The 288,358-nt window shown below is 35.9% G+C and overlaps 2 non-coding genes across 2 annotated transcripts; one reads left to right on the top strand and one right to left on the bottom strand.

Annotated features, from left to right (window-relative positions):
• Positions 1-14,353: 14,353 nt before the first annotated feature.
• Positions 14,354-14,460, bottom strand: LOC141681198 (small nucleolar RNA R71). The gene has a single exon (XR_012558639.1). It is a non-coding gene; the product is annotated as a small nucleolar RNA R71 (small nucleolar RNA).
• Positions 14,461-42,190: 27,730 nt separating this feature from the next.
• Positions 42,191-42,297, top strand: LOC141681260 (small nucleolar RNA R71). The gene has a single exon (XR_012558701.1). It is a non-coding gene; the product is annotated as a small nucleolar RNA R71 (small nucleolar RNA).
• Positions 42,298-288,358: the final 246,061 nt, after the last annotated feature.

Below are 288,358 nucleotides of genomic sequence, written 5' to 3'. Positions count from 1 at the left end.
TTTATTTCACTAAATAATAGGAGTACAAATTATAATATATTTGGTTACACAATGGCCACAACCTTTTAATCTTGAGTTTCAGCTCACTGTTTTTTTCGTGTCTGTTATTGTATTTCACTTCGGTGAGTTATAGTTTAACAATACAAATATACAAGTCTATTTATAAGTAGCATATGGAATACTTGAGCTCATTTCTGACATAACAAATATTTACTACTAACAAGACTCTTAGCTTCGTGGCCAGCCTCGCATCTACAAAATTCAAAATACAGCCTAGCTTTATTTGTGGTTTTGACATGAAAAAAACTATAACTCTCCTGCCTTAAAAATAATCACCATCCACTAGTATTGAAACCATGCAACACTCATCTATAGAGTTTAATTACTAACATTACATCCACCTTTTATTTACAAAACAAGAAATTTGTTCTTTATCTACCAATTATAATCGTAGGTAAAGATAACTAAACCGTAGATAAAGATATTTACCTATCAATACATGATTGGTAAAAATTTATAGGTGTTCGATAGTAAGCAAAACCTTTTTACCTACATTTATCAACATTGGTGAGTAAATTTTTAATAAACCCCACTTGGTTGAGTTGGCTCTACAAGTCATAATCAGACGTGTCACTTCCACGTGTCATTTTCTAACTCGTACACGTGAAATTTTGTAAATGGTCAACATGTCAGTTCAATGATTAATCCATGTGGTGCCTTGTGATAGGTACACATGGCACTGTAAGATTTGTCAATGTGGCACCTTTTTGATTTACCTTTTTGTTTGGCCCACGTGGTGACATTCAATTAATCTATTGGTATATTAAGAATTTTAATAAATATTTATAATGAAAGGTTAATGCCCAACAATGGCAGGTAAAAGCTAACTAAAAAATATAATATCAATTTTTATTAATAAGAATTTTTTGAAAGTAAAATGTAAAACAAACATATGTATATAGTTTTAGCCATCCTGGCCTTGAAATTAATAACTAACTAAAACAAAAATTTACAAATCATTTTGATTTTCTGAATTTGTAGCATAAATTTCATTTGTTAAAGAAGTTGTAGGAGCTGACATCAGATTGTTATTCCGTAAAATATCAAAAATTTCACAAACACGATTATTGGCTTCATTAAGTTGTTGAAGTATCTCTTGATCGTTTGGCAGATTTGGATCACTAGCTGGTTCTTAACTAGAATTTTTAGTTACACTTCTAAGAGATCTCCCCCGGCCTCACAAATACACTCACCGACGACCAAGTATACGCTCCATTATATCTTTGTGAAATACACTGACCGACGACCAAGTACACGCTCCATTATATTTTTGTCAGACAACTCTTCTGGAGAATACTCATTTCAAGAGCCTCTATTTGGTCCTAATAAGTAAATGTTTATAACAGGTATTGAAATAGATAAATTATGCAATAATCATGTAGTGAAGACAAAAATACTAAATTTCCTGCATATTCACTACAAGAACTTGAATGTGAAATAAAAAATGAAGTATCTTACATATAGTTTCTCTAAATATGGACATGTCCATCCATTTGTGTCAAAATATGATGGTGTGCCGTAGAAACTGAGCCATTATTAGATACCCACTTTCTTTAGAGTTATTTTCAGTATTCTTTACTGCCCTTTCCTAAGTAATAACAAATAAAATGTAAATATACGAGCCAATGAACAAGCTATTAATAAATGATTGTAAACTAAAATACTCCTTACCTTAAATTCATTTATATACCAGTGATCGCATAACATCTCCCAAATATTTTGTTGGTCATCTTTTAACTCTAGATGACTTTTTTTTCTTAGCCATCTCAACATCATTTCTTCTTCTTCTTCTTCAATGCTTTTAAAATATGAGTGTAATTTATACTTATAATTCTTCAATGATCTTCTCATTTGATCATCAATATATTTTATATTTGTCATGTCTAACAAGTTAATGTCAAAATTTTCCTGCAAATGACCAAATTATATTAATGATAGAGTAAAAAAAACTAAAATAACATAACGTATTATAAGAAGCCAATGTTGAATTATATCTTTTGATACTCAAGCATAATCTAAATAGGGATTATATCAAGATATTTTTACAAATAATCTTTAATTAATATTCGTTTGTTAATCCTAAGCTAAAAAATTTTCTGGACCTATGTTCTCTATATGTTTACCACTTATCATGCTACTGAACAATACTTGGAAATCAACGAAGAAAAAAATATACATTGAGTAGCTAGTTTCTTGTGAAGCATCACAAGTTTTACTAATATGTATATATAGTGCATTATCTAATATAAAATAGATGAATGGAATCAAATTGCATCTAGGATATTAAAATAAATGTTTCTTTGATAGCTACTTACCTATAACAACAGTTTAAATTGAATACAATTTGAAAATTTAATTAACATCAAATATTAGATATAACAAAAGGAATGCAAACATAATTTTTATCATTATATTTAAAAAAAATTAACAAGACTAAGTCATAATGACAACCCTAAGATTAAGTTGTTTGATAATCAATATTTGTCTTCTGTAATTGTATTTCTTGAGTTTGTAAAAATATTTAGTAGATTAGACTGGGGGATTTTTATGTGAACAATTTCAAACTAAGGAATAAATTCTGGAAGAAGATCAAGTCCTGATCATGCCTCAGAGAAAAAATGTAGAAGCTTGAAGTTGAATAAAGTTGTTGTATGAAAAATGTTCTAAGTCAAGATATCGACAAGTCACAGATCATGTTTTATCGAGAAGTCATTCGAGAAGTCCAAAATGACTTGTAGAGAAGTCCAAAATGACTTATAGAGAAGTCTCAGATATATCGAAAATGCAAATGAAGATGTAGAGAACCGGAGATATCGATAAGTCATTTCTGCATGTAGAGATCTTAGAGATATCGACAAATCAAATGAAAATGTAGAGAATTGGAGATATCGATAAGTCAATTTCTCATATAGAGATATTAGAGATATCGATAAGTCAAAATATGTATATAGAGATCTCAGAGATATCGACAAGTCATTTCTACATGTAGAGATCTCAGAGATATCGACAAGTCATTTCACATGTGGAGAACTGAAGACCTCGAAAAATTCAAATATAACTATTAAGAACTCAAGATATCGATAAGTCATTATACTTATCGATATGTCACTCCTCTATAGAACAAAAGGAGATCTCAACATACTATCTCAAATTCAGAATACAGACAAGTTCAAGATTCAAGATTATCATTCAACAAACAATTCATTCACTGAATTGGAAAGTCTACAAAAACAACTTGAAGAATACAAGATCAAGGGCCAAGATTTATTGGACAAAGGATGGTCACATACCTGCAAAATTCTGCACAGATTTGCTAATACTAGAAAAGGAAATAGACAAGGTTTCTTTAGAAATTGGTTTAGTATATTTTAGTGCAAGTTTTGTAAAATAGTGGTGCTAATCTATAAAGCATGCACGGGTTCTTAGTTTAGAGGTAACAAATAGATCTATATTTTTTTTATTCTCTCAAGATAGAAATTGAATTCTTATTATTTAAGAACACAGATTTGTAGCAAGATAAACTTAATTAATATAATTAAGTGAGCTTTTGATATTGTGTGCCTTGCGTGATTCTGTGAAACATAATATCTTTATATATCTTATCTTCTTTGTTCAACCATAATCCAAAGAGTTTAAAAACAAAGAAAAATCCAAGAAACACATTCAGCCCCCCTCTGTGTTACTTTTTCGTGCATTCAATATCTACCAAGTGGTATCATAGCAAAATCTGAAAGTAAACAGATAAAGATCTTGGAAAAATGAGTGCTCAGAAATTAACCAGTATTAAAATACCAGTCTTTGATAAGATCAACTATACTTTGTGGAAAAATAAAATGATGTTGTTCATAAGGATGTCCAATCCCATGTATATTCAAATCCTTAAAAATGGACCCTTCATACCTATGGAAAGGGTTTCGTAAGCCACATATGGAGATATGGTCATAATAGCTCATTATGCAGCTAAAGATCCCTCAACCTACACAGAGCCTGAAAAGGAAAAAGTTGCACTGGATAGTAGTTTATAACTCATACTAATTGAGTCACTTGATAATATGATGTACAATAATATTATCAACTGTGAATCTGCTAAACAGATCTGGGAGAAAATTGAGATACTGTGTGAGGGAACAGAGGAAGTCAGATCTAATCAAAGAAGAATACTGGTGTCGCAGAGTATGAGGGTTTTATGGCTAAACCTAAGGAAAACATAAATGATATTTTTTAGAGGTTCAATAACCTAATAAATGACTTGCAACTTCATGACAAATACTATGAAGCTGAGGAGGTCAACATGAAATTCTTGCTCACTCTTCTTGATCATTTGAAACAAAAAAATTCCTCTATAAGAGAAGGAAATGATTTAATCCGGATGACACTGGAAGTCTTGTATGGAATTTTGAAGATTTATGAGCTGGAAAAGATGCAAAGAAAGTCACTAAGAACTGGTCAATGACATGTTATTGATGGAACTAGTGCCTTGGTTGCCAATGACATCAAGTCATCTGATGATTGACTAGAACCTCAAACTCCAGTTGTTTAAACTATTGAACAAAAGAATAAGGAACCACAGAAGCAAGTCATACTGCAAATAGAAAAGGATGAATTCTATACCCTTAATGAACTTGATGGAATGGACCAGTCTATGGCTTACCTGGCAAGAAAATTCTCCAACATAAGAGTAAAGAAGCCAAAGTTTTTCAACAGCACGGGTCATACATCCAACAATAATAACAATTAGAAAGAAAAAACAGAGTTCAACTCAGCTAGCAAAGGTGGCTATAAAATATGATTTGTTGACAGATCGAAAATTAGATGTTAAAATTATGATGAATTGGATCACTTTGCTACCGAGTGTAGGAAGCCAAAGAAGGTGAAAAAGGACAAAGCTTATTTGGAATCAGAAGAAAAGTATGAAGCTCTCTTGAGAAAGCAACGGGGAAAGGTTTATATTGTAGAAGGCAAGAGTTGGGATAACACTGATGAAGATGATGACAATGAAGAGTTTGAGAATTATGCTCTTATGGCTCTAGAGAAAGGAGAACTTCAACATCTAAATCAGAGGTACCAACTCTAACCATAAATGATTTAAATACAAGTCAATATAAAGAAATTGTTGAAAATATGAGTGTAGAGATGTTTCATATCCACACAAGCATGATGACAGTTACTGAGGAAGTGAGTAGGCTATCAAAGATTAATGAAAAGCTTGAGATAGAAAAATAATAATTAGAGTTACAGCTTGTTAGCCTTGAAATAGTCAAGCAAGAAAATGAATATCTGAAGAACAAGCTCAAGTGTGCTAGTGAAGTGGAGGCAGTGTTGAGAGAAAAATTGGAAAAGAATGATTTAGAGCTCAAATCATGTAAAAATGCATATTAGTTGATTGGACAATATCATGAGAAAAACAAATGATATGCTAACATAGCTATTGGTGTGGACTATGAGGCAATGAACTCTCACAAGAAAGGTGAAGCTGAAAAAAGTAAAGTAGTAGTGAATCAGGATGTTCATGTGATAATAAAGAAAGTGAATGCACCTATGTTCAAAGCTTTTGAGGTTGACTTCAGTGAAGTTGAGTTGGTCATCAAGAAAGAAATTGCACATGAAGATAATGAGAAGAACAATGCAGAAACAACTCCTACTGCTGAAAATGAAAAGATGCCCATAGTAAATCAAACTACAAAGACATCAACCAAGGAAGTTAAAACTGAGAATGCTGACAGGAAAAAAAGAACGGGAATGAGAAGATAGGTGTAAATAAAAGCAACAAATATGCCTATATTGCAGATGCTCCATGGAAATAATGTCAAAAATATGGCTCAACAAATCACCTAACTCACCTTTGTAGAAAGGCTGTTAGTGAACCAAAAGTGGGAGCATGCAAATACAATGAGGCATTGGCTGAAGACCCCTATTCATTATATGAAAAGTTTGATTGCATTCCTTGCAATATGAAGGTTATGACAAGCTGTCATGAATTGAGAAAAGATCTCAAGGAAGTAAATCTTGGATCTTCAGTTAAAAAGGATAATGTTAGTCAAACAATGAATGGTGTTCTTTTTGAAAACTCAAACTCTACTTCTGCAACTTCTGTGAAAAAGAAGAAAGTACCCAACACTGCTTGGGTAGCTAAACACACTTGATTCACATTGTGTGCAGGGAAATAAGAGTAAAGTCATATGGATTATTGATGGTGGATGTTCCACGCATATGACATGTGATAAAGCCCTGCTATCATAATTTGAAGAGATGGTTGGCCCATTGGTGACTTTTGGAGACAAATACAAAAGATTCACAATGAGATATGGCAAGTTGATTTCTGAAAATATTGTCATTGAAGATGTAGCACTAGTTGCTAGTCTTGAAGTAATTTTTTAAGTGTCATCCAATTACATACAAAGGGTTCAAGGTGATATTTGACAAAGAAGATTGCTCAATCACTAGCAAGAAAACTGGTGAAGTAGCTATGAAAGGAGCAAGGAAAGAAAGCCTGTTTGTTGTAGACCTAAATTCAGCAAACAAGGATGGAATCTGTTGCTTCTACACCAAGACATCAATTGAACACAGCTAGTTGTGGGACAAGAAGCTCTCTCACCTGAATTACAAATCAATCAATACTCTGGTGAAAATGAAATTAGTGAGAGACATGCCAAATCTGGAGTTTACTCAAGATGAAGTTTATGAGGCTTGTCAGAATGGCAAAATGAAGAGGTCCAGTCACAAGAGCAAAGCTGTAAATTCAATAAATGCACCATTGCATCTTATTCACATGGACCTGTTTGGACCCGTTAACGTCTTGTCTATTTCAAGAAAGAAATATGCACCGTTGATGGTGGATGACTTCTCAAGGTACACTTGGGTGGAATTTATGCATTCGAAAAATGAAACTTCACACATCATTATTGAACACATAAAGAAAATTGAGAAACAGGTTGAGGATCAAAATTGTGTGAAAAGATTGAGGAGTGATAATGGCCCATAATTCAAGAATGCAGCCTTGAGTGAAGTTTACAAAGATAAGGGCATTGTTCAAAAGTTCCCAGCTACAAGAACACCCCAGCAAAATGGTGTGGTTGAAAGGAAAAACAGAACTCTAGTTGAGGCTGCAAGAATAATGCTACAAGATGCCAATTTGCCAACAAGTTTTTGGGAAGAAGCTGTCAATACTGCATGCTATACTCAAAATAGATATTTAATAATAATAAAAAACCTTGGAAAATCACCTTACTCAATTTTGTTAAGAAGAAAGCCTACTGTGAAGCCTCTGCATGTGTTTGGAAGCAAATACTTTGTGCTCAAAGACAACTCTGAATATGTTAAAAAATTTGACTCTAAAGTTTTTTAAGCTATTTTTCTGGGATATTCATTAGAAAGAACTGCCTACAGAGTCTCTATGCTTGAGGAAAAGAAAATTATGGAAAGCACTAATGTGACCTTTGATGATGACAAGTGTCCAGGATTGGAATGCCTTGATGAAAATGAAGCTGAAGTCCTAAAATTTAAAAATCTAAACATTCATAGTGATTCCGAAGATGATGATGAGATCAACACAGTCAACAGAATGGAGGAAGAAACAAATGAACAAGTGAACCATGGAAATGAGGATTCTTCTCAAAGTAAAAGCTCACCTGAACTTGATGGTACAAACCCAGAAGAAGAAAGAGATGACAATTCTGCAAGTCATGCCAACAATGAAGAAAATGCAGATAATTCTAGTCAACAAAATCATACCAGAGGATGGGATAGAAGTTACACAAGAGATGCAATAATTGGTGATCCAAATTCTGGAGTGAGGACTAGGAGTACAACAGCAAATGAATGCTTTCATGCATGCTTTCTTTCACAAATTGAGCCTATGTAAACTGAGGAAGCTCTACTTGATCCTGATTGGATAACTGCCATGCAGAAAGAGCTAAATCAATTTGAGAGAAAAAAGTTCGGGAATTGGTTCATGCACCAAAGAACAGAAGTATCATTGGCACAAAGTGGGTATACAGGAACAAAATGGATGAAAATGGAATGGTGACAAGAAACAAAGCAAGACTGGTTGCCAAAGGCTACTCACAAGAAGAAGAAACTGATTATGATGAAACTTTTCCTCAAGTTGCAATATTTGAAGCAATAAGAATCTTTCTTGCATTTGCTGCACACTCAAATTTCAAGGTGTATCAAATGGATGTAAAAAGTGCATTCCTTAATGGTAAATTGGAAGAAGAAGTCCATATACAACAACCTCCTAGCTTTGAAGATCCAGAATTTCCAGACTTTGTTTACAAACTGTTAAAGACCCTTTATGGATTGAAGCAAGCACTTAGAGCATGGTATGACACACTATCAGAATTCTTGCATAAACATAAAATTTACAAGAGGTACAATTTGTTAGGAATATGTTATGTATTTGATGATAAGTTAAACACAACACCTTAATAGATTTAATTTAGTGATTTTGTAGCTTTCAAAGGATGATCACTTTAACATCCGTTGAAAGGGTAGCTTATGTAACGACTGGGAAATTACGCTTGTATTATATCATAATAAAGCTAAATTATGTGTTCTATTATGTCAATTAAGTGTATTTAGTCATAAAACCCTAACTGCTATGCGCTACGTGTGTTCCGTATCGTCAGGGTATTTTCCGGGTATTTATCGGGTATTTCGTTTCGTATCAAAAGCTTCCGTATCAGAAGTTATAAAACCCGAACTTTGTTTTAATAGCTGATATTTCAAATAAAATAATTGGCCTTATTTTTCCCAGAATGGCTTGTACCATAGCGTTATTCTGAACATCCAATTGTTTTATAAATTTTATCGTTCCGCAAAAAAATGATTTTTCAGGGCCCCTTCGGGTGTCAAAAACCCCACAAAAATCATATTTTTTTATATAAAATTATGGGACTTTTAAGTATTCCATTTCTTTGCATTTTTGAATTATTCAAAATTTTTGGGGATTTTTGACATATATATTGTATATATTAAATTTTTAAAAATTAAAAATTAATACTCAAAAATTATAAAATTAGGGGCCAATTAATTTTAATAGATGTATAATTAGGGCCTTAATTTTAATTAGGAGTATTTTTTTTACTACTATAAATATCTTAATTTTAATTTAATTATTTATAATTAATTATTAAAAATTCTGAAAAATCTAGAAATTCTCTAAAGAACAAGGTCTGATCGGATTTCGGGTCAAGAATCAAGTCGTGATTTTGAGCAATTCTGAGCACCAAAACGATCGATGTGAGTACTCAAATTGATCCTCTCGATCTGTTCTTTCGATTTCTGGTATCAATTTCATATTTTAATTCGTTGTTTTTCAATTTGATTTCTAGGGTTTATACTCGAATTAGGACTTTTTGATTCTAGGGTTATTAGATTGATTTGATGATTGGAATAGCTTTGTATGATGATTTGTAGTCGATTCTTTCTAATTAATTTAACAAACTATTCCTGGATAATGAAGTTCGATTATTAGGGTTTGTATGAAATTTTGATTTATATGTTTTTGTTTTTGAAGAATCCTTGGTTGATTAGAGGTGAGGGCTTTGATTATATAGTTTACAAGCTTTTATTTGAGAAATTAACATCGAAGTTTCATGTACAAATCTGTGATTTTGCTAGTTGGCCGGAGTTCAATCGGGTTTGATCGGAGATTGATTTTGCGGGATATTTTTGGTTCATTTTGGCCGGAGATAGACTGCTATAGTTATTTAGGATTGAAACCCTGTGAAAAATACGTCAAATAGTTGTGTTTTTGGCCTGAAAATGGGCTATCGGAATCTGGTTTGGTCACCAGATTTTGGGCAAATTCCGGTCATGTTCTTCATGACCCGAAATTGGACCCGTTTAACCCATTCTCCGAACCCGGTTTTGATCCGTTTTGTCAGAGATTTCCTTTCTGACAAATGTTTCTGGGTTTTTTATTATATTTTTATAAATTATAAAAATAAGTTTTATTTATTTTATAAATTGATTAATTAATTATTTAATTAATTGATTTATTTTATAAATAAATCAGAAATAGTTTCTGAAATTTGAAATTATTAATTAATTTATTTATTTATTACTAATTAATTATTAATTATTTAAAAGTGATTAATTACTTTGATAATTAATCAAACTATTTTCAATAAATCATAATAAATTCATATTAATTCCAAAAACTATGGAAAAATATTATTTGATTCTGATTTTTCCTAAATAATTATTTAAAAATATTTTTGAGGTTCAATTATTTTGAATAATTAATTATATTGAATAATAAATTAATTTATCCATATTTATTGAACAATAATTGAACCGTTTATCAGATTTAAACAAAACGAAAGCCCTTTGACTCGAAAAAATGACATTTTTCATTAAAATTAGTTTTAAACCTTAATTTATTTTGGAAACAAGTTGGCTTTCGATATTTATTCATTTACAGACCCTATTACTTATAGAGACGAGTCTAATAAATTCCGAAAATTAGGAAACGAGCCAAATACTGTTTAGTAATGCGAATAGTGATCCGATTTCGTTTCTAAAAATTATTTTTTAGCCTAAAATGACTATATGACTTATGTGCTATATGAATTATGTGGTTAATCGAATCCTAAATATTAGTAATTATTATACGAGTCAAGTGTAAACGTACGGGTAGACGATAAGGGCTACGTGAAGTCGTTTTGAGACGCGATTGACATACGAGTTGACTAAATAAGTATCTTTCTCTGATAGATACAAAGCCAACAAGGTGGACCGAGCCAGTGTTAGAGAATCGTGATATCCTTACAGTAAGTTGCGTGACAGGCAAGTTTTTCCCCTATTCTAAATTCAGAATAGTGAATTACTTTCAGACTTTTATCACAGTTAAAACCGATCATTCCTGTTCACATACACTGATACACAATTATTATTCCTTTGTTCATATTTCATTTTGATTCCTGATTTCTTTTGATTTCTTGAATACTCTATTCATATTCCAATAGATTATATATATATATATCCTGATATATTCCGATGTTGGGATACATCAAAGCATGCCAATTGTTCCGATTGCTCATCTGTGGATTGGATGGTGATGATTAGGATCAGGTATACACTTGATCCTAAGGACCGGGAATTAACCGGATCTTGGTGTTGGGCCATAGAGCCTGGGTACCCGAATGGATCTATACATAGAAGTGTAGATCTGCACTGTATCCTGACTGATCAGCAAGATATAGATGCGAACTTGTATCTAGTCTAGTTTATTGATACTCACCGATAGTGGCCTTCGTTCTCCTTTGTAGAAATACATATTTACTGATAAAATTAGATTATCGGTTCGTTTAGCTTTATCATAATACTGTTTCTATATTGTGGACTTGTTGAGCAAATTTTGGCTCACCCCCTTTGTTGGTATTCACCTTGTTTATTCTCAGTTGAGAAAGACAATGAAACCTATCCGGACTAGCATGGTAAAGAAGTGTGTCAAGCAGCGGGATTCTCTAATACCAAAAGTGTTAATCCCGATTCAGGAAGAGAGCTTTGAGCTACCTGAGCAAGTGAAGTGTAGTTAGTATGTTGTTTTTGTTTTCATACCTGAACCTGAAAAGATCCTGGATAAATAAAAGGGGTTAGATGTATAATTATATAAATATCACACAAGTTTGTATTGGTTTGGTGATTAGCAAGTAACCCCTAGATCTAGACCCCAGATTTGGAGGGCGTTACAGTTTGACATTAGAGCTGTAGGTTTTGGTCCCAGGAACAAGAACATTAGGATTAAGATAAGATAGGAAGATCATACAAGATAGGAATAAGATTGTTAGGGTTTAGATAATTTCTAAGATTAGGAAGTTATAACTTATAGGAATGTTAAATGATCATTTTCTTGTTTTGTTATATTATCAGATGGCATCATCATTTTCTGAGAGGCCCGCCACAGGACCGGTAGCCCCGATGATACCACCAGTCAGGGACGGAGCCAGAAACCCGAGTTTAGGGTGGCAAAATTTTTTTCCGAGAAATTAATATATATTTTTAATTTATTATATATTAAATAAATTAATAAATATTATTTTTAACAATTTCAATGTAAAAAATATACTTGAATTCGTGTATCTAAATTCATAACTATTGTAAACATCACTAATATTAGTACTAAATTCATAAAATTTATATATTTTTGAGGGGGAGAAAATTAAAAATATTTTTTTTACTACTAAATATATAAATATGTAATTCTTTTTTCATAAATTTTAATACTAATTTCATGATTATTCGGGAGTTTGGGGTTCCAACAGTACCAATTGAGGTTCCAACACATATAACTCTACCTGAGATACCACAGGAGCCATTGATAAGTGGATTTTATATCTACTTAGAACGCTTCATTACAATCTGAAGTTGGTGTTTTGGACTCAAGTTATTGGTATTTTTGATGTATTTTTGCGTTATTGCATTTCAGGCATCAGTTATATGAAGAAAGGAGCCTTTCAAGGAAATATGCTGAAAAGAGGTCATAATTGGAAGCCTAGGACATTCTCAAGTTGTAGAGAATCTTGTTAGCTTCGCGTGGGCAGTTGAATCGCCTAATTCTGATGAGCAGAACTCAAATTTTGGCCAAAAGAAGAATTGTCAGAAAAATTGCAGAATGTCAGCGCGGCCGCGCCAGAAGGCAGCGCGACCGCGCCCCTGAAATCACTATTTCAGCACGGCCGCGCCCGAAGGCCGCGCTCAGTTTCTACCCCAAAATCCTGATTTTAGTCGAAATTGAAGATTTTGAGAGTCCTGGTCATCATGGAGCCTATATATATCAATAAAAAGATGTTTTTAACAACAAGGAGGCCTGCGAGAGCAATAAGAAGACCTAGAGAGCATGAGAAGGCTACGGAGAAGAAGACTCTTATTTCCTTCAATATAGTTGATACTTTGATGCTTGATTTCGATTTGTTCTTGAACCCTAGTACTCTTATACTATTTATTATCATGCTTTCATTAGAACCCATGGTGACGATGAGTTCGGTTATGAACTAATCGTTATCGTGGGGTTCTAACAGATTCACTTATGGATTTCTATAGTTAATTTGTTTCGATACCTTAGTGTGTGGTGATTGTATGATAACCTAGTATTGGTTGTGCATATTCGTCTTATGTGCGTAGCTAACATATAAGATAGCGTGTTAATCTCTATTGAAGCGACAGTGAATATAGAGGTTTAGAACTTGCCATGCTAGCATAGGTTCATGTGTTATTTTTATACATGATTCATAGGTAATTTTAACCACCTTACTTACCCTATGTAATCACAATAGATAACTTGCGCATTAAACCGTTATGTTTTCAATTCTTATAGACATATAAGGACTAAGCATAATTGATGTCTATTCAACTTCTATCTCTTTTGTGGATGCTTGATAGTAGGGTAGTCGTACAACGAAAGTTGGTATTTTCTAGTTTCGTGTTATCTGATTAGTGTCATCACCATTACATGCTAAGGTTAAGAACAAAAAGGCTATTGAATGAAGTATTTAATGAAGTTAGGATCCCATGTTTGTCATATATAGTAATTCAACCTCAATTCTCTTACTTAATGTTATTTAGTATAATCTCTTAGTTTAATCAAACCCCAATTTGTTATTTGTCTTAGCATTGAACGATAACCATACATTGTTGCATAGGTGCATAAATCGAACTTAACCTAAACCAGTCGCTGTGGGAACGAATCTGATTTAGATCTTATATTACTTGCGAATGCGTATACTTGCATAAATTTTAGCACATATTTTTTCCCTAACAAGTTTGTGGCACCACTACTGGGGACTCGGTGTTGTTAATTATTTAGTTTATGTGCTTGTCATCAGTGGTCGTTAAAGTTCACTGACTCAGACTCTTTCACTTTCACGGTTTACTTGTTGTGTTTCAGGTACTCGTTACAATGGGAGATCCAGCAACACGAATGAAAGCCTTAATAGATTTTTCTCAACCCAAGATCAATGACATTCAATCTAGCATTGTCAGGCCACCTATCACAGCTAATACCTTTGAGATCAAGCCTGGCATAATTCAATGGGTGCAGAATTCAATCCAGTTTGGGGGTTCTTCAATGGAAGATCCCAATATGCACATTTGGGATTTCATTGAGATCTGCGACACCTTCAAGTTCAACGGTGTTTCTGAAGATGCTGTGAAGCTGAGACTATTCCCATTCTCTCTGAGGGATAAGGCTAAGAGCTGGTTACACTCTCTACCATCTGGTTCGATTATTATTTGGAAAGATCTTGCTTAAAAGTTTCTCACTAAATTCTTCCCTATGGCAAAAACAGCTGCAATCAGAAACGCTATTACTCAATTTGCGCAGCAATCAGGAGAATCTTTATATAAAGCTTGAGAACACTACAAGGAGATGCTTAGGAAGTGTCCGCATCATGGAATGCCTGATTGGATGATCATCAATTGTTTTTATAATGGTTTGGGAGCACAGTCCAGACCCATGCTCGATGCAGCATCAGGTGGAGCCTTATGAGAGAAAAGCTACGATGAAGCTTATGATCTAATTGAACTGATGGCTGCTAATCAATATCAGTATCCAATCCATAGATTACCACATAGCAAGGTAGCAGGAGTTCTTGAAGTGGATACAGCTACGGCTATCACTGCTCAACTAAAGGCGTTTTCTATGAAGATCGATTCTCTGGCTAACTATGGTATTAATCAGATAACCAGAGTTTGTGAGTTGTGTGCAGGTTCGCATGCGACGGAGCAATGCGCTATATCTAGGGAATCAGCTCAGTTTGTGAGCAACTTTCAGAGATCGCAGCAACCATTTCCAGACACTTATCATCTTGACAACTGGAATCATCCTAACTTCAGCTGGAGTAACAAGCAGAATACGGTACAACAGCCTTATCAGCAGTTTGGATCCAATCAATTCAACCCTCATGGTTTTCAGTAACAATTTGCACCAAGACAACAACTTCAACTTCAACAACAAACTCATGATGCAGGTCATTTGAATGAAAAATCTGAATTGGAGGAGTTGAGGCTTATGTGCAAAAACCAGGCTCTTATATGCCAAAGCCAGGCTGTTTCTGTCAAGACTCTGGAGGACCAAATAGGGAAAATTTCTAGTGCCTTATTGAATCGACCACCAGGAACGCTTCCTAGTGATACAGAAGCCAATCCAGGTAAAAGAGAAGTTGAAGAACAGGTGAACGCCATCACCTTGAGGTCTGGAAAGGTCGCAAGCCCCAAAATTCAGCAAGACGAAGAGCCTGAAAAATCTCAAGTTTCAGAAAATAAAGTTGTGTCTGAAGAAGAAGTGTTGAAGGATGCCGAGGTGGAACCAAGGAAGAAAAATATGGAATACACTCCTTCTGAGGGTAATAAAGGGGAGAAACAGGTCTACCCTCCACCTCCTTTTCCTAAAAGGCTACAGAAGTAGAAGTTGGATAAGCAATTAGCTAAGTTTCTGGAGGTGTTCAAGAAACTTCATATCAACATACCTTTCGCTGAAGCTCTTGAACAGATTCCTAGCTATGCAAGGTTTATGAAAGGTATTCTCTCTCGGAAAGTGAAGCTCGATAACTTAGAGACCGTTGCTCTTACGGAGGAATGTGGTGCTGTACTACAACAGAAGTTGTCTCCGAAGCTTAAAGATCCTGGATGCTTCACTATTCCTTGCACCATCGAAAACTTGTCATTCGAAAAATGTTTATGTGATTTAGGAGCTAGCATCAATCTGATGCCCTTATCTATCTTCAAGAAGCTTGGTCTACCTGATCCGAAACCGACATACATGTTATTACAACTAGTTGATCATTCCATCGCTTATCCACGAGGTATAGTGGAGGATGTCTTGGTCAAGGTGGATAAGCTCATATTCCCTGCTGATTTTGTAATTCTAAATTTTGAGGAAGATAAGAAGATTCCCATCATCTTGTGAAGACCATTCTTGGCTACAGGCCGAACTATGATCGATGTGTAAAAGGGAGGGCTTACGATGAAGGTTCAAGATCAGAAGGTCACTTTTAATGTGTTCAAGGAAATAAAGTTACCCACAGCTAAATAGGAGTGCTTTCAAGTAGAATGGGTCGACTTTGTCAGGAATTTGGAGCTTGAGCAATTGCCAAAGTCAGATACGTTAGAGAGATCCTTAATAGGGGAATCAATTATTGAAAAGGAAGAAGGAGCAGAGGAACTGCAGGTTTTGAATGCTCCTCCGTGGAAGAGGAAGTTAGATATGCCATTCGATTCTCTTGGATTAGAAGAGTTGAAAATTTCTCAGGAATGTCTCGAGTCGTCTATTGAAGATGTTTCCACACTTGAGCTTCACCCACTACCAGATCACTTGAGTTATGCATTCTTAGGTGCACCCCATGATAAGGGCTTAGGATATATTTTTGATGATGTAGAGGGTAGCCGAACGAATCCTCCAGTGCCTACAGAGGGTTCTTCTCATGTGCAACAGGTAGTTGATAGGAATGGCATTGGTGATGAGCAGTACAGGCGAGTAACTAGGCGTATGGAGGCCATGCATGACATTCACTGTCGTTTTGCTGCAGATTTGACACAAGCTTTGGGCACTATTTTCCGAGCCGCTGGTGTCAAGGTTGATTGGCCACCTGATCCTCCACCCGAGGAGGGTGATCTTTCCGATGACTAGGTATGCCTGAAATCCTTATTATTACCTTCAATGAGGACATTGAAAATTTTAAGTTTGGGGGTGATAATGTAAGGATTAGTTTGTGTGTGTCCATATAGTTCATATAGATTCATGTTGTATATAGTTGTATTTCATTCATAGTGTTGCATGATTGTTCATATAGGACATATTTGTTTATTTTTTTATGTGATTTCATATAGTTGCATTTTCATGCATATTTAGCATGATCCCTTAAGATGAACTATGCTATTTGATAAGTTGATGTTGATTTGAGTGTGGTGATGATGAATAGAGGGATGTTTAAGTCTTAAAAAATATTGATTTGCATACCAGAAGAAAATTTTTCACAAAGTATTATAGGATTTCTTTTGATCTAGATCATAATTATGCTTGTTTGTTAATTGAGATTTAATCACTTGGTTATATTTAGAATTTTTGCTATTATCGTAATGACGTAAAAACACTGATTTTTAAACTGGAGAAAAGCAGGATTTCATTGCTAGTTGTGAATAAGACTAGGCATCAAATGGCTAGTAGCCGGCTCATATTTTTATGAGTAGCTAGGGTTGAATGAGATGGAGCGAAACACACTCATTCAGAAATTATTGAAACAAAAGAAAAAAAAGAAAAAAAAAAAGAAAAGAAAAAAAGTATGTGTTTATGCATAATTGATCAAAAGTGAGCTCTTTAATACTCGAGTTATTAAGTTCTTGGGGACTTTGTGCCTAGTGACCTAAGGCTTTTCATAGTCTGGGATCCGCTAACCTAACGCTCGCTATATGGGTATTATTGTATAAGTCTTTTGGGACCTCATTCATTGCACAGTCAAATAAGCATGTTGTTATGTGTTCAATAATAGCGTGAATCCTTGTATAACTCTAGTAGAAATAAGGTGTTGAGATTCATTATGCGTTTAACGTCTATTCTATTTATAAACTTGTGATTGTTTTGATGAAAGATAAGTTATGGTTATTGATCTAGTTTCGAGAGTATATCTGTTAAGCATCCACACACGCACGTTCTGGTTTGTGAGTTAATTTGTGATATTTATTCAAGCTCTATTTTGAGTCATTGCATTCTTAGAGGCATTATCTTATTCATTTTATTATGGTTATTCTGAGGGGATCGATTGCATTATCATTTGGTTGCATTCATATAGTTGCATTCATGCATTAGGTTTATATTGTAGTTTTGAGTCTGTTTATGTTTGAGGATAAGCATCGATTCAAGTTTAGGGGTGTAATAAATGGATTTTATATCTACTTAGAATGTTTCATTACAAGCTTAAGTTGGTGTTTTGGACTCAAGTTGTTGGTACTTTTGATGTGTTTTTGCGTTATTGTATTTCAGGCATCAGTTATATGAAGAAAGGAGCTTTTCAAGTAACTATGCTGAAAATAGATCAGAATTGGAAGCCTAGTCCATTCTCAAGTTGTAGAGAATCTTGTTAGCTTCCCATTAGCAGTTGAATCGCCTAATTCTGATGAGCAGAACTCAAGTTATGGCCAAAAGAAGAATTGTTAGAAAAATTCCAGAATGTCAACGCGGCCGCGCCAGAAGGCAGCGCGTCCGCGCCGCTGAAATCACTATTTCAGCGCGGTCGTGCCCGGTTTCTGCCCCAGAATCCTGATTTTAGTCGAAATTGAAGATTTTGAGAGTCCTGGTCATCCTGGAGCCTATATATCAATAAAAAGACGTTTTTAACAACAAGGAGGCCTGGGAGAGCAATAAGAAGACCTAGAGAGCACGAGAAGTCTACGGAGAAGAAGACTCTTATTTTCTTCAATATAGTTGATACTTGGATGCTTGTTTTTGATTTGTTCTTGAAGCCTAGTACTCTTATATTGTTTATTATCATGCTTTCATTAGAACCCATGATGACGATGAGTTCGGTTATGAACTAATCGTTATCGTGGGGTTCTAACGGATTTACTTATGGATTTCTATAGTTAATTTATTTCGATACCTTAGTGTGTGGTGATTGTATGATAACCTAGTATTGGTTATGCTTATTCATCTTATATGCGTAGCTAACTTATAAGATATCGTGTTAATTTCTATTGAAGCGACAGTGAATCTAGAGGTTTAGAACTTGCCGTGCTAGCATGGGTTTATGTGTTATTGTTATACATGATTTGTAGATAATTTTGACCATCTTACTTGCCCTATGTAATCACGATAGACAACTTGCGCATTAAACCGTTATGTTTTCAATTCTTATAGACATATAAGGACTAAGCATAATTGGTGTCTATTCAACTTCTATCTCTTTTGTGGATGCTTGGTAGTAGGGTAGTCGTACAACGAAAGTTGGCGTTTACTAGTTTCGTGTTATCTGATTAGTGTCATCACCATTACATGCTAAGGTTAAGAACAAAGAGGCTATTGAATGAAGTATTTAATGAAGTTAGGATCCCATGTTTGTCATATATAGTAATTCAACCTCAATTCTCTTAGTTAATGTTATTTAGTATAATCTCTTAGTTAAATCAAACCCCAATTTGTTATTTGTCTTAGCATTGAGCGATAACCATACATTGTTGCATAGGTGCATAAATCGAACTTAACCTAAACCAGTCTCTGTGGGAACGAATCTGATTTATATCTTATATTACTTTCGAACGCGTATACTTGCATGAATTTTAGCGCGTGTTTTCGCCCTAATAGCCATCACCCCCAGCCCTAGAGCAGCTTCCGGATCCTGACATGTTTGATCCTATGGAGTTTTTTTAGCCGTTGATACCACCTCCCTTACCTTTGGAGTATCAGTTCATACTTGAGGTTGAGCCAGAGTTTCCACCGGTTATAGCTCCACTTCCTATGCTAGTATATGCTCCAGTTCTAGAGGTGTTTCATATGGCCCCGGTTGAAGGGATGGAAGAGCATGATATAGGATTATAGTTAGGATTAGCTCAGCAGGATGTTGCTGGGATACCCAAGGTTCCATCGCAGGAGTCAGTTGGAAAGGTTAGAGAGCCACACATGGTACCTTATCATGAGTATAACAGTATGAGAGATGATGTGCATTATTGGAGATCCTAGTGCAAGGTGATTATGGGATTATTCAATCAGAGAGACAGAGGACCGTTATCAGCACTCCAGCCAGATTATCTGATGAGATAGAGGTTATAGCTAACAGTTTATAGCGCTTCTCAGGAGTTGGATGCATTGGTGCATGATGAGACTCATACCTACGCAGAGTTTCATCGAGCCACTCATCTTTCTCATTCAATTATTGAGACTCTTCGACAGGAGTTGGGATGTATCCCACTGTTAGTCGCTAAACACGCGCTAATAATACACGCAAGTATATGAGTTCGCAAGTAGTATAGAATCTTTTCCAGTTCGTTCCCACAGAGACTGGCTTGGTTAACTAATTAATTCATGCACTTAAGCAATAATGTATGGTTATTATTCAATGCTAAGATGATAACAAATAGAGGTTGTTTATAACTAAGTATTAAACTAACAATTATAACTAAGAGAATAAGATTGGTTGAATTAATATATATGACAAACATGGAAATATACTTCATTCAATAGCCTTATTGTTCTTAACCTTAGCATGCAATGGTGATGACACTAATCACACAACACGAAGCTGATAAACGCCAACTTTCGTTGCACGAGTACCATACTACCAGACATCCACAAAAGAGATAGAAGCTGAATAGACACCAATTATATTGAGACCCTATATGTCTATATAATTTGACAACATAACGGTTTAAGCACAAGTTATCTATCTTGATTATATAGGGCAAGTAAGATGGTTAAAATTACCTACGAATCATGCATAACAATTACATGAACTTATGCTAGTATGGCAAGTTCTAAATCCTTAATTTCACTTTCGCTTCATTAAGAATTAACACACTATCTTATAAGTTCTCGACACTCATAAGGCGAATACGCTCAACCAATACTAGGTTATCATACAATCACCACACACTAAGGCATCGAAATAATTTAACTAAAGAAATCCATAAATAAATCCACTAGAACCCCACGATAACGATTAGCCCATAATCAGACTCATCATCAATGTGGGTTCCGATGAAAATATGGTATAACAAATGTAGTCTTTATAACGAATAAATAAAACCAAGTACAAAACAAGATTAAGGTTCATAAATAAGAAAACTAGTATCCAAGTTACAACTTAGAACAAAGATTCACGAGTAAAAACAAGATCTTCTTCGTCTTCGTTGAATCGTGCTAATACGGTATTCTTACGGCTCTCCTTAATATGTCTCTAGCTTGATATATTATTAAAAATGACCTAAAGTTATTTATATAGCGGCCCTAATCAGCAAAGAAGTCTTTCAATTCGATTTAGAGTAGAATCAGAATTTTGCATCCCGACCTGGCGCGGCCGCGCGCTTAATTAGCGCAGGCGCGCTGGGCTTCTGCCCGAAATTAACTTCTTCATTTTACTTGCATATTTGAGCCGGCTTTTAATGAGCTTTTATTCCAACACCACCTTGACACTAAATTAGCACCAAAATAATGCTAATTCACCTGATTACCTATATAATGCCTGAAATAAAAAAAACACTAGAAAACATGTTAAAACACTTAACAACTTGAGTACAAGCGCATCAATTTAAAGCTTATTAGAGCATTATAAAGTGTCATAAATGCCACTCAACATACCCCCAAACTTGAATCGATGCTTGTCCTCAAGCATAAACAGACTCAAAGAACAAGAAATAAAAATATGCATGAATGTAACTAAATGAATGCGACGATCCCTATAGAATAACTAAACCAATCGACAAGCAACACCTCAGCAACTGCAGTTATTCGCTTAAAGATCAATCAAAGCCCACAAATCAACCTACGAATCAAAGACGATGTTAGGTCACACACACTGTAGAAGGGGGTTGAATACAGTGTATAGCACAATCAAATCGAATTCAAATAACACAAGTAAAAAAAAATAGACTTTATTCAAAGTAATAAACTCTGTTACAATATGGAACTGTCCTCTCTCAGTGATGAACAAATATCACGAGAGCTGCTAGGGTTACAATGAATAATATTCTCGATAATGATAACACTTATAGTGTAAACCCTATGTCTGTGTTTATATACTACACAGTTATAATATAATCGCTAATTGATATGGAATATAATTCTGCTCCCTAAAATATATCAATCAGATATCTTTTCTTCCAAGTATTCTATTCTTCATAGAATTCCTTCTTCATGCATATCTCTTCTTACATTTGTCACAATCTTCTCTTCCTTCCATCAGCCGCCTTCCTTATCTGAACGTTTCCTTTAAGTCCTGATATTATCTTCTGATAAATATCTCCTGAAACTTAAGTACTGATGACTTAAGTTCTGACTTCAGTATAAGTTCTGATTTCAGTTAAGTACTGATTTGTCCTGTTTAAGTAAGATCTGAAAACTAAACATAAATCATATTAGCCATGACATTATCAAATATATCTAACAATCTCCCCCAACTTGTAAATTAGCATAATATACAAGTTTAACAAATATTTGATGATGTCAAAAATATTAAGTACAAATGCATGAGAAATTGACTAGATAACTACAACTTACAGTCCTTAAAGCTTTACCAACTTTAACTTCTAATAACAACTTCAATCTGTACACATATCAGAATTTGAGGAGTTGTAGATCTTGACTTGGCTTCACTTTTTGATCTCTTTGATGTCAGGAGTTGTTCTGAGATAGTTCTTTAACAAACATCTCTCAGCATATCTTAGTTCATCAATCATCCTCTTTTTAACATCTTTAAGCTTTGCAGAATCTTCACCAGTTTGGAAGATAGCAGCCCTGAGATCATTAATTCTAGCTTTCCTTATGTCCTGATCCAGTCTGATCAAATATGCCTTTTCAGACTCAAGATTGAATTCTACAGCCTTATAACCCAGAAAGGTAGTTATAATCTTAGCAGAGTTAGGCTTCATCTCAACAATATCACCCTTGTGATCTCTGTACTTTGGAAGATATGTGCTGTCAGACTTTACGGAATAAAGCCTTTTCTGTCTCTGAATTTGATTCTTCAAATAGTTTGCAGCACTTTTTGTTATTCTGTCATTCACTTGAAGTAAAAATAAAACATGTTCCAGTTCTTCAAAATACTTCAGTGGAATAGCATTTTCCCTTATATGGTAAACCCTACCATCTGTCATGAAGTATAACAAGATGTGTTCTTTCAAGTAGGTATGGTAAACCATCTGTACAGATTCTAGTTGATTCAATCTTTCAGGAGTTGCTCCAACACCTGGTTCACTTAAGGAAGTTGGATCATTGGTTGTGTTCTGTACTCTTCTTTCATCAGCACTACCCAATCCAGATTTATCTCTTGCTTCCTTTCCAGTAACCACTCTCACTTCAAAACCACTTGCAGCGGTCTTCAAAGGTTGAGTCTGTTTGGCTTTGGTGAATCCTGGTAGGAGTAACTTTGAGGATTTAACATGAGCAATGTCAGAGGTTTCCTTTGATTTATCTTCTGATATCAAGTCAACTTGAGCTATGTTAGAGGTTACTTGCTTCTTTGTAATATCAGAACTAACTAAATCTTGACTCTAAACAACTTGAGCCATGTCAGAGGTTGTCTTAGAAATCTTTCTTGAAGTCAGAGTTGAAATAGATATGTCCTAAGTCCAATCATGTATGAGGATTTAGGAATAAATTTTATGTAATCTGTTTTGATTTCATTGATATTAATAAAAGACTTGTTTTATTTTTATTACGGGCTCTATCTATTTAAATGTTTAAATAAGATATACCACAGTTTAGAGTAAAGCTTTTTATGGATTGTGATGAGATCATAATAATGAGACCTATAAGATGATAACTCTAAACTTAAATAGTTCCTGGTCGTAGGATTACTAACTAGTAATTAATAATCCGCAAAGATCGGTACATACTATACTTGCTTCATTATGAAGGATGTCTGTTCTCATAGACATTTGTGTGGTGACACTATAGCTAGTATGTAGGTGCTTATTATAGAATAAGTTCACTGAACATGACTCACACAGCTGAACAACTGATGGAGTTCACTCACGTGTCAGCAGTTGTTCACATAGTGATAGTTGTACAAGTATCCTTAGACTTGAGGTCATCATAGTCATCTTGTGTACACTGAACTATGCTTTGGTTTAGTTCTTAGTCTCAAGGGACAATTATAATGGCTCTACTGGGTATAGGAATTTGTACACGAAGATAGTGTATGATCAATAAAGGATCTACCCCTTCCAGTGTAGGAAGAGAATGTTCAATGCTGATCCACTTATGTTAGTTCAGGAATCTCTGGCCAGAGTGAATGAAATTAGAAAGGAGTTTCTAATATACATTAAATAGAACTAAGCATAGTGAATGGGAAAGCAAGTGATTAAATAAGATAGGCTTGACACAAGTTCCATGCCTTGTATTTAATCGTGACATTGCAGGGTAGAAGGAATTAATTGTACGGTAACTACTCACTGAATAGGTTTTTGGTATTCTAAGCAGTGAATTCGTATTATCCGGATAGTCGCGATATGCGGAGAAGTATCCCTCACGATGTAGAATAAATATGATTAATTAATTAATCATATTTAATGAATTAGAGAATTTATATAAATAATGATAAAATAGTTTTATTATTATTTATTTCTACTACTGGCTTAATATTGAACCTACAGGGTCACACCATAAAAGAGAATGATTTAATGGTGGAGGAATTAATTAATAATGGTTGATAATTATTTATTTATGAAATAAATAATTAATTAGAAAATTTAATAATTGATTAAATGAGATTTAATTGATTATAAATTAATTAAGAAAAGGTTCTTAATATTATTAATTAAGAATTTAATTTTTGGAAATTAAATCAAGTGAGAGAATTATTTCTAAACAGTTTAGAAAAAAGGATTATTAATTAAAAGGTGTTTTAATTATTAGTGAGAATAATAAAGGGTTAATAATAATAATATTTTATGGGAAAATTTTCAGCTGAACCCTAATTTATGAAACCCTATTTTTGCCTCAACCAAAAAGATTTACAAAACCCTAATTCTCTCCATCTCCTCCTCCTTCATTACATCATTTTCTTGGTGGATACTGGTGAAGTGCTTCACACTTGAGGAGCAGCTGCTAAGGATGTCCGTTCATCGTTTTTGGATCACCATTAAAGACCTCCATCTTTCCATTAACGTAAAGCTTCTTAAGGTAAACATACTGAACTACGAATTAAATATTATTTTTCGCATGGATCCTGCAGAGGGTTTCGGTTTTTTTTAAGATTTAAATTTACGTTTTCGCTGCGTTTATGTGCTGAAAACCCTTCAAAGGCATCAGAGCTACTTGCGAAAAGTTTTTAATTCATTTATGTGTTTAACTGTTTTCGATATATGAGCATGTACGTGATTCGCCATGATTTGATGTTGATATAATATGCTTATATATGTATGGTTTTGAATATATGATATTCATGTGAGTTGTATAATCATAAGATGATTATGTAATCTGTATATATACTGATATATATACATGATTTATGTTTATTCTAATTATGAGAATCATATTAGATACGGATTCTGAATTGGCTGCTGCAGATTTGCTGAAATCTGGGTATGGTGTCCGATTTACGCAAACGAATACCCTATTCCATAGGTAAACGAGCGTCTGAACAAAACTGATAGCTGTTGCTATCAACGACTTGTCTGTAAGGCGTTTGACGTCGTTTACTGCCCGTAAAAAGTGATTCTTGTTTTTCTGATTTTTCTGATTTTTGTCATATTTTCTTTTTATGATTAGATCATGGATAATATGATATGTTAAGATCAGATTATGTGTTTTAACATGCTTTTATGTGTTGTATGAGCATGGTGGATGGTTATGGCCTTTCGACCTTAGTGTAATGGTTTTGGTTTTGGTTTTAAATACGACTTGCATGTCGTCAATCTTTGTAATCATAAATCTCGAATGTAACTCGAGTTATTCTTGTAAGTTCATTATATTAGTTTTACTTTCAATCATGTAATGTAATTAAAGACTCAAGAAGGCTATCCAATTGAGGTGATACAAAGAAGAAGACGAGGCATACAAGAAGTCTAAACAAAGAAGAAGACTTATGTAATAAGTAGTTGTATTTATTTCCATCACCATATTAGATTGACCTTGATCTTTATCATGAGCTTGATAAAGATCACATAGGATGGGGCCATAACCAAACACATTTACTTTATTGCACTGTATATTTACTTGTTTATTTAATTTTATATATGAGATATATGCCTATGTTTACCATGCGATGATAGATTTAGGTGAACTTAAATCAATATAACGCGTGCTCTAGAAAATCTAGAATAGGAATCGTTTCTTGCTTTAACAATAAATATTATGAATACGATCATGAGATTCTTGTGTTTATGAAACACGTAATTGAATATGAATTTTCAATATTGAGAGAAATGATGATTCTGTTAACAACAGATTTCTATCTGTAAGAAAGGGTTATTAAGTGACGCCTCTTGACAATGCTCCACCCGATCTAGGAATCATCTGATTATCGATTATTGATTTGAAATATTTAATTAAAAAGGAAGAATCTCTTTATAATATGATTATGATTGTAACGTAATATAATCCCTCTAAAATTAAATAATATCAAGTAGTAATTGGCCAATGACACAACGGGCTTGTGTCGGTCATAGCCTTCCAACATGGTAGAAAGTGGTTCTTATTTTTAAATCATTGTCGTTTCGTGCTACAGCCGAGGGCTTTGATTTTGAAATAAGAAATACTTTTCTATTACATAGAGATGTGTACATTGAATTAGAATCTAAAGGTCGGTACGTGCTACAGCCGTGGGCCGTTGGAGACTGATTCAATTGTACAAAATGTTGGGTTAGACTTGACTTAGAATATTGAGTTTGTCGTGCCACAACCGTGACTCAATTATTCAAGAGGCTAAAGTTATATTAGGGAATAACATAAGATGTAATTGACAAGAGTTGCCTGCCTATTGAACATCACATGACGTTTCGTGCCACATCCGAGGTTGTGTGATGGAATGTAGGATCCCTATTCCCACTAGCATTATGAATGCTTAATTTTCACTTAGGGGGTTGAAAAAAATTAGAAAAACTAGTGGGAGACACTTATGAATAAAGACCCGATTCATATAGTGTTTTGAAATGAAATTGAATATTTGCTAAGTGTTGTTATGTGTTTATCATTTACAGATTTACTATATTCATCATGTCTTCTGCACTATCACTCCGGAGCATACTAGATGCTCACAAGTTGACTGGTCCTAATTTAGCTGTTTGTTTTCACTGTAACAAGTTGGGGCACTGGAAGAGGAACTGCAAGGTTTACCTTGCAGAATTGAATAAAAAGGGTAGTAAGACTACCGCTTCTGATTCAGGCATGCTCATGATCGAAGTTAATATGTCACTAGGTCAAATTTCTACTTGGGTATTAGATACTGCCTGTGGTTCTCATATTTGCAATTCGTTGCAAGGACTAAAGGGAAGTAGGACTCTTGAAAAAGATGAGGTGATTCTACGTATGGGAAATGGAGCAAGGGTTGCGGCCAAATCTGTAGGATCATTTAGTTTACATATGCCTACGGGCAAGACTATTATTTTTAATAATTGTTATTATGTTCCCTCTATTGTGAGGAATATTATTTCTATTCCTATGTTGGATTTGGATGGTTTTTCATTTATTATTAAGAATAATGAGTGTTCTATCCTTAGAGATAATGTTCTTTATGGACGTGGTATTTTAAATAATGGTCTGTATGTATGTGACGTAGAGCATGATTTACTTCAGATTGAACAAACTAATAAAAGAAAACGGGATGATGAAAATCTGACCTATTTATGGCACTGTAGACTAGGTCATATTAGTGAAAATAAACTGCGGACATTGCATAAGGAAGGGTTACTTGACCCCTTTGATTTTGAATCATATCCTACATGCGAGTCTTGTCTATTGGGTAAAATGACCAAATCTCCATTTAGTGGACATGGAGAGAGGGCTGCAGATTTTCTATGATTGGTACACACAGATGTATGTGGACCTATGTCTACGCAAGCCATGGGTGGATTTTCGTACTTCATTACTTTCATAGATGATAGATCTAGATTCGGATATGTGTATTTGATGAAACACAAGTCTGAAGCCTTTGAAAAGTTCAAAGAATATAAACATTAAGTGGAGAAACAAACCAAACACAGTATTATAACTCTTCGATCAGATCGAGGTGGTGAATACTTGAATGGAGAGTTTCTAGATTATCTCAAAGAAAATGGTATAGTCTCTTAGTGGACTCATCTATATGCTCCACAGTTAAATGGGGTATCTGAAAGGAGAAATCGAACTTTGTTAGACATAGTTCGGTCCATGATGAGCTATGCAAATCTTCCAGTATTCCTATGGGGTTATGCATTGGAAACCTCAACATATTTACTGAATAAGGTGCCTTCCAAATCTGTTCCTCAAACTCCTTATGAGATATGGAAAGAAAGGAAACCGAATCTTAAACACATTAAGATTTGGGGATGTCCAGCTTATGTCAAAAAGGTTGACCCAGATAAGCTGGAATCTCGATCCGTAAAATGTAATTTTGTGGGATATCCTAAAGAGACTTTGGGGTATTACTTTTACACCGATCATCGGGTGTTTGTCTCCAGACATGCTACCTTCTTGGAAAAGGAGTTTATCCTTGAAGGAAACAGTGGGAGCAAAATTGAACTTGATGAAGTTCAAGAAGCACAAACTACCACGGATTAAGTGGAAACACCTGTTCAGATTGAACAAGCTTCTGTGGAACAGCCCATTCGTAGGACAGGGAGAGTGTCTCGCCAACCTGAGAGGTATTATGGCCTTATCATTAAGAATGACAATGAGTTGTCAATCATTGATGATGACGACCCTGTGACCTATAATGAGGCTATGAGTAGTGTTGACTCAGAGAAATGGCATAGTGCCATAAAATCCGAAATGGAATCTATGTATACCAACCAAGTATGGACTCTGGTTGAGGCGCCTAAAGGTGTTAAGCCTATTGGGTGCAAGTGGTTATACAAAAGAAAGATTGGAGCAGATGGCCAGGTGGAGACCTATAAGGCCAGGCTCGTGGAAAAAGGATTCAAACAAAGGCAAGGGATTGACTTTGATGAAACTTTTTTGCCTGTAGCCCTGTTAAAATCAATTCGGATTTTGCTTGCGATTGCTACTTACTACGACTATGAGATCTGGAAAATGGACGTGAAAACGGCCTTCCTCAATGGGGAACTTGAGGAGGAAGTGTATATGACACAGTAAGAGGGTTTTCTTTCTAAAGGAAATGAACACCTAGTGTGTAAGCTGCTGTGAACCATATATGGTTTAAGGCAAGCTTCTCGTAGATGGAACATCCGTTTTGATGAGACAATCAAAGAGTTTAGTTTTATCAAAAACATAGATGAACCATGTGTCTACAAGAAGGTTAGTGGGAGCGCGGTAACATTTCTTGTATTGTATGTGGATGACATACTTCTTATAGGAAATGATATACCGATGTTACAATCAGTCAAAGTATGGCTATCAAAGAACTTTACCATGAAGGACTTGGGAGAAGCATCCTACATTCTCGGTATGAAGATTTATAGAGATAGATCTAGAAGAATGATAGGTCTTACCCAGGGTACATACATCCAAAAAGTGCTTAAAAGGTTTAGCATGGAAAACTCCAAAAGAGGTCTCATACCGATGAGCCATGGAGTGTGCCTTTCCGAAAAAATATCTCCTAAGACACCTGAGGAAAGAGAGCGTATGAGTAAGATTCCTTATGCTTCAGCAATAGGATCTATCATGTACGCGATGTTGTGTACAAGGCCTGATGTTGCTTATTCAATTAGTGTGACGAGCAGATATCAGTCCAATCCAGGTGAAAACCACTGAAAAGCAGTGAAAAACATCCTTAGGTACTTGCGAAGGACTCAGGACATTTTTCTTGTTTTTGGTGGTGAATCTGAGTTGAAAATAGAGGAGATGTCAACGTCGAGAGAGTTGACACACATAACAACGTAGCAGACCCACTCACAAAGCCGCTTTCTCAGAGTCACTTTGATCGTCATAAAGACAAGATGGGTATTAGATACCAGAGTGATTGGCTTTAGTACAAGTGGGAGATTGAAATAGATATGTCCTAAGTCCAATCATGTATGAGGATTTAGGAATAAATTTTATGTAATCTGTTTTGATTTCATTGATACTAATAAAAGACTTGTTTTGTTTTTATTACAGGCTCTATCTATTTAAATGTATAAATAAGATATACCACAGTTTAGAGTAAAGCTTTTTATGGATTGTGATGAGATCATAATAATGAGACCTAAAAGATGATAACTCTAAACTTAAATAGTTCCTGGTCGTAGGATTACTAACTGGTAATTAATAATCCGCAAAGATCGGTACATACTATGCTTGCTTAATTATGAAAGATATCTGTTCTCATAGATATTTGTGTGGTGACACTATAGCTAATATGTAGGTGCTTATTATAGAATAAGTTCACTGAACATGACTCACACAGCTGAACAACTGATGGAGTTCACTCACGTGTCAGCAGTTGTTCACATAGTGATAGTTGTACAAGTATCCTTAGACTTGAGGTCATCATAGTCATCTTGTGTACACTGAACTATGCTTTGGTTTAGTTCTTAGTCTCAAGGGACAATTATAAAGGCTCTACTGGGTATAGGAATTTGTACACGAAGGTAGTGTATGATCAATAAAGGATCTACCCCATCCAGTATAGGAAGAGAATGTTCAATGCTGATCCACTTATGTTAGTTCAAGAATCTCTGACCAGAGTGAATGAAATTAGAAAGGAGTTTCTAATTTACATTAAATAGAACTAAGCATAGTGAATGGGAAAGCAAGTGATTAAATAAGATAGGCTTGACACAAGTTCCATGCCTTGTATTTAATCGTGACATTGCAGGGTAGAAGGAATTAATTGTATGGTAACTACTCACTGAATAGGTTCTTGGTATTCTAAGCAGTGAATTCGTATTATCCAGATAGTCGCGATATGCTGAGAAGTATCCCTCACGATGTAGAATAAATATGATTAATTAATTAATCATATTTAATGAATTAGAGAATTTATATAAATAATGATAAAATAGTTTTATTATTATTTATTTCTACTACTGGCTTAATATTGAACCTACAGGGTCACACCATAAAAGAGAATGATTTAATGGTGGAGGAATTAATTAATAATGGCTGATAATTATTTATTTATGAAATAAATAATTAATTGGAAAATTTAATAATTGATTAAATAAGATTTAATTGATTATAAATTAATTAAGAAAAGGTTCTTAATATTATTAATTAAGAATTTAATTTTTAGAAATTAAATCAAGTGAGAGAATTATTTCTAAAGAGTTTAGAAAAAGGATTAATAATTAAAAGGTGTTTTAATTATTAGTGAGAATAATAAAGGGTTAATCATAATAATATTTTATTAGAAAATTTTCAGCTAAAAATTTTGCCTATAAATATACTATTATAGACCTTATTTTTGCCTCTACCAAAAAGATTTACAAAACCCTAATTCTCTCCATCTCCTCCTCCTTCATTACATCGTTTTCTTGGTGGATACCGGTGGAGTGCTTCACACTTGAGGAGCAGCTACTAAGGATCTCCGTTCATCATTTTTGGATCGCCATTAAAGACCTCCATCTTTCCATTAACGTAAAGCTTCTTAAGGTAAACATACTGAACTACGAATTAAATATTATTTTTCGCATGGATCCTGCAGAGGGTTTCGTTTTTTTTTTAAGATTTAAATTTACGTTTTCGCTGCGTTTATGTGCTAAAAACCCTTCAATGGCATCAGAGCTACTTGCGAAAAGTTTTAATTCGTTTATGTGTTTAACTGTTTTCGATATATGAGCATGTACGTGATTCGCCATGATTTGATGTTGATATAATATGCTTATATATGTATGGTTTTGAATATATGATATTAATGTGAGTTGTATAATCATAAGATGATTATGTAATCTGTATATATACTGATGTATACATGATTTATATTTGTTCTAATTATGAGAATCATATTAGATACGGATTCTGAATTGGCTGTTGCAGATTTGCTGAAATCTGGGTATGGTGTCCGATTTACGCAAACGAATACCCTATTCCATGGGTAAATGAGCGTCTGAACAAAACTGATAGCTAAAGCTATTAACGACTCGTCTGTAAGGCGTTTGACGTCGTTTACTGCCCGTAAACAGTGATTCTTTTTTTTCTGATTTTTCTGATTTTTGTCATATTTTCTTTTTATGATTAGATTATGGATAATATGATATGTTAAGATCAGATTATGTGTTTTAACATGCTTTTATGTGTTGTATGAGCATTGTGGATGGTTATGGCCTTTCTACCTTAGTGTAATGGTTTTGGTTTTGGTTTTAAATACGACTTGCATGTCGTCAATCTTTGTAATCATAAATCTCGAATGTAACTCGAGTTATTATTGTAAGTTCATTAGATTAGTTTTACTTTCAATAATAAAGGGTTAATAATAACAATAATTTATGGGAAAATTTTCAGCTAAAAATTTTGCCTATAAATATACTATTATAGACCCTATTTTTGCCTCAACCAAAAAGATTTACAAAACCCTAATTCTCTCCATCTCCTCCTCCTTCATTACATCGTTTTCTTGATGGATACCGGTGGAGTGCTTCACACTTGAGGAGCAGCTGCTAAGGATCTCCGTTCATCGTTCTTCGATCGCTATTAAAGACCTCCATCTTTCCATTAACGTAAAACTTCTTAAGGTAAACATACTGAACTACGAATTAAATATTATTTTTCGCATGGATCCTACAGAGTGTTTCATTTTTTTTAAGATTAAATTTACGTTTTCGCTGCGTTTATGTGCTAAAAACCCTTATAGAGTAAGATCAGCATCTTCAACAATAATTTCTTCATCCACAGGAGGCACATAAACCTTTATAGGTTCACCAACTTTTTCATTGCCTTTGGACCTTGGATCTATCTGCATTTGGCCTTGGTTGCCTCAATATTTGTCCTTTCTTTTATCATAATGCCTTTGACCTTTGGAAGTTTCTTTTTACCAACAGAAGCTTCAGATTTAGAGTTAACTTTTTCTGACTTAAGTTTAGCTTCTTCTTCCAATAGACTCTCAAAGTCCATTCCTGGATTTTCTTTCAAAAATAATTGTCTTGAAGTTTCTTCATCAAGATCCAAAAGTTCATCAGAACTTATCCTTTTACCAGTATCAGAAGTAATTCTTTTTCCAGTATCAGAACTTGTTCTATGACCTGTAGCTTCAGCTCTTCTTGATGAGAGACACCTTGACTATGACCTTCACCCATTCCAGAGTTTCCCTAGTCATCTTTATCATCATCCTTCCCCTTCAGTGTCTTAACAGTTTTACATTTGGACTTAATTACCTTCTCCCCCTTTTTGGCATCAGCAGGTAAAAGAAGAGAGACAAGCAATTCCACTGAGGATTGGATTTCATCGACTTGAGATTGCTGAGAAGCTTGATTTTTCAAAATTTCATCACTCTGAGATTGCTGCTTCTCTTGAGTGGTAAGCAACTCTGTCAAAGGTAGGTTTAAAAAAACTTTTCTTTTCAATTTTCATAGTCATTTCTTGCTTGAGTAATTCTTCCTGAATTTTATGCACCTCAGCATGAGTTGTTGAATGTAGACCTTGAAGATGTCTAGTACTCAATGCAGTGACTCGAAGCTGTGTCTTGAAATCATCATTAATTAGCATCTCATCAGCTTTTGCCAAGTGCTCAGCAAGAATTTTTTCAGATGGAACAAAGGTGCATGTCCTGATGTACCAGCTGCAGTAGCATCTTCATTTATAGCAGCATCACCAGTAGTATCAGCATTTGCAGCATCAGAACTTACAGATTCAGCATCTTCTGATAAAAGAACAGTATGAGAAGCAATTGAGGCTTCAACATCATCCTCTAAGTGCTGATCTGCTTCCAAGTTCTGATCAACAACTATATTCTGATGCTCACCTATAGTCTGATCTTCAATGTCTAGATGCAGAGAAGGTGTTGTAGACAATTCTGGAGTTTCATTAGCATCAGTAATTGGTGTTGTTGATGGATTAATTGGAGCTGTTGGAGCTTCTAAGTAGAGAACTGCAGGCACAACCAGGTTGTGAATATCAATTTCAGCACTTGTGTCTGGGTCTGCAGTAGATACTGGTTCATGTACAGGAGACACAGGTGGTGTAGATGCTTTATCTGTAGCAGTAGCTTTAACAAATTTTGGCTCTTGTGAGATCAGAGATTCCTGATCTCCTTCCTTAGCTGCTGCTTCCTCATCATCTGAAACTGGCCTATGAGCTCTCTGTTTCTTGTATCTCTTTGAAGAAGAAGATTCTTTGGGAGTTTCAGCATAAGACATTCTTCTAAGCCTTTTGAGAAGCTTAGATCCCCCAATTCCAGTATCCTTCTGAGAAGGGACCTTCTCAGCTTCTTTAACAACAGTTTCTGATATAGAAACCTGTTCCTCACTGTCTGACTCATCTCTCAGAACAATCCTCCTTCTCTTCTGTGGTGTCTGAGGTACAGTCTTTGTCCTCGTGGGCTTGGAAGATGAAGGCTTCACCGTATGTGCTGATGATGAAGGTTGAGTTAGCTGTGAAGGTTTGAGATGTGTTCTGATAGAGGGTTGAGTAGGTTGAGGAGTATGTGTGGTATATTATGATGGTTGTTGTGGTGTCTGGGATGTGGTGGTGGGTTGAACATCAGGGTAAACAGATCTGTAGGTTAGAGGATCAACATTTACCAAGATCTGTTTTACAGACTGAGGTATCTGTAAGGTCTAACCACCTTTTTCTTAAGGTCAGCATTTACTAAGTCATTAAAAGCCCGTTTTGCAAGTTTAAAGGGTGGAAATAAAGAACGGGCTAGTTGAGGTTCATGAGCACAACAGAAGTTATATATGAGCTGACAGAATCTAGCAAAGTATATTACATTCCTATCCTCTGTCATCCTATCCCCTATAAAGCCTAGCACAGCACTTGCATAATTAAAATGAGTTTGGTGAATAATAGCATACCCGATGTGCTGATTCATAATAGGAATGGCATCAAAGTTGGAACACTTATTGATGAATGCTTTAGTGATGCAGTCGAAGAAAAAGCTCCATTCCTTTCTGATATATGCTCTTTTCAACTGTCCAAGCTTGGCCAAACTCTTCTCATACCCCAAATTGGCCATGAGCTGCTGTAGAACGGGTTCCTCTGGTGTTGAGAAAACGTAGCCTTCTGGTAAGTGTAGAGCTTTACGAACTGCTCCAGGAGTTACCACATGCTCAACATCATTTACTTCGAAAATAATGCTTGGAGTACCAGTAGCACCACCATTATCAAAATGCCCAGTTCGCCAGAACGTCAGAACTTGTTGACTGGAAATGACTTGAGGCTGGGTTAATGCATACCCAATCTCACTATGTGCTAGAAGATCTTGCACAAAGTGCAAAACAGATGGAGCTTCATCATGGTTTAAGATTGCAGCATAGTTATTGGGGACAAACTTGGCTCCATCTATAATCAAATCCTTAGGTGCCATGAGAAAAATTGAGAAATAAGTTTGCCTGTAAGGTATTTGACAAAATGTCTGTATGAAAAAAAACGTCAGGAGATGAGATAGAATAGAAGAAAAGAAAAGAGAGATAAAGTGGGAAAGTAAATAAAAGATTTTACAATCTTCTCTCTCTTTTACTTATACACGGTAGAAAAAGTAACCGTTGGACACCTGTCAGACATGCAGCAGTAAATAATAATTAATGGGCACGGGAAAACAGTAATCATATGTAACTATATGTGACTCACACAAAAACATATTACTTCAACTACTACCCCCAAACTTAAAATATTCACTGTCCTCAGTGAAGGTAATAGTATGGAATTCAGGCATACCTGCTGCGAATCAGAATCATCACCCTCAATGGGTGGAGTGCCTGGTGTATCAGGAGGTGGATACACGGAGTCCTCACCAAATACTGGCCACTGGATGTCAACACCGGTGGCTTTGAAAGCTGTCCCAAGTGCCTGGGTGAGATCGTGTGCAAACCGTCTATGGATGTCATAGATCGCATCCATCCTCCTAGCTAGACGCCTATACTGCGTCGAACTCAAACCAACTCCAATATCTGCTCCTACTGCCTCCTCTTGTTGCTGCTGTGATGAACTAGCCTCCTCTCCTAATTGAGCTCTCCAAGCTGCCTTACTCGCTTGCTGCGTACCACCGGCATACATCTGATCACGGGGCTCACCTCCTGGCAGATGATCAAATGTGTAACGAAGCCCCTTAGGATCAGTCTTACCTCCTCCCCACTCAACCACGTCGTGCAGCGTAGAACTGTCAATAGGAGCACTGGGAAGCTGAAGGTACTCATGTACGGGCCAATGAACACCAACTACCATGCACAACTTTGTCACCACGGACGCATATAGAATAGCACCTATAGTCCCTCCTCTCAAGAATATCAAAATCCCCTGATAAATCACCATCCCCAAATCAATGTAATCACCCTGAAGAATCCCCCACAACAGATAAGCACACTCCACAGTAATCTCATGCACATGCGCAGATGGCATGATGTTAGCACAAATAAACGAGTTCCAAGCCCGTGCAAACCTGTTTATGCACGATACAGGGAACGTGGAGTAATCAGTAGTGCCCTTCTGGAACTTCCAATGAGTCTCAGGCACACACAAAGTCGCAATGATCAGATCCAAGTTGAATTCCTCGGTAGTCTTATCGTTCCAAGTGTCCTGACCCACCTTCCTCGCGGGCTGCTCAATCACCATCCTGATAGCCTCTGCAATATACTCCACAGTCCTCCCTCGAACAACCGTAAATCCATTCTTCTCCGCCTTGGCGTTAGCAAAGAACTCCCGCACAACACTCATGGGCACAGCGGCAAGAACCTCATAAAAAGGAACCCAGCCCATCTCAAGAATCATCTCCAACATCTTACCATCCTTCCCTGATGGCAGAAAATCTCGTCCTTAGAAATAGGCTTTGACAGAGGCCTCGTTTACTCCTCTTCAGCCTCAGGAGTAGAAAACCTTGGCCTCACACCACCCACAGATGAAGAATCGGTGGTGCTGCTGCTAACTTGCATTCTTTGCCTCTTCGGTGCCGTTGGGATTGAATGAAAGAAAATAAAAGTTAAGTGTTTGAGAGAGATTTGTGTTTGAGATTAGTGATGTGGGGGAGAAGTTTGTGTATAAGTGTATGTATTTATAGGTGGAAAGATGAGAATTCGATAAGGAATAGAAGTGGGAATTGATTGTGGGAATCGTAGGAATAATGGGTTTGATTTGGAGAGGGAATTATGGGACGTGGAAGAGTAAAAATCGGGTACGAATTGATTTTTTGAGTAAAAATTCCCATTTTCTCTTCATTCTTTTTTTTCCGAACAGGGACCCGGCGTGGCCGCGCACTTGGACAGCACGGGCGCGCTCACTCTCTGGAAAACCGGCGCGGCCGCGTGCTGAGACAGCGCGGGCGCGCTTACCTTCTGGACAAACAGCACGGCCACGCGCTGGATCGGCGCGGGCGCGTTTGGTCACTGGAGTTGGCCCTGATTTTTTTGCTTTTTCTGATTTTTTTGTGTTTTTCTCCTTTCTTCTTGCTTCTTCTACCTACTAATGTACAAAAACTTGGGTTGCCACCCAAGAAGCGCTTCTTTTACGTCGCTAGCTCGACGTAGAACCTTGAGCTCAAACGGATAATAGAACGACACTAACCACCTCGCGGTTTGCCGTGTCACCATAGTAATGCTTCAACCTCTGACTATTTACCTTGAATGCCTGGCCCGGATCATTCTCAAAAATTTCCACCGCTCCATATGGAAACACAGTTTTGATTATGAAGGGCCCTGACCACTTTGACTTCAACTTTCCGGGAAAAAGACGGAGATGAGAGTTGAACAGGAGAACTTGTTGCCCCGGCACAAATGATTTGAGCACTAGACCCCGATCGTGCCACCTCTTGACTTTCTCTTTGTACATTTTGTTGTTCTCATAACCTTGAAGTCGAAACTCGTCAAGTTCATTCAATTGAAGCATCCTCTTCTTTCCAGCCGCATCCAAGTCAAGATTCAATTTCTTCAAAGCCCAATATGCCTTTTGCTCGAGCTCCACAGGAAAATGACACCCCTTAGAATAGACCAATTGAAATGGCGATATTCCCAATGGAGTCTTATATGCTGTTCTATACGCCCAAACAGCTTCATCAAGCTTCAAAGACCAATCTTTCCTCGACGGACACACAACTTTCTCTAAAATGTGCTTGATCTCTCTGTTAGACACCTCAGCTTGACCATTTGTCTGCGGATGATAAGCCGTGGCAATGCGATGATTCACATTATACCTTCTCATCATAGCAGTGAACTTGCGATTGCAAAAATGCAACCCCTCATCACTGATTATGACTCTTGGAGTTCCAAACCTTATGAATATCTGCTTGTAAAGAAAATTAAGCACCACTTTCACATCGTTCGTTGGCAAAGCCTTAACTTCAGCCCATTTCGACACATAATCAACTGCCAACAAGATATACTGATTATTACAAGTTGAGACAAATAGCCCCATGAAGTCAATTCCCCAAACATCGAAGACCTCAACCTCTAGAAGTACATTAAGAGGCATCTCATCCCTCTTAGACATATTACCCACACGTTGACATCGTTCACATTTCAAGATAAACTGGTGAGCATCTTTAAACAAGGTTGGCCAAAAGAAACCTGAAGAACAGAAGCTGCTGTCTTTTCTCCTCCATAATGTCCTCCATAAGTTGTTGAGTGGCAATCTCGCAAGATCCCCCCTGTTTTGTTGTAAGGAATACATTTCCTGATGATTTAGTCAGCTCCTTGTCGATAAAGAAATGGCTCGTCCCATATATACCACTTTACTTTATGTAGAAACTTCTTCCTTTGAGCGTAAGATAAGTCGGGAGGCATGATATTACTCACAAGGCAGTTCACAATATCTGCAAACAACGGTTCTTCTTCGTGCACTCTAAACAGCCGCTCATCGGGAAAAGACTCATTTATCAATGTCTTATCCAATGAAGTAGCATTAGGATTTTCTAAGTGCGAGAGATGATCAGCGACTTGATTTTCAGTTCCCTTTCTGTCCTTGATCTCTAGTTCAAATTCTTGAAGCAAAAGAGCCCATCTAATAAATCTAGGCTTCGAGTCCTTCTTTGAGACGAGATATCGAATTGCAGCGTGATCAGTGAAAACTTTCACCTTAGTCCCAAGTAGATAAGATCGAAATTTCTCAAAACCATAGACAATAGCCAAAAGTTTTTTCTCTGTAGTAGTGTAATTCAGTTGAGCACCATTTAGGGTCTTACTAGAATAGTAGACCACATGAAATATGTTGTTCTTCCTCTGCCCAAGAACTACTCCAACTACATAGTCACTCGCATCGCACATCATCTCAAAAGGTTCATTACAATCAGGTGCAGTTATGATCAGTGTCGTTATTAAACTATTTTTCAATGTCTCAAAAGCTACAAGGCATTCATCATCAAACTTGAAAGGAACATCTTTCTCTAGTAAACTGCACAATAGCTTTGAAATTTTCGAGAAGTCTTTGATGAAACGCCTATAGAAACCCGCATGACCAAGAAAACTGTGAATTCCCTTAACAGAAATAGGTGGAGGCAGATTCTCAATGACCCCCACCTTGGCTTTGTCCACCTCAAGACCTTTATTAGAAACTTTATGCCCAAGAATAATGCCTTGTCGCACCATAAAGTGGCATTTCTCCCAATTGAGAACCAGATTGGTCTCAACACACCTCTTGAGAACGTGTCCAAGATTTTACAAGAATTCATCAAAAGAATCTTCAAATATAGAGAAGTTGTCCATGAACACTTCCACATTCTGGCCAATCATATCATAAAAGATGGCCATCATACATCTCTGAAATATGGCTGGCGTACCACACATACCAAAAGAAACTCGTCTGAAAATGAAAGTACCAAATGGACAAGTGAAGGTAGTTTCCTCCTGATCTTCTGGAGCGATACAAATCTGATTGTAACTCGAATAGCCGTCCAACAGATAGTAGTACTCATGACCAGCCAATCTATCAAGCATCTGGTCAATGAAGGGCAAAGGGAATTGATCCTTCCTAGTGGCTTTGTTTAGCTTCCTGTAATCCATACAAACTCTCCACCCCGTGACTGTTCGTGTAGGAATCAGCTCATTCTTCTCATTTGCTACCACAGTAATACCACCTTTCTTTGGCACACATTGAACCGGGCTTACCCATGAACTGTCAGAAATAGGGTAGATGATCCCTGCATCTAGCCACTTAAGAATTTCCTTCTTCACTACTTCCTTCATGATTGGTTTAAGTCTTCTTTGCTGCTCGACCGTAGGCTTGCTACCTTCCTCTAGCAGAATTTTATGCATGCAATAAGAAGGGCTGATTCCCTTTATATCTTTTATAGTCCAGCCAATTGCCGATTTAAACTCTCTCAGAATCCTCAGAAGTTTTTCCTCATCACTACCTGAAAGGTCAGATGCAATAATAATAGGCAAAGTAGATACATCACCTAAAAATGCATACCTCAAATGCTCAGGTAAAGGCTTAAGCTCAAGAGTGGGAGCTTCCTCAATAGATGGCTTGAGGTGTTTAGGAGCTTTGTTCAACTCCTCCATTCCAAGAGATTCAAAAGGCATATCTATCTTCCTCTTCCTGGGAGAAGCATTCAAATACTGCAATTATTCTTCACCTTCATCATCTTCGCTATCTGAATTTTCCAATAAGGCTTTCTCTAAGGCATCGGACCTTAGCAATTGATCAAGTTCTGAAGTAACCACAGAATCAACCAACTCCAATTTTAGGCATTCCTCATTTTTCATAAGAAACTTCATAGCATTGAACACATTAAAAGTTACATCCTGATCCAAAACTCGCATCGTAAGCTCACCCTTCTGGACATCTATCAAGGTTCGGCCAGTTGCCAAGAAAGGTCTTCCCAAGATTATGGGAATCTTCTTATCCTCCTCGAAATCAAGAATTATGAAATCAGCAGGGAAGATGAGTTTATCAACCTTGACCAAGACATCCTCCACAATACCTCGCGGATATATAATAGAAAGGTCGGCCAACTACAAGGTCATATAAGTCAGTTTTGGATCAGGTAAGTCCAACTGCTTGAAGATTGATAAGAGCATCAGATTGATGCTAGCTCCCAAGTCACATAAGCATCTGTCAAAAGACACTTTGCCAATAGTACACGGAATAATGAAGCTTCCTGGATCTTTAAGCTTCGGGGGCAACTTCTGTTGTAGCACAACACTGCATTCCTCTGTAAGTGTGACTGTCTCTAAATCATCTAACTTCACTTTTTGAGAGAGAATACCTTTCATAAACTTTGCATAACTAGGCATCTGCTCAAGAGCCTCGGCGAAAGGTATGTTGATATAAAGTTTCTTGAACACCTCCAGAAACTTCTCAAATTGCTTGTCCAGCTTTTTCTTCTGCAGCCGCTTAGGAAAAGGCGATGGAGGATAGATCTGTTTCTCCCCTGTATTACCCTCAAGAGGAGTGTGCTTAACAGTAGACTTCCTTGGTTCCATTTCTACTTTCTTATGCTCTACTTTTTTCTCAGCCTCAGCTTTTTCAGTCAACACTTGAGTTTGTTCGGGATTCGCAACCTTTCCAGACCTTAAAGTGATTGCCTTTACCTGCTCCTTAGCTTTCCTCTTTCCTGGCACTTCAGTGTCACTAGGTAGTGTATCAGGCTAACGATTAAGCAAGGCATTGGCAATTTGCCCAATTTGATTTTCCAAGGTCTTGATAGAAATATCTTGACTTTTGCACATAAGTTTCAACTCCTCTAATTTAGATTTTTGATTGGCTTGTAACAGCTGGAGTTGTTGTATTGGTGCATATTACTGTTTCTAAAAACCAGGGGGGTTGTACTGCTTAGCTGGATATTGTTGATAAGGCTGTTGAACCGCATTCTGAGCGTTGTTCCAACTGAAATTAGGATGATTGCGATTGTTGGGATGATAAGTGGTTGGCACAGGTTGCTGCGAACGCTGAAAGTTACTAACGAACTGAGCTGATTCACTAGAAATTGCGCACTGATCAGTCTCATGGGAACCAACGCAAAGCTCACAAACACTAGCAATTTGATTAACCTCATAATTAGCTAAAGTGTCCACCTTCATCGTCAAAGCCTTAAGTTGGGCAGCTATAGCAGTTGCTGCATCCAACTCCAGAATTCCTGCTACCTTTCCCTGAGTCAGTCTCTGGGAAGGATTCTAGTACTCATTAGCAGCTATCAGTTCAATAAGTTCATAAGTTTTATCGTAGCTTTTAGCCCACAAGGCTCCTCCTGATGCTGCATCAAGCATGGATCTAGAAGTAGCACCCAATCCATTGCAGAAGCAGTTAATAATCATCCAATCAGGCATGCCATGGTGTGGGCACTTCCTTAGCATCGCCTTATATCGATCCCAAGCCTCACACAGAGATTCTCCAGTTTGTTGAGCAAACTGAGTAAGAGTATTCCCGATTGCAGTAGTCTTCGCCATAGGAAAGAATTTAGTGAGAAAATTTTGAGCAAGATCTTCCCAAGTGGTGATAGACCCTTCTGGTAGAGAATGTAACCAACACTTAGCTTTGTCCCTCAGAAAGAATGGGAAGAGTCACAACTTGATAGCATCTTCAGTCACATCATTGAATTTGAAAGTGTCGCAGATCTCGATGAAATCCCTGATTTGCCTGTTGGGGTCTTCAGTAGGAGAACCCCCAAACTGAACTGAGTTCTGTATCATCTAAATCGTGCTTGACTTGATCTAAAAAGTGTTAGCCCTGATGGCTGGCCTGATGATGCTTGACTGAATGTCATTAATCTTAGGCTGAGAATAGTTCATCAAAGCCTTAGGATTTTCTGCTTGATCACCCATCTCTACTGAAGTCGGTTCTTCAATTTTCTCTTCTTCTTCTTCTTCTACCTTCTTTTCTTCCTCAAAAACTTCCCTTCGAACCACCACAAGTTCTTCCTCAATTTTATCCAGAGTTCTCTTACGAGTACGCGAACGCGTATGCATACACCCTTGCTAGAGTACCTAAAATAATGCAAGGAAACAAATAAGTAACAATATCCGAGTCAATGAACTTTAATGACCACTGATGGAAAGCACATAAACTATAAATTAACATTGCAGTCCCCGGCAGCGGCGCCAAAAACTTGTTAGTCTCTAAACACGCGCTAATAGTACACACAAGTATACGAGTTCGCAAGTAGTATAGAATCTTTTCTAGTTCGTTCCCACAGAGACTGGCCTGGTTAACTAATTAATTCATGCACTTAAGCAACAATATATGGTTATTATTCAATGCTAAGACGATAACAAATAGAGGTTGTTTATAACTAAGAATTAAACTAACAATTATAACTAAGAGAATAAGATTTGTTGAATTAATATATATGATAACCATGGGATTCTAACTTCATTAAATACTTTATTCAATAGCCTTATTGTTCTCAATCTTAGCATGCAATGGTGATGACACTAATCAGACAACACGAAACTGATAAATGCCAACTTTCGTTGCACGAGTACCATACTACCAGAAATCCACAAAAGATATAGAAGCTGAATAGATACCAATTATATTGAGACCCTATATGTCTTTAGAATTTGACAATATAATGGTTTAAGCACAAGTTATCTATCTTGACTACATAGGGCAAGTTTACCTACAAATCATGTATAACAATTACATAAATTTTTGCTAGCATGGCAAGTTCTAAATCCTTAAATTCACTTTCACTTCATTAAGAATTAACACACTATCTTCTAAGTTCGCGACGCTCATAAGACGAATACGCTCAACCAATACTAGGATATCATACAATCACCACACACTAAGGCATCGAAACAATTTACCTAAAGAAATCCATAAATAAATCCACTAGAACCCCACGATAACGATTAGCCCATAATCAGACTCATCATCAACGTGGGTTCCGATGAAAATATGGTATAACAAATGTAGTCTTTATAATGAATAAATAAAACCAAGTACAAAACAAGATTAAGGTTCATAAATAAGAAAACTAGCATCCAAGTTACAACTTAGAACAAAGATTCACGAGTAAAAACAAGATCTTCTTCGTCTTCGTTGAATCGTGCTAATACGGTATTCTTACGGCTCTCCTTAATATGTCTCTAGCTTGATATATTATTAAAAATGACCTAAAGTTATTTATATAGCGGCCCTAATCAGCGCGTGTGCGCTGGATTTCTGAACTTTGGGCGCGGGCGCGCGCTTGATCAGCGCGGGCTCGCTGGGCTTCTGCCAGAAATTAACTTCTTCATTTCACTTGCATATTTGAGCCGGCTTTCAACGAGCTTTTATTCCAACACCACCTTGACACCAAATTAGCACCAAAATAATGCTAATTCACCTGATTACCTAGATAATGCCTGAAATGAAAAATACTAGAAAACACGTTAAAATACTTAACAACTTAAGTACAAACGCATCAATTCAAAGCTTATTAGAGCATTATAAAGTGTCATAAATGCCACTCAACACCCGCCAGGGTTCTGAGGTATGACAGTTGGACCATGGATGTTGTTATATATGTGATATATGTAGATAGAGGCAGCTATAGTATAGTGAGACTAGATATGTATATGTGTATCCAGTTTTGATATGTATCGGCAGCGGTTATGATAGACTTGATGTTAGACTTTTGTATCAAGCATTAACACCTGATGCTGGTGTCGGTTATAGAAAATAAACCTTTTTCAATCTTTTTCTTTTATTTATTTATTTAAATTTTCAGTCTTTACAGCAATTACATTTACTCTACTGTTTTACAGTCTTTTTACATCCTTAAATTTTGTTCAAATCTGAAAAGATAAATGAAATGTTTAAAATAATGTTTTTTAGTTTATTTATTTGGAATTCTAAAATTGTTTCAAATGCTTTGTTAAAATCCTAAACTGTGTAAATTTCATGTTTTAATACAAGTCAATTTGTTTCTTTATCTACTATCAACTATTTAATTAAATTATTAAAAGAACTGTTTGTTTTATTATCAGATAAATGGCACCAAAAAGAAAGACCAGAAGTGAAACCTCAAGAGCAATTTCGAGGAACAAAATAATAACCCCATGAACCAAATGTTCCATCTTATGCAACAACAGATGAAAATGATACAACAGCAGATACAACAACAACAACAACAGTTTCAGCAGAAAATGTTACAACATCCACCTCGTCCGGAACCTCATATACCACCAGTTGTGCCTGATGTTACTTTTAAGCAGTTTCAGTCAGTTAAGCCTTTAGAATTTGAGGGCACAGTAGACCCTACTAGGGCTTGGCATGGTTGAAAGAAATGGAGAAAGCGTTTGCACTTGTAAAATTTGAAGAGGATCAGAAGACTGATTGTGCTAGCTATTTCCTGAAGGGAGAGGCTAATTATTGGTGGGAATCCAAGAAAGATCTAGAATGTGAGGGCATTGTGACTTGGGATAGGTTTAATGAATTGTTTCTAGAGAAATATTTTCCTCGCTCTATAAAGAACCAAATGGAAATCAAGTTCTTGGAGTTGAAGCAAGGGTAATGTCAGTGACTGAGTATTAAGCCAAGTTTACAGAGTTAGCTAGGTTTATCCCAGAATAGGTTGATACTGATGAGAAACGGGCTAAGAGATTTCAAAAGGGATTGCAGCCTTGGATTCGTAGTAGAGTGGCAGTATTTGAACAGACGACCTATACAGCTGTGATTCAGAAATCCATGATTATTGAAGGGGAGAGTGAGTTGTCCCGAAAGGAAAAGGGACAAGGAAATTTTCAGAACCGTTCTAACAGGAAGCCGGGATTTCAAGTCCGGGAGAATATGAATTTTAAAAGGATAGGACAAAGCAATCAGAGAGCACGTAATCATTTCCAAGCTCCAAACCAGCAAGGAATGGTCAGACCACCATTGCCATACTACAAGACATGTGGTCAGAAACATACGAGCGTCTACAACAAGGCAAATGTGACATGCTTCAAGTGTAAACAGAAAGGGCACTACTCCAATAAATGTCCAGCAAGGAGAATAGAAGTTACTTGTTTCCAGTATGAGAAGAAAGGGTATGTTGCCAGGAATTATAGAGGACCGATAATGGCAGCTACTGTTCCAAAAGTATTGACATTACCTCCACCACCACAACAACGATATCATCCTAGGGCCAGTACTTTTAATATGACTATGAAGGAAGCTATGCAGAGTCCAAGTGTGATTACAGGTACGCTTTCTGTGAACTCAGTTAAACCAAAAGTATTGATTGATTCTGGAGCCACAAGATCTTTTATTTCTGATGGATTCCTTGATAAAATATGTTGTGAAATTCAATGGTTGGGCGAGATGTTAATTATAAAATTAGAGAATGACGACCAGGTTCCTATAAATCGAGTATGTCCCGAGTGCGATATCGAAATAGTAGGAAATTATTTTTAAATTGACTTTATACCTTTCAAGTTAGGAGAGTTTGATGTTATTTTAGGAATGGACTGGTTAGCCTGTAATAATGCTCAGACTGATTGTGCGAATAAGAAAGTGAAATTGCGAACTGTGGAGAATGCAACGGTAATATTTAGAGGTGAGAAACAACGGAAGAAGTTCCTAATGATGATGCAGACTAAACAACTGTTATGAAAAGGATGCAAATTTTATTAAGCTTATGTGTTGGATACTGAAAAGGAAAGTCCGAGGATAGAAGATATTCTCGTTGTGTGTGAATTTCCTGATTTCTTTTCTAGATGAACTTCCAGGATTACCGCCAGATCGAAAATTGAATTTACTATTGATTTAACGTCATGTACGGAACTAGTTTCGAAAGCTCCGTATCGAATGACACCGGTTGAAATAAAAGAGTTAGCAACGCAATTACAAGATCTTATGGAAAAAGGAATTATAGGACCAGGCGTATCCCCATGGGGTGCACCGGTATTGTTTGTAAAAAAGAAAGATGGCAGTATTCGACTTTGTATCGATTATCGTGAGTTGAATAAGTCAACCATCAAGAAAAAATATCCTCTATCACGAATCGATGATTTGTTTCATCAACTAAAAGGAGCCGCATGATTTTCCAATATAGATTTGAGGTCAGGGTACCATCAACTGAAGATTAAGGTTGAAGACATTTCCAAGAATGCTTTTCGTACTAGATATGGACATTATAAATTCCTCGTAATGGCGTTCGGTTTAACTAATGTACCATCAACGTTCATAGATTTGATGAATAGAGTATTCAAGAGATACTTAGACAGATTTGTGATTGTATTTATTGATGACAATTTGATTTACTCAAAAACCGAAGAAGAACATGCTGAACACCTAAGAATTACTTTGGAAATCTTAAGGAAAGAACAGCTTTATGCAAAGTTCTCAAAATGTGAATTCTGGCTAGAAGAAGTGCAATTTCTAGGCCATATTATTAACATTGAAGGAATCAAAGTTGATCCAGCAAAGATTGAAGCTGTATTGAATTGAGAAAGGCCAAAGACACGGTTGAAGTTAGAAGTTTCTTGGGATTGGCAGGTTACTATAGAAAATTTGTTAAGGATTTTGCAAAGATAGCTACGCCATTAACCAAGTTAACTCGAAAAAATGAAAAATTCATATGGAATGAAAAGTGTGAAGAAATTTTTCAAGAATTGAACAACTGACTGGTAACAGCACCAGTACTTATGCTACCAGACGGGCAAGTAGATTTTGTTATTTAGAGCGATGCTTCCTACCGAGGACTAGGATGCCTATTAATGCAGCATGGTAACGTAATTGCATATGCTTCTAGATAACTAAAACCTCATGAACAGAAATTTCTTACGCATGATCTGGAACTAGCAACAATCGTGTTCGCACTAAAACTTTGGAGACGTTATCTTTATGGTGAAAGGTGTGAAATTTACACAGATCATAAAAGTCTAAAGTATATCATTACGCAGAAATAACTCAACATGAGACAGTGAAGATGGCTAGAATTGATAAAGGATTATGATGTTACAATCAGCTATCATCCAGGAAAAGCAAATGTCGTAGCAGATGTACTAAGCCGGAAAGAGAGATTGAATATGTTAACTTCTTCAGAAGAATTGATCAGAGAAATTGAGAAATTGGAAATTAAAGTTCGTATTCTAAGGGAATCCACTGAAATGAACTATGCAATGACATTTCAACCAGGATTGTTGGAAAAGATTCGAAGATATCAAGAAGAAGTAATGAGCCGAGAAGACGACAGCCTAATAGGAGAATCACAAGTCCAAAAGATGATAAGGGAATTCTACGATTTTTATCAAGAATCTGGTTACCTAATGTGCCATGATTAAAAGAAGAAATATTACGAGCCGCTCACAACTCAAGATATTCCATTCATCCAGGAAGCACAAAGATGTATCGAGATTTGAAAGAAAACTTTTGGTGGCCAAACATGAAAAAAGAAATAGCAGAGTGGGTGAGTAAATGCTATACATGCTAACGAGTCAAAGCAGAACATTAACGTCCAAGCAAATTACTACAATCACTGGATATTCCGGAATTGAAATAGAAACATCTAGCCATGGAATTTATGGTAGGACTTCCATGAACCAGAGCAAACCATGATGCAATCTGGGTAATTATCGATAGACTAACGAAGTCAGCACATTTTCTCCCAATCAATGAAAATTTTTCGCTTGACAAGTTAGTGCATTTATATCTCAAAGAAATTGTAATGCGATATGGAGTTCCTGTATCCATTGCATCTGATCGAGATCCACATTTTAATTCAAGATTCTGGAGATAGTTTCAGGAATACCTTGGTATTAAATTATATATGAGTACCGCTTATAATCCGCAAATGGACGGACAAAGTGAAAGGACGATTCAAACAATTGAAGATATGTTACGGGTATGTGCGATTGATTTTGAAGGCAGTTGGGACGAGAATATACCATTAATGGAATTTTCTTACAATACCAGCTATCATGCAAGCATCGGAATGCCACCTTATGAAGCTTTATATGGGAGGAAATGCAGATCACCTGTGTATTGGGATGAAGTTGGTGAACGCAAAATTCTAGGTCTCGAATTGATTCAGCAGACCAAGAAAAAAGTAGGGCTTATCCGAAAGCGACTAGAGGCAACTCAAAATCGACAATGCAAATATGCAGATCAAACTAGGAAGGGTATGGATTACCGAGAGGAAGAGCATGTGTTATTAAAAGTATCGCCATGGAAATGATTGACCGGATTTGGCAACAAGGGAAAACTGAAGCCCCGATATGTTGGTCCATTTGAAATCTTAAAAAATTCGGGAAAGTTGCATACGAGTTAGCCTTACCACCCCATATGCAGCATATTCATAACGTGTTTCACATGTCAATGCTTAAGGGATATAATCCCGATTCTAGGCATGTAATAGAATATGAGCCGATAGAGATTCAAGCTGATTTATCTTATGCAGAGCACCCAATAAGAATTCTAGATCGACAGGAGCGAGTATTGAGAAATAAGTCTGTACCTTTAGTACGAGTTTTGTGGATAAATCCTATGGTTGAAGAGTCAACCTGGGAACTTGAGAGTGGAATGCTAGAAAAGTATCCCCAATTATTTTCTCAGTGAGATTCTGAGGAAAAAATCCTATTAAGGGGGGAAGGATGTAACGACTGGGAAATTACGCTTGTATTATATTCTAATAAAGCTAAATTATGTGTTTTATTATGTCAATTAAGTGTATTTAGTCATAAAACCCAAACTGCTATGCGCTACGTATGTTCCGTATCGTCAGGGTATTTTCCTGATATTTATCGGGTATTTTGTTTCGTATTAAAGGCTTCCGTATCAAAAGTTATACGACCCGAACTTTTTTTTAATAGCTGATATTTCAAATAAAATAATTGGCCTTATTTTTCCCAGAATGGCTTGTACCATAGCGTTATTCTGAACATCCAGTTATTTTATAAATTTTCTCGTTCTGCGAAAAATGATTTTCTAGGCCCCTTCGGGTGTCAAAAACCCCACAAAAATCACATTTTTATTTTTATAAAATTACGGGACTTTTAAATATTCCATTTCTTTGCATTTTTGAATTATTCACAATTTTTGGAAAATTTTGACATATATATTGTATAAATTAAATATTTAAAAATTCAAATTAATACTCATTTAGGGGCCAATTAATTTTAATAGATGTATAATTAGGGCCTTAATTTTAATTACGAGTATTATTTTTACTACTATAAATAGCTTAATTTTTATTTAATTATTTATAATTAATTATTAAAAATTCTGAAAAATCCAGAAATTCTCTGAAGAACAAGGTAGGGTCGGATTTCGGGTCAAGAATCAAGTCATGATTTTGAGCAATTCTGAGCACCAAATCGATTGATGTGAGTACTCAAATTGATCCTCTCGATCTGTTCTTTCAATTTTTGGTATCAATTTCATATTTTGATTCGTTATACTCGAATTAAGACTTTTGATACTGGGGTTATTAGATTGTTTGATGATTGGGATAGCTTTGTATGATGATTTGTAGTCGATTCATGGTAATTAATTTAACAAACGATTCCTAGATAGTGAAGTTGGATTATTAGGGTTTATATAAAATTTTAATTTATACGTTTTTTGATTTTGAAGAATCTTTGGTTGATTAGAGGTTAGGGCTTTGATTATATAGTTTACAAGCTTTGATTTGAGATATTAACATCGAAGTTTTATGTACAAATCTGTGATTTTGCTATTTGGTCGGAGTTCAATCGGGTTTGATCGGAGATTGATTTTGCGGGATGTTTTTGGTACATTTTGGCCGGAGATAGACTGTTATAGTTATTTAGGATTGAAACCCTGTGAAGAACACGTCAAACAGTTGGGTTTTTGGCCTGAAAATGGGCTGCCGGAATCTGGTTTGGTCACCGGATTCTGGGCAGATTCTGGTCATGTTCTTCATGACCCGTTTGACCCATTCTCAGAACTCGATTTTGATCCGTTTTGTCAGATATTTTCTTTCTCACAAATGTTTCTGGATTTTTTATTTTATTTTTATTTTTATAAATTATAAAAATCAGTTTTATTTTTTTTATAAATTGATTAACTAATTATTTAATTAATTGATTTATTTTATAAAAAAATATTAAATAGTTTCTGAAATTCGAAATTATTAAATTATTAATTATTAATTATTTAAAAATGATTAATTACTTTGATATATAATCAAATTATTTTCAATAAATCATAATAAATTCATTTTAATTCCAAAAATTTAGGAAAAATCATTTTTAGTTTTGATTTTTCCTAAATAATTATTTACAAATATTTTTGAGGTTCAATAATTTTGAATAATTAATTATATTGAATAATAAACTAATTTATCCCTATTTATTGAACAATAATTGAACCGTTTATCCGATTTAAACAAAACGAAAGCATTTTGACTCGAAAAAAATAATATGTTTTCATTAAAATTAGTTTCAAACCTTAATTTCTTTTGGAAACAAGTCGGCTTTCGATATTTATTCATTTACAGACCTATTACTTATAGAGATGAGTCCAATAAATTCCAAAAATCAGGAAACGAGCTAGATACTTTTCAGTAATGCGAATAGTGATCCGATTTCATTTCTAAAAATTATTCTTAAGCCTAAAATGATTATGTGACTTATATGCTATATTAATTATTTGGTTAATCGAGTCCTAAATGTTAGTAATTATTATACGAGTCAAGTGTCATTTTGAGACGCGATTGGCATACGAGTTGACTAAATAAGTATCTTTCTCTAATAAATACGAAGCCAATAAGGAGGACCGAGCCAGTGTTAGAGAACTGTGATATCCTTGCAGTTAGTCGCGTGACAGGCAAGTTTTTCCCCTATTCTAAATTAAGAATAGTTAATTGCTTTCAGACTTTCATCATAGTTAAACACTGATAATTCCTGTTAACAGACACTGATACACAATTATTATTCCTTTGTTCATATTTTATTTCAATTTCTGATATCTTTTGATTCCTTGTATACTCTATTTATATTCTATTCGATGATATATATACATATATCTTGATATATTCCGATGTTGGGATATATCAAAGCATACCGATTGTCCAGTTGCTCATCTGTGGACTAGATGGTGACGATTAGGATCAAGTATACACTTGATCCTTAGGACCGGGAATTAACCGGATCCTTGTATTATGACTGATTAGCAGGATATAGGTGCGAACTTGTGTCCAATCTAGTTTATTGATACTCGCCGATAGTGGCCTTCATTCTCCTTTGCAGAAATACATATTTACCGATAAAATCATATTACTGGTTCATTTAGCTTTATCATAATACTGTTTATATATTGTGGACTTGTTGAGCAAATTTTGGCTCACCCTCTTTGTTGTTATTCACCTTGTTTGTTTTCAGTTAAGAAAGAGAATGGAACCTATCCGGACTCACGTGGTAAAGAAGTGTGTCAAGCAGTGAGATCCTCTAATACCAAGAGTGCTAATCACGATTCAGGAAGAGAGTTTTGAGCTACCTGAGCAGGTGTAGTGTAGATAGGTGTGGTGTGTGTTTGAATAATAATGAATTTAGTTTAAAACTTGTTTAGATAATGGTTTGTAATACAAATGTTCTGTGAGATTTTATATTTGAATTTATAATAAAGTTAGTATGTTGTTCTTGTTTTCATACCTCAACCTGAAAAGATCCTGGATAGATAAAAGGGGTTAGATGTATAATTATATAAATATTGGTTTGGTGATTAGCAAGTAACCCCCAGATCTAGACCCCGGATTTGGAGGGCGTTATAGCTTATGTATTAATAAGTTTAATAACTCATTTCTGCATATTGTAATGCCTTAGAGAACTAGATGTTGTAAAATGTTCTAAGTCATGTTGACTACTAGCTTGATATGCAAGATAGGTTGGCTAACTATAAATATTAGATGCCTTGTAATCATGTATAAGTGAAATAGAGTTAACTGCTATGAAGATGCTCTCAACGGATGTTCCATAAGGTTTCAACAGATGATCAACTAGAGTCTCAACAGATGATCAACTAGACTCTCAACGGATGATCAACTAAAGTCTTAATGGATGATCCCACAGAGTTTCAACGGATGATCAAATTCAAAAGCAGTTGATAGTGACTTGGTAGTCACATGCATTGATTATATGTAAATGGAATGTGGTAGCCTATTTACAGGTTTTAGAGAACAAAGAAGCATTTCCATTTCCATGCTAAACTGAAGATATTCAAAGATGATGGATAGAGAAATGAAGAAGCATGTAATTAGACTAGAAACATTTTTTCTTATTTGTTTGTTTTTTTATCATGTAACTTGGTGATATATAAACCAAGGGTGGTATTGCGTAAATTACTGATGTGCAAGTGTACACAATCACAAACAAGTAATATAGTAGTAAAAACCAGATATCGTTCCTCAAGGACTGAATGTTTGTATAAATCATAATTAATATCCAACAATTGGGTTATAGAACACAAGAATGAAGTTTTTAATTTATCTAATTAAAATATTTAATAACTAGATTAACTAATTAATAATATGATAGCAAAGAGAGTTGGATGTTCAAATACGAGAAGCCGAGTCAAGATAATTACTTTCCCCTAATATGTTCATGTCGATAATAAAGCAGTGTAATACTACAGCAGGATCACAATTCACTAGCTAGAATTCAACGGTCGTAGGTTTCTCTTGAAATCACTACGGTATAATTCCTATAAAATAAACTAACATATGTTTATGCCAATTTACTCTTCAGAATTTATTTAAGCATCAATTCACAAAGCTATGCATGGTCATAATATATGTCTATATCATAAAAATATTATAATCAAAAGATATAAGCATGCACCATTCAAGTATTGTGTCAATTAACTATAACCCTCTCAGTATTATAATTAACTCGTTAACCTACTAAAGTTGATCAGACAATAGCAAGTATCAGCATGAAAAGCACTTGAACGAATAAACTGCAAGCTGCATACAGTACTTCTTATCAAAACACCAACAATCATATACTAGGGTTCCATAAAAATCCTAACTCATATAATTTAGTTCATAATCAAGGTATCAAAATAATCCCAAAGTAACCAACACATGTTCATAAGAAGAGATATAAAAAGATAAGAGAAAACAAAGCCAAATAGATGTCTCCAATGACTGAATTCTTCTCCGTTGATGGCTTCTTCTCCTCTTCCCTTGTGTGGCTACTTGTCTCTTGCCTCTTCTCTATATATTCGGTCTGATATAATCTAATCTAATATGTATTAATAGTCTTTTTAATGAATTAAAAGAAATACAAGGAGATTTCCCAATTAGAATTGAATTCTAGGAAATTCGTAGTTGACTTTTGAGCTCTGATTCTGGGCTGATTCAGCTGGATATTTAATTCAAGTCCACTTCTGAAATGAAATTCTTCTCATAAGCTTTCCATGGGCTATTGAATCATCACAATCGGACTCCTAAAACTCCAGATATGGCCCAAACAGTGTAGACTGCGCAGCTGGCCCATAAAAATCCGATTTTTAATCAGATTAAATCCAAATCTGATTTTGTAAACACCAAACCTCCCTTTATTATATCTCCTTGATACCTAAAATAAAACATTAATATTTATTACATAAAAATCCAAATCAGTACAAACTAACCAAAATATAGGAACAATATTAAGATAAAGTGCACGCTCATCAGGTAGCAATTAGAACAGTATCGAAGTTAGTAAGCAATTATTAGAGAAATAGATAAAGCTATATCTGTAAATAATTTCTCTGTTCTTTGTAAGTTCAACTTGTAAACAGCCGTGTGTAAATATTGCACTCGAATTTATATATATCTCTAGTGGAAAAGCTCAATCCAACAGAAAGTTTTTAAATAATTGTATTTGATTACTTTATGTTTGATTTCTTCAATACTTTCATTCCGCACTTTAGCTAAATCAAACACAGTTATATATTCAAAGTAGAACAGTTCTTAAAATCCAAAAAGTAGCCAGAATTACATTCTACCCCCCCTTTTGTAATTTTTTGTTAGATTGTTTGGGAATAACACAATTAACAAGACTCCATTCTACAAATAACATGATGGTGGTATTATCCTAGTTCAAATCTATGTGGATGATTTCATTTTTGGCTCTACTAATGAAAAGCTATGTCAAAGATTTTCTAAATTCATGTAGAGTGAGTATGAGATGTGCATGATGGGAGAATTAAGTTACTTCTTTGGCCTTTAGATTAGCCAAAGATGTGATGAAATGATTGACTGCTTACCTACATCAATACCTATGTCTACAGCTACTAAGTTGGATGAAGATAAGAAATGAAAAAGTGTAGACATTTCAGGTTATAGAGGAATGATTAGATCTTTTCTATACTTAACTGCTATTAGACTAAACATCATGTTTTGCAACATGTCTGTGTGCTAGATTTCAAGCAAATCCCAAAGAATCACATTTAATGGTTGTTAAGAGATTTTCAGATACTTGAAGGGGATACCAAACTTGGGACTATTATATCCTAAGGGAAACGGATTTGAAGTTGTTGGATACACAACTGCAGATTTTGTTGGATGCAGGATAGACTGAAAAAGCACAGGTGGGAGCTATCAATTACTTGGTCAAAGACTTGTGTCCTGGTATAGTAAGAAACAGTAATCTGTGTCAACTTCCGCAATTGGGGCTGAATATATAGCTGTTGGAAGTTATTGTGCTCAAGTGCTTTGGATTAGAAACCAATTAATGAATTATGGCCTAGTGTGACACAAAATTCTAATTTTGTGTGACAATACTAGTGATATATATATTCTTTCTAGTCCAGTTAATCATTTTAGAACTAAGCACATTGATGTAAGGTATCATTTTATTAGAGAACATGTTACAAATGGTACCATTGAGCTCATTTTTGTTCCAACTGAAAAACAATTAGCTGACACTTTCACTAAACCTTTGGATGAAGCAACTTTCACCAGACTTGTTGGTGAAATTGGCATGTTAAATTCTTCATCCTAAAGGCAAGAACTCAGCTAATGTGTTACAGCAGATTAATTTCTGATAAATCAAAATTAATTTGATTTAATTAGAAATTAACTGAAATATAATTTATAAATAATTTAGAATTTTCTTTATATTTATCTTCAAATTTAAAATTCAACTTGGAATTTTTCAAATTCTGAGAAAAACTATCTGAGTGTTAGTTTACATTTTCAATATGTGAAATTAACTTAAGATAAAACTGAAAGAGAACAAAAATATATAGAGAACTGAGTTCTGGATAAGTCTACATGACTTCTCGACAAGTCATTTTGAGACTTCTCGATCGAGTTCTCGATAAGTCTATTTTATGACTTCTCGAAGGACTTCTTGACAAGTCTCACTATGACTTCTCGATAAGTGTTGTAGAGATCTCGATATATGTCTATACATGGAGTTCTCTACAAGTATAAATGTTAGACTTCTCGATAACTTAGAACTGAAATAATTTTACTACGTAAATTATTTTAGTAAAATACTTTTGATATAAAACCATTCTAATTTTATATTGATTTATTCAATGAAAATTGGAATATTTCAGTCCAATTAGGATAAACTGGGCATTTATCCTACATATCGATAAGTCACTGTCTAGTTCTCGATAAAGAGTCAGGATAATGACATCTCAAAATGAGTTCCCTAATTCACGTGAATTCTCGATAAAAAAATATCAACCGTTTATTTCCATTTCTCGACAAGTCACATCTCTAGCCTATAAATACCTAGACATCTCGACATAACCTCTCTTTACGCTTTCGAGATCTCAATTGACCTAACTTTTGCAAATATTCATCATTCTCTCTCGTTTCATACTCTTTCTTTCTCAAATCTCTTACTCATTCAAACTCATACATTTACAATGGTTGCAAAAAATGTTAGAGATGTTATCCCCAAGAATGGCACTAACTACTTGGCTTTCACAGATGCAAACCAAGCTCCTGACAGTTTCAAATGCTTTGTCAAGTTCCTCTATGAATCTAATCCTGTAGGAGCTTTAACTGCCTACCTTGTTCTCTACCTGGATGTGCCTAATGAATTCTGGAACTCAGTTGAGGTGAATACAGTAGTGCATGAGAACTAGGCAGTTTCCTTGGTTGTGAATTGCTCAATTCATGGAAGACAGGTGGAGTTTGATGCCAATGATGTCAACAAAGCTCTGGGCATTCCTACTGATAGCATGGTGGAAGTACCTACAGCACAAGAACTAGCCGAGTTTATGGATTTCATAAACTACAGTGAGAAGATCAACCTTGCCATCCTGAACAAAAAACATCTAAGGAGGTAATGGTCTTTTCTGTTTGATTCTTTTATGAGGGCTTTCACTTACAGGAAGACTGGGTATGACAATATATCCAGTGTAGTTCAGAAGCTGGTGTTCTCAATGGCCCACAATTAACACATCAATATTGGGCTATTGATCCTGGAAGAACTTAGCACCGGGCTCACAATGCCACTGGTAAGTAGAGGTAAGAAAATATTCTTCCCTAGATTTATTATGTCTACTTTAAACTATAAAGTTGCAGACATACATATGATTGATGGAATTGATAGAAGTAAAATAGGCAATTGTAAACAAGTGTCCAAAATCTTATTTAGATCACTTATTACAAAGAACCAGGTGAAGGTAGCCCTAAATGTCACTAACTTTATGTTGGAGAGGTTTATGAGCTACCCTTACCCTATGCCTGACGTGAGGTCCAGTGCTATATCTAGCTCAGTTATGGCTCTTGCACCTGTAGAAGTACAAGAGCAGGATAATCAACAGGAGCCTTTCGCACCTGAAACCACTTCTTCCATACCATTAGCATTTAGGGAACCAACAACTTCATCCTTTCAACATGGTGGATTTAGTAAAAAGAAGAAGAAGGTAGCACCATTAGTTATAATTTCTGAGAGTGAGGATCAAACAGTTATTGAGTCAAACCTGGTCAAAAAGTCAAATAAGCCAAGGAAAGTTAAGCTGACCACTCAAATTGCCACCTCTGCATATTCTCAAAAAGATGCAGTTGTAACAAAGGGGTTTGAACAGACTCTAGGGGCACCTTCTCAACAAGATGTCACTATTGAACAAAGCAGTCTCCCCACTGCATCCTGTAAAGAGTCCGCACAAAGAAGTAATTTGGATGGCACAAAAACTGAGAGCACATCAGTTGAAACCACCTCATTAACTCAGGGGAGTTGTCAGCAATCAGTTATGAAATATCAAATCTTATCTCTTAAATCTCTTCTTCTGAAACTAAAAGGCTTGAATCCAATTTTCATGCCTTGCCAAAATCAAGTGACACAGTTCAAGAAATCGTGATGACCACTCAGACACTACAATTAGATGGTGAGAGGCTATATGCTGAGGTAGACCTTGATGACACCATCATAAATACAGGGATTTCATCAGTTTTTACTGAAGACCCTATACATGTTACCCTAACACCTTCATGTGCACCACAATCTTCACAGACTGATAGGTTTGAGGGTAGTACTGCTGAGGGGGAGCTACTCAAATCCTCTCCAGTTTAATTGGAGGTTTCTAAAGTAGGAACAACTCCCCTCCCAACCCTGTCTAACATTGCATTGTCAATTGAATCTAGGAATACAATTGCCAATGATCCAGTCATTGAGGAGGCAAGTATAGCACATTCAAGTGTAAGTTCCTTGTAAGAGGAACAAAGGTTTGAGGCTATGGTACATGATAGTAACCTAGCCAACTCCCCTCCAATTCAAATGGAGGTTCCCACTAGTGGTGAACAATAAACTATCACAATCACAACTCATGTTGTGAGTCAAATTATGACCTCTGTCACAGGTATTGTTATCACCTCCATTCTAACCACTACAACAGACCAACCCTCAACTTCAAATACTACCCCTCAACTATCTCATCTCATATCTCAATGGCTACGAGATGTTCAAACTCAGCCAATCACAATGAATGACCTTCTTGTAGACCAACTAGCTGGCCTTGCAAATATTACCCAACAGTTACTCACAACTGACATGTCCAATCAGGATTATCAATCTATCTTGTTGTCATACAAAGAAGATGTGGAAGAATAGCAAAATAAGATTGTTGATGAAGCTGAGCAGGATGGGAATGTAGATACTTGGTTATCTAAAGATTTCAGTCTGGATATAGATGAGGCTTTGGCTAGATTTAGAGAAGAGTATGTCACCATCCTAGGGAGCAATGCCAAGGTTCTCAGTCCACATGAGGTATATGATGTTATCACAGAGGTCAACAAAACATAGCTAAAAGCTTTTCACTTTATTGGTAAAGCATTGGAAAAGACACTGGACACTCATCAAGAAATGGTCAAGAAATTGGTGACAGACAACATTGATCAACTTGTGCCATCTCAGATTGAGATAAAAAATAAGTTCAACAAATTTTCCGAGAAGATGGCCAAGTTTGATTTGACTGGTGTAGAGATCAGATTCAAGAATCTAAAGCAATCATATCTAGCTTCATGAAGTTGTCCAACAACAAATAACAAGCAAAAATGACACAAAGGTCAAGTTGGAGCAGCTTCACAAAGCCATATATGAACCTTCAGCGTTATTGATGGAGGGAATTAAAGAATCAATATTATGGGAGTATGCAAAGGCACTTTTACCCTCTATATCCACATCAACCAATCTTCAGATATAAAATCTTCAGGCTCAAGTCACAGAACTTAAGCATCCAATGTCTCTCTGTCAACTCAAGTGTCTCAATTGACCTTATTGGTTCAAATTCAGCAACAAGATATACAGTCCCTATTTGACTCCCACAAACATCTACAGATGGAAAATTTAGTGTCTTTGGGGGTAATTATGGGAGCTTTAAATATCCCTATACCAAAATCACCACACATAGTTATCACTACACTCCATATACCTCAAATCTCCATGCATGCTATCAAGCCTAAGGGGGATACAGAGATGGAGTCACAGCTAAAATTATAATCTTCAAGTCAAGCCATAATTAAAATTCAAAAGAAGGATGATGTTGAGATGGAAAGACTGTTGAAAGCAGTTGAGGGACCTTTCCTGGGCAAAAAAATTGATGAACTTCTCAAGGCTCTTTGAATATCTTTAAACAACAACTTCTTCACTTACAAAAAGGCTTTGGATAGAAATATTAATTTTCTAAGGGTGATAATGGTGATAAGTGGAAACTACAGAGAGAAGAGGATTGTTGCTAATATCAATGGCTCAAATATGGACAGGTGTATGCATGTATGCCTCTCTTATCTCCAATTAAGAAGAGCATGTGAACTGGACATCCTAATCAACAAATTTCAGAGGGACACTCTCTTGCTAAATGAACTCTAAAAGGCTAAAGTAGCTGCTTTTCCAGAAGCATATCTTCAACCAAGCAAGGGAGTGGCCTACATATGTTCAACTACCAAAAGATGCAAACATTTCATGATTCCCAAGAACTGTGTAATGGGTAATTTGAGGCTAATCATGACTTTAGAAACTTACTTGAAGCACAAGAAGATCAAGAGCATTGAAGATGGAGAGGTGATTAAGATTTTGAGCATATATTTGAGGAATGTTGAAAAAATGTTGCCTAAAACATAAATCAATACAAAGGATGACTTGGATGATGATGAGCAGAAGAAAGATGAGCAAAACTCTTCTGGATCAAATCTAAGTGAGTCTAGGAAAGCAACTAGCAGCAAGGGTGGTGAGAAGAAAAAGGAGAATGAAGAAAAGAAGGGAAAGGATGATAGCAAGAAAAGAAAGAAGGATGGAGAATGGGTAGAAAAATATCAAGATGTCCAAGGAATCCAAGTATCACAAACTCACCAAACTTAAACTCCTAAACCTAGCCAAAAAACACTCAATCAATCCAACCTAAAAAATCCAAGTACCTATACAAGCCAACTGCAAATTCTCTACTCAAAATACCAATCAAAGCCATCCAAACCTCACTCAAGAAATTATCAAGACCACCTTCATTCAAGCCTCCATCTAAAACTCACTTCAAAACTACATGGGGGAAACTAAAGAAAATTCAAGAAAATGCTGGTGTCATCTGGAACTGTTTCAATTAGGATGACTTTCTACCAGTGTCAAGGAGCATAACAGATGATGATTATTACCAACAACAAGCTGAGGAGATAGTCAAAGTTTGGGTTGTTTCTCTGAGAGAAGTCATGATCTATTACAAGGATGGCTCTTTCATTTTGTTGAACAAAAAAGTAATAAATACATCTTCTACTGTAGAACTGATGAGAGTGATCAGTTTAATGAAGGCTAAGGATTTTAGTACAAGAATGTGGAAGGTTGTGCTAGCTGAAAGGTTGAGAGGAAGGGACATCAGGGTTGTAGGGGAAAAGGCTGAGAGGGAAGGAAACGAAAGAAGATATGCAAGGAAAATTGAAATATTTGAAAGAAGATTAGAAGAATTAATGGCAAGGGGGTTGAGCAGAGTTTCTAAGGATGGACATTTTCCGAACATCAAAGTTGGAAGATGCTCAAGATTTAGAATTCATCTTATCAACAGTTACTCATTGAAGGAAGGGCTCAAGCTAGTGAAATCTCTAAGAGGGACTGAAATAATTGAAGAACTTGAAGTGCTAGTCAAAATCAAGGACCTCAATAGAAAAGAACATGGCCATGAAAAATTCACCTGATGTTCGTAATTTGTGAACTGATGTAATTTTCAATGTATACAAATGTATTTGTATTTCTATCAATTTTATTGTATTTAATTTTATCTTGGGGTTAATCTTGTTATCAGGCATGAATTTGTGATAAGCAATCTTCCCACAAATTGGGGAGATTGTTGTGCAAGACATGCCTGTATAATAACAAGACTAAGTCATATTTGTGGCGCCCTCCAAACCCGGGTCATAAGTTTGGGGGTCCACAACACAACCACTATATATCAACCTGTATATGAAATATTAATTGCAATGACCCTGCTCTATGTAACAATGGATCGCAACAGGTTTAAGTATGAAAACAAGCCAGAACCTGAATTTTTATTACAACGTACCAAATCCCAACTAATTTAACTCACAATTGATAATAAAATTATTCTTAAAATCTTACAATCTCACTACCTCCATAAGCTCTTGCTAGCTCGATCCAACTCAATCTGGAATCCTAGCTCGTACATTGAACTGGGAAACCTCACCATCAACCGTATCCTTCTTAACTGTAGAGTACATAAAAATATCCGCAAGAGTGAGCTAACTAGCTCAGCAAGGCATAATAGCGATAACTGAGGTTAAACAATGATCAAGGGATGTAATTCAGATGAATTAAGTTTCTTTTTAACTAATCATTAGAATTGGATATTCATTTTAAGTTTTAAAAAAACTAAGGTTAGGCTACTGATCAGTCACGCACTAACCCTGAGCAAGCACATGGCACTGCTCTAATTACTGGATCCAAGCACGCATTGGCCTAACTTGACCATTGGTATGGTCTGACCACGAATCTGGTCCACATATATAAAAACTATCCAATCCTAAAGCAGTTGAATATGATATCCAATATAATTCGATCAAACAAGATCATAATCAATGATGGTTAAACACTTGAATAAAAACGTAAGAAAATTCATGGATATCTCAAGGGTATATCAGGGTATGTATAAGAAACAGTTTTCAATTTGCACAAGGGTCAGGTATTAGACCAGTAATGATTTTTCAGGATATGGTTCTTTGATGTTATAAGGAATGATTGGAGTATAAAAGTTTCTGTATTTTCAAACCATTCTCTTCCAGTGTTTGGTGTTTGCTAGTTATACCTTTGGGGAGTAGTATTATATTTGTATGGTTTGGTGTCTGAGGATCAACAAAGGACGGTTTAAAAAGAATAAGGCCTATGGCTCAAGATCAAGAAAATCAGGGTTTAAGGGTAAGTAGTTTAAAGCACATACATTATAAAACATGAGTTATGTTTAATAATAGCAATATGTTATGAAACAGTTCGAAAACATTGGTAATATATCTTGAAGAAAAGTTCATAAATACTTGCCTTACAGGCTTTACAACTATTACTGATCAATTCTGATCCGACTCTGCCGCTCAGGCTTTAACATCCAACCACTAGATCCCTTTGGATTCGACTTCGACACTCAGGTTTTTCTGTTGAAACTCTACTGAGCTCGTCGACTGATTGCTAGGTTATCTTTAGTCCATCGTCCACTTTCAGTGTTCCCGACTATATCCTACAGGGTCGAAATACCCTACGTTAGACGTCTAGGTATACTTGACATATCCTTGATACTAATTCTTACCCAACGATATTCAAACCCGACTCATAATTATGAATATTATAACAACACACGTAGCAAATAGGGTTCACAATCTCGAAGATCGGTTCGGTGTTCGTTTTCGGAAAATATATATACTCTTTATTTTACGAAATCAAGGTTATCGATTTGGAAAAATATCTCATTACATCGTACAACCAAGTTTCGTATATAAAACATACACATATACATATATAGTTTCTCGACGTCCCGATATTCATCGGATACGTTCCTGTATTTACGGAGTTCGATTTTCTGGAAATTGGACAGCGTTCCCTTTGTTTATCGGACTACTCGTCGACACACCATCGACGTCAATACACAACAATCCACAATAATCCAGAATCACAATCCTACCGAATCACAACCAAAACAAGCAATCCAGTTATGCATCTCAATCCTCGAAACAACCGCTACGTTTTAATTAAATATCTTCATTATGAAAATAACTTTACAACTTAATTTTATTTGTTTCACAAAAATAAGACTCATATCAAAATCATCACTGTGCACCGTCCGCTCGTCGAAATTCATCGCGGACGGCGACAAAATTTCACGGGTACCCGATTAATTCTCGGGTTTCCATCGTGAAATTCCGTCGATTAATAAAAATCATTTTCCCGCATGAATGATTTATTTCACAAAACTTTAGTCAAATAAATCCTGCAGAAAATTAGAAATAAAAATAACATCAGGAACAATAGAACCAAAATAACAACACCAACACCACAGAATCACGCGCCTACGCGCTGCAGTAAAAGATGAGGGGTCGCCTCGCCGGAAAATCCGGCGGCAACCGGAACCAAATCGACCTACAGATACAGCCGAGCATAACGCACACATACAAGAGCATATACATACAACACATGTATATATATACACCAATAACAGAAACAGATCAGAGAAATCACCAAACTAGCCGGAAACAGAACAGGGGATCGGAACATAACCAGGCAGCGGCCGGAAAGAAAACAAACAGCAATACAATGACTCCCAGGGAAGCCACAGACGGGAAACAAGGGAGAATAACCTGAACAAAAGAAGAGAAGATCGAAGGGAGGGGTTGCAGAGAGATTTGTGACAGAGAGAGAAATGAGGGGAAAATGGGGAGGAACAAGGGGTGGGTTTTTGTTATATTTTATTTTATTTTATTTTTCTTTCTGCTGAAACAATAATCAAGCAGCACGTCTCAGGAATTTTACCACACTAATTGTTATTCTGCCACATAACCCTCTAGATAAATATAAGTCCCCTACAGTTTAGTTTCGTCCCGCCTTTACAACTGAAACGAACAATTGACGGGTGAAAGTTCACCCGAAAATCACCAGAATAGCTTTAAAATATCATAAATAATTCAAAGTTATTAAAAATAAATTCTTCATAATTTTTAAAAAAAATTTGAATTGCAACTAATACCCGCAATTTCACAATTAACGAACCAAGCTGCACTTAAAACAAATTCAGAAAATCACGAAAATAGTCTTAAAATGTTATAAATATCCCGAAGTTTATAAAAACATAAATTTCATAATTTTAAAATAATTTCTAAAATACAATTTATACCCGCTTTTATCAATTAAACGAATCGACGCGCGGGTAAAATTAATTCTGAAAATTCCCAAAATAATTTTAAAATTCTCGGAATATTCCAATCTTAAATAAATATGAGTTTCATAATTTTTTGAAGAATTTTAGAATTAAATATGGATTTTACAAATAAAAGTAATCAGAAAATCATTTAAAGATAAATAATTAGTAAAAGATTGATTTCTCAATTTTATAAAATCCTAAAAAATAATAATATAATTATAAAATCATAAAAACAATTTTAGAGACACTCCAAGTATTTATGCAAATAAATTTGCACCAAATTCACTTTTGAAAATGACCACAATCCAATGCGACTCCATAATTAATCATACGAACACCCCGGTACATTATAATTCACACATCAATAATCAAATAACACATAGCGGTCAAAACCAATGCACATATTTTATTTATTTAATTATTTCCACAATTACACATTTAAATTATATAAAAATACATGAGTCGTTATATCCTTCCCCCATTAAAAAGATTCTGTCCTCAGAATCTGGTTTAGCTAAATAAGTGAGGATATTTGTCAAGTATATATGACTCTAGTTTCCAAGTATAATCTTTTATTCGAGGATTTCAAACATGCTTGCTATAGATATACACTCATTTCCAATAACTTGCCTTTAACGATCAAGAATTTAGATCGATTACTATATGCAGAATAAGCTTAGACAAGAGCCCATTGGCCCCTAACCAATCGCTTAATTCGAATCAAATACTTTTCGCTTTAACTTTGACAGGACAAACATATTATATGTACACACTGTTGCGACGGTAACATCAATTCATGAACAACTTTATCTATATTAATCCATACTTCGAGAATGGTTCACTACTTTTAGGACTTAACCTGTCCCTTCTACTTAGACTTATCCAGTCTCTTTCAAGATGAAGTTTGTACTAACACTACTGGTCCTATTTCTATGCTCATATTCTCTCTCGATACAATTTTTCCTTCTTTCTTTGTCTACTCCGAGCTGCTTTAATCAATATCCCTACGCTCTTGGTGTGCTGAATTAACTTAGAATTTAACAACTTTCTTTCTCCTACTTTATCTCAATAAAAATGGGGACCTATACTTACGTTCACATGAGGCTTGATAAAATGGCATTCCAAAGCTGATATTGATGATAAATGATCATTCCAGTTTTTCCTTAAAACTCAATCTCTCAATATATCTTATATTTCCTGAATCACTTCCGTACTTTGACTCTCCGTTTAAGAATGATAGGCGGTGCTCGTTTTCAACTTGGGTTTTTAAACATTTAAATATCTCTTACTCTTTTCCATCAGTTAAGGCTGAAAAGTAATCTCATATATTTACGTATTATTACCTTTAAATATTTAAACTCCAGACTTCACTCTTTCCGATTCGTTTATTAACTCCTCGGTGGTTCTAATTACATCCAATCCTTTCTGTCGACATAAGGCATCTGTTACCATACGGCTTTGCTTAGGTAGTTTTTAATGGATTACTTCAGAATCTTTTGTTAACCTTAGTCAAAATTTCATTCTTGAAGACTCAACGTATAGTTGCTTTCCTTCTGATCTTGGGGGAAAAATCCTTGGGCATTCCACGCAGACCTTCTTATTCTTTGAGTAACTGAGGATGTTATCAATAATTACAGTTTGCTTATCCAAGTGCTCCTTATACACCACGTTCCTTAATTCCTTATAGCCACCTGATACACTTGTCATTTCACATAATATCACCAGAGCTTGCAATGCTCTTAACTCACTTTAATCGCAATCTCTGATATTTTCTCAGGTCAGATCTTAAGTTAATCCTTGAGATATAATATATTGCTTGAATTAGGTCTCGTAAGTAGTCAATTCTTTTATAGGGTCTCACTTCTTCTTATTCGTTGAACTCCCGCTAATCAATACATAATCTTATAATTTTATTCTTTTTCTCCAACAACATCACTGATACATTTTATGATTTACTTCTTGTAAAACCACTCCTTGGTCTGCCTTATTTATTAGGTTTCTGATACTTCGCATTAGTTCTTTGGCATGTCTAACACTTTCAATCTATTTTGAAATCCGCTTCTTATACCTGGTTATCACTATTTTTCTTTAAATTTCCATATATCTTGGCGTCTCTTCAATAACTTAAATACTTAATATTGTGAATTAACTGTGGGATCTCATTTCTTAATTCTTCTACTTGTAGCATCCAAGTGCTGAAAGAAAATCTGGAGATATCTTGATCGTTCTCCTGGGCGTATAAATTTCCTTTTTCTAACTACTAACATCGTGATCCATTATCTTCTCTTGACATCTTATCTTTCCCTTCACAACTTCAACTGAAAGGTCATACTATCCATCTTTCTTCCTTTTGGATTATGAACTTTAGCTTCCAATTCTAACTTCCAGAATCCTATAGTTAATTCTTCTGGTATAGTCTCTATGTTCGTTCTTTCCTTTTTGCTTATCGCTTGCCACTAAATTTGATTTTCCTCGTGAATACCTACTTCAAACTCTTATGGTCCGTATAGATCTTACACCTTTCTTCATACATATCATGTCTCCCAATCTTTCAAAACAAATATTATTATTGTTAGTCCTAATGATGAGTAGGATACTTCTGCTCATAAGGTTTCGGTTGTCTGGATGCATATACAATAACTTTATTGTGCTGCATCAACACACATTCTATTCCCTTATGAGAAGTGTCACTATAAACTACAAAATCTCCTTGATACTTTCAAAGTGATAAGGCAGGTGTTGTTGTAACCATTCCCTCCTTTAACTTCGCAAAACTTTCTTCAAACTCCTCTATTTCCTATAAACGTCCCGCTTTTCCTAGTAAGCTTCATCAAAGGTATCGTAATCTTCAAGAATCTTAAACAAAATTCCGATAATAACCTTCCAATAGTAAAACTTCTTGCTTTTGTTGGTGCTTTTGGTCTTTCTTTATTCATAGTAACCTTAATTTCTGCCGGATCTCCTTTGGTCTCCTCCTTACGGACTATTTATACTTTTTACCCTTAAAACTTTCATCTTGTACACTTTTCATACAACTTCTTTATTCTTCTACTTCTCAGCTATCATTAAATACTTTGCATGGTTCTTCTTTGACTTTAAGGAACATAAATATAACTTATTCGGATCTTCCTTCAAGATTCTGTTCATCAAGTTTAAATATTACTGGTATATTGATTAATCTAAGTGACCTTACTAGAATTTTATAACAACAGTACTTAATTCTGAAAATTATCTTTGACATGTCCATAGGTTTAATCTTCAATTGGTGAAATACCAAGTCTTAAATCAATCCTATAAAAGTATTTTGCTTCTTTCGTTTGATCAAACAAATCATTGGTTCGAGGCAACAGATACTTGCTTTTTAATGGTAAACTTGGCGAGCTTCATTTCTCTATTGGGAGGAAATATTGATAACTCATCTGGAAACATATCTTGAAACTCCTTAATTGCTATAAAATCTTCAAATTTTGTTTGCTTCTGACTTTTATTTATCTCATAATCACCATAGTGCTCACATCTTGATCACCATAATCATCGTTAACAAATTCTTAACCCTCCTTTTCCTTTATGCCTCATATATTCTCATTTAACATCTTCAAGACTATCTCTTTATCACGACGGTTCATCTGGGCATCATGCTTCCATAGTTAATCCATTCTTTAGAATATTATCAAATCCTCACATTTTATTGTCATAAATCTCACTTTCACCATTGGTACTCATTTACTTAACAAATGCATGTTCTTGAGTTTGCTAGTCCTTTAATCATAAACTTATCAGTTCAATGTGGTACATCATCTTATTAACAATACCTTGGGAAATAAATAACCAAGTTGCTTCCACATCTTTCAATATTTTAATGTATAAGGTATTCATAATAATCATCCCTGTCATCACGTCCGTATTCTAAATAATATATTTCGCGGACAAATCATAAACTCCCGCTCTTGGAGACGTATTCCTTATTGAAGTAGATTCCCTTGACTCTTAGTGCATCCCTGAATGGGGCTAATGATTTGCAATTCTCGTCATATGCCCTTGTTTGCTTTCCATGCGTGAGAGGTAGATGGAACTTTGCCCACTTGATCCCTAATATGTTGATTTCTGTTGGAAAAACTCTTGCAAAGAACGACAGTACAACGAAACAACTAGAAGGATTCACAATTCAACAAAAATTAGAGTTGAAAAGAAAAAAGAAACAAGGATTTGAATATGAATGAGACAACTACATTGGTATTTAAGATGGCCAGTCTTTCATACCATTTGGCATACAGCACATGATTAGGTGGCGTCCCACCCGACTCTTCGTCTTTCTGACAAAGTGTCTCATTATAACAATGTTTGTCCCAATCAGAAAGCAAAACTTTGAGGAAAACAATTAAATTTGATAGGAATGCAATATCCTCCTTTTCGATATCATCATAAGGAGTTTATTAAGAAATGAAGTTCATATATTTTTAGGAATTAAAAAGGGATATACGCTGCAATATTGAAGACAAAAATGACACCATTGGTCACCATCCACATTTCACTTGTATTCATCTTTCGAGCTTGTTTGATCATATTCCCATTGTTCCATATAATAATTTTAGAAAGTATGCTGAAATGTCTTCACAAATTAAGTATTATGATAGATTCTTAGTTGTTAAGTCTTGTATCCCTGACATCGCACCTACACGTATAATACTTTAACAATTCAATCATAATGGCGTTCTTATCTGATAACTTCGGGCTTCCTCTTTTAATTTAAAATAACCACGAACCATTCGACATAACGATCCTTTTATTAATAATATTCTACTTTTAAAGAGGTCTGGAAATCTTCCCAATCTTCTTCGATCACGCTCCGGCTTCTGTTAAATCGATGAATTCTTCGAACTCTGATAGTCCTAGTAATTGAATATATAGTTACTCCGTACGCTGATTCTATTGTAAATTTTATCAAAACATACTTGCACTTTACTGTTAGGAATAATCAACTTCTTCATAATCATAGGTTACTTCGTTCTCGAAATTAGCAATACTAAGTCTGAAACAGCATCCTTCCAGGTAATCCGGGCTTTCTAACAAACAAGAAACTCAAATAGTAACTTGACAACCAATGTTTAAAAATCATTTTATTCGAAAAGGCTTTTAGAAATTTGTAAAGGAAAATCTTTTTCGAAAACTTGTTTAAAAAGTTTGGAAAATCACAAACATGGTTGTCCTTACTATATGAGTTGGTTGTTGTCCTTCCGACCTATAACAAGGTACCAAATTAATGGAACGATCATATAAAGGTCTATTCACTTCAATCTACTTTTTCTTCTTCATCCACTTACCATCCTTAATCGACGAAACTTCAATTGTTGTCGCACATTATCTTATTCGTAGCTTCACATCAAGGCTCCCATACTGGTAATACTCCCAACATTATTGTTGCAGTAGTTAAGTAGAACAAGCTATCCAATAGTCAACAAGTCTATTTCATAGAACAAAGTTTGCTCATATCTCATCACATCACTACTTTACATATCACATTTATCATAGTACCATCATTTAATTCCACCAAAAATTCCAGATTTATACCTTTCTCTCTAACTCTTTCAAAATTTAGCTAATTCATCCCATAATTATTCACGGGTGGCTTAGTCACTAATGACTTCTTTTAACCCGATAACAGCTATACTCTGAAACACTTAAATCTTCTCTCTAAACTTCTTCTCACCTTTATTTATATCTCAAGCGCTCCCCATTTACTGTAACTCTCGAATCCATCCTCGTAGGTACAATCGCTTCATAGGACAAGTTCTAAACTGGGGGTATAGAACAGGATGTAGGGTAAACTAAAGAGATACACTCATAGCCGAATGTCCAGTGAAACAAGAATAAACAGATGGAGGTTCTTGAATAGGTAATCTCATATCAAGAGGTGGAAAAGTAGCGTAGAATAGCTTGAAGAGGTGCAACTGTCATAACAGAAGGTAGTACCATTAATACTTATGGAAGAACAAGGTGCAAATCCAATCTGAGAGAAGATGACGATCCTCGAACGAAAAGCTCCAAACGATCAAATGACACCGGGGAATCAAAATCTGCCATTACCGTTGTCTAGAAATCACGTCACAAGCTGAGAATCCCGAATCACAATATGAACCGTGCCGGAGACCTACTATACCATCGCACTCAACCTCACAATGTCTTATCTTTCTATTTCCTATTCCTAATCCTAACCCTCTACCCAATCCATACAATCTAGGCTTGTTTCAGTGACTTATAACCTGTAGCTCTGATACCAACCTGTGGCGCCCTCCAAACTCGGGTCAGAAGTTTGGGGATCCACAACACAACCACAATATATCAACCTGTATATGAAATATTAATTGCAATGACCCTGCTCTATGTAACAATGGATCGCAACAGTTTTAAGTATGAAAACAAGCCACAACCTGAATTTTTATTACAACGTACCAAATCCCAACTAATTTAACTCACAATTGATAATAAAATTATTCTTAAAATCTTACAATATCACTACCGCCATAAGCTCCTGCTAGCTCGATCCAACTCAATCTGGAATCCTAGCTCGTACATTGAACTGGGAAACCTCACCATCAACCGCATCCTTCTTAACTGTAGAGTACATAAAAATATCCGCAAGAGTGAGCTAACTAGCTCAGCAAGTCATAATAGCGATAATTGAGGTTAAACAATGATCAAGGGATGTAATTCAGATGAATCAAGTTTCTTTTTAACTAATCATTAGAATTAGATATTCATTTTAAGTTTTAAAAAAACCAAGGTTAGGCTGCTGATCAGTCACGAACTAACCCCGAGCAAGCACACAGCACTGCTCTAATTACTGGATCCAAGGCACACATTGGCCTAACTTGACCATTGGTATGGTCTGACCACGAATCTGGTCCACATATATAAAAACTATCCAATCCTAAAGCAGTTCAATATGATAACCAATATAATTCGATCAAACAAGATCATAATCAATGATGGTTAAACACTTGAATAAAATCGTAAGAAAATTCATGGATATCTCAAGGGTATATCAAGGTATGTATAAGAAACAGTTTTCAGTTTGCACAAGGGTCAGGTATTAGACCAGTAATGATTTTTCAGGTTATGGTTCTTTGATGTTATAAGGAATGATTGGAGTATAAAAGTTTCTATATTTTTAAACCATTCTCTTCCAGTGTTTGGTGTTTGGTAGTTATACCTTTGGGGAGTAGTATTATATTTGTATGGTTTGGTGTCTGAAGATCAACAAAGGACGGTTTATAAAGAATAAGGCCTATGGTTCAAGATCAAGAAAATCAGGGTTTAAGGGTAAGTAGTTTAAAGCACATGCATTATAAAACAGGAGTTATGTTTAATGATAGCAATATGTTATGAAACAGTTCGAAAACATTGGTAATATATCTTGAAGAAAAGTTCAGAAATACTTGCCTTACAGGCTTTACAACTATTACTGATCAATTCTGATCCGACTCTGCCGCTCAGGCTTTAACGTCCAACCACTAGATCCCATTGGATTCGACTTCGACACTAAGGTTTTTCTGTTGAAACTCTACTGAGCTCGTCGACTGATTGCTAGGTTATCTTTAGTCCATCTTCCACTTTCAATGTTCCCAACTATAACCTACAGGGTCGAAATACCATACGTTAGACGTCTAGTTATGCTTGACATATCCTCGATACTAAATCTTACCCAACGATATTCAAACCCGACTCATAATTATGAATATTATAACAACACACGTAGCAAATAGGGTCCACAATTTCGAAGATCGGTTCGGTGTTCGTTTTCGGAAAATATATATACTCTTTATTTTACGAAATCAGGGTTATCGATTTGGCAAAATATCTCATTACATCGTACAACAAAGTTTCGTATATAAAATATACACATATACATATATAGTTTCTAGACGTCCCGATATTCATCAGATACGTTCCTGTATTTACGGTGTTCGATTTTCTGGAAATCGGACAGCGTTCCCTTTGTTTATCGGACTACCCGTCGACACATCATCGATGTCAATACACAACAATCCACAATAATCCAGAATCACAATCCTACCGAATCACAACCAAAACAAGCAATCCAGTTATGTATCTCAATCCTCGATACAACCGCTACGTTTTAATTAAATATCTTCATTATGAAATTAACTTTACAACTTAATTTTATTTTTTTCATAAAAATAGGACTCAGATCAAAATCATCACTGTCCACCGTGCGCTCGTCGAAATTCATCGCGGACGGCGACAAAATTTCACGGGTACCCGATTAATTCTCTGGTTTCCATCGCGAAATTCCGCCGACTAATAAAAATCATTTTCCCACACGAATGATTTATTTCACAAAACTTTAGTCAAATAAATCCTGCAGAAAATTAGAAATAAAAATAACATCAGGAACAATAGAACCAAAATGACAACTCCAACACCACAGAATCACGCGCCTACGCGCTGCAGTAAAAGAGGAGGGGTCGCCTCACCGGAAAATCCAGCGGCAACAGGAACCAAATCGACCCACAGATACAGTCGAGCATAACGCACACATATAAGAGCATATACATATGACACATGTATATATATACACCAACAAAAGAAACAGATCAGAGAAATCACTGAATTAGCCGGAAACAGAACAGGGGATCGGAACATAACCAGGCAGCGGCCGGAAAGAAAACAAACAGCAATACAATGACTCCCAGGGAAGCCACAGACGGGAAACAAGGGAGAATAACCGGAACAAAAGAAGAGAAGATCGAAGCGAGGGGTTGCAGAGAGATTTGTGACAGAGAGATAAATGAGGGAAAAATGGGGAGGAACAGGGGGTGGGTTTTTGTTATATTTTATTTTATTTTATTTTTATTTCTGCTGAACCAATAATCAAGCAGCACGTCTCATGAATTTTACCACACTAATTGTTATTCTGCCACGTAACCCTCTAGATAAATATAAGTCCCCTACAGTTTAGTTTCGTCCCGCCTTTGCAACTGAAACGAACAATAGACAGTTGAAAGTTCACCCGAAAATCACCAGAATAGCTTTAAAATATCATAAATAATTCAAAGTTATTAAAAATAAATTCTTCATAATTTTTAAACCATTTTTGAATTGCAACTAATACCCGCAATTTCACAATTAACGAACTGAGCTGTACTTAAAACAAATTCAGAAAATCACGAAAATAGTCTTAAAATATTATAAATATTCCGAAGTTTATAAAAACATAAATTTCGTAATTTTAAAATAATTTCTGAAATACAATTTATACCCGCTTTTATCAATTAAACGAATCGACGCGCGGGTAAAATAATTCTGAAAATTCCCAAAATAATTTTAAAATTCTCAGAATATTCCAATCTTAAATAAATATGAGTTTCATAATTTTTTGAAGAATTTTAGAATTAAATATGGATTTTACAAATAAAAGTAATCAGAAAATCATTTAAAGATAAATAATTAGTAAAAGATTGATTTCTCAATTTTATAAAATCCTAAAAAATAATAATATAATTATAAAATCATAAAAACAATGTTAGAGACACTCCAAGTATTTATGCAAATAAATTTGCACCAAATTCACTTTTGAAAATGACCACAATCCAATGCGACTCCATAATTAATCACACGAACACCCTGGTACATTATAATTCACACATCAATAATCAAACAACACATAGCGGTCAAAACCAATACACATATTTTATTTATTTAATTATTTCTACAATTACACATTTAAATTATGTAAAAATACACGAGTCGTTATAATATTGACAGCCCTAAGATTAAGTTTTTTGATAATCAATTTTTTTATTCTGGAAATTTGTTCCTTGAGTTTGTAAAAATGTTTACTAGATCAGACTGAGGGATTTTTTGTGAATAATTTCAAGCTAAGGAATAAATTTTGGAAGAAGATCAAGTCATGATCATCCTCAGAGAAAAGATGTAGAAGCTTGGAGTTGAATAATGTTGTTCTATGAAAAATGTTCTAAGTCAAGATATCGACAAGTAATAGATCAAATTATATTTAGAAGTCATTCGAGAAGTCCAAAATGACTTGTAGAGAAGTCCAAAAATGAATTATAGAGAAGTCTACAACATATCGACAAGTCAAATGAAGATGTGTAGAACTATAGATATCGACAAGTCATTTCTATGAATAGAGATCTTAGAGATATCGACAAGTCAAATGAAGATGTAGAGAATTGGAGAAATCGATAAATTAATTTCTCATATAGAGATCTCAGAGATATTGATAAGTCAAAATGTGTATATAGAGATCTTAGAGATATTGACAAGTCATTAATACATGTAGAGATCTCAGAGATATCGACACGTCATTTCACATGTAGAGAACTAGAGACCTTGACAAGTTTAAATATACATATAAAGAACTCAAGATATCGATTAGTCATTATACTAATCGATATGTAACTTCTCTATAGTACAAAAGGAGATCTCAACATACTCTCTAATATTTGGAATACAGACAAGTTCAAGATTCAAGATTATCAGTTAACAAATAATTCATTCACTAAATTAGAAAGTCTATAAAAGCATCTTGAAGAATACAAGATCAAGGGCCAAGATTCACTAGACAAAAGATGATCACAGACCTGCAAGATTCTGCACAGATTTGTTAACACAAAAAAAGAAAATAGACAAGGTTGCTTTAGAAATTGGTTTAGTACATTTTAGTGCAAGTTTTGTAAACCCGTGTTGCTAGTCTATAAAGCATGCACGGGTCCTTAGTTTAGAGGTAACAAAAAGATCTAGATTTTATGGTATTCTTTCAAGATAGAAGCTAAGTTCTTATTATTCAAGAACACAGATTTTTAGAAAGACAAACTTAATTAATACAATTAAGTGAGTTTTTGATATTGTGTGCTTTGTATGATTATGTAAAATATAATATCTTTACATATCTTATCTTCTTTGTTCAACCATAATCCAATGAGCTTAAAAATAAAGAAAAGTCCAAGAAACACATTCACCCCTCTTGTGTTACTTATTAGTGCATTTAATATCTAACAATATATATTAAAAATTATACCAACAAATAATATCTCAACGGTACTCTCACGGCCTCTGGAACTAGTCATCACTCTTTGTAATGAAATGTGCTATGATTGTGGACAATAAGTCCTATTTAAATATTGAACTTTTCTGCATTTACACAAATGGGTCGAAGAAAATCTGCATTAAAATTCAAAGACAACTTCCCACTCAAGGATTCCATGGAAATCTTGAAAGTTCCTAAGCCACGAGTTGCTTTAAGTGGTTTGTACGAAACATTTTGTTTTGCATTAATTTGAACTTACTGTGGTTACCAAAAAAGCGACTAACTATGCACATAAGAAATTATTTATGATAAACTATATGATTAAATACAATTTACCAAATCACGCTTGCGAAGATCTTGTGGCCTTCGGTATTTTCATCTGGAACATCATTAGTTTATTGAGGTCATTCAACTGGTAGATTAGATCGTGTGATTCGGCGTCCAGGTGACATGATGATACAAAATCCTGAAAAAACAAAACTTTAAAATTATTCAGATTATATGAAAATGAAGGACACAAAAATTAGTTAAAAGGTTCACATTTTATCGGGGAATATTAAATAATGATTCCATTATAGTATGTGCCAACCATGATTTCATCAGTCAGATTATTACAAATAAGCCTACACTATATTTGTATAATAAAAGTTCATCGGCTAAGGCAATTAATTACGTTCGTTATAAACCAGACATATTGCAAGTATAGTACATCCCGCTGAATCAATCTCCCTCTATCTCATAGTGCCTAAATAATGCAAAAAGTAAGTAAATGAAAATGTAGTGACAAAATTCTAAAATTCTATGCAGATATTGAAGGGTTTCGAGCACATAAACACAACGGAAACAATAATTAAAAACATGAAAAATCAGAATTTTCGAAACCCACCGTAGGATCCATGCGAAAAACATATATTTAATTCGTAGATCAGATTGTTTACCTTAAGAAGCTTTACAAATTGGTTGAATAATAGAGATCCAAAGATTGTTCAATCACCACGCATCCCGCTCTCGCGATCTACGCTCTATCGGTATCCACACGAATTCTTGAACACAAGGATTGAATGTGTACTAGCACAAACTCGTTTATTCTTGCTCTCTCCATCTTCTCCCTTGGTGGCTAGGGTTTTAGTAAAAGTCTTGCATACAAAATCAGTCACACAAGAGATATTATATAGAGAGTATAATAAGAATTATAACCCTTAACTAATTACGAGTTATTATTAATTCAAAATTCCTATTTGTATAATAATTAAGTCACACTTAATTATTTAACAAATGAATTTCATAATTAATATTAGTAAATTTGAATATCAATATTTATCTAATTAATTAAGTCATACTTAATTAATATTATAAATAATTCGAATTACTTTAATATAATTTAAATCCAATTTAAATTAAATCATCCTTCAAGCATTCTTAGTGTGTGACCCAATAGGTTATTACTATGTTGGCAACGAACTTTAAATCTAATTTAAAATCATAAACAATGAGCGGCATCTAGTAATACATCATTGTTACCCAAGTAATAATAATTGAATCGGTGATCGATTAAACCTTTCGTGAATAATATACAATGTAATATAATCCCTTTAACCAAATATTATAGACTAAACTAGAGGCATGTAATGTGTCATCCTCATCATAGTTTAATCCAAGGTTCCTTGATTAATGAGTAGACTATCAAATCAAATCAACATTTGAGCGTGGCCATGCATTTTATAGTCTAGCTCCCACAAGCGGCCAATAATATCACTCCTAAAATAGGAGGGTTAAATACCATCTAGATCATTCATATTTCTCATACGATTCATAAAATACCCAATGTCCACTTTTATCATTACCCGGTCAAGGATAACTTTTAATGGAATCAATGTGTATTAATTCTCGTATAGAAATATAATGACTTCAGGTCTAAGGACCATTACATCATTATCATTGTGAGAATTACTTATGACACAACAGACATGTAGAATCTCACATCGGGTCTGTCCAACACCATGTATATATACAAATGCATGTGTCTTTGACTTTAGTATGACTATACCTATGATCAATGAGATATGATCATCAGTCAACAAACACACCGGTCTTAATGCATTATTATTGTCCCCTAATAATAATACTCGACCAGGGACCTTTAGGAATATTGATACTATTCTCATAATCTCATTTCTAAGTCAAGTACTTAGATATATAGAATTGCATATCATATTCCTAGGACATTTATTAATCTAACATTTATATCGCAGTAAATTAAGAATTAATAAATTATAAATGGAATAATCGATAGAACATTAACATTAATAATCTAAATGTCTTAAAATAAAACATCATAGTGTTGTCTCTAGGGCACAAACACTAACAATCTCCCACATGCACTAGAGCCAGTCACCCATGTATCTAATACTCATGGAACTAGTATGACAATCGTGCTTCTGCTGCGACAAAGCCTTAGTCAGTGGGTCTGCAACACTATCATTACTATGCACTTTACATTTATATCTCCTTGATCATTAATCTCATTAACAATATGATATTGCTTAAGGACATGCCTAAATAGTCTACTTGGCCATTTCAAAAGTATCAATATATTCGTCTTCCATTATAGAATCATCAATGTTCTTACTTTGAACCATTCCAGCTAACATAACTTATATTTAGACAAAACACAAACCAGACTGTCACACCCCAACTTAAACAGCAAATTAAATATAACTATTACAACATTTAATAATAAATAAACATACCCAAATCCAAGATCTTACAGTTTAGGGTTTGGAACAACCCAACACTACCATCTAATACAACTGATTTTAAATACCGAGTCCTCACACAAACTACTATCACTTATTCTACCTGAGCTCGAACATAGGCATCAGCATCACAGGTCTTACGGGCAGTCTGCTTGAATCTAACCATAGCTGCTAGCTGTAATATCAGGGTAAAGCAAGGAGTGAGCCAAGTGCTCAACAAGTGCTAAACAATACGATACAAAACATAAATTGAGATATATATTAAAGAATGTCAATGAGAGGACATGACCAATGATAATGAGAGATAAAACTTTGGGTGATGGCATCATTTTGTTGGTATCAAAAAAATCATATCTTAATCAAAATTATTTTATGACGCTACGGATTACAGCCGGTGATCAGCCGCGAAGTAATCCCAAACCTCGCTGGGTTCTAAAACATTAATGGGAATCCCTAGGCAACTTTTAAGCCTAATATAAGTGTGGAAATGACTCGCATCGCAGTCCAGATCCACTATTCAAAGAAAACATTTATCCCCCTTTGGGACTGAAAACCCACATTTTATTTATTTCAAAAACTGATGCCGATTTATAACAAAATCTCTTTTACAGTAAACATTTTTTTATCAAGGGATTATAGATCAACTCGAAACACGGGAAATATGGTACTAAATCTCAGGGCCATGATTCATAAAACTATACTCTATTAAAGTAACTGAATGGTTTTCATATATCAAAGATTGGACAAGGGGATTTAGTGAGGCTATTGGATATTATAAAGGGTAATGCCAAATTGGGCTTTAAGCAATGGTTTCTCATCAAGGTTCAAGTGCTGGATCATCAAGAAGATAAGCTTCATGAATACTAAGGGTCTTAAGGTATGCAGAAATGATCTTTAACTCAGGATATATCAGAATTGTCAAGCTTCAGGATAAGAAAGAGGAGTATCAATCAATGAGGAATCACTTTGATAAGTATATGGCTTTTAGGGTTCAAGGTAATGTTCTATAGGGGTTCAAGTATCAGGATGAGATTTCAATACTTAGGAATCATCAGCATGTTAATCAAGAGAATCAACCAAGAGTTATAACTACCCTTTCTTTTATCCTGGCATTCGAATTACTTTAATATACTATCATGATAAGACCACTTTGCAATACGTACTCGAGGGTTCATTGCATTTTTATATAATTCAAAGATAAACATAAGCTACGCTTGATTTAATATATCAAATGACACAGGATAGTTGCAGCAATGTATGAACTATTAGCAGTAAATATGAAGGACAAGTTGAATCACTTGCCTTGAGAAAGGCTGGTCTGGTCTGACTGGTAGGAGCAACTGGAGCTTCACTCGACCTTTATGGCAAGTTTTCCCTCGTCTCGAGATCCTACATAAATAATAATAATCCTTATTATAATAATTCTCACCAACTTAACCTATTTACAACCCGAATTTAAACACGGATGGCACTTAGGCCTATATGCACTTAATTTATATTCACCTTTAATTTCTAGTTGCACACACATAGCCACATAATCACATATCATATATTAATACCAAATAACACCATATACACCATAATGCAACACTAGGCTTGGATGATCTCGATCCCCCAACTTAAGTCACTTGGTCGTTAAACTACACAAAGTCTTCTAATTTTGGCTTCCTAACTCGATGTGCCTTAACTAAAATATCCAAGACCTATTGACCCTCACTTGTGCCTTTTATTCTACTGACCTTATACTATCTTACAACTATGATGGTTAACCAAGACCTCACTCCTAAGTGTTCTAAAACTATGTGATGAGTGAAAGTGTTCACTGGTGCAAATTTCAGAATGACATCTATGGTTTCTTTAGTGCATTTGACACCCTTAAACTATATGTTTTCCTTCAAAACTCTTACAAAAGACTCTCCTGACCTAAGGGTATCTCCCAAACTTGATGTGGCTCAAGGGCCTGGCTTGGGCCTTCTTGGGCCTAAGCTCAAAGTCCATGGTTCCCCTGTTTTCCTGGGCAGAAAATACCCTAACTTGAATTAACTTGTGACACATGGTTCTAACTCATATCCTATGAACTATGGTTGGAAAAAATTCTCTGACACTCCCTATAACTAAGGCCCAACAAGTCCTAATGAGGGCCTACCCATGACATGGTCAAATCTCCCTATTTTTAAGTTGCAACAAAACTGTCCCCTGCTGGACAGATTTTGTTATTCTACTTGTGCACCTAACCAAATGACATGCAAACCTCCAAACAACACCTAAAACCTTTTATATACTCCCAATACTAACTTCTGGTGGCTTGGGCCTCAAATTGCACATCAATGACATGGTCAAAACTCACTCTAAACCTCAGGGTACTAAACTGATTTTCTGGAGAAATTATAACTCCCCTTTCTCCAAGGTTTTGACTTGATAAACATTCACCAACAACCCAATACCCAAACCAAGACTTAAACATGGTGATATACTAAACTAACTCCCTTATACTCAAAATAATCTTGGTGGAGATCATCCTTACCTAAGGTGCAATCATGGCAAACCAAAAGAAACCACATTTCACAACTCACAAATCATCAAGTTTTTGAAACAACAAGTTATGCATTTTATAAAAGATATACATGACTTATTACCATGCATCAAGAAGCATTAATCAATATTTACACATTGTTCCTACTGAAATTAAAGCTTACTAATAAAATCTTTCCAAATGATCAAAATCTTATAACATTCTAAGTGAAATCTACATGCATGCATGTCTTCGAGTTTTGCAAGCCAAACAACATGTTTTCTAAATATGTTTTACCAAGAAATTTACATACAAGCATAGCATGAGCTATATCTAGATGATCACTTAGCATGCAAGGAGTTTCATCAAATTTTTACTACAAAATTCAAGCCATTATCACATAAACATGCAAAAATTGAACAAAGCAACAAGAATGATCTCAGGAACCATTCATTCGGCTCCCCTATGGTCATGGCCGAATGAAATGGAATGGAATGGCCATTTAACATCAAGAGTTTCCTTCTCAAGACTTGGCACTTCACCATTCCTTGTAGTCCTCTCAAAAACAACCTTAAACTCACAAGAATCAAGGTTGTACTTTGAGTTTCAACTAAAACCTTAACATGCAACCTTAAAACTTAAACTTTCTACTCAAAACTCTTTGAAATATATGTTATCATGGTATGGGAAGTAACATTTACTTGTGTAGGAGGTGGGAACTTAATTGAGAAAGAAAGAAAATTGGGAGGGGGGTGGTTTCGGCTGAAAAGCCGAGAGTGAGGGGGTAGGAGCCGAGAGTGAGAGAGAGGAGGGAGAGAAGAAAGAGTGTGGTGTGGGTGATGTGTGAAATGATCATGTCTTTTACTTGTTTTATGGTTTTTATTTTGACAAATGTGAGTGGGAATAGGAATTGACATGATTACCCTTCCACTTATACTTGGATCATTTTGCATGCAAGGGTAAAGGAGGAATTTGGCTAGAAAAATAAGAGTTAGTGGGGTGGTAATTGTCTCTTTAGCCCTTTTGGATTGAATAGAAAGGATTTGCATGCAAGGACAACTATGTCATTTGCTAATTATAACAATTAACATTTATAAAGATTTATTTTTGTAAAATAAAACACAAGTTCAAAAATTATAAAATTTATACCATAAAATAATTTGGATTTTTAGAAACTTTATAAAACTACTTTTGAAATTTGTGAAAAAAATAACCTTTAAAGAGAAATTTATTCAAGGTTTAAAATATTCCTTATAAATCAAAAATGAAAGAAATAAATAAACTTTTGCTTTGAAAATTCATATACCACATAACGAAAATTTAAGACGCAGAGTTCTCATTCACACAAGCATACAATAGTTGCATATATTGGCATTCGGCTTTTAAAGTTGTACTAAATTTACAATTAATATTACACAGAAATGCCGGGTGTAACACAGACATAGACACATAATCATCCTTGTCTATCCAGAAATTAGGTTAAGAAACTATTATCAGTGTAACCCTTTACTACCAGTTCCCTATCTTCTCCATACACCAAAAATAAATCTTTAGTCCTCTTTAAGTACTTAAGAATATTCCTGAAAACTATCTAGTGACTCTCCCCTAGATTAGACTGATATCTGATCGTCATGCTCAAAGCATACAAAATATCAGAATAAATACATATCATTGTAGACATTATAGATCCATTGCTAAAGCATATGGAACTTTCTCAAGTGGCCCCTATCATCTAATGATTTAGGGGGCAATTATCTTTTGAGATCAGTATCCCATGAGACATTGAAACATATCCTTTCTTTCTCTTCTGCATCCTAAAATGATGTAACATTTTATCAATGTACGTTGTAACACCCCAAAATCTGGGGTCGGAGATTCGGGTTGTCACGAGTTCCATTTCCCTTAACAACACTTAATCTAAATAAACAAGCAATTATTATGTATTGTGATCCCACAATATACACACACACCACAAGTTATAGTCTCAGAGATGAATACCAAAATAACACAAGTCATTTTATTCCACAATTATAAGTCATTACACCTCAAAAAGGGTTTCTGAATAAATTTACATATTCCTTGCCATTATTATGATTCATAATATACATAAGTATGGTACATTAACAGGTGAAAACCTAGCCTATTGGTAGTTCCTACCTCAGCTACAGTGGCATCAACGCCTACAGGAAACTGCGGAACGTTTCCTATCCACTTGTGAATCGGGAGCTTGGTCCTGTTCATCTTGTCTATCTGTTATTGTGTGATGAAAGAAGAAAGCAAGGGTGAGCAATAAGCCCACCGAAATAATATTTATAATAATTAACAATATATGAGCATTCTCATAGTACTCATGAAAGTCTTGGTCAAGCACAAATGAACCAAGTTTGATATCTTAATGCGACGAAGTCATAAAATATTCAGTATATATATACATATATACTTTTCAAAATCTTTGAAATCCTCTAACATGTATAATATATACACATAGTTCCAGTTTATAACTGTATAAAATATCGTTGCAAGGTGATCTCATATATCTAACCTTGTCTCAACGTTTTTTCTGAAAATCTTTGTCATGCATAAGATAATCATTTACTAGATATAAGTTGAAAAGATGAAGTTACTAGATACTCCAATATACTTATATCTTTTCCGAATACTACTTGAACTACCACCGTTCAAACTATAATCAGTTTCAAAAGTTCATCACATAGATGAGACTACAAGGTAAGACTTGAATATATTTAATATTTGACATATCATTCAAAAGAAATGAAGTTATGAGATACTTCATTAAGTCCTGATATATATACATACCTATATATATATATCTCATACTTTCCTTGAAAACCTCTGTTATAAAAAGTATAAACAGGGTTATAATACCCAATGAATTTAGAAAGAAGAAAACTTTGGCATAAACCTGATATCTTACTGATCAGGTAAAGATACCAATTAAGTAACCTTTTCTACTAGTAGATGGATGAATCCCCCACCGATCATCACCCTGGCCGCATTAGGACCTTGTGCTGGACCGCCACCCGACCTCTTATGCGTTGATGGACTGCCACCCAGCCACTTACACTTTGATAGACCGTACCCCGGCCTGTCGTTTATGCCGACTCATTTAGAAGGACTTACTTCCCGAATGTTGGGCAAGTAATCAAACTATTTTATCAAAACAGCAACTTCGTTGCTCCAAAAATACTCCACTGAGCCGGATCCCTTAGGTTTTGAGCGAGTATTTAAATCCCCTTCGAAAGGAAGATCTGAAATCTGAAAATGAGTTTTGGGATCCGCTCTAACTTTTTAAAATCATTTTGAAGACTCGAAAATATTTTTAAGAATGTTTAGAATAATGATGATTTAATAAAATAATTCAGTCCCGATATGTTAGAAATTCTCTGAATATTATTATTTAAATAATATTCACATAAGGATAATCTTTATAAAAATAATTGAAGTAGAAGTTTTAAAACTCATACTTGAAACGAATAATAAATAACAAAAGATATAGTTATACGAAAGTACGATCTTTATTTGAATAATCAAAAATAAGTTTGATTATTATTCAAAACTATTGAATATACCTTATTCGATTAATAGTTATAGAAAATTATATATATATATAAATATATATAAGTATATATATATATTATACTCGAGAACATTGACTCCCGGTTTAGAAAAATGTCCACCTCCGGATCCCCTATACTAAGGGTATACGCAACTATTGCTTATCTCTAGCATAGGTATTATGCAGTTTATAAGCATTTGAATTGATAATAGAATATCAAGATTTCACAACATGCATATATATACCATATCAACATGCTCCAATATATCGCAAGGTTTTCTAATAACAGTCATGCACTTATCTCAAGATAATGCATCAATATATTTACATCACAACAACAGTATAACGAGTAGAAAACTTGCCTGAGCGTTACGGGGTGGACTTAAACTTACAGCGGGTCCGGTAACCTATGAACAATAACATAAGCCGGAATTAGACCATGGTCACTTAAGAAACTAGACCCTAACCAATTGGACCCTAACGTTCACTTTTGTGCTTAACAATTCACATAGGTCGCTCGAGTACCCTCGGCTCCACTATTTTTATAAAATTAACCGTTTAACTTTTTAAGGTGACTCTTTCGCGAATACTCTAACAACTAACAAATTAATCTTACATAATTGTTTCATACTCCAATTAGTCATTTAAGGACCTTAACCAAGGTTTCAACTTATGGCGAGGGGTAATGGTTCGCTCGCGAAATGCCGTTACTTAAAATAGTCGTTTCTCCTAAACCGTACATCGGATCAAAGCGAACCACATACCAAAATGAAGCTTACGACACGATCTAGCTAAAAATAGAAAAGTTATAGACTGGTCAGTTTGCTTTCTTTCCCGTATACTAAGAACAAGAAGTTGAATGAAAACGGACATTACGACGGCTATGTTTACGCGATTACCAATATTTAAACTACCCCAATCAACCACAAACCAACTCATAACCATCAATACAACCAAAATTCATCTAAACCTTACTACATCATTCCATAACCTCAAGACTTTTCCAACTCATTCAATCACAAACAAAAGCTACTAACTATACTTAAGGTTCATTAACCAATAAACAAGATTCATAACTCAAAATCACTACAAATCCAACCAAACTATAAACAAACAAGAATCATGCTTTTCATAAACTATAATAATCAAAACCACTCATAAATACTCAAAGTAAAGATAGGGTATGAGGTTTTACCTTCCTTGGTGAGTAGAAATAACTAAGAAGCTTGAAATAGCCCTTGAAAGTCCTTACTAAAGCTAGATCTAACCAAAAATATAAGATCAAACAATTATAATTCTTGAAAACACTATTCACTCTCTTCTTCAATGATTTATTGGAAGAGATTTATGAGGAATTGGAAGCTTATAATCCTAGGATATACTTATCTAATCATAGGGAAGCTTACACAATTACCTTGGATTTGATTATGAAGTGAAGCTTGGAATTTGCGAATTCTTCTTCCCTGAAAATGAAGAAGTCGAGAGCTAGTTCTTAGAAAAGCAAGTCAACTTCTATTTTTTTGTGTTATGATATTTTGATTGGTTGTTTCCCTTTTTGGCTTGGCAAATTTTTAGATTTTACCATGGTAACTTTTACTTGGCCAATAAACAACCAACAAAACCTATCCACTTATCATGCTTATGTCATCATGATTGTGTCATCTTTTAACACATGTCTTCTCCTTGTGGTGTGATGACATCATCATCCACTAACCTCTTTGAATAAACCTTAATTACTTGGCTAATGACCGCTAATCTGTTATACGGTTCGCTTAACTTTCATTCTCATTCGTCGTTTGAGGGATCATATCCGGGATCTTATTACTTGGGTTCCCCTAAACCTTTCTCAATATTTTATATTCCTTTTATGATCCTCTCTTATAATCCTTGAATATAAATCCTTTTATTCATGTTACCTTATACTCAATTCTTTCGGTATCTGGTGGATTTTCGGGAAAAATCAAAGTGTTCGAATTTGGATTCCGACGATCTTTACATAAACTCATATACTTTATGGAGTACTGATAAGATCTCAAAATATCAATAAAAGAACCCATACATAGTGTGGCATGAAAAATTTCCTTAATCAGCATAATCAGCAAATTCATTATTCATAAGGATTACCAAAAGTCCAATTTTTTTTTGGGTTATTACAGTCTCCCCTCCTTAAAAGGATTCCGTCCCAGAATCAGATAGAAAATAGTTGGGGATACTTCTCTAGCATTGCATTTTCTAGCTCAAGTCAATTTTCCCACATTGTGATTCTATTACAAAAATCTGACTAGGTTGATAACCATGTTCCTAGGCACTTGTTCCTTTTTGATTTATAACCCTCATCGGTTGCTCCACATATGTTAAGTCTAGTCGGAGGTTTACGGGTTCATATTCCCCTATGTGTAATAACCGGGATATATCGTGTAATTATTTTTTCTAATAAATAATTAATATATATGTTCAGTATCTATTCTGTAAATTAATTGTTAAGTGTTAAATGTGTGTGGATGTTTATAAATATTATTAATTGAGTATTTTAATTTTTATATGTCCAAAATAAAATATAGATAATTGTCATATCTTCCTAATTATTTTTATGTTGATTTATGGATTTATAAGGATCATATGAAATTTATAAAAATCTTTTTCCGAGTATTTAAAATCTATTTTATAAAAACGGGAACCAACCGACGTCATCCGTTGTTACATTTTTGGAACCCGAAACTCTTCCGAGAACTCCTTCCTAACCTAATTGTAATATTCCGAGCATATTCCATGTTTCGACTTTTTCGATCCGGCGTACAGTTTGTCCTGCGCGGGTCCCGGCACAACAATTTCGATACAATATTCGTTTCGGTAAATCAATAAAATTCGTATTTTCGATAAACGGGAGCTTTTTATTAAACTATCCCAATTATCACCTCGTAGTACGTGTAACCATGCGCTGAGACCAAGACCGCAGTACAAATTGTACTGGTTTGGATAACTGTCCCGAAAACCGATACCGTTTGGATCAGTTTTTATAATTAAATGTACCGTTTTATATTCGGAATGATCCAACAGGATACTAATTTTCTGTAATTATAAATAGCCTTTACCGTATTTTATTTCGTATCAAAAATCATTTGCAGTCAGTAATTATATAAATTTCCAGAGAAAATTCATATATTCATAAACCTTTCTGAGAATCAAACCAACAATCGGAGGTGTTACCGGAGTCCGTTTGGAAAGCTCGAGTACTCAATCCAAAGGTCTTGAGGTGTTCTATCAGATTCTGTGTTCCAAATCACTGCAGAAATCAAGGTTTATTTTCTGAAAAATTATTTATTTTCGAATTAATTTTATTAAAAATATGAATTTTTGTTCGGATGATTGTTCGTATGATTTGATGCTTGCTTGTTGTAGAGCTTGTTTTCCTGATGATTTTCATATGTCATACATCTGATTTGGAGTTCAATAACATGCTCAAAAGTGGATTTAATTCTCGAATTTTAAAATTAGGATTTATAACCCGTATGAATGTTTTCAATTGGAATTTGGGGCTTTTTGATTTAGGGGTTATTAGCTGTTAACTTATAGTGGATTATGTTCCTTATGAAATTTGCAATCGATTGGTATATAGCTCGTTAACAGAGGATGTCTGAATCGAAGGGAGTTGTGTTTTGAAAATTTCCGAAGTTCGCCGGAAATCGGCGATGTTCTTGGCCAATTTCCGGCCAAGTCTGGGGTTATTTGAATGATTTGATTGCATGAATAAGTTCCTGTTTGTCTGTAGATGTGATCTGGAGCTTGTGGTAAGGTGAGGATGCCGGAATCGTGTTCTCCGGCCACCCCTGTATTTTCCAGCGACGGGGGTTATAAAATTGCAGTTTGGTACCTTATCTTTTGGGGAAGAAACAGTTAGGTCCCTGAGGTTTCCAGAACTTGCAAATTTTGGATTCCAGTTTTAAAAATATTTAAAAATCATATATCCTATTTATTTTAATTATAAAAATTCGATTTTAATTTCTGAAAATTCCAAAAATTATTATTTTAATTCCGAAAATTATTTTTAATTCAAAAATAAATCTGAATTAATTAGTTAATTAATTTCAATTAATTTTTAATTGATTAATTGGTCAATTAATTCAAAAATTGATTGATTAATTGATTTAATTAATTATTAATTGATTTTAATTAATTATTAAATTAGATTTAATTACTTAAAAATGATTTAAAAATTCCGAAAAATAGTTTTGAGCTTTAAAATATTATTTTAAATTGTTTTCAAGGCTCGATAATTATTATGAAATTGTTTTGAAGCCAGAATTGGCCAACCAAACCCTATTTATTACTTCGAAATTGATTCAACGATCTGTTTTAATTCCGAAAAATGTTTTAAAAATCATTTTGAATATCCGAAAGCCTATTTATGACCCGAGACTTCTTTATAAATGATATATCATTGATAATGTGACTTGTTATGTGTTATATGTGACTTGCTGGTTAACTGTTGGTCTATATATTCGATGTTTACTTGTTTATTTCATAACTTTCCATCCGTTAATCGGATTTTGGTGAAACGAAGGGTAGATAAAAGTATGTGTCGAATAGAATCGTATGAGTTAAATATTGATAGATGCTAATCATATGTGAGCAGAAGAGGCAAGGCGTAGGAAAGGGAAACAGATAGTCAAGGAGTAAGACAGTGGTAATTAAGAGCAAGTGCAGTGTAGTAAGCTAGTACTAGGAAAGTGTTTTGAACTTTCTCGAGATATTGTAGTGATTGATATTCCTGTTTTATATTGCAAGTGCGTTGAAGCAGTGAACCCTAAAACTTGATTCCAGTTATTGATCTTGAGCCATAAACCTGATTCATTCCAGACTATTGATTGTTGTGTACCCAAATACAAACCTCCAATATACGATACTACTCTACAAATACATACAAACTAAATATTAAACACTGAACCAAATTGCTTACACATTCAAACCATTGTATCTTATGCTTTGAAAGACCCAATCCTTGGAACCCTGAAATGTTGATTCCTTTGTTATCCTATTCTTTCATTACCTAACAACCAAGCTTTGGAAATGCCATATTGATCTTTATACAGATTGAAACCATTTTCATTTATTGAACGTCCAATGTTGTTAATGATCCTGTTTATTGTTTATTACTGCTTATTCTGTTATTATGGTAGAATTGGATTGTTTTTATAAAATTGTGGACCAGATTCATGGTTAGACCATATAATGGTCAAGTTAGGTCAATGTGTGCCTTGGATTCAGTAATTAGAGCAGTGTTGTGTGCTTTGCTCGGGGTTAGTGCGTGATTGATCAGTAGCCTAACCTTGGTTTTTAAAATGAAAATATAATATCCAATTCTAAATCATAATCCATTGTTCACTTGATATCATAATCATATTTTCCCTGATGATCGTTATTCTCAGTTTTATCATTGTGACTTGCTGATCTAGTTAGCTCATTTGTGCGATGTTGTTTATGTTCTTTTCCAGTTAAGAAGGAACCGGTTGGTACCGAGGATCCCCAGTCCAGCGCAAGAGCTAGGGGTTCAGGTTGATCGAGTTGAGCTAGTAGGCTTCTTTTGGAATAATTTAAGTTTGTAAAAAGTTTGTAATAATGTTTAATACTCAGTTCTGAGTTGGATAGTTGGGATTTGAACGGTTTGTAATATAAGTAAGTGTAATTGGCTTGTGTGCATACTTTAACCTGTTGCGATCCGTGATAGTTGATAAGTAGGGTCACTGCATATTATTATTATCTTTTTTATTATTATAAGCAGGTTATAAATAAGGTGTGTGTGTGGACCTCAAACTTCTGACCCGGGTTTGGAGGGCGCCACAGGTTTGGTATCAGAGCTACAGGTTATAAGTCACTGACACGAGCCTAGGTTGACGGGAATGGGTAGAGGGTTAGGATTAGAAGGAAGGAATAGAAAGATAGAACATCGAGAGGTTGAGTGCTTCGGTATAACAGGTATTAGTATGATTCGCGTCATGGTTCGAGATTCTTATATTGCGATATGATTTCAGATAGCAGCGATGGCCGACTCTTTTATTCCCATATCAGCTGATTACGCAGAGCCTTCAGTTGGAGGACCTTCTTCGGATCCACGTCCTGTTGTTTCACCAGTGTTGGCTATATTACCTCCACCTGTGTTGCAGCCCGTACCATTGCAGGCTATTCCTCCTCCAGGCATGAGGCCACCTATCAGAGGACCCCCACCTGCTGATTCAGGCTTTACTAGTCACTCAGTTACAGGAGTACCTTTCCAGTTCTCTTCCTATCCTGTCCCATATCATCAGTTTGAGGCTTGCCTTATGGAGCAGCGATTCCTACAGGGTCAGATTCAGGAGTTACTACATATTATGCGTACCAGAGAGGTTGGAAGTGGTGAGAGGCGACTCAGAGGGAGGCTCCAGGCATTTTGTAGAGCAGCTGTTGTGAGGATTGCTGAGGCTACACATGAGGACATCACCCCTGATTTCCTAGTGGAGTGGGCTAAGTGGGTTCTAGAGGAGCTTGAGGAGATTGGAGGTCCAGACTTGCCATGAGTTAGAGATCCAGAGATGCTGAGCAGTATTGTGATGGTTATGTAGTATGTACAGTAGTGTGTAGTGTGTATCAGTAGACTTTTGAGTTGTATTTATAGACTAGCTATGCTGACTAGTGAGTAGGTTGTTGTACCCTTTTGCTTTTACTTCCGAAACGACTTTACGCTTGTACTACCCAAAACTTTTGATCTATATATATCAACACCTTTCCTTTCCAGTATTGTTATTTATTTTACTGCACCTGTTTTACTTTACCTTATTTATTGCACCAGTTATACCCCTGTGATACCATGTACCCTATTTTTCATAACTGTTTATATTCTGTAAAGAAGCATGCAATTTACTTAGTTATAACTGTTTTCAAAAAAGAAATATTTCTGTTTTACAAAACTTTTCTTTTATGCAAAGAATTTGATTTAAAAGCTAAATAAGTTGTTTGATTCTTTACAGAAAATGCCTCCCAGAAGAAATATGTTATTCCTAGTGGACTAACAATGAGATTTACAGAAGGGGGGTTGAATGTAAATCTCAAAACTTTTTCAAGTTTTGAGCAGTTTATGAAAGTTGTGTGTTCAAGAAGAACAAGTGTGTGAATTGCTTTAAGCTAATACAGACAGATATATATTCAAGCACAAATGTAAAGAACACAACAGACCTTAAAAACTTTTCTGGTGGATTTGTTGTTCCACCAGAGATGGTATTTTAGAAAATCTGTGATTAAACAATGTTGATCACAGCTGCATCCTAGTACAAACTAGATGAATTTTCTCTTAATATTTTTCTAAACAGCTCTGGAAAATCTCTCATCTAATTACTAGCTTCTACTTGGTTTATATATTACCAAGTGTACAAGTGAAGAACAATATAAAATACAGTAATAAAATAAGATCTTCACTTGCTTCTTTTCCTGTTCACTCTAGTACTTTGTTGACTATTGCATCTTTGTACTAGAGAAGAACGGCTGCTTTTTCTGTTGTTCCTGAAATTCGGCTACCACATCTCAGTTGTCTCTATCAACCCATGTGCCTCTGTTTGTAGGTACAACTACCCCTTATCAACGGCTAATCATCAGAACATCCGTTGAAGCTTTCATCCGTTGATGCACTCATCCATTGAAGGATGTTATCCGTTGAAGCTTTCATCCGTTGATGCACTCATCCGTTGAAGGATGTTATCCGTTGAAGCTTTCATCCGTTGATGCACTCATCCGTTGAAGGATGTTATCCGTTGATGACTTTATCCGTTGAAGCTTTAGAGACATCCGTTGAAGCTTAGCTTCTCATCCGTTGAAGGTCTTTAAGTCATCCGTTGATACCACTTCACTTATACAAAATTACAAGGCATGAAGTATTTACAATTGGTCTTCCTATCTGCATATCATCTAGTAGTCAACATGACTCATAGTTTCTCTCAACTTCCAAGAATTACATTTTAAATACAGAGACTGAAATATGCTACAACACTAGACTTATTTCTAAGTAAAGCTACACCATCAACGGATAGCCAAAGTGGTCTTATCCGTTTAGGCTACAGACACTAAATTTCTACTTATGTATTTTGTTAAACATATCATCAAACTAATGCACATACATTCCTAACAATCTCCCCCTATTTATGTCTATAAGAATTGTAGGCATAAATTCAGGGTTAACTTGATGATAACAAAACACTTAATAGATATATGAATTGAAACTAAGTAGAAATTTAAAAATGCTGCAAAAGTGTATGTACTAGGAGATAATTGAAGATTTACAGTGTTTCCAAGGACACTCCTTTAGTCTGAGCAAATCATCTTTTTCTTCTTTATTCCCTGGTTTTCTTTCCTAGCCTTTTGTCATTTTCCTCAATTTGGAGTTGGAGTTGTCTGAAGAATTCAGCTTCATCTTCAACACTGACATCCAACTTAGATTGCATTTCTTTGAGAGTTTCATTGCTGGCAATCTTGAGTTGGTCTTCAAGTCTGAAAAATCTTCTGACTCCTTTATCATCTCTAAATTCCATCAACCAATGAGGTGATTTGAGAATTTTCATTTCCCTTTCTTGAATGAGTAAAGTCCTGGGTAAAGCATTGGGCTCCCTCCAAGTTTTCCTTATATTGGCTATCTTGTTGAGAATTTCAGTCTTGGCAGTTCTGGTAAAGCCAGAATCCTTTTGTATAGCTGAATAGACTCTAATCAAGGTAGAGTAGCCTTCATCCAGAATCCTGTGGAGAGGCCATGTTCTTTCCCCAGCTCCTTTATATCTGAACACTAATCTCTCTGGTAACTGTCTGTAGGCAGCTATTCCCCTTACATCCTCCAGCTCATCCAGATAGAGTTCAATGTCTGAAATTTCTTTTATGTCACAGATGTGAACATAATCATCTTTAGAAATGGGTGACTTAGGCTTAGGTTTTTGTTTTTGAGTGAATTTCTTAGAGGTTATGGGAGGTGTAGATTTTGGTTTTTTTTTCTGTTTCTTTGGTAGTGGAAGAGTGGTTAGAAAGGTAGGCAATTTGATAGTGTCCCAATCAATAGGTTCCTCTTTTGGAATGATTGGTTCACCATGGATGTTTATTGTGGGATCAGCAACAAGGGGTTCAGGTATGGAAGGTAGTGGTTTAGATATAGATTTGGTTACTTCAGTGTTATCTCCACTCCTTCTATGTGCCTTGGCCTTTCTTCTGTTTCCCTTCTGCCATTCCTCTCTTTCTTCCACACTCTCACCAAATATACTCCCTAAAACCTCATCTAGGTTTGTAGTCTTGTCTTCACCCCTGACTTCAATCCCTTTTTCTTTTTCAACTAGACTTGACTTTAGCTGTTGTTCAAGCTTTGTTTGTGCTCTTTTGTCAGCCTTTAATTGCTTGTCTTCTTCCTTCTTGGCTATTGAGAATTTGGGATGTCCTTGCATCACACATATGCTCTTTCCCTCTCTAATGATAATAGCTCTATTTCTCCTTACAGCCTCATCCATGGTCTTTTTGAGATAAGCAATACTTCTGCCTAAAATCTTGTTCTCATCAGCTTTTGGAGGAGGAAAGTCCACTTCTTTTAAAGGATTCTTTGTTGAGTCCTTATTGGATCTTTCATTGGGCTTGAGAATTATAGCTTGTAGTTCTTTGGAAGAAGCTTCTCCATCCTTATGACTCCCTACTGGCATGAGCTCCATGTTGATTGGTTCAATTTTGTGCTGTATTTCACAGATGTTGATTTGTCTTGTGTAGAACCAAACAACAGTTGCAACCTTTCATCAATTCTCCTCCTTTGCTCTTTCACTTGAATTTCAGCTGCTGCTAGCTGAATCAAATCAATTCCATCAGGCTTGCCCTTGATTTGAATGATTGGAGAAGTAGTGATGGCAGGAACTAGCACTTTAGATATGTTGACTTTTGTAGATGGCTCTCCTTCCCCTTCCCTTTTACTCTCCCCCTTTTTGTTATCATCAAGGAGAGGGGTCAAGCCTTGTGCTTTTGCCAGCTGCATTAGGAGACTGGTTTGAGATTGTTGATTGTGAAGAATGGTGGCCACAGAATCTTCAATAACTTGAACTCTGTCTTCTAACTTGGCCAACCATTTTTCAGTAACAGATTCTTTCTTCAATCTCAAAACCAAGTCCTGCAATGTACCATAGGGCATGACTGAATCCAATTTTTCTGAAGTATAGGTTTTCAAGTCAGCAATATCCTTCCTGAGATCATCCATACTCAGATTCTGCTTCACTTGCTGCAGCTTCATGAGATGCAGTGAGTCCAGGTGAGCTTGAAGGATAGCCTTGATACTTGCATGTGAAGTATTCTGAATGGCCTTTTGAATAGTGTTGATTTGTTTGACTAAAGAGACATTGAATTCCCCTGATCTATACTCCTTAGTCAAGGCCCATTCAGGTAGATTGGGAATTGAACTAGGGCCTTCATCTCCCCCTAAGTTCATGCTTCCATCAAAAGAAATAGAGTCATCATCATCAGAATTTGCTCCAAATTCCTCAGATGGCTCACCAGCTGTAGAAGGCATTTTGTTAATGGCAGCTTTATCCCTTTGAAGAGATTCTGTTGTGTGCACTAGATGTAGTGACCTTTCTGCTTTCTCATTGCCCTGAGCAGCCAACAGTTGATAGGCTGTCACAGGATGAGTAAAAGTGTCAGCATCCAAGGAAATGTTATCAATTACAGCTTTGTAATGTTGCTGAAATTGTCTTTCCTTTTCAGCATCATCCACAATCATTGACTCATTAGCAATGGCTGGTTCCACCCTTGTATCTACTGTACCTGCTTTTCTCTCTTTTTCTCTATGTTCTTGCATCAGGGGCTCCCCCTGGCTCACACAACTCACTCCCTCACCTTCACCTACTAAGGTGGTACTCCACTCACTTACTTTTGCCATGCTGGAAGAAATAGCATGCATTTTTGAGCTCTCAATCTCTCCTTTTGCCTGGGAGCAACCCAGCCTCTCACTCAAATTGTCACTCCCTTCCCTCAATCCTAAGAGTGATTGCACAGTATTCATGTCTTCTACACTTGGGATTAATTCAGTTATTTGTGTAGAGACTGTCAACGGATGTGGAATATCCGTTGAAGGTGAAACTGATGTTATCAACGGATAACTGCTGTTAAGCTTATCCGTTGAAGAACAACCACTTGTCAACGGATGAGTGATATCCGTTGAAGAAGGAAAAGAAGTTGAAATTGAAAGTGATATAACTGTTGAATCTGTGTAGATTGATTTGAGATGTGGTGACACAGATCCTTCAATTATATCTGAAAGAATTTGCGGGTGATCCAACAAATCATCCAAGAGATGATGATCACCTGTATTTGAGTGGGGCTTCTCCCTGAGTTGTAAAGAGGGAGAATCAGGAATTGATGGGAATAACATATCCACATCCAGAGATGGTGATGAAGTGTTTGGTGATTGATGTGTGATTATTGTGAGAGAATGGGGCTGTGACTCCACATTTATTGGAGTCACATCAAACTGAGTTTGAGAAGGCATAGATACAGATGGATGTATCTGTGCAGTGTGTGCACCCTGTGTAGAAGATTGGGTTCTAGCCTTCTTTCTTCTAATAAAGGCTTTTGTTGGTGAGTGTTTGGCTTTAGTGTCCCTCCCTCGTTTGTTCTGTGTTCCTGGTTTGGAACTATTTTCAATAGTAACATCCTTTTGGGAGGATGCTACTAGGGATGTGCTAGATACCTTTTCAACCACCACAGCTTTTTGAGAAACTGTGGCTTGGCTAGCTTGGGAAGCACTCAACTTTCCTTCCTTATCCTGGGGGTTTCTTTGATGTTCACCCCTCCCCTCACCACTCACACCCTGTTCACTCACCTCAGGGTTAATAGTTGGTGTTACAACTGTTGTCTTTTGAGAAACAACAGAGGTGGACTTCTTTGTCTTTGATTTTGAAAGTTTAGTTTTGGTGACCTTGGTAGAAATCTGTTGGGGCATCACAGATTTCATGGCCACACTAGAAGATAAAGAAATAGAGGGGTTGGAAGAAGTAGGAGTTGTAGAAGCAATTACCTCACCTACCTGAGGTGCATTCATGATTGGTAAATATACCAATGGCACACTGCTGTTAAGATCCATTCTCATCAAGTCTGCAAGAACTCTTTTCTCTTGTGCCCAGCACTTGAGTTTATTATTCTAATTGATTATGACTAAACCTTCAGCAACATGGTTAGCCAATAACATAAAGAATCTAGCATAATAGATGTTATTAGGTCTATTAGCTTTGTTACCTAATCTAGTACCTAATTCTAGCATCACATAGTTGCTAAAGTTAAAATACCTATCAGAAACAAGCATATAGAGCATATTAACCAGAGATGAAGTTATGGCATCAAAATTACTAATTTTCCCAGAGAAAACCTTTATAAAGGCATCCCTAAGGAAACTCCATTCTTTCCTAAGGCCTTTTCTTCTAATACTCCCTAAATTAGCAGAGTTAAGAGAATAACCTATGGAATCTAACATGCTGGATACATCACTATCAGTGTGTGGTGTCATGGCATTGTTCTCAGGCAATTTAAAACATGCTTGTAAATCATCACAATTAATATAGTGAGTTTTACCTTTGAGAGTGAAGGAGATAGTCATATCCATGGAGTTGAACTCAGCAGTTGTCCAAATCTCCTCAACTACTTCACAGAAAATTGTTGGGGCTTCCAGCATTGCATAGCTAAGTTTACAGTTTTTGATGAAGTCCATCATTTTGTGATAGTCTGAGTGGGCTTCATTCTTTTCTACCAAAGCTATGAAATTGTTCTTTTCATAGATGAACCCAGATTGAGACATAATCTTCACGACTGGTGCCATTGTTGTGAGTAGAAATTGCAGAGAATAACTTGAAGTTTTTGCAGAGAGAAAATGGTAAATGCTTGAAATTTCAAGAAAGCGTAAAGTAAAAATGAACAATCAGAAGGACTTATATGCTTTCTCAAAAAAATATAAAATAAAGATTTATCAATAAATATGCGTTAGTGAATTTCAGCCGTTTAAGAATAAACTGTAAGTATTCTAAAAACTACCTTTAAAACCAATACATACAGATGTACATATGAGTATCAACGGTTAAGAGAATAGAATCAACGGCTGTTAAACACCTGAATCGATTGATGTGACATTTCAACGGATAAGGCAAATTGTCATCCGTTGAAAGGTACTTCAGTTTTATCCGTTGACGGATAAAAATTCCAGAAATGTATTTGTCTTTCAACTAGATAATGACTATCCGTTGATAGAGCAATTTTGACTTTCAACGGATAGGGAACATCCGTTGATGGAATAAACTATGTTAAAAGTCAAATTTGTTCTTAGCAACTAATATATTTCAGGCTTCAATTCAAATTGCAATAAAGGCATGAATTTTAAGAGTAATTAAGCATACCTAGCTCACTTACCAATCTTGTGAATGTTGATTCATCAAGTGGCTTGGTAAATATGTCAGCAATTTGTTGTTCACTTGGAACAAAATGTAGTTCCACTGTACCATTCATGACATGCTCCCTAATGAAGTGGTACTTGATATCAATGTGCTTGGTCCTTGAGTGCTGCACAGGATTCTCTGTTATGGCTATGACACTTGTGTTGTCACAAAAGATAGGAATTCTATCAACATGAAGTCCATAGTCAAGGAGTTGGTTCCTCATCCATAACACTTGAAAACAGCAACTTCCAGCAGCAATGTATTCAGCCTCAGCTGTAGAAGTAGAGACTGAATTTTGCTTTTTGCTAAACCATGATACAAGCTTGTTTCCCAGGAATTGGCAGGAGCCTGTTGTACTTTTCCTATCTATTTTGCAACCTGCATAGTCTGCATCTGAATAACCAATTAGATCAAAGCCAGATTCTCTAGGATACCAAATACCTAAATTTGGTGTACCCTTGAGATATCTGAAAATCCTTTTGATAGCAATTAAGTGAGACTCCCTAGGATCAGCTTGGAATCTAGCACATAGACATGTAGCAAACATTATATCTGGTCTGCTAGCAGTTAAATATAAAAGTGAACCAACCATGCCTCTATAACTTGTAATATCCACAGACCTTTCAGTCTTATTTAATTCAAGTTTGGTGGCAGTGGCCATGGGAGTTTTTGCAGATGAACATTCCATTAAGTCAAACTTCTTTAAAAGATCATAAATATATTTAGTTTGACTAATGAAAATTCCATCACTAACTTGTTTAACTTGTAAACCAAGAAAATAGGTTAGTTCTCCCATTAGGCTCATTTCATAATTACTTTGCATTAGCTTAGCAAACTTTTTGCAAAGTTTATCATCTATAGAGCCAAATATTATGTCATCTACATAAATTTGAACAAGTATACTAGAGCCATTAACATCCCTAAAGAAGAGAGTTTTATCAACAGTACCTCTACTGAAGTGATTCTCCAAAAGAAATTTTGATAAGGTTTCATACCAGGCTCTAGGTGCTTGCTTCAGTCCATAGAGTGCTTTCAACAGATAATACACATAGTCTGGAAAATTTGGATCTTCAAATCCTGGAGGTTGACTTACATAGACTTCTTCCTCTAATTTCCCATTTAGAAATGCACTCTTGACATCCATTTGATAGACTTTGAAATTGGCATGGGCTGCATGGGCTAGAAATATTCTGATGGCTTCAAGTCTTGCAACAGGAGCATATGTTTCATCAAAATCTATTCCCTCTTGCTGAGAATAGCCTTTAGCAACCAGTCTGGCTTTATTCCTTATGATAATGCCATTTTCATCCATCTTGTTTCTGAATACCCACTTTGTGTCAATAGGACTCTTGTTCTTTGGTTTGGGTACCAGCTTCCATACTTGGTTTCTCTCAAATTGGTTCAGCTCTTCCTGCATAGCTAATATCCAATCTGGATCCAATAGAGCTTCTTCCACTTTCTTAGGTTCCTCCTGAGACAGAAAACTACTATACAGACATTCATCTTGAGTGGCTTTTCTTGTTTGCACTTTAGATGATGCATCACCAATGATCAGTTCAAAGGGATGATTCTTGGTCCATTTCCTTTGTGGTGGAAGATGTGCTCTAGATGAGGTGGCCTCAGTATTGTCATGATGTGAGACAGAGTGTTGACTAGTTGAAACTCCCCCTGAGTTGTTGGTCCTTTGCAGGGAACTTGGAGTTCTATCAACTGATGATGTAAATCGATTATCCGTTGATGAACTATGATCAACGGATGCTTCATTTTGTACTTCAACGGATGATGCACTATGTCTTTCAACGGATACTGCATTGCCTCTATCAACGGATGCAGTATTTTGTGCATTATCCAAGGGCATGTTTTGAATCCCTTTTGAAGTGTCATCTCCATCAGTCTCCTCTTCACTATCATCACAATATATCTCAATGTTGTCAAATTTGAGTCTCTCATTATGTCCCTCATCTGTTAGTCCATCAATCTTTTTATCATCAAACACAACATGCACAGATTCCATAACAATGTTGGTTCTTAGATTGTAGACCCTATAAGATTTTCCAGCTGAGTAACCAACAAATATCCCTTCATCAGCCTTTGCATCAAACTTCCCTTTATGGTCAGATTGATTCCTCAGTATAAAGCATTTACATCCAAAGACATGAAGAAAGTTTAGAGTTGGTTTTCTTCTCTTGAACAACTGATAAGGAGTCATGCCTTTAGCTTGATTGATCAAAGAAATATTCTGAGTGAAGCAGGCACAATTAACAGCTTCAGCCCAGAAATATGTTGGTAACTTTGATTCTTCAAGCATTGTTCTGGCAGCTTCAATTAAAGATCTGTTCTTTCTTTCAACAACCCCATTTTGCTGAGGTGTTCTTGGAGCTGAGAACTCATGCATGATTCCATTTTCTTCACAGAACAGCCTTAATGTCAAATTCTTGAATTCAGTTCCATTGTCACTCCTGATATTTCTAACCTTCAAGTCAGGATGATTGTTGACTTGCCTGATGTGATTGATAATGATTTCACTTGCTTCATCCTTTGATCCAAGAAAATAGACCCATGAGAACTTTGAGAAATCATCTACAATCACTAAGCAATATCTTTTTCTTGCAATAGACAATACATTGACTGGTCCAAACAAATCCATATGTAGCAGCTGTAATGGTTCATCAATTGTTGTTTCAAGCTTCTTTTTGAATGATGCTTTCCTTTGTTTGCCTTTCTGACAAGCATCACACAAACCATCCCTTGAGAATTCAACTAGAGGGATTCCTCTAACTAAGTCCTTTTTGACTAGATCATTCATTGTCTTGAAATTCAAGTGAGATAGCTTCTTGTGCCATAGCCAACTTTCAACTGTGCTTGCTTTGCTGAAGAGACAAGTAATGGATTCTGCATCTGTAGAGTTGAAGTCAGCTATGTACACATTTCCTTTTCTAACTCCAGTTAGAACCACTTTGTTGTCTTTCTTACTAGTGACAACACAGGCTTCAGAATTGAAGGAAACTGTATTCCCTCTATCACATAGTTGACTGATGCTCAGTAAATTGTGCTTGAGACCATCAACTAATGCAACTTCATTAATGATGACATTCCTTGTTGAAATCAAGCCATATCCCATAGTAAACCCTTTGCTGTCATCTCCAAAGGTTATGCTAGGGCCAGCTCTCTCCTTGAACTCTGTGAGCAGGGAGAAATCTCCTGTCATGTGTCTTGAACAACCACTGTCCAAGTATCATAGATTTCTTCCATTTCCCTGCACACCATAAAATCAATCAATTTGATTTTGGTACCCAAGTTTCCTTGGGTCCATTCTTGTTAGCCTTTCTCCTAGACTTCATTCCTCCTGCATCTTTAGACTTAGGTAAGTTTGAGTCAACCTTGGTCTTAGATGTAGTTGGTTGAGGTGTAGGGTTAGTCACAGAATCATTTAGCACATTTGTAAAATTATTAGGCATTGATTGTGCAAACATGTTATTCCATATGGGCATATTGTATGGCATTTGAGGCATACTAAATGCAGCAAGATAAGGATTGTTAAAATATGGCATGTTTACAAAATGTGCATAAGGATTTTGTTGAGACATAACAGGCATAGCATGCAGAGGTGATGCAGACATGTTAGGCATAGAAGAGGGTACAGTTATGGGAGTCTTCTTAATGGATTTACAACTAGCAGATAGATGATTAACACTACTACAATGCACACAGCTTTTTCTAGGAGCATACCTATCAGGTGTGTAATTGTTGTGTTTATTAACTCCTACCTTCCCATTTCTGTTGGATTTTCTTTTAGATTCCTTTTTATCCTCAACCATCTTGAGCCTATTATTTAACTGTTCTAAGGTCATGTGCCCTACATTCACCTTACTGACATCTTTGGATGTGCTTGCTTCTTCTTTGACAAAGTTCTTTGAAGTTGAACCAAACTTTTTGTTGAGTTTCTTTAGATTCTCTCTTTTAGAAACATCTGCCTGTTTTGATTGAGGAACCTTCAACGGATGCTCCTTTTCTTCCTTCAACGGATAACTTTCATCATCCGTTGATTCCACATCCGTTGACAGCCCATCAATTAATTCCAGTTTCTTTTTATTTTTATCCCAGGCAGTTTCACAGAATGATTCAATTCCTTGGACCTTAGCAATTTGAGCACTTACATCCCTAGATGTCTTCCAGGCTTTAATCACCTCTTGCTCTTTCTCTAATTGATTGGAAAGTATTTCTACTTTCTTAACAGATTCAGCTAGTTCATTTTCAACAGATATACAATGCAACTTTGTTTTCTCTAGGTCAATCATCTTATCTTCTAACAAAGCATTTCTATTACTTAAAAACAGATTGTTCTCTCTAATCCTACTATTTTCTTTAGCAAGAGATTTAAGAGACACACGCAAATGATACAATTCGGTAGACATGTCATTAAAAGCATCATTGCACTCTTCTTTAGTAAGCTGTGTTAAGTCAGTAGTGATTACCTGATTGCTTGATGAACTAACTTCATTTTCTTCAGAATCAGCCATGAGAGCAAGGTTGACATACTCCACATCTTCATCCTCTTCATCTCCATTAGCTGCCCAGTCCCTTTCTTGAGTAATGAAAGCCCTCTCCTTTTGCTTGAGTAGATCAAAATATTTCTTTTTGTAATCTACTTGTTCAAATTTCTTCTTTTCAGAAGTTGGCTTTCTGCACTCACCTGCAAAGTGTCCACTTATACCACAATTGAAACACTTGAACTTGGATTTGTCCACAGTGTTTTTGTGAGGTTTAGTGGCTCTAGTGTTTTTCTTGAATTTCATCTTTGCAAATCTTCTGGACAGAAATGCAAGATGCTCATCAATACCATCTGAGTCATCTTGGCTGGAGTTGTCTTCATTTTCAGCAACTTGCTCTTTCCCCTTGCTTGATTCCTGATTTCTTATACCATCTTTGGAGTTTGATGTAGATCTCGCAGTTTCTTGTCCGCATTTCCTCTCATCTTCAGCTACCAATGCAACTGAACTTCCTTTCTTTCTCCCCTTCTCCAATACCTCATCCTGTTCCAGCTCTAGTTCATAAGTCTTCAAGATTCCATACAAACTTTCAAGAGTGAAGTCCTTATAATCTTGAGAGTTTCTTAAGGAGACAGTCATGGGTTTCCATTCCTTTGGCAAGGATCTTAAAAATTTAAGATTTGAATCCTTCACCTGGTACACTCTTCCATACAGCTTCAGTCCATTCAACAGCTTTTGGAACCTATTGAATGTTTCATTTAAAGATTCATTTTCTTCAAAATGAAAGTATTCATACTGTTGAATGAGAAGCTGCATTTTGTTTTCTTTCACTTGTTCTGTACCTTCACACAGTAGTTGAACTGTGTCCCAAACCTCTTTGGCAGTTGTGCAATTTATCACATTATCAAACATATCCATGTTAAGACCATTAAACAAAATGTTCATAGCCTTCTTATCCTTGTGGACTTCTTCTGTGTCTTCCATTGTCCATTCTGCTCTAGGTTTTGGAATGGATTGACCAACAGCAACTGTGGCTGTAGCAACTGTTGCTACTTTGTGGGGAATGTGAGGACCATTCTCAATGCAGTTTACATAACCTTCATCTTGGGAGAGTAGATGAAGGTGCATTTTCACCTTCCAATGGTGATAACTGTCTTTGTCAAGAACTGGGATCTTTACTCCAATATCCTTCTTACTCATCTTTGTTAGATTCCAAGATCTTTAAACTCTTTGTATGTCAAGAGCCTGCTCTGATACCAATTGTTATTCCTAGTGGACTAACAATGAGATTTACAGAAGGGGGGTTGAATGTAAATCTCAAAACTTTTTCAAGTTTTGAGCAGTTTATGAAAGTTGTGTGTTCAAGAAGAACAAGTGTGTGAATTGCTTTAAGCTAATACAGACAGATATATATTCAAGCACAAATGTAAAGAACACAACAGACCTTAAAAACTTTTCTGGTGGATTTGTTGTTCCACCAGAGATGGTATTTTAGAAAATCTGTGATTAAACAATGTTGATCACAGCTGCATCCTAGTACAAACTAGATGAATTTTCTCTTAATATTTTTCTAAACAGCTCTGGAAAATCTCTCATCTAATTACTAGCTTCTACTTGGTTTATATATTACCAAGTGTACAAGTGAAGAACAATATAAAATACAGTAATAAAATAAGATCTTCACTTGCTTCTTTTCCTGTTCACTCCAGTACTTTGTTGACTATTGCATCTTTGTACTAGAGAAGAACGGCTGCTTTTTCTGTTGTTCCTGAAATTCGGCTACCACATCTCAGTTGTCTCTATCAACCCATGTGCCTCTGTTTGTAGGTACAACTACCCCTTATCAACGGCTAATCATCAGAACATCCGTTGAAGCTTTCATCCGTTGATGCACTCATCCGTTGAAGGATGTTATCCGTTGAAGCTTTCATCCGTTGATGCACTCATCCGTTGAAGGATGTTATCCGTTGATGACTTTATCCGTTGAAGCTTTAGAGACATCCGTTGAAGCTTAGCTTCTCATCCGTTGAAGGTCTTTAAGTCATCCGTTGATACCACTTCACTTATACAAAATTACAAGGCATGAAGTATTTACAATTGGCCTTCCTATCTGCATATCATCTAGTAGTCAACATGACTCATAGTTTCTCTCAACTTCCAAGAATTACATTTTAAATACAGAGACTGAAATATGCTACAACACTAGAATTATTTCTAAGTAAAGCTACACCATCAACGGATAGCCAAAGTGGTCTTATCCGTTTAGGCTACAGACACTAAATTTCTACTTAAGTATTTTGTTAAACATATCATCAAACTAATGCACATACATTCCTAACAAAATACCCGCACCAACACCCAGAATGAAGAAACCAATAACAACAATAATAACAACCAAGATGATACAAACCAGTATGCAAACCCAGGACCCATAGACCCAGCAATAGCCCAGATTCTTCAAATCTTGGCCCAACAAACAGTTCACCTGGCACAATAACAACAAAGACAGACCAATCCCCAGGTAACTTTTAAAACTTTTCAGGCAGTAAACCCACCAGAATTCAAAGGTTCCTTAGAACCGGTTGAAGCAAATGTTTGGTTAAAGGAGATAGAGAAGGCATTTGCCTTAGTAAAAGTGAAGGACGAACATAAGGTTGAGTTTGCAAGTTACTATTTGAAGAATGAGGCCACCTATTGGTGGGAGATGGTGAAGACATTGGAAGGTACAGATGTTATTACTTGGGAAAGGTTTAAGGAATTGTTTTTAGAAAAGTATTTTCCTCAGTTTGTCCAGGATCAGATGGAGTTGAAGTTTTTAGAACTAAAGCAAGGAAACATGTCGATGACAGATTATGAGAGTAAGTTTGAGGAATTGTCAAGGTATGTGCCGTCGTATGTGGATACTGACAAGAAGAAGGCTAAAAGATTCCAGCAAGGTTTGAAAACATGGATTAGAGGGAAGGTAGCCATTTTTGAATTGGATACTTACGCAGGAGTTGTACAGAAGGCTATGATCGCAGAGACAGAGAGTGAGATGTCACAGAAGGAGAAAGAAATCAAGAAAAGGAAATTTGAAGGGAATGAAGGTCAATGTAATAACCCCAATTTTTGGAATTTTTTTGAAACCCTTATGAATAGTGATTTTGCTGATTATGCTGAATAAGAAATTTTTCATACCACACTTTGTAGAGGTTCTTTTATTGTTATTCTGAGATCTTATTAGTACTCTATATGGTATTAAGTGTATGTAAAGATCGTCAGAATCCAAATTCGAACACTTTGATTTTTTCCCGAAAATCCACCATGTGGCGCCCTCCAAACCCGGGTCAGAAGTTTAGGGTCCACACACACACCTTAATTATAACCTGCTTATAACAATAGTAAAGATAATAATAATATATACAGTGACCCTACTTACCAATCACCACGGACCGCAACAGGTTAAAGTATGCACACAAGCCCAACACACTAATATATTACAAACCGTTCAAATCCCAACTATTTCAAACTCAAACAGAGTATTAAACATTATTACAAACTTTTACAAATTTAACTTATCCCAAAAGAAGCCTACTAGCTCAGCTTTCTTAACCTGAACCCCTAGCTCTCGCGCTGGACTGGGGATCCTCTTTACCAACTGGTTCCGTTTTAATTGGAAAGAATATAAACAACATCGCACAAATGAGCTAACTAGCTCAGCAAGTCACAATGACAAAACTGAGAATAATGATCATCAGGTGAATATGATTATAATATCAAGTGAACAATGGATTATGATTTAGAATTGGATACTATACTTTTAATTTAAAAACCAAGGTTAGGCTGCTGGTCAGTCATGCACTAACCCCGAGCAAGGCACACAGCATTGCTCTAACTACCGGATCCAAGGCACACATTGGCCTAACTTGACCATTATCTGGTCTGACCATGAATCTGGTCCATAATTTTATAAAAACAATCCAATTCTAACATAATAACAGAATATGCAATAATAAACAATAACCGAAATCATTAACAACAATAAATGTTTAACAATGAAAGGGTTTCAATCCTTGTAAGGATTAATAAGGCAATTTAAAAGCTTGGATGCTGGGTAATGAAAGAATTGAATAACAAAGGAATCAACATTTCAGGGTTTCAAAGATTTGGGCTTTCAAAGCATAGGATACAATGATTGAATGTACAAGTAATTCAGTTCAGTGTTTGGGATTTTGTTTACATGTATTTGTGGAGTAATATCGTATACTTGAGATTTGTGTTTAGGTATACAACAATCAATGGTCTAGAAAGAATAAGGTTTATGGCTCAAGAACAATAACTGGAATCAGAGTTTAGGTTTCAGTGCTTCAAAGCACTTACAATATCAATCTGACTATCAAATACTACAATATCTCGAGAAAGTTCAGAACACTTGCCTGATATTAGCTTACTACACTGCACTCGCTTCCAATCACAAGCGTCTTACTCCTGAACTATCTGTTTCCCTTTCCTACGTCTTGCCTCTTCTGCTCACATATCATAAGCATCTATCAATAATTTACTCATGGAATTCTATTCAACACATACTTCTATCTACCCTTCGTTTTACCCAAATCCGATTAACGGATTGAAAGTTATGCGATAATCAAGTAAACACCGAATATATAGACCGATAGTCAATTAACCAGTCACATATAGCACATAATACATCATGTAATCAATGATATATTATTTATAAAGAAGTCTCGGGTCATAAATAGACTTTCTGGTATTTAAAATGATTTTTAAAATATTTTTCGGAATTAAAACGGGTCGTTGGATAAATTTCGGGTTAATAAACAAGGTTCGGTTGGCCAATTCTGGCTCCAAAATAATTTTAGAATAATTATCGAGCCTTGGAAATAATTTAGAATAATATTTTAAAGCTCGAAACTATTTTTCAGAATTTTTAAATCATTTTTAAATAATTAAATCTAATTAAATAATTAATTAAAATCAATTAATAATTAATTAAATCAATTAATCAATTAATTTTCGAATTAATTGACCAATTAATCAATTAGAAATTAACTGAAATTAATTAACTAATTAATTTAGATTTATTTTGGAATTAAAAATAATTTTCGGAATTAAAATACTAATTTTTAGAATTTTCAGAAATTAAAAATGAATTTTTATAATAAAAATAAATAGGAAATATGATTTTTAAACATTTTTAAAACAGAAATCCAATTTTTGCATAGTCTGGAAACTTCAGGGACCTAACTGTATCGTCCCCAAAAGTCCAGGGACCAAACTGCAATTTTTACATCCCGTCGCCGGAAAACACAGAGGTGGCCGGAGAATACGTTCCCGGCGTCCTCACCCCACCAACACCTCCATATCACATCTACACAACACCAGGAACACAACCATGCAATCAATTCATCCTAACAATCCCTGAGTTGGCCGGAATTTGGCCGTGAAATTTTCCAGTTTCCGGCGAACTTCGGAAAACTTCAAAACACAACTCCCTTCTTTACAGACCTCGTTGGTTCATGAAACTTATACGACTAGATTGCAAATTTCACAGAGAACACAACCCACTATAACACAACATCAATCTATCACAGAATAAGAAACCCCCAAATTTCAATTAAGAACATTCATACGGGTTATAAGCCCTAATTTTGAAATTCGAAAATTAAAGCCACTTTTGAGCATGTTATTGAACTCCAAATCAGACGTATGACATATGAAAATCATCAGGAAAACAAGTTCTACAACATGCAATCATCAAATCATACAAACAATCATCCGAACAAAATTCATATTTTTAATAAAATAAATTCGAAAATAAATAAATTTTCAGAAAATAAACCTTTGATTCTGCAGTGAAACAAAGCTCAGAATCTGATAGAACACTTCAAATCCTTCGTTTTGGTTACTCAAGCTTTGAAAACAGAGATCGGTAACGCCTTCGTTTTGCTGTTTGATTCTTAGAACAGTTTTAGGAAATTAGGGTTTTTCTCTGAAAATTATATAATTATCTGTCTACAAATAATTTTGATACGAAATAAAATACGGTAAAAGGCTATTTATAATTACGGAAAATTAGTATCCCGTTGGATCATTCCGGATATAAAACGGTACGTTTATTTGTAAAAACTGATCCAAACGGTATCGGTTTTCGGGATAATTATTCAAATCAGTACAATTTGTACTGCGGTCTTGGTCTCAGCGCCTGGTTACACGTATTACGAAATGATAATTGTGATAGTTTAATAAAAAGCTCCCGTTTATCGAAAATACGGGTTTTATTGATTACCGAAATGAATATTGTATCGAAATGTTGCGTCGGGACCCGCGCATGACAAACTGTACGCCGGATTGAAAAAGTCGAAACATGAAAAATGCTCGGAATATTACAATTAGGTTAGGAAGGAGTTCTCGAAAGAGTTTCAAGTTCTAAAAACGTAACAACGGTTGACGTCAGTTGGTTCCCGTTTTTATAAAATAGATTTTAATTACCCGAAAAAAGATTTTAGAAATTTCATATGATTCTTATAAATCCATAAACCAATATAAAAATAATTAGGAAGATATGACAATTATCTATATTTTATTTTGGACATATAAAAATTAAAATACTCAATTAATATTATTTTCAAATATTCAAGTACATATAACACTTAACAATTAGCTCACAGAATAGATACTGAACACACATAATAATTATATAATAGCAACAATAATTACACGATATATCCCGGATATTACACACCAGATACCGAAAGAATTGAGTTTAAGGTAACAGGATAAAAAGGATTTAAATTCAAGGATTATAAGAGAATATAACAAATATAATATATTGAGAAAGGTTTAGGGGAACCCAAGTAATAAGATCCCGGGTATGATCCCTCAAACGATAAACGAGAACGAAAATTAAGTGAACCGTATAACAGATAAGCGGTCATTAACCAAACAATTAAGCAAGGATTAGCATAAGAAGATGCTTCCACCACCAAGTGATGACAAGTGGCAAGAGATGAAGTCACCAAGATGATGTCATGCTTAGTCATACTCCACTCACTTTAAACAACCAACAAATCATCCAAATATCCCATTCACTTCATTTTCCACCACAAAAACATTCAACAAAGCAAATACTCTCCCAAGAACACATAGCTCACGGCTTTTTCATTTTCTCATGGAGAAAAATTCTAAAAATCAAGTTTCTAGCTTTGTTAATTTGCAAGGTAATTACCCAAGGTCCCTTATGATTAGATAAGCATATCCTAGGAGTTTAAGCTTCTATTTCTTCATGAATCTCTTCCAATAAATCAAGGAAGAAGATGATGAATAGTGTTTTCAAGATTACTAACTTTATTTTCTTTGATTTCCTTTAAGATCCAAGCATTCCTAAGCTATCTCAAGGATTCTTAAGGCTTCCTAGCTACTCTAATCACTCCAAGGAAGGTATAACACCTCCAAACCCTAACTTTACTTTGAGTATTAAGATGGTTTTGATGGTTATATAAAATGAGAAGCATGATGCTTGTGTGTTTAGAGTTTGGATTGGATTTGTAGTGATTTGGATGTTGAAATCTTGTTTATAGTTAATGAAACTTAAGTATAGCTAGTAGTTCGTGTGTGGGGTTGTATAAATTCGAAAATCTTGAGGTTTAGGGACTGATGTAGTAAGGTTTGGATGAGGGTTGGTTGTATTGTTGGTTGTGAGTTGAATGGTGGTTGTTTGGGGTGGTTTAAAACTTGGTAATCGCGTAAACATAGCCGTCGTAATGCCCAATTTACTTTAGACTGTTTTTGTTCTTATCATCAGGACCCGTGAACTCACTGTTAGGTTTTGACCATTGCCATGATTAGATAGTTCATGTTACGAGCTTCGTTTTGATATGTGGTTCGTTTGAATCCGATGTACGGTTTAGGAGAAATGACCGTTTTAAGTAACGGCGCTTCGCGACTGAACCATTACCCCTCGCCTTACTTTGAAACCTTAGTTAAGGACTTTAAATCACTAATTGGGGTATTAAGCAATTATGTTAAGTGGATTAGGTGGTAAGGTACTCGCGAAAGAATCGCCTTAAAACTTTTAATGGTTAATTTATTAAAAATGGTGGAGCCGAGGGTACTCGAGCGACTTAAGTGAATCGTTAAGTGCGAAAGCGAACGTTAAGGGTCTAATTGGATAAAGTCTAGTTTCTTAAGCGACCGGGGATTAATTTCGACTTATGTTGTTGTTCATAGGTTATCGGATCCACTCTAAGCTTAAGTCTATCAGGGAACACTCTGGCAAGTTTTCTACCCGTTATACTGTTGTTGTGATGTAAATATATGTATATGCATTATCTTGTGATAGATGCATGATGGTTAATTAGCAAATCTTGCGATATATTGGAGCATGCTGATATGGGATATATGCATGTCTGTTTCATAATCTTGATATCTATCTGTTGATTCCAATGCTTATAGTTGCATAATACCTATGCTAGAGATAAGCAGTAATTGCGTATACCCTTAGTATAGGTGACCTAAAGGTGAACATTTTCTAAAACCGGGAGTCGATGTTCCCGAGTATATTATATATTTATATATATATATATAGATATAGTTTTCAAAACTATTAATCAAATAAGGTTTATTCTATAACTTTATTTTTATTAATGAATATTACTTTGAATATTCATTCGAGGACTCATGACCTGGTTTATTTTATTTATTGAATATTATTTGAATATTCATTCGAGGTCTTATGACTCTATTTATTCTAATTAATGAATATTATTTTGAATATTCATTCGAGGACTTATGACTCCGCTTATTTACTATATAATATTCTTTATTTTATTAAAGAATAATGTTTCGATAATCAAACTTATTTTCGATTATTCAAGTAAAGAGAGTACTTTCGTATAAGTATATCTTTGGTTATTTAATATTCATTTCAAGTATGAGTTTTAAAACTTCTACTTCAAATTATTTATACAGAGATTATCCTTATGGGAATATTATTTAAATAATAATATTCAGATATTTTCTAATATACCGGGACTGATTTATGTCATTAAATCAGCATTACTCCAAACATTCTTAAAAGTGTTTTCGAGTCTTCAAAATGATTTTAAAAGTTAGAGCGGATCCCAAAACTCATTTTTATATTTAAGATCTTCCTTTTAGGTGGGATTTAAATACTCGCTCAAAACCTGAGGGATCCGGCTCTGTGGTGTATTTATATTCGCAACGAGGTTGCTGTTTTGAGAAAACAATTTGATTACTTGCCCAATGTTCGGGAAGTAAGTCTATCTAATTGAGTCGGCATAAGCGACAGGCCGGGGTACGGTCTATGAAGGTGTAAGAGGCTGGGTGACAATCCATCCATACGTGAGTGGCCGGGTAACGGTCTAGCGCGAGGTCCTAATGCGGTCAGGGTGATGACCGGTGAGGAATTCATCCATCTACAGTAGAAAAGGTTACTTATTGGTATCTTTGCCTGATCAGCAAGATATCCGATTTATGCCAAAATTCTTTTCCTTTCCAAAATTCATTGGATGTTACAAACTCTGTTCATACTTTACATAACAGAGGTTTTCAGGAAATGTATAAGAGATATATATGTGGATATATATATCGGGACTAAATAAAGTATCTCGTAACTTCATTTCTTTTCAATGATATTTCAAAGATTGAATCTATTCAAACCTTTTCTTGTAGTCTAATCTATGTGATGAACTTTTGAAATTGATAATACCTTGAACAGTGGTAGTTCAAGTAGTATCCGGAAAAGATATAAGTATATTGGAGTATCTTGTAACTTCATCTTTTGAACTTATATCTAGTAAATGATTATCTTATGCATGTCAAAGATTTTCAGAAAAATGTTGAGACAAGGTTAGATATATGAGATCACCTTGCAACGATATTTTCATACAGTTATAAACTGGAACTCTGTGTATATTATACATGTCAGAGGATTTCAAAGATTATGAAAAATATATATATATATACTGAATATTTTGCGACTTGGTCGCGTTAAGATATCAACTTGGTTCATTTCTTCTTGACCAAGACTTTCATGAGTACTATGAGAATGCTCATATATTGTTAATTATTATACATATTATTTCGGTGGGCTTGTTGCTCACCCTTGCTTTCTTCTTTCATCACACAACAACAGATAGAAAAGATGAACAGGACCAAGCTTCCAATTCGCAAGCGGTTAGGAAACGTTCCGCAATTTTCTGGAAGCGTTGATGTCGCCGTAGCTGAGGTAGGAGCTACCAATAGGCTAGGTTTTCAACTATTGATGAACCAGACTTATGTATATTTATGAATTGTAATAATGGCAAAGAATATGTAAATTATTCAGAAACCCTTTTTAAGGTGAAATGGTTTATAATTGTGGAATAAAATGACTTGTGTTATTTTTGGTATTCATCTCTGAGACTATAACTTGTGGTGTGTGTGTATATTATGGGGTCACAGTACACAATAGTTGGTTGACTGTTAAGATTAAGTATTGATAAGGGAAATGGAACTCGTGACAACCTGGATCCCCGATCCCGAATTTGGGGGTGTTACAGAAATGGTATCAGAGCCAAGCGTTATAAACCTCAGAGATGATGTGACGTTAAGATAATAAGTTCACTAAGATAATAAGAACTCTTACCAAGTTCATAGTCGGGCTACCTAACGTAGTACTGAAAGTTAAAACCCTTACGGGAACCCTTATAAATATCGTGATAGTAACATAGTTTGTTCTCGTATAAGGCAGCGGGGCACCGAACCCTAAGGTTCAGGAGCATCAGCATGAGGATGTTTTATTACATGTTGGAGATCAAATTGTGAATCCGATAGAGTACCTTAACGAGGGACCGGATGAGATTCATAATGAGAATGTTGCGGTTGAGGATGTTATCCCAGAAGGGATTGTTGCTGACGAGGATCTCGTGGAGGATCCTGACGGGAATGAAGAGAGGACCGCTGAGGAATTGATGACCGTAGTCAGGGCGACTACCAGAGCAAGAATGGCGGCGAGGGTGGCACTAGAGGATGAAGAGTTACCAAGGGCACAAAGGTTAATGAGGGCAGAAGGAGTGGGGCCTTCCACGGCACCAATTATACCAGTATCAGACCCTCTTCCAGAGGTTCCTGTAGACATCCATGAGGTTCCACCAATTCATGTTCCCTCCCCTGTACAGAGCCCAGCACCTACTGAGGAAATGCCACCTTTATCTCCTACACCATTGTCACCTGATACCGTGCTTGGTTATCCATTTGGATCTCTTGGGTCTGCACCACCTGCACCCCATGGACTGCTAGATGCTACCACTCAGGATTTTCTTATCGCCAATTATCATATGACTTTGGGTGGCCTGTCTGAGGCCCGTAATGTTAGAAGTGATATGTTTGACCGATTTACTGCACCAAGAATTGAAGGCGGGGTACTTCCGGCAGGATTAGCTCATAGCATGGACAGGATTGAGGCTACCACCCGAATTACAACTAGAGGCCATCTTGAGGGTCAGGTTGATCCAGCTCTACTTACGACTATCTTAGACCTCATCACCTCTGTGATGGAGCAGGTTAGGGATATCGTGCGTGCCCGTATTTCTTGATCCATGGTAGTGTGCAGAGCCAGAGCGATCAGAAAAGGGTTTCATGTAACACCGCTTTTGGAGGATTAGCCTAAGTTATGAATGATTAGTTTTAATGACTAGATGATTATCTATGGTAGTACTTTTGGGATAGAAGCGATCAGATCAAAGGATGTAATTCTCTTTAATGTGTTTAATTGTTGTACCCTCGAACAAATGGTTAAGTATATATTCGTTAATTTCAGTTCAGATCAGTTTGTTTGTGATAAGTTCATATTGTTAATTGCATTATTAACACTTAAGAGAGTGTCGCGAATTTTATAGAACTTGAGAATTCATAAGTTGTAATCATGCAAGGATTGAATGAGGGAAAGACTTAAGCAAAGTAAGTAAGACAAATATCCAGAGATTCTCAAAATTTTTCTAAGCATTATGCCCCCACGAGGAATAAGATTAGGGGCAAACCTTGAATGTGATAATCAGGGAGGTCGCAATTAAGATATAAGGAACCCAGAATATAATGAAGTGGAAAATGAGGATTTTAAATTAAAAGATGACCCCAATTATGGGGAGTAGGAAGAAATATTTAGACTGAGAAAACAGAAGTCGATCATGATAGGAAGAACCAGGATGGTACTCCTATTGGGAAATCCATGGACCTGCCTAAAACAAAACTTATACTTTTACCCCTAACCACCACCTTGAGGAAACAATGTGGTGTGAAATTCTTTCAGGACCTTTAAGTTGCTAAGCTCTCAGAGTTCCAAGGAAATAGCTGACCCAGCCGAGGCAAAAGCCTGGCTAAAGGAAATAAGGAATCATTTGAGATTCTAAATAATTGACGAATCACAAAAGACTATTTTTGTCACTTACCCTCCTAAGAGAGAGACCACCCACTGGTGAAAGACCAAGAAAGGCATGGAGCGAGAGGTTATGATAAACTGATTAAAGTTCAGTCAAATTTTTTTTTGAGAAAGTAAATCCCAAGGTTATAGAGATAGTGTAAAAGCTTTAAGAGCCAGAGCAAATGTTACGACCGGCATTTTATGTAATATTATTTGTGAATAATATTAAGTTAAATAAAAATATATTCAATGCTTGTACGTTTGTGTGAGTGAAAATTTCTGCATTTTAAATTTGCTTTGGGTAGTATATGATTTTTCAAAGCAAGAATTTATTTAATTTCTTTATTTTTGATTTATAAGGAATATTCTAAGCTTTGGAAAAATTTTCTTTTAAAAGACATTTTGTACACAAATTGTGAAAATGATTTTATAAAGTCTCTAAAAATACAAGTTAATTTATGGTAGAAATTTTATAATTTTTGAACTTGTATTTTATTTTATAAAAATAAATCATTATAAATTTTAGTTGTCATAATTATTAAATTACATGATTACCCTTGCATGCAAACTCTCTTCTATTCAACCAAGGGGCAAGGAGGGCAATTCCAACCCCACTCACTTTCATTTTACTAGCCACATTACTATCTTGTCCTTGCATGCAAATCTACCTAACTATGATTGGAAGGTTACTATTGTAATTTCTCTCATCCACTCACTTATGGGCTAATAAAAACCAAGTAAACATGACAAACACACCACTTTCACTCCACCATTTCCACACTTCTCCTCCCTCCTCCCTCTCCTCTCGGCCCTCCCCCTCTCCTCTCGGGTTTTTAGCCGAAAACCTACCCCCTCCCCTTTTCTTCATTCCACATTCAAGTTTCCACCTTCCATACAAGTAAATATTACTTCCTATATCATGATCATTCATATTTCAAAGAGTTTTAAGTAGAAAGTTTAAGTTTAAGGGTTGCATGTAAAGGTTTTAGTGAAACTCAAAATACAATCTTGATTCTTATGGATTTAAGGTTGTTTTCGAGAGGACTACAATAAATGGATAAGTGCCAAGTCTTGAGAAGGAAACTCTTGATGATTTAATGGCCATTTCCCTCCATTTCATTCGGCCATGACCATATGGGAGCCGAATGAATGGTCCTTGAAATCATTCTTGTTGTTTTGTTCAATTTTTGCATGTTTATGTGATAATGACTTGAATTTTGTGGTGAAAATTTGATAAAACTCCTTGCATGCTAAGTGATCATCTAGGTATACCTTATGCTAGGCTTGCATGTCAATTTTAAGATGGAATATATGTAGAAAATATGTTGTTTTGGTTTGAAAAACCCGAAGGCATGCATGCATGTGGAATTCTCTTAGTTTGTTGTAAGATTTTGATCATTTGGAAAAGATTTTGTTAGTGAGCCTTAATTTCAGTAGGAATAATGTGATAATATTGATTTATGCTTCTTGTTGCATGGTAATAATTTGTGGTTATCTTTTATAAAAATATATATCTTGTTGTTTCAAAAGCATGAAGATTTGCGATTTGTTAAGAATAGTCTCTTTTGTTTTGCCATAGTTGCACCTTAGGTAAGGATGATCTCACCAAGGGTATTTTGAGAAAAAGGGAGTTAGTTCAGTAGAATACCAAGTATAGGTCTTGGTTTAAGTATTTAGTTGTTGTTAGTTGGGTTTGTCAAGTCAAAACCTTGGAAAATGAGAGTTATAGTTTCTGCAGAAAAATCAGTTTAGTACCCTGAGGTTTAGAGTGAGTTTTGACCATGTCATTGATGTGCACTTTGAGGCCCAAGCCACCAGAAGTTAGTATGTGGAGTATATAATAGGTGTTAGGAGTTGGTTGGAGGTTTGCATGTCATTTGGTTAGGTGCACAAGTAGAATAACAAAATCTGTCCAGCAGGGGACAGTTTTGTTGCAACTTAGAAATAGGGAGATTTGGCCATGTCATGGGTAGGCCCTCATTAGGCCCAATTGGGCCTTAGTTAGAGGGTATGTCAGAGAAGTTTTTCCAACCATAGTTCATAGGATATGAGCTAGAACCATGTGTCACAAGTTAATTCAAGTCAGGGCATTTTCTGCCCAGAAAAACAGGGGTACCTTGGACTTTTAGCTTAGGCACAAGAAGGCCCAAGCCAGGCCTTTGAGCCACATCAAGCTTATGAGATGCCCTTAGGTCAGGAGAGTCTTGTGTAAAAATTTTGAAGAAAAACTTGTAGTTTAAGAGTGTCTAATGCACTCAAGAAACCTTAGTTACCATTCTGAAATTTGCACCAGTGAGCACTTTCACTTATCACATAGTTTTAGAACACTTAGAAGTGAGTATTAGGTCGACCACCATAGTTGTAAGATAGTATAAGGTCAGTAGAGCAAAAGGCATAAGTGAGGGTCAATAGGTTTTGGATAATTTAGGAAAGGCACATTGAGTTAGGAAGCCCAAATTCGAAGACTTCGTTTAGTTAGCGACCAAGTAACTTAAGTGGTGAGTCGAGATCATCCGAGCCTAGTGTGGCATTATGGTGTATGTGATGTTATTTGGTATTAATATACGATATGTGATTATGTGGCTACGTGTGTACATTTGAAAATATAAATGGTGGATATGAATTAAGTGTGTATAGGCCTAAGTGCCATCCATGTTTAATTTCGAGTTGTAAATAGGTTAAGATGGAAAGAATATATTATAATGAGGATTACTATTATTTATGTAGGATCTCGAGACGAGGGAAAACTTGCCATAAAAGTCGAGTGAAGCTCCAGTTGTTGCTCCTACCAGTCAGACCAGACCAGTCTATCTCAAGGCAAGTGATTCAACTTGACCTTCGCATTTACTGTAAACAGTTCATATATATATCGATGCAATTATCCTGAGTCATTTTGATATATTTAAATCAAGAGTATCTTTTGTTTATCTTTGAGTTACATAGAGATGCCATGAACCCTCGAGTACGTATTGCAAGTAGTTCAAAAGTCTTTCATGATAGTTTAATGCCATGATAAAATAGAGATGTGTTATAATACCTTATTGATCCTTTTGATTATCATGCTATTGATCCCTGAGAAATCTTGATGTTGCACCCTGATGCTTTGATTCAACTCTTGAAATAACCTTGATAGAAACTTTATCTTGATACCTAAAAGCCAAACATATCCTAAATTCATTCATGATTGTTTGATAACCCTATCCTTACCCTAAAGCTTGATACCCTGTTATATCCTGAGCTGATGATCACTTCCTTTATATTTTAACACCTCTATCCTATTGGAACCAGTGATGCTTATCTTCTTGATGTTCTAATACCTATACCTTGTCTACAACCATTGCTTTAAGCCTAGTTTGGCATTACTCTTTCATATTATCCAATAGGCTTGCTTAATTTCCTTGTCAAAATTCTTGTTTATGGAAATCTCTCGATTACCCTAATATAGTAAAGTCTAGTGGATCATGGCCCTGAGATTTAGTGTCATATTTCCAGTGTTTCGAGTTGATCTATAATCCCCTGATAAAAATGATTTCAGTCAAAAGAGATTTTGTCATAAATCGGCATCAGTTTTCAAAATGAATAAAGGTGGATTTTTCAGTCCCAAAGGGGGACAAATGTTTTCTTGAATGGTGGATCTGGACTGAGACGCGAGTCCTTTCCACACTTATATTAGGCTTAAAAGTTGCCTAGGGATTCCCAATAATGTTTTAGAACCCAGCGAGGTTCGGGATTACTTCGCGGCTGATCACCGGCTGTAATCCGTAGCGTCATAAAATGATTTTGATTAAGAATGGTTTTAAAATTTGTTTTGATGCAAGCAAAATGATGCCAACTCACATAAGTTTTATCTCTCAATTATCATTGATTATGTCATTCCATTGTCATTCCTAAAGGTATATCTCGATTTATGCTTTGCGTTGTATTGTTAGCACTTGTTGAGCTTTTGGCTCACTTCTTGCTTTACCCTGATATTACAGCTAGCAGCCATGGTTAGATTCAAGCAGACTGCCCGTAAGACCTGTGATGCTGATGCTTATGTTCGAGCTCAGGTAGAATGAGTAATAATAGTTGTGTGAGGACTCGGTCTTTGTAATCAGATGTAATAGTTGGTAGTGTTGGGCTGTTCCAAACCCTAAACTGTAAGATCTTGGATTTTGGTTGTGTAATACTCTTTAAAATGATGTAATAGCTATAATTATTTTGCTATTTAAGTTGGGGGTGTGACAGGTTTTGGTATCAGAGCTACGGTTTAGAGTCCCTGGACAGCCCAAATAGGTTATAGGATTTGTGTGTAGGTTATAGATATTACGCGAGAGAGAAGGTAAAGTAAATTATTATTAATACTCCTCTTATTGGTTGTCAGCAAAGGGCGCATTCCTCGTCATCCTCTGGGTCGGACGACACTATTGCTTTCTCCGTGTATGCTGAGTTGAGGCGCGAGTTCGACATGCTTCAGGGCAAGTACGACCGACTGATAGACCGACTGAAGAACGTGTATCCGGACAGCCGAAACTACGAAGGGAAGCCCAAGGAGCAGATGATTGCGAGACTTGAGACCTTGGTTCGGTACGTCAACACCAAGCTTGAGGAGATGCCAGCACACCGGGACCGTACCAGCCAGTATGTCATTCAGATGGTGGCGGATGAGCTCCAGAGCATTGTGAAGACGCTTCGAGAGGAAAAGACTACCAAGCCCCGTTCAGATGGAGTGGAGCCTTAGTTCTTTCCATTTACCTTTCATGTTGTTGTACTATCAGACTCTATGGAATCCCCAGTTGTTTCCGTCTTTCCTTTAAATAAGCCTGTTATTTCTAGAATCAGACTATGTCCCAATCCTATGTACTGTGACCTTTAAAATTTCAATAATTATGTGCTATTTGTTCCATTTGCTCTCAACTGTTATTTTATGTTTTTATCATCATATCTGCTTAATTTGGAAACTTGACCCCATATGTAAACAAGAATGCCATGCGATACCCTCGAATCATTTTATCATTCATATTTGTTATAACACAACTCTTATTTCAGGATCATGCCTCCCAAAAAGAAGAATCCAACAACCACCTTCACCACAGACCCAAACATTCTTCAACTACTGGAAACCTTGCAACAGCAAACCAATGCTATAGCTCAACAACAACTAACTCTTCAACAACGAATTGAAAACCAAGATAACCGTGAGCCATACCAACCACCTGAACCACCAGTACCACCAAGACAAATTGTCACTTTCAAGGCTTTTCAGAATGTGAATCCACCTGTATTTCATGATACCACTGATCCAGTGATAGCAAACACATGGATCAAGGAGATGGAAAGGGCTTTTGAGTTGGTACAGTTAGGGGACGATCAGAAGACGCTGTATGCTACTTACTTCTTGAAGGGATAAGTCATTTATTGGTGGGAATCAGTAAAAGCTATGGAAGTCACTCAGCAGATTTCTTGGGAGAGATTTAAGAAGTTATTTCTGGACAAGTATTACCCTAAGTACATGCAGAATCAGATGGAGCTAAAATTTCTTGAGTTAAAGCAAGGGAACATGACTGTACTGGAATATGAGAAGAAGTTCACTGAGTTGTCAAGGTTTGTGACAAAGTATACTAGCACTGAGGAAGAAAAAGCAAAGAAATTTCAGCAAGGATTGGAGCCTTGGATCAGAGATAGGGTGGCTATGTTTGAGCTTGAAACTTATGCGGGAATAGTACAGAAAGCTGCTCTGATTGAGAATAATGGGATGCAGTCAAGGAAAGAGAGGGATAACAAGAAGAGGAAGGTTCCATTTTATGGAGAAAAGTCTGAAGCTGGAAGTTCGCAAGATCGGAATGTAAAGAGGATTGGTTTCCAGAAGGGCGGAAATTTTCAAAGGAAAGGAAATTTGGGCAAAAGGCAAGAATCAAAAGGGAACAATCAGGCAAGCCAGGGGCAAGTTGGAGAAAACAGGTTCCAGAGGCCAGAATGCAAGCACTGTGGAAGAAGGCACCCCGGAGTATGCAATAAGCTGAGTATGACCTGTTATAGGTGCAATCAGAAGGGACATTTGGCAAATGAGTGCAAGATGCCGAAGCCAGGAGTTACGTGCTACAAATGTGGGAAGACTGGACACATGGCTAGGGAGTGTAAGGCAACAGGACCAGTCAGAGCTCTGATGAACATGGCAAGTACCAGTGCAAGCGTGCCAGCTGAGGTATTGGCATTACCTCCACCACCCGCACCAACCCCGCAAGCAACATCAAGGACATTTGATCTAAAGATGAAAGATGCTGTTCAGAATTCTGAGGTGATAGCAGGTACACTTTTACTCAATAATGTCAAAGCTAAAGTATTGATTGATTCGGGAGCCACAAGATCTTTCATATCAGAATCCTTTGTTGATAAGATCCAATGTGATAAAACGGTTATGAGTGAGGTAGTAAATGTGGTAATTGCGAACCAAGAGAAGATTCCTGTGAATCAATTTTGTCCAAAATGTGAGATTGATATTTCGGGATATAAGTTCTCGGCCGACTTGATACTCTTCAAGCTGGGAGAGTTTGATATAATTTTAGGAATGGATTGGTTAGGAGAGAATAGCGCTCAGATAAATTGTAAGACCAAGAGAGTGTATTTAAAGACGAAGAGTGGATAGAAGGTAGTATTTAAGGGACAGAGGCAAGAGCGACTATTTCTTACAATTATTCAGGCTAAGAAGTTACTTAGAAAAGGTTGTGAGTCGTTCCTAGCATATGTAATGGATTCAGAGAGAGGCAGCCCCAGCATGGAAGATATTCCTGTAGTTAATGAGTTCCCCGATGTGTTTCCCGACGAACTACCAGGCTTACCACCAGATCGACAAATTGAGTTCGAGATCAACCTTGCTCCAGGCACGGAACCAGTTTCAAAGGCTCCGTATAGGATGGCACCAGCAGAAATGAAAGAGTTGGCGAGCCAGCTACAAGAATTATTGGATAAGGGAGTGATACGACCAAGTACGTCGCCATGGGGAGCACCTGTTCTCTTTGTGAAGAAGAAAGATGGGAGTATGCGTCTATGCATAGATTACCGGGAGTTGAATAAAGTAACGATCAAGAACCGCTACCCGCTACCAAGGATAGATGACCTTTTTGATCAGTTAAAGGGAGCAAAATGTTTTTCGAAGATTGATTTGAGATCGGGATACCATCAATTAAAGATCAAGGAAGAAGATATTCCCAAGACCGCATTTAGGACCAGATATGGGCATTATGAATTCCTAGTAATGCCGTTTGGATTGACCAACGCTCCGGCCGCATTCATGGATCTGATGAATCGAGTATTTAAGAAGTATTTGGATAAATTTGTCGTGGTATTTATTGATGACATCCTTATTTATTCTAAATCGGAAGAAGAACATATGCAGCACCTCTGGATAGCATTGGAGATACTCCGACAAGAGAAGTTATATGCCAAGTTTACCAAATGTGAGTTTTGGTTAAAGGAAGTTCAATTTTTGGGGCATGTTATTGGAAATGATGGAATTAAAGTGGATCCGGCGAAGATTGAGGCAGTTATGAGTTGGGAGAGGCCAAAGACTCCTACGGAAGTGCGAAGTTTTCTAGGATTGGCCGGATACTATAGAAGATTCGTCAAGGATTTCTCGAAGATCGCCACACCATTGACTAAGTTAACCAGAAAGAATCAAAAGTTTGAATGGAGTGCAGAATGTGAAAATAGCTTTCAAGAGTTAAAACAAAAGTTGGTAACAGCTCCGGTGTTAGTACTTCCAGATGATCAAGGGAATTTTGTAATATTCAGCGACGCTTCACATAAGGGTTTGGGTTGTGTGTTGATGCAACACAGTAAGGTAATAGCATATGCGTCAAGACAGTTGAAGCCGCACGAGTTAAAGTATCCGACGCATGACTTGGAACTAGCCGCCATAGTGTTCGCACTCAAGATTTGGAGACACTATCTCTATGGAGAAAAGTGTGAAATCTACACGGATCACAAGAGTTTAAAGTACATTTTTACTCAGAAAGAGCTCAATATGAGGCTGAGGAGATGGCTGGAATTGATTAAGGACTATGACTGTTCGATAAATTACCATCCTGGAAAGGCGAACGTAGTGGCCGATGCGCTGAGTCGGAAGGAAAGATTGAATGTAATGATAACATCAAAAGAGTTATCTGAAGAAATCGGAAAATTTGAATTGGAACTTTGTGCTTATGGGAAAGTCAAAGAAGTTTGTCATGCAATGACCTTTCAGCCAACACTACTGGAAAAGATAAAGAAGTATCAAGAGGAAGTAATGGAAAAAGAGAAAAATCAGTTATCTGGAGAAGAGATTAATACTAAAAGGGATGAGCAAGGAATACTAAGGTTTTCATCCAGAATATGGATTCCCCATGTATCTGAATTAAAGAATGAGATCCTCCATGAAGCCCACCATTCGAAATTTTCAATCCACCCGGGAAGCACCAAGATGTATCAAGACTTAAAGAAGAACTTTTGGTGGCCAAATATGAAAAGAGACGTGGCAGAATGGGTTGCGAAGTGCTATACCTGTCAGAAAGTAAAGGCAGAACATCAACGACCAAGCGGATTAATTCAGCCCCTGAAGATTCCAGAATGGAAATGGGAAAATATCGCTATGGACTTTATAGTAGGACTACCGCGAACAAAGTCCGGACATGACGCAATATGGGTTATAATTGATCGTCTTACGAAGTCGGCGCATTTCCTTCCAATAAATGAGAAGTCGTCACTGGACAAGTTGGTTCATCTGTATGTGCACGAAATCGTATTAAGGCATGGAGTACCTGTATCAATAGTTTCAGACAGAGATCCCCGATTTAACTCAAGATTCTGGAAGCAATTCCAGGAATGTCTTGGCACGAAGTTGAATATGAGCACGGCGTATCACCCGCAGACTGATGGCCAGAGTGAAAGAACAATTCAAACAATTGAAGACATGTTGCGCAGTTGTGCAATCGATTTTGCTGGAAGTTGGGACGACCACCTGCCATTGATTGAATTTTCATATAACAACAGCTATCATTCCAGTATCGGCATGCCACCATATGAAGCTTTGTACGGGCGAAAATGTAGATCACCAACAAGTTGGGATGAAGTAGGAGAAGGAAGAATTCTCGGCTCAGAATTGGTACAACAGTTGCATGACTCAGTCAAGTTAATTCAGAAAAGGTTGCTCGCTGCTCAAGATAGACAGAGGAAGTATGCGGATCCAGCGCGTAAGGATGTTCAATTCCAAATTGGCGAAGCTGTGTTGCTAAAAGTGTCACCTAGGAAAGGGTTGATAAGATTTGGCAAGAAAGGAAAGTTAGCACCTAGATACGTAGGTCCTTTTGAGATTTTGAGTCAAGTAGGAAAGGTGGCCTACGAGTTGGCCTTACCACCTCAGTATCAGCATGTGCATAATGTGTTCCATGTGTCGTTGCTTAAGAAGTACAATCCTGACGCTAGCCATGTGATAGAATATGAACCTGTAGAAATTCAGGCAGACCTGTCATTTGTGGAGCAACCGGTTAAAGTACTCGACTGGCAAGTAAAGAGTCTTAGAAATAAATCAGTAAAGTTAGTGAAAGTACTTTGGAGGAACCCTAAGGTCGAAGAGTCGACTTGGGAGTTAGAGTCTGATATGCGTTCCCGGTATCCTCATCTGTTCTCTTAGATTCTGGGGACAGAATCCCTTAAGGGGGAGAGGATGTTACGACCGGCATTTTATGTAATATTATTTGTGAATAATATTAAGTTAAATAAAAATATATTCAATGCTTGTACGTTTGTCTGCATTTTAAATTTGCTTTGGGTAGTATATGATTTTTCAAAGCAAGAATTTATTTAATTTCTTTATTTTTGATTTATAAGGAATATTCTAAGCTTTGGAAAAATTTTCTTTTAAAAGACATTTTGTACACAAATTGTGAAAATGATTTTATAAAGTCTCTAAAAATACAAGTTAATTTATGGTAGAAATTTTATAATTTTTGAACTTGTATTTTATTTTATAAAAATAAATCATTATAAATTTTAGTTGTCATAATTATTAAATTACATGATTACCCTTGCATGCAAACTCTCTTCTATTCAACCAAGGGGCAAGGAGGGCAATTCCAACCCCACTCACTTTCATTTTACTAGCCACATTACTATCTTGTCCTTGCATGCAAATCTACCTAACTATGATTGGAAGGTTACTATTGTAATTTCTCTCATCCACTCACTTATGGGCAAATAAAAACCAAGTAAACATGACAAACACACCACTTTCACTCCACCATTTCCACACTTCTCCTCCCTCCTCCCTCTCCTCTCGGCCCTCCCCCTCTCCTCTCGGGTTTTTAGCCGAAAACCTACCCCCTCCCCTTTTCTTCATTCCACATTCAAGTTTCCACCTTCCATACAAGTAAATATTACTTCCTATATCATGATCATTCATATTTCAAAGAGTTTTAAGTAGAAAGTTTAAGTTTAAGGGTTGCATGTAAAGGTTTTAGTGAAACTCAAAATACAATCTTGATTCTTATGGATTTAAGGTTGTTTTCGAGAGGACTACAATAAATGGATAAGTGCCAAGTCTTGAGAAGGAAACTCTTGATGATTTAATGGCCATTTCCATCCATTTCATTCGGCCATGACCATATGGGAGCCGAATGAATGGTCCTTGAAATCATTCTTGTTGTTTTGTTCAATTTTTGCATGTTTATGTGATAATGACTTGAATTTTGTGGTGAAAATTTGATAAAACTCCTTGCATGCTAAGTGATCATCTAGGTATACCTTATGCTAGGCTTGCATGTCAATTTTAAGATGGAATATATGTAGAAAATATGTTGTTTTGGTTTGAAAAACCCGAAGGCATGCATGCATGTGGAATTCTCTTAGTTTGTTGTAAGATTTTGATCATTTGGAAAAGATTTTGTTAGTGAGCCTTAATTTCAGTAGGAATAATGTGATAATATTGATTTATGCTTCTTTTTGCATGGTAATAATTTGTGGTTATCTTTTATAAAAATATATATCTTGTTGTTTCAAAAGCATGAAGATTTGCGATTTGTTAAGAATAGTCTCTTTTGTTTTGCCATAGTTGCACCTTAGGTAAGGATGATCTCACCAAGGGTATTTTGAGAAAAAGGGAGTTAGTTCAGTAGAATACCAAGTATAGGTCTTGGTTTAAGTATTTAGTTGTTGTTAGTTGGGTTTGTCAAGTCAAAACCTTGGAAAATGAGAGTTATAGTTTCTGCAGAAAAATCAGTTTAGTACCCTGAGGTTTAGAGTGAGTTTTGACCATGTCATTGATGTGCACTTTGAGGCCCAAGCCACCAGAAGTTAGTATGTGGAGTATATAATAGGTTTTAGGAGTTGGTTGGAGGTTTGCATGTCATTTGGTTAGGTGCACAAGTAGAATAACAAAATCTGTCCAGCAGGGGACAGTTTTGTTGCAACTTAGAAATAGGGAGATTTGGCCATGTCATGGGTAGGCCCTCATTAGGCCCAATTGGGCCTTAGTTAGAGGGTATGTCAGAGAAGTTTTTCCAACCATAGTTCATAGGATATGAGCTAGAACCATGTGTCACAAGTTAATTCAAGTCAGGGCATTTTCTGCCCAGAAAAACAGGGGTACCTTGGACTTTTAGCTTAGGCCCAAGAAGGCCCAAGCCAGGCCTTTGAGCCACATCAAGCTTATGAGATGCCCTTAGGTCAGGAGAGTCTTGTGTAAAAATTTTGAAGAAAAACTTGTAGTTTAAGAGTGTCTAATGCACTCAAGAAACCTTAGTTACCATTCTGAAATTTGCACCAGTGAGCACTTTCACTTATCACATAGTTTTAGAACACTTAGAAGTGAGTATTAGGTCGACCACCATAGTTGTAAGATAGTATAAGGTCAGTAGAGCAAAAGGCACAAGTGAGGGTCAATAGGTTTTGGATAATTTAGGAAAGGCACATTGAGTTAGGAAGCCCAAATTCGAAGACTTCGTTTAGTTAGCGACCAAGTAACTTAAGTGGTGAGTCGAGATCATCCGAGCCTAGTGTGGCATTATGGTGTATGTGATGTTATTTGGTATTAATATAAGATATGTGATTATGTGGCTACGTGTGTACATTTGAAAATATAAATGGTGGATATGAATTAAGTGTGTATAGGCCTAAGTGCCATCCATGTTTAATTTCGGGTTGTAAATAGGTTAAGATGGAAAGAATATATTATAATGAGGATTACTATTATTTATGTAGGATCTCGAGACGAGGGAAAACTTGCCATAAAAGTCGAGTGAAGCTCCAGTTGTTGCTCCTACCAGTCAGACCAGACCAGTCTATCTCAAGGCAAGTGATTCAACTTGACCTTCGCATTTACTGTAAACAGTTCATATATATATCGATGCAATTATCCTGAGTCATTTTGATATATTTAAATCAAGAGTATCTTTTGTTTATCTTTGAGTTACATAGAGATGCCATGAACCCTCGAGTACGTATTGCAAGTAGTTCAAAAGTCTTTCATGATAGTTTAATGCCATGATAAAATAGAGATGTGTTATAATACCTTATTGATCCTTTTGATTATCATGCTATTGATCCCTGAGAAATCTTGATGTTGCACCCTGATGCTTTGATTCAACTCTTGAAATAACCTTGATAGAAACTTTATCTTGATACCTAAAAGCCAAACATATCCTAAATTCATTCATGATTGTTTGATAACCCTATCCTTACCCTAAAGCTTGATACCCTGTTATATCCTGAGCTGATGATCACTTCCTTTATATTTTAACACCTCTATCCTATTGGAACCAGTGATGCTTATCTTCTTGATGTTCTAATACCTATACCTTGTCTACAACCATTGCTTTAAGCCTAGTTTGGCATTACTCTTTCATATTATCCAATAGCCTTGCTTAATTTCCTTGTCAAAATTCTTGTTTATGGAAATCTCTCGATTACCCTAATATAGTAAAGTCTAGTGGATCATGGCCCTGAGATTTAGTGTCATATTTCCAGTGTTTCGAGTTGATCTATAATCCCCTGATAAAAATGATTTCAGTCAAAAGAGATTTTGTCATAAATCGGCATCAGTTTTCAAAATGAATAAAGGTGGATTTTTCAGTCCCAAAGGGGGACAAATGTTTTCTTGAATGGTGGATCTGGACTGAGACGCGAGTCCTTTCCACACTTATATTAGGCTTAAAAGTTGCCTAGGGATTCCCAATAATGTTTTAGAACCCAGCGAGGTTCGGGATTACTTCGCGGCTGATCACCGGCTGTAATCCGTAGCGTCATAAAATGATTTTGATTAAGAATGGTTTTAAAATTTGTTTTGATGCAAGCAAAATGATGCCAACTCACATAAGTTTTATCTCTCAATTATCATTGATTATGTCATTCCATTGTCATTCCTAAAGGTATATCTCGATTTATGCTTTGCGTTGTATTGTTAGCACTTGTTGAGCTTTTGGCTCACTTCTTGCTTTACCCTGATATTACAGCTAGCAGCCATGGTTAGATTCAAGCAGACTGCCCGTAAGACCTGTGATGCTGATGCTTATGTTCGAGCTCAGGTAGAATGAGTAATAATAGTTGTGTGAGGACTCGGTCTTTGTAATCAGATGTAATAGTTGGTAGTGTTGGGCTGTTCCAAACCCTAAACTGTAAGATCTTGGATTTTGGTTGTGTAATACTCTTTAAAATGATGTAATAGCTATAATTATTTTGCTATTTAAGTTGGGGGTGTGACAGCAAAGGCAGACGAATATGATGAATTATGAATCTAAGATTGTAAAAGTTGTCAAGATTCGTCTGGAGGACAAGAATCCCAGAACGCTGTGATGTTTGAAGTCAATGATTAGTGGGTATGTGAAATGATTGTAATAGAAAGGAAAATAAAAAGAAATTGAAGTGGAAAGGAGCATAAAGGCAATAGAGTTTGAGGAATGATAAGGGAGTCGGGTATGAGGAATCCCTAAAGACTCATGGTAATAGAAAGAGAAAAGTATATGATCGTCAGGATGAGGATGATTCACCATGAGTTAAAGTTGATGGTTGAAGGCATAAGAGATATATATGTTGTACCCCCTTCAAGTTGGAAGGATTCGGGGAAACCTTGAGATAGTTCGAAGGATAAATAATGAGATGCGGATAGACTGAGGAGACAAGAAAGTAAGAAATTAGGAAAATTGGATGAAGGAAGTGACCTTCAAGAATGTGAAGTGTAAGACCGGTGGCATGATACCCAGAAAGGGAGACGCCAGGTATGAAAGATATCCCGACATTGAGATGACTGTTGAGATAAACAACAAAAGAAAATGAGGATTTATTAAGAAGATGTTCACGTTGAACACGACCAATATCTTCCAGAACATCCATGTTATCATTATCAAATCAGGAAAGAAAAGCGGATAACCATTTTTATCTTTTGGAGGCCATATGGATTGACCTCAATTTGAATAAGGATGCTATTATGAAATTAGGTATAGACTATCGAGGTGGGAATGATGAATAAGATAATCTATCAAGGATATATGACTTGATTTATCCATGGAAGGATGCAAGTACCTTTTTAAAGGTGGAATTAAGGATATAACTTCGATAACTTGAGATGAATCCTAGGGGAAGGCATAAAGGTTGGCATTCCACCCTTAATAGGGACAGCATGAGTTTTGACAGTATGAATTGGAAAGGATCAAGGTAGCAACAACCTTTAAAGATCAGTAAAGAAATTTTTTAGAAGTACATAGACAATGGTTCTAGTATTAGTAAATGGTATTTTGATATGTCATCTTCCTAGGGTGTACATGATGAAGGATTTAAGGATAACCTTAGAGGTTTTACAAGGAAAAAGGTAATATTCAAAGTTCTCAAGAATAGAAATTTTGATAAAGGAAATATGATGTAATTATAATAATGCCAGGTGGGGCACGTGTTGAACCATAAGAAAGTATAGATCGACCCAATGAGGGTCAAGATTGGTTAAAATAAGAAGGACCCATGATAAGAAACGTCCTAAGTATGATCGAGAGTCAGCCGTGACAATGTTCACATCTAAAGACTAAGGCAATGACTTATGGAAAAATGGTGATTTTTTTTCTTTCTCACCAGGACTTAAGAAAAGCATTTTCACATAAGCAGTGATTGAAATGAGGTAGAAAATTTAGTTGAAGGTGGTTAAAAGATATTGATTATAAGGAACTATTACTATCAGGAAAGGCCAATGAGGTGGCCGACACTCTAAGTGCAAGAGAGCAATTATAGGCGCTCGTGCCAGAGGAATGCAGTGATAATGGTTGAAGCCGTGAAGGTTGTATTATGGTTTGGAAGATTGACATTCCTTCTGATGACTGTGCAATGCCCAACCGTAATAGTAGTTTGGTAAAGGTTTAATTCGTGTAATCGCCATGAGCGGGCTATCTATCTTAGAAGGAACTATCTTGAGAATAAGCCAGGACCATGTTTCAAAAAGGACTAAATGAACCATTGAGCTTCATGTCTCCTAATATAGACATATGATTAAGAATGGTATACTATCGTTGCTTTCATTAAACTCTTCTGTATTTTATCTGCTTCATGTCATGAATGTACGTCAGGATCACGAGTGTTCTTCATGAATCATGAACGATGATCATGTTACCTCCTTAGAAGAATTCGATACGATATGTATGGACTCCGTGTGGTTAGCTATTAAGACTTCATGGAAAGCGAATGACTACAGTAGGTCAGTGGTAGACCATAGTAATGCTCCAATGAGTCTATGAATAATGAGACAATGACAACTGTGAGAGTTTTATTGTAATGAATGTTGAGATTGAGTACCACTAATCGGGTCGTGGTGATGTATAAGTTATCATTGAATAGACTAATTAAGTAGATTATTTACCTATTGAATATTTATTCCTCCTTATCAATAGAGGGTCGAATGACTATACGAGGAAGGTTGCGATGCAAGCATAGAATTCCAGTAACGATGATGTCTAGAATGAGATCCCAAATTCGATTTTCGATGTCGAGGGAGTTTTAAAGGTGATTGTGTATAAGCTCGAGGAAGAGCATGGGTCCATAGAATGATGGACGGAATAGCAAAAATATTTAGGCATGTGAAATACGATGCTATAATACTTGATGTTGATATAAATACATATATGTTTTGTTCTCCTATGACAAACCTCTATAGTTCAGAGGTAGATTCCAATCCATATATTTTATGGCAATATTTTTTACATATATACAATTCTCTTCAGTTCGTTCTTTTCTCTTCTTTTCATTTCATGTAAGCTGAGAAGAACAACCCTTCCAGAAGGGGAGGTATTGCCGAATGACTATCTATCTGTGTGATAGAAGCCTAGTAGGATACCACATGTTGTTTAATTGCTTGTCAAGTACTAAAGGCTGGCCACCTTTGATACTAACTATGCGATATAACAAGTGTTCATGATTATAGTGATCTCTCAATAAATTCTTTTACTTCTATACGATGGATCAAGCTTTCAAAGATAGAAGCAGCTAGAAATGAGTAGTATCAGTGCGGTGGTATTCCGCATCTAACGCGTTCGTGATACTAAGGTATTGAGAAGCAAAAGCTATAATGCTAGAAGCTATGATAAGAGTCTGTGCAATAGACTTGAAAGAATTTGAAATGGTCACTTAACACGGATTGAGTTTTCTTACGACAATAGATCATATGTCATTATCAAGATGTCGCCTTATAAGATCCTTGAGGGAAGACAATGTCGATCTCCCTTATGATTTGATGATGTTGCAGAGCGCAAGATGCTTAGACCAGCAGTGGTCCAAAGGACCAAGGATATAATAGATTTAATCAGAGGACGGCTGGTAGTAGCCCAAGATAGGCACACGAAGTATGTTTATTTGACACGAAAGGACTAAGAAATAGGAAGTAGGGGACCTAGTGCTGTAATAGGTATTCCCTTGGAAAGGATGGATGAGGTTTGGAAAGAAAGGAAAGCTAAGCCCACGAATTGTTGGACCCTTTGAGGTATTAAGACATATTGGGAAGTTAGCATATGTGCTAGCCCTACCCCCGAACATGTAGCAAGTTTATAACGTGTTCCACGTATCAATATTAAGGAAGTATAATTCGGATGCCAGACAAATAGGGGCATATGAGCGCATAGACATGCAACCCGACGTAACCTATATGGAGCAACCAGGAAGGGTTATAGATTGAAAAGGAATAAGTGCTTAGGAGAAGGGTTATCAAACTAGGCAGAGTTTGGTGGTAGGACCACAATGTGGGAAAATTTACTCGAGAGTTAGAAAGTGCAATGCTAAGAGAGTATCCTATTCATTTTCTATCTGATTCAGGGACGGAATCCTTTTAAGGAGGGGAGACTGTAATAACCCCAATTTTTGGAATTTTTTTGAAACCCTTATGAATAGTGATTTTGCTGATTATGCTGAATAAGAAAACTTTTCATACCACACTTTGTAGAGGTTCTTTTATTGTTATTCTGAGATCTTATTAGTACTCTATATGGTATATAAGTGTATGTAAAGATCGTCAGAATCCAAATTCGAACACTTTAATTTTTTCCCGAAAATCTACCAGATTCCGAAAGAATTGAGTATAAGGTAACAGGATAAAAAGGATTTAAATTCAAGGATTATAAGAGAGGATCATATAAGAAATATAATATATTGAGAAAGGTTTAGGGGAACCCAAGTAATAAGATCCCGGGTATGATCCCTCAAACGATAAACGAGAACGAAAATTAAGCGAACCGTATAACAGATAAGCGGTCATTAACCAAACAATTAAGCAAGGATTAGCATAAGAAGATGCTTCCACCACCAAGTGATGACAAGTGGCAAGAGATGAAGTCACCAAGATGATGTCATGCTTAGTCATACTCCACTGACTTTAAACAACCAACAAATCATCCAAATATCCCATTCACTTCATTTTCCACCACAAAAACATTCAACAAAGCAAATACTCTCCCAAGAACACATAGCTCACGGCTTTTTCATTTTTTCAAGGAGAAAAATTCCAAAAATCAAGTTTCTAACTTTGTTAATTTGCAAGGTAATTACCCAAGGTCCCTTATGATTAGATAGGCATATCCTAGGAGTTTAAGCTTCTATTTCTTCATGAATCTCTTCCAATAAATCAAGGAAGAAGATGATGAATAGAGTTTTCAAGATTACTAACTTTATTATCTTTCATTTCCTTTAAGATCCAAGCATTCCTAAGCTATCTCAAGGCTTCTTAAGGCTTCCTAGCTACTCTAACCACTCCAAGGAAGGTATAACACCTCCAAACCCTAACTTTACTTTGAGTATTAAGATGGTTTTGATGGTTATAGTAAATAAGAAACATGATGCTTGTGTGTTTAGAGTTTGGATTGGATTTGTAGTGATTTGGATGTTGAAATCTTGTTTATAGTTAATGAAACTTAAGTATAGCTAGTAGTTCATGTGTGGGGTTGTATAAATTGGAAAATCTTGAGGTTTGGGGACTGATGTAGTAAGGTTTGGATGAGGGTTGGTTGTACTGTTGGTTGTGAGTTGAATGGTGGTTTTTTGGGGTGGTATAAAACTTGGTAATCGCGTAAACATAGCCGTCGTAATGCCCAATTTACTTTAGACTGTTTTTATTCTTATCATCAGGACCCGTGAACTCACTGTTAGGTTTTGACCATTGCCATGATTAGATAGTTCATGTTACAAGCTTCGTTTTGATATGTGGTTCGTTTGAATCCGATGTACGGTTTAGGAGAAACGACCGTTTTAAGTAACAGCGCTTCGCGACCGAATCATTACCCCTCGCCTTACTTTGAAACCTTAGTTAAGGACTTTAAATGATTAATTGGGGTATGAAGCAATTATGTTAAGTGGATTAGGCAGTTGGTAAGGTACTCGCGAAAGAATCGCCTTAAAACTCTTAATGGTTAATTTATTAAAAATGGTGGAGCCGAGGGTAGTCGAGCGACTTAAGTGAATCGTTAAGCGCGAAAGCGAACGTTAGTGGTCTAATTGGTTAAAGTCTAGTTTCTTAAGCGACCGGGGATTAATTCCGACTTATGTTGTTGTTCATAGGTTATTGGACCCACTCTAAGCTTAAGTCTATCCGGGAACACTTAGGCAAGTTTTCTACCCGTTATACTGTTGTTGTGATGTAAATATATGTATATGCATTATCTTGTGATAGATGCATGATGGTTAATTAGCAAATCTTGCGATATATTGGAGCATGCTGATATGTGATATATGCATGTCTGTTTCATAATCTTAATATCTATCTGTTGATTCCAATGCTTATAGTTGCATAATACCTATGCTAGAGATAAGCAGTAATTGCGTATACCCTTAGTATAGGGGACCCAAAGGTGAACATTTTCTAAAACCGGGAGTCGATGTTCCCAAGTATATTATATATTTATATATAGATATATAGATATAGTTTTCAAAACTATTAATCGAATAAGGTTTATTCGATAACTTTATTTTTATTAATGAATATTACTTTGAATATTCATTCGAGGACTTATGACCCGGTTTATTTTATTTATTGAATATTATTTGAATATTCATTCGAGGTCTTATGACTCTATTTATTCTAATTAATAAATATTATTTTGAATATTCATTCGAGGACTTATGACTCCGCTTATTTACTAAATAATATTCTTTATTTTATTAAATAATAATGTTTCGATATGCAAACTTATTTTCGATTATTCAAATGAAGATAGTACTTTCGTATAAGTATATCTTTGGTTATTTAATATTCATTTCAAGTATGAGTTTTAAAACTTCTACTTCAAATTATTTATACAGAGATTATCCTTATGGGAATATTATTTAAATAATAATATTCAGATATTTTCTAATATATCTGAACTGATTTATGTCATTAAATCAGCATTACTCCAAACATTCTTAAAAGTGTTTTCGAGTCTTCAAAATGATTTTAAAAGTTAGAGCGGATCCCAAAACTCATTTTTATATTTAAGATCTTCCTTTCAGAGGGGATTTAAATACTCGCTCAAAACCTGAGGGATCCGGCTCTGTGGTGTATTTATATTCGCAACGAGGTTGCTGTTTTGAGAAAACAATTTGATTACTTGCCCAATGTTCGGGAAGTAAGTCCATCTAATTGAGTCGGCATAAGTGACAGGCCGGGGTACGGTCTATGAAGGTGTAAGAGGCTGGGTGACAGTCCATCCACGCGTGAGTGGTCGGGTAACGGTCTAGCGCGAGGTCCTAATGCGGCCAGGGTGATGACCGGCGAGGAATTCATCCATCTACAATAGAAAAGGTTACTTATTGGTATCTTTGCCTGATCAGCAAGATATCGGGTTTATGCCAAAATTCTTTTCCTTTCCAAAATTCATTGGATGCTACAAACTCTGTTCATACTTTACATAACAGAGGTTTGCAGGAAATTTATAAGAGATATATATGTGGATATATTCTTCAAAATGATTTTAAAAGTTAGAGCGGATCCCAAAACTCATTTTTATATTTAAGATCTTCCTTTCAGAGGGGATTTAAATTCTCGCTCAAAACCTCAGGGATCCGGCTCTGTGGTGTATTTATATTCGCAACGAGGTTGCTGTTTTGAGAAAACAATTTGATTACTTGCCCAATGTTCGGGAAGTAAGTCCATCTAATTGAGTCGGCATAAGCGACAGGCCGGGGTACGGTCTATGAAGGTGTAAGAGGCTGGGTGACAGTCCATCCACGCGTGAGTGGCCGGATAACGGTCTAGCGCGAGGTCCTAATGCGGCCAGGGTGATGACCGGCGAGGAATTCATCCATCTACAGTAGAAAAGGTTACTTATTGGTATCTTTGCCTGATCAGCAAGATATCGGGTTTATGCCAAAATTCTTTTCCTTTCCAAAATTCATTGGATGTTACAAACTCTGTTCATACTTTACATAACAGAGGTTTCCAGGAAATGTATAAGAGATATATATGTGGATATATATATATATCGGGACTAAATAAAGTATCTCGTAACTTCATTTCTTTTGAATGATATTTCAAAGATTGAATATATTCAAACATTTTCTTGTAGTCTCATCAATGTGATGAACTTTTGAAACTGATGATACCTTGAACGGTGGTAGTTCAAGTAGTATCCGGAAAAGATATAAGTACATTGGAGTATCTTGTAACTTCATCTTTTGAACTTATATCTAGTAAATGATTATCTTATGCATGTCAAATATTTTCAGAAAAACGTTGAGACAAGGTTAGATATATGAGATCACCTTGCAACGATATTTTCATACAGTTATAAACTGGAACTCTGTGTATATTATACATGTCAGAGGATTTCAAAGATTATGAAAAATATATATACTTATATACTGAATATTTTGCGACTTGGTCGCGTTAAAATATCAACTTGGTTCATTTCTTCTTGACCAAGACTTTCATGAGTACTATGAGAATGCTCATATATTGTTAATTATTATACATATTATTTCGGTGGGCTTGTTGCTCACCCTTGCTTTCTTCTTTCATCACACAACAACAGATAGAAAAGATGAACAGGACCAAGCTTCCAATTCGCAAGCGGTTAGGAAACATTCCGCAGTTTTCTGGAAGCGTTGATGCTGCCGTAGCTGAGGTAGGAGCTACCAATAGGCTAGGTTTTCAACTATTGATGAACCAGACTTATGTATATTTATGAATTATAATTATGGAAAAGAATATGTAAATTATTCAGAAACCCTTTTTAAGGTGATATGGTTTATAATTATGGAATAAAATGACTTGTGTTATTTTTGGTATTCATCTCTGAGACTATAACTTGTGGTGTGGGTGTGTATATTGTGGGGTCACAGTACGCAGTAGTTGGTTGACTGTTAAGATTAAGTATTGATAAGGGAAATGGAACTCGTGACAACCTGGATCCCCGACCCCGGATTTGGGGGTGTTACAGTCAATCGTAAACAGGGAAGTTTCCAAATTTTAAGAAGGGCAAGTTTCAGCCAGGGAGGAATTTTAATTTCAGGAGACAAAATGCAAGTAACGGAAGCCAGGGCAACCGTCCAGTTTATGCGAATCAGCCAAATCATTTGAGATTAACATTTCCAGATTGTCAAGTATGTGGTAAGAAGCATGGGGGAGTTTGTAATAAGTTGAATGTAGTTTGTTTCAAGTGCAATCAGAAAGGGCACTATTCAAGGGAGTGCGGAAATCAGCCAGCAAGAGAGCCAGCAAATAAGGATCAGCCTATCCGGAATCCAGCAGTGAAGGTTCCAGCCATTGGATTTACGTGCTTTAAATGTGGGAAACTAGGACATATAGCCAGGGATTGCAAGACACCAGCCCCAGTCAGTAATGCATTGAGGATTATGGGATCTACCCCAGCAGTGAATGAGACTTCAAGGGCTAGAGTTTTTGACATGTCTGTGAAGGATGCTATCCAGGATACGGATGTCGTGGCAGGTACGCTTAATGTGAATTCTTTATGTGCCAACGTGTTAATAGATTTGGGAGCAACTCGATCGTTTGTTTTACAAGATTTTGTTAGTAAGTTAAATTGTCCAGTTGAGTATTTAAATGAAATAATTACTGTGGAATTGGCAAATCAAGAACAAGTATCTGTTAATCAAGTTTGTGGGAATTGTGAGATTGAGATTTCTGGTTGTAAGTTTTGTGTAGATTTGATACCATTTAAGTTAGGAGAATTTGACGTTATCTTAGGAATGGAATGGTTATCTAAGCACGATGCCCAGATAGATTGTCGAAATAAGAAGGTAATGGTGAAAACGCCAAACGAAAGAATAGTAACGTTCAAGGGCCAGAAATAAGTAAAGAAGTTCTTAACAATGATTCAAGCCAAGAAGTTACTACGACAAGGATGCGAGCATTTCGTGGCATATGTGATTGATAGGAGTCAGGAGTGAGCGAAACTTGAAGATATTCCAGTAGTGAATGAATTTCCAAACGTGTTTCCCGACGAGTTACCAGGACTTCCTCCAGATAGAGAAATTGAGTTTGCAATCGACTTAGCACCTGGAACAGAACCGGTATCCAAGGCCCCGTATAGGATGGCGCCCGTTGAGATGAAAGAGCTAGCGAAGCAATTACAAGAGCTGTTAGAGAAAGGAGTAATCAGACCCAGTGTATCCCCGTGGGGAGCCCCGGTATTATTTGTCAAGAAGAAAGATGGAAGCATGAGACTGTGCATTGACTATAGGGAACTCAACAAGCTTACAATCAAGAACAAGTATCTGTTACCCAGAATGGATGATTTGTTTGATCAACTGAAGGGAGCCAAGTACTTCTCCAAGATTGATTTAAGATCGGGATATCATCAACTGAAGATTAAGCCAGAAGATATACCAAAGACAGCTTTCAGAACAAGGTATGGACATTACGAATTTTTAGTGATGTCTTTTGGATTGACCAACGCCCCGGCAGCGTTTATGGACCTGATGAACAGAATTTTTAAGGAATACTTGGACAAGTTCGTTATTGTATTTATAGATGATATTTTGATTTATTCAAAGGCGGAAGGGGATCATGCGGAACATCTGAGAACAGCTTTGGAGATTTTAAGGAAAAAGAAGTTATATGCTAAATTCTCGAAGTGTGAGTTTTGGCTACAGGAAGTTCAGTTCTTAGGACACACAGTCAGTAATGAAGGGATCAAAGTGGACCCAGCAAAGATCGAGGCAATTACAAACTGGGAAAGACCGAGAACACCCACCGAGTTAAGAAGTTTCTGGGGATTAGCGGGATATTATCGTCGATTCGTTCAAAATTTTTCAAGGATTGCAATACCATTGATAAAGCTTACACGGAAGAATGAAAAGTTTATATGGAACAACAAGTGCGAAGAAAATTTTCAGAAATTGAAGCAACGATTAATCACAACACCTGTTTTGTCACTTCCAGATGATCAAGGGAATTTTGTAATTTATAGCGATGCTTCTCATAAAGGACTAGGATGTGTTCTAATACAACACGATAAGGTGATTATGTATGCGTCAAGGCAATTGAAACCACATGAACATAAATATCCTACTCATGATTTAGAGCTAGAAGCCATAGTTTTTGCTTTGAAAATTTGGAGACATTATCTGTATGGAGAAAAGTGTGAGATTTTCACGGATCATAAAAGCTTAAAGTACATATTCACTCAGAAGGAGCTTAATATGAGGCAAGGGAGATGGTTAGAATTGATCAAGGATTACGACTACTCAATTAATTATCATCCTGGTAAAGCGAACGTTGTAGCAGACGCGTTAAGTCGGAAGGAAAAGTTAAATATGTTATCAGTACCTAAAGAGATATATAAGGAATTTCAGAAACTGGAATTGGAGATTAAAGCTTGCAGGCCTAATGAAGCAAAAGTGTACAGTATGACTTTTCAGCCGGAGTTGCTAGAGAAAATAAAGAAGTCAGGAAGATGTAATGGATCAAGATATAAATCGTTTGGTAGGTGAGGAATTGTGCACGCAGAAGGATGATCAAGGTATTCTTAGGTTTTCTTCAAGAATTTGGATTCCATCGGTGACGAAGCTAAATAATGAAATTTTACAAGAAGCACATAATTCAAGATATTCCATCCATCCAGGGAGTACCAAAATGTACAGAGATTTAAAGGAAAATTATTGGTGGCCAGATATGAAGAGGGAAATTACGGAATGGGTTAGTAGATGTTATACATGTCAGAGAGTTAAAGCCGAACATCCAAGACCAAGTGGATTGCTACAGCCATTGGAGATTCCAGAGTGGAAGTGGGAACATATTGCCATGGATTTCATAGTTGGATTACCAAGGAAAAGGGCTAATCATGATGCCATTTGGGTTATAGTGGATAGACTTACCAAGTCAGCTCATTTTCTGCCTATAAATGAAAGATTTTCACTCGACAAGTTGGTCCATATGTACCTGATGGAAATTGTAGTTCGTCATGGAGTTCCTGTGTCTATCGTATCTGATCGAGATCCAAGATTTAATTCAAGATTTTGGAAAAGTTTTCAAGAATGTTTGGGAATAAGACTGAATATGAGTACAACTTACCACCCTCAGACAGACGGCCAAAGTGAAAGAACGATTCAGACGATTAAGGACATGTTACGTGTTTGTGCTATTGATTTCAAAGGAAGTTGGGATGAGCATTTACCTCTGGTAGAGTTTTCTTATAACAACAGTTATCATGCCAGTATTGGGATGCCACCCTATGAAGCCCTTTATGGACGCAAATGCAGATCTCCAGTGCATTGAGACGAAGTAGGAGAATGCAAAATACTTGGACCGGAATTAGTACAACAAACAAAGGAGGTGGTTGAAATTATCCTGAAGAGATTAATAGCCGCATAGGACTGTCAAAGGAAATATGCAGATCAGTCCAGGAAAGACATGGAATTCGAAGAAGGAAACTTGGTATTACTGAAAGTATCACCGTGGAAGGGACTAACGAGGTTTGGAAAGAAAGGAAAGCTGAGCCCAAGATATGTCGGACCTTTTGAGATTATAAAGCGCGTTGGCAAAGTAGCTTACGAGTTGGCGTTACCTCCGCATATGGAGCACATTCACAATATTTTTCACGTATCAATGCTTAAGAAATATAATTCAGACTCCAGGCATGTAATAGAATATGAGCCAATAGAGCTTTAGGCAGATTTGTCATATGTAGAGAGTCCGATAGAGATTTTAGAGAAAAGAGAGAAGGTATTGAGAAATAAAGTGGTGAAGCTAGTAAGAGTGTTATGGAGAAACCCAAAGGTTGAAGAGTCTACCTGGGAGTTAGAAAGTGATATGAGAGAAAAGTACCCTTATTTGTTTTCTTAGGAGATTCTGAGGACAGAATCCTTTTAAGGGGGGAAGGATGTAATATCCGGGATATATCATGTAATTATTTTTGCTAATAAATAATTAATATATGTGTTCAGTATCTATTCTGTGAATTAATTGTTAAGTGTTAAATGTGTTTGGACGTTTAAAAATATTATTAATTGCGTATTTTAATTTTTATATGTCCAAAATAAAATATAGATAACTGTCATATCTTCCTAATTATTTTTATGTTGATTTATGGATTTATAAGGATCATATGAAATTTATAAAATCTTTTTCCGAGTATTTAAAATCTATTTTATAAAAATGGGTACCAACCGACGTCATCTGTTGTTACGTTTTTGGAACCCGAAACTCTTCCGAGAACTCCTTCCTAACCTAATTGTAATATTCCGAGCATATTCCATGTTTCGACTTTTTCGATTCGGCGTACGGTTTGTCCTGCGCGGGTCCCGGTGCAACATTTTCGATACAATATTCGTTTCAGTAAATCAATAAAACTCGTATTTTTGATAAACGAGAGCTTTTTATTAACTATCCCAATTATCACCTCGTAGTACGTGTAACCAGGCGCTGAGACCAAGACCGCAGTACAAATTGTACTGGTTTGGATAACTGTCCCGAAAAACGATACCGTTTGGATCAGTTTTTACAAATAAACGTACCATTTTATATTCGGAATGATCCAACGGGATACTAATTTTCCGTAATTATAAATAGCCTTTACCGTATTTTATTTCGTATCAAAAATCATTTGCGGTCAGTAATTATATAAATTTCAAGAGAAAATTCATATATTCATAAACCTTTCTGAGAATCAAACCAATAATCAGAGGTGTTACCGGAGTCCGTTTGGAAAGCTCGAGTACTCAATCCAAAGGTCTTGAGGTGTTCTATCAGATTCTGTGTTCCAAATCACTGCAGAAATCAAGGTTTATTTTTCGAAAAATTATTTATGTTTGAATTAATTTTATTAAAAATGTGAATTTTTGTTCGGATGATTGTTCGTATGATTTGATGCTTGCATGTTGTAGAGCTTGTTTTCCTAATGATTTTCGTATGTCATACGTCTGATTCGGAGTTCAATAACATGCTCAAAAGTGGGTTTGATTCTCGAATTTTAAAATTAGGGTTTATAACCCGGATGAATGTTTTCAATTGGAATTTGGGGCTTTTTGATTTAGGGGTTATTAGCTGTTGATTTATAGTGGATTATGTTCCTTATGAAATTTGTAATAGATTGGTATATAGCTCATTAACAGAGGATGTCTGAATCGAAGGGAGTTGTGTTTTGAAAATTTCCGAAGTTCGCCGGAAACCGGCGATGTTCTTGGCCAATTTCCGGCCAAGTCTAGGGTTATTTGAATGATTTGATTGCATGAATAAGTTCCTGGTTGTCTGTAGATGTCATCTGGAGCTTGTGGTGAGGTGAGGGTGCCGGAATCATGTTCTCCGGCCACCCCTGTATTTTCCGGCGACGGGGGTTGTAAAACTGCAGTTTGGTACCTTATCTTTTGGGCAAGAAACAGTTAGGTCCCTGAGGTTTCCAGAACTTGCAAATTTTGGATTCCTGTTTTAAAAATATTTAAAAATCATATTTCCTATTTATTTTAATTATAAAAATTCGATTTTAATTTCTGAAAATTCCAAAAATTATTATTTTAATTCCAAAAATTATTTTTAATACAAAAATAAATCTGAATTAATTAGTTAATTAATTTCTGTTAATTTTTAATTAATTAATTGGTCAATTAATTCGAAAATTGATTGATTAATTGATTTAATTAATTATTAATTGATTTTAATTAATTATTTAATTAGATTTAATTACTTAAAAATGATTTAAAAATTCGGAAAAATAGTTTCGAGCTTTAAAATATTATTTTAAATTGTTTTCAAGGCTCGATAATTATTATGAAATTGTTTTGAAGCCAGAATTGGCCAACGAAACCCTATTTATTACTTCAAAATTGATTCAACGATCTGTTTTAATTCCGAAAAATGTTTTAAAAATCATTTTGAATATCCGAAAGCCTATTTATGACCCGAGACTTCTTTATAAATGATATATCATTGATAATGTGACTTGTTATGTGTTATATGTGACTTGCTGGTTAACTGTTGGTCTATATATTCGATATTTACTTGTTTATTTCATAACTTTCCATCCGTTAATCGGATTTTGGTGAAACGAAGGGTAGATAAAAGTATGTGTCGAATAGAATCGTATGAGTTAAATATTGATAGATGCTAATCATATGTGAGCAGAAGAGGCAAGGCGTAGGAAAGAGAAACAGATAGTCAAGGAGTAAGACAGTGGTAATTAAGAGCAAGTGCAGTGTAGTAAGCTAGTACCAGGAAAATGTTTTGAACTTTCTCGAGATATTGTAGTGATTGATATTCCTGTTTTATATTGCAAGTGCGTTGAAGCACTGAACCCTAAAACTTGATTCCAGTTATTGATCTTGAGCCATAAACCTGATTCATTCCAGACTATTGATTATTGTGTACCCAAATACAAACTTCCAATATACGATACTACTCTACAAATACATACAAACTAAATATTAAACACTGAACCAAATTGCTTACACATTCAAACCATTGTATCTTATGTTTTGAAAGACCCAATCCTTGGAACCCTGAAATGTTGATTCCTTTGTTATCCTATTCTTTCATTACCTAACAACCAAGCTTTGGAAATGCCATATTGATCTTTATACAGATTGAAACCATTTTCATTTATTGAACGTCCAATATTGTTAATGATCCTGTTTATTGTTTATTACTGCTTATTCCGTTATTATGGTAGAATTGGATTGTTTTTATAAAATTATGGACCAGATTCGTGGTCAGACCATATAATGGTCAAGTTAGGCCAATGTGTACCTTGGATCCAATAATTAGAGCAGTGTTGTGTGCTTTGCTCGGGGTTAGTGCGTGACTGATCAGCAGCCTAACCTTGGTTTTTAAAATGAAAATATAATATCCAATTCTAAATCATAATCCATTGTTCACTTGATATCATAATCATATTTCCCTGATGATCATTATTCTCAGTTTTGTCATTGTGACTTGCTGAGCTAGTTAGCTCATTTGTGCGATGTTGTTTATGTTCTTTTCCAATTAAGAAGGAACCGGTTGGTACCGAGGATCTCCAGTCCAGCGCGAGAGCTAGGGGTTCAGGTTGATCGAGTTGAGCTAGTAGGCTTCTTTTGGAATAATATAAGTTTGTAAAAAGTTTGTAATAATGTTTAATACTCAGTTCTGAGTTGGATAGTTGGGATTTGAACGGTTTGTAATATAAGTAAGTATGGTTGGCTTGTGTGCATACTTTAACCTGTTGCGATCCGTGGTAGTTGATAAGTAGGGTCACTGCATATTATTATTATCTTTATTATTGTTATAAGTAGGTTATAAATAAGGTGTGTGTGTGGACCCCAAACTTTTGACCCGGGTTTGGAGGGCGCCACACTATGTGTCTCGCCTCTGGATCATACTTCCATAACATTGATAATTGGAACTTATTGTGAACTTGTTGCAGGTTCGGGGGTAGGGCTAGCTCATTTGATAACTTCCCAATACATCTTAATATATCCAAGGGTCCAACAAATCGTGCACTTAGCTTTCCTTTCTTTCCGAACCTCATCAATCCTTTCCAAGGCTTTCTAACGGGATACCTTTAATAACGATAGGTCCCCTACTTCATACTCTTTGTCCTTTCGTTGTCAAATTAGCATACTTCTTATGTCCATCTTGGGCTACTCCCAGCCATCCACTGATTAGATCTATTATATCCTTGTTCTTTTGGACCACTGCTGGTCCGAGCATCTTGCGCTCTCCAACTCCATCCTAACATAAGGGAGATCGACATTGTCTTCCCTCAAAGATCTCATAAGGAGACATCTCGATACTGACATACGATCTATAGTCGTAAGAAAACTCAATCCGCATTAAGTGATCATTCCAAATTCTTTCAATTGAGTTACACAGACTCTCATCATAGCTTCTAGCGTTATAGCTTTTGCTTCTCAATACCTACTCTTTTCTAGTTCGTAATCGATACTACCTTTCGTACCTAATATTATACTGGTTACACTTTTGCTCGTTAGCGTTCTATAACCTTTTAACAACCGCGTCAACCTTAGTATCACGAACGCGTTAGATTCATAATACCATCATACTGATACCACTTCATCTCTAGTTGTTTCAATCTTCGAAAGCTTGGTCCTTCATATAGAAGTAAAATAATTTATTGAGAGATCACTATGATCATAAACACTTGTTATATCGCATAGTTAGTACAGAAGGTGGCCAGCCTTTAGTACTTGACAAGCAATTAAACAACATATAGTATCCTACTAGGCTTCTATCACACAGATAGATAGTCATTCGACAATACCTCCCCTTCTGGAAGGGTTATTCTTCTCAGCTTATACAAAATAAAAAGGAGAGAAAAGAACGAATTTAAGAGGATTATATAAAAAAATACTGCTACAAATATTTGGCTTGGAATCTAGCTCTGAACTGTAGAGGTTTATCAAAGGAGAATGAAACATAAGTATCTATAACAATATCCAGTATTATCACATCGCATTTCACGTTCCTGAATATTTACTATTCCGTCCATCGTTCTATGGACCCATGCTCTTGCTCGAGCTTATAAACAATCATCTTTGAAACTCCCTCGACATCAAAAATCGAATATGGGATTTCATTCAAGACATCATCGTTACTAGAATTCTATGCTTGCGCTGCAACCTTCCTCTTATAGTAATACGACTCTCTATTGATAAGAAGGAATAAATATTCAATAGGTAAATAATTGACTTAATTAGTATATCATTGATAACTTATACATCACCACGACCCGATTAGTGGTGCTCAATCTTAACATCCATTGCAATACAACTCTCACAGTTATAATCGGCTCATTACTCACAGAATCATTGATGCATTACTATGCTCCATCGCTGACCTACTGTAGTCATTCGTTTTCCATGAAATCTTAATATCTAACCATATAGAGTCCATAGCTATCGTATCAAATTCTTCTAAGTAGGTAACATAATCACCATTTATGATTCATGAAGAACACTCTTAAACTTGGCGTACATATGAAATGAAGCAGATAAAATTGCAGAAGAGTTTTAATAAAAGCAACCATATCAGGTTAATACCATTATTAACCATATGTCTTTATTAGGAGATATGAAGCTCAAAGGTTCATTTAGTCCTTTCGTAACATGGTCCTGGTTTATCTCAAGATAGTACCTTCCAAGATAGGTAGCCCGTGAAAGAGATATGTCCTAAGTCCAATCATGTATGAGGATTTAGGAATAACTTTTATGTAATCTGTTTTGATTTCACTGATATTAATAAAAGACTTGTTTTGTTTTTATTGCGGGCTCTATCTATTTAAATGTTTAAATAAGATATACCACAGTTTAGAGTAAAGCTTTTTATGGATTGTGATGAGATCATAATAATGAGACCTAAAAGATGATAACTCTAAACTTAAATAGTTCCTGGTCGTAGGATTACTAACCGGTAATTAATAATCCGCAAAGATCGGTACATACTATGCTTGCTTCATTATGAAGGATGTATGTTCTCATAAACATTTGTGTGGTGACACTATAGCTAGTATGTAGGTGCTTATTATAGAATAAGTTCACTGAACATGACTCACACAGCTGAACAACTGATGGATTTCACTCACGTGTCAGCAGTTGTTCACATAGTGATAGTTGTACAAGTATCCTTAGACTTGAGGTCATCATAGTCATCTTGTGTACACTGAACTATGCTTTGGTTTAGTTCTTAGTCTCAAGGGACAATTATAAGGGCTCTACTGGGTATAGGAATTTGTACATGAAGATAGTGTATGATCAATAAAGGATCTACCCCTTCCAGTGTAGGAAGAGAATGTTCAATGCTGATCCACTTATGTTAGTTCAGGAATCTCTGGCCAGAGTGAATGAAATTAGAAAGTAGTTTCTAATTTATATTAAATAGAACTAAGCATAGTGAATGGGAAAGCAAGTGCTTAAATAAGATAGGCTTGACACAAGTTCCATGCCTTGTATTTAATCGTGACATTGCAGGGTAAAAGGAATTAATTGTACGGTAACTACTCACTGAATAGGTTCTTGGTATTCTGAACAGTGAATTCGTATTATCCGGATAGTCGCGATATGCTGAGAAGTATCCCTCACGATGTAGAATAAATATGATTAATTAATTAATCATATTTAATGAATTAGAGAATTTATATAAATAATGATAAAATAGTTTTATTATTATTTATTTCTACTACCGGCTTAATATTGAACCTACAGGGTCACACCATAAAAGAGAATGATTTAATGGTGGAGGAATTAATTAATAATGGCTGATAATTATTTATTTATGAAATAAATAATTAATTGGCAAATTTAATCATTCATTAAATGAGATTTAGTTGATTATAAATTAATTAAGAAAAGGTTCTTAATATTATTAATTAAGAATTTAATTTTTGGAAATTAAATCAAGTGAGAGAATTATTTCTAAAGAGTTTAGAAAAAGGATTAATAATTAAAAGGTGTTTTAATTATTAGTGAGAATAATAAAGGGTTAATAATAATAATATTTTATGGCAAAATTTTCAGCTATTATAGACCCTATTTTTGCCTCTACAAAAAAGATTTACAAAACCCTAATTCTCTCCATCTCCTCCTCCTTCATTACATCGTTTTCTTGGTGGATACCAGTGGAGTGCTTCACACTTGAGGAGCAGCTGCTAAGGATCTCCGTTCATCATTTTTGGATCGCCATTAAAGACCTCCATCTTTCCATTAACGTAAAGCTTCTTAAGGTAAACATACTGAACTACGAATTAAATATTATTTTTCGCATGGATCCTGCGGAGGGTTTCGGTTTTTTTTTAAGATTTAAATTTTTGTTTTCACTGTGTTTATGTGCTAAAAACCCTTCAATGGCATCAGAGCTACTTGCGAAAAGTTTTTAATTCGTTTATGTGTTTAACTATTTTCGATATATGAGCATGTACGTGATTCGCCATGATTTGATGTTGATATAATATGCTTATATATGTATGGTTTTGAATATATGATATTCATGTGAGTTGTATAATCATAAGATGATTATGTAATCTGTATATATACTGATATATACATGATTTATGTTTGTTCTAATTATGAGAATCATATTAGATACGGATTCTGAATTGGCTGTTGCAGATTTGCTGAAATCTGGGTCTGGTGTTCGATTTACGCAAACGAATACTCTATTCCATAGGTAAACGAGCGTCTGAACAAAACTGATAGAAAAAGCTATCAACGACTCGTCTGTAAGGCGTTTGACGTCGTTTACTGCCCGTAAACAATTATTCTTATTTTTCTGATTTGATTCTGATTTTTCTAATTTTTGTCATATTTTCTTTTTATGATCAGATCATGGATAATATGATATGTTAAGATCAGATTATGTGTTTTAACATGCTTTTATGTGTTGTATGAGCATGGTTGATGGTTATGGCCTTTCGACCTTAGTGTAATGGTTTTGGTTTTGGTTTTAAATACGACTTGCATGTCGTCAATCTTTGTAATCATAAATCTCGAATGTAACTCGAGTTATTCTTGTAAGTTCATTAGATTAGTTTTACTTTCAATCATATAATGTAATTAAAGACTCAAGAAGGCTATCCAATGGAGGTGATACAAAGAAGAAGACGAGCCATACAAGAAGTCTAAACAAAGAAGAAGACTTATATAATAAGTAGTTGTATTTATTTCCATCACCATCTTAGATTGACCTTGATCTTTATCATGAGCTTAATAAAGATCACATAGGATGGGGCCATAACCAAACACATTTACTTTATTGCACTTTACATTTACTTGTTTATTTAATTTTATATATGAGATATATTCCTATGTTTACCATGCGATGATAGATTTAGGTGAACTTAAATCAATATAAGGCGTGCTCTAGAAAATCTAGAATAGGAATCGTTTCTTGACTTAACAATAAATATTATGAATACGATCATGAGATTCTTGTATTTATAAAACACGTAATTGAATATGAATTTTCAATATTGAGAGAGAGTATGATTCTGTCAATAAAAGATTTCTATCTCTAAGAAAGGGTTATTAAGTGACGCCTCCTGACAATGCTCCACCCGATCTGGGAATCATCTGATTATCGATTATTGATTTGAAATATTTAATTTAAAAGGAAGAATCTTTTTATAATATGATTATGATTGTAACGTAATATAATCCCTCTAAAATTAAATAATATCAAGTAGTAATTGGCCAATGACACAACGGGCTTGTGTCGGTCATAGCCTTCCAACATGGTGGAAAGTGGTTCTTATTTTTAAATCATTGTCGTTTTGTGCTACAGCCGAGGGCTTTGATTTTGAAATAAGAAATACTTGTCTATTACATAGAGATGTGTACATTGAATTAGAATCTACAGGTCGGTACATGCTACAGCCGTGGGTCGTTGGAGACTGATTCAATTGTACGAAATGTTGGGTTAGACTTGACTTAGAATATTGAGTTTGTCGTGCCACAGCCGTGACTCAATTATTCAAGAGGCTAAACTTATATTAGGGAATAACATAAGATGTAATTGACAAGAGTTGTCTGCCTATTGAACATCACATGACGTTTCGTGCCACCGCCGAGGTTGTATGATGGAATGTAGGATCCCTATTCCCACTAGCATTATGAATGCTTAATTTTCACTTAGGGGGTTGAAAAATTAGATAAACTAGTGGGAGACACTTATAAATAAAGACCCGATTCATATAGTGTTTTGAAATGAAATTGAATATTTGCTAAGTGTTGTTATGTGTTTATCATTTACAGATTTACTATATTCGTCATGTCTTCTGCACTATCACTCCGGAGCATACTAGATGCTCACAAGTTGACTGGTCCTAATTTAGCTATTTGTTTTCACTGTAACAAGTTGGGGCACTGGAAGATGAACTGCAAGGTTTACCTTGTAGAATTGAAGAAAAAGGGTAGTGAGACTACCGCTTCTGATTCAGGCATGTTCATGATCGAAGTTAATATGTCACTAGGTCAAATTTCTACTTGGGTATTAGATACTGCCTGTGGTTCTCATATTTGCAATTCGTTGTAAGGACTAAAGGGAAGTAAGACTCTTGAAAAAGATGAGGTGATTCTGTGTATGGGCAATGGAGCAAGGGTTGCGGCCATATCTGTAGGATCATTTAGTTTACATATGCCTACGGGCAAGACTATTATTTTGAATAATTGTTATTACGTTCCCTCTATTGTGAGCAATATTTTTTCTATTCCTATGTTGGATGTGGATGGTTTTTTATTTATTATTAAGAATAATGAATGTTCTATCCTTAGAGATAATGTTCTTTTTTGGACGTGGAATTTTAAATAATGGTCTGTATGTATGTGACGTAGAGCATGATTTACTTCAGATTGAACAAACTAATAAAAGAAAATGAGATGATGAAAATCTGACCTATTTATGGCACTGTAGGCTAGGTCATATTAGTGAAAATAGACTGCGGACATTGCATAAGGAAGGGTTACTTGATCCCTTTGATTTTGAATCATATCCTACATGCGAGTCTTGTCTATTGGGTAAAATGACCAAATCTCCATTTAGTGGACATGGAGAGAGGGCTGTAGATTTGCTAGGATTGGTACACACAGATGTATGTGGACCAATGTCTATGCAAGCCATGGGTAGATTTTCGTACTTCATTACTTTCATAGATGATAGATCTAGATTCGGATATGTGTATTTGATGAAACACAAGTCTGAAGCCTTTGAAAAGTTCAAAGAATATAAACATGAAGTGGAGAAACAAACCAAACACAGTATTATAACTCTTCGATCAGATCGAGGTGGTGAATACTTGAATGGAGAGTTTCTAGATTATCTCAAAGAAAATGGTATAGTCTCCCAGTGGACTCCTCCATATACTCCACAGTTAAATGGGGTATCTGAAAGGAGAAATCGAACTTTGTTAGATATAGTTCGGTCCATGATGAGCTATGCGAATCTTCCAGTATTCCTATGGGGTTATGCATTGGAAACCTCAGCATATTTACTGAATAAGGTGCCTTCCAAATCTGTTCCTCAAACACCATATGAGATATGGAAAGAAAGGAAACCGAGTCTTAAACACGTTAAGATTTGGGGATGTCCAGCTTATGTCAAGAAAGTTGACCCAGATAAGCTGGAATCTCGATCCGTAAAATGTAAGTTTGTGGGATATCCTAAAGAGACTTTGGGGTATTACTTTTACACCGATCATCGGGTGTTTGTCTCCAGACATGCTACCTTCTTGGAAAAGGAGTTTATCCTTGAAGGAAACAGTGGGAGCAAAATTGAACTTGATGAAGTTCAAGAAGCACAAACTACTACGGATCAAGTGGAAACACCTGTTCAGACTGAACAACCTTCTGTGGAACAGCCCATTCGTAGGATAGGGAGAGTGTCTCGCCAACCTGAGAGGTATTATGGCCTTGTCATTAAGAATGACAATGAGTTATCAATCATTGATGATGATGACCCTGTGATATAATGAGGCTATGAGTAGTGTTGACTCAGAGAAATGTCATAGTGCCATGAAGTCCGAAATGGAATCTATGTATACCAACCAAGTATGGACTCTAGTTGAGGCGCCTGAAGATGTTAAGCCTACTGGGTGCAAGTGGGTATACAAAAGAAAGATTGGAGCAGATGGCCAGGTGGAGACCTATAAGGCCAGGCTCGTGGCAAAAGGATTCAAACAAAGGCAAGGGATTGACTTTGATGAAACTTTTTCGCCTGTAGCCCTGTTAAAATTAATTTGGATTTTGCTTGCGATTGCTGCTTACTACGACTGTGAGATCTGGAAAAATGGACGTGAAAACGCCCTTCCTCAATGGGGAACTTGAGGAGGAAGTGTATATGACACAGCCAGTGGGTTTCCTTTCCAAGGGAAATGAACACCTAGTGTGTAAGCTACTGTGAACCATATATAGTTTAAGGCAAACTTCTCGTAGATGGACCATCCGTTTTGATGAGATAATCAAAAAGTTTGGTTTTATCAAAAACATAGATGAACCATGTGTCTACAAGAAGGTTAGTGGGAGCGCGGTAATATTTCTTGTATTGTATGTGGATGACATACTTCTTATAGGAAATGATATACCGATGCTACAATCAGTCAAAGTATGGCTATTAAAGAACTTCACCATGAAGGACTTGGGAGAAACATCCTACATTCTCGGTATGAAGATCTATAGAGATAGATCTAGAAGAATGATAGGTCTTACCCAGGGTACATACATCCAGAAAGTCTTTAAAAGGTTTAGCATGGAAAAATCCAAAAGAGGTCTCATACCGATGAGCCATGGAGTGTCCCTTTCCGAATAAATGTCTCCTAAGACACCTGAGGAAAGAGAGCGTATGAGTAAGATTCCTTATGCTTCAGCAATAGGATCTATCATGTACGCGATGTTGTGTACAAGGCCTGATGTTGCTTATTCAATTAGTGTGACAAGCAGATATCAGTCCAGTCCAGGTGAAGACCACTGGAAAGCATTGAAAAACATCCTTAAGTACTTGCGAAGGACTAAGGACATTTTTCTCATTTTTGGTGGTGAATCTGAGTTGAATATAGAGGAGATGTCAACTTCGAGAGAGTTGACACACATAACAACATAGCAGACCCACTCACAAAGCCGTTTTCTCAGAGTCACTTTGATCGTCATAAAGACAAGATGGGTATTAGATACCAGAGTGATTGGCTTTAGTACAAGTGGGAGATTGAAAGAGATATGTCCTAAGTCCAATCATGTATGAGGATTTAGGAATAACTTTTATGTAATCTGTTTTGATTTCATTGATATTAATAAAAGACTTGTTTTGTTTTTATTGCGGGCTCTATCTATTTAAATGTTTAAATAAGATATACCACAGTTTAGAGTAAAGCTTTTTATGGATTGTGATGAGATCATAATAATGACACCTAAAAGATGATAACTCTAAACTTAAATAGTTCATGGTCGTAGGATTACTAACTGGTAATTAATAATCCACAAAGATCGGTACATACTATGCTTGCTTCATTATGAAGGATGTCTGTTCTCATAGACATTTGTGTGGTGACACTATAGCTAGTATGTAGGTGCTTATTATAGAATAAGTTCACTGAACATGACTCACATAGCTGAACAACTGATGGAGTTCACTCACGTGTCAGCAGTTGTTCATATAGTGATAGTTGTACAAGTATCCTTAGACTTGAGGTCATCATAGTCATCTTGTGTACACTGAACTATGCTTTGGTTCAGTTCTTAGTCTCAAGGACAATTATAAGGGCTCTATTGGGTATAAGAATTTGTACACGAAGATAGTGTATGATCAATAAAGGATCTACCCCTTCCAGTGTAGGAAGAGAATGTTCAATGCTGATCCACTTATGTTAGTTCAGTAATCTCTGGCCAGAGTGAATGAAATTAGAAAGTAATTTCTAATTTACATTAAATAGAACTAAGCATAGTGAATGGGAAAGCAAGTGATTAAATAAGATAGGCTTGACACAAGTTCCATGCCTTGTATTTTATCGTGACATTGCAGGGTAGAAGGAATTAATTGTACGATAACTACTCACTGAATAGGTTCTTGGTATTCTGAACAGTGAATTCGTATTATCCGGATAGTCGTGATATGCTGAGAAGTATCCCTCACGATGTAGAATAAATATGATTAATTAATTAATCATATTTAATGAATTAGAGATTTATATAAATAATGATAAAATAGTTTTATTATTATTTATTTCTACTACCGGCTTAATATTGAACCTACACGGTCACACCATAAAAGAGAATGATTTAATGGTGGAGGAATTAATTAATAATGGCTGATAATTATTTATTTATGAAATATATAATTAATTGGCAAATTTAATAATTGATTAAATGAGATTTAATTGATTATAAATAAATTAAGAAAAGGTTCTTAATATTATTAATTAAGAATTTAATTTTTGGAAATTAAATCAAGTGAGAGAATTATTTCTAAAGAGTTTAGAAAAAGGATTAATAATTAAAAGGTATTTTAATTATTAGTGAGAATAATAAAGGGTTAATAATAATAATAATAATAATATTTTATGGGAAAATTTTCAGCTGAAAATTTTCCCTATAAATATACTATTATAGACCCTATTTTTGCCTCAACCAAAAAGATTTACAAAACTCTAATTCTCTCCATCTCCTCTTTCATTACATCATTTTCTTGGTGGATACCGGTGGAGTGCTTCACACTTGAGGAGCAGCTGCTAAGGATCTCCGTTCATCATTTTTGGATCGCCATTAAAGACCTCCATCTTTCCATTAACGAAAAGCTTCTTAAGGTAAACATACTGAACTACGAATTAAATATTATTTTTCGCATGGATCCTGCGGAGGGTTTCGGTTTTTTTAAGATTTAAATTTACGTTTTCGCTGCGTTTATGTGCTAAAAACCCTTCATCTCGCTCACAATGATAACATGAATTAAATCTTTATCAGACTACTATTACGGTTGAGTATCGCACAATCATCATAAGGAATGTCAATCTTTCATACCATAATAGCACCTTCACGGCTTTAACCATCCTTACTGTATTCCTCTACACGAGCGCCTATAATTTCTCTCTTACAGTTAGAGTGTCGGTCACCTCATTGGCCTTTCCTGATAGTAGTAGTTCCTTACAATCAATGTCTTTTGAACGATCTTCAACTAAATTTTCTACCTCATTTCCAATCACTGCTTGTGTGAAAATGCTCTTCCTTAAGCTTTGGGGAGGAGAAAAAAAATATCATCATTCTTTCATAAGTTATTGCCTCGGTCTTTAGATGTGAACATTGTCACGACTGACTCTCAATCATACTCAGGACGTCTTTTATCTTAGGTCCTAATTGCCTTAAACAATTTCGACCTTTACTGGTTCGATCCATACTTTCTCATGGTTTAACACGGGCCCCACTTGGCATTATTATTATTACGTCATATTTCCTTTATCAAAATTTCTATTCTTCAAAACTTCAAATATTACCTTTCTCCTTGTAAAACCTCTAAGGTCATTCTTGAATCTTTCCTCCTGTATTCCCTAGATACAGGGTATATCAAAATACCATTTACTGATACTAGAACCATTGTCTATATACTTCTGAAAAATTTCTCCACTGATCCTTAAAGGTTGTTGTTACCTTAATCTTTTCCAATTTATACTGTCAAAACTCATTTTATCCCTATTAAGGGTGAAATGCCAACCTTTTTGCATTCCCCTACATCTCAAGTTATCGAGGTTCTATCCTTAATTCCACCTTTAAAAAGGTACTTGCATCCTTCCATGGATAAATCAAGTCATATATCCTTGATAGATTACCTTATTTAATCATTCCCACCTCGATAGTCTATACAAAATTTCATAATAACATCCTTATTCAAGATGAGGTCAATCCATATGGCCTCCAAAAGATAACAATGGTTATCCTCTTTTCTTGCCTAATTTAGTAATGATAACAAGGATGTTCTAAAAGATATTGGTCGTGTTCAATATGAAATTTTTAGTTCTAATTATTTATTTATCTCCATTATTTATCTCAACAGTCATCTCAATGTTGGGATATTTTTTATACCTGGCGTCTACCTTTCTAGGTATCAAGCCGCCGGTCTTACATACACTTCACATTCTTGAAGGTCACTTCCTTCATCCCATTTTCCTAATTTCTTATTATCCTATTTCCTTAGTCCATCCATTTTTCCTTATTAATCCATCGGTCTATCTTAAAGTTTCATCGAATAATCTCAACTTAAAGGGGATTAATTATACGTAGCGCTTAAGCCTTCACCCTTGACTTTATCTCATGATCCATCACCATCGCGCTGATGGTGACACACTTCACTTTATTTATTGCTAGGGTTTCTTTGGATTTCACTACCTTACTCCCTTATTGCTTCTCAACTCTATTTCCTTTATATCCCTTTATACTCCTTGCCCCTTCAGTCTTTTAATTTCATTTCTATTACAACCATTTCATGAACCAACACAACATAAGCATTGATTTCAATCCTCCCGTCATTCTGGGTTCGTGTCCTTCAGACGAATCTTGATGACTTTCACAACCTAGATTCATGATTGATCATACTCATCCGCCTTTGGTATGGCTCTTAAACTTCTACACTATCTCTCTATCTTCCTTAGCCTTCCACCAGTGGGTGGCCTCTCTCTTAGGAAGGTAAGTGGCAAACGGTCTTTTGCGCTTCGTCAATCATTTAGAATCTCCATGATTCCTCTATTTCCTTTAATAAGGCTCTTGCCTCGACTGGGTCAACTTGTTCCTTGGAACTCTGAGAGCTTTAGCGACTTAAAGGTCCTAAAAGAATTTCACACCACATTGTTTCATCAGGGTGGTGTTTGGGGGTAAAAGTATTAGTTTTGTTTAGGCAGGTCCATGAATTGCCTCATAGGAGTACCATCTTGGTGCTCCCTTCCTTGCTCGAGTTCCATTTTCCCAGTCTAAATATTTCTTCCTACTCCCCATAATCGGGGTCATCTTATATTTTAAGGAACGAATATATACATAACCATTTGTTCGAGGGTACAACAACTAAACACATGAAAGAGCATTACATCATTTGATCTGATCACTTCTATCCCAAAAGTACTACCACGGATAATCATCTAGTCATTAAAAACTAATCATTCATAACTTAGCCTAATCCTCCAAAAGCGGTGCTGCATGAAAATCCTTGTCTGATCGCTCCGACTCTGCACACTATTATGGATCAAGAAATGCGGGGACGCACGACATCCCTAACCTGATCCATGAAGGAGGTGATGAGGTCAAAGATAGTGACAAGTAGTGCTGGATCAATCCGACCCTCAAGATGGCCTCTAGCTGTAATTCGGGTTGTAGCCTCAATCCTGTCCATGCTATAAGCTAATCCTGCCGGAAGTACCCCGCCCTAACTCCTTGGTGTAGTAAGTCGATCCAACAGATCACTCCTAACATTACGGGCCTCAGACAGGCCACCGAAAGTCATATGATAATCAGCGATAAGAGAAGCCTGAATGGTAGCACCTAGCAGTCCATGGGGTGCAAGTGGTGCAGACCTAGGAGATCCGAATGGATAACCAAGCACGGTATCGGGTGACAATGGTGCAGGAGATAAAGGTGGCATTTCCTCAGTATATGCTGGGCTCTGTACAGGGGAGGGAACATGAATTGTTGGAACCTCATGGATGTCTACAGCAACCTCCGGGAGAGGGTCTGATACTGGTATAATTGGTGCTATGGAAGGCCCCACTCCATTTGCCCTCATTTTCCTATATGCCCTTGGTAACTCGTCATCCTCTAATGCCACCCTCGTGGCCATCCTAGCTTTGGTAGTCGCCATGACTACGGTCATCAATTCCTCAGCAATCCTCTCTTTATTCTCGTCAGGATCCTCCACGAGATCCTCCTCAGCAACAATCCCTTCTAGGATAACATCATCAACCGCAACATTCTCAATATGAATCTCATTCGGTCCCTTGTTAGGGTACTCTTTTAGATTTACAATCTGATCTCCAACATGTAATAACACATCCTCATGTTGATGCTCCTGAACCTCAGGGTTCGGTGCCCCGCTTCCCTATATGTTAACGAACTATGTTACTATCATGATATTTATAAGGTTCCAATAAGGGATGTAACTGTCACTACTACGTTAGGTAGTCCGACTATGAACTTGGAAAGAGTTCTTATTATCTTAGTGAACTTATTATTTTAACGACACATCGTCTCTGAGGTTTATAACGCTTAGCTCTGATACTATTTCTGTAACAACCCCAAATCTGGGGTCGGGGATCCGGGTTTTCACGAGTTCTATTTCCCTTAACAACACTTAATCTAAATAAAGAACCAATTACTACGTATTGTGACCCCACAATATACACACACACACCACAAGTTATAGTCTCAGAGATGAATACCAAAATAACACAAGTCATTTTATTCCATAATTCTAAGTCATTACACCTCAAAAAGGGTTTCTGAATAAATTTACATATTCCTTGCCATTATTACGATTCATAATATACATAAGTATGGCACATTAACAGGTGAAAACATATCCTATTGGAAGTTCCTACCTCAGCTACAGCGGCATCAACGCCTATAGGAAACTGCGGAATATTTCCTATCCACTTGCGAATTGGGAGCTTGGTCCTGTTCATCTTGTCTATCTGTTGTTGTATGATGAAAGAAGAAATCAAGGGTGAGCAACAAGCCCACCGAAATAATATGTATAATAATTAACAATATATGAACATTCTCATAGTACTCATGAAAGTCTTGGTCAAACAGAAATGAACCAAGTTTGATATCTTAATGTGACGAAGTCACAAAATATTCAGTGTATATATACATATATACTTTTCAAAATCTTTGAAATCCTCTGAAATGTATAATATACACAGAGTTCCAGTTTATAATTGTATAAAATATCGTTGCAAGGTGATCTCATATATCTAACCTTATCTCAACGTTTTTCTGAAAATCTTTGTCATGCATAAGATAATCATTTACTATATATAAGTTGAAAAGATGAAGTTACTAGATACTCCAATATACTTATATCTTTTCCGAATACTACTTGAACTACCATTATTCAAGCTATAATAAGTTTCAAAAGTTCATCACATAGATGAGACTACAAGGTAACACTTGAATATATTCAATCTTTGAAATATCATTCAAAAGAAATGAAGTTACGAGATACTTCATTAAGTCCCGATATATATACACACCTATATATATATCTCATACTTTCCTTGAAAACCTCTTTTATGAAAAGTATAAACAGGGTTATAATACCCAATGAATTTGGAAAGAAGAAAACTTTGGCATAAACCTGATATCTTGTTGATCAGGCAAAGATACCAATTAACCTTTTCTACTAGTAGATGGTTGAATCCCCCACCGGTCATCACCCTGGCTGCATTAGGACCTTGTGTTGGACCGCCACCCGACCTCTTATTCGTTGATGGACTGCCACCCAGCCACTTACACTTTGATAGACCGTACCCCGGCCTGTCGCTTATGCCGACTCATTTAGATGGACTTACTTCCCGAACATTGGGCAAGTAATCAAACTCTTTTATCAAAATAGCAACTTCGTTGCTCCAAAAATACACCACTGAGCCGGATCCCTTAGGTTTGGGGTGAGTATTTAAATCCCCTTCGAAAGAAAGATCTAAAATCTAAAAATGAGTTTTGGGATCCGCTCTAACTTTTAAAATTATTTTGAAGACTCGAAAATATTTTTAAGATTGTTTAGAGTAATGATGATTTAATAAAATAATACAGTCCCGATATGTTAGAAATTATCTGAATATTATTATTTAAATAATATTCCCATAAGGATAATCTTTATAAAAATAATTGAAGTAGAAGTTTTAAAACTCATACTTGAAACGAATAATAAATAAAAAAAGATATACTTATACGAAAGTACGATCTTTATTTGAATAATCGAAAATAAGTTTGATTATTATTCAAAACTATTGAATATACCTTATTCGATTAATAGTTAAAGAAAACTATATATATTTATATATATAACTATATATATATATATATATATTTATTATACTCGGGAACATCGACTCCCGGTTTAGAAAAATGTTCACCTTCGGGTCCCCTATACTAAGGGTATACGCAACTACTGCTTATCTCTAGCATAGGTATTATACAGTTTATAAACATTTGAATTGATAATAGAATATCAAGATTTCACAACATGCATATATATACCATATCAACATGCTCCAATATATCGCAAGGTTTGCTAATAACAGTCATGCACTTATATCAAGATAATGCATCAATATATTTACATCACAACAACAGTATAACGGGTAGAAAACTTGCCTGAGCGTTCCGGGGTGGACTTAAGCTTAGAGTGGGTCCGGTAACCTATGAACAATAACATAAGCCGGAATTACACCATGGTCGCATAAGAAACTAGACCCTAACTAATTGGACCCTAACGTTCGCTTTTGCGCTTAACGATTCACATAAGTCGCTCGAGTACCCTCGGCTCCACCATTTTTATAAAATTAACCGTTTAACTTTTTAAGACGACTCTTTCACGAATACTCTACGAACTAACCAATTAATCTTACATAATTGTTTCAAAGTAAGGCGAGGGGTAATGGTTCGCTCGCAAAACGCCGTTATTTAAAAAGTCATTTCTCCTAAACCGTACATCGGATCTAAGTGAACCACATACCAAAATGAAGCTTACGACACGATCTAGATAAACATGGAAAAGTTACAGATTGGTCAGTTAGCTTTCTTTCCCGAATACTAAGAACAAGCAGTTGAATGAAAACGGGCATTACGACGGCTATGTTTACGCGATTACCAATGTTTAAATTACTCCAATCAACCACAAACCAACTCATAACCATCAATACAACCAAACTTCATCTAAACCTTACTACATCAGTCCATAACCTCAAGATTTTTCCAACGGATTCAATCACAAACAAGAGCTACTAACTATACTTAAGGTTCAGTAACCAATAACCAAGATTCATAACTCAAAATCACTACAAATCCAACCAAACTCTAAACAAATAAGAATCATGCTTCTCATAAACTATATTAATGAAAACCACTCCTAAATACTCAAAGTAAAGATAGGGTATGAGGTTTTACCTTCCTTGGTGAGTAGAAGTAACTAAGAAGCTTGAAATAGCCCTTGAAAGTCCTTACTAAAGCTAGATCAAACCAAAAACATAAGATCAAACAATTATAATTCTTGAAACACTATTCACTCTCTTCTTCAATGATTTATTGGAAGAGATTTATGAGGAATTGGAAGCTTAAACTCCTAGGATATACTTATCTAATCATAGGGAAGCTTACATAATTACCTTGGATTTGATTATAAAGTGAAGCTTGGACTTTGCAAATTCTTCTTCCTTGAAAATAAAGAAGCCGAGAGCTAGTTCTTGGAAAAGCAAGTCAACTTCTATTTTTTTGTGTTATGATATTTTGATTGGTTACTTCCCTTTTTGTCTTGGCAATTTTTAGATTTTACCATGGTAACTTTTACTTGGTCAATAATCAACCAACAAAATCTATCCACTTGTCATGCTTATGTCATCATGATTGTGTCATCTTTTAACATATGTCTTCTCCTTGTGGTGTGATGACATCATCATCCACTAACCTCTTTGAATAAACCTTAGTTACATGGCTAATGACCGCTTACCTGTTATACGGTTCGCTTAACTTTCGTTCGCGTTCGTCGTTTGAGGGATCATAACCGGGATCTTATTACTTGGGTTCCCCTAAACCCTTCTCAATATTTTATATTCCTTATATGATCCTCTCTTATAATCCTTGAATTTAAATCCTTTTAATCATGTTACTCAATTCTTTCGGTATCTGGTGGATTTTCGGGAAAAATCAAAGTGTTCGAATTTGGATTCCGACGATCTTTACATACACTCATATACTTTATGGAGTACTAATAAGATCTCAGAATATCAATAAAAGAACCGCTACATAGTGTGGCATGAAAAATTTCCTTAATTAGCATTATCAACAAATTCACTATTCATAAGGATTATAAAAAGTCCAAATTTTTTTTGGGGTTATTACATATGTACTCTAATTAGGTCGATTAATCTTTTTAATCTATCTCTATAGATCTTGATCCCTAATATATAGGCAGCATCGCCTAAGTCTTTCACCAAGAAATTATTTCTTAACCAAGTCTTAACAGCCTGTAGAGAAGGTATGTCATTCCTTATATATTATATGTCATCTACATATAATACTAGGAATGTCACATGGCTCCCACTAACCTTTATGTAAACACATGGTTCATCTTTATTTTGAATAAAGCCAAACTCTTTGACTGTTTCATCAAAATGAATATTCATTCTCCTTGAGGCTTGCTTCAATCTATAAATAGATAGAAGAAACTTACAAACTATCTTAGCAAACTTTGGATCGACAAACCCTCAGGTTGTATCATATATACATCCTCTTCAAGGCTCCCATATAAGAAAGCAGTTTTGACATCCATTTGCCAAATCTCATAGTCAAAGTAATCAACAATTGCTAACAAAATCCTGATGGACTTGACCATAGTAATGGGTGAAAAGTCTCATCATAGTCTATACCATGAATTTGTTTGAAACTTTTTGCCACTAGTCGCGTCTTATAAATGTACTTTACCATCCATGTCAGTTTTCTTCTTGAAAACCCACTTGCACCCTATAGGTTTTACCCCTTCGAGTGGATCAACTAAAGTCAATACTTTATTTTGATACATGGATTCCATCTCGGATTTCATGGCCTCTATCCATCTCTCGGAGTCTGAACTGTTCATAGCATCTTGGTAGGTGAGAGGCTTATCATTATTCATAAACATCACATCACCATCTTGAGTCAAAAGAAATTCATAATTTATCCCGGGCTCATGGTGAATCCTACTAGTTCTACGAATAACCTGTGTTTCTTAAACATGATTAATTTCAATATTTTGATGTACATCCTGATCTTATTCCAACTATGGTTTAATGTTATCATGTGGTTCTCGATCTTCATCGAGATGTATTATCCTCCCACTGATTTTCTTAGAAAGTAGGTCTCCCTCAAGAAATACAGTAGCCCGAGCAACAAACACTTTGTTCTCGGAAGGATTATAAAAACTATACCCTAGTCTAACTTAGATATCCCACAAAATAGAATCTATATAATTTAGGTCCAAGCTTGTTAGAGGCTAAATGTTTTACAAACGCTTCACGTCCCCAAATTTTCATAAATGACATGCTATGACATTTATCACTATATATCTCATACGGAGTATTTTGAACCACTTTAGTCAGAACTTGGTTAAGTGTATATGCAGCCGTTTCTAGAGCATAACCTTAGAAACTGAATGGAAGATCTACTTGACTCATTATTGATTGCATTATGTCCAACAAGGTACGATTTCTCCTCTCAGAATATCTATTCCATTGAGGTGTTTCAGAAGGAGTAAATTGTGATACAATATCACATTCCTTCAAGAAACTCTTGAAATTGAGGCTTAAGTATTCTCCTCCACGATCTGATCGCAAAACTTTTATACTTTCCTCTGTTTGCTTCTCTACTTCAACCTTATATTTTTTGAACATTTTAAAAGAATAAAATTTTTTCTTCATAAGAATTACATTTCCATACCTACTGAAGTCAACAGTAAATGTTATGAAGTAGTAAAAGCCACCCCTTACTATCATACAAATTCGACCACATACATCATTATGTATAAGTCCTAATCTTGCGGTGGCCCTTTCACATGATCAAGTAAAAGAAGCTTTAGTCATTTTGCCAATGAGACAAAGTTCGCATCTTCTGTATGATTCAAAATCAAACTTATCCAAGTATCCATCTATATGTAACTCAAAGTGCGTTTCTCATTAATATGTCTTAACTACAATGCTAGAGATAATGTTTGATTTGAGTCATCTTAGAACATATAAATTGTTAACTAATTGTGCAACATTATAAGCTTTATCATTGAAATAGAATAAACAACTATTGTGTATTTAATTAAAATAAAAACCTTTCTTGTCCTGACAAGAAATTAATTTAATGTATCCGCTAAAGGCAGGCACGTAATAATAATTTATCAAGTTCTCAATCTCGCTTTATGGGCAAAATTAGGTATCGAGTTCCTTCAACTAGAGCAACAACTTTTGCTCCAATTCTAACCCTATACCTGAAGCTTGACCATTGCTAGTCTTCTTCTTTAGATCTTCCAAACAAGCTCGATAATTTAACTTCCAATCATCCAGTTATTTCCACATAAATGACAATCATCTCCTTTAGCAACACCACTATCATGCTTCAAAAGCCCTTTGGGATTGGACTTTGGTTTGGCACCGAATAAGATCAAATCTTCACCTTTCGTGTCCACTTTCCTTTCCCATTTGCATTCCATGTGTACACCATCAATATGGACGTAATTCATTCCTTTACCGTGTTATTTTCAGCAGTTCTAAACATGCTTAACAACTCAGTAAGTGTTCTGTTTATCTCATTCCTTTTGTTCTTAACAAACTAAGAATAGAAATTGTTCAAAGATTGTTTGATCAAATCAAGCTGAGTCTCTAGACTAATCTTGAAACCCAAAAGATCAAGGTAAATGTGCCTATCATCTTTAGAACATGTGGTCCAACCGTATATCATTCTCCCATTAATACAAAAATATGGTGCCTGATTATTGTCAAATCTTTCTGACGAGCCTATCCTTCAAACATCCTTTAAAGGTGCTCAATCATATCATAAGCATCATTATGCTCTTGTTGCTTCTAAAGCTCAGCACTCATAATTACAAGCATGAGACATGAAACATCAGTTGCATAATTAATTTGCTTCCGGTAAGCATTTTGTTCAGCACATGTTTCATTCTCAGCTAGAAGAAATAAGGGAGGGGTTTGAGTGACATTCTTGAACCTGAGGGAAATCCTCAAGTTCCCATGTCAATTGAGGAAATTATTTCATGTCAGCTTGTCCTTCTCAAGGACTATTACATAGAGAAGTTATTTGTGTTATTTGTCATTTGATATCTACAATATTAAAGTGCATAAAATGACTTAGTCTACATATAATCATTAAATTATTTTCAAGTGATTATTCATATATATATACACAATATATATCTCCCATTATTTTTATCAAATCAATAGCCCTAACTATTCATTCGGAAAGAATATCTTCTATATCCTTTCTAGTGAGCCAAGATCCTTATTTCACCATGCGTTAGGTCAGCTTTGACTTTTCTCCTAAAATATGATTATTTAGGTAGACAACATTTGTCAATTATATCAACTATATAACTCTTGGATAGCTTGGTGGAACAACATTTGTTCATATTTATCTAATAAATCTCGCCAAACTCTATGCCTCTAAGTTCACAATCTTATTATAGTAACTTAGTTAAGTCAAACCCAATAGTCAAAAAATATCAATATACTTCAACACATCTCCCACGATAGATAGGATTACTTCGCTTTGGCGAACCCACTCCTTTTCGATCTAGGGGTTAACGCATTGGACTCATTGGAAGACATCTGATCAACTTAATATTAACTTCAGGGTTTTGTTAATTTTAAAACGATCATGATCCCATCATAAAGAGATTCCCAATTTTTCCTTGAATAAAATACTTCAAATCAATATTCGTCAATGGTTTGATATTCAGGTAGTGAGGGAGTCACAACGGTCTCGCTTAAAACCCACAACCTTACAAGTTCAAAGAACTCATTTTTTACAAAACATCCCCATGTCAGAAATAAAAAAATTTGTATTTTATTCCTTGTTTCATAAACACGAGAATCTCATAATCGTTCGTTCATTTTAAAATCTTGAGTCATTACAGATTTTATCTTGTTTAGCATGCATGGCATGAGTGTCGTATCTAATACATACATCCTTAATCTAATTAAGCATGCATCTTTATAAACTACTCTACACATATATTCATCATATGGCATATATATGTAAATTGCAATAATAAACGTGGTTGGTTATGACTTTATACTATGTGATCTTCATCAAGCTAATGACAAAGATCTAGGTCAATCTAAGGTCAAAAATAAATACAAGCTAACTAAGACATGTCTTCTTTATTGTATTGCTTCCTTGGATGGCCTTCATGTGAGATTACCCTTGATCTTCAAATCTTCATGTCTTCATGTACATTACAAGTATGAAATACAAAAACTAATCTAATGACCTTACAAGAAGAACTCGAGTTACATTCGAGATTTAAAATTACAAGATTAAACGACATGCAAGCCGTATTTAAAAAACCAAAACCATTAACCCAAGGTCATAAGCCATAACCATCCACCGTGCTCAATTAACACAAAAGAACATGTTAAAACACATTATATGATCTTAACATATCATACCCATTGTAACATCCGAGAAATATTATGTAATTATTTTTATAAATAAATAATTATTAAGTGATAATTATGTGAATTTTAATGAATTATTTGATGATTGATATTAATATTTGGATGTTTATATCTGATAAAATTAGGACATTTTAATTTTTGATTATCCAGAATAAAATACAGATGATTTTGGTATTTTTCCTGGAATTTTTGGATTGTTATGTGATTTAATAAGTATTTATAGAAATAATAATGATTATTTTTGCGTAATTATAAAATTACTTTTTAGAATCAGAAATCGTTCTATTTCAACCGTTTTTGCATTTCTACAACCCAAAACTTTTCCGAAAACTCCTTCCTAACCTAATCTGATAATTCTGAACACTTTTCGTGTTTTAACTTTCTCGACCCGGGGTACGGTTTGACCAATACGAGTCCCGGCGTGAAATTTTCGATACACTAATCATTTTATAGATCGATAAAAATCCGTATTCTCAAAAGGCGAGATATTATTACCTTATTGTCGTATAAGGTATTTTATAAGAGGCTCTGTTTTAATAATTATCCAAATCTGGTATTAAAATCGTATCGCCTTTATAGTTACTTAGCGGCTAAGTAACCTATTTTTGGATCAGATATGTAAAAGTAATTATTGAATTATTAAATAAATAAAATATGTGATGGGTCTATTAGCTATTTGTCACCTTATTGTGAATTATGGGTAATTGTTGGGGATGAACCTTATTTGTATAATTAATTATTGAACTGTATGACATTATTTTGTTTTTAAAATGATTTTATTGAATATTTATTCTTATAAATGCTAACATTATCTCTAAAATTATCTATAAAATTATTTTTTTTACTTTATAATTTTATTCATTATAAAGTATCTTTGCATAAAATGAGTTTCAAAATTTGGTTGTCGAATTACTACTTATGTTCTTGCTATTATAAACAGAAAATGACCTAAAAGGATATTGGATCTAGACTTAGTGTTGTTAGTTCGGAGGACCAAGTAGACCCACTAGCAGGAAGAAATTTTAAAGTTTTTCCATGAAAGATGAATGCAAAATTTGTTTAATAGTATTAATGATTGAATCAACATGTTAAAACATTATTTACCCCATTCATGAAATTATTAAAATTTAACGAGATTCATGATTCGAACGGACATAGGATGATTGAAGGAAATGGAAGAATCTTCCAGATGATTGGAGAAGAATCGTATTTCTATCGACGAAATTGAGGCGTTGTGTGATCGATGGGTATTCTACGCGACATAGACGAAATCGGAAGCGGTGATTATAAATTTCATAAGGATGCGAATATGATCAAATCATTAAAGAATTTAATGTGGAGGCATTTCCAGACGACATTTTAAAGTGATAATGTGACCTAAATTGTGAATCTCTTATACAAATGATCCCTGAAGGCATGCGTAAGTGAAGCGTGGACGATGATCAACACTGTCATTCTTTCTTCTAATACGATAATGTATGTTCTTCTCGATTCTTGAATACGTATGAGCTTCTTTTATTGATAAATCATATGAGGTGAAAATGAAAGAAAAATTTATTGTGCTCCTTCCAAATTATTTCTCTTCTCAAAATATTGCTTCCTGATTGAGACAAAGAGTGTTGTGATGCGATGCTTTGTCGAAATGATGAAGAGTCTGGTGGGACGCCGCCTAATCATGTGCTCTATGCCATATAGTATGAAAGACTGACCATCTTGAGTACAAATATGGTTGTCTCATTCATATCAAAATCCTCGCTCATTCTTCTTCCTTCAATTTACTGACTTACAAATTCTCCCAATCGTTTGTTGCATTGTTATTCCTTATCCAGTTCTTCAATTAAAATCATATTTACAAACTCTCCTCTTGCGTAGAGTCTATTCTTCAACGATTTCAAAAGAAATGAAATAGTCCCGTGTGACAGGTAGAATTACATGTCAACTGTAGATATGATTGCAAACCAATAAATGATGAACATCTGCAGGAAAGGAAGAATGGATACACCAAGGACGTGGCCATTACAAAGACGTCAAATCAGACGGTTGTTCTTGTTACGAGGATCTCGTCAGTAAGATAGGTTGTAGTAACATGATGCGCTTCAAAATAGAAGACATCAATGTGAAATGAATAGTTAGTGAACCGTAGTAATTAAATTATTTATAAAATAAGGAAGTAAAGCTGTGTGCATCAGCCAAAGAGAACGAGTGTCAGGATATGAACCGAAGATCAAGGAATTCTGAACAATAACTCAGACAGGCAATTAATACGTGAACCATCCCTTCGTCGCGGGAAGATATTTGTCGTAAAGATTCAAGATCGAATAAATCTTAATTGCAAACAAATTTCGAACGTGTTCTTCAAAAGATTGTGAGGTTCTCTAACTTGAGTAAATAAGTCGAAGGATGCGGTATAATTCTTAAAAGTAACTATACACAATTAGTAATGGAAAAAATAAGTTATAAGACTCGTGAAATTAAATTTTTGAGAAACAATGAGATAAATTTTAAGTTCACTAATAACATTTTGTAATATTCCAAAAGAACTGAGAAAGGTATGGTTATATTAATCATTGTTGGTTTAAGACCCTATTCCAATTAAAAAGATATATATTATGTCAGTAGTATATATGATTATCAGCATGATGTATTCTGAATTATGTTGAACTAATGAATTTGGTTGATGGAAGTGGGTGGATATGATTGTGGATTATCTCTAAAATTATTTTTGTTACTTTATAATTTTATTTATTATTTTAGGAGTTTATAAAATTTAGAAATCAATATTTGATTGATTATTTATCTTTAACTGATTTTCTGATTTCATTTAATTGTAAAATCAGTATTTAATTGTAAAATCAATATTTCGAGAATTTTAAAATTGTTTCGAAAATATTTCGGATTAAATTCTCCTGCACATTTGTTCGTTAAATCATTAAATGCGGATGCAATGTGTATTCCAAAAATGATTCAAAAATCATAAAACTTTTATTTTGCTAACTTATTAATATTCCGAGAATTGTGAGATGTAATCTATAATTTGTCTACAAAATATCGCACATAATTGCTTCGTTAATTTACAAGAACATGAGTCAGAATATCGGAAAAAAATAATAATAAATAAATTTAGCAAACAGAAGATAAACACAATTTGTATTTAACCCCTGTTCTTCACTTCACCGCCTCTCCTCTCTCGACTTGGTCCCTGTGTTTTTCCTCTCTCTGTGATTCTCTCAATTTCTCTTCTCCTTTCTCCCCTATTCCTCTCTCTCTTACTCTCTGATTCTCTTCTTTTCCGGCATGGCCGCCGTTTCCCCTCCTTCCGGCGAATGGTCGCCGATGTTCCTCATTTCCAGTAAGCGCTGCCGGTTTTCTTCTTTTCCCGGCCATCTGCTCATGGTCGTTGCTGCGATTTTGTTTGATTATTCAATTGTATGCTTGTATATAATTTCGTGTTCGGTGCTGCCGCCCTTCCCCACGATTTTTCCGGCGGGGTGGTGGTGGTGGCGGCCCCTTGATGTCCAGGTCGTGTCTCTGTTTTCCATTTAGCGCGTTGTGCGCGTGTGTTTGTGTAGAGAATATATTTTATTATTTTAATGCTATTTTCTGCAGGGAAATTCAATTGATTAAAGTTCGTGAAATAAAATATTTCATGCGGAATTATGATAATTATCGATGAAATTCGCGAAGGACGTTCGATATAATCGAAAACCCGCAAATTTTATCGCCGTCGACGATGAGCTGTGGTGAGATGACGGTGGACAATGATGATTTTAATCTGAGTCCTAAATTATAAATTATAAATTATAAATAAATAAAATTAGTTGTAACATTAATTTCGAAACAAAAAAAAGAAATAAGATATTATTACAAGTCGTATCGGTGGTTGGGTTTCCGAATTTTGGTTGGTTGTTGTTGTTATTGGATTGTGGTTGTGATTTGACGTCGAATTGATTCGACGGGTAGGCCGATAAACAAAGGAAACACTGCCCGATTTTCGAGAAATTAATTCCGAAAATATGGGAACGTAACCCACAATTATCGGAGACGTCAAACGATAATATATATATATAATGATATCATACGAATCTAGTTATGTGTTGTGACAAAATATTTTATAATCAATTACTCTATTATTTTCAAACAAAAAATATACGTACTTTCTGAAGTAAATACCGAACCGAGTTTCGAAGATGTGAATCATAATTGCTATGTGTATTTCAATAATACCTATAAATACGAGACGAGATATGAAACCGTATGGGTAGAATTGATAGCGATTTAATGTTAAGCTTAAGCGATTATCTGAATTAGGGTATTTCAGCGAGGTTCAGCGAGGTTTAACATCGGACTAAGAATGATATAGTGGTTATTTGTCGAGCTCAGCGAGGTTCCAATCAAAGGACCTCAGTGTTGATATCGTAGCCCGAATAGGGTAGTGGTTTGACGATAAAGACAAATGTTCAAGATAATCTAAAAGCCAACCGATAATAGTAGTTAAAGCTTATCAAGGCAAGTATTCCAGAACTTTCTTTTAAAATACTGTAAATATCTCTTCATTCCTATTATAAGTTTAGAATAGTTAACTGTTTTATATTTCGCTGCAATTACTCTTATTATGCAAGTTCCTTTCATTATTGTTCCTATATTATCGATTGCTCTCTTGAGCAAATACCCATTCTTTCGGGTTATTTGCGAACCCTGAATTGGGATGTTTTGAATTTAAAATGATTTGACATCAAAATACTCTACGGGCTGGATGGTTATTATGAGGGCCAGCGATGAGTTGTACCCTATGGGTCGGGGATGGACCGGACCCTTGGGCGATAGTGCCTGGGTACCCGAATGAATCTATACACTTGGGTATAGATCTACACTATATCCTGACTGATCAGCGGGGTCTGAGTGTGAACTAGTGTCCAGTCTAATTTATTGTTGATCTCCATTAACGGCATTCTCTCTTGAAAAGTTTATGATTCCAAAACCGGAAAAAACCCTGATTCAGGAGATGAATCTGGAAATCGCTTGTCACTTTTGGATTTATAATTAAAGGTTATTCGCTCAAATCCCTCAAATAAATAGAATTATTTAAAATTGGTTAAGGATTTTGTCCAAAAAATTTCGTTTGATATTAATGCTTGAAACTCAATTATATACTTGCTGGGCATTTTTGGCTCACTCTTGCTTTGTAAATTCTTATTTCTTTCAGAAACAGATAAGGCTAAAAGTGAATAGCTTTGATAGACAGTAGAAGTTAGAGAAATCTCCGTTGCGAGAGGACGAAGATGTTAGAAAAATAAGATAAGGGCATTTGTAAAAAGGTATTTAAACCTGTATTCTAGTTGTTGTGAGTTGTAGAAGGTTAGATTCTTGTTTCATACCATAACTTGTAAACGATCCACTTTTAAGGGGTTATTTATTTATTACTTTATTCTATGTAAGTATTATTTAGTGACACCAATTCTTGACCCCGGATTTGGGTTGTTACACCCATCATGATCTAATCATAAAAACAAAATATGGAAAAAATCAGAAAAATCATAATCAAATTCTGAAACATTAAATCGCTGATTACAGGGTTTTAACAACGTCAAATGCCTTAAAGATCAGTCGATCATAGCTTAAGATATCTGTTTCTTTCGAACGCTCGATTCCATATGAAATAGCGTATTCGTTTGCCAAAATCGGACACCAAACCCAGATTTCAGCAAATCCGCTGCATCTGATTCAGAATCGTATCAAATATAATTCATATAATAAGAACAAACATAAAACATGTATATATTAGTATATATACAGATTATATAATCATCATATGATTATACAACTCTCATGAATATCATATATTGAAAACATATACATATATTCGCATATATAAGCATAACAACATGTAAAACATACAAAATCGCATACATAACAGTCATGGAATATTGTATACATGTCATCATCATAAAACCAGTAAACACATAAACGAATTAAACACTTTTCACAAGTAACTCTGATGTCATTGAAGGGTTTCGAGCACATAAACGTAACGGAAACAGTAATTAAAAACGTGAAAAATCAGAATTTTCGAAACCCACCTCAGGATCCATGCGAAAAACATATATTTAATTCGTAGATCAGATTGTTTACCTTAAGAAGCTTTACAAATTGGTTGAATAATGGAGATCCAAAGATTGTTCAATCACCACGCTTCCCGCTCTCGTGATCTACGCTCTATCGGTATCCGCACGAATGCTTGAACGCAAGGATCGAATGTGTACTAGCACAAACTTGTTTATTCTTGCTCTCTCCAGCTTCTCCCTTGGTGGCTAGGGTTTTAGTAAATGTCTTGCATACAAAATCAGTCACACAAGAGATATTATATAGAGAGTAAAATAAGAATTATAACCGTGAACTAATTAGGAGTTATTATTAATTCAAAATTCCTATTTGTACAATAATTAAGTCACACTTAATTATTTAACAAATGAATTTCATAATTAATATTATTAAATTCGAATATCAATATTTATCTAATTAATTAGGTCATACTTAATTAATATTATAAATAATTCGAATTACTTTAATATAATTTAAATCCAATTTAAATTAAATAATTCTTCAAGCATTCTTAGTGTGTGACCCTATAGGTTATTATTACATTGGCAAAGAATTTTAAATCTAATTTAAAATCATAAACAATGAGCAGCATCTAGTAATACATCATTGCTACCCAATTAATAATAATTGAATCGGTGATCGATTAAACCTTTCGTGAATAATGTACAATGTAATATAATCCCTTTAACAAAATATTATAGACTAAACTAGAGGCATGTAATGTGTCATCCTCATCATAGTTTAATCCAAGTTTCCTTGATCAATGAGTAGACTATCATATCAAATCAATATTTGAGCGTGACCACGCATTTCATAGTCTAGCTCACACAAGAGGCCAATAATATCACTCCTAAAATAGGAGGGTTAAATCCCATCTTGATCATTCATATTTCTTATACGATTCATAATATACCCAATGTCTCCACTTTTATCATTACCCGGTCAAGGATAACTTTTAATGGAATCAATATATATTAATTCTCGTATAGAAATATAATGATTTTAGATCTAAGGACCACTACTTCATTATCACTGTGAGAATTACTTATGACACAATAGACATGTAGAATCTCACATCGGGTCTATCCAGCACCATGTACATATACATATGCCTGTGTCTTTGACTTTAGTATCACTATACCTATGATCAATGAGATGTGATCATCAGTCAACAAACACACTGGTCTTAATGCATTATTATTGTCCCCTAATAATAATACTCGACCTAGGACCTTTAGGAATATTAATACTATTCTCATAATCTCATTTCTAAGTCACGTACTTAGAGATATAGAATTACATATCATATTCCAAGGACATTTATTAATCTAACATTTATATCGCAGTAAATTAAGAATTAATAAATTATAAAAGGAATAATCGTTAGAACATAAATATTAATAATCCGAATATCTTAAACTAAAACATCATAGTGTTGTCTCTAGGGCACAAACACTAACAGATATTATGTCAAGTTGGACCCGGGAATTGATTAAATACAAAGACTGAGTGGGACATATGATCAAACAGTTTCCAAACATAACTAACAATATGTTATGTAAATGCTTTGGACATATGGATTCAACACATATAAAATGAATAAGAGAGATATTAATTAACCAGCTTTTATACTTAATTCAAAATATGTGAGTATTAAATCAAGATAACATCTACGAAATGAAATTTACATATATGTCAGGAGATTGAATGTGCTCTAACCACTGATTACTACACAAATGCTTTTACATATATAACATATAACATATTATAGGGTAAATTTACCGGTCTGAGTAAAAATATCTTTGATTTGGACAATGGTGGGTCGGATGGATATTCGTGTTTGGAGCACTGAAAAACTTGACTTATGTTTATGGGTAACAGTGATAAGGTTCAAGGAATTTTTATCGTTAAGTAAATGCATAATTAGTTATCAAGATAACTTAAAAAGATTAAAAAATCTTCGTGGCAAACTTGAGTGCCCCACCCAAAAGTTTTTATTAGGTGCATTTTTTTGTCCACTAGTTTATACTTAAAAGAAATATAATAAATCTATATTATATTATAATAACCGGAATGGGCTATATTTTGGTATACTTTTTTTGGTTGGTTTGGTTATCCCCATTTATGACCGTCAGATCTTTTTAATCAAGTGATTAGGATCGTTAGACCCTAATACTAAAATAATATACACTACTCAAGTTTATAGGTTTGAATCCCGCCGATAATAATTCTTTATATTATTATTTTACACTATTCAAACTCCCAGATTTAAATCCCGGCAATAACAAAGATTTATATTAATATTTATATGCTATTAAAGTTTCATGTTCGAATCACGCTAATATTAAATATTAACATTATTAGTTATCAACATACTAATAAGGTTAATGGTCCAAATCTCATCAATTATATACTATTTATTATTAACTAAAAGAAATCTATTATACTTTTAAATAATATAAAAATATTAATGAAGACCCATGCATCGAACAGGCTAAAGTTAGTAATAGTATTAATTAAATAGTATGTTTAAATGAAAATATCTAAAAAGGTAAAGGAAAAAATGTATGTTAAAAATAGGTAAAGAACAAGGCTTTCCTGATATTAATATAATTTATTCGTGTTCCAAAAATTGGTCAATTAATCGGTAAATGTAAAGTCTGTATTTGGATTGAGCTAAAATCTGGTTAAGAACTAATTTTTATAAATAATCTCTTAAAAGTAGTGTTCTAAAAGTCGGTGCTCGGTTAAACTTGGTGAAGCTATGGAATACTACTCGGAGTACTTGAGTAGTACCCAGAAAGAGTACTTGAATAAAATAAAATACTATTTTTTATGTCAATATCTATTCAACATAAAGTACTTTGTAAATGATATACGAGATAATCTAATTAGAGAAATTTCAAAAGTTATAATACATGAACAAGCTATCCATAGTAAGCTTCATTGAAAAAACTACTTGGGAAAAGTTATAAGTCTTTGTTAGTCTCTTAACAATATGGCAAGAATTACAGAAGGGGGGTTGAATGGAATTCTTAAAACTTTTTCTTGAAATAAAATGTTCTAACTCAAATATAAATATAAGTGTATTGATTAGCACAATGCAGATAAGAACTTAAGTGAATCAAGACACAAGTAATTAAAAACAAGAGTTTTTAAAAACTTTCTGGTGGATTTAAATGATTCCACCAGAGATATATATTATATATCGAGAGAACCATGTGTGCAGAAATGCTCACAGCTGCTTACAACAATTGAACTTCTAAGATTACAGAGAAATGCTAAAAATCCTGCTTACAAATGTTTCTCTGCTTTCTTGCTTAGATCGATAGTGTCTTAGTTGCTACTTCTTGGTTTATATATCACCAAGATTACAAAGTAAAAAGACACGATAATAAAATAAAAACTATCTAGTCTATTACAATGCTACTTCAATACTTTATTCCAGCATCTTTGAATATCTTCATAATAGCATGGAAATGAAAATGTTTCTTTGTTCTCAAAAACCCAGTTGAATAGGCTACCACATTCCATTTGCATCCACTCGACGCATGTGACTGTGTTGTCACTGTCAACTGATATTTGAATTCTTTATCCGTCGGGTTCATGATCATCCGTCGAGTTATTGAACATCCGTCGGGCTGTCTATTTGATCATCCGTCGACTTCATTGTAGGTTATCCGTCGGGTAGCAAACTGGCACTTGACTTCATTTCATTTATGCAGAATAACAAGACATCATCTATGTATAATTAATCAACCTATTATGCATATCTAGTTAAAGTCAACATGACTTGAATACTACTTACAGAATCTATATAATGGTGAATGCAGAAATGTGCTACAGACTTATTGTTACATAAGCTACTCACTTGATGGATAATAAGTCATCATCCATCGGGAGTATAATGAGTCATCCGTCGGGACTATAAATCTTATCCGTCGAGTGCTACATTATTTCACTAAGTAAAATCTACTAAGGTGTTTTGTTCATGAAATCATCAAGTACACAACATATACACAACAATCACCCCCAATTTATGTCTACTGGAATTGTAGCCATAAATTAAGAGATACTTGATGATAACAAAATACCCTAAAAATATAACTTTAAGAGAAAGTAGATATTACTGAACAGTGCTTCAAATAACAAAAATGTATAAAGTTTTGTTCACAGTCATTTTTCAAGATGCTCCTCTAGTCTGAGCAGATTTGTCTAGTTTCTTGAAGGTCTGGATCTCTTTCCAAGCTTTCTGTTGTTTTCCTCAATCTAATTTTGGAGCTGCCTGTGGAATTCCAGTTCATCGGATTCTGAGAGATTTAGCTTTCCTTGCATTTCCATTAGAGTCTCATTGCTAGAGATGCTCAATTGGGATTCTAATCTGAAGAATCTTCTCACACCTTTGTCATCTATGAACTCCATCAACTAGTAGGGTCTTAAATGCACTCTTCTCCCTGTGTAAGGGATGATTAGAGTCTTTGGGAGTGCATCTTTAGCTCTAATACTCCTTAGTTCTTCAATCTTCTTCAATACCAATCTTCTTGCAGTAATGTTGAACCCAAAGTTCTTCTTGAAGGATGAATAGACTTTAATCAGTACAGCTTGGCTTTCTTGAAGGATCTTGTGAAGAGGCCACTGAATCTCCTTTCCTCCTTTGTACTTGAACACTAACCTTTTAGGTAGGTTTCTGTATGCATCGATTCCTCTCACTTCATCTAGTTCATCCAGATAGAGGTTTAGATCAGAAAAGTCTTTGATGTCACACAAGTACAGATAGTCTCCTTTACTGACTTTAGATTGAGCTTTGACTTGAGACTTGGATTTTAGAGGTGACAACTTCACTTTCTTGACTGCTCTTGACTTTGTTCTTTTTGGCTTGCTAAGGATTGGTAGATTGAAGTCAGGAATTGGTATGTTCTCCCATTCTATTGGCTCATCCTTGGGCACAATAGGTTCACCATGAATATTCCTGTAAGGATCCACCGCCTTGATATCTTCAAATACCACAGAGGGCTTTGATGCTTGAGTTGTAGATGGTGTGGATTCCTTAGGAAATTGATCTTCCAATTCCTTGTCAACAATATCCAGTTTCCTTTTAGTTCTTTTAGCCAATTCCTTCTTTCTTGGAGATTTCTTCTGTTGTTCAGCTTGCTTCTTTGATTTAATAGCTTCAGTTGGTTGAGAAGGAATTTGTTGTGTTGAGTTTGCAAGATGTAGCTTGGACAAGATTGCAATCTGCTCTTTCTTTTGTTTAGTCTTTTTAGCATCCAAAGCAGCTTGCTTCTTAACCTGCTTCAATCTAGTCTTTTCTTCTCTCTTTGCTTGAGCAAATTGAGGATGTCCAGCCACCACACAAATTTCTTTCCCATTTTTGAAAATCTTCGCAACTCTCCTTCTGGAAGCTGAATCAGCTGGATCTTTGTATAAAGCAATTGACCCTGATAGAAGCTTCTTCTCATTAGGCTTAGGTGTCTCATACACAGTGTCCAAAGGGTTCTTCAATGATGATTTTGAGTAGTTTACCCTTGGTTTAAGAATTAATTCAGCCTTTGGAGATTTGATGCAGGAAGATTGTCCTCTTTCCAGATAGTTCATGCTCATCTCATTCACACTAATTTGCTTAACTTGAGAGTGATGGATGGCTGACTTAACTGGCTCCTTGACAAGTTCAAACTTCTTCTGTATTTCATCATCAATCTTCTCCCAGTTGACTAAACTGAACTTTTCCTTATCAGCTGCTCTTAAGTTGGCTGCTGCTGCATTGATCAGATCTATACCGTCTGTAACTGATGGCTTTGAGATAGTAATTGAAGGTACAATTACTTTAGTGATTTGAATTTGAAGCCTCTCCCCCTCACTTGATCCTTTCTCCCCCTTTTTGTTATCATCAAGTTGAGCAGAGGAGGGGGTTTGAGCAACCACCAGTTTTTGAAGTAGATCAGTTTGTTGGGCTTGATGGAGATGAATGGAAGTTAAAGATGCTTCCATGGGCGACATTCTTATGTCCAAGGCATCTATCTTGGTTGACAGATCAGAATTTTTCCTTAATTGCCTCTTAATGTCAAGCATTGTAGCTTCTGGAAGTTTAGAGTCTATCATGTCTGAAATAGCCTTTTTCATCTCCTTAATATCATTATTCATAGAATTCACATCTCTAGCATGCTGAAAGCCTTGGATTTGTTAAAGTTGCAGGGAGGCTAGATGTGCCTGAAGGAGCTTCTTGGTGCTGGAATTGGTAGTGGGTTGAAGAGCAGTATTTATCTGATTGATTAATTGGATCAGGGTTGTCTTGAAGTAATGCTCATCACAGTGCTTTGAGAATGCCCATGATGGCATACCTGATCTTGAACTTGAGCCTACTTCTCCCCCTAAGTCCATTGCTTCATCTTTACTATCCCCACTCCCATCTACAAAGAAATCAGCTGAACCACCAGTCTCATAGTCCACATCACCAGCTGTAGAAGGCAAAGTTGTGATGGCATCCTTAGCTCTCATTAGGGACTGTGTGGTATGCACCAAATTCAGCATCCTTTCTGCATTGTCATTGCCCTGTTTAGCTAGAAGTTGATAAGCTAGAACAGGGTGAGTAAATGCCTCAGCATCAAGGGAAGGGGAATCTATAACAGCTTTAGGATGCTGAGATAGTCCTTCCCTGTCTGCATCCTGAACATTCATTGACTCACTAGCAATGACATCCATCCTTATTGCTCCGGTACCTGCATTTCTCTCATGTTCTATCTTTTGTTGCATCAGGGTCTCACCCTGGCTCCCCACCCTCACACCCTCACCTTCACCTACTAAGGTGGGACTCCTCTCACTGTCTTTTGCCAATCCTGAAGAAATGGATTGCAGATTTTCACTCATTTCCTCTCCTTTTTCCTGGGAGCAACCCAGACTCTCACTCAAAACACTCTTCTCTCTCAATCCTAAGAGTGACTGTACAACCACTAAATATTCTGCACTTGAAATAATTGAAGTTTGAAATTGTGCAGAGATACTCGACGGATGAGTGATATCCATCGAGTGAGTGGTTTTGCTATCTGAGGGGTAACTGCTGTTAGGCTTATCCGTCGGGATACAATCACTACTCGAAAGATGAGCAATATCCGTCGAGAGAGTAGAAATGAATGAGCTGGGAATAGAAACTATTGTTGCCTCTGTGCTGATTGAAGATATTTTAGGCACAGATGACACAACAGTTCCTGAAAGAATTGGCAAGTGATCCAACAAATCATCTAAAAGATGATGCTCACTTGCACTAGATTTTGGCTTCCCCAACAGAGTTAAAGAAGGGGAATCAGGAATTGATGTGTTTATCATATCCACATCCAGAGGATTTGTTGGTGAGTTTGGTGTTTGAGGTGCTTCTATAACAAGAGATTTTGGCTGTGACTCCACATTTATTGGAGCTACATCAAACTGAATTTGTGAAGGTGGAGTGACTGTGTCTTTAGCACTAGTTTGCACAGTGTGTGTACCCTGTGCATCCTCAAAGGTTTTTGATTTCTTCTTTCTGGCATAAGTTTGGGGTGAGCTTGTGTCCCTAACCCTCTTGGCCTGTGCTCTTGGTTGAGAGCTTTGTTCAATAGCTACATCCTTTTGGGAGGATGCAACTAGAAATGATCTTTTGTCCTTTTTAAGCACTGCAGTTTGTTGGGAAACTGCAGTGTGGCTAGGCTGGGATTCATTCAACTCTCCAACCTTATTCTTGGGGTTTCTTTTATGTTCACCCCATCCCTCACCTAACTTACCCTCCTTCACACTCCCCTCTCTGGCTTTAGTGGATTTTTCAACTGGCATCTTTTGGGAGATACCAGAGGGGGCTTTCTTTGATTTGGATTTTGAAATAATTGAAGGTTTGGCAGCTTTGGTAGGCAACTGTTTGGTCATTGACACAGTTGCCATAGCCACACTTGAACTCAAAGAAATTGTGGAAGTTGGAATAGTTGTAGGGATAGGTGAACTTACCTCACTTACCTGAGGTGCTTGCATTACAGGAAAATAGAACATTGGCACACCTTGTGATGATTGGCCCTGTTCAAATCTGCAATGAGCCTTCTCTCTTGAACCCAACAATCTAGTTTGTTGTTAGGGTTCTCAAGCACAATCTCTTCACAGAGGTGGTTAGCTAATAACATAAGAAATCTAGCATAATACACATTCTTACCTCTTTTATTTAACTCTCCTAATTTAAAACCTAACTCAAACAAGACAAGATCACTGAAATTGTAGAATTTATCTGTAACTAGCATGTAGAGCATGGAAATATTCACTGAATCAAAATTACTGATCTTTCCTGAGAAAACCTTTGTAACCACATCACACAAGAAACTCCACTCTTTCCTAAGACCCATTCTCATAATATCACTCAGTTTAGAAGTAGGAAGTGCATAGTGCATGAAATTAAGCATATTGATTATATCAGTGTCAGTGTGTGGTGAAGTCACATTGTTATCAGGAATTTTGAAACATGCTTTTATCACATCACTATTGATATAGAATTCTTTACCTTTAATGGTTAGAGTGATGGTCTTATCTGTAGAGTTTTAGGTAGCAGTGGTCCACATCTCTTTAATAACTTCACAAAAGATTGTGGGTGATTCCAGCATGGCATAATTGAGCTTGCAATTCTTCACAAAGTCCATCATCTTGTGATAGTCTCCAGATTCCTGAATATCCTTATTCACTAGTGCGGTGAAATTGTTCTTCTCATAAATGAACCCAGTTTGAGACATAATCTTTACAACAGGTGCCATTGTTAGAGAATAAAAGCTTGAAGAGAAAGAGAGTAAGTGCTTTGAGAGAGAATGAAATTAGAGCAGTTGAATTGAGAATGATAAAAGAAAAGCAATTGCAATGAAATAAGCTTTTATACTATCTCAAAAATAACTGATAAAAATAATAAAGTAAATTAAAGTAACCAATAGAAATTGCCTAAAATAGCCGTTTAAAAATAAACTGTAAAAATTCTACCCATTATCCGTCGTGTTATGCTTACAAACTGTAAGTATACTCGATGGATAATGTACAGGGAATTAACGGCTGAGATTAAGACAATTCGACGAATGAGGAAAAACTGTTATCCGTCGAGACATAAAATATTCCAGAAATATAATTGATTTTTGTTAGAAAATAGTATATCGACGGATGATCAAACTCGATGGATAAGGATCATCCGTCGAGATGTAAATTTTGAGTAAGCCAAAATCTCATCTATGACTGACAAATCAATTAAATTTCTGGCTGCATTTCAACTTGCAAATTAACTCAGATAGATTTAAGAGTAATTAAATATGATGAGATCATAATGGTGAGACCTAAAAGATGATAACTCTAAACTTAAACAGTTCCTAGTCATAGGATTACTAACTGGTAATTAATAATCCGCAAATATTGGTACATACTATGCTTGCTTCATTATGAAGGATGTCTGTTCTCATAGATATTTGTGTGGTGACACTATAGCTAGTATGTAGGTGCTTATTATAGAATAAGTTCACTGAACATGACTCGCACAGCTGAACAACTGATGGAGTTCACTCACGTGTCAGCAGTTGTTCACATAGTGATAGTTGTACAAGTATCCTTAGACTTGAGGTCATCATAGTCATCTTGTGTACACTGAACTATGCTTTGGTTTAGTTCTTAGTCTCCAGGGACAATTATTAGGGCTCTACCGGGTATAGGAATTTATACACGAAGATAGTGTATGATCAATAAAGGATCTACCCCTTCCAGTGAAGGAAGAGAATGTTCAAGGCTGATCCACTTATGCTAGTTCAGGAATCTCTGGCCAGAGTGAATGAAATTAGAAAGGAGTTTCTAATTTACATAGAACTGAGCATAGTAAATGGGAAAGCAAATGATTAAATTAGATAGGATTGACACAAGATCCATGCCGTGTATTTGATCAAGACATGGTAGGGTCAAAGGAGTTAATTGTACGGTAACTATTCACTAAATAGGTTCTTGGTATTCTAAGCAGTGAATTCGTATTATCCGGATAGTCGCGATATGCTGAGAAGTATCCCTCACGATGTAGAATAAATATGATTAATTGATTAATCATATTTAATAAATTAGAGAATTTATATAAATAATGATAAAATAGTTTTATTATTATTTATTTCTACTACCGGCTTAATATTGAACCTACAGGGTCACACCATAAAAGAGAATGATTTAATGGTGGAGGAATTAATTAATAATGGCTAATAATTATTTATTTATGAAATAAATAATTAATTAGCAAATTTAATAATTGATTAAATGAGATTTAATTGATTATAAATTAATTAAGAAAAGTTCTTATTATTCTTAATAAAGAATTTAATTTTTGGAAATTAAATCAAGAGAGAGAATTATTTCTAAAGTTTTTAGAAAAAGGATTAATAATTAAAAGTTGTTTTAATTATTAATGTGAATAATAAAGGGTTAATAATAATAATATTGTATGGGAAAATTTCAGCTGAAAATTTTGTCTATAAATATACTATTATAAACCCTATTTTTATTCTAACCCAAAATTTTTAGAAAAACCTAATTCTCTCCATCTTCTCCTCCTCCTTAGCATCGTTTTCTTGGTGGATACCGGTGGAGTGCTTCACGTTTGAGGAGCAGCTGCTAAGGATCTCCGATCGTTGCTTTTGGATCGCTATTAAAGGTTAGTAATCGATTCATATGTTTTAATCATGATTTATATGCTTTTATTTGGATTTTATATGTGTAAAAGTATTTTGCCATGCTTCCGCTGTGATTAAAATCCAACATTGGTATCAGAGCATAGTTCGTATGCATATAGATCTGTGGTAAAATTTTCAGAATTTTATGTGCTTGTATGAATTAATTATGATTTTTTCTAGTTATATAATGGATTAATTATGACTGATGAGAAATCGTTTCTCAGAAAAATTTTGAATGTTGATCTGGGTTCTGCAAGTGTTGTAGATCGTCTGGGTATTTTTCTTATAATTTTATGATGTATAGATTATTTATTATGAATTTTTGAAGTTGTTTTAATTAAATTCATAATTAAATAATCATATATATATAAATTGTTAGTATGTATATATATATATATATATATGTTGTGTTGTCTGTTGTTTTCTGATGGCACGGAAAGAGAAGAACAGCACGGCGATCGAGAAAGAAAAAAAAAAGGCGGCGGCGACTCACAGAAGGGGGGAGGACCGCGCGTCTGCCATGCGCGCGTGGGGCTCCGCGCTGGTGGGCCACGCGCGGCGCGTGTCAGACACGCGCTGGTCAACGGGTCTGACATCATGCTGACATCATGTTGATGTCATCAGATGACGTCATGCTGACGTCAGCACAGGGGTTTGGGCGCGTGTGCGCGTGGGGGCGCTTGGACGAGATTGTTACACGCGCCTGGCAGCGCGTGTGCGCGTGGCGGCGTGTGGGTCACCTTCTCGGGGCGCGTGAGGGCGCGTGGGAGCTCAGAATTGGGCGTTTTTGGTGCCGTTGGATTCGTCTTTTCGAGACGCTTCTAGTGGTATATTATATGATATTTTAAGAAATTGTTTCGAACTGTTTATAGCTAACAGAAGTGTTTTAAAGCTATTTTTGACTGTTTAATTGCTTTTAAATGCTTCATGTGATACATAGAGATGTATGATGCTTAGACCGATATGCTAGATGATATAACATGCCTACCTTGTCATTTATTCATGTTTATATATGTGATATATGCTTAGTTTATCATGCGATGATAGATTTAGGTGAACTTAAATTAAAATAAGGCGTTTGTTAGACAATCTAGTATAGTGAAATTGTTTCATAACCTTAATAATAATATTATGAATACAATCATGAGATTCTTGTGTTTATGAAACACGTAATTGAATATGAATTTTCAATATGAGAGAAAGGATGATTCCGTCAATAGCAGATTTCTATCTGTAAGAGAGGGTTATTAAGTGACGCCTCTTGACAATGCTCCACCCGATCTGGGAATCATCTGACTATTGATTATTGATTTGAAATATTTAATTTAAAAGGAAGAATCTCTTTATAATATGATTATGATTGTAACGTAATATAATCCCTCTAAAATTAAATAATATCAAGTAGTAATTGGCCAATGATACAACGGGCTTGTGTCGGTCATAGCCTTCCAACATGATAGAAAGTAGTTCTTATTTTTAAATCATTGTCGGTTCGTGCTACAGCCGAGGGCTTTGATTTCGAAATAAGAAATACTTGTCTATTACATAGAGATGTGTACACTGAATTAGAATCTAAAGGTCGGTACGTGCCACAGCCGTGGGCCGTTAGAGACTGATTCAATTGTACGGAATATTGGGTTAGACTTGACTTAGAATATTGAGTTTGTCGTGCCACAGCCGTGACTCAAGTATTCAAGAGGCTAAAGTTTGATTAGGGAATAACATAAGATGTAATTGACAAGAGTTGTTTGCCTATTGAACATTACATGGCGGTTCGTGCCACAGCCGAGGTTGTGTGATGGAATGTAGGATCCCTATTCCCACTAGCATTATGAATGCTTAATTTTTCACGTAGTGGGTTGAATAAATTAGATAAACTAGTGGGAGCCACTTATGAATAAAGACCCGATTCATATAGTGTTTTTGAAATGAAATTGAATATTTGCTAAGTGTTGTTATATGTTTATCATTTACAGATTTACTATATTATGTCTTCTGCACTATCACTCAGGAGCATACTAGATGCTCAGAAGTTGACTGGTCCTAATTATGCTGACTGGCTTCGAAACTTGAGAATTGTTCTCAGGGTTGAAAAGCTGGAATATGTGCTTGACTGACCTAAGCCTACTGAACCTGCTAGCGATGCACATAATGATGAACATGTTACGTATCGTAAGTGGATAGATGATGCAAATGTTGCTCAATGCATCATGTTAGCTTCCATGAACATTGAGCTACAGAAGCAACATGAGCATATGGATGATCACACTATCCTAATGCATCTACAAGAGTTGTATGATGTGGCGGGGAGGACAACTCGATATGAGATATCGAAGGAGCTATTCAGTTGTAGGATGTCTGAGGGAACATCTGTGAATGACCATGTACTTAAGATGATCAATTTGATTGAACGTCTTGGACAACTTGGTTTTGCCATGGATGGGGAGCTGAGCCAAGACTTGGTCTTGTAATCGCTTCCGAGTTCGTTGTTAGGAATATATGTGCATTAGTTTGATGATATGTTTAACAAAACACTTAAGTAGAAATCTAGTGTTTGTAGCCTCAACGGATAAGACCATTTTGGCTATCCGTTGAAGGTGTAGCTTTACTTAGAAATAAGTCTAGTGTTGTAGCACATTTCAGTCTCTGAATTTGAGATATAAATTCTTAAATGTTGAGGGAAATTATAAGTCATGTTGACTACTAGAGGATATGCAGATAGGAAGGCCAATTGTAAGTATTTCATGCCTTGTAATTTTGTATAAATGAAATGGTGTCAACGGATAACTTAAAGACCTTCAACGGATGAGAAACAAAGCTTCAACGGATGTCTCTAAAGCTTCAACGGATAACATCCTTCAACGGATGAGTGCATCAACGGATAGAGCTTCAACTGCTAACACATCAACGGATAAAGCCATCAACGGATGAAGGCTTCAACGGATGTTCTGTTAAATAGCAGTTGACAAGTGGTAGTTGTACCTACAAACAGAGGCACATGGGTTGACAGAGACAACTGAGATGTGGTAGCCTATTTCAGGAACATCAGAAAAAGCAGCCGTTCTACTCTAGTATAAAGAGGCAATAGTCAACAATGCACTGGAGTAAAATGGAGAAGAAACAAGTGGAGAACTTATTTTATTATTGTACTTTTTATCTTTGTCTTCACTTGTAAACTTGGTGATATATAAACCAAGTAGCAGCTAGTAATTAGAAGAGAATTTTTTCCAGAGCTGTTTAGAAAAATCTTGAGAGAAAAAATTATCTAGTTTGTACTAGGACGCAACTGTGATCAACTTCTTGAATCACAGATTTTCTGAAATACCATCTCTGGTGGAACAACAATCCACCAGAAAAGTTTTTAAGGTCTGTTGTGTTCTTTACATTAGTGTTTGAATATATATCTGTCAGTATTAGCTTAAAGCAATTCATACACTTGTTTATCTTAAACACATAGCCTTTGAAACTGCTCAAAACTTGAAAAAGTTTTGAGATTTACATTCAACCCCCTTCTGTAAATCTCATTGTTAGTTCATTAGGAATAACAATTGGTATCAGAGCAAGCTCTTGACACACAAAGAGTTTAAAGATCTTGGAAACTAACAAAGATGAGTAAGAAGGATATTGGAGTAAAAATCCCAGTTCTTGACAAAGACAGTTATCACCATTGGAAGGTGAAAATGCACCTTCATCTACTCTCCCAAGATGAAGGTTATGTAAACTGCATTGAGAATGGTCCTCACATTCCCCACAAAGTAGCCACAGTTGCTACGGCCACAATTGCTGTTGGTCAATCCATTCCAAAACCTAGAGCAGAATGGACAATGGAAGACACAGAAGAAGTCCACAAGGATAAGAAGGCTATGAACATTTTGTTTAATGGTCTTGACAAGGATATGTTTGATAATGTGATAAATTGCACAACTGCCAAAGAGGTTTGGGACACAGTTCAGCTACTGTGTGAAGGTACAGAACAAGTAAAAGAAAACAAAATACAGCTTCTCATTCAACATTATGAGTATTTTCATTTTAAAGAAAATGAATCTTTAAATGACACATTCAATAGATTCCAAAAGCTGTTGAATGGACTGAAGCTGTATGGTAGAGTGTACCAGGTGAAGGATTCAAATCTTAAATTTTTAAGATCCTTGCCAAAGGAATGGAAACCCATGACTGTCTCCTTGAGAAACTCTCAAGATTATAAGGACTTCACTCTTGAAAGATTATATGGAATCTTGAAGACTTATGAACTAGAGCTGGAACAGGATGAGGTATTGGAGAAGGGAAGAAAGAAAGGAGGTTCAGTTGCCTTGGTAGCTAAAAATGAGAAAGAATGCAGACAAGAAACTGTGAGATCAACATTAAACTCCAAAGATGGCACAAGCAAATCAGAATCAAGCAAGGGTAAGGAGCAAGTTGCTGAGAATGAAGACAACTCCAGCCAAGATGACTCTGATGGTATTGATGAGCATCTTGCATTTCTGTCCAGAAGATTTACAAAGATGAAATTTAGGAAAAACACTAGAGCCACTAAACCTCATAAGAACATGGTGGACAAATCCAAGTTCAAGTGTTTCAATTGTGGTATAAGTGGACACTTTGCAAGTGAGTGCAGAAAGCCAACTTCTGAGAAGAAGAAATTTGACCAAGTAGATTACAAAAAGAAATATTTTGATCTGCTCAAGCAAAAGGAGAGGGCTTTCATTACTCAAGAAAAAGACTGGGCAGCTGATGGAGAAGAAGAGGATGAAGATGTGGAATATGTCAACTTGGCTCTCATGGCTGATTCTGAGGAAAATGAAGTTAGTTCATCAAGCAACCAGGTAATCACTACTGATTTAACACAGCTTACTAAAGAAGAGTGCAATGATGCTTTTAATGACATGTCTACTGAACTGTATCATTTGCGTGTGTCTCTTAAATCTCTTGCTAAAGAAAATAGTAGGATTAAAGAGAACAATTTGTTTTTAAGTAATAGAAATGCTGTGTTAGAAGATAAGTTGATTGACCTAGAGAAAACTAAGCTACATTGTATATCTGTTGAAAATGAACTAGCTGAATCTGTTAAGAAAGTAGAAATACTTTCTAATCAATTAGAGAGAGAGCAAGAGGTGATTAAAGCCTGGAAGACATCTAGGGATGTTAGTGCTCAAATTGTCAAGGTCCAAGGAATTGAATCATTTTGTGAGACTGCCTGGGATAAAAACAAAAAGAAAATGGAATTAATTGATGGGCTGTCAACGGATGTGGAATCAACGGATGATGAAAATTATCCGTTGAAGGAAGAAAAGGAGCATCCGTTGAAGGTTCCTCAATTAAAACAGGCAGATGTTTCTAAAAGTGAAAATCTAAAGAAACTCAACAAAAAGTTTGGTTCAACTTCCAAGAACTTTGTCAAAGAAGAAGCAAGCACATCCAAAGATTTCAGTAAGGTGAATATAGGACACATGACCTTAGAACAGTTAAAGAATAGGCTTAAAGTGGTTGAGGATAAAAAGGAAACTAAAAGGAAATCTAATAGAAATGGGAAGGTAGGGGTTAACAAACATAACAATTACACACCTGATAAGTATGCTCCTAGAAAAAGCTGTGTGCATTGTAGTAGTGTTAATCATCTATCTGCTAATTTCAAATCTATTAAGAAAACTCCCATACCTGTGCCCTCTTCCATGCCTAATATGTCTGCATCACCTCTGTATGCTATGCCTGTTATGTCTCAACAGAATCCTTATGCACATTTTACAAACATGCCATATTTTAACAATCCTTATCTTGCTGCATTTAGTATGCCTCAATTGCCATACAATATGCCAATATGGAATAACATGCTTGCACAATCCATGCCTTATCAAATTCCAAATGTGCTAAATGATTCTGTGACTAACCCTACACCTCAACCAACTACATCTAAGATCAAGGTTGACTCAAAGTTACCTAAGTCTAAAGATGCAGGAGGAATGAAGTCTAGGAGAAAGGCTAACAAGAATGGACCCAAGGAAACTTGGGTACCAAAATCAACTTGATTGATTTTATGGTGTGCAGGGAAAAAGAAGAAATCTATGGTACTTGGACAGTGGCTGTTCAAGACACATGACAGGAGATTTCTCCCTGCTCACAGAGTTTAAGGAGAGAGCTGGCCCTAGCATAACCTTTGGAGATGACAGCAAAGGGTTTACTATGGGATATGGCTTGATTTCAACAAGGAATGTCATAATTGATGAATTTGCATTAGTTGATGGTCTCAAGCACAACTTACTGAGCATCAGTCAACTATGTGATAGAGGGAATACAATTTCCTTCAATTCAGAAGCCTGTGTTGTCACCAGTAAGAAAGACAACAAAGTGGTACTTGCTTTGCTGAAGAGACAAGTAATAGATTCTGCATCTGTAGAGTTGAAGTCAGCTAAGTACACATTTCCTTTTCTAACTCCAGTTAGGTGTGATGCTTGTCAGAAAGGCAAACAAAGGAAAGCATCATTCAAAAAGAAGCTTGAAACAACAATTGATGAACCATTACAGCTGCTACATATGGATTTGTTTGGACCAGTCAATGTATTGTCAATTGCAAGAAAAAGATATTGCTTGGTGATTGTAGATGATTTCTCAAAGTTTTCATGGGTCTATTTTCTTGGATCAAAGGATGAAGCAAGTGAAATCATTATCAATCACATCAGGCAAGTCAATAATCATCCTGACTTGAAGGTTAGGAATATCAGGAGTGACAATGGAACTGAATTCAAGAATTTGACAATGAGGCTGTTCTGTGAAGAAAATGGAATCATGCATGAGTTCTCAGCTCCAAGAACACCTCAGCAAAATGGGGTAGTTGAAAGAAAGAACAGATCTTTAATTGAGGCTGCTAGAACAATGCTTGAAGAATCAAAGTTACCAACATATTTCTGGGCTGAAGCTGTTAATTGTGCCTGCTACACTCAGAATATTTCTTTGATCAATCAAGCTAAAGGCATGACTCCTTATCAGTTGTTCAAGAGAAGAAAACCAACTCTAAACTTTCTTCATGTCTTTGGATGTAAATGCTTTATACTGAGAAATCAATTTGACCATAAAGGGAAGTTTGATGCAAAGGCTGATGAAGGGATATTTGTTGGTTACTCAGCTGGAAAATCTTATAGGGTCTACAATCTAAGAACCAACATTGTTATGGAATCTGTGCATGTTGTGTTTGATGATAAAAAGATTGATGGACTAACAGATGAGGGACACCATGAAAGACTAAAATTTGACAATATTGAGATATATTGTGATGATAGTGAAGAGGAGATTGATGGAGATGACACTTCAAAAGGGATTCAAGATATGCCCTTGGATAATGCACAGAATTTTGCATCCGTTGAAAGAGGCAATGCACTATCCGTTGAAAGATATAGTGCATCATCCGTTGAAGTACATAATGAAGCATCCGTTGATCATAGTTCATCAACGGATAATCGATTTACATCATCAGTTGATAGAACTCCAAGTTTCCTGCAAAGGACCAACAACTCAGGGGGAGTTTCAACTGATCAACACTCTGTCTCACATCACGACAATACTGAGGCCACCTCATCTAGAGCACATCTTCCACCTCAAAGGAAATGGACCAAGAATCATCCCTTTGAACTGATCATTGGTGATGCATCATCTAAAGTGCAAACAAGAAAAGCTACTCAAAATGAATGTCTGTATAGTAGTTTTCTATCTCAGGAGGAACCTAAGAAAGTGGAAGAAGCCTTAATGGATCCAGATTGGATATTAGCTATGCAGGAAGAGCTGAACCAATTTGAGAGAAACAAAGTTTGGAAGCTGGTACCCAAGCCAAAGAACAAGATTTCCATTGACACAAAATGGGTATTCAGAAACAAGATGGATGAAAATGGCATTGTCATAAGGAATAAAGCCAGATTGGTTGCTAAAGGCTATTCTCAACAAGAGGGAATAGATTTTGATGAAACATTTGCTCCAGTTGCAAGACTTGAAGCCATCAGAATCTTTCTAGCCTATGCAGCTAATGCCAATTTCAAAGTCTATCAGATGGATGTCAAGAGTGCATTTCTAAATGGGGAATTGGAGGAAGAAGTTTATGTAAGCCAACCTCCAGGTTTTGAAGATCAAAATTTTCCAGACCATGTGTATTATCTGTTGAAAGCACTCTATGGACTAAAGCAAGCACCTAGAGCCTGGTATGAGACTTTGTCAAAGTTCCTTCTAGATAATCATTTTACAAGAGGTACTGTTGACAAAACTCTCTTCTTTAGAAATGTTAATGGCTCTAAGATACTTGTACAAATTTATGTAGATGATATTATATTTGGATCTACAGATGATAAGCTTTGTAAAAAGTTTGCTAAATTAATGCAAAGTAAATATGAAATGAGCATGATGGGAGAGCTAACTTACTTTCTTGGGTTACAAGTAAAACAAGTTAGTAGTGGAATTTTCATTAGTCAAACTAAATATATTTATGATCTTTTAAAGAAGTTTGACTTAATGGATTGTTCACCTGCAAAAACTCCCATGGCCACTGCCACTAAGCTTGAATTAAACAAGGCTGAAAAGTCTGTGGATATTACAAGTTATAGAGGCATGGTTGGCTCACTTTTATATTTAACTGCTAGTAGACCTGATATAATGTTTTCTACATGTCTCTGTGCTAGATTTCAAGCTGACCCTAAAGAATCTCACTTAGTGGCCATTAAAAGAATTTTCAGATATCTCAAGGGGACTCCAAATCTAGGAATTTGGTACCCTAGAGAGTCTGGTTTTGATCTAAGTGGCTACTCAGATGCAGATTATGCAGGTTACAAAATAGACAGGAAAAGCACAACATGCACCTGTCAATTTCTAGGGAACAAGCTTGTATCATGGTTCAGCAAGAAGCAGAATTCTGTTTCCACATCAACAGCTGAAGCTGAGTACATTGCAGCTGGTAGTTGCTGTGCACAAATACTATGGATGAGGAACTAGTTATTTGACTATGGTATGACTGTTGACAAAATTCCAATATTTTGTGACAACACAAGTGCCATTGCCATTACTGAAAATCCAGTGCAGCACTCAAGAACCAAGCACATTGATATCAAGTACCACTTCATTAGAGAACATGTGATGAAAGGTACAGTGGAACTTCATTTTATTCCAAGTGAACAACAAATTGCAGACATATTTACCAAGCCACTTGATGAATCCACATTCACAAGATTGGTAAGTGAGCTAGGTATGCTTAATTACTCTTAAAATTCATGTCCTTATTGCAATTTGAATTGAAGCCTGAAATGTATTAGCTGCAAGAACAAATTTTGATTTTTAACACAGATTATTCCATCAACGGATATTCCCTATCCGTTGAAAGTCAAAATTGTTCTGTCAACGGATGTTCATTATCCGTTGAAAGTCATATACATTTCTGGAATTTTTATCCGTCAACGGATAAAACTGAAGTGCTCTTCAACGGATGACAGTTTACCTTATCCGTTGAAATATCACATCAGTCGATTCAGGTGTTTCACAGCCGTTGATTCTATTGTCTTAACCGTTGATACTCATACATACAGCTGTATGTATTTGTTTTAAAGGTAGTTTTTAGAATACTTACAGTTTATTCTTAAACGGCTGAAATTCACTTACATATATTTATTGTTTAATCTCTTATTTATGCTTTTTAATTTGAGAAAGTATATAAGCCCTTCTGATTTTTCATTTTTTACTTTACGCTTTCTTGAAATTTCAAAGCTTTTACCATTTTCTCTCTGCAAAACCTTCAAGTTATTCTCTGCAATTTCTACTTACAACAATGGCACCAGTAGTAAAAATTATGTCTCAATCTGGGTTCATCTATGAGAAGAACAATTTCATAGCTTTGGTAGCAAAGAATGAAGCCCACTCAGATTATCACAAAATGATGGACTTCATCAAAAACTGTAAACTTAGCTATGCAATGCTGGAAGCCCCAACGATTTACTGTGAAGTAGTTGAGGAGATTTGGACAACTGTTGAGTTCAACTCCATAGATATGACCATCTCTTTCACTCTCAAAGGTAAAAATCACTGTGTTAACTGTGATGATTTACTAGCATGTTTTAAATTGCCTGAGAACAATGCCATGACACCACACACTGATAATGATGTATCCAGCATGTTAGATTTCATAGGTTATTCTCTTAACTCTGCTAGTTTAGGAAGTATTAAAAGAAAAGGCCTTAGGAAAGAATGGAGTTTTCTTGGGGATGCCTTTATCAAGGTTTTCTCTGGGAAAATTAGCAATTTTGATGCCATAACTTCATCTCTTGTTAATATGCTCTATATGCTTGTTTCTGATAGGTATTTTAATTTTAGCAACTATGTTATGCTAGAATTGGGTACTAGATTAGGTAACAAAGCTAATAGATCTAATAACATCTATTATGCTAGATTCTTTATGTTATTGGCTAACCTGTTGCTGAAGGTTTGGTCATAACCAATGAGAATAATAAACTCAAGTGCTGGGCACAAGAGAAAAGAGTTCTTGCAGATTTATTGAGAATGGATCTCAACAGCAGTGTGCCATTGGTATATTTACCAATCATGAATGCACCTCAGGTAAGTGAGGTAATTGCTTCTACAACTCCTACTTCTTCCAACCCCTCTATTTCTTTATCTTCTAGTGTGGCCATGGAATCTGTGACAATGCCCCAACAGATTCCTACCAAGGTCACCAAAACTAAACTTTCAAAATCAAAGACAAAGAAAACTACCTCTGTTGTTTCACAAAAGACAACAGTTGTAACATCTACCATTAACCTTGAAGGGAGTGAACAGGGTGTGAGTGGTGAGGGGAGGGGTGAACATCAAAGAAACCCCCAGGATAAGGAAGGAGAGATAAGTGCTTCCCAAGCTAGCCAAGCCACAGTTTCTCAAAAAGCTGTGGTGGTAGAAAGGGTTACTAGCATATCCCTAGCTGCATCCTCCCAAAAGGATGTAACTATTGAAAATAGTTCCCAACCAGGAACACAGAACAAACGAGGGAGGGACACTAAAGCCAAACACTCACCAACAAAAGCCTTTATTAGAAGAAAGAGAGCAAGAACCCAATCTTCTACACAGGGTGCACACACTGCACAGATACATCCATCTGTATCTATGCCTTCTCAAACTCAGTTTGATGTGGCTCCAACAAATGTGGAGTCACAGCCCCATTCTCTCACAATTAACACACATCAATCACCACACACTTCTTCACCATCTCTAGATGTGGATATGTTATTCCCATCAATTCCTGATTCTCCCTCTTTACAACTCAGGGAGGAGCCCCACTCAAATACAGGTGATCATCATCTTTTAGATGATTTGTTGGATCACCCGCAAATTCTTTCAGATGTAATTGAAGGATCTGTGTCACCAAGACTCATATCAATCTACACAGATTCAACAGTTATATCACTTTCAATTTCTACTTCTTTTCCTTCTTCAACGGATATCACTCATCCGTTGACAAGTGGTTGTTCTTCAACGGATAAGCTTAACAGCAGTTATCCGTTGATACCATCAGTTTCACCTTCAACGGCTATCCCTCATCCGTTGATAGTCTCTACACACACAACTGAAACAATTCCAAGTGTAGAAGACTTGATTACTGTACAATCACTTCTAGGACTAAGGGAAGGGAGTGACAATTTGAGTGAGAGGCTGGGTTGCTCCCAGGCAAAAGGAGAGATTGAGAGCTCAAACATGCATGCTATTTTTTCCAGCATGGCAAAAGTAAGTGAGAGGAGTACCACCTTAGTAGGTGAAGGTGAGGGAGTGAGTTGTGTGAGCCTGGGGGAGCCCCTGATGCAAGAACATAGAAAAAAAGAGAGAAAGGCAGGTACAGCAGAAATAAGGATGGATCCAGCCATTGCTAGTGAGTCAATGATTGTGAATGATGCTGAAAAGGAAAGACAATTTCAGCAACATTATAAAGCTGTTATTGATAACATTTCCTTGGATGCTGACACTTTTACTCATCCTGTTTCAGCCTATCAATTATTGGCTGCACAGGGCAATGTGGAGGCAGAAAAGACACTACATCTAGTACATACAACAACATCTCTTCAAAGGGACAAAGCTGCTATTAACAAGATGCCTTCAACAGCTGGTGAGTCATTTGAAGAATTTGGAGTAAATTCTGATGATGATGACTTTGTTTCTTCTGATGGAAGCATGAACTTAGGGGGAGATGAAGGCCCTAGTTCTATTCCAAATCTACCTGAATGGGCCTTCACAAAGGAGTCTATAACAGGGCAATTCAATGTCTCCTTAGTCAAATAAATCAGTACTATCAAACAGGCCATTCAGAAAACTTCTCATGCTGGTACAAAGGCTATCCTTACAGCTCACTTGGACTCACTGCATCTCATGAAGTTGCAGCAAGTAAGACAGAATCTGAGTGTGGATGAACTCCATAAGGATATTGCTGACTTGAAATCCTACAATTCTGAAAAATTGGATTCAGTCATGCCCTATGGTACAATGCAGGACATTTTGTTGAGATTGAAAAAGGAATCACATACTGAAAAGAGGTTGGCCAAATTGGAAGACAGAGTTCAAGTTATTGAAGATTCTGTGGCCACCATTCTTCACAACCAACAATCTCAAACAAATCTACTTATGCAGCTGGCAAAAACACAGGGCTTGACCCCTCTCCTTGATGATAACAAAAAGGGGGAGAGTAAAAGGGAAGGGGAAGGAGAGCCATCTACAAAAATCCAAATATCTAAAGTGCTAGTTCCTGCCATCACTACTTCTCCAATCATTCAAATCAAAGGAAAGCCTGATGGAATTGATTTAATCCAGCTAGCAGCAGCTGAAATTCAAGTGAAAGAGCAAAGGAGGAGAATTGATGAAAGGATGTAACAACTGTTTGGCTCTACACAAGATAAATCAATATCTGTGAAACATAGCACAAAAGTTGAACCAATCAATATGGAGCACAAGCCAGAAAGGAGAAATAAGGTTGGAGAGACTTCTTTCAAGAATCTAAAACCTATGGTTCTCAAGCCCAACACTAGATCCAGCTAGGACTCCACAAAGAACCCTCTAGACTTTGCTCAGATGAAAGAAGTGGACTTTCCTCTTCCAAAGCCTGAAGAAGACAAAGTTTTGGGTACTAGCATCATAAAACACAAGGAGACCATGGATGAGGCAGTAAGGAGAAACATGGCTATTATCTTTAGAGAGGGAAAGAGCATATGTGTGATGCAAGGACATCCCAAATTCTCAATAGCCAAGAGGGAAGAAACCAAAAGGTTAAAGAAAGAAGCTGAAAAACTTAAGGCTGATAAAAGAGCACAAGCAAAGCTTGAACAAAAGCTAAAGTCAAGTCTAGTTGAAAATGAGAAAGGAATTGAAGTCAGGGGTGAAGACAAGATTGCAAACTTAGATGAGGTTTTTGGGAGTATATTTGGTGAAAGTATGGAGGAAAAAGAGGAATGGCAGAAGGGAAACAGAAGAAAGGCCAAGGCACATAGAAGGAGTGAAGGCAACACTGAAGAAACTAAATCTCTACCTTCCATACCTGAACCCTTTGTTGCTGATCCCACTATAAACATCCATGGTAAACCAATCATCCCAAAAGAGGAACCTATTGATTGGGACACCATCAATTTGCCTACCTTTTTAACCACTCTTCCACTACCAAAGAAACAGATAAGAAAATCCAAATCTACACCTCCCCTAAACTCTAAGAAATTCACTCAAAAACATAAACCTAACCCTAAGCCACCCATTTCTAAAGATGATTATGTTCACATCTATGACATAAAAGAAATTTCAGACATTGAACTCTATCTGGATGAGCTGGAGGATGTAAGGGGAATTGCTGCTTACAGACAGCTACCAGAGAGATTGGTGTTCAGATACAAAGGAGCTGGGGAAAGAACATGGCCTCTCTATAGGATTCTGAATGAAGGCTACTCTACCTTGATCAGAGTCTTTTCAGCCATACAAAAGGATTCTGGCTTTACCAGGACTGCCAAGACTGAAATTCTCAACAAGATTGCCAACATAAGGAAAACTTGGAGGGAGCCCAATGCCTTGCCCAGAACCTTACTCATTCAAGAAAGGGGAACTACAATTCACAAATCACCTCATTGGTTGATGGAATTCAGAGATGATAAAGGAGTCAGAAGATTTTTCAGACTTGAAGACCAACTCAAGATTGCCAGCAATGAAACTCTCAAAGAAATGCAATCTAAGTTGGATATCAGTGATGAAGATGAAGCTGAATTCTTCAGACAACTCCAACTCCAAATTGAGGAAAATGACAAAGGGCTAGGAAAGAAAATCAGAGATCAAAGAAGAAAAAGATGATTTGCTCAGGCTAGAGGAACATCCTTGGAAATACTGTAAATCTTCAATTACCTTCTAGTACATACACTTTTGCAGCACTTTTGAATTTCTACTTAGTTTCAATTCATATATTTGTTAAGTGTTTTGTTATCATCAAGTTAACCTTGAATTTATGTCTACAATTCTTATAGACATAAATAGGGGGAGATTGTTAGGAATATATGTGCATTAGTTTGATGATATGTTTAACAAAACACTTAAGTAGAAATCTAGTGTTTGTAGCCTCAACGGATAAGACCATTTTGGCTATCCGTTGAAGGTGTAGCTTTACTTAGAAATAAGTCTAGTGTTGTAGCACATTTCAGTCTCTGAATTTGAGATATAAATTCTTAAATGTTGAGGGAAATTATAAGTCATGTTGACTACTAGAGGATATGCAGATAGGAAGGCCAATTGTAAGTATTTCATGCCTTGTAATTTTGTATAAATGAAATGGTGTCAACGGATAACTTAAAGACCTTCAACGGATGAGAAACAAAGCTTCAACGGATGTCTCTAAAGCTTCAACGGATAACATCCTTCAACGGATGAGTGCATCAACGAATAGAGCTTCAACTGCTAACACATCAACGGATAAAGCCATCAACGGATGAAGGCTTCAACGGATGTTCTGTTAAATAGCAGTTGACAAGTGGTAGTTGTACCTACAAACAGAGGCACATGGGTTGATAGAGACAACTGAGATGTGGTAGCCTATTTCAGGAACATCAGAAAAAGCAGCCGTTCTACTCTAGTATAAAGAGGCAATAGTCAACAATGCACTGGAGTAAAATGGAGAAGAAACAAGTGGAGAACTTATTTTATTATTGTACTTTTTATCTTTATCTTCATTTGTAAACTTGGTGATATATAAACCAAGTAGCAGCTAGTAATTAGAAGAGAATTTTTTCCAGAGCTGTTTAGAAAAATCTTGAGAGAAAAAATTATCTAGTTTGTACTAGGACGCAGCTGTGATCAACTTCTTGAATCACGGATTTTCTGAAATACCATCTCTGGTGGTACAACAATCCACCAGAAAAGTTTTTAAGGTCTGTTGTGTTCTTTACATTAGTGTTTGAATATATATCTGTCAGTATTAGCTTAAAGAAATTCATACACTTGTTTATCTTAAACACATAGCCTTTGAAACTGCTCAAAACTTGAAAAAGTTTTGAGATTTACATTCAACCCCCCTTCTGTAAATCTCATTGTTAGTTCATTAGGAATAACATTCGTTCTCGCAGTTTGTTGTGAACTTTCACATGAATAAGTTGGATGTCAGCCTGCCTGAACTCCACAACATGTTAAAGATTGCGGAATCGAATTTTCCCCCTAAGAAGAGTTCTGTTCTTCTAATTGGTGAAGGTTCCAATCCTAAGAAAAGGAAGAGGAACCCTTCCAAGAAGAAGAAAGTAGGTGAAGAAAAGTCGGTTCCACCAAAAGCTGAAGACCCCAAGAGCAAAGTTGTTTGCTTTCACTGTAACAAGGTGGGGCACTGGAAGAGGAACTACAAGGTTTACCTTGCAGATTTGAAGAAGAAGAAGGGTAGTAAGACTACCGCTTCTGATTCAGGTATGTTCATGATAGAAGTGAATATGTCATCAAATCAAATTTCTACTTGGGTATTAGATACCGCCTGTGATTCTCATATCTGCAATTCGTTGCAGGGACTAAGGAGAAGTAGGACTCTTAAGGAAGAGGAGGTGATTCTACTGATGGGAAATGGAGCAAGAGTTGCTGCTGAAGATGTAGGATCATTTCATTTACATATGCCTACGGGAAAGACTATTTTTTTTAAATAATTGTTATTTTGTTCCCTCGATTGTGAGGAATATTATTCCCATGTTAGACTTGGCTGAATTTTCGTTTATTATTGAGAATAATGAATGTTTTATTCTTAGAGATAATATTCTTTATGGGCGTGGTACTTTAAATAATGGTCTGTATGTATGTGACATAATTTACTTCAGATTGAACAAATTAATAAAAGAAAATGGATGATGAAAATCTCACTTTCTTTTGGCACTGCAGACTTGGTCATATTAATGAAAATAGACTTCGGACATTGCATAAGGAAGGGTTACTAGACCCCTTTGATTTTGAATCATATCCAACATGCGAGTCTTGTCTATTGGGTAAAATGACCAAATCTCCATTTAGTGGACATGGAGAGAGGGCTGCAGATTTGCTAGGATTGGTACACACAGATGTATGTGGACCAATGTCTACGCAAGCCATGGGTGGATTTTCGTACTTCATTACTTTCATAGATGATAGATCTAGATTCGGATATGTGTATTTGATGAAACACAAGTCTGAAGCCTTTGAAAAGTTCAAAAAGTATAAGTATGAAGTGGAGAAACAAACCAAAAAATGGTATTATAACTCTTCGATTAGATCGAGGTGGTGAATACTTGAATGGAGAGTTTCTGGATTATCTCAAAGAAAAGTGTATAGTCTCCCAGTGGACTCCTCCAGATTGGTATCTGAAAGGAGAAATCGAACTCTGTTCCGGTCCATGATGAGCTATGCGAATCTTCCAGTATTCCTATGGGGTTACGCATTGGAAACCTCAGCATATTTACTGAATAAGGTACCTTCCAAATCTATTCCTCAAACTCCATATGAGATATGGAAAGAAAGGAAACCGAGTCTTAAACATTTTAAGATTTAGGGATGTCCAGCTTATGTCAAGAAAGTTGACCCAGATAAGCTGGAATCTCGATCCGTAAAATGTAGTTTTGTGGGATATCCTAAAGAGACTTTAGGGTATTACTTTTACACCGATCATCGGGTGTTTGTCTCCAGACATGCTACCTTCTTGGAAAAGGAGTTTATCCTTGAAGGAAACAGTGGGAGCAAAATTGAACTTGATGAAGTTCAAGAAGCACAAACTACTACGGTTCAAGTGGAAACACCAGTTCAGACTGAACAAACTTCTATGGAACAGTCCGTTCGTAGGTCAGAGAGAGTGTCTCGCCAACCTGAGAGGTATTATGGCCTTGTCATTGAGAATGACAATGAGTTGTCAATCATCGATGAAGACGACCATGTGACCTATAATGAGGCTATGAGTAGTGTTGACTCAGAGAAATGGCGAAGTGCCATGAAATCCGAAATGGAATCTATGTATACGGTATACAAAAGAAAGATTAGAGCAGATGGCCAGGTGGAGACCTTTAAGGCCAGGCTTGTGGAAAAAGAATTCAAACAAAGGCAATGGATTGACTTTGATGAAACCTTTTACCTGTAGCCCTGTTAAAATCAGTTCGGATTTTGCTTGCGATTGCTGCTTACTACGACTATGAAATATGGCAAATGGCCAGATGGTTCTCTTTACAAGGGAAATGAAAACCTAGTGTGTAAGCTGCTGCGAACCATATGTGGTTTAAAGCAAGCTTCTCGTATTCGGATTATGATCTCTTTACAAGTAGGAGATTGAAAGAGATATGTCCTAAGTCCAATCATGTATGAGGATTTAGGAATACCTTTTTATGTAATCTATTTTGATTTCTTTGATATTAATAAAAAGACTTGTTTTGTTTTTATTACGGGCTCTATCTATTTAAGTGTTTAAATAAGATATACCATAGTTTAGAGTAAAGCTTTTTATGGATTATGATGAGATCATAATAGTGAGACCTAAAAGATGATAACTCTACACTTAAACAGTTCCTGGTCATAGGATTACTAACTGGTAATTAATAATCCGCAAAGATCGGTACATACTATGCTTGCTTCATTATGAAGGATGTCTGTTCTCATAGATATTTGTTTGGTGACACTATAGCTAGTATGTAGGTGCTTATTATAGAATAAGTTCACTGAACATGACTCGCACAGCTGAACAACTGATGGAGTTCACTCACGTGTCAGCAGTTGTTCACATAGTGATAGTTGTACAAGTATCCTTAGATTTGAGGTCATCATAGTCATCTTGTGTACTCTGAACTATGCTTTGGTTTAGTTCTTAGTCTCCAAGGACAATTATTAGGGCTCTACTGGGTATAGGAATTTGTACATGAAGATAGTGTATGATCAATAAAGGATCTACCCCTTCCGGTGAAGGAAGAAAATGTTCAAGGCTGATCCACTTATGCTAGTTCAGGAATCTCTGGGCATAGTGAATGAAATTAGAAAGGAGTTTCTAATTTACATAGAACTGAGCATAGTAAATGGGAAAGCAAATGATTAAATTAGATAGGCTTGACACAAGATCCATGCCTTGTATTTAATCAGGACATTGGAGGGTAGAAGGAGTTAATTGTACGGTAACTATTCACTGAAGAGGTTCTTGGTATTCTAAGTAGTGAATTCGTATTATCTGGATAGTCGCGATATGCTGAGAAGTATCCCTCATGATGTAGAATAAATATGATTAATTGATTAATCATATTTAATAAATTAGAGAATTTATATAAATAATGATAAAATAATTTTATTATTATTTATTTCTACTACCGGCTTAATATTGAACCTACAGGGTCACACCATAAAAGAGAATGATTTAATGGTGGAGGAATTAATTAATAATGGCTGATAATTATTTATTTATGAAATAAATAATTAATTGGCAAATTTAATCATTGATTAAATGAGATTTAGTTGATTATAAATTAATTAAGAAAAGGTTCTTAATATTATTAATTAAGAATTTAAATTTTGGAAATTAAATCAAGTGAGAGAATTATTTCTAAAGAGTTTAGAAAAAGGATTAATAATTAAAAGGTGTTTTAATTATTAGTGAGAATAATAAAGGGTTAATAATAATAATATTTTATGGCAAAATTTCCAGCTGAAAATTTTGCCTATAAATATACTATTATAGACCCTATTTTTGCCTCTACAAAAAAGATTTACAAAACCCTAATTCTCTCCATATCCTTTTATTAAAACAATGCTTTTGGATCGCTATTAAAATAATGCTTTTGGATCGCTATTAAAGGTTAGTAATTGATTCATATGTTTTAATCACGATTTATATGCTTTTATTTGAATTAGCCATGCTTCCGCTGCGATTAAAATCCAACAGTGTTCCCTTGAGATATCTGAAAATTCTCTTAATAGCTATTAAGTGAGATTCTCTAGGATCAGCCTGAAATCTAGCACATAAACATGTAGCAAACATTATATCTGGTCTACTAGCTGTTAAGTACAAAAGTGAGCCAACCATGCCTCTATAACTTGAAATATCCACAGACTTTTCAGTAGTGTTTAATTCAAGCGTAGTTGCAGTGGCCATGGGAGTTTTTGCAGATGTGTAATCCATTAGATCAAACTTCTTTAAAAGATCAAAAATATATTTGGTTTGACTAATGAATATTCCATCACTAACTTGCTTAACTTGTAAGCCAAGAAAGTAAGTTAGTTCTCCCATCATACTCATTTCATACTTACTTTGCATCAATTTGGCAAACTTTTTACAAATTTCTCATCTGTAGAGCCAAAAATAATATCATCTACATAAATTTGAACAAGTATACTAGAGCCATTAACATTTCTGAAAAACAAAGTTTTATCTACAGTACCTCTTGTGAAGTGATTTTCCATAAGGAACTTTGATAAAGTGTCATACCAGGCTCTAGTTGCTTGCTTCAGTCCATAAAGTGCTTTCAAAAGATAATAGACATGTTCTGGAAAATTTGGATCTTCAAAGCCAGGGGGTTGGCTGACATAGACTTCTTCCTCCAAATCTCCATTCAGAAAGGCACTTTTGACATCCATTTGATAGACCTTGAAATTGGCATGGGCTGCATAGGCTAAGAAGATTCTGATGGCTTCAAGTCTTGAAACAGGAGGAAATGTTTCATCAAAATCTATTCCTTCTTGCTGACAATAGCCCTTAGTAACCAATCTAGCTTTGTTCCTGACTACTATGCCATTTTCATCCATCTTGAATCTGAATACCCATTTGGTATCTATTGGATTCTTTCCTTTAGGCTTGGGAACCAGCTTCCATACATTATTCCTTTCAAATTGGTTTAACTCCTCCTGCATAGCTAAAATCCAATCAGGATCCAGCAAAGCTTCTTCTACCTTCTTTGGTTCTTCCTTGGAAAGAAAGCTGCTGTATAGACATTCTTCCTGAGTTGCTCTTCTTGTTTGAACTCTAGAAGAAACATCACCAATGATAAGCTCAAAGGGGTGATCTTTTGTCCATTTCCTTTGTTGAGGTAAATTAGCTCTGGATGAAGAAACCTCATTGTTGTCTTGATGTGTGATTGAGTTTTGATTGTTAGAAACTCCCCCTGAGTTTGTGGATCTTTGATTTGAGAAACGGGAGCTTTCTATAAGTGATATATCTTGACTTCCTGCTCCTTTTGATAACCCGACGGATGGTGAATTTTGAGTACCGACGGATGAAGCTGGTTGTCTCCCGACGGATAATGCAGATTGCCTTCCGACGGATGAAACATTATGCAACTCGACAGATGTTGAGTTTTGTGTTTCATTGGTAGTGGATTTATATGTATTATCCTTAGACACTGTTTCTTGATCACTTTCATCATCACTGTCATCACTAATCATCTCCACATTGTCGAATTTGAGGCTCTCATGGTAATCACCATCTTTTAGTCCTTCAATCTTTTTATCATCAAGCACAACATGTATTGATTCCACAACAATGTTGGTTCTTAGATTGTAGACTCTATATGCTTTACCAACAGCATATCCAACAAAAATTCCTTCATCTGCTTTAGCATCAAACTTTCCATTTTGATCAGTTTGATTTCTCAGAATATAGCACTTGCAGCCAAAGACATGAAGAAAACTTAGAGTTGACTTCTTGTTCTTGAACAATTGATAGGGAGTCATGCATCTAGCTTGATTAACCAGAGAAATATTCTGAGTGTAGCATGCAGTATTTACAGCTTCAACCCAGAAATATGTTGGCAGTTGAGATTGTTCAAGCATTGTCCTTGCAGCTTCAATAAGTGATATGTTCTTCCTTTCCACTACTCCATTCCCACTACTCCATTCTGTTATGGAGCCCTTGCTGCTGAAAACTCATGCAGAATCCCATTTTCCTCACAAAATACTCTCATGACAGAATTCTTGAACTCTGTTCCATTGTCACTCCTGATTCTTCTAACCTTGAAATCAGGATGATTATTGACTTGCCTTATGTGATTGATGATGATTTCACTAGCCTCATCTTTAGACTTTAGGAAATATGTCCAAGAAAACTTTGAGAAATCATCTACAATTACTAGGAAAAATCTTTTCCTTGAGATGGACAATACATTGACTGGTCCAAACAAATCCATGTGAAGCAGTTGCAAAGGCTCTTCAATTTTGAATCAAGTTTCTTCCTGAATGATGCTTTAATCTGCTTCCCTTTTTGACAGGCATCACACAGTCCATCCTTAGAAAGCTCCACTAGAGGAATGTCTCTAACCATTTCTTTCTTTACTAGCTCATTCATGGTCTTGAAGTTTAAATGAGATAGCTTCTTGTGCCATAGCCAACTTTCATCCTGACTTGCTTTCCTGAGAAGACAAGTTACAGATTCTGCATTAGATGAGTTGAAATCAGCTGGGTACACATTTCCTTTTCTCACACCAGTGAGAACCACTTTGTTGCTTCTTTTATTAGTCACAACACAGGCTTCTGAATTAAAGGTTACTGAGTTGCCTTTATCACAAAGCTGGCTGATACTCAACAAGTTGTGTTTGAGACCATCCACTAAGGCAACCTCCTCAATGATGACATTATCCTTTGAAATCAAGCCATATCCCACAATATAACCCTTGCTGTCATCTCCAAAAGTAATACTTGGGTCAGCTCTCTCCTTAAACTCTGTGAGCAGGGTAGAATCACCAGTCATGTGTCTTGAACAATCACTATCCAAGTACCAAAGATTCTTTATGTTTCCCTGCTGATAAGTGGTAATTTATACCACTTAGAACGTCTTAAAATAGCTTAAATTGGTATCTTGAAATCAAGTATTTTGTGTATTTGATGCGTTTTTCTAGTGTTTGTGCGTTTCAGGGTAATAGCTGCATTTTGGGGGAGTAATCATCAATAATGAGCCTTGGCATGTGTCTAGCATTGCGAGAGGAAAGAGAAGAGCAGAATACAGCGAAGAAACAGAGCAAAATCAGACATTTTCCAGTAGGGGTCAGAGCGCCCGCTCAGCTATGCTGAGCGGTCACGCAGGAAGCTGAGCGCCCGCTCAGCTATGCTGAGCGGTCGCGCAGGGACGGGAAATTAGAATATTTATTTTAAACTTCTACTTCTGTTTGGCTTCCAACTTCTGAGTAATCTGAGTTTTATGGGACTTCTACATAAGTAGATTTCAGAGACATTTCACGTGTGTTGAATCGTTGTATTAATCGAGGAGCGAAGGAGATAAGGAAGAAGACCGTTTTAGTACACCGCAACGAAGAGGCAGCATATTTTCTTGTGATTCTTTATTTCGTTGTAATGTTGAATGCTAGTTTTCTTTGCTTTGAACCTATTTACTCTTGTGACGTACTCTGGTTTAATATAATTAGTTTAGTTATTATTCTCTTGTGTTTATTTATCATGTTTTCATATGAACCCATGATGACGATAAGTGCTAACATGGGCTAATCGTGATCATGGGGTCGTAACGGATTTACTATGGAATTCTTTAGTTAGTTGTGTAATACCTTAGTGTGTGATGATTGTATGATATCTAGTATTGGTTGTGCGTATTCGTCTTATGTGCGTCGCGAACATATAAGATAGGGTGTTAATCTCTTGTGAAGCGACGACGGATCTCGAGATTTAGAACTTGCCATGCTAGCATAGGTTCATGTATGATGTTGCATGAATAGTGGGTAACTCTAACCATTTTATTCGCCCTGTGTAATCAAAAGGAATAACTTGTGCTTAAATCATTATGTTGTCAATTTCTATAGACATATAGGGACTCAACATAATTGATGCCTATTCAACTTCTATCTTAATTGTGGATGTTTGGTAGAATGGTATTAGTACAATGAAAGTTGGCTTTTATCAGTTTCATGTTATTCGATTAATATCATCACTGTTGCATGCTAAGGGTAATAACAATGATTATTGAAGGAAGTAGTAATGAAGTTGTGATCTCATGAGTGTTTTAATATTGTTAATTCGAAGTATTAATTAAGTGGTTAATTTTAGTAGTTAATCGTATTTAATAATTAGTTAACAAATCTAAGTGTTATTGTCTTAACATTGAGAAGTAAATATACATTGGTGAGTGAGTTTAATTGAACATAATTAGTCTGAGTCTCTGTGGGAACGGACTAGAAAGTATTCTATATTACTTGCGAACGCATATACTTGTGTGTGTTATTAGCGCGTGTTTTCACCCTAACACCTGCACACATCAAAATCAAATCAAGTTGATTTTGGTACCCAAGTTTCCTTGGGTCCTGCCTTGTTAGCTTTTTTTTTTTCTGTTTCTTAGGCTTTATCTCATTTGACTTAGGGATATCAGATTCATCCTTGGTCATTTGAGTTTGGCCTTTGAAACCATTCATTCCAACAGAATTATCATGCATATTATGACTAACAGGAAATGGCATGCTATGTGCAAACATGTTATTCCAGTAAGGCATGCTAAATGGCAATTGTGGCATACTATATGCAGAATAATAAGGATTAGGTGCAAATGGCATATTAGCAAACTGTGCATTCATGTTCTGTGTAGACATAGCATTAACAGGCATGAGAGGCATGGGAGGCATGTTAAGAAATTGAGGTTGCACAGACATGGAAGTATGCATGGCAGACTTGCAATTAATAGACAAATGATTTACACTACCACACTTAACACAGATTTTTCTAGGAGCATATTTATCAGGTGTGTAGTTATTGTGTTTCTTAATCCCTACTTTACCATTCCTATTTTTTTTCTTTTTGGTTTCTATTTTTACCTCAATCTTTTCAAGTTTGTCACTTAACTATTTGACAGTCATGTGACCAACATTAGCCTTTTTCCCTTTCTTAACTTGACTCGATTCTCCTGAAACAAAGTTCTTAGAAACAGACCCATACTTCTCATTCAGCTTAACAAGTTTGGCTTTACTGATAGGCTTGCTCACAGCCGACAGATGAGGATTTTCATCATTCGACGGATAACACTTTTTGGTATCCGACGGATGATCCTCATCATCCGTCGAGTCTACATCTGTAAGCACTCCATCTACCAAATTTGGTTCTAGTTTCTCTTTGTTCTTTTTCCAGGCTGCATCACAGAAAGACTCAATTCCTTGAACTTTGGTGATTTGAGCATGGACATCCCCAGATGCTTTCCAAGCTTTAATCACCTCTTGTTCACGCTCGAGCTGCTTCTTTAAAATTTCTTCTTTCTTCAAGGACTCAGTTAATTCCTTCTTGGAAATTTTACACTTAATTCTTAATTTTTCAAAATCAATAAACTAAGACTCAAGCACATTATTTCTCTCACTCAAAAACAAATTGTTTTCTTTGATTTTAGCATTTTCTTTAGTAAGAGACTTAAGTGTAACACGCAAATGATATAACTCTGTAGACATGTCATTTATGGCATCATTACACTCAGCTTTAGATAAGTGTGCAAGTTTGTAGTAATTACCTGATTACTTGAAGAGCTTATTTATGTCTCATCAGACTTGGCCATTAGGGCTAGGTTGACATAGCTGACATCTTCATCTTCATCCAGACCATCTGTTGCCCAGTCATTTTCTTGTGTTATGAAAGCCCTTTCCTTTTGTTTGAGCAGCTTAAAGTGTTTTTGCTTATAATCCACTGGCTCAAACCTTTTTTATTGGAATCTGACTTCCTACACTTACTAGCAAAATGCCCTGCCAACCACATTTGAAACATTTCAATTTTGATTTATCAACCATGTTTCTATTTGACTTGGCTGCTCCAAAGTTCTTCTTGAACTTAAGCTTGGAAAATCTCCTGCAAAGAAATGCTAGGTGTTCAACAATGTCTTCCATGTCATCTTGGCTAAAAAAATCTTCACTTTCTACTGCAAGCCCCTTGCCCTTGTTCTCACAGATCCTTGAAGTTGATTCAACAGCTTCCATCTTCACTTCCTTCTCCTTTTCCAACTCAGTGAAAGAGATGTGTCATAAGTCCAATCATGTATGATGATTTAGGAATAACTTTTACGTAATCTGTTTTGATTTCATTGATATTAATAAAAGACTTATTTTGGTTTTATTACGGTCTTTATCTATTTAAGTGTTTAAATAAGATATACCATAGTTTAGAGTAAAGCTTTTTATGGATTATGATGAGATCATAATAATGAGACCTAAAAGATGATAACTCTAAACTAAAATATTTCCTGGTCGTAGGATTACTAACTGGTAATTAGTAATCCGCAAAGATCGGTACATACTATGCTTGCTTCATTATGAAGGATGTCTGTTCTCATAGACATTTGTGTGGTGACACTATAGCTAGTATGTAGGTGCTTATTATAGAATAAGTTCACTGAACATGACTCACACAGCTGAACAACTGATGGAGTTCACTCACATGTCAGCAGTTGTTCACATGGTGATAGTTGTACAAGTATCCTTAGACTTGAGGTCATCATAGTCATCTTGTGTGCACTGAACTATGCTTTGGTTTAGTTCTTAGTCTCCAGGGATAATTATAAGGGCTCTACTGGGTATAGGAATTTGTACACGAATATAGTGTATGATCAATAAAGGATCTACCCCTTCCAGTGAAGGAAGAGAATGTTCAATGCTGATCCACTTATGCTAGTTCAGGAATCTCTGGCCAGAGTGAATGAAATTAGAAAGGAGTTTCTAATTTACATTAAATAGAACTAAGCATAGTGAATGGGAAAACAAGTGATTAAATAAGATAGGCTTGACACAAGTTCCATGCCTTATATTTAATCGTGACATTGCAGGATAGAAGGAATTGATTGTACAGTAACTACTCACTGAATAGGTTCTTGGTATTCTAAGCAGTGAATTCGTATTATACGGATAGTCACGATATGCTGAGAAGTATCCCTAACGATGTAGAATAAATATGATTAATTTATTAATTAATCATATTTAATGAATTAGATAATTTATATAAATAATGATAAAATAGTTTTATTATTATTTTTTTCTACTACCGGCTTAATATTGAACCTACAGGGTCACACCATAAAAGAGAATGATTTAATGGTGGAGGAATTAATTAATAATGGCTGGTAATTATTTATTTGTGAAATAAATAATTAATTAGCAGATTGAATAATTGATTAAATGAGATTTAATTAATTCTTAATATTATTAATTAAGAATTTAATTTTGGAAATTAAATCAAGTGAGAGAATTATTTTTCTAAAGTGTTTAGAAAACGGATTAATGATTAAAAGGTGTTTTAATTATTAGTTAATTGGTTAATAAGAATAATCAATTAAAGGGTTAATAATAATAATATTTTATGGAAAATTTTCAGCTGAAAATTTTGCCTAAAACTATACTATTATAAACCCTATTTGCCTCAACCCAAATAATTAAGCCTAATTCTAAAGTAGAACAAGAGGGAGGCAAGTAATTCTCTCAACCTCTTCCTCCTTCATCACATTGTACTCTTGGTGGATACCGGTGGAGTGCTTCACACTTGAGGAGCAGCTTCTAGGGATTTCCGTTCATCGTTCTTGGATCGCTATTAAAGACCTCCATATTTTCATTAACGTAAAGCTTCTTAAGGTAAACATACTGAACTATGAATTAAATATTATTTTTCGCATGGATCCTGTGGAGGGTTTCATTTTTTTTAAGATTTAAATTTACGTCTTCGTTGCATTTTATGTGCTAAAAACCCTTCAATGGCATCAGAGCTACTTGCGAAAAGTTTTTAATTCATTTATGTGTTTAACTGTTTTCGATATATGAGCATGTACGTGATTCGCCATGATTTGATGTTGATATAATATGCTTATATATGTATGGTTTTGAATATATGATATTCATGTGAGTTGTATAATCATAAGATGATTATGTAATCTGTATATATACTGATATATACATGATTTATGTTTGTTCTAATTATGAGAATCATATTAGATACGGATTCTGAATTGGCTGCTGCAGATTTGCTAAAATCTGGGTCTGGTGTCCGATTTACGCAAACGAATACCCTCTTCCATAGGTAAACAAGCGTCTGAACAAAACTGATAGAAGAAGCTATCAACGACTGGTCTATAAGGCATTTGACATCGTTTACTTCCCGTAAACAATGATTCTTGTTTTTCTGATTTTTCTGATTTTTGTCATATTTTTTTTTATGATTAGATCATGGATAATATGATATGTTAAGATCAGATTATGTGTTTTAACATGCTTTTATGTGTTTTATGAGCATGGTGGATGGTTATTGCCTTTCGACCTTAGTGTAATGGTTTTGGTTTTGGTTTTAAATACGACTTGCATGTCGTCAATCTTTGTAATCATAAATCTCGAATGTAACTCGAGTTATTCTTGTAAGTTCATTAGATTAGTTTTACTTTCAATCTATGTAATGTAATTGAAGACTCAAGAAGGCTATCCAATGGAGGTGATACAAAGAAGAAGACGAGACATACAAGAAGTCTAAACAAAGAAGAAGACTTATGTAATAAGTAGTATTTATTTCCATCACCATATTAGATTGACCTTGATCTTTATCATGAGCTTGATAAAGATCACATAGGATGGGGCCATAACCAAACACATTTACTTTATTGCACTTTATATTTACTTATTTATTTAATTTTATATATGAGATATATGCCTATGTTTACCATGCGATGATAGATTTAGGTGAACTTAAATCAATATAAGGCGTGCTCTAGAAAATCTATAATAGGAATCGTTTCTTGCCTTAACAATAATATTATGAATGCAATCATGAGATTCTTGTGTTTATGAAACACGTAATTAAATATGAATTTACAATATTGAGAGAAAGGATGATTTTGTCAAAAGCAGATTTCTATCTGTAAGAAAGGGGTATTAAGTGACGCCTCTTGACAATGCTCCCCCGATCTGGGAATCATCTGATTATCGATTATTGATTTGAAATATTTAATTTAAAAGGAAGAATCTATTTATAATATGAGTATGATTTTAACATAATATAATCCCTCTAAAATTAAATAATATCAAGTAGTAATTGGTCAATGACACAACGGGCTTGTGTCGGTCATAGCCTTCCAAGATGGTAGAAAGTGGTTCTTAATTTTAAATCATTGTCGTTTCGTGCTAAAGCCGAGGGCTTTGATTTCGAAATAAGAAATACTTGTCTATTACATAGAGATGTGTATATTGAATTAGAATCTAAAGGTCGTTACGTGCTACAGCTGTGGGCCGTTGGAGACTGATTCAATTGTACGAAATATTGGGTTAGACTTGACTTAGAATATTGAGTTTGTCGTGCTACAACCGTGACTCAATTATTCAAGAGGCTAAAGTTTTATTAAGGAATAACATAAGATGTAATTGACAAGAGTTGTCTGCCTATTGAACATCACATGACGTTTCGTGCTACAGCCGAGGTTGTGTGATGGAATGTAGGATCCCTATTCCCACTAGCATTATGAATGCTTAATTTTCACTTAGGGGTTGTATAAATTAGATAAACTAGTGGGAGCCACTTATGAATAAAGACCCGATTCATATAGTGTCTTGAAATGAAATTGAATATTTGCTAAGTATTGTTATGTGTTCATCATTACAGATTTACTATATTGGTTATGTCTTCTGCACTATCACTCCGGAGTATACTAGATGCTCACAAGTTGACTGGTCCTAATTATGTTGACTGGCTTCGAAACTTGAGAATCGTTCTCAGGGTTGAGAAGCTGGAATATGTGCTTGACTCACCTAAGCCTACTGAACATGCTAGCGATGCACATAATGATGAACATGTTATGTATCGTAAGTGGATAGATGATGCAAATGTTGCTCAATGCATCATGCTAGCTTTCATGAACATTAAGCTACAGAAGCAACATGAGCATATGGATGCTCACACTATTCTTATGCATCTACAAGAGTTGTATGATATGGCAGGGAGGACAGCTCGATATGAGATATCGAAGGAACTGTTCGGTTGTAGGATGTCTGAGGGATCATCTATGAATGACCATGTACTTAAGATGATCAATTTGATTGAACATCTTGGACAACTTGGTTTTGCCATGGATGGGGAACTGAGCCAAGACTTGGTCTTGCAATCACTTCTGAGTTCGTTCTCGCAGTTTGTTGTGAACTTTCACCTGAATAAGCTGGATGTCAGCCTGCCTGAACTCCACAACATGTTGAAGACTTCGGAATCGAATTTTCCCCCTAAGAAGAGTTCTGTTCTTCTAATTGGTTAAGGTTCCAATCCTAAGAAAAGGAAGAAGAACCCTTCCAAGAAGAAGAAAGTAGGTGAGAAAAAGCCGGTTCCACCAAAAGCTGAAGACCCCAAGAGCAAAGCTGTTTGCTTTCACTATAACAAGGTGGGGCACTGGAAGAGGAACTGCAAGGTTTACCTTGCAGAATTGAAGAAGAAGAAGGGTAGTGAGACTACCGCTTCTGATTCAGGTATGTTCATGATCGAAGTTAATATGTCACTAAGTCAAATTTCTACTTGGGTATTAGATACCGCCCGTGGTTCTCATATTTGCAATTCATTGCAGGGACTAAGGAGAAGTAGGACTCTTGAAGAAGAGCAGGTGATTCTACGGATGGGAAATGGAGCAAGAGTTGATGCTGAAGCTGTAGGATCATTTCATTTACATATGCCTACAGGCAAGACTATTGTTCTAAATAATTGTTATTTTGTTCCCTCGATTGTGAGGAATATTATTTCTATTCCATGTTAGACTTGGATGTATTTTCGTTTATTATTCAGAATAATAAATGTTCAATTCTTAGAGATAACGTTCTTTATGAAAGTGGTATTTTAAACAATGGTCTGTATGTATGTGACATAGAGCATAATTTACTACAAATTGAACATACTAATAAAAGAAAAAGGGATGATGAAAATCTCACTTTCTTGTGGCACTGCGGACTTGGTCATATTAGTGAAAATAGACTGCGGACATTACATAAGGAAGGGTTACTTGACCCCTTTGATTTTGAATCATATCATACATGCGAGTCTTGTCTATTGGGTAAAATGACCAAATCTCCATTTAGTGGACATGGAGAGAGGGCTGCAGATTTACTAGGATTGGTACACACTGATGTATGTGGACCAATGTCTACACAAGCCATGGGTGGATTTTCATAATTTATTGTTTTTATAGATGATCGATCTAGATTCAGATATGTGTATTTGATGAAACACAAGTTTGAAGCCTTTGAAAAGTTCAAAGAATATAAGTATGAAGTGGAGAAACAAACCAAATATAGTATTATAACTCTTCGATCAGATCGAGGTGGTGAATACTTGAATGGAGAGTTTCTAGCTTATCTCAAAGAAAATGGTATAGTCTCCCAGTGGACTCCTCCATATACTCCACAGTTGAATGGGGTATCTGAAAGGAGAAATCGAACTTTGTTAGACATGGTTCGATCCATGATGAGCTATGCGAATCTTCCAATATTCCTGTGGGGTTATGCATTGGAAACCTCAGCATATTTACTGAATAAGGTGCCTTCCAAATCTGTTCCTCAAACTCCATATGAGATATGCAAAGAAAGAAAACCGAGTCTTAAACACGTTAAGATTTGGGGATGTCCATCTTATGTCAAGAAAGTTGACCCAGATAAGGTGGAATCTCAATCTGTAAAATGTAATTTTGTGGGATATCCTAAAGAGACTTTAGGGTATTACTTTGACACCGATCATTGGGTGTTTGTCTCCAGACATGCTACCTTCTTGGAAAAGCAGTTTATCCTTGAAGGAAATAGTGGGAGCAAAATTGAACTTGATGAAGTTCAAGAAGCACAAACTACTACGGATCAAGTGGAAACACCTGTTCAGACTGAATAACCTTTTATGGAACAGCCCATTCGTAGGTCAGGGAGAGTGTCTCGCCAACCTGAGAAGTATTATGGCCTTGTCATTGAGAATGACAATGAGTTGTCAATCATTGATGATGATGACCCTGTGACCTATAATGAGGCTATGAGTAGTGTTGACTCAGAGAAATGGCATAGTGCCATGAAATCCGAAATGGAATCTATGTATACCAACCAAGTATGGACTCTGGTTGAGGCGTCTGAAGATGTTAATCCTATTGGGTGCAAGTGGGTATACAAAAGAAAGATTGGAGTAGATGGGCAGGTGGAGACCTATAAGGCCATGCTCGTGGCAAAAGGATTCAGACAAAGGCAAGGGATTGACTTTGATGAAACTTTTTTTCCTGTAGCCCTGTGAAAATCAATTCGGATTTTACTTGCGATTGCTGCTTACTACGACTATGAGATCTGGCAAATGGACGTGAAAACGGCTTTCCTCAATGGGAAACTTGAAGAGGAAGTGTATATGACACATCCAGAGGGTTTTCTTTCCAAGGGAAATGAACATCTAGTGTGTAAGCTGTTGCGAACCATATATGGTTTAAAGCAAGCTTCTCGTAGATGGAACATCCGTTTTGATGAGACAATGAAAGAGTTTGGTTTTATCAAAAATATAGATGAACCATTGTCTAAAAAATGTTAGTGGGAGCGCGGTAACATTTCTTGTATTGTATTGAAAGAGGAGACGTCAAGAGAGTTGACACATATAACAACGTAGCAGACCCACTCACAAAGCCACTTTCTCAAAGTCACTTTGATCGTCATAAAGACAAGATGGGTATTAGATACCAGAGTGATTGGCTTTAGTACAAGTGGGAGATTGAAAGAGATGTGTCCTAACTCCAATCATGTATGATGATTTAGGAATAACTTTTATGTAATCTGTTTTGATTTCATTGATATTAATAAAAGACTTGTTTTGGTTTTATTGCGGGCTTTATCTATTTAAGTGTTTAAATAAGATATACCATAGTTTAGAGTAAAGCTTTGTATGGATTATGATGAGATCATAATAATGAGACCTAAAAGATGATAACTCTAAACTAAAATATTTCCTGGTCGTAGGATTACTAAATGGTAATTAGTAATCCGCACAGATCGGTACATACTATGCTTGCTTCATTATGAAGGATGTCTGTTCTCATAGATATTTGTGTGGTGACACTATAGCTAGTATGTAGGTGCTTATTATAGAATAAGTTCACTGAACATGACTCACACAGCTGAACAACTGATGAAGTTCACTCACGTGTCAGCAGTTGTTCACATAATGATAGTTGTACAAGTATCCTTAGACATGAGGTCATCATAGTCATCTTGTGTACACTGAACTATGCTTTGGTTTAGTTCTTAGTCTCCAGGGACAATTATAAGGGCTCTACTGGGTATAGGAATTTGTACACGAAGATAGTGTATGATCAATAAAGGATCTACCCCTTCCAGTGAAGGAAGAGAATGTTCAATGTTGATCCACTTATGCTAGTTCAGGAATCTCTGGCCAGAGTGAATGAAATTAGAAGGGAGTTTCTAATTTACATTAAATAGAACTAAGCATAGTGAATGAGATAGCAAATGATTAAATAATATAGGATTGACACAAGTTCCATGCCTTGTATTTAATCGTGACAGTGCAGGGTAGAAGGAATTGATTGTACGGTAACTACTCACTGAATAGGTTCTTGATATTCTAAGCAGTGAATTCGTATTATCCTGATAGTCGCGATATGCTGAGAAGTATCCCTCACGATGTAGAATAAATATGATTAATTTATTAATTAATCATATTTAATGAATTAGAGAATTTATATAAATAATGATAAAATAGTTTTATTATTATTTATTTCTACTACCGGCTTAATATTGAACCTACAGGGTCACACCATAAAAGATAATGATTTAATGGTTGAATGGAATTTTTGAAACTTTTTCTTGAAATAAAATTTTCTAACTCAAATATAAATATAAGTGTATTGATTAGCACAATGCGGAATAAGAACTTAAGTGAATCATGACACAAGTAATTAAAAACAAGAGTTTTTTAAAACTTTCTGGTGGATTTGAATGATTCCACCAGAGATATATATTATATATCGAGAGAACCCTGTGTGCAGAAATGCTCACAGCTGTTTACAACAATTGAACTTCTAAGACTACAGAGAAATGCTAAAAATCCAGCTTACAAATATTTCTCTGCTTTCTTGCTTAGATCGATAGTGTCTTAGTTGCTACTTCTTGGTTTATATATCACCAAGATTATAAAGTAATAAGAAAAGATAATAAAACAAAAACTATCTAGTCTATTACAATGCTACTTCAATAATCTATTCCAGCATCTTTGAATATCTTCATAATAGCATGGAAATGGCAGTGTTTCTTTGTTCTCGAAAACCCAGTTGAATAGGCTACCACATTCCATTTGAATCCACTTGACGTATGTGACTGTGTTGTCACTGTCAACTGATATTTGAATTCTTTATCCGTCGGGTTCATGATCATCCGTCGAGTTATTGAACATCCGTCGGGTTGTCTATTTGATCATCTATCGACTTCATTGTAGGTTATCCGTCGGGTAACAAACTGGCACTTGACTTCATTTCATTTATGCAGAATTACAAGATATCATCTATGTAAAATTAATCAACCTATTCTGCATATCTAGTTAAAGTCAACATGACTTGAATACTACTTACAGAATCTATACAATGGTGAATGCAGAAATGTTCTACAGACTTATTGTTACATAAGCTACTCACTCGATGGATAATAAGTCATCATCCGTTGGGACTATAATGAGTCATCCGTCGGGACTATAAATCTTATCCGTCGAGTGTTACATTATTTAACTAAGTTAAATCTACTAAGGTGTTTTGTTCATGAAATCATCAAGTACACAACATACACACAACAACCTTTTTAAAAAAAAATAAACTAAAATATGTATGTGTTTAAGTGGATACATATTCATGACAGATATATAAGCAACAAGCATATACTAACTACTTCTGGGTACATCACAACCATTAAAGATAAATTGAAGAATGTTGTATCCTGAAAATACCATAATCTTCCATTGGAAAATTTCAAAAAATTTAGAGACCAGCTCCATAACAGTATCCTGAAAATGAAAAAAAATTGGATCAAATAACTCAGCTGCTAAAACAAGGTAGTAGCAATGTATAATATCAACAACCATTATAAATTAAATGTTTACTTGATCATACATCAAATTCTGATTCGGCACAAGAGAAATTTTCACTATCGTCACTTGAGTTCAGTAGTTCTTCATTTAGGAACAAATTTCCATCATCATCTTCAAATTCACCAGTTCATCTTCACTTAGATTAGCATCCCCAGAAATAGGGGGGACTTTGACGATTAGAAAATAAATTGACAACAATTTGTCTTGAAAGAGTTAATGATACAACATCCTTTCAAACTAAAAAAGAACTTTCAATCACATCCTCAATTGGTTGAAAAGGTGGTAATTGAAATGATTCTTCCTCTTGAAATATATCATTATTTGGCGATTCATCTGATGACGTACTTCAGGAATGTCATAGATAAACCGATGATTAAATTTTTGAACAATACTCCAATTAGAACCTCGCTTCATATCAAGCAAATAAAAACTTGTTGAGTTTGACTTGCCAATATAAATGGGTCATCAGGATACCAATTGCTTGAAGTATTTATTGATGTCAAATTACCTTTCACAAAGATTGATCTACCTTTTGGATTAGAGTTATACCACTTACAACAAAATAAGAAAACTTTTCGTTTAGAAAGGAATGACGACTCCAAGTTCTCAACCAAAATACCATAATAGATTGTTGTGCAAGACATGCATGTACTATAACAAGACTAAGTCAAACTGACAGCCCTAAGTATGTTGTATGATAATCTAAGTTTACATTTTGTATTGTATCACTTAAGTCTGTAAAGTATAAATAGGTTAGACTGGAGTATTTTTCTATAAACAGTCTCAAGCCTAAGAATAAACTATGGAAGAAGATCATGGAGATCATGCCTCAGAAACAATGTGAAGAAGCTTGGAGTTGAATAAATCTGTTTTTGGAAAAACATTCTAAGTCAAGAAATCTACAAGTCACAGATTAAGTCTTATAGAGAAGTCATTCGAGAACTCTAGAATGACTTATCGAGAAGTCCAGAAAAGCTTATAGAGAAGTCTCAGAGATATCGATAAGCCAAAATGAAGACATGAAGATTTGAGATATCGACAAGTCAAAATATCACTAGAGATCTCAGAGATATCGACAAGTCAAATTATCACTAGAGATCTCAGAGATATCGATAAGTCAAAATATCACAAGAGGTCTCTGAGATATTGACAAGTCATTTATGCACTAGAGAACTCAGAGATATCGATAAGCCAAAATGAAGACATGAAGATTAGAGACCTTGACAAGCATAATTCTCTTATAGAGAATTCAGAGACTCCGATAAGTGAAAACAACTATAGAGTAATAAGAGATCTTGATAAGTCATTATACTTATCGAGATGTCGAGTTCTCTATATAACAAACTGGAGATCTCGATGTAAAACTCAAGTACATAATGCAGATCAGTTAAATATCCATGATTATCAATCAACAAACAAATCAATCACTGATTTGAAAATTCTACAAAAAGAAGCTTGAAGAGTACAAGATCAAAGGCCAAGATTAACTGACAAAGTAAAGTCACAGACATGCACGATTTGCAAAGATATAATAAGTCATAAATATAAAGTTTTAGTTAACTTAAAGTAGGGTTTAGTACATGCTATTGCATGCTGTGTAAAACCTGTGTTTGTTGTTCTACAAAGTAAACACTGGATGCTTTATTTCAGAAGTAACAAAATAAATCTAGAAAATCTTGTAACTCTCAAAAGAGAAGCTGAGTTCTTTATCAACAAAGAACCCATAAATTTGTAGCAAGACATACTTGATTTTAATATAAAATTAAGTGAGTTTCGAAAAATAGTGTCTTCATGTGCATGTTTCATTATTCCTGTTAAAACATATTATCTCTATAATTAGATTACTTTGTTCACCATTCATAACAGTTCAAAAATCTTAAAAATAATCCAAAACACATTCACCCCCCTCTGTGTTCTATTCATTACCTAACAAGTGGTATGAGAGCAAAATCTGAAAGAAAGTAGATTAAAGATCTTGGAAGAATGAATACACAAAAGCGTATCAAAATTCCTACCTTTGAAAGATATAACTACACACTATGGAAAAAAATGATGTTGTTCATTAGGATGGCCAATCCATTATACATTCAGATCCTCATGAATGGGCCTTTCACCCCCATGGTAAGAGTTGAGGAATCTACAGATGGAGACATGGTCACTCCAGCACATTATGCTCCTAAAGATCCTTCAGAATTTACTGAACCTGAAAAAGAAAAAGTCTCTCTGGATAGTGGCTTGCAGCTGATCTTGGTAGAGTTACTTAACAATGTAATGTACAACAACATTGTCAACTGTGGCACAACCAAACAGATCTGGAAGAAAATAGAGATCTTATGTGAAGGAACAGAGGAAGTTAGGTCAAACCAAATGAGGATTCTAGTTTCTCAGTAAGAGGGGTTTATGGTTAAACCAAAAGAAGGAATTGCTGAAGTTTTTGAAAAGTTCAATAAATTGATAAATGACTTGCAGCTACATGATAAATATTATGAAGCTGAGGAGGTTAACCTAAAATTTCTGATAGCTCTTCCTGATCATCTTGAACAGAAATTATCAGCTATTAAAGAAGAAAGAGATTTCTGCAGAATGACTTTGGAAGTTTTATATGGAATCTTGAAAACTTATGAACTTAAATTTTGCAAAGAAAGTCATTGAAAGCACACCATGGTCATGTTGTCGATGGTTCAAGTGCTTTGATTGTAAATGACAGAAAAGAAAATGAAGATGAGCAAGATGATCAAGTTTAAATTGTTCAATCTATGGAAGAAAAGAACAAAGGACCTCTGAAGAAAGTTATAATGGAGCTGGAGGAAGATGAATATTACACCCTGGATGAGCTAGATGAAATGGATCAATCCATGGCTTACTTGGCTAGAAAATTTTCCAACATAAGAGTCAAGAAGCCAAGGTTTTTCAAAAGCAAGGGACAATCTTCTAACAACCACTACACCATATATGGCCTCTAGCAACCCCAAAAAAAGGTGTAAAAATGGCTAGAAAGTGTTACCTAAAGCAAAAATGGGGCTATGGTTACACTTTTTAAAAATTCGGTGGTGTTGGATTTGCTCGTGCTACAATAAGGATCTATGATAACACTTTTTAAACTTTTGGTAACATCGGTAAAAGTGTTATAAGAGACAACCTATGCTTACACTTTCACTATATATGATAACATTATCAAGGTGTAACAATAACTCTATTGCAACGCCATTAAAGGTCTAGTAACACCGAAAAAATGTTACAATAAATTTTTTGACAACATTATATTTGCTATTATATATTGGATGATAAAACAGTTCAAATCGGTTGCTAACATCTTTATAGTTTACTGTAACACTTCTTTTTAAAACACTATCATATATACTACAACACATTTTACTTTTTTTCCAACACATAAAAAATCTATTTATTACAATTTTCAATTTTCCACACCTAATAATCCAAATTCTACATGCAAAATTAAAATATTTTACACATAATTAACTTAGAACTGTTAACCAAAATTCAAATTTAGTACATACAAGGTGCCTGTTATTCCCAGTGGACTAACAATGAGATTTACAGAAGGGGGGTTGAATGTAAATCTCAAAACTTTTTCAAGTTTTGAGCAGTTTCTAAGGCTAAGTGTTTTTTAGAACAAGTGTGTGAATTGCTTGAAGCTAATACAGACAGATATATATTCAAACACAAATGTAAAGAACACAAAGAACTTAAAAACTTTTCTGGTGGATTTGTTGTTCCACCAGAGATGTGTTATTTCAGAAAATATGTGATTCAAAGAATTAAATCAGAGCTGCTTCCTAGTACAAACTAGATGATTTTCTCTCTGGATATTTCTAAACAGCTCAGGAAAATTCATATCTAATTACTAGCTGTTACTTGGTTTATATATCACCAAGTTTACAAGTGAAGACAAAACTGTAAAATACAATTAAAAAGATTCTTCACATGTTTCTTCTTCATTTCTCTATCAAATGCAATTTAGGCTTGGCTGTAGATCTTTGAATACTTCCTTGTTTGCATCAGAATGGAAATGCTGCATTTTCTTGATTCCTCCTAGAGGCTTCCACATTCCAGTTTGTCTCTATCAACCCATGTGCCTCTGTCAGCTTGTGAATTGTCACTATCAACTGCTAATAAACTAAGCATCCGTTGAAGCTTTCATCCGTTGATGCCTTATCCGTTGAGGCTTTATCCGTTAAAGCTTTATCCGTTGATGCATTATCAGTTGAAGTCTTTATCCGTTGAAGCACTTATCCGTTGATGGATATTATCCGTTGAAACATTAGAGACATCCGTTGAAGCTTTGTTTCTTATCCGTTGAAGGTCTTCAATATCAGTTGATACTTCTTCACTTATACAAAATTACAAGGCATGAAATATTTACAATTAGCCCTCCTATTTGCATATCCACTAGTAGTCAACATGACTGATAATTTCCTACAACATCTAAGAATTACAACTTGAATCTAGAGAATGAAATGTGCTACAATACTAAACTTATTGCTAAGTAAAGCTACTCCTTCAACGGATAGTCAAGATGGTCTTATCCGTTGAGGCTACAAACACTAGATTTATACTTAAGTGTTTTGTTTAACTTATCATCAAACTAATACACATATTCCTAACAATCTCCCCCTATTTATGTCTACTAGAACTGTAGGCATAAATTTGGGTTTAGCTTGATGATAACAAAACACTTGACAAATATATAAACTGTAATAAAGCAGAAATTCAAAAGTGCTGCAAAAATGTGTATGCTGAGATGGAATTGAAGAATTACATTGTTTCCAAGGGTGCTCCTTTAGCCTGAGCAGATTAATTTCTTTTCCTTTGATTCCTTGTTTTCTTTCCTAGCCTCCTGTCATTCTCCTCTATTTGAAGTTGAAGTTGTTTGTAGAATTCAGCTTCATCTTCTTCATTGATGTCCAACTTAGATTGCATATCCTTGAGAGTTTCATTACTGGCAATCTTGAGCTGATCTTCAATTCTGAAAAATCTTCTGACTCCTTTGTTGTCTCTGAACTCCATCAACCAATGAGGTGATTTGTGAACTGTAATTCCTCTTTCTTGAATGAGTAATGTTCTAGGCAAAGCATTGGGCTCCCTCCAAGTTTTCCTTATATTGGCAATCTTGTTGAGAATCTCAGTCTTGGCAGTCCTAGTAAAGCCAGAATCCCTTTGTATGGCTGAGTAGACTCTAATCAAGGTAGAGTAGCCTTCATTCAGAATCTTGTAAAGAGGCCAAGTTCTTTCCCCACTTCCTTTGTATTTGAACACTAGTATTTCTGGTAGCTGTCTGTAGGCAGCTATTCCCCTTACTTCCTCCAGCTCATCCAGATAGAGTTCAATGTCTGAAAGTTCTTTTATGTCACAGATGTGAACATAATCATCCTTAGAGGCTTGAGGCTTAGGCTTAGGCTTCTGTGTGAATTTGATTAAGGCTTTAGAGGGTGTTGATTTGATTCTTCTTTTCTGCTTCTTTGATGGTGGAGAAGAGGTTAGGAAGGTGGGCAATTTGATGGTGTCCCAATCAATTGGTTCCTCCTTGGGAATGATTGTTTCACCATGAATGTTCATGAAGGGGTCAGGCACAATGGGTTCAGGAATAGAGGGTAGTGGTTTGGATTTTGATTGGGTTTCTTCAGTCTTATCTACCATCTTTCTCTTTGCATTGGCCTTCTTTCTGTTCCCTTTCTGCCATTCTTCTCTTTCCTTACTTCTTTCCTCCATATCAGTATCAACCATGTCCCCCATAGCTTCATCTTCACTTTTGTCTTCAATTTCTTTCTGTTCTTCAGCCTGACTTGACTTTAGCTATTTTTCAAGCTTTGTTTGTGCTCTTTTGTCAGCCTTTAGCTGTTTGGCTTCTTCCTTCAACCTTCTGGTTTCTTCCCTCTTGGCTATTGAGAATTTAGGATGTCCTTGCATCACACATATGCTCTTTCCCTCTCTGAAGATAATAGCCATGTTCCTCCCTACAGCCACATCCATGGTCTCTTTGAGCTTTGTGATACTTCTACCCAAAAGCTTGTCCTCATCATCCTTTGGAAGAGGAAAATCCACTTCTTTCAGAGGATTCTTTGTAGAGTCCTTAATGGATCTGTTGTTGGGCTTGAGAACCATAGGTTTCAGATCCTTGGAAGAAGTCTCTCCAACCTTATTCCTCTCTACTGGCTTGAGCTCCATAATAATTGATTCCACTTTTGTGCTATGATTCACAGATTGTGATTGAGAAGTTGTAGAACCAAAAATTTGTTGCATCTTTTCATCAATCTTCTTCCTTTGATCTTTGACTTGCAATTCAGCTGCTGCTATCTGGATTAGATCAATTCCATCAAGCTTTCCTTTGATTTGAATAATTGGAGAAGTGGTGATGGCAGGAACTAGCACTTGAGAAATTTGAACTGTTGTTGATGGCTCTCCTTCCCCTTCCCCTTTATTCTCCCCCTTTTTATTATCATCAAGGGTAGGGGTCAAGCCTTGTGCTTTTGCCAGCTGCATGAGTAGATTTGTTTGAGTTTGTTGATTCTGAAGAATAGTGACCATAGAGTCTTCAATGATCTGAACTCTGGTTTTCAATCTGGCCAACCTCTTGTCAGCATCAGATTCTTTCCTCAGTCTCCCCAACAAATCTTGCATAGTACCATAAGGTATGACTGAATCCAACTTCCCAGCATTATAGGATTTCAGATCAGCAATGTCCTGCTTGAGCTCATCCACACTTAGATTCTGTTTGAAATGCTGCAACTCCAAGAGATGCAGAGATTCCGGATGAGCTTGAAGTATTTCCTTGGTACCAGCATCTGTAGTCTCCTGAAGGGTCTTCTGAATTGTCATGACTTGTCTGACCAAAGTGACACCAAACTCTCCTGGTGTTGATGCTTTTGCCCATGCCCATTCAGGAAGATCTGGAACAGAACTTGGGCCTGCTACTCCCCCTAAGTTCATGCTCTCATCCAAAGAATCAGAGTCATCATCATTAGAATTTACTCCAAATTCTTCAGATGGCTCACCAGCTTGAGAAGGCAGCCTGTTAACAGCAGCTTTGTCTCTGAGAAGTGATTCTGAAGTGTGTACAATGTTTAAAGTCTGTTCTGCCTCCACATTGCCCTGAGCAGCCAATAATTGATAGGCTGAAATAGGATGAGTAAAAGTGTCAGCATCCAAGGAAATGTTATCAATTACAGCTTTGTAATGTTGCTGAAATTGTCTTTCCTTTTCTGCATCATCCACTTTCATTGACTCACTAGCAATGGCTGGATCCACCCTTATAGCTTCTATACCTGCCTTTCTCTCATTTTCTCTATTTTCTTGCATCAGGGGCTCCCCCTGGCTCACACACACCCTCACACCCTCACCCTCACCTTCTAAGGTGGCACTCCCCTCACTCACTTTTGCCATGCTGGAAGAAATAACATGCATATGGTGACTCTCAACCTCTCCTTGTGCCTGGGAGCAACCCAGCCTCTCACTCAAAAGATCACTCCCTTCCCTCAAACCTAAAAGTAATTGTACAGTAACCATGTCCTCTACAGTTGGAATTGTTTCTGTTATGTGTGTAGAGACCATCAACGGATAGGGAGTATCCGTTGAAGTGGAAACTGATCGTATCAACGGTTAACTGCTGTTAAGCTTATCCGTTGAAGAACAACCACTTGTCAACGGATGAGAGATATCCGTTGAAGAAGGAAAAGATGTAGATATAGAAAGTGACATAATTGTTGAATCTGTGTGAATTGATTTTAAGTATGGTGACACAGATTCTTCAACTACATCTGAAAGAATTGGCTGATGATCCAACAAATCATCTAAAAGATGATGATCATCAGGTTTTGAGTGGGGCTCCTCCCTGAGTTTTAATGAGGGAGAATCAGGAATTGATGTGAATATCATATCCACATCCAGAGAGGGTGATGGAGAGTTTGATGATTGGTGTGTTTCTATTATGAGAGAATGGGGTTGTGACTCCACATTTGTTGGAATCACATCAAGCTGAATTTGAGAAGGCACAGATACAGGTGGATGTATCTGTGCTGTGTGTGCCCCTTGTATGGAAACTAGGGTCTTGGCTTTCTTCTTCATTGAAAAGGCTTTAATTGGTGAATGTGTGGCTTCAGTGTCCCTCCCTCTTTTGGTCTGTGTCCCTGGTTGGGGACTATTTTCAATAATTGCACCCTTTTGGGAGGATGCAACTAGGGATGTGTTTGACTCCTTTTGAACCACCACAGTCTTTTGAGAGACTGTGGCTTGTCTGGCTTGGGTACCACTCACCTCTCCCACCTTATCCTGGGGGGTTTCTTGATGTTCACCCCTCCCCTCACCACTCACACCCTGTTCACTCCCTTTAGGGTTTATGGTAGTTGTTACAACTGTTGTCTTTTGAGAAACAACAGAGGTAGTTTTCTTTAACTTGAGTTTTGAAACTTTAGTTTTGGTGGCTTTGGTAGGAACCTGTTTGGACAAAGACACAGATTCCATGGCCACACTAGATGGCAAAGAAATAATGGGTTTGTAAATAGTAGGAGTTATAGAAGTGTTTACCTCACTTACCTGTGGTGCATTCATGATTGGCAAATATACCAATGGCACCTGGCTGTTGAGGTTCATTCTCAAAAGGTCTGCAAGGACCCTTTTCTGTTGTGCCCAGCATTTGAGTATATTATTCTCATTTGATATAACCAATCCTTCAGCAACATGGTTAGCCAATAACATAAAAAATCTAGCATAGTAGATGTTATGTGGTCTATTAGCTTTGTTACCTAATCTGGAACCTAATTCTAGCATGACACAGTTGCTAAAATTAAAGTACCTATCAGAAACTAGCATATAAAGCATATTAACAAGAGATGAAGTTATGGCATCAAAATTGCTAATCTTCCCAGAGAAAACCTTAATAAAGGCATCTCCAAGAAAACTCCATTCTTTCCTAAGGCCTTTCCTTCTAATGTTACCTAAACTAGCAGAATCAAAAGCATAGCCTATGGAATCTAACATAGCAGATACATCTTTATCAGTGTGTGGTATTATGGCATTATTCTCAGGCAACTTAAAGCAAGACTGTATATCATCACAGTTAATGCAATAATCCTTACCTTTGAGAGAGAAGGCTATAGTCATATTTGTGGAGTTGAACTCTGCAGTTGTCCAAATCTCCTCAATCACCTCACAGTAGATGGTTGGGGCTTCCAGCATTGCATAGCTCAGTTTGCAGTTTTTAATGAAGTCCATCATCTTGTGATAATCAGAATGGGCTTCATTCTTTTCTACCAAGGCTACGGAATTATTCTTCTTATAAACAAATCCTGTTTGAGACATAATTTTGACTACTGGTGCCACTGTTGTGAGTAGAGGTTGCAGAGAAAAAACTTGAGAATTTTGGGAGAGAAGGAGAATGAAAATTGCAAGAAAGCGTAAAGTGAAAATAAGAGTTCAATGGGCTTTTATACTTTCTTGAATTAAAACATAAATAAAATGATACTTTTAAGTAAATTACAGCCGTTCAAGAATAAATAAAACTGTAGAAATTCTAAACTGCCTTTAAAACAAATACATACAACAGTGTATATCTGTATCAACGGTTAAGTAAAGAAATCAACGGCTGTGACTTACTGAAAGTAACTGATGTGATACTTCAACGGATAAGGTAAATAGTTATCCGTTGATGACCAACACTATTTTATCCGTTGAGGGATAAAATTACCAGAAATGTATTTGTCTTTCAACGGATAATGAACATCCGTTGATAGAACAATTTTGGCTTTCAACGGATAGGGAATATCCGTTGATAGGATAGGTCTTTCTTAAAGCCAACTTTGTTCTTGCAGCAAATTCATTTCAGGCTTCAATGCAGATTATATAGAGGACATAAATTTATGAATAATTAAGCATACCTAGCTCACTTACTAATCTTGTGAATGTTGATTCATCAAGTGGCTTGGTAAATATGTCTGCAATCTGCTTTTCACTTGGAACAAAATGAAGTTCCACTGTACCTTTCATCACATGTTCCCTAATGAAGTGGTACTTGATATCAATGTGCTTGGTTCTTGAGTGCTGCACTGGATTTGCAGTAATGGCAATGGCACTTGTGTTGTCACAAAATATTGGAATTTTGTCAACAGTCAAACCATAGTCAAATAGCTGATTCCTCATCCATAGTATCTGTGCACGGCAACTACCAGCAACAATGTACTCAGCTTCAGCTGTTGATGTAGAAACAGAATTTTGCTTCTTGCTGAACCATGACACAAGCTTTTTCCCTAGAAATTGACAGGTGCCAGTTGTGCTTTTCCTGTCTATTTTACAGCCTGCATAATCTGCATCTGAGTAGCCAATTAGATCAAAACCAGACTCTCTAGGGTACCAAATTCCTAGATTTGGAGTCCCTTTGAGATATCTGAAGATTCTTTTAATAGCCACTAAGTGAGATTCTTTAGGGTCAGCTTGAAATCTAGCACAGAGACATGTAGAAAACATTATATCAGGTCTACTAGCAATTAAATATAAAATTGAGCCAACCATGCCTCTATAACTTGAAATATCCACAGACTTTTCAGCCTTATTTAATTCAAGCTTGGTGGCAGTGGCCATGGGAGTTTTTGCAGATGAACAATCCATTAAGTCAAACTTCTTTAAAAGATCATAAATATATTTAGTTTGACTAATGAAGATTCCATCACTAACTTGTTTAACTTGTAAAGCAAGAAAATAAGTTAGCTCTCCCATCATGCTCATTTCATATTTACTTTGCATTAACTTAGCAAACTTTTTACAAAGCTTATCATCTGCAGATCCAAATATAATATCATCTACATAAATTTGAACAAGTATTTTAGAGCCATTAACATTTCTAAAGAAGAGAGTTTTGTCAACAGTACCTCTTGTGAAATGATTATCTAGAAGGAATTTTGACAAAGTCTCATACCAGGCTCTAGGTGCTTGCTTTAGTCCATAGAGTGCTTTCAACAGATAATACACATAGTCTGGAAAGTTTGGATCTTCAAATCCTGGAGGTTGGCTTACATAAACTTCTTCCTCCAATTCCCCATTTAGAAATGCACTCTTGACATCCATTTGATAGACTTTGAAATTGGCATGGGCTGCATAGGCTAGAAAGATTCTGATGGCCTCAAGTCTGGCAACTGGAGCAAATGTTTCATCAAAATCTATTCCTTCTTGTTGAGAATAGCCTTTAGCAACCAATCTCACTTTATTCCTTCTGATAATGCCATTTTCATCCATCTTGTTTCTGAATACCCATTTTATGTCAATAGAACTCTTGTTCTTTGGCTTGGGTACCAGCTTCCATACTTTGTTCCTTTCAAATTGGTTTAGCTCCTCTTGCATTGCTAAAATCCAATCTGGATCCAATAGAGCTTCTTCCACTCTCTTAGGTTCCTACTGTGATAGAAAGCTACTATACAGACATTCATCTTGAGTAGCCCTTCTAGTTTGCACTTTAGATTGAGTTGCTGATCCTTTGAAAGGAATTGGGAGCTCTATCAACTGATGAAGTGAATTGATTATCCGTTGACAGACTGTGATCAACGGATGCTTCATTATGAACTTCAACGAATGATGCACTTTGTCTTTCAATGGATGCTGCATTGTTTCTTTCAACGGAAGCTGAATTATGACTTTCAACGGATGCAGCATTCTGTGCATTATCCAAAGGCAGATTCTGAATTCTTCTTGAGATGCCTTCTTCATCATTCTCATCTTCACTATCATCATAATATATCTCAATGTTGTCAAATTTGAGTCCTTCATGATGTCCCTCATCTGTTAGTCCATCAATCTTTTTATCATCAAACACAACATGCACAGATTCCATGACAATGTTGGTTCTTAGATTGTAGACCCTATAAGATTTTCCAGCAGAATAACCAACAAATATTCCTTCATCAGCCTTTGCATCAAACTTCCCTCTGTGATCAGATTGATTCCTTAAGATGTAACATTTATAACCAAAGACATGCAGAAAGTTTAAAGTTGGTTTTCTTCTCTTGAATAATTGATAGGGAGTCATGCCTTTTGCCTGATTGATTAGAGAAATATTCTGAGTGTAACATGCACAGTTAACAGCCTCAGCCCAAAAGTAAGTTGGGAGTTTTGACTCTTCAAGCATTGTCCTTGCAGCTTCAATTAGTGATTTGTTCTTCCTTTCCACCACACCATTTTGTTGTGGAGTCCTTGGAGCTGAGAACTCATGCATGATCCCATTTTCTTCACAGAACAACTTCATGGTTGAATTCTTGAACTCAGTTCCATTGTCACTCCTAATATTCCTTACTTTGAAATCAGGATGATTGTTGACTTGCTTGATATGATTGATAATAATTTCACTAGCTTCATCCTTTGATCCAAGAAAATAGACCCATGAAAACTTAGAGAAATCATCAACAATCACTAGGCAATATCTTTTCCTTGAAATTGACAATACATTGACTGGTCCAAAAAGATCCATGTGTAGCAGTTGTAATGGTTCATCAATTGCAGATTCAAGCTTCTTACTGAATGATACTTTCTTTTGCTTTCCTTTCTGACAAGCATCACACAGTCCATCCCTTGTGAATTCCACTAGAGGCATTCCTCTAACTAATTCCTTTTTGACTAGATCATTCATTGTCTTGAAATTCAAATGGGACAGCTTCTTGTGCCATATCCAACTTTCAACTGCACTTGCTTTGCTGAAAAGACAAGTAATGCATTCTGCATATGTAGAGTTGAAGTCAGCTAAGTACACATTCCCTTTTCTAACTCCAGTTAGAACCACTTTATTGTCCTTTTTACTTGTGACAATACAGGCTTCAGAATTGAAGGAAACAGTATTCCCTCTGTCACATAGTTGAATGATGCTCAATAAGTTGTGTTTGAGACCATCAACCAATGCAACTTCATCAATGATGACATTTTCTTTTGAAATCAAGCCATATCCCATAGTGAATCCTTTGATGTCATCTCCAAAGGTTATGCTAGGGCCAGCTCTCTCCTTAAACTCTGTGAGCATGGTGAAATCTCCTGTCATGTGTCTTTAACAACCACTGTCCAAGTACCATAGATTCCTTCTTTTTCCCTGCACACAACAAAATCAATCAAGTTGATTTTGGTACCCAAGTTTCCTTGGGTCCAGCCTTGTTAGTCTTTTTCCTAGACTTCATTCCTCCTGCATCTTTTGACTTAGGTAACTTTGGGTCAACCTTGATCTCAGATGTGGTTGGTTGAAGTGTAGGGTTAGTCACAGAATCACTTAGCACATTTGATTGAATTTGATAAGGCATGGATTGTGCAAACATGTTATTCCACATAGGCATATTGTATGGCATTTGAGGCATACTAAATGCAGTAAAATAAGGATTATTAATATATAACATGTTAGCAAAATGTGCATAGGGATTCTGATGAGACATAACAGGCATAGCATGCCGAGGTGACATAGACATGTTAGGTATGGAGGGATTTGAAGGCATGGGAGCATTTTTAACAAATTTGCAATTATCAGATAGGTGATTAACACTTTTACAATGCACACAGCTTTTTCTAGGAGCATACCTATCAGGTGTGTAATTGTTATGTTTATTAGTCCCTACCTTCCCATTTCTATTAGATTTTCTTTTAATTTCCTTCTTATCCTCAACCAACGTAAGCCTATTTTCAGCTGATCCAAAGTCATGTGTCCTATATTCACCTTACTGGCATCTTTGGATGTGCTAGCTCCTTCTTTGACAAAGTTCTTGAGAGTTGAATCATTCTTCTTATTGAGATTTTTATTTTTAAAATTACTTGCCTATTTTAATTGATAAGCCTGCAACGGATGCTCCTTTTCTTCCTTCAACGGATAACTTTCATCATCTGTTGATTCCACATCCGTTGACAATCCATCAATTAATTCTAACTCTTTTTTGTTTTTCTTCCAGGCATCCTCACAAAATGATTCAATTCCCTGAACCTTGGAAATTTGAACACTAACATCCCTAGATGTTTTCCAGGCCTTGATTACCTCTTGCTCAGTTTCTAACTGTTTAGAAAGAATTTCTACTTTCTTAACAGCTTCTTCTAGTTCACTCTCAACAGTCAAGCATTTAAGTTTAATCTTTTCAAGCTCAATTACCTGATTCTCTAACACAGCATTCCTATCACTTAAAAACACATTATTCTCTTTGATCATAGTGTTTTCTTTAGCTAGTGATTTAAAGGAAACACGCAAATGATATAATTCATTGGACATATCATTTATGGCTTCATTGCATTCATGTTTAGAAAGCTGAGAGAGATCAGTAGTAATTACCTGGTTGCTTGATGAACTAGTTTCATTTTCATTAGAATTAGCCATCAGGGCTAGGTTGACATATTCCACATCATCATCTTTATTGACCCCATCTGCTGCCCAATCATCTTGAGTGAGAAAAGCTCTTTCCTTTTGTTTGAGCAAATCAAAATACTTCTTTTTGTAATCAACTTGCTCAAATTTCTTTTTATCAGAAGTTGGCTTCCTACACTCACTTGCAAAGTGTCCACTAATGCCACAGTTGTAACATTTGAACTTTGATTTGTCCACCATGTTTTTGTTTGGCTTAGTGAATTTTGTATTTTTCCTGAACTTCATCTTTGCAAACCTCCTGGACAGAAAGGCCAGATGTTCATCAATATCATCAGAGTCATCCTGACTGGAATTGTCTTCATCCTCAGCTACTTGCTCTTTACCCTTGCTTGATTCTGATTTGCTTGTGCCAATTTTGAGACTTGGAATTGTCTTTTCCTCATTTCTGGCTTCAACCTTCTCACTGTCAGCTACAAGTGCAACTGATCCTCCTTTTCTCTTTCCCTTTTCCAACAGCTCATCTTGCTCCATCTCAAGTTCATATGTCTTCAAAATTCCATATAATCTTTCAAGTGTGAAGTCCTTATAATCTTGAGAATTTCTTAGAGAAACAGTCATAGGCTTCCATTCCTTTGGTAGAGACCTTAGAAATTTTAAATTGGAGTCCTTGACTTGGTACACTCTCCCATACAGCTTCAATCCATTCAACAGTTTCTGAAATCTGTTGAAGGTATCATTCAATGATTCTCCTTCTTCAAAGTGAAAATATTCATACTGTTGAATGAGAAGCTGCATTTTGTTTTCTCTAACTTGCTCAGTGCCTTCACAGATAAGCTGCACAGTATCCCAAATTTCCTTAGCAGTTTGGATGTTGATGACATTGTCAAACATATCTTGATACAGGCCATTAAACAGAATGTTCATGGCTTTCTTGTCCTTATGGACTTCTTCAATATCTTCAACAGTCCATTCTGCCTTTGGCTTGGGAATAGACTGTCCAACAGCAACTGTTGCAGTAGCAGTTGTGGCCACCTTGTGTGGGATGTGAGGACCATTTTCAATGTAGTTGATGTAGCTTTCATCTTGAGAGAGAAGATGTAAATGCATCTTCACCTTCCAGTGATGATAGTTATCTCTTTCCAGGATTGGAATCTTTACACTAATATCCTTCTTACTCATGATGTTAGTAGAATAGATCTTTAAACTCTTTGTATGTTAAGAGCTTGCTCTGATACCAATTGTTATTCCCAGTGGACTAACAATGAGATTTACAGAAGGGGGGTTTAATGTAAATCTCAAAACTTTTTCAAGTTTTGAGCAGTTTCTAAGGCTAAGTGTTTTTGAGAACAAGTGTGTGAATTGCTTGAAGCTAATACAGACAGATATATATTCAAACACAAATGTAAAGAACACAAAGAACTTAAAAACTTTTCTGGTGGATTTGTTGTTCCACCAGAGATGTGTTATTTCAGAAAATCTGTGATTCAAAGAATTAAATCACAGCTGCTTCCTAGTACAAACTAGATGATTTTCTCTCTGGATATTTCTAAACAGCTCAGGAAAATTCATATCTAATTACTAGCTGCTACTTGGTTTATATATCACCAAGTTTACAAGTGAAGACAAAACTGTAAAATATAATTAAAAAGATTCTTCACATGTTTCTTCTTCATTTCTCTATCAAATGCAATTTAGGCTTGGCTGTAGATCTTTGAATACTTCCTTGTTTGCATCAGAATGGAAATGCTGCATTTTCTTGATTCCTCCTAGAGGCTTCCACATTCCAGTTTGTCTCTGTCAACCCATGTGCCTCTTTCAGCTTGTGAATTGTCACTATCATATGCTAATGAACTAAGCATCCGTTGAAGCTTTCATCCGTTGATGCCTTATCCGTTGAGGCTTTATCCGTTGAAGCTTTATCCGTTGATGCATTATCAGTTGAAGTCTTTATCCGTTGAAGCACTTATCCGTTGATGGATATTATCCGTTGAAACATTAGAGACATCCGTTGAAGCTTTGTTTCTTATCCGTTGAAGGTCTTCAATATCAGTTGATACTTCTTCACTTATACAAAATTATAAGGCATGAAATATTTACAATTAGCCCTCCTATTTGCATATCCACTAGTAGTCAACATGACTGATAATTTCCTACAACATCTAAGAATTACAACTTGAATCCAGAGAATGAAATGTGCTACAATACTAAACTTATTGCTAAGTAAAGCTACTCCTTCAACGGATAGCCAAGATGGTCTTATCCGTTGAGGCTACAAACACTAGATTTCTACTTAAGTGCTTTGTTTAACTTATCATCAAACTAATACACATATTCCTAACAGTACCAAATCAACCAAAATATACAAAGTTTTAAATTCATCCAAATGCGAACAAAATGTTTGCTAACAAATAATGTTCGACTGGATTTTCCAATGAAATCGGAGAACCAACTTGATGCCTCTAACTTCTTCATCCTAGACAACTCTTGTCCACTCCTACAATTCAACTTCATCGAATATTTCACACGATTTGCTTAATGACACATTTAGATCATCGATTCCTCGTGCCCTAATTACAATACAGAAAATAAACCACATTTAGACAATAGCAAATCTCAAGTACTCAAAAAACACAACTTTTAGATGAACAATCCAGATTTGAGTTCATATAATTAACTATTATATATATAATCATAATATTAATAATAATAATGATATTAATAATAATAATAATAGAAATAATAGAAATAATAATAGTAATAATTTTTCTTATCAAGTTACAAGACCTCTCACATAGACGACACACCTCTCACATCATTTTGTAGATACAATAAACACCATTTTCCAGCAAATGAGGAAGAGTTGGAACCGTAGCAGAAATAGATAATGGCTGAATGTAACAATACACGTAGAAAACATTTGGCCGATGAGTGAAACATCAACCAAGATAAAAACTGATCCTAATAGTCTCTACTAAACCAAACAGATGCAGCAAAAGCAGGAAGAAGAAAAGGAAACTAAAGTCCTAAAAATTTCATTGGTAATACATGACCTGCTGAGCAGCAGCAACATTCAGAAAGCCTCCATCATATAAGGCCTCCATTAATTAGACCAACAACTTCAATGCCTAGAAATGAAAAGGGAATTACTTAATATAGGTTAAGTGAAACAAAATAGAAATTTCATGTAAAAGAACAACTAAAGAACCACTGAAGAAGACAGTTCTAGACCATTACACAGCTATGTATTACAATACAAACATGCAAATAAGACAAACATGAAAACACATACCTGCTATGAATATTAAAATTCTATTTTCCCACATTTTTAAAGTCTTCCAAACTCCAAAGAAATAAAAAATTACAGCGACATATTCAGGCCTACAAGTGGATGGTAGAATGACCAAAAGGAGAAATTTGGTAACAGTAAAGTCATGCATTGCTACCTCTAACAACGTGCGGGGAGAAAAGTCATGTAAAGAACTACACTTTGGATCAAAGATTGTTTATTAGAGTAATTGTTAGCCCACCAGGTGTTTAAGACGAGAGTAGTGGATATAAAGAACTGGGATAATGTCCAACTTTTGCTTATTTGATGCCAGATTTAGTGCATTCTCATAAATTCTTGTAACACCTGTTAAATTACTCTAAAAGTTTTGACAAAAAATGTAGCAAGTAAAAATCCATATACATTCATAAACAAATATAAAAATGGATGCATACCAGTCATTTTTCTGTCAAGTAAATTATGTCCATCAAAATATATCATAATTGTTTCTATTTTTAAACATGTTATTACTGAACTACCTGACTTCTTCTGATTTGCTTTCTTTGAACCAGTGTTGAAAAAAGACTTAGTTTTGATGAAATCTTAGGGATGTATCTGTGCGTGTTGAGGCTTTAGAGAATATGCAGGTATTAGAACGAAATGCACCCCTTAATGTAAAGTTATGCTTAATCCATTACAGTAATATTCATAGCTATTGTATATAATATATGTTAACATAAAGTTGGATATTAAGCAGTGTACACTGTGAAGGATTAACATATCAATGAACACATAAAATCAAAATAATTAATCTAAACTAAAGTGAACAATATTCTGTCATATGATTGGATTTTTGGTTATGTTAGCCAACATACCGATGATCGTTGTTGATTAAGGCCACCATTGACATCGACAATCATGTAGCGATCTGGAACAAGCATTCCTGGAAAGTACAACAATAATAAATGTAAGGCATTAGTAGAATAAGATATTACCCCACAACAAAAATTCTCTAGTACTGATATACAAATCAGATAACCTAACATTATAAGGTTATAATTCCACTCGTACAGGGCATACAACCAACATCACATAGTTACATTTTATCTCTTCATGGAACTCTAGAAGAAGAGAAAATAACAAACATAATTAAGCCAGGTACCAAGCTGGCGACGAGCAGTTGTATTCATACAGCGTTTTTTCTCCTTAAGCTTCCTTTTATATTTCCACACAGCAGATAATAACATTATATAATAAAATATGAATAAAGTAAATAAAGAAACCTCAAAAAACTTAATAAATAGTAATTTAATTCTACATGTTTTATGGCCAAGATTGAAAGGCACACTCCACCTAGGAAAACCCTCTTTTACTCATTCTGATCGAAGTCAAAAAGCTTTGCTTGTTATTTTCTTTAACAACTCAGACCTGGGAGAATCTATTTTACACATAACTTCACTGATACTCTTGGACACTCTTGATACACATTATTCTAATAGAAATATTTTATGTTTTCCTTGATGATCTAAAATCATGTTGCTTAACACTTAAATTTGACTTTCTAATGTCAAATTTATCACTATTTAATTCCAACTTGTAATTTTTATTATTTCTTGCCAATTCATTAATCTACAATTATAAACTAATTCTATCAAGATACCAAATATAGTAACTTGTTTTGCAAAGCCTAATAGGGTGCACATGTTTAATTCAAAATTACCGTAAAAGCACAAACCCAACTAGATCACTAAAATCAAGTTGTATTATCTCATAAAAAATAGCATTTAGAAAAATCTTCAATCATAAAGAGCTATAAAAAGTTAGAAACTGAGATGAATTAAGTTACATTACAGGGGTCCTGATTTAATTACTCCAGATACTGTAGAAAAACACAACAAATGAAAAGCCCAAATAATCCAAGTTCTAAGTTGTTTCTGCTAAAACCTAAATTAGCAATGTGAGAAGATGGGTTAAAAAGGAGGACTTCTACCATTAGTTTTTGGATAAGAACATAAAACAAATATATGTAAGAAAAAATAATTAACACTTGGAAATTTAGAATAACTCACCTGATCTATACCAATTTTTCTTCCTGGAGAAAGGACATCATTAAGCCATTCACTCTGATTCCAAGCCCTAAACCCAATTGAGAAGAAATCAACAATTTTTTGAACCCAAATCACTCCAAGCCCCTAACTACTAGAACCCTAATTTTATCCAAGCTTCTAATTACTCAACCTTACTGAGAAGATTCCAAAAACTGAACCTACCGGTACAAGCTCTGAACCCGAATGTATCTTTTCGTTTATCTCTGAGTTTTGTGTGTTGTGTATGTGCTTTGTGTTTGTCTCAGCGAGAGACTTTTGGTATATGAGAGAGTTTTGTCTAATTTAGTATTTTAGATTTAGTTTTTAGATATAATTTTAGGATAATATAATTGAGCGGGCTCTGATTTAATTTTTGGCCGCACAAAAACTTGATCAAAAATTGACTGCCAAGGCGTCAACAATCGGCCGCCTAATTTTTCAGTTCTATGTTAACATTTATTTCAATATCATTGCTAACACTTTTTTTTATGTTACAACAACAACTTGCTTATGTCTGTGGTAATATTGGCTAATCTCTACTGCAACGCTAAAAGAAGGTGTTACCTCAGATCAAATTTTAGTGATTTAAGGTAATATTTTTGCTTGTAACACCAAAAAAAATGTTGGTAGGGGCCATATATGGTGTAGTGGACAATAATTGGAGACCAAAAGCTCAGTACAATTCAGCTAGAAAAGGTGGCTACAAAACAAGATCTGTGGACAGATCAAAGATAAAGTATTTCAATTTTGATGAGTTGGGTCACTTTGCTACTGAATGCAGAAAGCATAAAAAGGTGAAGAAGGATAAAGCTAACTTGGAACTGGAAGTAAAGTATGAAGCTAACTTGGAAAAGCAGTCTGGAAAAGCTTATATTGCAGAAGGAAAGAGTTTGGATGATAATGATGTTGATGATGAGGATGAAGAGGTTGCAAATTATGCACTTATGGCTTTTGAGCATGGAGAAGCATCTACTTCAAAATCAAAGGTACCGACTCTAAGCACTATTGATTTAAATGCTAGTCAATATAAGGAGACCGTGGTAAAGATGAGTGTGAAGATGTTGCACATACACACTAGCTTAGTAGCAGCTACTGAGGAAGTTGGTAGGCTAACAAAAACTAATGAGAAGCTTGAGAGTGAGAAGCAAAAGATGGATCTACTGCTTGTGGATCCCGAGTCAATCAAGCAAGAAAATGAATATTTGAAAAACAAGCTTAAGTCTGCCAATGAGATTGAAGATGTGTTAAGAGAGAAGATTGAAAAGAATGAGGGGAAACTGAAATCATTCAGGAATGCATCTGAGTTGGTTGGTCAGTACCATGAGAAGAACAAGCCATGTGCTAACATAGCTATTGGTCTTGATTATTATGCTTTGAATAGTAACAAGAAAGATGTAGGTGGTAAAGGAAAAGCAACAGAAAATGAAGATGTTCCAGCTATGCTGAGAAAGGTTAGTTCACCTATGTTCAAAGCATGTGAAGTAGATTTCAGTAAAGAAGAGTTGATCATAAAGCAAGAAATTGCTGATGAAGACAATGAGAAGAAAAATACAAAAAAATAACTCTAACTTCCAAAGCTGAAAAGAAGCCCATGGTCAACCAAGATTCCAAGACTCATGTCAAGGAAATGAATACTGAAGATGCAAGAAAGAATAAGAAGAATAGAAATGGAAAGATTGGGATAAACAAGAGAAACAATTTTGCTTATGTTGCAGATGCTCCAAGAAAATAATATCAAAAATGTGGCTCTGTGAATCATCTAACTCAACTTTTCAAAAAGGTTTTTTGTAAGCCAGAAATGGGAGCATGCAAGTACAATGAAGCAAAAACGGAAGATGCTTACTCATTTTGTGACAAGTTTGATTGCATACCTTGCAACAAGAAAGTAATAACAAGTTTTCACAAGCTGAGAGTTGATCTTAAGGAAATCAATATTGAATCTTCAGCTAAAAAGGACCATGCACATCAATCAATGAACTCTATTCTTTCTGAATCATCAAACTCTGCCTCTATCAAATCTATTAACAAGAAGAAAGTACATAACACTGCTTGGGTTGCTAAACACACTGAATCCTCATTTTATGCAGGGCAAACAGAAGAAAGTCATATTGATCATTGACAGTGGATGCTCAAGACATATGACAGGTGATATGGCCCTGTTATCACAGTTTGAGGAGAAAGCTGGCCCATTAGTGACTTTTGGAGACAATAACAAAGGCTTCATAATGGGATATGGCAAATTAATTTCTGGAAATATTGTCATTGAAGATGTAGCACTGGTAGCTGGTCTTGAAGTGAATCTCCTTAGTGTTAGTCAATTTGCAAACAAAGGATTCAAGGTCTCATTTGACAAAGGAGAATGCATTTTTATCACTAATAAGACTAGACTCAGCATATGAGGATGGAATTTGTTCCTTCTACACCAAGGCATCTATAGAGCAAAGCAAGCTATGGCATAAAAAGCTATCTCACTTGAATTTCAAGTCAATCAATACTCTAATCAAAAAGGAGTTATTGTGAGATATGCCTAATCTGGAATTTGCTCTAGATGAAGTCTGTGATGCTTGCCAAAAAGGGAAAATGAAAAGATCAAGTCAAAAGAGTAAAATTGTGAATTCTATAAGTGCACCTTTGCAACTTATTCACATGGACTTATTTGGACCAGTTAATGTCCTGTCAATTTGAAGAAAGAGATATGCACTTGTGATGGTGGATGACTACTCAAGATACACATGGGTAGAGTTTATGCATTCCAAAGATGAGACTCCATACATCATAATTGAGCACATCAAGAAGATTGAGAAGCAGGCTGAAGATAAGAATTGTGTGAAAAGATTGAGGAGTGATAAATGAATAGAATTCAGGAATGCAACCTTAACTAAATTCTGCAAAGACAAAGGCATTGTTCAAGAATTCTCAGCTGCTAGAACACCTTAGCAAAATGGGGTAGTTGAGAGAAAGAATAGAACACTAGTAGAGGCTGCTAGAACAATATTGCAAGATGCAAATTACCACCTAGTTTTTGGGAATAAACAGTGAACACTGCATGCTATACTCAAAATAGATATCTCATTAACAAGAATCTTGGCAAATCTCCCTACTCAATCTTGTCTAAAAGGAAGCCTACTGTGAAGCATCTTCATGTGTTTGGAAGCAAGTGCTATGTGTTGAAGGACAACTCTGAATATGTGGGAAAATTTGACTCTAATGTTTTTTAAGGAAATTTTTCAAGAAGGGCACGACTGATTATTCCACGTTCCCTGCCTCGTGCATGGACAGGTTTGCACGTGCTTCGAATTCATTTATCTGTGCTAACATCATGCCATATTCTCATGTACATGAGATTACTGTGGAGCGTGCTCGTCTATTGTGGGGTAGGGGGATTATGTGGATCTTGGGATGGTTATTTACCTAGGTATTTTAAGGTTCTTGAAAGGAGGTACTACGGGTTCTATACCCTATGCGTCCATTGTGATAAAGCTGTGCATGGCAGTTGGTGTTTATTGGCCCACACATGAGCAGCTGCAGCTTCCCAGTGCTCCTATCGATAGTTCGATGATGTTGAACATGACATAGTGGTATGGTGGGAAGCCCGATCCTAAGGGGCTTGGATATTCTTATGACCATCTACCAGGTGGAAAGCCAACTCCTCAGGCATATGCTAGTGGCATGACGTAGGCAAACAAGGCAGCTTGGAGAGCTGAGTTGGGTGAGGCTAGTCCATCACAGCAGCAGGAGGAGGAAGCAGGAGCAGATGTTGGAGCTGGTTTGAGCACGACGTAGTATAGGCGTCGAACAAGGAGGATTGATGCGATGCATGATATCCACAATCGGTTTACACGTGATCTCACCCAGGCACTTGGGACTGCATTCAGAGCCACTGGTGTTGACATCCAGGAGCCAGTTTTTGGTGAGGACTCCATGTATCCACCTCCAGACACGCCTGACACTCCACCCGTTGAGAGTGATGATCCTGATTCCGAGTAGGTATGCCTGATTCCTTACTATTACCTTCACTGAGGATAATGAATATTTTAAGTTTGGGGTAGTAGTTGAAGTGTTATAAGTTATTTTGAGTCTAGCTTTAATTCTCTTTATAATCTTGCGATTGCTTTGATGAGTAGTGAGTCATGATTATTGATCTAGTTGCGGTAGTATATTTGTAATCAGTTGCACACACGCATACACTTGCGTGAATTTTAGCGTGTGTCTAGCGACTAACAGTATTATGATCCCACAACATACACACACACACACAGCATAAGTTATAGTCTCAGAGATGAATACCAAAAATAGAATGAGTCATTTTATCCCACAATTGTAAGTCATTACACCTCAAAAGAGTTTCTGAATGAATTACATATCCTTTGCCATTATTACACTTTATAAATATAAATATGTCTGGTACAACCAGGGTTGAAAGCCTAGCCTATTGGTAGTTCCTACCTCAGCTATAACGGCTTCAACGCCAACAGGAAACTGCGGAACGTATCCTATCTGCTCACAAATTGGGAGCTTGGTCTTGTTCATCTTTTCTAGCTGTTGTTGTGTGATGAAAGAATAAAGAAAGGGTGAGCAACAAGCCCACCAAAATAACATGTATAATAATTAACAATATATGAGCATCCTCGTAGTACTCATGAACGTCTTGTTCAAGCAAAAATGAACCAAGTTTGATATCTTAACGCGATGAAGTCGAAAAAAATTCAATATAGATATACTTTTCAAAAACATTGAAATCCTCTGTCGTGCATTATATACACAAAGTTCCATTCTATAATCATTTACTAGATATAAGTTAAAAAGATGAAGTTATAAGATACTCCAATATACTTATATCTTTTTCGAATACTACTTGAACTACCACCATTCAAGGTATAATCAATTTCAAAACTTCACCACATAGATGAGACTACAAGATAAAACTTGAATAAAATCAATCTTTGAAATATTATCAAAATGAAATGAAGTTACGAGATACTTCATTTGATGAAAACATCATTTTGAAAACTCGAACCTGCCAACTCTTAACAATCGCCAGCCGTAGCCTTTCAATCGAACTGCTCTGGGTAGTGTTGCAGAAATATCCAAACTGGATGATGAACTCATTATGGGAGTTTGTCGCACCAGGAAGACCACTTACGATGATCAGTCGCAGTAGTACGACCCAACAATTTTCTACATGTAGCGAAAAATAGTCGGTTTTACTTGTCGACCGAACGCTGGACTCCTAAGGAATGGACCGTCTTAGTGGAACTTCCAGGCCATTTGGGCAAATAAATAAGGTTGGGTCGCCGCCACTCGACCGCTTATGCCACTCCTAGTTCAGATGAAATCCATGACTCTGAAACGTAAAGCTCGTCTCCCCTTTCCCCAAGTAGAAACTTGTTGATACGACTCCACCAAGAAGTGGCATCTAGTTGGAAAGGAAAACTCACCGATATTTCCCAGGAGATGCTTGTTAATGGATTAAACTCATTCCAAGAATTTTACTTCCCGAGTGTTGGGTAAGTAATCAAAAACTGTTTTATCAAAGCATCACCTTCTTTGCGAATATAAGGATACATCACGGAGCCAGATGCCTCAGAGTTTTGAGCGAGTATTTAAATCCCCTTCGAAAGGAAGATCTTAAATTTGAAAACAAGTTTTGGGATCCTCTCTAACTTTCAAAAATAGTTTTGATAAAGTTTGAAAATAGTCTCTTGAAATATTTAAAGTAAGAATGATTTGATAGTATTAATCATTTCCCGAATATTTGGCGAATATCGAAACATTATTCTTTAGGAAAATAAAGAATATTATTTAATAAAATAAGTGGAGTCATAAGTCCTCGAATGAATATTCAAACTAATATTCATTAAATAAAATTAGCAGAGTCATAGGTCCTCGAATGAATATTCAGACTAATATTTAATAAACAAAAATAAGCGGAGTCATAAATGCTCGAATAAATATTCAGACTAATATTCAATAAATAAAATTAGCGGAGTCATAAGTCCTCGAATGAATATTCAGACTAATATTCATTTATTAATAGAAATAAAATAAGTTTCATAAGTAAAAATCTATTCAAATAATTAAAATAGTCTTTGATCGTAATAAGAATCTTAAATGAATAATCGTAAAATAATATTCACTTATAATTTAAAACTATCGAATAAACATTATTTGATTAATAGTTTTGAAAACTATATATATATATAATATACTCGGGAACATCGTCTCCCGGTTTAGAAAAATGTTCAACACTGGGTTCCCTATACTAAGGGTATACACAAGTACTGCTTATCTCTAGCATATGTATTATGCAGTTTATAATCAATTGAATCGACAATAAAATATCAGGATTCTGAAACAGGCATGCATATTGATAGGAATAAATAAATCCTGATTGTATAATTAAATATTACATTAATTATACATGATTTGGGCTACTAGGCCCAATAAGAAGATATATGACATTCAGACCAAAAAGGTTAACACATCGATCAGGCCTGATGGACCAGATCAGGCCTGATGGAACAAAGAAGGCCTAGAAACCCTGAATATTAATTAATTTCCTAATTAATTAATAAGGGAAAAATCAGGTGTTGAGAAGAGTCCGAATAAGGACATAAATCCTTGCAGATTAGCCTCTAAGGGACCTAGAAGGATAAGGAATCAGTTTCCTACTATTTAGGAATCGAAAGTCCATTCTAATTTTGAGACTTGGCTATCAAGTCTCCTATACCAAGTCCAATTCAAGGACCACCAACATTTATATAAGGGGTCTCACCCCACAAATAAGAACTATATTTTTTCACTTGATCTTTGGCAATCAGCAAGGTACGTAGGCATCTTGTTAAGGCAGATTGAGTCACGAAAGACAAGAGCAGTCAAATCGAGCCTCGAAGCTCACGTTCCTTAGTAATAAATAAAGCAGTTATATACCTTAGTTTTTAATCCATAACATTTGGCACCGTCTGTGGGAAGAACACAACAACAACCATGGAGAGAACACGGAGCACAATTAGAGATCTTGAGGAAGGAACACCATCGGGGACAACCCTAGTGATTTTGTCAACCGTTGAGGTACCTCATCATTCAACTTATGCAGCCACCCAAGGAGAAGCCCAGATAGGGGTAACTGAACCTCAGCCACAAGGGACGATTCCCTCAGCTATTCAAGGTACGAATCCCCAAGTTCAACAACTACATGCATATATGAATTCTCGACCCGTTGGGTACGAGTATTCAATTATTGTGACTACTAACCCCCTTATGGGATGCCCCTTTACCCCGAGGTTGAAGGAAGTGGACATGCTGGACGGAGTGAAGCACGGGGGCGATCGCCCCCCTACATACGAGGTTTGGCTCCTATCCCTGAGGATCAGGAATTTTCTGGCCCTTATACTGAGAGAGACTCTAAATCTTCGGATGATGAAGTAGCCCCAAGAAGGAGACGTGCTGGCAAAGAGCCGATGGCTAATGGTATCCAACGTCCTAGGAGCACCCAAGGGATGAATCCCCAAGAAGTGCAGGAAGGATCAGGGCTCACGAGGCTGAGATTCAAAGGCTGAAGCGCGACTTGGAGGTGCACCAAACCACCAGACCCCCACTACCTCCTAGGGGGAGAAATCCTCCACCTATCATAGACCTGGATGGTCCGACACGGAAAAGGGCTGTTGTCCCAATGGCTGATCCAAGCAATCTTCTTACCCTTGGAGATCCTGATGATCCTACTCCGCCCTTCACTGAAGAAATAATGAATGCCCATATCTCAAGGAAGTTCAAGATGCCCACTATTAAATCTTATGATGGCACTGGAGATCCCGCCAATCATGTCAGGACATTCTCCAATGCACTATTGCTACAGCCCGTGAATGACGCTATTAAGTATCGGGCATTTCCTCAACCCCTGTCGGGTATGGCTCAAAGGTGGTATAGTCGTTTACCCCCAAACTTTATTGGGTCCTTCAGAGAAATTAAGTCAGGCTTTTATTAAGCAATTTATAAGTGGGAGAGTGTATGAGAAAAGTTCAGCATCTCTCATGAGCATTGTGCAGAGGGCGAAGGAATCCTTAAGAGACTACCTGGACCGTTTCAGAAAGGAAGCTTTAAAAGTCCCGGACCTTGATGACAAGGTAGCCATGATAGCACTGCAACAGGGAACTAGAGATGAGTTTTTTAAGATGTCCTTGGCCAAACGCCCCCCTGAAAGCATGCTGCAGCTCCAAGATAGGGCAGGGAAGTATATCAAAGTGGAAGAGAGTATGAGGAAGACAGTCGTGAGCAACGAGCCCGCTGGAGGCAAGAAGCAGAAGACCGATCTGGAATACATCGCTAAGGACAAGTATCCTAGAACTGAGCAGAATCCTGACTCAACTCCCAAGAGTGGAGGACCTGGACAAAAATTTACTGAGTATGCTAAGCGGAATGCTCCAAGGAGCCAAATTTTAATGGAAATCGAGAAATATCGAGATATTCGCTGGCCTAAGCCCTTGAAGGCCGACCCTGCCAAGTTAGATAAGAGCAAGTATTGTAGATTTCACAAGGATGTTGGTCATGACACCGATGAGTGTAGGCAACTGAAAGATGAAATTGAGTTCCTTATTAGAAAAGGGAGGTTGAACAACTGCACTGGAGATGGAGGGGATAAGAATAATAATGGAAGAAAGAACTTTGAAGATCGTTGGAGGGACCAAGACGATCAGGGGCAGAATCCCAGCCTAGGGGACTGGTGATAAATACAATCTTCGGAGGACCACGACCCCGAGGGCCTGTGATAAACACAATTTTTGGAGGAGCAACTGCTGCTGGGTTATCCAAGAACTCCAGGAAAGCGTATGCCCGAGAAGTTATGCATATTGTTGGGGAAGCCCCAAAGAGGGCCAGGACAGGAGTAATGATGTCTTTTGATGATTCTGATCTGGAGGGTGTGAAATTTCCCCATGATGACCCATTGGTTATAACCCCGATAATAGGGAACAACCCAGTGAGAAGGGTCCTTGTGGATAATGGTGCTTCAGTGGATATCTTGCTCCATGACACCATTTTAAGGATGGGATATAACGACTCCCAATTGACCCCAATCGACATGTCAATATATGGATTTACGAGAGAGGAGTGCCCCGTAGAAGGGATAATCAAGTTGCCAACAACCATAGGACCGGAACCAAGGCAAGCAACTCAGATGTTGGACTTCGTGGTGGTGAAGGCTAGTTTGACTTACAATGCTATCATGGGAAGAATAGGGATATACTCCTTCAAGGCAGTCCCTTCTTCCTACCATTCAGTTATGAAGTTTCCCACCTGGGATGGGATCGGAGAAGAGAGAGGAGATCAAAAAATGGCTAGAAGCTATTATGAGGCCTCTTTGAGGGCAGATGGAGTTGGGGGGCAAGTTCTTCCTATTTAAGATCTGGATATCCGAGAGAATGATGAGAAAAGAGGAAAGCCAGCAGAAGACTTGGTTTCAATTCCTTTAGCCCCCGAAGATCCTGAGAAAGTGACTTTTATTGGAGCCGCTCGAGGAGCCCCTTAGAGGGAAGTTGGTGAAATTTCTGCAAGAAAATAGTGATGTGTTTGCATGGTCAGCAGCTAATATGCCAGGCATAGACCCAGAACTGATTACTCACATGCTGAATGTGGATCCAAATTGGAAGACAGTGAAGTAAAAGAAAAGAAGTTTTGCTCCAGAGAGGCAAGAAGCTATAAAACAGGAAGTAGAGAAGCTTTTAGAGGCTGGTTTCATCGAGGAGATACAATTTCCAGAATGGTTAGCAAACCCTGTAATGGTGAAGAAGGCCAATAGAAAATGGAGGATGTGTGTGGACTTCACTGATCTGAATGACGCATGCCCTAAGGACTGTTTCCCGTTGCCAAGGATATATACTTTGATAGATGACACTGCTGGGCATGCAATGCTGAGCTTCATCGATGGATTTAGTGGATACAATCAGATCAAAATGCATAAGGACGACATTCTAAATGTATCATTCATCACTGACTTTGGTGTTTATTATTATCTTGTTATGGCATTTGATCTCAAGAATGCAGGAGCCACCTATCAAAGGTTGGTAAATAAAATTTTTAAGGATCTTATTGGCAAGACTATGGAAGTCTATATTGATGACATGTTAGTCAAGAGTCTAGTAAATACTGATCATATAAACTATTTGAGGGAAGCTTTCGAGGTCCTGAAGTACCATAAGATGATGTTAAATCCTACGAAGTGTGCTTTCAGAGTAGGATCTGGAAAATTTTTGGGATTGATGGTCTCCAAGAGAGGGATTGAGGCCAACCCCGATAAAATAAAGGCAATCCTGGACATGGAGCCACCAAAAACTGTCAAAGATGTTCAGAAGCTCACAGGAAGGGTTGTTGCGCTAGGACAATTCATCTCCAAGTCAGGAGATAAGTGCCTGTCGTTCTTCAAGTCCTTAAAGAAGGTCAAAGATTTTCAATGGAGTGAGGAAAGCCAGAAGGCATTCGAGGAATTAAAGAAATATATGGCCCAGGCCCTTTTGTTGGCCAAGCCAGCTTTGAATGAAGTCTTATACTTGTACTTGGCCGTTTCAGAGAATGCCTTGAGCGCTGTGTTGGTTAAGAAGGAACTGAAAATCCAGAAAACCGTATACTATGTCTGAAAAATTCTGCATGGAGCTGAGTCAAATTATTCAACCATTGAGAAGTTTGATTTAGCTCTGATAATGGCTTCAAGAAAGCTCCGTCCTTACTTTCAGGCTCATCATATTGAGGTTCTAACAAATCAACCCATGAGAAATATAATCTATAGTCCTAAGGCTAGTGGGAGACTGATCAAATGGGAAATAGAGCTGGGAGAATTCAACATCAAGTATAAGCCACGAACGACAATAAAAGCCCAGGCATTGGCTGCCTTCGTGGTGGAATGTACCATACCCAACTAAGAAGTCGGGGGGCAAGAAGATACCATACCTCAGAACAAGGAAGTTGATAAGGGGGACAAAGAAAAGGATGATAAGGAGAAAGAATATTGGGTTCTCTATTTTCATGGAGCATCAAAAACAAATTCAAGTGGGACAGGCTTGGTTTTATAAAGCCCTGATGGGTTCTTGATTGAGTATGCCATGAAGTTAGACTTCCCAACCATAAACAATGAGGCAGAATATGAAGCTCTGATAGCTGGTCTTGGCTTAGCAGGTACACTTAGAGTCAAGAACTTAAAAGTCCGTGGAGACTCGAAGCTGGTCATATCCCATGTAAAGGGAGAGTTTGAGGCAAGGGATGATATGATGGCTAAGTATGTCCGCCTAGTAAGGGTTGTGATGACCCAATTCGATGAATGACATGTTGAGCACATTCCAAGGGAGGAAAATGCTAAGGCAGATGCATTGTCAAAATTTGCTTCATCTGAGATAGAAGAAAGTTCTGGAAGTGTATACTTTCACATTTTGAAAACACGAAGCATTGATGTTAAGTTTGTGGCTTCTATAGGCCTGGGGACGTCATGGATAGATCCCATTAAGGTTCACATTCAAACCAATTGGTTGCCAAACGATGCTACGGAAGCTCAAAAATTGGTTGTTCGAGCACTAAGATACTCTTTGATAGATGGAATTCTGTATAAAAGATCTTTCGTGGTTCCCTACTTAAGGTGTCTCAGGCCCGATGATGCACGCTTGGCTCTTGAAAAAGTACATAAAGGCATATGTGGGAAACACTTGGGGGGCAGGGCCTTAGCTCATAAGATAACCCATTTAGGCTTCTATTGGCCAGAAATGATGGTTGATGCCGAAGAATATATGAAAAAGTGTGACCATTGTCAGAAGCACGCACCAGTCGTTAGACAACCCCCCGAGATGCTGACCTCCATCAACTCGCCCATCCCCTTTTCTATGTGGGGAATGGATATACTGGGGCCTTTCCCCATGGCCACGGCACAAAGGAAGTTCCTGATTGTAGCCATTGATTATTTTACTAAGTGGATTGAAGCCAAGCCTTTGGCCAAAATCACAACTAAGCAAGTTGCACAATTCCTGTGAGAAAATATTATGTGCCGGTATGGAATTCCTCGCATCATAGTCACTGACAATGGAACACAATTCAACAATGAGGAATTCAAGAAGTATTGTGAGGAGAATGAAATTGAGTTACGATTCACCTATGTGGCTCACCCGCAAGCCAATGGGCAAGCGGAAGTGGTGAATCGAATAATCCTGGATGGACTAAAGAAGAGGGTCGAGAAGTCAAGGAATAACTGGGTGGATGAAATACTCCCAATAGTATGGGCCTATAGGACTACTTGTAGAGTCACGACTAGAGCAACTCCCTTCATGTTAGCATATAGTGCAGAAGCAGTTGTTTCTGTAGAGATATCACATTCCTCCCCCAGGATTGGAGCTTTCAATGCTGAGGAAAATGAAGAAGGGAAAAGGTTAGCCATGGATCTAATTGATAAAGTACGAGATGAGGCACATGCGAAGATAGTGGAATATCAGAAAAAAGCTTCATTCTACTACAACTTAAGAGTTAAAGAAAGGTTCTTCAAACAAGGTGATTTAGTCTTGAGGAAAGTGGAAGCTTCTGGTGTAGGGCGGAAAGGGAAACTTGCCCCAAATTGGGAAGGGCCATACAAAGTCAAGAGCGTTCAGGGTAGAGGAACCTACAAGCTAGTGACTATGGATGGTTTTGAAGTCCCGAGAACTTGGCATGCCCAAAACCTGAAGGTTTACTATATGTAAAATAGTTAAAGCACGATTCTCACTTGTCAGAGTGACAAGTAGGTTTAAAAGCACCTTGAAGCTTTGCTTGCTTAGGATTTTTTATATAGAAGATATGTTTAGATTTTATCGGGGTTGAACCCATCTCATGTAAGGTATCAAGAATACCAAGTTATAATAAAAAGCGTTCAACTTATTTTGGCCTATTAAATCGATGCATTGAAAATGATAAAATTAAGTTATAAACTTGAGTTCAAAATCTCGGAAAAAACACGATGATACTTGGACAACACAAGTGAAAATAGTAAATTACAAAGTTCGATATTGTCTAAAAAAAAGATACAAAGAACTTAGGCTTTAGAAGGCTCAGATTCTTCAGAAGCACTATCTGAAGTCTCCTCAGACGTCTCTTCAGCCGGACCCTCGGAAGTCTCATCAGAAGTCTCCGCAGAGGTTTCCTCGAAGCTACCTTCAGATGGCTTAGATGCCTTGGGGGACGCTGGTTTTGGAGGCTCTTCTACCCTGGCCTTCTTTATAACAGGCTCGGTCTCCTTCTCCGAAGAAGATTCCTCCTCTTCAGAGCTGGATTCAAGCTCTTTCCTTTTTTAGCCTTGGCCCTGGCTTTCTGATGGGCCATCCTTAATCAGATCAGCAAGTTTATCTGCAACGCCCCCAAGTGTTGGAACTCGCACAAGACAAGGGAAGGAAGATTGTTCAAGGACTTCTGGAAACTCGTCCTGGATAGCTTCCACGGCGGCGTCCCAGCCTTCCTTGTAGCTGACTGGATGTAGGAGGGCATCATGCTCCACCATCAAATCCTTGAATTCTTGAGTATCCATCCAGCCGTCAAAGGCTTTGTCCTTTTGAGCCTTGAGGATAACATTCTCAGCCCGGGCCGTTTCCAGGTCAGAAGTTGATGAGGCGAGTTGGGCTTGAAGAGCCTCTATCCTCTGGTTGGCTTCCTCCAGCTTCTTGTTTGCATCCTCTAGGACAACTTTCCAAGCCTTGGCTTGGTGAATTGCCCCTTGAAAATGGACATTCGCCTACAAGATACAAAGCGAAAGTGAGAAACGAGAAAAATTACGGTAAAAGGCTATGAATGCCAAAAGTAAAAGACGTACCGTCGCTAAAGCCTGAGCTCCGAAAAGCTCGTTAGCCTCCAAGTCCTGTTGAAGGACATGGTCATGATAGTCTACCGGGAAAATGGAATGCATAAACCATTCCTTGGCAAGCGCTGTGTTGCCAACAATTGAATCCTTTCCCCGGATTCCCCAAGAGGGTTGGAAGAAAGCCCCTGGTTTTTGTTTAGTACGTAAAGGTTGGTTGGGGCCTTCCTCGCCTGGTTCCTTCGCCTGGAGTAGGTATTCCGGGAAATGATCCCCGAGGCGCGGATCTTTGAAGACCTTCCCTGCATGTTTTATCCTGGTTGTCTCCAGGTCTTTAGGCTTTTTAGCCTCCTCAATCTTCTCAGCCACTGCAACAAATAAGATAAGTGAGTTGAGAAATTAGCAAGGTAAAAGATGGAAGAAACGAAGACAACTAGAGAAGGAAGGAAACATACTCTTTTTAGGAATGGGAGAAAGGCCACGTTCTACAAGAACAGTCTACCTGATGAGGTCCCAAGAGTGCGAAGTCCCATTATCTTGAGTAAGGAGGTTGAAAGCTTTGGTCTCCTCCTCAGACAAAACTATATCATTAGGGCTCCCATCTACAGCTAGCCCAAAAGATGAACGAAAAAGGGTGCCCCAATCGCCGCCCTCCCAAAGAACGTACAGAAAATCTTTTTTCCACCCCAAATTATTGTCAGGGATGGACTTCCCATTCACTATGTGAGGAACAGTTGGGCGCTGGTTCAAAGAAACCCACCCCAGATTCTTGTCGGGACTGTTTTTGAACTGAAAAATCTTTCTAAAAATGGCAACCGAAGTAGGGACATTGTGCTTAGCGTATTGTGACAAGTAGCACAGAATCAACCTCCAAGAGTTTGGAGGGAGTTGACAAGGGCTGATCCCCACATCAGCTAGAAAAACAGGGATAAATGGGTGAAAGGGGAGTCTAATACATGCCCTTAGAGTGTCCCTGTAGACGCATAGTGCGTCCTTCCTCCATTGACAGGCCCTGTCGGCCGGACCCACAAGAACTAGCTTGAAAGTTTCTTGATTTTGAAACAAGCACTCAACTTGTCCAGCTCCTTTGGATCCCGCAAGACATTGATATGGTCGTGCGCGTCTAAATGCGCATCAGACGGGTACTCGTCCCCTGTGATGTTGATCATATCAATCAAGAAAGTGTACCTTGATCGAATGGGGAATTCATTGGACTTTCTGGACACGTTCATATTGGCCAAACGAGTCATTTTCTTATCAGCCATCTGAAAAAAGGGCACATAAGAAGACAATTTTAAACGCAAACTATGCAAAAAACAAGCTCAAGAAGAAAAAAGGGAATAGTGTTTACCTGAAGTAATGCTGCTAAAAGAAGCTGGCTTGCTAAATAGAGGCTTTGGGGCTCAAAAAACTCCGACCTAAAGTTATTTCTCTGAGATCTTTAACAGAAGAAAAGAGAAGGAGAATTTAAAAATAAGAAAGTGAGGAACAATAGACTCTACTCACTCCTTTATATAGGAAAAAAAATGAAGTTGAAGGGACAAAAAGCCCAGTAAGATTAAAGGCCCAAGGAAGAAAGCCCATAAATGGAACGTTCCAGAATACTCCAAGGAATTCCAAAGGAAATAAATAAAAAATTCCCGAGAATCCTAGAGAATTCTAAAGAAGGTGTTTAAACATATTAAAGTCTAGTTATAATATGGAAGAGGCCCAAATTCAATTAGAATTTGGAAAAATAGAGGCCCAAATCCAATTAGGATTTAGAAGAATACAGGCCCAAGTCAAGGCCCAAATCAAAGCCCAAACCCAATTAGGATTTGGAAAAAGAGAAGGCCCAAACAAGGCCTAATCCAAATTGAATTAGGAAGAAGGCCAATAAAGACCATGATTGAGGTCGAATTTGAGGTCGTGAATTCTATTCGAATTCTTTCGAGCAGACACCCAAAAATTACGGTTAAAAAAGACCAGGATCCAGGTCGAAGTCCAGACCAGGATTGAGGTCGAAGTCTAGGTAAATGAGACCAGGATTGAGGTTGAATTCCTGAATCAGGCACAATATTTTTCGAGAACAAGGCCAAAAATTTCAAATAAAATCCAGGTTAGGGGTTCGACTAGGATCCTGGTCGAAATCCAAGTCGTAAATCCTAGTCAAAACCTTACGACCAGGAAACAAAAAGGCACAAAATTTTCGAATAAAATCCAGGTCGAAGGTTCGACTAGGATCCTGGTCAAAATCCAGGTCGTAAATCCAGGTCGAAACCTTACGACCAGGAAACAAAAAAGGATATAGATTTCGACCAAAATCCAGGTCGAAGGTTCGACTAGGATCCTGGTCGAAATCCAGGTCGTGGATTCTAGTCGAAATCCTTCGACCAGGATTCAAATGCTGCCCCAAAATTCGACTAGGATTCAGGTCGAAATTTCGACTAGGATCCTGGTCAAAAAAGGGCTGAAAATTTAAAAAAAATCGTGAAAAAATGCAGAAAATTTGGAAAAATCTCAGAAAAAAGGGAAAATTCCTGAAAAATACCAGAAAATTCCTAAAAATAGGGAAAAGGTAAGAAAATAAAAAAGGAGTTTTTTAAATGACCCTGAAGCCGCGTACAAGGCAAATCATTGTAAACATGTAGGTCTCTCCACACTTTACGCAAAACGATACCCTGTAAGGGAATGAATGAACTTTACTTTTGCGAAATCTTATACGGTTTCCCAAAATTTGGGGGGAAAATGATAGGAATAAATAAATCATGATTGTGTAATTAAATATTATATTAATTATACATGATTTGGGCTACTAGGCCCAATAAGAAGATGTATGACATTCAGACCAAAAAGGTTAACACATTGATCAGGCCTGATGGACCAGATCAGGCCTGATGGAACAAAGAAGGCCCAGAAACCCTGAATATTAATTAATTTCATAATTAATTAATAAGGGAAAAATCAGCTGTTGAGAAGGGTCCCAATAAGGACATAAATCCTTGCAGATTAGCCTCTAAGGGACCTAGAAGGATAAGGAATCAGTTTCCTACTATTTAGGACTCCAAAGTCCATTCTAATTCTGAGACTTGGCTACCAAGTCTCCTATACCAAGTCCAATTCAAGGACCACCAATATCTATATAAGGGGTCTCACCCCACAAATCAGAACTACGTTTTTTGACTTGATCCTTGGCAATCAGCAAGGTACGTAGGCATCTTGTTAAGGCAGATTGAGTCACGAAACACAAGAGCAGTCAAATCGAGTCTCAAAGCTCACGTTCCTTAGTAATAAATACATCAGTTATATACCTTAGTTTTAATCCATAACACATATATATCATATCAACATGCTTCAATATATCTCAAGATTTTCTAATAACAATCATGGACTTATCACAAGATAATGCATATATATATACATCACAACAACAGTTATACGGGTAGAAAACTTGCCTGAGTGTTCCGGGGTACGATTAAGCTTAAAGTGGGTCCGGTAACCTATGAACAACAACATAAGCCGAAATTAGACCACGGTTGCTTAAGAAACTAGACTTAATCCCCTTAAACTCTAACTTTCGCTTCTGCGCTTAACGATTTACATTAGTCGCTCGAGTACCCTCGGCTCCACCATTTTTATAAAATTAACCGATTAACTTTTTAAGGTGACTCTTTCGCGAGTACTTTAATAACTACCTAATTCACTTTACATAAATCTTTCGTGTTTCGATTAATCAATTAAGTTCCTTAATTATGCTCTCAAAGTTACTCGAGGTTTCGGGTTCCGCTCGGGAAACACCATTACTTAAAACAGTCGTTTCTCCTCGATCGTAACTCGGATTTAGGCGAACGACATATCAAAATGAAGCTCGTAACATGAAATATCTAAAAATGGAAAAGGACAGAATCTTACAGTGAGTTCACGGGTCCTAAATCTATGCACAATGAAGAGTTTAAGGTAAATCGGTCATTACGACGGCTATGTTGACGCGATTATCAAATTTTAAACTACTCTAATTCCTCACCAATTCACTCCCATCCTCCAACAATCTATAACAAAACAAATACAACTTAAACCACTGCAAAATCAGTCCACACTCCAAGATTTTACCAACTCATTCAATCAACTACAAATCCACCATTCAAAATCAACATAACTTCACAAAAATCACTACTAAACGTGGATCTAACTATACATTTACCAATTCATCTAAAAACTCAAACAATCAAGCTTAGTACTAAAGGACAAGAAGTTTTAGTACCTTGATTTATGAGTGAAAAGTTTCTAAGGAGCCTTAAAACCTTGATCAATCCTTATACAAGCTTGGATCTCACAAACAATCAAGAAAACACAAAGTTAGATTTTAAAGTTTCTAAAAGTCTGATTGAAATAACTGTACAAATGAGGGTCTCATGACGCATATGTGCACGAGACTTGTGAACAAGAGTTATAGGCCATCTCAATATCTTTGCAAAGAGCTATAGAACATAATATTTGAGTGAGTATTGAAGGAGATATGGCAGTTTGAAGTTGCTGCTTTAGTTTTGGCCGAGAGCAGGACAAGAAGAAGTGAAGTGAAAATTTTTCTAGTTTGCTTAAATGATTTGTGTGGTTTTTTGTTGCTTTGGTGAAGATTAGCCTTGGTTTAAACCAAGGTTAATTCACTTGGCTACAAATGAATCTCACAAAATATCTAACTAAACCTTGCTTATCTCACCATCATTACATCACCTAGTTTCCACTTGTCAAAATCCCATGGTTTGATGATTTCATAGCCCCTTGGCTTCTTGAACAAGCTTGTTTCTTGGTCATGTATCTGTTTTACGATTCACTTAACTCTCATTCTTGTTAATTAGTTGAGGGATCATATCCGGGATCTTATTACTTGGGCTTTCCTGAACCTTTATTAATATCTTATATTCCTTTAATGATCCTCTGCTATAATCCTTAAATAAAAATCCTTTTAATTATGTTATCTTATTCTTAATCCTTTCGGTATCTGGTGAATTTTCGGAAAAAATCAAAGTGTTCGAATCCGAATTCTGACGACCTTTATATACACTCATTTACTTTATGGAATACTAATACGATCTCAGAATTTTCATAATAGTACTCTTATATAGTGTGGTCCGATAATTTCCTTAATCAGCATCATCAGCAAAAAGTTACTATTCGTCAGGGTTTCAAATATTTCTGAAAATTGGGGTTATTACAGTCTCCCTTCCTTAAAAGGATTCCGTCCTGAAATCAGATAGAAAACAATTGGGGATGCTTTTCTAACATTGCGCTTTCTAACTCTCAAGTCAAAAAAAATTCTACATTGTGGGTTTACCAAAAAACTCAACTAGTCTTATAACCCTGTTCCTAAGCACTTGCTCCTTTCAATTCATAACCCTTATTGGTTGCTCCATATAGATCAAGTCTAGTTGCATGTCTATGCGCTCGTATTCTCCTATATGTCCGACATTCGGATTATGCTTCCTTAATATTGATACGTGGAACACGTCATGAACTTGCTACAGGTTCGGGGGTAGGGCTAACTCATATGCTAACTTTCTAATATGTCTTAATATCTCCAAGGGTCCAGTAAATCGTGGACTTAACTTTTCTTTCTTTCCGACCATTATCAATCCTTTTCAAGGGAATACTTTTAACAATACTAGGTTCCCTGCTTTATACTCTTTGTCCTTTCAGGCCATACCGGTGTACTTCTCCAGTCGATCTTAGGCTGCTACCAGCCGTCCTCTGATTAGATCTATTGTGTCTCTGGTTTTTTGGACCACTTTGGGCCCGAGCATCTTGTGCTTTCCAACTTCATCCCAATATAAGGGAGATCGACATATTTTTTGGTACAGGGCCTCATAAGGAGACATTCCGACACTGACATATTATCTATCATAAAAAAAACTCAATATGTGCTAAATAATCATTCCAAATTCCTTTCAAGTCGACTACACAGATTCTCATCATAGTTTCTAGCACTATATCTTTTGCTTCTCAATACCCACTCTTTTCCAATTCGTATTCGTTACTATCTTCCGTACATTATACTATACTGGTTACACTTTTCCTTGTTAGCGTTCTATAACCTTTTAATAAATGCGTCAACCTTAGTATCACGAATACGTTTCCATTCCGAATACCACAATACTCTTACTACTCCTTTCTATCTGATTCTATCTTCGAAAGTTTGATTAATTATATAGAAGTAAAATAATTTATTGAGAGATCACTAAGATCATGAACACTTGTTCAATTGCATAGTTAGTACAGAAGGTGGCCAGCCTTTAGTACTTGACAAGCAGTTTAACAACATATGGTATCCTACTAGGCTTCTATCACACAGATAGATAGCCATTCGGCAATACCTCCCCTTATGGAAGGGTTGTTCTTCTCAGTTTACACGAAATGAAAAGGAGAGAAAAGAACGAATTTAAGAGGATTATATCAAAATATATGATCACAAAATTTGTGGCTTGGAATCTATCTCTGAACTATAGAGGTTTATCACCGGAGAAAAACACATATACATGTATATATATCAATATCAAGTATTATCGCATCACAATTCATGTGCCTGAATATTTTTTCTATTCCGTCCATCATTCTATGGACCCATGCTCTTGATCGAGCTTATAAACAATCACCTTTGAAACTCCCTCGACATCGAAAATTAAATCTGGGATTTCATTCTAGACATCATCGTTACTAGAATTATACGCTTGCTCCACAACCTTTCTCGTATAGTAATACGACTCTCTGTCGATAAAAAGGAATAAATATTCAATAGATAAATATTTGACTTAGTTAGTCTACCACTGATAACTTATACATCACCATGACCCGATTAGTGGTATTCAATCTCAACATCCTTTACAATACAACTCTCACGGTTATTATTGTTTCATTAATCGAAGAATCATTGCTTTATTACTATGGTCCACCGCTGACCTACTGTAATCATTTATTTTCCTTAGAATCTTAATAGCGAATCATACGGAGTCCACACCTGTCATATAAAATCTTCTAGAATGTAACATAATCACCATTCGTGATCCATGTAAAACCTTTTCCGACTTGACATTTATACGACATAAAGCAGATAAAATTGCAGAAGAGTCTCAATCAGAGCAGCAATAGTAGGTTATTACCATTATTAATCATATGTCCTCAAAAAGAGACTCGAAACTCAAGGGTTCACTTAGTCTTTTTAAAACATGGTCCTGGATTATCTCAAGATAGGACCCTCTAAGATAGGTAACCTGCTCACAGCGATAACATGAATAGAATCTCCACCATCCTACTATTATGGTTAAGTACTGCACAATCATCAGAAGGAATGTCAATCTTTTACATCATAACACAACCATTACGGCTTTAACCAATATTACTGTATTCATTTGGCATGAGTGCCTATACTTGTTCTCTTACACTTAAAGTGTCGGCTACCTTATTGGTCTTTCCTGATAGTAATAGTTCCTTGCAATTAATGTTGTTTGAACCACCTTCAACTAAATTTTCTACCTCATTTCCGTCACTGCTTATGTGAAAATGCTTTTCTTAAGTTCTGGTGAGAGAGAAAAAAATATCACTATTTTTCCATAAGTTATTACCTTAGTCTTTAAATATGAACTTCATCATGGTTGACTCTCGATCATACTTAAGACGTCTCTTATCTTGGGTCCTTCTTGTTTTCACCAATCTCAACCTTCATCGGGTCGATCTATACTTTCTTATGGTTCAACACGTGCCCCACCTAGCATTATTATGATTACATCATATTTCCTTTATCAAAATTTCTTTCTCGAGAACTTTGAATATTACCTTTCTCCTTGTAAAACCTCTAAGGTTATCCTTAAATCCTTCATCATGTAGACCCTAGGTACAGGGTATATCAAGATACCATTTACTAATACCAGAACTATTGTCTATATAGTTCTGAAAACTTTCTCAACTGATCTTTAAAGGTTGTTGTTACCTTAGTCCTTCAATTCGTATTGTCAAACTCATTATTTCCTATCAAGGGTGAAATGCCAACCTTTATGCATTCCCCCATGGTTCATCTCAAGTTATCGAGGTTTTATCATTAATCCTACCTTTAAAAAAGGTACTTGCATCCTTCCAAAGATAAATCAAGTCTTATATCCCTCATAAGAGTATCTTATTCAATCATTCCCACCTTGATAGTCTATACTTAGTTTCACAATAGCATCCTTATTCAAACTGAGGTCAATCCATATGGCCTCCAAAAGATAACAACGGTTATCTGCTTTTCTTGCCTGATTTGGTAATGATAACAAGGATGTCTGGAAGATATTGGCGTGTTTAACATGAATTTTTTAGTTCTAACTACTCATTCACCTCTTTTATTTATCTCAACAGTTATCTCAATGTTGAGATATCTTTTATACCTGGTGTCCCCATTTTTGGGTATCAATTCACATGCGTTACTTACACTTCACATTCTTGAAGGTCACTTCCTTCATCCAATTTCCTAATTTCTTGCTTTCCTGTCTCCTCAGTCCATCCGTGTTTTCTTATTAGCCCATCGATCTATCTCGAAGTGTCTTCAAATACTCCCAACTTAAAGGGGATTAATTATATGTATCATTTACGCTTTCAAAACTTGACTTTATCTCATAATCAGTCACCATCGCACTGATAATGACACACTTCTCTATATTTATTGCTAGGGTTTCTTAGGGTTTCATATACATAACTCCCTTATCGCTTCTGAACTCTATTTCGTTTAAATCCCTTTATAATCCTTCCCCTTTCAGTCTTTTATTTATCGTTTCTATTATAATCATTTCATGAACCAACACAACATAAGCATTGATTTCAAACATCCCGTCATTCTGGATTCGTGTCTTCAGACGAACCTTGATGACTTTCACAACCTAGCTTCATGATTCATCATATTTGTCCGCCTCTAGTCTGGTTCTAAAACTTCTACACTATCTCTCTATTTTCCTTAGCCTTCCACCAGCGAGTGGCCTCTCTCTGGAAGGTAAGTGGAAAATATAGTCTTTTACACTTCGTCAATCATTTAGAATCTCAAATGATATCCCTATTTCCTTTAGCTAGGCTCTTACCTTGACTAAGCCAGCTTGTTCCTTGAAACTCTGAGAGCTTGGCGACTTAAAGGTCCTGAAAGAATTTCCCACCGCATGGTTTCCTCAGGGTGGTGGTTGCGGATAAAAGTACAAGTTTTGTTTAGGCAGGTCCATGAGTTGCCCTATAGGAGTACCGTCCTGGTTCTCTCTATCTTGATCGACTTCTATTTTCTCGGTATGAAATGTTTCATTCTTCTCCCATAATCGGGGTTATCTTATACAATAAAATTATTGTTTTCCACTTCATTATGTTATGGGCTACTTCTATATGGATGACGACCTCCCTGACTATCAAATTCAGGGTTTGCCCTAAATCTTATTCCTTGACCTATGGATTTCATCTAAGATCCCATCTTTATGCTCTTGAACGTTTGAAACCCGAATTCTGTAGGAATTCCTCATTATTCGCTTATCATCTTTCTCGGTATTAATCTCTTCTTTAGTCATTGGCTCTCTGCCTTCATTCATCACTTTTTCTTGGCACAATATGATCTTTTCCAATAATTCGGGCTGCATTGCAATCTCAAACAGCTTTTCTGTACCGGCTCCGGTTACCTTCACTTTTATTTCTATTTTCTCAAAATCTCTTATCAACTCTTCCGAAGACATTATCATCTTGAGTCTCTCCTTTGTACTAAGGGCATCATCCACCATATTGGTTTCCCTGGATGATAAAGAATATCATAATCGTAATCCTTGACTAGCTCAAACCACCTCCCCTGGCGCATGTTGAGCTATTTCTGCGTGAAAGTATACTTGAGCTCTTATGGTTTGTGTAAATATCGCACTTCTCTCCATACAAGTAGTGCCTCCAATATTTAGGGTAAAACTTCCGTGAGCCCAAGATCATAGGGGATATCAAATTTTATATTGCCTTAATTATCTTGACGCGTACGCGATTACTTTATCATGCTGCATAAGCATGCACCCTAATCCCTTATACGAAGTGTCACTATAAATTACAAAATCTCCTTTTTCCCTCGGGTAACACCAACGCATGGGCCGTCACCAATCTTTTCTTCAGTTCTTGGAAGTTGTTCTCACGTTCCGCTGTCCATTCGAACTTCTCAATCTTACGAGTAAGCCACATTAAAGTGAATGCGATCTTTGTAAAATTTTGAACGAACCTATGGTAGAAACCCACAATTCCTATCTCTTGTAGTCGCCCTGACTACGGTCATCAATTCCTCAACGATCAAATTTTCAGTCTTGTCAGGATCCTCCTCGGGATCCTCAGCAACAATCTCTTCTAGGACAACCTCCTCAACAGCTACATCCTCAACATGAGTATTATCCGGTCCCTCATTAGAACGCTGTAATAACCCCAATTTTTTGAATTTTTGAAACCGTTATGAATAGTGTTTTTGCTGATTATGTTGAATAAGAAAATTTTTCATGCCACACTATGTAGGGGTTCTTCTATTGTTATTCTGAGATCTTATTAGTACTCTATATGGTATATAAGTGTATGTAAAGATCGTCAGAATCCAAATTCGAACACTTTGATTTTTCCCGAAAATCCACCAGATACCGAAAGAATTGAGTATAAGGTAACAGGATAAAAAGGATTTAAATTCAAGGATTATAAGAGAGGATCATAAAGGGAATTCAATGTATTGAGAAAGGTTAAGGAAACCCAAGTAATAAGATCCCGGGTATGATCCTTCAAACGATAAACAAGAACGAAAGTTAAGCGAACCGTATAACAGATCAGCAGTCAATAGCCAAGTAATTAGGAGCTAATCAAAGAGGTTAGTGATGATGATGTCATCACACCAACAAGAAGAAGACAAGTGTGGGAAGATGACATAGGAGGATGACATAAGCATGACCAAAAGGGAAGGAATTGTTGGTTGATTTTAAGCCATTCATTTCTTACCATGGTAAAAGGTAATTAACAAAACAAAAAGGGGAAGCAACCAAGCAAACATCATCTTCTCCCCCCTCATTCTTTGCTCTCGGCTTTTTCCATGAAAAGCAAAGGAGAAATTTTCAAAACTCAAGCTACACACCTTCAAAAATCAAGAGGTTTGTTCCTTTAGCTTCCATAATTCATAACTTAGATGAGCCATAATGTAATAACCCCAAATTTTTTGAAATTTTAATAACCCTTATGAATAGTGTTTTCCTGATTATGCTAAATAAGAAAACTTTTCATGCCACACTATGTAGGGATTCTTCTATTGTTATTCTGAGATCTTATAAGTACCTTATATGGGATATAAGTGTATGTAAAGATCGTCAGAATCCAAATTCGAACACTTTAATTTTTCCCGAAAATCCACCAAATACCGAAAGAATTGGGTATAAGGGAACAGGATAAAAAGGATTTAAATTCAAGGATTATAAGAGAGGATCATAAAAGGAATATAATGTATTGAGAAAGGTTAAGGGAACCCAAGTAATAAGATCCCGGGTATGATCTCTCAAACGATAAACGAGAACGAAAGTTAAGCGAACCGTAAAACAAATAAGCGACCAAGAGACAAGCTTGTACAAGAAGCCAAGGATTGTGACATCATCAAACCACAAGGAAGAGACATGTGGCAAATGGATGACATAGACATGGTGACATAAGCATGACAAATGGAGGGATTGTTGGTTGTTTACAAGCCACACAAATTTTACCATGGTTAAAAGGTAATTAGGCAAAACAAAAGGAAACAACTAAGCAAAAACAAATCAAAAACACAAAACACAATTTAGAAGTTGACTTTTGCTTTCCAAGAACAAAAGCTCTCGGCCAAAACCAGAGCAGTAACTTCAAACTACCAGATCTCCTTCAATACTCACTCAAATAGTATGTTCTATATCTCTTTTGAAAGGTATTGAGATGGCCTACAATTCTTGTTCATAAGTCTCGTCTAAATAAGCATGGTAAGACCCTCGTTTGGACAGTTCTTTCAATCTGACTTTTAGAAACTTCAAAACCTAACTTTGTGTTCTTGATTTCTTTGGAAAGATCAAGCTTGTAGGAGGCTCCCTAAGACTTCCTAGCTATTCTAATCACTCCAAGGAAGGTATAACACCTCCAAACCCTAGCTTTACTTTGAGTATTACGATGGTTTTGATGGTTATAGTAAATGAGAAGCATGATGCTTGTGTGTTTAGAGTTTGGATTGGATTTGTAGTGATTTGGATGTTGAAATCTTGTTTATAGTTAATGAAACTTAAGTATAGCTAGTAGTTCATGTGTGGGGTTGTATAAATTCGAAAATCTTGAGATTTGGGGACTGATGTAGTAAGGTTTGGATGAGGGTTGGTTGTATTGTTGGTTGTGAGTTGAATGGTGGTTGTTTGGAGTGGTTTAAAACTTGGTAATCGCGTAAACATAGTCGTCATAATGCCCGATTTTCCTTAACTGTTATGTTCTTAACTATAGTACCCGTGAACTCACTGAAAGATTCTAACCTTTACCATGTTTAGATAGTTCATGTTACGAGCTTCGTTTTGATATGTGGTTCGCTTGAATCCGATGTACGGTTTAGGAGAAACGACCGTTTTAAGTACCGGCATTTCGCGAACGAACCATTACCCCTCGCCTTACTTTGAAACCTTGGTTAAGGCCCTTAAATGACTAATTGGAGTATGAAACAATTATATAAAGTGGACTAGGCAGTTGGTAGGGTACTCATGAAAGAATCGCCTTAAAATTCTTAATGGTTAATTTATTATAAATGGTGGAGCCAAGGGTACTCGAATGACTTATGTGATTCGTTAAGCGTGGAAGTGACCATAAGCGAACGTTAGGGTTCAATTGGTTAAAGTCCAGTTTCTTAAGCGATCGGGGTTTAATTCCGACTTATGTTGTTGTTCATAGGTTATCAGACCCACTCTAAGCTTAAGTCTAACCCGGAACACTCAGGCAAGTTTTATACCTGTTATACTGTTGTTGTGATGTATATATGTATATGCATTATCTTGTGATAGATGCATGATGGTTAATTAGGAAATCTTGTGATATATTGAAGCATGCTGATATGGTATATATGCATGTCTGTTTCGTAATCTTGATATATATTGTTGATTTAATTGCTTATAAGTTGCATAATACCTATGCTAGAGATAAACAGTAGTTGCGTATACCCTTAGTATAGGTGACCCAAAGGTGAACATTTTCTAAAACCGGGAGTCGATGTTCCCGAGTATATTGTATATATTTATATATATATATATAGATATAGTTTTTAAAACTATGAATTGAATAAGGTTTATTCGATAACTTTATTTTATTAATGAATATTATTTTGAATATTCATTCAAGGGCTTATGACTCCGTTTATTTTATTAATGAATATTATTTTGAATATTCATTCGAGGACATATGACTCCGTTTATTTTATTAATGAATGTTATTTTGAATATTCATTCAAGGACATATGACTCCATTTATTTTATTTAATGAATATTATTATTTGAATATTCATTCGAGGACTTATGACTCCGATTATTTACTAATTAGTATTCTTTATTTTATTAAAGAATAATGTGGCGATAATCAAACTCACTTTTGATTATTCAAATAAAGATAGTACTTTCGTATAAGTATATATTTGGTTATTTAATATTCATTTCAAGTATAAGTTTTAAAACTTCTACTTCAATTATTTTTATAAAGATTATTCTTTATGGGAATATTATTTAAATAATAATATTCAGATATTTTCTAATATATTGGGACTGATTTATTTTATTAAATCAGCATTACTCCAAACATTCTTAAAAATGTTTTCGAGTCTTCAAAATGATTTTAAAGGTTAGGGCGGATCCCAAAACTCATTTTTATATTTAAGATCCTCCTTTCGAAGGGGATTTAAATACTCGCTCAAAACCTGAGGGATCCGGCTCTGTGGTGTGTTTTATATTCGCAACAAGGTTGCTATTTTGATAAAAGAGTTTTTGATTACTTACCCAACACTCGGGAAGTAAAATTCTTGGAACAAGTTAATCCATTAACAGGCATCGCCTGGGAAATATCGATGAGTTTTCCTTTCCATCTAGATACGACTTCTTGGTGGAGCCATATCAACAAGTTTCTACTTGGGGAAAGTGGGGACGAGCTTTACGTTTCAAAGTCATGGATATCATCTGAACTAGGAGTAGCGTAAGTGGTCGAGTGGCGCCGGCCCAGCCTTATTATATTGGCCCAATTGGCCTAAAAGTTCCACTAAGAAGGTCCATTCCTTAGGAGTCTAGTGTTCGGTTGACAAGTAAATCCGACAGGTTCTCCTCTACATGTAGAAAATGGTGGGGTTGCACTACTGCGACTGATCATCGTGAGTGGTCTTCCTGGCGCGGCAAACTCCCGTCATGAGTTCATCATCCAATTGGATATTTCTGCAACACTACCCAGAGCACTTCGATAGAAAGGCTACGGCTGGGCGATTGTTGAGTGTTGGCAGGGTCGAGTTTTCAAAATGATGTTTTCATCAAATGAAGTATCTCATAACTTCATTTCATTTTGATGATATTTCAAAGATTGATTCTATACAAGTTTTGTCGTGTAGCTTCATCTATGGGATGAACTATTTATACCTTGAACGGTGGTAGTTCAAGTAGTATTCGGAAAAAGATATAAGTATATTGGAGTATCTTGTAACTTCATCTTTTCAACTTATATCTGGTTAATGATTATCTTATGCATGACAAAGATTTTCACAAAAATGTTGAGACAAGGTTAGATATATGAGATCACCTTGCAACAATATTTTTATATAGTTATCAACTGGAACGCTGTGTATATTATGCATGGAAGAGGACTTCCAAGATTTTGAAAAGTATATATACATATATACTGAATATTTTGCGACTTGGTCGTGATAAGATATCAAACTTGGTTCATTTTTTTTCTTGACCAAGACTTTCATGAGTACTATGAGAATGCTCATATATTGTTAATCATTATACATATCATTTCGGTGAGCTTGTTGCTCACCCTTGCGTTCCTCTTTCATCACACAACATCAGATAGACAAGATGAACAGGACCAAGCTCCCAATTCGCGAGCGGATAGGAAACGTTCTGCAGTTTCCTATAGGCGTTGATGTCGCTGTAGCTGAGGTAGGAACTACCAATAGGCTAGGCTTTCAACTTTTGATGTACCAGACTTATGTATCTTTATCAATCGTAATAATGGCAAAGAACTGTAAATTTATTCAGAAACCCTTTTAAGGTGTAATGGCATATAATTGTGGAATAAAATGACTCGTGTTATTTTTGGATATTCATCTCTGAGACTATAACTTGTGGTGTGTGTGTTTATTGTGGGGTCACAGTACAGAGTAGTTGATTGTTTATTAAGATTGGGTGTTATTAAGGGAAATGGAACTCGTGACAACCCGGATCCCCGACCCCGGATTTGGGGGTGTTACTCATAAGTTTAAGATCAAGATTCCATGTTTAACATAGCTAATCAATTCATCAAAGTTCTTGGTGAATAGTGTTTTCAAGAAACTAACTTTGTGTTTTCTTATGTTTTCTTCAAGATCCAAGCTTAGTAGAGATAGTTAGTGGTTATTTAAGGCTTCCTAAGTGATTCTCCACTCTCCAAGGAAGGTATAACCCCTCCAAACCCTAACTTTACTTTGAGTATTAGGTTTGGTTTTGTTTGTTATAGTTTATGAGAGCATGATTGTTGTATTTTTAGAGTTTGGTTGGAATTATAATGATTTTGGGTTATAAATCTTGGTTGTTGGTTGATGAACCTTAAGTATAGTTAGTAGCTCTTGTTGTGATTGAATAAGATGGATAAAACATGAAGTAATGGACTGATTTAATAGGATTTGGATGAAGTTTGGTTGTATGGTTGATTTTTGGTTGAATGATGGTGGAATGGTGTTGATTGGTGGTGGTTTAATATTGAATTGATTGGGTAAAAATTTGGGAATTGCTAAGTTATAGCCGTCATAATGCCCAATTTTCCTTAGACTGTTTTTGTTCTTAACTTAAGGACCCATGCACTCACTGTTAGATTCTGACCATTGCCATGTGTAGATAGTTCATGTTACGAGCTTCATTTTGATATGTGGTTCTCTTGAATCCGATGTACGGTTTAGGAGAAACGACCGTTTTAAGTAACGGCGTTTCGCGACCGAACCATTACCCCTCACCTTACTTTGAAACAGGTTAAGGCCCTTAAATGACTAATTGGATTATGAAACAATTATGTAAATTGGGATAGACAGTTGGTAGGGTACTCGCTAAGGAATCTCCGTAAAACTCTTAATGATTAATTTATTAAAAATGGTGGAGCCGAGGGTACTCGAGCGACTTAAGTGAATCGTTAAGCGCAAAAGCGAGCGTTAGAGTCTAGTTGGTTAAAGTGTAGATTCTTAAGCGGCTTTGGTTTAATTCCAACTTATATGTTGTTTATAGGTTACCAGGCTCATCCCAGGCCTTTTACCACCCCAGTCGCTCAGGCAAGTTTTCTACCCGTTATACTGTTGTTGTGATGTATATATGTATATACATTATCTTGTGATAGATGCATGATTGTTATTAGAAAAATCTTGCGATATATTGGAGCATGCTGATATGGTATATATATGCATGTCTGTTTCATAATCTGGTTATCTATCTGTTGATTTCAATGTTAATAGTTGCATAATACCTATGCTAGAGATAAGTAGTAGTTGCGTATACCCTTAGTATAGGGGACCCAAAGGTGAACATTTTCTAAAACCGGGAGTCGATGTTCCCGAGTATATTATATATATATATATATATATTTTTATATTTATATATATATATATTGATATAGTTTTCAAAACTATTAATTGAATAAGTTTTATTCGATAACTTTATCTTAAATAATGAATATTATTTGAATATTCATTCGAGGACTTCTGACTCTGTTTATTCTATTTAATGAATATTATTTGAATATTTATTTGAGGACTTATGACTCCGATTATTTACTAATTAATATTCTTTATTTTATTAAAGAATAATGTGGCGATAATCAAACTTATTTTTGATTATTCAAATAAAGATAGTACTTTCGTATAAGTATATCTTTGGTTATTTAATATTCATTTCAAGTATGAGTTTAAAACTTTTACTTCAAATTATTTATATAGAGATTATCCTTATGGGAATATTATTTAAATAATAATATTCAGATATTTTCTAATATATCGGGACTGATTTATTTCATTAAATCAGCATTACTCTAAACATTCTTAAAAATGTTTTCGAGTCTTCAAAATGATTTTAAAAGTTAGAGCGGATCTCAAAACTCATTTTTATATTTAAAATCTTCCTTTCAAAGGGGATTTAAATACTCGCTCAAAACCTGAGGGATCCGGCTCTGTGGTGTATTTATATTCGCAACAAGGTTGCTGTTTTGATAAATGAATTGATTACTTACCCAACGTTCGGGAAGTAAGTCCATCTATTGAGTCGGCATAAGCAACATGGGCTCAGTGGGCGTCCATGAAAGTGTAAGTGGCTCAGTGGGAGTCCATCAAATGCGTAAGTGGCTGAGTGGCAGTCCAGCATAAGGTCCTATTGGGGCCAGGGTGATGACCAGTGGGGAATTCGTCCATCTACTAGTAGAAAAGGTTACTTATTGGTATCTTTGCCTAATCAGCAAGATATCAGGTTTATGCCAAGGTTTTCTCCTTTCCAAAATTCATTGGATATTACAACTTTGTTTATAATTTTCATAACAGAGGTTTTCAAGGAGTGTATGAAATGTATATGTATATATATATATATATCGGGACTTAATGAAGTATCTCGTAACTTCATTTCTTTCAAATGATATTTCAAAGATTGAATCTATTCAAGTCTTATCTTGTAGTCTCATCAGTGTGATGAACTTTTGAAACTAATTATAACTTGAACGGTGCTAGTTCAAGTAGTATTCGGAAAAGATATAAGTATATTGGAGTATCTTGTAACTTCATCTTTTGAACTTATATCTAGTAAATGATTATCTTATGCATATCAAAGATTTTCAAAAAAACGTTGAGACAAGGTTAGATATATGAGATCACCTTGCAACGATATTTTTATACAGTTATAAACTGGAACTCTGTGTATATTATACATGTCAGAGGATTTCAAAGATTGTGAATAGTATATATATATATATATACTGAATATTTTGCGACGTGGTCGCATTAAGATATCAAACTTGGTTCATTTCTTCTTGACCAAGACTTTCATGAGTACTATGAGAATGCTTTTATATATTGTTAATTATTATACATATTATTTTGGTGGGCTTGTTGCTCACCCTTGATTTCTTCTTCATCACACAAAAACAGATAGAAAAGATGAACAGGGACAAGCTTCCAATTCGCAAACGGTTAGGAAACGTTCCGTAGTTTTCTGGAAGCATTGATGCCGCCGTAGCTGAGGTAGAAACTACCAATAGGCTAGGCTTTCAACTATTGATGAACCAGGCTTATGTATATTATGAATTTTAATAATGGCAAAGAATATGTAAATTATTCAGAAACCCTTTTGAGGTGAAATGGTTTATAATTATGGAATAAAATGACTTGTGTTATTTTTGGTTTTCATCTCTGAGACTATAACTTGTGGTGTGTATGTGTATATTGTGGGGTCACAGTACGCACCAGTTGGTTGATTGTTAAGGTTAAGTATTATTAAGGGAAATGGAACTCGTGATAAACCGAATCTCCGACCCCGGATTTGGGGGTGTTACAGAAATGGTATCAGAGCTAAGCGTTATAAACCTCAGAGATGATGTGACGTTAAGATAATAAGTTCACTAAGATAATAAGAACTCTTGCCAAGTTCATAGTCGGGCTACCTAACGTAGTACTGACAGTTAAAAGCCTTACGGGAACCCTTATAAATATTATGATAGTAACATAGTTCATTCTCGTATTGGGCAGCGGGGCACCGAACCCTGAGGTTCAGGAGCATCAGCATGAGGATGTTTTATTACATATTGGAGATCAAATTGTGAATCCAATAGAGTACCCTAACAAGGGACCGAATGAGATTCATATTGAGAATGTTGCGGTTGAGGATGTTATCCCAAGAAGGGATTGTTGCTGAGGAGGATCTCGTGGAGGATCCTGACGAGAATGAAGAAAGGACCGCTGAGGAATTGATGACCGTAGTCAGGGCGACTACCAGAGCTAGAATGGCCGCGAGGGTGGCACTAGAGGATGAAGAGTTACCAAGGGCACAAAGGATAATGAGGACAGAAGGAGTGGGGCCTTCCACGGCACCAATTATACCAGTATCAGACCCTCTTCCAGAGGTTCCTGTAGACATCCATGAGGTTCCACCAATTCATATTCCCTCCCCTGTACAGAGCCCAGCACCTACTGAGGAAATGCCACCTTTATCTCCTACACCATTGTCACCTGATACCGTGCTTGGTTATCCATTTGGATCCCCAGGGTCTGCACCACCTGCACCCCATGGACTTCTAGATGCTACCACCCAGGCTTCTCTTATCGCCGATTATCATATGACTTTGGGTGGCCTGTCTGAGGCCCGTAATGTTAGGAGTGATCTATTGGATCGACTTACTGCACCAAGGATTGAGGGCAGAGTACTTCCGGCAGGATTATCTTATAGCATGGACAGGATTGAGGCTACCACCCGAATTACACCTAGAGGCCATCTTGAGGGTCAGGTTGATCCAGCGCTACTTGCGACTATCTTAAACCTCATCACCTCTGTGATGGAGCAGGTTAGGGATGTCGTGCGTGCCCGCATTTCTTGATCCATGGTAGTGTGCAGAGCCAGAGCGATCAGACAAGGGTTTCATGCAACACCACTTTTGGAGGATTAGCCTAAGTTATGAATGATTAGTTTTAATGACTAGATGATTATCTATGGTAGTACTTTTGGGATAGAAGCGATCAGATCAAATGATGTAATTCTCTTTCATGTGTTCAGTTGTTGTACCCTCAAATAAATGGTTATGTATATATTTGTTCCTTTCAGTTCAGATCAGTTTGTTTTGATAAGTTCATATTGTTAATTGCACTATTAACACTTAAGAGAGTGTCATGAAGTTTATAGAACTTGAGAATTCATAATTTGCAATCATGCAAGGACTGAACGAGGGAAAGACTTAAGCAAAGTAAGTAAGACAAATATCCAGAGATTCTCAAAATTTTTCCAAGCATTATGCCCTCACGAGGAATAAGATTAGGGGCAAACCCTGAATGTGAGAATCACGGAGGTCGCAATTAAGATATAAGGAACCCAGAATATAATGAAGTGGAAAATGAGGATTTTAAATTAAAAGATGACCCCAATTATTGGGAGTAGGAAGAAATATTTAGACTGAGAAAACAGAAGTCGAGCAAGATAGGAAGAACCAGGATGGTACTCCTATTGGGCAATCCATGAACCTGCCTAAAACAAAACTTATACTTTTACCCCTAACCACCACCTTGAGGAAATAATGTGGTGTGAAATTCTTTCAGGACCTTTAAGTTGCTAAGCTCTTAGAGTTCCAAGGAACAAGCGAACCCAGTAGAGGCTAGAGCCTGGCTAAAGGAAATATATTAATCATTTGAGATTCCAAATGATGGACAAATCACAAAAGATTGTTTTTGTCACTTACCCTCCTAAGAGAGAGGCCACCCGCTGGTGAAAGAGCAAGAAAGGCACGGAGCCAGAGGTTAGAATAAACTGATTAAAGTTCAGTCAATTATTTTCGGGAGAGTAATTCCCAAGGTTATGGAGATAGTGTAAAAGCTTTAGAGCCAGAACAAAGGCGAACGAGTATGATGAGTTATAAATCTAAGTTGTAAAAGTTGGCAAGATTCGTCCTGAGGACACGAATCCCAAAATGACTTGATGTTTGAAGTAAATAATTAGTGGGTTCATGAAATGATTGTAAGAGAAAGGAAAATAAAAAGAAACTGAAGTGGAAAGGAATATAAAGGCAATAGAGTTTGAGGTATGATAAGGGAGTTGGGTATGAGGAAACCCTAAAGACTCATAGTAATAGAAATAGAAAGGTATGTAATCATCAGGATGAGGGTGATTCACCATGAGTTAAAGTTGATGGTTGAAGGCATAAGAGATATATATATTTTATCCCCTTTAAGTTGGGAGGATTCGAGGAACCCTTGAGATAGTTCGAAGGATAAATAATGAGATGCAGATAGACTGAAGAGACAAGGAAGTAAGAAATTAGGAAAATTGGATGAAGAAGTGACCTTCAAGAATGTGAAGTGTAAGACCTGTGGCTTGATACCCAAAAAGGGAGACGCCAGGTATGAAAGATATCCCAACATTGAGATGACTGTTGAGATAAACAACAAAAGTAAATGAGGAATTATTAAGAAGAAGTTCATGTTGAACACGACCAATATCTTCCAGAACATCCTTGTTATCGTTACCAAATTAGGCAAGAAAAGCAGATAACCGTTGTTATCTTTTGGAGGCCATATTGATTGACCTCATTTTGAATACAAATGTTATTGTCAAATTAGGCATATACTATCGAGGTGGGAATGATTGAATAAGACACCCTTATCAGGGATATATGACTTGATTTATCCATGGAAGGATGCATGTACCTTTTTAAAGGTGAAATTAAGGATAGAACATCAGTAACTTAAAATGAATCCTAGGGGAATGCATAAAGGATTGGCATTTTACCCATAATAGGGACAGTATGAGTTTTGACCATATGAATTGAAAGGGATTAAGGTAACAACAACCTTTAAGGATCAGTGGAGAAATTTTTCAGAAGTATATAGACAATGGTTCTAGTATTAGTAAATGGTATTTTGATATGCCCTGTATCTAGGGAGTACATGATGAAGGATTTAAGGATAACCTTAGAGGTTTTACAAGAGAAAGGTAATATTCAAAGTTCTCAAGAATAGAAATTTTGATAAAGAAAATATGACGTAATAATAATAATGCCAGGTGGGGCACGTGTTGAACCATAAGAAAGTATAGATCGATCCAATGAGGGTCGAGATTGGTGAAAACAAGAAGGACCTGAGATAAGAGACGTCCTAAGTATGATCGAGAGTCAGTCGTGGCAATGTTCATATCTAAAGACTAAGGCAATGACTTATGCAAAAATGGTGATTTTTTCTCACCAGGACTTAAGAGAAGCATTTTCACATAAGCACTGATTGAAATGAGGTAGAAAATTTAGTTGGAGGTGGTTAAAATGACATTGATTGTAAGGAAATTTTACTATCAGGAAAGGCCAAAGAGGTGGCCAACACTTTAAGTGTAAGAGGACAATTATCGGCGCTCGTGCCAGAGGAATACAGTGATAATGGTTAATTCCGTGAAGGTTGTATTATGGTGTGAAAGATTAATATTCCTTTTGATGACTGTGCGGTACTCAACCGTAATAGTAGTTTAGTAAAGATTTAATTCATGTAATCGCCGTGAGCGGGCTTTCTATGTTAGAAGAACCTATCTTGAGATAAGCCAGGAGCATGTTACGAAAGGACTAAATGAACCTTTGAGCTTCATGTCTCCCAGTAAAGAAATATGGTTAATAATGGTATTAGCCTGCTATCGTTGCTTTAATTGAAACTCTTCTACAATTTTATCTGCTTCATGTCAAGTATGTACGTCAGGATCAGGGATGTTCTTCACGAATCACGAATGGTGATTATGTTACCTCCTTAAAAGGATTCGATATGATATGAATGAACTCCGTATGGTTAGCTATTAAAACTTCATGGAAAACGAATGACTAAAGTAGGTCAACGGTGGGCCATAGTAATGCAGGAATGATTCTGTGAGTAATGAGCCGATTACTTATAAATGTGAGAGTTGTATTGGAATGGATGTTGAGAGTGAGTACCACTAATCGGGTCGTGGTGGTGTATAAGTTATCATTGATAGACTAATTAAGTTTATTATTTACGTATGAATATTTATTCCTTCTTATCAATAGAGAGTCGTATTACTATACTAGGAAGGTTGCGGTGCAAGCATAGAATTCTAGTAATGATGATGTCTAGAACGAAATCCCTTATTCGAGTTTCGATGTCGAGGGAGTTTAAAAAGTGAGTGTTTATGAGCTCGAGTAAGAGCATGGGTCCGTAGAATGATGGACAGAATATCAAAAATATTTAGGCATGTGAAATACGATGCTATAATACCTGATGTTGATATATATACGTATATGTTTTGTTCTCCTATGACAAACCTCTATAGTTCAGAGGTAGATTCCAAGCCAGATATTTTGTGGCAGTATATTTTCTATATATACAATTCTCTTCAATTCATTCTTCTCTCTCCTTTTCATTTTGTATAAACTGAGAAGAACAACCCTTCCAGAAGGGGAGGTATTGCCGAATGATTATCTATTTGTGTGATAGAAGCCTAGTAGGATACCACATATTGTTTAATTGCTTGTCAAGTACTAAAGGCTGGCCACCTTCTGTACTAACTATGCGATATAACAAGTGTTCATGATCATAGTGATCTCTCAATAAATTCTTTTGCTTCTATATGATGGATCAAGCTTTCGAAGATAGAAGCAGCTAGAAAGGAAGTAGTATCAGTACGGTGGTATTCTGATTCTAACGTGTTCGTGATACTAAGGTTGACGCGATTATTAAAAAGGTTATAAAACTCTAGCGAGTAAAGGTATATCTAGAATAGTATCCTGTACGGAAGATAGTAACGATTACGAACTGGAAAATAGTGGGTATTGAGAAGCAAAAGATGTAGATCTAGATGAGATAATGAGAGTCTGTACAATAGACTTGAAAGAAATTTGGAATGATCACTTAACGCGGATTGAGTTTTCTTACGATAATCGATCGTATGTCAGTATCGAGGTATCACCTTTTGAGATCCTTGAGGGAAGACAATGTCGATCTCCCTTATGTTAGGATGAAGTTGCTCTAGCGCAAGATGCTCGGACCCGCAGTAGTCCAAAGGACCAAGGATATAATAGATACAATCAGAAGACGGATGACAGCAACCCCGGGATGGATAAAAGAGGTATGCTGATTCGACTCGAAAGGACAAAGAGTATGAAGGATGGATGAGGTTCAGAAAGAAAGGAAAGCTAAGCCCACGAATTGTTGGACCCTTGGATATATGAAGACGTATTGGAAAGTTGGCATATGAGCTAGCCCTACCCCCGAACATGTAGCAAGTTCATAACGTATTCCATGTATCAATGTTAAGGAAGTGTAATTCGGATGCCAGACAAATAGGGGCATATGAGCGCATAGACATGCAACCAGACGTAACCTATATGAAGCAACCAGGAAGGGTTATAGATTGAAAAGGAACAAGTGCTTAGGAGAAGGGTTATCAAACTAGTCATAGTTTGATGGTAGAACCACAATGTGGGAAAGTTTACTCGAGAGTTAGAAAGTGCAATGCTAAGAGAGTATCCCTATTCATTTTCTATCTGATTCCGGGACGGAATCTTTTTAAGGAGGGGAGACTGTAATAACCCCAATTTTTGGAATTTTTGAAACCCTTATGAATAGTGTTTTTGCTGATTATGCTGAATAAGAAAACTTTTCATGCCACACTATGTAGGGGTTCTTCTATTGTTATTTTGAGATCTTATTAGTACTCTATATGGTATATAAGTGTATGTAAAGATCGTCAGAATCCAAATTCGAACACTTTGATTTTTCCCGAAAATCCACCAGATACCGAAAGAATTGAGTATAATGTAACAGGATAAAAATGATTTAAATTCAAGGATTATAAGAGAGGATCATAAAGGGAATTTAATGTATTGAGAAAGGTTAAGGAAACCCAAGTAATAAGATCCCGGGTATGATCCCTCATCCGATAAATAAGAACGAAAGTTAAGCGAACCGTATAACAGATCAACGGTTATTAGCCAAGTAATTAGGAGCTAATCAAAGAGGTTAGTGATGATGCTGTCATCACACCAACAAGAAGAGGACAAGTGTGGGAAGATGACATAGGAGGATGACATAAGCATGACCAAAAGGGAAGGAATTGTTGGTTGATTTTAAGCCATTCATTGTTTACCATTGTAAAACGTAATTAACAAAACAAAAACGGAAAGCAACCAAGCAAACATCATCTTTTCCCCCTCATTCTTTGCTCTCGGCTTTTTCCATGAAAAGAAAAGGAGAAATTTTCAAAACTCAGGCTACACACCTTCAAAAATCAAGAGGTTTGTTCCTTTAGCTTCCATAATTCATAACTTAGATGAGCCATAAGTTTAAGCTCAAGATTCCATGTTTAACATAGCTAATCAATTCATCAAAGTTCTTGGTGAATAGTATTTTCAAGAAACTAACTTTGTGTTTTCTTGTGTTTTCTTCAAGATCCAAGCTTAGTAGAGATAGTTAGTGGTTATTTAAGGCTTCCTAAGTGATTATCCACTCTCCAAGGAAGGTATAACCCCTCCAAACCCTAACTTTACTTTGAGTATTAGGTTTTGTTTTGTTTGTTATAATTCATGAGAGCATGATTCTTGTATGTTTAGAGTTTGGTTGGAATTATAATGATTTTGGGTTATAAATCTTGGTTGTTGGTTGATGAACCTTAAGTATAGTTAGTAGCTCTTGTTGTGATTGAATAAGATGGATAAAACACGAAGTAATGGACTGATTTAATAGGATTTGGATGACGTTTGGTTGTATGGTTGATTTTTGGTTCAATGATGGTGGAATGGTGTTGATTGGTGGTGGTTTAATATTGAATTGATTGGGTAAAAATTTGGGAATTGCTAAGTTATAGCCGTCGTAATGCCCAATTTTTCTTAGACTGTTTTTATTCTTAACTTAAGGACCCGGGAACTCACTGTTAGATTCTGACCATTTCCATGTTTAGATAGTTCATGTTACGAGCTTCGTTTTGATATGTGGTTCGCTTGAATCCGATGTACGGTTTAGGAGAAACGACCGTTTTAAGTAACGGCGTTTCGCGATCGAACCATTGCCCCTCGTCTTTCTTTGAAACATTGGTTAAGGCCCTTAAATGACTAATTGGGTTATGAAACAATTATGTAAAGTGGGTTAGACAGTTGGTAGGGTACTCGCGAAGGAATCGCCTTAAAACTCTTAATGGTTAATTCATTAAAAATGGTGGATTCGAGGGTACTCGAGCGACTTAAGTGAATCGTTAAGCGCAAAAGCGAGCGTTAGAGTCTAGTTGGTTAAAGTGTAGATTCTTAAGCGACTTTGGTTTAATTCCAACTTATATGTTGTTTATAGGTTACCAGGCTCGTCCCAGGCCTTTTACCACCCCCAGTCGCTCAGGCAAGTTTTCTACCCGTTATACTGTTGTTGTGATGTATATACGTATATGCATTATCTTGTGATAGATGCATGATTGTTATTAGAAAAATCTTGCGATATATTGGAGCATGCTATAATATGGTATATATATGCATGTCTATTTCGTAATCTGGTTATCTATCTGTTGATTTCAATGCTTATAGTTGCATAATACCTATGTTAGAGATAAGCAGTAGTTGCGTATACCCTTAGTATAGGGGACCCAAAGGTGAACATTTTCTAAAACCGAGAGTCGATGTTCCCGAGTATATTATATATATATATATATATATATATATATATATTTATATATATATTGATATAGTTTTCAAAACTATTAATTGAATTAGTTTTATTCGATAATTTTATTTTAAATAATGAATATTATTTGAATATTCATTCGAGGACTTTTGACTCTGTTTATTCTATTTAATGAATATTATTTGAATATTCATTTGAGGACTTATGACTCTGATTATTTACTAATTAATATTCTTTATTTTATTAAAAAATAATGTGTCGATAATCAAACTTATTTTTGATTATTCAAATAAAGATAGTACTTTCGTATAAGTATATCTTTGGTTATTTAATATTCATTTCAAGTATGAGTTTAAAACTTCTACTTCAAATAATTTATATAGAGATTATCCTTATGGGAATATTATTTAAATAATAATTTTCAGATATTTTCTAATATACCGGGACTGATTTATTTCATTAAATCAGCATTACTCTAAACATTCTTAAAAGTGTTTTCGAGTCTTCAAAATGATTTTAAAAGTTAGAGCGGATCTCAAAACTCATTTTTATATTTAAAATCTTCCTTTCAAAGGGGATTTAAATACTCGCTCAAAACCTGAGGGATCCGGCTCTGTGGTGTATTTATATTCGCAACAAGGTTGCTGTTTTGATAAATGAATTGATTACTTACCCAACGTTCGGGAAGTAAGTCCATCTATTGAGTCGGCATAAGCAACATGGGCTCAGTGGGCGTCCATGAAAGTGTAAGTGGCTTAGTGGGAGTCCATCAAATGCGTAAGTGGCTGAGTGGCAGTCCAGCATAAGGTCCTATTGCGGCCAGGGTGATGACCAGTGGGGAATTCGTCCATCTACTAGTAGAAAAGGTTACTTATTGGTATCTTTGCCTGATCAGCAAGATATCAGGTTTATGCCAAGGTTTTCTCCTTTCCAAAATTCATTGGATATTGCAACTCTGTTTATAATTTTCATAACAGAGGTTTTCAAGGAGTGTATGAAATGTATATATATATAGGTGTATATATATATATCGGGACTTAATGAAGTATCTCGTAACTTCATTTCTTTCAAATGATATTTCAAAGATTGAATCTATTCAAGTCTTATCTTGTAGTCTCATCAGTGTGATGAACTTTTGAAACTAATTATAACTTGAACGGTGGTAGTTCAAGTAGTATTCGGAAAAGATATAAGTATATTGGAGTATCTTGTAACTGCATCTTTTGAACTTATATCTAGTAAATGATTATCTTATGCATATCAAAGATTTTCAGAAAAACGTTGAGACAAGGTTAGATATATGACATCACCTTGCAACGATATTTTTATACAGTTATAAACTGGAACTCTGTGTATATTATACATGTCAGAGGATTTCAAAGATTGTGAAAAGTATATATATATATATATACTGAATATTTTACGACGTGGTCGCATTAAGATATCAAACTTGGTTCATTTCTTCTTGACCAAGACTTTCATGAGTACTATGAGAATGCTCATATATTGTTAATTATTATACATATTATTTCGGTGGGCTTGTTGCTCACCCTTGCTTTCTTCTTCATCACACAACAACAGATAGAAAAGATGAACAGGACCAAGCTTCCAATTCGCAAGCGGTTAGGGAATGTTCTGCAGTTTTCTGGAAGCATTGATGCCGTCGTAGCTGAGGTAGAAACTGCCAATAGGCTAGGCTTTTAACTATTGATGAACCAGACCTATGTATATTATGAATTTTAATAATGGCAAAGAATATGTAAATGATTCAGAAACCCTTTTGAGGTGAAATGGTTTATAATTATGGAATAAAATGACTTGTGTTATTTTTGGTTTTCATCTCTGAGACTATAACTTGTGGTGTGTATGTGTATATTGTGGGGTCACAGTACGCAGCAGTTGGTTGATTGTTAAGGTTAAGTATTATTAAGGGAAATGGAACTCGTGACAACCCAAATCCCCGACCCCGGATTTGGGGGTGTTACAAGTTCTCTATCGGATTCACAATATGATATCCAACATGCATTAAAACATCCTCATTTTGTTGCTCATGACCCTCAAGGTTCGGGGTCACGCTACCATATACAATAACGAACTATGCTATTATCACGATATTCATAAGGTTTCCCGTACGGGTTATAACTGTCAGTACAATGTTATGTAGTCCGACTATGAACTTGGAAAGAGTTCTTATTATTTTAGTGAATTTATTATTTTAACGACGCATCATCTCTGAGGTTTATAACGCTTAGCTCTGATACCATTTCTGTAACACCCCCAAACACGGGGTCGGGGATCCGGGTTGTCACGAGTTCCATTTCCTTTCATAAAACATAATCTTAATAAATAACCAACAACTGCGTATTATGACCCCACAACATACACACACTCCACAAGTTATAGTCTCAGAGATGAATACCAAAAATAGAACGAGTCATTTTATTCCACAATTGTAAGTCATTTCACCTCAAAAGAGTTTCTGAATGAATTTCATATCCTTTGCCATTATTACACTTCATAAATATAAATAAGTCTGTTACAATAAGGGCTGAAAGCTTAGCCTATTGGCAGTTCCTACCTCAGCTACAACGGCTTCAACGCCTATAGGAAACTGCAGAACGTTTCCTATCTGCTCACGAATTGGGAGCTTTTCTTGTTCATCCTGTCTAGATGTTGTTTTGTGATGAAAGAATAAAGCAAGGGTGATCAACAAGCCCACCAAAATAATATGTATAATAATTAACAATATATGAGCATTCTCGTAGTACTCATGAAAGTCTTGGTCAAGCAAAAATGAACCAAGTTTGATATCTTAACGCGACGAAGTCGAAAAAAATTCAATATAGATATACTTTTCAAAAACTTTGAAATCCTCTATCATGCATCATAAACACATAGTTCCATTCTATAATTGAATAAAAATATCGTTGCAAGGTGATCTCATATATCTACCCTTGTCTCAACGTTTTTCTGAAAATCTTTGTCATGCATAAGATAATCATTTACTAGATATAAGTTGAAAAGATGAAGTTACAAGATACTCCAATATACTTATATCTTTTTCTAATACTACTCGAACTACCACCGTTCAAGGTATAATCAGTTTCAAAAGGTCACCACATAGATGAGACTACAAGATAAAACTTGAATAGAATCAATCTTTAAAATATCATCAAAATGAAATGAAGTTACGAGATACTTCATTTGCTGAAAACATTATTTTGAAAACTTGAACCTGCCAAAACTCAAGAATCGCCCAGCCATAGCCTTTCTAAGGAATGGACCGTCTTAGCGGAACTTCCAGGCCATTTGGGACAATAAATAAGGCTGGGCTGACGCCACTCGACCACTTACTCCATTCCTAGTTCAGATGAAATCCATGACTCTAAAACGTAAAGCTCGTCTCCCCTTTCCTCAAGTAGAAACTTGTTGATACGACCCCACCAAGAAGTGGCATCTAGTTGGAAAGGAAAACTCACCGATATTTCCCAGGAGATGCTTGTTAATGGATTAAAATCATTCCAAGAATTTTACTTCCCGAGTGTTGGGTAAGTAATCAAAAACTCTTTTATCAAAGCAGCGCCTTCTTTGCGAATATAAAGATACATCACGGAGCCAGATCCCTCAAAGTTTTGAGCGAGTATTTAAATCCCCTTCGAAAGGAAGATCTTAAATATGAAAACAAGTTTTGGGATCCGCTCTAACTTTCAAAAATAGTTTTGACAAAGTTTGAAAATAGTCTCTTGAAATATTTAAAGTAAGAATGATTTGATAGTATTAATCATTTCCCGAATATTTGGCGAATATCGAAACATTATTCTTTAAGAAAATAAAGAATATTATTTAATAAAATAAGCGGAGTCATAAGTACTCGAATGAATATTCAGACTAATATTCATTAAATAAAACTAGCAGAGTCACAAGTCCTCGAATGAATATTTAAACTAATATTCAATAAACAAAAAATAAGCGGAGTCGTAAGTACTCGAATGAATATTCAGACTAATATTTATTAAATTAAATTAGTGGAGTCATAAGTTCTCGAATGAATATTCAGACTAATATTCATTTATTAATAGAAATATAAAAGTTTCATAAGTAAAAATCTATTCAAATAATTAAAATAGTCTTTGATCGTAATAAGAATCTTAAATGAATATTCATAAAATAATATTCACTTATAATTTAAAACTATCGAATAAACATTATTTGATTAATAGTTTTGAAAACTATATAGATATATATAATATACTCGGGAACATCGTTTCCCGGTTTATAAAAATGTTCAACTTTGGGTCCCCTATACTAAGGGTATACGCAAGTACTACTTATCTCTACCATAGGTATTCTGCAGTTTATAATCAATTAAATCGATAATGAAATATCAGGATTCCGAAACAAATATTCATATATATATATCATATCAACATGCTTTGATATATCGCAAGATTTTCTAATAACAATCATGCACTTATCACAAGATAATGCATATATATAAATATACATCACAACAACAGTTATACGGGTAGAAAACTTGCCTGAGTGTTCCGGGGTAGGCTTAAGCTTAGAGTGGGTCCAGTAACCTATGAACAACAACATAAGCCGGAATTAGACCACAGTCGCTTAAGAAACTAGACTTTATCCCCTTAGACTCTAACGTTCGCTTCTGCGCTTAACGATTTACATTAGTCGCTTGAGTACCATCGGCTCCACCATTTTTATAAAATTAACCGATTAACTTTTTAAGGTGACTCTTTCGTGAGTACTTTAATAACTGCCTAATTCACTTCACATAAATCTTTCGTGTTTCAATTAATCATTTAAGGGACTTAATTATGCTCTCAAAGTTACTCGAGGTTTCGGGGTTTGCTCGCGAAACGCCGTTACTTAAAACGGTCGTTTCTCCTCGCTCGTAACTCGGATTTAGGCGAACGACATATCAAAACGAAGCTCGTAACATGAAACATGGAAAATGACAGAATCTTACAGTGAGTTCAAGTATCCTAAATCTAAGCACGAAAACAGTCTAAGGTAAATCGGTCATTACAACGGCTATGTTGACGCGATTATCAAATTTTACCTCACCAATTCACTCCCATCCTCCAACAATCAATAACACAATAAATATAACTTAAAACACTGCAAAATCAGTCCACACTCCAAGGTTTTACCTATTCATTCAATCAACTACAAATCCACCATTCAAAATCAACACAACTTCATAAAAATCACTACTAAGCGTGGATCTAACTATAAATTTACCAATTCATCTAACAACTCAAACAATCAAGCTTAGTACTAAAGGTCAAGAAGTTTTTATACCTCGATTTGTAAGTGAAAAGTTGATAGGGAGCCTTAAAACCTTGATCAATCCTTATACAAGCTTGGATCTCACAAATAATCAAGAAAATACAAAGTAAGATTTTGAAGTATCTAAAAGTCTGATTGAAAGAACTGTAAAAATAAGGGTTTTACCATGCTTATTTGGATGAGACTTGTGAACAAGAGTTGTAGGACATCTCAATACCTTTCCAAAAAGCTATAGAATATAATATTTGAGTGAGTATTGAAGGAGATATGGCTGTTTGAAGTTGCTGCTCTGGTTTTGGCCGAGAGCAAGGGAAGAAGAAGTGAAGTGAAAATGTTTCTAGTTTGCTTAAATGATTTGTGTGGTTTTTTGTTGCTTTGGTGAAGATTAACCTTTGTTTAAACCAAGGTTAATTCACTTGGCTACAAATGAATCTCATAAAATATCTAACTAACCTTGCTTATCTCACCATCATTACATCACCTAGTTGCCACTTGTCAAAATCCCATGGTTTGATGATGTCATAGCCCCTTGACTTCTTGAAAAAGCTTGTCTCTTGGTCACGTATAACTCTCGTTCTTGTTAATCGGTTGAGGGATCATATCCGAGATCTTATTACTAGGGCTTCCTTGAACCTTTATTAATATCTTATATTCCTTTAATGATCCTCTGTTATAATTCTTAGATAAAAAATCCTTTTAATTATGTTACCTTATACTTAATCCTTTCGGTATCTGGTGGATTTTCGGGAAAAATCAAATTGTTCGAACCCGAATTCTGACGACCTTTACATACACTCATTTACTTTATGGAATACTAATACGATCTCAGAATTTTCATAACAGTACTCCTATATATTGTGGTATGATAATTTTCCTTAATCAGGATCGTCAGCAAAAAGATACTATTCATCAGTGTTTCAAATATTTCCAAAAATTGGGGTTATTACAAAATTGGAATTGTCACCGGAAACAAAGCAAGGTTGGTTGCAAAAGGCTACTCACAGGATGAAGGAATTGATTATGATGAAACCTTTGTTTCAGTTGCAAGACTTGAAGCAATAAGGATCTTTCTCGCATTTGCTAAACATTCAAATTTCAAGGTATATCAAATGGATGTGAAGAGTGCATTCCTTAATGGTTAGTTGGAAGAAGAGGTCTATGTGCAACAACCACCTGGCTTTGAAGATCCAAGATTTACAAATTTTGTATACAAGTTACTCAAAGCTCTCTATGGACTAAAACAAGCACCTAGAGCTTGGTATGACACATTGTCAGAATTTTTGATTAAACATGGATTTACTAGAGGTAATATTGACAAGACTCTCTTCTACAAAAAGCATGGCGATGATATGATCCTAGTTCAGATCTATTGGTTCTATAAATGAAAAGTTTTTCCAAAGATTCTCTAAGCTTATGCAGAGTGAATATGAAATGAGTATGATGGGGGAATTAAGTTACTTTCTTGGACTTCAAGTCAGTCAAAGAAGTGATGGAATCTTCATCAGCCAAACTAAGTATGTTAAAGATTTATTGAAAAAATTCGGTATGGTTAATTGTTCACCTGCATCTACACCTATGTTTATAGCTACTAAGTTGGATGAAGATAAAAAGGGCAAGAGTGTAGATATCTCAAGCTACAGAGGAAAGATTGGATCCTTGATGTACTTAACTGCAAGTAGATCAGACATCATGTTTGCTACATGTCTGTATGCAAGTTTTCAAGCCAATCCAAAGAAATCACATTTGATGGCTGTGAAGAGAATTTTCAGATACTTGAAGGGTACTCCTAACTTGGGATTATGGTATCCTAAGGGAACTGGTTTTCAAGTTGTTGGATACACAGATGCAGATTTTGCTGGATGCAGGGTTGACATAAAGAGTACTAGTGGAAGCTGTCAGTTTCTTGGACAAAGACTTGTATCCTGGTATAGAAGGAAACAACAATCTTTATCAACTTCCACAGCTGAGGCTAAATACATAGCTTGTAGAAGTTGTTGTTCTCAAGTGCTTTGGATTAGAAATCATCTAATGGACTATGGCCTAGTGTTACACAAAATTCTAATTATATGTGACAATACTAGTGTTATATCTATTGTGGCTAATCCAGTTAATCATTCTAGAACAAAGCACATTGATATAAGGTACCATTTTATTAGAGAACATGTTGCAAATGGTACCATTGAGCTCCTTTTTGTTCCAACAGAAAAATATTAGCTGACATTTTTAATAAACCTTTGTATGAAGCAACTTTTACTAGACTTGTAGGGGAAATTGGTATGTTAAATTCTTCATCCTAAGGCAAGAACTCAGCTAATGTTTTGCAGCAGATTAATTTCTAGTGAATAAAAATTAATTTGATTCAATTGGGGAGACTGTAATAACCCCAATTTTTGGAATTTTTGAAACTCTTATGAATAGTGTTTTTGCTGATTATGATGAATAAGAAAACTTTTCATGCCACACTATGTAGGGGTTCTTCTATTGTTATTCTGAGATCTTATTAGTACTCTATATGGTATATAAGTGTATGTAAAGATCATCAGAATCCAAATTCGAACACTTTGATTTTTCTCGAAAATCCACCAGATACTGAAAGAATTAAGTATAAGGTAACAGGATAAAAAGGATTTAAATTCAAGGATTATAAGAGAGGATCATAAAGGGAATTCAATGTATTGAGAATGAAAGTTAAGATCCCGGGTATGATCCCTCAAACGATAAACAAGAACGAAAGTTAAGCGAACCGTATAACAGATCAGTGGTCATTAGCCAAGTAATTAGGAGCTAATCAAAGAAGTTAGTGATGATGATGTCATCACACCAACAAGAAGAGGACAAGTGCGGGAAGATGACATAGGAGGATGACATAAGCATGACCAAAAGGGAAGGAATTGTTGGTTGATTTTAAGCCATTCATTTTTTACCATGGTAAAAGGTAATTAACAAAACAAAAAGGGAAAGCAACCAAGCAAACATCATCTTCTCCCCCCTCATTCTTTGCTCTCGGCTTTTTCCATGAAAAGCAAAGGAGAAATTTTCAAAACTCAAGCTACACACCTTAAAAAATCAAGAGGTTTGTTCCATTAGCTTCCATAATTCATAACTTAGATGAGCCATAAGTTTAAGCTCAAGATTCCATGTTTAACATAGCTAATCAATTCATCAAAGTTCTTGGTGAATAGTGTTTTCAAGAAACTAACTTTGTGTTTTCTTATGTTTTCTTCAAGATCCAAGCTCAGTAGAGATAGTTAGTGGTTATTTAAGGCTTCCTAAGTGATTCTCCACTCTCCAAGGAAGGTATAATCCCTCCAAACCCTAACTTTACTTTGAGTATTAGGTTTGGTTTTGTTTGTTATAGTTCATGAGAGCATGATTCTTGTATTTTTAGAGTTTGGTTGGAATTATAATGATTTTGGGTTATAAATCTTGGTTGTTGGTTGATGAACCTTAAGTATAGTTAGTAGCTCTTGTTGTGATTGAATAAGATGGATAAAACATGAAGTAATGAACTGATTTAATAGGATTTGGATGAAGTTTGGTTTTATGGTTGATTTGTGGTTGAATGATGGTGGAATGGTGTTGATTGGTGGTGGTTTAATATTGAATTGATTGGGTAAAAATTTGGGAATTGCTAAGTTATAGCCGTCATAATGCCCAATTTTCCTTAGACTGTTTTTGTTCTTAACTTAAGGACCCATGCACTCACTGTTAGATTCTGACCAATGCCATGTTTAGATAGTTCATGTTACGTGCTTCGTTTTGATATGTGGTTCGCTTGAATCTGATGTACGGTTTAGGAGAAACGACCGTTTTAAGTAACGGCGTTTTGCGACCGAACCATTACCCCTTGCCTTACTTTGAAACATTGGTTAAGGACCTTAAATGACTAATTGGATTATGAAACAATTATGTAGGGTACTCGCGAAAGAATCTCCTTAAAACTCTTAATGGTTAATTTATTAAAAATGGTGGAGCCGAGGGTACTCGAGCGACTTAAGTGAATCATTAAACGCAAAAGCGAGCGTTAGAGTCTAGTTGGTTAAAGTGTAGATTCTTAAGCGACTTTGGTTTAATTCCAACTTATATGTTGTTTATAGGTTACCAGGCTCGTCCCAGGCCTTTTACCACCCCCAGTCGCTCAGGCAAGTTTTCTACCCGTTATACTGTTGTTGTGATGTATATATGTATATGCATTATCTTGTGATAGATGCATGATTGTTATTAGCAAAATCTTGTGATATATTGGAGCATGCTGATATGGTATATATATGCATGTCTGTTTCGTAATATGGTTATCTATCTATTGATTTCAATGCTTATAGTTGCATAATACCTATGCTAGAGATAAGCAGTAGTTGCGTATACCCTTAGTATAGGGGACCCAAAGGTGAACATTTTCTAAAACCGGGAGTCGATGTTCCCGAGTATATTATATATATATATATATATTTATATATATATATATATTGATATAGTTTTCAAAACTATTAATTGGATAAGTTTTATTCGATAACTTTATTTTAATAATGAATATTATTTGAATATTCATTCGAGGACTTCTGACTCTGTTTATTGTATTTAATGAATATTATTTGAATATTCATTTGAGGACTTATAACTTCGATTATTTACTAATTAATATACTTTATTTTATTAAAGAATAATGTGTCAATAATTAAACTTATTTTTGATTATTCAAATAAAGATAGTACTTTCGTATAAGTATATCTTTGGTTATTTAATATTCATTTCAAGTATGAGTTTAAAACTTCTACTTCAAATTATTTATATAGAGATTATCCTTATGGGAATATTATTTAAATAATAATATTCAGATATTTTCTAATATATCGGGATTGATTTATTTCATTAAATCAGCATTACGCTAAACATTCTTAAAAATGTTTTCGAGTCTTCAAAATGATTTTAAAAGTTAGAGCGGATCTCAAAACTCATTTTTATGTTTAAAATCTTCCTTTCAAAGGGGATTTAAATACTCGCTCAAAACCTGAAGGATCTGGCTCTTTGGTGTATTTATATTCGCAACAAGGTTGTTGTTTTGATAAATGAATTGATTACTTACCCAACGTTCGGGAAGTAAGTCCATCTATTGAGTCGGCATAAGCAACATGGGCTCAGTGGGCATCCATGAAGGTGTAAGTGGCTCAGTGGGAGTCCATCAAATGCATAAGTGGCTGAGTGGCAGTCCAGCATAAGGTCCTATTGCGGCCAGGGTGATGACCAGTGGGGAATTCGTCCATCTACTAGTAGAAAATGTTACTTATTGGTATCTTTGCCTGATCAGCAAGATATCAGGTTTATGCCAAGGTTTTCTCCTTTCCAAAATTCATTGGATTTTGCAACTCTGTTTATAATTTTCATAACAGAGGTTTTCAAGTAGTGTATGAAATCTATATATATATAGGTGTATATATATATATCGGGACTTAATGAAGTATCTCGTAACTTCATTTCTTTCAAATGATATTTCAAAGATTGAATCTATTCAAGTCTTATCTTGTAGTCTCATCAGTGTGATGAACTTTTGAAACTAATTATAACTTGAACGGTGGTAGTTCAATTAGTATTCGGAAAAGATATAAGTATATTGGAGTATCTTGTAACTTCATCTTTTGAACTTATATCTAGTAAATGATTATCTTATGCATATCAAAGATTTTCAGAAAAACGTTGAGACAGGGTTAGATATATGAGATCACCTTGCAACGATATTTTTATACAGTTATAAACTGGAACTCTGTGTATATTATACATGTCAGAGGATTTACAAGATTGTGAAAAGTATATATATATATATATATACCGAATATTTTGCGACGTGGTCGCATTAAGATATCAAACTTGGTTCATTTCTTCTTGACCAAGACTTTCATGAGTACTATAAGAATGCTCATATATTGTTAATTATTATACATATTATTTCGGTGGGCTTGTTGCTCACGCTTGCTTTCTTCTTCATCACACAACAACAGATAGAAAAGATGAACATGATCAAGCTTCCAATTCACAAGCGGTT

The sequence above is a fragment of the Apium graveolens genome, chromosome 8, assembly GCF_009905375.1.
Source record: "Apium graveolens cultivar Ventura chromosome 8, ASM990537v1, whole genome shotgun sequence".
Taxonomy (NCBI): Eukaryota; Viridiplantae; Streptophyta; class Magnoliopsida; order Apiales; family Apiaceae; genus Apium; species Apium graveolens.
The sequence above is the reverse complement of the archived record's forward strand: the minus strand, read 5'-3'. Positions and strand labels throughout refer to the sequence as shown.